The sequence below is a fragment of the Maniola jurtina genome, chromosome 26 (genome assembly GCF_905333055.1).
Source record: "Maniola jurtina chromosome 26, ilManJurt1.1, whole genome shotgun sequence".
In the NCBI taxonomy this organism is placed as follows: Eukaryota; Metazoa; Arthropoda; class Insecta; order Lepidoptera; family Nymphalidae; genus Maniola; species Maniola jurtina.
The window spans coordinates 7200373-7488730 of NC_060054.1; the positions used below are offsets into that span (position 1 = coordinate 7200373).

The 288358-nt window shown below is 37.4% G+C and overlaps 14 protein-coding genes and 2 long non-coding RNA genes across 31 annotated transcripts in view; 8 read left to right on the plus strand and 8 right to left on the minus strand.

Moving 5' to 3' along the window:
* The first annotated feature begins 11309 nt into the window (after positions 1-11309).
* Positions 11310-44665, plus strand: LOC123878468. The gene is made up of 11 exons (XM_045925638.1): positions 11310-11407; positions 14463-14635; positions 34082-34165; positions 35173-35315; positions 35644-35708; positions 36884-37033; positions 37742-37827; positions 40056-40138; positions 41946-42038; positions 42794-42890; positions 43714-44665. The coding sequence occupies exons 1-11, from the start codon at positions 11310-11312 to the stop codon at positions 43839-43841; spliced, it is 1200 nt and encodes a 399-aa protein (XP_045781594.1). The 3' UTR covers positions 43842-44665.
* Positions 44666-53402: 8737 nt separating this feature from the next.
* On the plus strand, positions 53403-53793 carry LOC123878535. Its single transcript, XR_006798839.1, has 2 exons — positions 53403-53451; positions 53628-53793. It is a non-coding gene; the product is annotated as an uncharacterized LOC123878535 (long non-coding RNA).
* LOC123878528 (U4/U6.U5 small nuclear ribonucleoprotein 27 kDa protein) lies at positions 53639-55175 on the minus strand. The gene is made up of 2 exons (XM_045925747.1): positions 55072-55175; positions 53639-54980 (listed from the first exon to the last, which is right to left on the minus strand). The coding sequence occupies exon 2, from the start codon at positions 54973-54975 to the stop codon at positions 54508-54510; it is 468 nt and encodes a 155-aa protein (XP_045781703.1). The 5' UTR covers positions 54976-54980; positions 55072-55175; the 3' UTR covers positions 53639-54507.
* Positions 55176-56303: 1128 nt separating this feature from the next.
* Positions 56304-161477, plus strand: LOC123878508 (protein hu-li tai shao). 6 transcript variants are annotated; one of them, XM_045925712.1, is made up of 22 exons: positions 56304-56627; positions 91176-91232; positions 128544-128657; positions 130390-130563; positions 131501-131633; positions 132309-132479; positions 133114-133281; positions 134384-134604; positions 134970-135107; positions 136101-136195; positions 136579-136699; positions 139885-139908; positions 141698-141808; positions 142315-142446; positions 142924-143083; positions 143800-143895; positions 144299-144370; positions 145390-145443; positions 146436-146585; positions 156431-156498; positions 157217-157356; positions 157819-161477. In XM_045925712.1, the coding sequence occupies exons 3-21, from the start codon at positions 128559-128561 to the stop codon at positions 157352-157354; spliced, it is 2325 nt and encodes a 774-aa protein (XP_045781668.1). In that variant the 5' UTR covers positions 56304-56627; positions 91176-91232; positions 128544-128558; the 3' UTR covers positions 157355-157356; positions 157819-161477. The 6 variants fall into 6 exon arrangements, with proteins under 6 accessions (XP_045781668.1, XP_045781671.1, XP_045781669.1 ...); XM_045925715.1 differs by lacking the exon at positions 146436-146585; XM_045925713.1 differs by lacking the exon at positions 139885-139908.
* LOC123878533 lies at positions 120816-121952 on the minus strand. The gene is made up of 2 exons (XR_006798837.1): positions 121202-121952; positions 120816-120958 (listed from the first exon to the last, which is right to left on the minus strand). It is a non-coding gene; the product is annotated as an uncharacterized LOC123878533 (long non-coding RNA).
* On the minus strand, positions 125253-127069 carry LOC123878513. The gene has a single exon (XM_045925723.1). The coding sequence runs from the start codon at positions 127060-127062 to the stop codon at positions 125563-125565; it is 1500 nt and encodes a 499-aa protein (XP_045781679.1). The 5' UTR covers positions 127063-127069; the 3' UTR covers positions 125253-125562.
* Positions 161478-162095: 618 nt separating the features above from the next.
* LOC123878520 lies at positions 162096-163776 on the plus strand. The gene has a single exon (XM_045925733.1). It carries the CDS (start codon positions 162282-162284, stop codon positions 163398-163400), a length of 1119 nt encoding a protein of 372 aa, XP_045781689.1. The 5' UTR covers positions 162096-162281; the 3' UTR covers positions 163401-163776.
* A 491-nt stretch (positions 163777-164267) lies between these two features.
* LOC123878526 (aldo-keto reductase family 1 member B1-like) lies at positions 164268-169569 on the minus strand. Its single transcript, XM_045925744.1, has 5 exons — positions 169404-169569; positions 167682-167876; positions 166386-166585; positions 165456-165611; positions 164268-164502 (listed from the first exon to the last, which is right to left on the minus strand). Exons 1-5 carry the CDS (start codon positions 169473-169475, stop codon positions 164457-164459), a joined length of 669 nt encoding a protein of 222 aa, XP_045781700.1. The 5' UTR covers positions 169476-169569; the 3' UTR covers positions 164268-164456.
* Positions 169570-176146: 6577 nt separating this feature from the next.
* On the minus strand, positions 176147-183663 carry LOC123878519 (alpha-centractin). The gene is made up of 9 exons (XM_045925732.1): positions 183496-183663; positions 183187-183251; positions 182362-182536; positions 181154-181305; positions 180387-180530; positions 179757-179922; positions 179215-179284; positions 178296-178462; positions 176147-177061 (listed from the first exon to the last, which is right to left on the minus strand). The coding sequence occupies exons 1-9, from the start codon at positions 183541-183543 to the stop codon at positions 176918-176920; spliced, it is 1131 nt and encodes a 376-aa protein (XP_045781688.1). The 5' UTR covers positions 183544-183663; the 3' UTR covers positions 176147-176917.
* A 131-nt stretch (positions 183664-183794) lies between these two features.
* LOC123878517 (GDP-fucose protein O-fucosyltransferase 2) lies at positions 183795-185442 on the plus strand. Its single transcript, XM_045925730.1, has one exon. It carries the CDS (start codon positions 183916-183918, stop codon positions 185131-185133), a length of 1218 nt encoding a protein of 405 aa, XP_045781686.1. The 5' UTR covers positions 183795-183915; the 3' UTR covers positions 185134-185442.
* A 686-nt stretch (positions 185443-186128) lies between these two features.
* On the plus strand, positions 186129-228466 carry LOC123878509 (double-stranded RNA-specific editase Adar). Its single transcript, XM_045925719.1, has 20 exons — positions 186129-186416; positions 186842-186858; positions 188409-188496; positions 196964-197034; positions 198416-198559; positions 198887-199049; positions 199450-199524; positions 200132-200257; positions 201082-201156; positions 201724-201868; positions 202431-202542; positions 203525-203611; positions 204504-204570; positions 205140-205311; positions 205746-205848; positions 206594-206745; positions 222755-222905; positions 223906-224028; positions 224564-224650; positions 225158-228466. The coding sequence occupies exons 1-20, from the start codon at positions 186386-186388 to the stop codon at positions 225284-225286; spliced, it is 2118 nt and encodes a 705-aa protein (XP_045781675.1). The 5' UTR covers positions 186129-186385; the 3' UTR covers positions 225287-228466.
* On the plus strand, positions 192588-196072 carry LOC123878504 (probable WRKY transcription factor protein 1). The gene is made up of 2 exons (XM_045925707.1): positions 192588-195070; positions 195113-196072. The coding sequence occupies exons 1-2, from the start codon at positions 192661-192663 to the stop codon at positions 195583-195585; spliced, it is 2883 nt and encodes a 960-aa protein (XP_045781663.1). The 5' UTR covers positions 192588-192660; the 3' UTR covers positions 195586-196072.
* LOC123878512 (pancreatic lipase-related protein 2-like) lies at positions 209262-221334 on the minus strand. Its single transcript, XM_045925722.1, has 9 exons — positions 221258-221334; positions 216596-216707; positions 215679-215827; positions 214927-215068; positions 213977-214062; positions 213310-213438; positions 211896-212006; positions 210239-210395; positions 209262-209324 (listed from the first exon to the last, which is right to left on the minus strand). Exons 1-9 carry the CDS (start codon positions 221298-221300, stop codon positions 209321-209323), a joined length of 933 nt encoding a protein of 310 aa, XP_045781678.1. The 5' UTR covers positions 221301-221334; the 3' UTR covers positions 209262-209320.
* Positions 228467-230396: 1930 nt separating the features above from the next.
* LOC123878506 (putative leucine-rich repeat-containing protein DDB_G0290503) lies at positions 230397-260957 on the minus strand. 2 transcript variants are annotated; one of them, XM_045925711.1, is made up of 11 exons: positions 260676-260957; positions 258621-258705; positions 238193-238275; positions 237295-237423; positions 235120-236215; positions 234846-234973; positions 234267-234430; positions 233660-234047; positions 232769-232912; positions 231716-231856; positions 230397-230836 (listed from the first exon to the last, which is right to left on the minus strand). In XM_045925711.1, the coding sequence occupies exons 2-11, from the start codon at positions 258680-258682 to the stop codon at positions 230709-230711; spliced, it is 2463 nt and encodes an 820-aa protein (XP_045781667.1). In that variant the 5' UTR covers positions 258683-258705; positions 260676-260957; the 3' UTR covers positions 230397-230708. The 2 variants fall into 2 exon arrangements, with proteins under 2 accessions (XP_045781667.1, XP_045781666.1); XM_045925710.1 differs by having other exon boundaries at positions 233660-234430.
* A 2961-nt stretch (positions 260958-263918) lies between these two features.
* Positions 263919-277841, plus strand: LOC123878502 (zinc finger protein 600-like). 8 transcript variants are annotated; one of them, XM_045925703.1, is made up of 16 exons: positions 263919-264173; positions 265128-265781; positions 266110-266593; positions 266714-266762; positions 266829-267027; positions 267710-267839; positions 268404-268471; positions 269360-269702; positions 270184-270449; positions 270934-271030; positions 271801-271936; positions 272965-273132; positions 273739-273854; positions 274386-274481; positions 275323-275467; positions 275843-277422. In XM_045925703.1, exons 2-16 carry the CDS (start codon positions 265136-265138, stop codon positions 276242-276244), a joined length of 3345 nt encoding a protein of 1114 aa, XP_045781659.1. In that variant the 5' UTR covers positions 263919-264173; positions 265128-265135; the 3' UTR covers positions 276245-277422. The 8 variants fall into 8 exon arrangements, 7 of the variants coding, with proteins under 7 accessions (XP_045781659.1, XP_045781661.1, XP_045781662.1 ...); XM_045925705.1 differs by having other exon boundaries at positions 266110-266546; positions 266721-266762; XR_006798835.1 differs by adding an exon at positions 277751-277841 and having other exon boundaries at positions 266110-267027; positions 275843-277358.
* A 1990-nt stretch (positions 277842-279831) lies between these two features.
* LOC123878516 (glycerol-3-phosphate acyltransferase 3) overlaps positions 279832-288358 on the minus strand; it is a 21001-nt gene continuing 12474 nt past the window's right edge. For 2 of the 3 annotated variants that reach the window (XM_045925728.1, XM_045925727.1), the window contains 5 exons: positions 287862-288095; positions 286826-286941; positions 286590-286730; positions 285391-285600; positions 279832-284405 (listed from right to left, as the gene is read on the minus strand). In XM_045925728.1, the coding sequence (XP_045781684.1) occupies positions 284318-284405; positions 285391-285600; positions 286590-286730; positions 286826-286941; positions 287862-288095 (789 nt within the window). In that variant the 3' untranslated portion in view covers positions 279832-284317. The remainder of the gene's footprint in view (positions 284406-285390; positions 285601-286589; positions 286731-286825; positions 286942-287861; positions 288096-288358) is intronic. The other variant, XM_045925726.1, reaches the window with a different exon arrangement.

Below are 288358 nucleotides of genomic sequence, written 5' to 3' on the forward strand. Positions count from 1 at the left end.
TTAGAATGTACAGGTAAGCCCTTTCATATGATACCTTGGTATAGTTATCTTACTTTGAAAATACTTTCTTTGTTCATAAACACATTTTAATTTTTTTTTATGATGTAACCACAAATTAATGGTATTCGATTTTTTTTTTACTTGTGCTATAAGACCTACCTACCTTCCAAATTTCATGGTTCTAGGTCAACGGAAAGTACGCTATAGGTTTTCTTGACAGACACGACACACGGACAGATGGATATACAGTCGGACAGATGTACAGACGGATAGACAGACAGACAACAAAGTATCCTAACAGTTCCGTTTTTCCTTTTGAAAGGTAAGGAACCCTAAAAATATTAATTAGGTAAGAAATTTTCAAAAAAATATATGCTGTGACACCTTCTTGGGAGGTGGTGAGTGTGAGCTTGTGCCACTTATGCATAGCTGTGAATAACATAGCATTGTTGTCCTACATGAAATAAATTCATTTCATTTCAATTTCATTACATTTAATTTCATTTCATTTCAATTTCATTTTATTTCAATTTCATTTCATTTCAATTTCATTTCATTTCAATTTCATTTCATTTCAATTTAATTTAATTTAATTTAATTTCATTTCATTTCAATTTCATTTCATTTCATTTTCATTTCAATTTCATTTCATTACCAATTCATTTCATTTCAGTTCATGTAGAGCACTCTTAATAATAAATGTATAAGCAAATAAAATATCGGATAACGCAATGTGTACGCGGCCTAAACAGCAATTTCTACCAAATGGATACGGCACGCCGTCGGAACACACTACATGAGTTTTATATTTCATTTATTATTTATTACATTTAAAACTAATTATTAAAAATCAAAATTCAAAATATTTTTATTCAATTAAACTTTTACAAGTATGTATGTACTTTTGGATCGTCAAAAGCATCTACCACTGGTCCGGAATGCATTTCCCACCGAGAAGAACCAGCAAGAGACTCGGCGGTTGCTCTTTTCAAAAGTTTGTTAAACAATATTATGCCATGTATAAAAGTGATTGAAATCCCGCGCATTGTTGGAGCGAGCTGCAGGATTTATGAAAATTTTACCCCTAAGGGGGTAAAATAGGGGTTTGAAATATGTATAATCCGAGCAGACGAAGTCACGGGTATAAGCTAGTATCGAATAAACAAGATAAAGTTGAAAACTAAAATCCGACTACGATCATCTTGATAAACGCTGAAATATTATAGAAAAATTGTATTTCTGTCGCTTGGTATATTTTAATGTTGTATAATATGTATTTATCTTCATGAATTCAAATTTTCTCTTCTTTCATTCGGTATCACACTCGATACAATAGAAAAATAAATACAAAAAAAAAACCTCATTTTTTTATGTAACATACGTTAGGTCAATTCTTTTCGTATGAAATATAGCCTATGTCACTCGGACCTTTACAACGCATCAATTGACACCTCATTCATCAAAATCGGCCCAGTAGTTTAGGCTCTACGGTGGAACACACAGAATCTGGATACAAACATACATAGACTGCTAAAATCATAACCCTTCCTTTTGGCTTTGCCGCAGTCGGGTAAAAAAACAGGTTTATATGTTATTTTTAAATTCCCCCCGTGTGTCAGCTGTGACCTGCACACCCGCTTCTCAAATGAATGTGGCGGACATGCACACGGGGGGATATTTTACACATGCATGTTTTACCCAAAAAAATATTTTGATCAGATGAAGTGTAAATTAAAAATTTATAACACCCCCGACAAGTGAAGGTTACAATAACTAGAAAAGAGCTGATAACTTTCAAACGGCTGAACCGATTTTCTTGGATTATAGCTAAGAACACTCTCGATCAAGCCACCTTTCAAACAAAAAAAACTAAATTTAAATCGGTTCATTAGTTTAGGAGCTACGATGCCACTGACAGATACACAGATACACACGTCAAACTTATAACACCCCTCTTTTTGGGTCGGGGGTTAAAAAAATCATTTTATAATACTTAATCGGTAATGGTATATTATGTATTTCGTAACTTATTTAATACTTATGCATTTTGTTTAAAAATATGTTATAACTGTAAGGTTATTTTTAAAAAATTGATTTGAGTTGTCAAAAATAATATAAAATTATTAATTTATCTAATGCAGGTAGTTTGATAAAATCGATATTTCGCTCATTCGATGTCATACAATCTGTTACTAGGAGGCCAACAAGATTGAACTTGCATAAATACGGGTGTTTTGAAGGTTTTAGTTGAGTCTCCTTCCGAGATTCGGAGCGATATCGCATATTTTCGGTATTTGGGTTGTGAACTGGATAATTAGATGTTGTGATAGCAATCACGCTCTAATTAAATTATTTATTTTGGCATTAGTTTGTTTAGATTAAAACTCTCGGATAACCTTGCACATTAAACTTGTGTTTTTTTTTGTGTTGGTTTTGGAGAGGACATTCCAATAATTCGATAAAAATATTTAAATAATATCTGCTTTTCTGAGTGACGCCAATAATTCAGAAGTGGGATGTGTCTCACGTTGTCTTAAATTCGCTTTGGTATCTTTTTGTAAACAACCCACATTTGATTAAAATTTTTATTGAGTTTGATTTGGTGATTAAAATTTTTTGTTTTTTTTTAAGAATTTAGTCTTTTGTGAAGTGGAAAGTAATTTGCAATAAGTGGTTCAGATTTTGTATACATCGAATGAGAAGTTAGTCGTTTGGATTTATTGTTGACTTGATATTAAAACTGAGAGTTCGGCAGTTCAAGGGTAGGTTTTAATGATTTGACGGAGGGCAGGATAGCCAATGATTTGGATTTGACTTAGGGCAAGGAAGCCCGCGACTGACATGACAAGATTGATTAGAAACACGAGGACGTGTTAAATTCAGGACGGCCGAACTGTAAGGTTATTTTTAAAAAATTGATTTGAGTTGTCAAAAATAATATAAAATTATTAATTTATCTAATGCAGGTAGTTTGATAAAATCGATATTTCGCTCATTCGATGTCATACAATCTGTTACTAGGAGGCCAACAAGATTGAACTTGCATAAATACGGGTGTTTTGAAGGTTTTAGTTGAGTCTCCTTCCGAGATTCGGAGCGATATCGCATATTTTCGGTATTTGGGTTGTGAACTGGATAATTAGATGTTGTGATAGCAATCACGCTCTAATTAAATTATTTATTTTGGCATTAGTTTGTTTAGATTAAAACTCTCGGATAACCTTGCACATTAAACTTGTGTTTTTTTTTGTGTTGGTTTTGGAGAGGACATTCCAATAATTCGATAAAAATATTTAAATAATATCTGCTTTTCTGAGTGACGCCAATAATTCAGAAGCGGGACGTGTCTCACGTTGTCTTAAATTCGCTTTGGTATCTTTTTGTAAACAACCCACATTTGATTAAAATTTTTATTGAGTTTGATTTGGTGATTAAAATTTTTTGTTTTTTTTTAAGAATTTAGTCTTTTGTGAAGTGGAAAGTAATTTGCAATAAGTGGTTCAGATTTTGTATACATCGAATGAGAAGTTAGTCGTTTGGATTTATTGTTGACTTGATATTAAAACTGAGAGTTCGGCAGTTCAAGGGTAGGTTTTAATGATTTGACGGAGGGCAGGATAGCCAATGATTTGGATTTGACTTAGGGCAAGGAAGCCCGCGACTGACATGACAAGATTGATTAGAAACACGACGACGTGTTAAATTCAGGACGGCCGAACTGTAAGGTTATTTTTAAAAAATTGATTTGAGTTGTCAAAAATAATATAAAATTATTAATTTATCTAATGCAGGTAGTTTGATAAAATCGATATTTCGCTCATTCGATGTCATACAATCTGTTACTAGGAGGCCAACAAGATTGAACTTGCATAAATACGGGTGTTTTGAAGGTTTTAGTTGAGTCTCCTTCCGAGATTCGGAGCGATATCGCATATTTTCGGTATTTGGGTTGTGAACTGGATAATTAGATGTTGTGATAGCAATCACGCTCTAATTAAATTATTTATTTTGGCATTAGTTTGTTTAGATTAAAACTCTCGGATAACCTTGCACATTAAACTTGTGTTTTTTTTTGTGTTGGTTTTGGAGAGGACATTCCAATAATTCGATAAAAATATTTAAATAATATCTGCTTTTCTGAGTGACGCCAATATTATAAAGAGCTAACTACTTGATTACTTCAAATGAAACACGAATTAGAAAACTAATACAAAACTCCTTTCAGCGTAATCGGTTAAAATAGGGTAGCAAACAGAATTCATTGAAATATATTCTTGCGAAGAGAACAGAGCCTGGCATGGAGACGATGTTTATGCAAGATAATGATAAACAGCACTAAAACCCGACTACTACCCGCGATCTGCCGATAAATATTTTAGTAGGTATACTAGAGGATGCCCGCGACTTCGTCCGTGTGGATTTAGGTTTTTAAATATCTCGTGGGAACTGTTTGATTTTCCGGGATAAAATGCCTATGTCAATTACAGGGAGGCAAGCTACCTCGGTACCTTTCATATAAATCGGTTAATTGGATGGGTTTTTAGGAATCCCGTGGGAACTCTTTGATATTCCTTCGACGTAGTCGGGTAGAAAGGAACCCTTTTAGGATCACTTCGTTGTCTGTCTGTCGTGTCTGTCAAGATCCGTCAAGGAAATCAAAACCTATAGGGTACTTCCCGTTGACCTAGAATTATGGCAGGTAGCAATGTCTCATAGCACAAGTAAAGGTGTCCACGCACTCGAACTGAACTGCAGCTGAACTGCGCGTCGCGGCAGCGCCCCGCACGATATTCTCTCCAGCCGCGACGCGCGTACGTCACTGCCGCGCGTCGCGACTGGAGAGAATATCGTGCGGGGCGCTGACGCGACGCGCAGTTCAGCTGCAGTTCAGTTCGAGTGCGTGGGCACCTTAAAGGGAAAAGTCCAATAACCGTAAAATGGTTGAATTACTAAAAATAAAAAAGTGTTATTTTTTGTAGGATGGTACGGAACCTTTCGTGCGCGAGTCTGACTCGCGCTTGACTGGTTTTTTTAAATAATTTTTAGTTCAAATACGTTCTTTTCTGGTTTTTTTTAATCAGAAATCCTCTCCACAGATTCCTCTTTTCCGTCCATCCTTTCCCTCAGAAATCCTACGCGACAAAAGTTTTAATTATATCTCCGTCCTGCTCTGACGCGCTTTATTTACACATATGCCGCTCTCTGTCGCACGTTATCTGTCTGTCTCACTCGCACTATACATTTTTTGTTTGGATGACTTTGTTAGACGACTTTTTATAACCTACGATTTCTAATTTAAGTAGGTAATTCGTTTTAGTTATTTTGTAACTGAAGTTTTTACTTAAGAGGGCAAACCCACTCGATATTTCATCTTACTTATGTGTCAATTTTTCACCAAATTTGGTTAAACAGTTTTCAAGATATGCACAAACACCAATACAATTGATACTATTTGGTGTATTACAGATAACAGAATAGAATAGAACAGAGTTCTGTTCCCTTTTATTGCTATTCCTGCTATTTTAGAGCAAAATAGCAGGATTCATAGATCTCAGCTTGCGTTGTTCTCTAATATGGCAGGGATGGAGTCCTGCACAGTTCTATACCATTTTGGTGCATGTCCTCCCGAATCCCGCTGTGCTGCGGACAATCGGTGAGTAGATGCAAGATCGGCTCATAGACTCTTTCAATTCAATTCAATTCAAACTTTATTGCGAATATGGGTAAACGGTGGAGGTGTTACAAAGGAAAAAATACAGCCAAATTCTGCCTATTAGAATGCAATATATTATTATTTCATTATAACTACATGGTTTGGTAAAATTAGCCACATTAAATACTTTGTAACAAAAAACTTCACTTTTTATACTGTTCGTTATTTTTAGGGTTCCATTCCATACCTCAAAAGGAAAAACGGAACCCTTATATTAGGATCACTTTGTTGTCTGTCTGTCTGTCTGTCTGCCTGTCTGTGGGCTTTACCTGTACATCTTAAAACAGATTTTTATTTATTTTTATGCCTAATGGTTATTGATTTATCGTGCAAAAAATATCCGAGTACGGAACCCTCAGTGCGCGAGCCTGACTCGCACTTGGCCGGTTTTTTATTAACAGCTTAGTTATATACGGAAAAGATAAGCTATTACATAGGCCAATAAAGATTATTTATTACATATTCCAATTCAATCGTACACCACGATCGGGTCGTTTGGTGTAAACGCGCGTCTCCGCGAGTCAGGAAGCGTGTATTAACTCGGTGATAACTGATACTTGAAAATAACGGAGCTTTGACTGAACTGGCGTTTTGGACAATATTACCTGGCTTAAGGCCCCACTACACGCTGCCCATTGGACGAACCACCTGGCGTAATAGCACTAGCTACTAGCTGATACCCCCGACTTCATCCGCATGGATGGAATTCATAAAAAAATCGGTCAAGTGCGATTCAGACTTCCACACGAAGGGTTCCGTACGACGATTGGCAAGAAAAAACCATTTTATCTGTTTTTATTTTCATGGCGGCCATTTTGAATTTTTTTTTTGTTATAGGGATATTCTGTGCTACCCATTACAACTGATAAGTAGGTACTTGAAAAATAACGGAGCTTTGACCTGAACTGGCGTTTTGGACAATATTACCTGGCTTAAGGCCCCTCTACACGCTGCCCATTGTACGAACCACCTGGCGTAATAGCACTAGCTACTAGCTGATGCCCCCGACTTCACCTGCATGGATGGAATTCATAAAAAAATCGGTCAAGTGCGACACGTACTTGCACACGACTTGGGTTCTGTAACTACCACCGTACAAGAAAAAACTTTTTTTTTTAATTTTCATGGCGGCCATTTTGAATTTTTTTTAATTTTTTATTATATTCAGGTACCTACTGCTATATTCTGTGAAAATTTCCACTCTCTCTGATACTTTGGAAATAAAGGAGCTTTGCCTGAGCTGACACCACCTGGCGTAATAGCACTAGCTACTAGCTGATACCCCCGACTTCATTTGATGAATGGAATTCATAAAAAAATCGGTCAAGTGCGATTCAGACTTCCACACGAATGGTTCCGTACCTACGATTGGCAAGAAAAACTATTTTTTTTTTTAATTTTCCAGGCGGCCATTTTTTTTTTGTTATAGCGATATTCTGTGCTACCTATTACAACTGATGAAAACAACGGAGCTTTGACCTGAGCTGGCGTTTTGGACAATATTACCTGGCTTAAGGCCCCTCTACACGCTGCTCATTGGACGAACCGCCTGGCGTAATAGCACTAGCTACTAGCTGATGCCCCCGACTTCATCTGCATGGATGGAATTCAAAAAAATAATCGGTCAAGTGCGATTCAGACTTCCTCACGAAGGGTTCCGTACGACGATTGGCAAGAAAAAACCATTTTATCTGTTTTTATTTTCATGGCGGCCATTTTGAATTTTTTTTTTGTTATAGGGATATTCTGTGCTAACCATTACAACTGAGAAGTAGATAAGTACTTGAAAAATAACGGAGCTTTGACCTGAGCTGGCGTTTTGGACAATATTACCTGACTTAAGGCCCCTCTACACGCTGCCCACTGTACGAACCACCTGGCGTTATAGCACTGGCTACTAGCTGATGCCCCCGACTTCATCTGCATGGATGGAATCCAAAAAAAACGGTCAAGTGCGATTCAGACTTCCTCACGAATGGTTCTGTACCTACGATTGGCAAGAAAAACTATTTTTTTATTTTTTCATGGCGGCCATTTTTTTTTTGTTATAGCGATATTCTGTGCTACCCATTACAAGTTACAACTGATGAAAAAAACGGAGCTTTGACTGAACTGGCGTTTTGACACGCTGCCCACTGTACGAACCACCTGGCGTAATAGCACTAGCTACTAGCTGATACCCCCGACTTCACCTGCATGGATGGAATTCATAAAAAAATCGGTCAAGTGCGACACGTACTTGCACACGACTTGGGTTCCGTAACTACCACCGTACAAGAAAAACCTTTTTTTTTAATTTTCATGGCGGCCATTTTGAATTTTTTTTAATTTTTTATTATATTCAGGTACCTACTGCTATATTCTGTGAAAATTTCCACTCTCTCTGATACTTTGGAAATAAAGGAGCTTTGCCTGAGCTGACACCACCTGGCGTAATAGCACTAGCTCCTAGCTGATACCCCCGACTTCATCTGCATGGATGGATTTCATAAAAAAATCGGTCAAGTGCGATTCAGACTTCCACACGAATGGTTCCGTACAGCTACGATTGGCAAGAAAAACTATTTTTTTTTAATTTTCATGGCGGCCATTTTTTTTTGTTATAGCGATATTCTGTGCTACCCATTACAACTGATGAAAACAACCTAATTAAGTTTCCATTAGTTAAGTACTTTATTAACAGCCTGAACTAATAAATAAACCATAACGTTAATTTAAAATTTAGATTCAAAGACATACCTGTATACCTACTGTACTTATTTAAATTTTTAAAACAGTAGATACTTAATCTATATCTATATACTAATATTATAAAGGTGAAAGTTTGTATGTGTGTGTGTGTGTATGTGTGTATGTTTGTTACTCCTTCACGCAAAAACTACTGGACGGATTTGGCTGAAAAGAATGGAGATAGATTATACCCTGGATTAGCACATAGGCTAGTTTTTATCCCGGAAAATCAAAGAGTTCCCACGGGATTTTTAAAAACCTACATCCACGCGAACGAAGTCGCGGGCATCAGCTAGTCAATACTAATAATTAAAATTGAAGTGTCTGTCTGTTTGGACGGGCTAATCTTCGGAACGGCTGAACCTATTTTGACGGGACTTTCAAAGACAAGTAGAGGATTAACCAACGAGTAACATAGGCTAATTTTAACCGACTTTAAAAATGGAGTAGTTGTGTTGCACCTATGCACTGATATCTCCGAGATTTCTGAACCGATTTGCGTAATTTTTAGGGTTCCCCACCACAAAAGAAAAAACGGATCCCTTATAGGATCACTTTGTTGTCTGTCTGTCTGTCCATCCGTCTGTCCGTCCGTCGTGTCTGTCAAGAAACCTACATATTCCCGTTGACCTAGAATCATGAAATTTGGCAGGTAGGTAGGTCTTATAGCACAAGTACAGGAATAAATCTGAAAACCGTGAATTTGTGGTTACATCATTTAAAAAAAAAAATTAAAATGTGTTTTAATTTTCAAAGTAAGTATACCAAGTGGGGTATCATATGAAAGGCCTTTACCTGTACATTCTGAAACAGATTTTTATTTAAGTATTTTTATGCATGATAGTTTTTGATTTATCGTGCAAAATGTTGGAAAAAAACCCGAGTACTGAACCCTCAGTGAGCGAGTCTGACTCGCACTTGGCCGGTTTTTTTTTAAATCGATAGAGGAACTTTGTGACATTGTTCCATATAAAATTTGGATTCCAACTCCTCAATCCTGATGCTGCAGGGGATCTGACCAACCCACGCGGGCGAAGCTGAATCATCTAGTGATTAAATATTTCAATTTAATTATTTTTGACCGAAAAATTCGACACACTATCCTATCATTTGGATAACGTTCGATAAACCAAATTATTCACACACTTTGAACAACCCTTATCGCAAATTAATAAGGTTGAATTTTGTATATCTTTAGGTTTTATTTCATTGGTCTGTGAACGTTCCATATTCTGAAATTTTACGAGTGTTCGCTTGGTACAAAGATATATTTTGCCCAAGATATACAGTTTAGTAACACTATTAGACCTTTAAGAATCTCGTGAGAACTCTTCAAATTTCCGGGATAAAAAGTAGCCTATGTCCGTCCCCGGGATGTAAGCTAACCCTGTACCCATCAAAATTGATCCACTAACTCTGTACCGAAATTCATTAAAATCGGTTCAGTAGTTGAGCCGTGAAATCGTAGCACAGACAAACAGACAGACAGACACAATCGCATTTATAATAATAATATTAGATAATGTTTATATTTATAATAATATCTTGAACTGTTTCGACCAACATCTTAAGAAACTGTCGCTTAACTGCTGGATCAAGGGTAAGATACAGAAGGCAGTGGTTCTTGAGACGGCACGCATTGTGAGGAGGTTCCTCACTCTGGAGCCCTGACCACTGGCGGCTTGGTTCCAACCCACCCTGTTGCCAGTGGGATCCATTTTACCGTATTTTTAGCCAATGTTTTTTTTTCTTTAGTTTTCTGTTGTTTCTGTTATTTTATTTCTCTTTTGTTTCTGTTATTTATAGATTTTGTTGTTGCTGTTATTTTATTTTTGTTCTTTCTGTGTTTCTGTTGTTTTTGTTATTTTATTGTTTGTTGTTTTTGTTATTGCTGTTATTTTTGAACGTTTTTTAAAAATATGGTAAAATGTGCAAAATAAATAATAATAATAATATAATAATAATATTTTTATTTATTTAAGAATAAATTTTTACAGAGTTTAAAAAGCAGGCGTATTCATAAACTCATTCATGAGTTTTTCCGCACACCTCTTATAGGTATCGTCGACAATAAATGACAGTAATTAGATGAATGGATTGATAGTGATACGAGTAGGTAGTTCTTTGGTAGTTGATATATCAACGTGTTCCATATTTGAAACACCATCAGTGTGTGCGTGTATAGATACACGTATATGTGTAAACAGTTGCGCATGTGTGCGTTTAGCTGAAGTCATATGAAACCGGAATGTCTTCCAGCAATTAGAAGAGTATGGATAAGACTTAGAAATATTTTTTAAATACGTTTTTTTAAATAATAAAATGGCGAGCTAACAAGCTGGCGGGTCACCTGATGTTAAGTGATTACCGCCGCGCATGAATATTTGCAGCATAAGCGGTACCGCCGATGCGTTGCCGCCTTTCAGGGATTTGTTGGTCCGCCCCTTGAATAACCCCATGTTGTAATCTAGTGGGAACACCGCCGAAGGAAGTTGATGTACGTACAACATGTACTTATTATGCAAAGTTTTGCGACTTTTAGAAGCTTTTTATATCAAAACTAGCTTATGCCGCTTAGCTTCGTCCGCGTGGACTGTACAAATTTGAAACCCCTATTTTATCCCCTTAGGAGTTAAACATCGTCGATTCAGGATCAAACCGAGAATTCCCTCACTCTATTTCACTCTGACTGTATTCTGATCGGCGCGGCGGACTGCTGGTTTTATAAATTAAATAAATCAATACCTTAAAAAAAACATTTTATTCGTTTCATTCCTTAATTATTAGTTACATAGTAGATAAGTTTTGTTAGTTCTTACATTTCCCTAAGTTAGTATGTTTAGTAATTGACTACTTGCTATGGAACATGAGCTCCTTCGCGGGTAAAGACCTCCCCCAATCTCTTCCACTTCTCCCTATCCTTGCCCAGACACAACCAATTCTTCCCTGCAGTTTGGTGGGCTGGTGAGATAATCACCAGCCCACGTTTCTAGCCCATTGCCACTTCAATGTAAGGAGTATGGGTATAATTACAACTGCCATCATACCCCTCCCTGGTTAGCCGGCTTCCGTCTTAGACTACATCACCACTTACCACCAAGTGACAGTGCAGTCTAGGGCTAACTTTATATGAATAAATAAAAAAAAGAACTTCTCTGAAGCTTATATATTATGTTAAAAAATAATGCACTAAATAAAAAGTCTTATCAACACTATTGATTACGCTATATACACATAAATACTTTGCTCTTTCGTAAACACGAGCATATGAATATAGAGATGCTAATGTGGAAGAGGTGACAATTTTGAAAATGTGATCACCTTCCTGGCGCTGTGGTCTTATTAGTGGGAGGTCTAGTGTTCGATTCCCGGCGGGGTATAATTTCTAAATCACTGGTCTGGTCTGGTGGGAGGCTTCGGCCGTGGCTAGTTATCACTCTACGCGATTTAGCTTTCCAGTATACCCCTTTGGTTATAATACCCCTTTGGTTTCTACACATCTTACCGGAACACTCAATCGCTTGGTGGCTTGGCTTTTCCGGTAGGGTTGTAATGTAACTTGCCAAGACCAAATCCTCCCACCAGATAAAAATCCGGTCAGTTAAATCCTTTCACCAAAGGTTGCCTATTGGCAACCTTTGGTGAAAGGTACATATCACATAGGTTGTGAGGCAATATTGCTAAAAGGCTTTAGCAATATTGCCTCACACCCTTTGTATACTTTCAAAAGTATATATTACTAGAGGATGGAGGATTTCATTTATTAATAATTTTATATTATTGTTGACAATTCAAATCAATTTTTAAAAGTAACCTTACAAAAAAGTAGCTTATGTCCTTTCCCGGGATGTATCCCATGTCTGTACCAAATTTCATTCAAATCGGTTCAGCGGTCTGGGCGTGAAAAGGTAGTAGACAGACAGACAGATAGACAGACAGACACACTTTCGCATTTATAATATTAGTATGGATGTCTTGTTTTCATGTAATGTGTGTGTGCAATAAAGATTTAAATAAATAAAAATAAAAATGTAGTATATAGTAAGTCTATGAGATTGTCAGCTCTGTGGGAGTACAAAGAACGAGACAAAAACCTCGTTTCTGCGCGAATCATGATCGCCTTTATAACCGAATCATTAAATAAACACTTTACTATACATTACTATACGTTTTAACCCCCGACCCAAAAAGAGGGGTGTTATAAGTTTGACGTGTGTATCTGTGTATCTGTGTATCTGTCTGTGGCACCGTAGCGCCTAAACTAATGAACCGATTTTAATTTAGTTTTTTTTTGTTTGAAAGGTGGCTTGATCGAGTGTTCTTGACTATAATCCAAGAAAATCGGTTCAGCCGTTTGAAAGTTATCAGCTCTTTTCTAGTTACTGTAACCTTCACTTGTCGGGGGTGTTATAAATTTTTAATTTACACTTGTAAATTGTAATGTTATTGTACATTTATACTCATGAATTCAAAATCTTCTCTTTCATTTGACACCCCACTCGATACAAAAGCAAAAAAAATATTTTTGGAGACCCCCACTTTTTTGATGTAACATCCGTTAGGTCAATTTTTTTCATATAAAATACAGTTTATGTCACCCGGGCCTTTACAACGAATCAATTGACACCTCATTCATTAAAATCGGCCCAGTAGTTTAGGCGCTACGGTGGAACACACAGAATCTGGATACAAACATACAAACATACCTACATAGACTGCTAAAATCATAACCCTTCCTTTTAGCTTTGCCGCAGTCGGGTCAAAATTAGTTTTACAGTATCGTTAGTTGGCGATAATCGATAGGCAACCCTACAATAATGTAAAACGACCCAGTAGTTTAGGCACTACGGTGGAACACACAGAATCTGGATACATACATACATACATACATACTAGACTGCTAAAATCATTACCCTTCGTTTGGCTTTGCCGCAGTCGGGTAAAAATAGTGTGTATAATAGAGTTATACAAGTTAATTTAAAGTAAATTCAACATATCACACTTAATATTATAAAAGCGAAAGTTTGTATATGTGTGTGTGTATGTTTGTTACTCTTTCACGCAATAACTACTGAATGGATTTGGCTGAGGAATGGAGATAGATAATTTCCTGGATTAGCACATAGGCTACTTTTTATCCCGGAAAATCAAAGAGTTCTCACGGGGTTTCGAAAAACCTAAATCCACGCGGGCGAAGTCGCGGGCATCGGCTAGTAACAATATAATAATGGCGGAACCCTAGCGATGATTTCAAACGGCAAATTGGCTCGCTCTTCACGAGTATGTACCGACGTAGAGTAGCTGCGACACAGGGGCTGGCCCCAACTGACTGACTGACTGAAATACCTAAACTAATTTATATTTATACTTATACTAGAAAGAAAAAAGAAAGAAAACTTTTTCATTTGATCACTTTTTTTTTTAATGAAAATCACACTTCACACTAATATTATAAAGGCGAAAGTTTGTATGTGTGTGTGTGTGTGTGTGTGTGTGTGTGTGTGTGTGTGTGTGTGTGTGTGTGTGTGTGTGTGTGTGTGTGTGTGTGTCCACGCGGACGAAGTCGCGGGCGTCAGCTAGTATTACAATAAAACTGAAAGCTAGCCTTATCTAATTACTATACAAATCATGCCCGCGTGGAATGGTGCCAAGAATACTGGCTGCATTTCCACGCTGGACAGCCAGGCTGATCCGTTGCGCAAAAAATGAGCCAGCCCTTTTGTCACCCGATGAGGCTATTAAACGCGGTATTTGATCACTATAACACTACACTATATCTTAAAACGAATTGAATTAATCTACATAAATATAATACTTATAAGTCAAAATATTCATACTAATTTTATAAATGTGAAAGTGTGTCTGTCTGTCTGTCTGCTACGTTATCACGGTCCAACTGTTTTGACGAAAGGTACAGAGTTAGCTTATACAATAAAGGTACAGAGGTAAAGCTTACTTTATTTAAAGCGTACTGCCAAACATTTTACACGTGCAGCCTGTGGGTGACGTATACCCATAGGGCCTACAGCGACCTACGTGTGCAGTACAACAATGGGTTCAGGGTACTGATGGGGCTGCCGCGCTGGTGCAGTGCATCACAGGTGTTCGCAGAGGCTCATACAGACGACTTTTACGCAATCATGAGAAAAAGAGCTGCATCTGTGATGAGCAGAGTGCGCGGGAGCTCCAACAGTATTTTGAACACATTGGCTGCAAAGTGGGAAAACCCCTTTATGAAGCACTGGGTGTACATAAATATGAACACCCAGTGGTCTCGAAGCTACATGAACTGAGCCTAATTTGACAATTAATAATAATGTAATTTAGTTTAGTTGAATTTAATTTGATTTAATTTATTTTAATTTAATTTAATTTGGTCTGATTTGATTTAATTTAATTTAATCTGGTTTGATTTAATTTAATCTGATTTCATTTGACTTGATTTGATTTAATTTAATTTAATTTAATCACTAACATAGTTCATAAGACCCTGTTACTAACACTATATGGATGAATGGAATAGTCCGAAATAAATGTTTATTATTATTATATCCCGGGGACGGATGTAGGCTACTTTTTATCCCGGAAAATCAAAGAGTTCCCACGGGATTCCTAAAAACCCATCCGCTTAACCGATTTGTATGAAATTTGGTACCGAGGTAGCTTGCGTCCCTGTAATTGACACAGGCATTTTATTTCGGAAAATCAAACAGTTCCAACGGTATCTTTAAAAGCCTTAATCCACGCGGACGACGTCGCGGGCATCCTCTAGTCCAGTATATTAAAAAATTAATTGTTATTAAAATTTTTGATTTCCTTTGTCTCTAACAAAAAAAACCATAAACACATCTCCACTGTCACCTACTCTGTGTAAATAAACCTTGAATACGTTAGGGCGCGGACACACACACGACGTGAGTGGAATTTGAAACGAAATCCATGTTTATGTAAACAAAATGGCGGATCCGAACGCGAAATTATTATTATTGTTTTGAAATTTTGGTAGTTTTTACTTTTATTATTGGAAACGAAGTTTAAAGGTTACTACTAACTAAGCACTTTAAAATCTATGCTTTAAAAGCACCTAGGTTTGCTGCAGATTTTTATCCCCCGACCCAAAAAGAGGGGCGTTATAAGTTTGACGTGTGTATCTGTGTATCTGTGTATCTGTCTGTGGCATCGTAGCTCCTAAACTAATGAACCGATTTTAATTTTGTTTTTTTTTTTGTTTGAAAGGTGGCTTGATCGAGAGTGTTCTTAGCTATAATCCAAGAAAATCCGTTCAGCCGTTTGAAAGTTATCAGCTCTTTTCTAGTTACTGTAACCTTCACTTGTCGGGCGTGTTATAAATTTTTAATTTACACTAATTATATACGAAAAAAATCGATCTGACTGATGTAACATCCAAAAAAGTGGAGATTTTTTTGCGAGTGGGATATCAAATGAAAGAAGAAAAAATTCTGAGTCCATAAAATATATAGTACAATGTTAAAATATACCGAAAAACAATTTTACTATATCTATAGCCAGCTATTGCTATTCGTCTCCATACGACTTAAAATTAATACATAAATAAGTCTAACGATTTATTATTTAACAACATCGCAGAAACTTCAACAAATTCTATGAAGTAGGTACGACATTGTTGTTCACGTTTAAGTGTTCATGGCTAGATAACTACTAGGTACAAGTTACAATAATTACTTGGGTACTACAGATATTAAATTAAGTAATTATAAATATCCTTACGCCAAAATAAGTAAAAATAAGTGATAATGTTATGAATCCATATTACCTATTAGCTGATACCCGCGACTTCGTTCGCGTGGATGTAGATTTTGAAAAATCCCGTGGGAACTCGTAGAAAGTAGCCTATGTGCTAATCCATGGTATAATCTATCTCTGTTCTAAATTTCAGCCCGATCCATTTAGTTGTTTTTGCGTGTAGGAGTGACAAACATACACACACATGCACACTTTCCCCTTTATAATATTAGTTGTGATCAACAATAACACTAATCCATACTTAATATTATGAACTAGATGGTAACTACTACCCACGACTTAGCATGGATTTAGATTTAAAGGGTTCTTCTTTGATTTTCCAGCATAAAACCCATACTAAAAATCATGTCGATACGTCGCTCCGTTGCGACGTGATTGATGGACAAACTTACAAACATACTCACTTTCGCACTTATATCATGGGATGTTAATTAATGCTTAGTTAATTTCAATGTGAAGAAAATCATTAAATAAGTAATAATAATAATGCATCAATGTGCACCGACCCTAACGTCTGCTAATAATAACACGAACATACCTCGCGCGACTCTCCCACTAACACCGAGGGGTTGACTCTACTCGATGACATATATCGATATTATTATATTACTAGTGAAATAATAACGCATTAATACACACCGACTCTAGTATCCGCTAATAATAACACGAACATACCTCGCGCGACTCTCCCACTAACACCGAGGGATTGACTCTACTCGATGACATATATCGATATTATTATATTACTAGTGAAATAATAACGCATTAATATACACCGACTCTAGTATCCGCTAATAATAACACGAACATACCTCGCGCGACTCTCCCACTAACACCAAGGGATCGATTCTACTCGATAACATATTATATCGATAATGTTATATTACTAGTGAAATAGTAACGCATTAATCTGCACCTGCATACCTCGCGCGACTCTCCCACTAACGTCAAGGGATAGAATTTACTCGATAACTTATTACGATACTTATAACCTAAATCTAGAATCAAGATGGCAGGTAGCGGATTGCTACACAACTCGAAACTCGTGAATTTAAGGTTACATCACAAAAAATTAAAGGTTTATATTTCTTATACAATGGTGCGAAACTCTTCGTGTGCAAGTTTAACTCAAACTTGGCCGGTGTTTTTAATTTTTCTTATTCCATCGACATACTCAAAGGATTAGCAAGCTGAAGTGGCAATGGGCAGGCATGTCTCTACCTACCGACCGACGGCCTATGGGGCAGACGTGTTCTGCAGTGGAGACTGCGTACGGGCAAGCGCAGTGTGGGACGGCCTCTTGCCCGCTGCACCGATGACTTGAAGAAGGTAGCGGGGAGCGGGTTGATGAGGAAGGCGGAGGGCCGTGTTTGGCGGCGCGCTCTTGGAAAGGCCTATGTCCAGCAGTGGACGCATGCAGGATGATGGAATGGAATAGAAAACACCTAGTTTATCGATGTTCTAATACAATCGACCTCATCACATCACTACAGACCGTATCCATTTAGTTTGACAAGCATTCGGTTTCATATATCCGGTGCGCGTGTGTGCGTGCGGTCAGGGCTGTGCCGTAATTTATGTTAATTTGTTGCACCGACGTGATAGAGGAAGGGTTGCGTGTTGTTAAAATCGGATTGTGGCTTTTCACAAGACTCTAGCACTGGTCCGGAAAGTAAATTCTACTGAAAGGAGCCGCCAAGAATATTAATAATTCATTTAAGTTAAATTCCTTACTCTTAGATTAATGGAAGATACCTGTACTGATTCTGATAGCAAAGTCTGATCACTGATAGAGTATTTGCATCTTTTTCTTACCAATTTCTCTATTTTTTTTAAATAGAGCTCCATATATATATATATATAGTTTGAATCTAAGAAGAGTTAGTAAAAATTACGCAACCCAAGACAGGGAAATGTGGAAATGACTGGAGCAGGCCTTCTTCAAAATGAAACGAAATGTAAAAGGAGAAAGAGAAACTTACCTATTAAAATATAAAAATTAGTAGTAATATAAAAAAGTAATGTGTACATATTTAAAAATGTAAATATTGTGTAATAAGAAAAAAAGTAATCAAAAACCAGTGGTATTGTATAAATACATATATGTATAGGATAAATCTTGTTTATGTATTAAATATATACTTATGATGGATAAACTAGCACTTATTAAGATAAAATGTAATGATTGCATGTTTCAGTAAAGAAAGGCTATAATATTATTATTATTTTACTATCTTTCCAATTTAGTTAGAAAAGAACAAATAGATTCAATTTAATTTAAAACAGTCAAACCTCAACTTTAGTTGTCAGTCTTGAGCATATTGTTTTTGTAGAGTGCACATACATACATACATAGACTGCTAAAATCATAACTCTTCCTTTTGGTTTTGCCGCAGTCGGGTAAAAATTCATTTTAGAAACGAAGAATCGATGGCTTAATTAAAAACGGACGAATTAATTAAATTTAATACCCTATTATTTTCCTATTTAAATAAAATGAATTAATTAATATTAATTTCTCAATCCTCGCCAACCCTGCATTGTAGATCAACAGGACGCGTGGATGTGTGCTGTACGTGCTCCGTGTACACACACGCGCACACAGGGACAACGTAATACGATAATTTTTACGACTTACCGACGTTTTTCATTATTTCCTTCGCAGCTTCATTTCTGTTATAAGGTGACCGTATACCACGAGACGACCAGCTAGGCCGCAAGGGCCGCAAGGGCCGCAAAGGCCGCAAAGGCCGCAAAGAAGCTGAAAAAGCCCTTTGAGCTTTTCTCAACAATCGTTAAGGCTCTTCAAGGTTCATAGACTTATTATTTATTACTATAAGTACTAGAATATGCCCGCGACTTCGTCCGCGTGAATTTAGATTTTTTTAATCCCGTAGGAACTCTTCGATTTTTCGGTATAACACTAGCCTATATCAATTTCCGGAACGCAAGCTACGTCTGAATCTTTCATATAAGTACTTAAATCGGTTAAACGGATGGACCTTTAAGAATCCCGTGGGAACTCTTTGATTTTCCGGGATAAAAAGTAGCCTATGTAGTATGTCCGTGTCCGGGATGTAAGCTAACTCTGTAGCGAATTTCATCAAAATCAGTTAAACTGTAATCGAGTAAGCTGGCACACAGACAGACAGACGGACAGACGGACGGACGGACGGACGGATGGACAGACGGACGGACGGACGGACGGACCGACCGACCGACCGACCGACAGACAGACAGACAGACAGACAGACAACAAAGAGATCCTATAAGGGTTCCGTTTTTCCCTTTGAGGTACGGAATCCTAAAAATCGACCTGGTGCATGTTACCTACGTCCAAAAAAGAATGATGAATCAATGAGGAAAAAATTCTGAGTTTTCATAAATATAAATATAAGTACCTAGTTGCAATGTTAAAATACACTGAGCGACAGAAAAACAATATTACTATATCTATCGCTATCTATAAACAGTAGCCTATGTGCTAAAACAAGATATTATCTACCTCCATTCCAAACAGCCAAATCCGTCTAGTAGTTTTCACGTGAAGATGTAACAAACATACAAACAAACGTTCGCCATTATAATATTACTAGCCGATGCCCGCGACTTCGTCCACGCTTAGATTTTCAAAATCCCGTGGGAACTCTTTGATTTTCCGGGATAAAAAGTAGCCTATGTGCTAATCCAGGATATTTATCTATCTCCAATTTTCAGCTAAATCCGTCTAGTAGGTTTTGCATGAAGGAGTAACAAACATACACACACACACATACACACAAACTTTCGCCATTAGAATGTTACTAGCTGATGCCCGCGACTTCGTCCGCGTAGATGTAGGTTTCTCAAAAATCCAGTGGGAACCTTTGATTTTCCGGGATAAAAAGTAACCTATGTGCTAAACCAGGATATTATCTATCTCCATTCCAAACAGCCAAATCCGACTAGTAGTTTTTGCGTGAAGGAGTAACAAACATACACACACATACACAACAAACTTTCGCCTATATAATATTAGTGTGATTAAATAGATGAAATTCCTTACAAAGCCCAGGCAAAGTCGCAGTATTGGTCTAGTTTGGGAGGTATGGTTGTAAATTCAGCAAAATAACTATGTATCTAAACAGTGTGTCGTCGACTCCGTCATATCTAGAAGCCTGAAGGAAAAAAATTACCCCGCGAAGAAGTGAGGTAACTGATAAATTGCAAAAATAAGTCGCTTTTTATATATTTTTTTAGTAAAAATCCTTTGATCGTGTAATTTTTAAGGAATCGTGAACACCATGTGTTAAAATAAAACATTTTATTATTGTACTAGCTGATGCCCGCGACTTCGTTCGCGTGGATGTAGGTTTTTAAAAATCCCGTGGAAATTCTTTGATTTTCCGGGATAAAAAGTAGCCTATATGCTAATCCAGGATGTAATCTATCTACATTCTAAATTTCAGCCCAATCCGTTCAGTAGTTTTTGCGTGAAAGTGTAACAAACATACACACACATACAAACTTTCTCCTTTATAATATTAGTGTGATTAAAAAAACTAAAAACAATATTTTTTTGGTTTACACTAGTTCGACTCAAATGCAAATAGAGCCGACCCTAATTCGGATTGCATGTGTGTGCGTGGGCACGTCTGTGTGCACTGATAAAGATAGGGTTGTACATCGCACAGAAAATTATATTATTTATTACTAGAGGATGCCCGCGACTTCGTCCGCGTGGATTTCTAGATTAGATTTTTATGGATCCCGCGGGAACTGTTTGATTTTCCGGAAAAAAAGTTGCCTATTTCGATTACAGGGACGCAAGGTACTTCGGTACCAAACAAACAAATCGGTTAAGTGGATGGGTCTTTAGGAATCCCGCGGGAACTTTTTGATTTTCCGGGATAAAAAGTAGTCTATGTCGGTCCCTAGGATATAAGCTAATCCTGTACCCGTCAGCATCGGTTACAATGTTGGGCCGTGAAAAGAAAACAGACAGACAGACTGACTGATAGACAGACAGACCCACTTTCGCATTTATAATATTAGTATGGATTTTTTTTTTTATATAGACTAGCGCTTGGCTGCATTCAAACCTGCTAGCAAGTGATGATGCAGCCTAAGTAGAACGTGATGTAATAAAAATAAAATGTAAAACGGATCACTAATACCTACCTTACCTACCTATGTAATAAATACTGCAAGAGCAAATTACCTTTCATTATGTGCTACTTTTTAAGAGAAAAAAAAAAAAGTGAGTACGACATTCATAGACCATAGTTCGCCACGACGACGTTTCGACTCAAATTTCGAAGGAAAAAAAGCTTTTCCGAACTAGTGAGATGAAAAATAGCTTTACTTCAAATAAATAATGAGTAATAATAATAATAATGATAACGCGGTGTGGTGGCAGCCCTGCAGGGTTCAGTTTGCATTCCGCTCGCTACACGCCACAATCGACACAATGCTCGCTAGCTGACATGGATAACCCAAGCTATTATTATTACTTCCTTTTATTAACCCCTGATACAAAAAGAGGGGTGTTATAAGTTTGACGTGTGTATCTGTGTATCTGTCTGTGGCATCGTAGCGCCTAAACGAATGAACCGATTTTAATTTAGTTATTTTGTTTGAAAGGTGGCTTGGCTTGATCGAGAGTGTTCTTAGCTATAATCCAAGAAAATCTGTTCAGCCGTTTGAAAGTTATCAGGTCTTTTCTAGTTACTGTAACCTTCACTTGTCCGGGGTGTTATAAATTTTTAATTTACACTTGTTTTAGTAAACTATATAATAAGTAATAGTAAAAAAGTAAATTTATATTAATACTAGCTATTACAGTCGGCTTTGCTCGCGTTACTCAAGATTTTAATAATAATTGAAGTTTCTTTCAATATTTTTTGGTGTAATGCTTAAGTTATTTTATCATATCTTATAGCATGATATCCAGCGGGAACTATTTGTTTTTTTGGATGAAAAAGTAGCCTATATCATTTTTTAAGTCCTCTACAATGTCTATTTAAAAAAATGATGCCAATCCGTAGCTCTGTTGCGGCATTATTGCACGACAAATGCGTGAAACATAGCGTGCTAATCCGCGGGAACTGTTTGTTTGTCCGGGATAAATAGTAGCCTACTACTAACTAAAATCGGTTCAGCGGTTGAGTCGTGAAGACGTAGCAGACAGACAGTCAGACAGACATACACACCGCATCTTTAATATTAGTAAGGATGGATAGTATGGATTATTAAAAGTTACCTACATAGTGTTATATCTTGAACGATGGTACGGATTATGGAACCCTTCGTTTGCAAGTCCGACTCGCACCTGACTGTTTTATTTCACTCACCTCTGTATGCCAAATTACCTAATTTTTTTTTTAAACTTGGTCTGGTATGGCGTCCTAAAATGTGGGATTGTCAACTTATTCTAAAAATTAATATATTAAGTCAGGAAATATGTGGCAATTAATTTGACGATTGTAAGGAAAATCAAGAATTATAACTATGTAGGTATAGCGGATATAAATTTAATGATATAAGGGAAATTTTGAATATTTCTAATTTTGTACTTTTTGATAACTTAAGGAAAATTTGGAATATAATTCAATGTTATATAAAGCTAAGCATTTAGTTTCAGTAGTCATTTACAATTCAAAATATATAAGAGTCAGATAAATCTTTCCACAATACATATAATTATTATATAATTAAATTATACATATAAATCTCCTAATTTCTCTGTATGTTTGTTTTTTGCGTGCATCATTCAGAAACCTATGGACTGATTAAAATAAATCTTCCACCGTTGTTTTGTGTTCCAAGTTTTGTACAGCTCTACAATTTTAATACAAATCGCAAGCAAACGAAGTTGAAGGCAGATACTGTATGTGATACGGTATAAGAAGAAAAGGAAGACGCGATGTTAAAATTTCTGCTAACATTAATAATAATTACCAGTGCCGTCAACTGTAAAACATGCAGACCTAATTGCAGTGGTCAAAATGGTAACACTACAGAAATCCCACATATTGAAAAAATAATAAAAGTTTCGAACAGTGATTTGCTAAACAACGCAACAACTTTGAATTACGAAAACAAAATTCCTAATGAAGAAATTCCAATAATTAATAATCGTAAACAAAATGAATCGAAAGCATCCGGAGTTATATTTAATGAAATTGCAAAAATGAACAGTAATATAACTGAGATAAGTCAAGCAGACGAAAATAATAAAAACCTTTCAAAAACAAAGGAATCAGAATCTACAATATTGAAAGATGCTAATGAATACAATAAAAGTGTGGAAGTTGATAAATTACATCATAATATAACTGAAAATAGCCAAAATGGCTCACTGAAAAATTTTGGTTACGGTTATAACTCAACGAATAATAGTAAAAGCGATTACAGCAGTCTGATTGATTTTGGTCACGGTTATTATAACCCAATGAATAATAGCGGTAATGGCAGTGACAGACTGAAATTTGATATGTATGACGATATATTCAACAGCACGCCATGGACACATAGGCCAATGCCACCTGTTGGAGATATTATAAAGGAAAATACGCGTAATAAATGTGCAAAAGGTTATCATTGGTATTCAAAAAATGCAACATGTATTACTTGCCCTAGAAATCGGAGGTGGGAAAGTAATGTGGAAAGATGCGTTAAGAAAATAATTCGAAATTAAAATTATACATTATTAGACAATACCGCGGCTTCGTTCACGTGCATTCATATTTTTTCATTTAGTTAGAACTCTTTGATTTTCCGGGGCAAATGTTGCTGGAAAATCAAATATCAAATCGCTTTTTGTTAATAATTACACTATCACACTAAAGTTTGTGTGGATTTGTGTATGTGTGTGTGTGTGTACGTTTGTTACTCTTTCACGCAAAAACCACTGGATGGATTTCGCTGAAATTCAGATTGGAGATAGATAATATGCTGGATTAGCACATAAGCTACTTTTTATACCGGAAAATCCGGGAAAGAGTTCCCGCGGGAGTTTGAAAAACCTAAATCCACGTGGATGAAGTCGCGGGCGTCAGCTAGACTATTATAGTGTAATATTTACTTGGCGCACTACAAATGTTGTGTACACTTGTTATCGATATACGTATCAGTATGTGTAATAGTAAGTGTGTAGTAAATATAAGATATGTTTATTGTTAGTGTTCCTATTTAAATTAACAAGTCAAGGTTACAGTAACTAGAAAAGAGCTGATAACTTTCAAACGGTTGAACTGATTTTCTTGGATTATAGCTAAGAACACTCTCGATCCCACCTTTAAAACAAAAAAAACTAAATTAAAATTGGTTCATTAGTTTAGGAGCTACGATGCCACAAGCGGGCTCTTTTCTATTTACTGTAACCTTCACTTGTCTATATAATAAGTTAACGCAGTGCCCGGTAAAACTGACTGTGGTTTTTGTGGCACTGAATGTAACAAAAACGCCCTGTATATTCTATAAGTTTAATAAATATAAATAAATCGTTTTTGACATAAAGCGTTGAATTCAATCTCCACTTTTGAAGCCCTCCTTTCGTAAATTTTAAGGGACTTTAAAAAAAAAGATATGTCACAAGATTATATAACGCAAGAAAAAATTTTTGCTTCGCATTCGCTTGTATGAGAGCCCCCTGAAATAAAGATTATTATAATTTTTAACCAACTCAAAAAAAGGAGGAGGTTATTCTAATTATTAGGATTTGACTGTATGTTTTTTTTATATGTTTGTTACGCGATTTCTCTGCCAAATATAAACCAATTTTGATAATTTTTTTTGTTTGGTAGTTCATTCTTCAGAAATAGTATTTTTTTCAGTTTGGTGAAGATTTGATGAATATCTTCGGAGATGGAGAACAGAACTCCACAATGGATAAGAAGTAAATTGTTTGCGATCTGTGTACCTAATAGCTTAGCTAGCGGGTCCTAAATCCCAATGAGGTTGCCAATGTTAGTGAAATCTCAATCTTGAATCTCAAGCTCACCTGGCGGCTGGCCTCTCTCGTGGTGAGGTGCAGTTAGTGGGAAAGGGTAACACGCACACATAACGTTGTTTCTATCTTCTGTGGAAACAACATATTTTTAGTTCGACCCGCCAACGAGTTATCGGCTCTTAGTAATGCAAATCCACGGGTGGACAAAATCAGAGGAATAATCTAGAATGGGAATGTTTAAGAGGAAAATAACAAAATATAGTTAAGGAAAATCAACAAAATAATATTAGGTATGTATTTATTTGATAATATAAGTTATAATTAGAAAACTCATACAATTCGGAAACAGTCGCGAAAACAAAATTTATCCTGTAATTGTTTAAATGAAATATTTTACCGTTAGTAATTATCCTATCCAAACTTCCATAGCTAATATTATAAACCCAAGTACATCGGTTTGTTCAAATTTGTTTATTTCTTACTTATTTTTAGATTTCTGTATTTAAATGCTGAAAATGAACTCTAATGGTATGAATAAGTCCGTCAATCTGATTTTAACATATTCTTCTATATTTATTTATTTATATAACGGGGACAACGGGATAAGTTTTAAATAATTTTATTCAATTCCCGCTGTCCCGCTTACTCCGCGCTTTACATCTACAGCTTTATCTCTTTTATCAATTCATTCATCATAATATCTTGAAATGCTTTGCTTTATTGCAAATATACTAATAGGCATTTTATACGTGTTTTTTTTTCTATATTATCCTTGTAAGGGTTCCGTACCTCAAAAGGAAAACAGAACCCTTATAGGATCACTTTGCTGTCTGTCTGTCTGTCTATCTGCCCGTCCGTCCGTCCGTCGTGTCTGTCAAGAAAACCTATAGGGTGCTTGCCGTTGACCTAGAATCATAAAATTTGGCAGGTAGGTAGGTTTTATAGCACAAGTAAAGGAATAATTCCGAAAACCGTGAATTTGTGGTTACATCATTAAAAAAAAATCAAAATGTGTTTCAATTTTCAAAGTAAGATAACTATATCAAGTGGGGTATCATATGAAAGGACTTTACCTGAATATTCTAAAAAACATTGTATTCTTTTTTATGCATAATAGTTTTTGATTTATCATGCAAAATGTAGAAAAAATTACCCGAGTACGGAATCCTCGGCGCGCGAATCTGACTCGCACTTGGCCGGTTTTTTTCACTTTACCTGTCTATAGGCAACCATAAGGTTACGCGCAAACTTGTCACTCGTATGTAACTCAAGTAACTATTAGGGATATCTAATCTATGAAATCCTACTACCACTTTTAAAAGTTGCATCGACAGCCCAGCCAGCAAGTCAAAAATTGATTGCGGAATTTTGTTATAAAAGATTTTACCCATTCCCACACGGAGCCTAGGATTCACATAAAACTTTGCTATTACAGTGTCTAGTTAGCCTGTTATATAGATCGCCGGTTTTCTTGTACCTAAATAACAAATTATACATATATTTTCTATATATTCTCATCACACTAATATTATAAAGGCGAAAGTTTGTATATGTGTGTATGTTTGTTACTCCTTCACGCAAAAACTACTGGACGGATTTGGCTGAAATTTGAAATGGAGATAGATAATATCCTGGATTAGCACATAGGCTACTTTTTACCCCGGAAAATCAAAGAGTTCCCACGGGATTTCGACAAACCTAAATCCACGCGGGTGAAGTCGCGGGCATCGGCTAGTTTATTATATTTTTTCAAAAATATAATTTTCATTAAGTCTTATCAACATTATTCTTTCGTACCCACGCACACAGCTGTAAACACTTTACATAGGTGTGTATTTACATGAACGCACACACTTACAATCGGTTTTAATTTTAAAATCGTATGAAGGTTTCCGAATAATGGTACATTTTGATCAATTCAAGTTAAAATCCTTACATACCTATAAAACTAACTAATGTCCATGACTTCTCTCGCGTGAACTACACTTTAACAGGGCTCTCTCCGTCACTCGCTTCATACAATCGTAGTTCCAATTTCATTTGAATATTAAGCAACCAAAGTCCATGAAACTTTGCTGACATATTCTACAAACTAATATCTGTGCCTGTGGTGTTTTAGATTTTTCTAAAAATATGTAGTTTTAAAATTACAGGGGCTCAAAGATTTGTATGTAAATTTTTAAGACCGCGTAACTTTGAAACTTTGAAACCGAATATTTTAACAGAAATCTGGAAAACCACAGACATAGATATTAGTTTCTAGAATATGTCTCCAAAATTTCATGGACTTTGGTTTCTTAATATTCAAAAGAAATTGGAACTACGTTTGTATGAAGCGAGTGACGCAAGGTATACAGTATGGCATATTATTGTAAATTGAACAGTTGAAAAGAGCAACCGCCGAGTTTCTTGCTGGTTCTTCTCGGTAGGAACGGCATTCCGAACTAGTGGTAGATTATTTTGACGATTCAAAAGCACTTGTAAAAGTTTAATTGACTAAAAATATTTTGATTTCTTTTTTGAATAGTTTGAAGACCCAACGTAAAGTCAATCAGACTGATTTACTAATGTGAAAAAAATGTTTCCACAGATTACGTGATTCATACATTTTTTTAAAATCTATTCTAATATTACAAAGAGGAAACCTTTGTATTTTTGTATGTTTGTATTGAATAGGCTCAAAAACTACTGGACCGATTTCAAAATTTCTTTTACCATTACTTAGAAGGATTCTTCCGAATCCGTATAGGCTATATTTTATCCCGGAAAATAGAAATGTCCACCCGTGCGAAGCCGGGGCGGGTCGCTAGTCTAGGTATAATAAAAGGCAAAGTCGCGGTCAAATGCATGCACCTACTCGGAGTGAAAAAACCGCCAAGGCTATTTTGTAATTATTAAAAATGCTACAGTCCATAAAAGAAAATCAGTCGTTTTCCAAAAACGGCCATTTAGTTTTTACACGACTGTCCAAAAACAAGGAGGGTAATGATTTTATGGTTCATGTAATTGTATGTGAGTAGGTATGGGTATTAGAAACCTTAGGTAGGACACTGGCTATAATTTTTTTGAACAAAATTCAATTCATCATCATCATCAGCCTGTGGACACCCACTGTTGGGCCTTCCCTAAAGAGCGCCACCACACCCGGTCCTCAGCCTTCCTCATCCAGCCACTTCCCGCCAGCCGCTTTATATCGTCGGTCCATCGTGCTGGAGGGCGTCGCACACTACGCTTGCTTAAAATTCAAATTCAATTAGTAGTTAGTTTTATAGCAGAGCAGTCAGTGAGCACAAATAGTGTAAAACAAAAAACTGACTGACTGACTGATTTATCAAGGCACAGCTCAAATTACTCAATGGATCGGAATATTTGATAAGCAGATAGCTATTAAGTATTATGTAGAGACATCCGCTAAGAAAGGATTTTTGAAAATTCATCCCCTAAGGGGGCAAAATAGGGGTTTGACATTTGAGTAGTCCACGACTACGTTTTAATTAATAATTTTGACTAATTAATTGTTTTCTCGAGCCTGCAATCGAACTGTCATGTCAAGAAAGGTCATAGAAGTAAAAAAAACCCCATGGTTTTTCCGATTAAAAGGGCAGATTTTTCAATCTTTTATCTGAGGAATAAATTAGAGTTTTTGACAGTTTTTGTATATGAAATCTGTCAAAATCTTCATGCCTCAGATAAAAGTTATTTGACGATTGAAAAATCAGCCCTTAGTAGTCTAAAACTCTAAACTAAAACCTAAAACTCTAAACAGTGTGGTTTACTGTTTTATTAGTCAAATGTACACAAACACACACACACTGCTATCTACACATGTGTGAGACTTGGCCGCGTTTTGTGTACATATTACTCTGTGTTGCTGGCCAATTTAAAAATACTGACGTTTCGTAAAAAGTCTGGGTTAAAAAATAAACCACTGTTTAGTTTAAAGATACTTCATTAAAAAAAGCTAGTCTAAACTCTAAACCTAAGGTTGCCTGGTGGAGATTGCTCTCTATAAGCTATAAGGGCGCCTTTGCATACGTAGTTTTAAGCTAGTTATATTTCATGTATTCTCTTTCTTGTGTGCAATATAGTGTCTATCTGTCTGATCATCATTCCCGTCCCACTATTAAGAACGGATCTCCTGTAAGAACGAAAAGAGCTTAGCCAATACAGCCATCCACCACGCTGGTCAAGTGCGGTTTGGCAGACCTTACACACTTTTGAGAACCTTTTGAAGAAATCTCAGGCATACAGATTTCCTTATGATATTTTCCTTCACCGTTAAAACATGTGATTTCTATTTAATTACTTCAAACGCACAGAACTCCAAAAAGTAAGAAATGAGTGCCCAGGATTGAACCCTGGACCTTCCAAAGTCTTTAACCACTGAGCTATCACCGCTTTTTCTATCTACTTAGTCCGAACATATTCTTATCTATTTAGGTTCCTATATTTATAGGTGTAATTGGCTTATTATCATAAACCAAATCTTTGAAAAGAGCAACCGCCGAGTTTCTTGCTGTTTCTTCTCGGTATCGCGGGCATTCCGAACCAGTGGTACATTCACATGACGATTCGAAAGCACTTGTAACCAACGAACCACTTTACTGTGTAATGTATTTCAATAAACAATAGGTTCCTATTTCTATTTAAAGATAACTGGATACTTATAAAAATGTCCCAACTGTTAATTTGGACGGCAGCGAATATAAAATACAGTACACAGCTGTAGATGTAGATTGGTTATACTTATATACAGGCAATCCTTTTGACATTGGCTTACATGGCGTTCGCAATGCTTACAGGGCCTCATGTATATTATGTAGCTTAAAGGTGCCCACGCACTCGAACTGAACTGCAGCTGAACTGCGCGTCGCGGCAGCGCCCCGCACGATATTCTCTCCAGCCGCGACGCGCGTACCGCGTAGCGCGTCACTGCCACGCGTCGCGCCTGGAAGGGAATATCGTGCGGGGCGCTGAAGCGGCGCGCAGTTCAGCTGCAGTTCAGTTCGAGTGCGTGGGTTAAGGTTCCACCATCAATTTGGATTTAATGCAAACTAGCTGTGCCCGCGACTTCGTTCGCTAGCTCGTTTGAATCTTACTACAAAATATTAGTGAAAACCGTATCTAAATCGAATAAGCCGTTTCTGAGATTAGCGTGCACAAACACACAGACAAACAGACAAACAGACAAAAAAAAATTTAATTACAATTTCGGGTTCGGCATTGATATAATAACAACCCCTGCTACTTTTTTTTTATATATTTCCATTGTACAGACACCACTTTTTTACAATTTTATTATATGTATAGATAAATAAATGAAATAGAATGATATAAAGTGAAACAAAAAATATATTCAATTCTTTAATTGCGAGGTAGGCTTGCGTTTACGAAAAACGTGCTTAAAATAAACAAAACCAGCCAAGTGCGAGTCAGACTCACGCACCAAGGGTTCTATACCTTGGAAGGAAATGTGTAATTATTTTGTTGCTTAAATTATCTCCAACTGCAAATATAAATTGTAAATTTTAATGTGAAATAATAATATGTACTTACTACTTTATTCTTAATAGGAAATCTATTATTAAACTAGCTGATGCCCGCGACTTCGTTCCCGTGGATATAAGTTTTTAAAAATCCCGTAGTAACTCGTTGATTTTCCGGAATAAAAAGTAGCATATGTGTTAATGCAGGATATAATCTATCTCCATTCCAAATTACAGCCAAATCCGTCCAGTAGTTTTTGCGTGAAAGAGTAACAAACATCCATACATCCATCCATACATACAAACTTTCGCGTTTATAATAAGTACTAGTAGGATTATTTGATGGTATTGATCAGTTATTAGGTGAGCAAAATGGAATATACCCTAATTAAAGGCCGATTCACACGCGCGCACGTACACGTGACACTTGCTTGTGACGCGCGTGAATTCGTAGACATAACTGCACGCATTACGTCTACGCGAACGTTCACGCCATACAAGCGGTATAGCACTTAATATTATAAAGGCGAAAGTTTGTATGTGTGTGTGTGTGTGTGTGTGTGTGTGTATGTTTGTTACTCCTTTACGCAAAAACTACTGGACGGATTTGGCTGAAATTCGGAATGGAGATAGATAATATCCTGGATTAGCACATAGGCTACTTTTCATCCCGGAAAACCAAAGAGTTCCCACGGGATTTCAAAAAACCTAAATCCACGCGGACGAAGTCGCGGGCGTCAGCTAGTGTTACATATTCCAACGAATAGGTACATGGTGGAATCACTTGCGCAGCGAATAAGCTTCGAAGGCTACGCCACTAGGTCATGAGTCCAGCGCAGCAAGATACCACCTCGTCGTCACGCGTCAATTCTACCATTTAGGATTGATCTACATTTAATGTTAGTTAAGTATAAAAAACCGGCCAAGTGCGAGTCGGACTCGCGCACCGAGGGTTCCGTACTCGGTTATTTTTTTGACATTTTGCTAGAAAAAAATGATGTTAGAAACCTTAATATCATTTTTGAAGACTCATACCATAGATACCCCACACGTATGGGTTTGATGAAAAAAAATATTTTGAGTTTCAGTTCTAAGTATGGGGACCCCTAAAATTTATTGTTTTTTTTTTTCTAATTTTGTGTAAAAGTCTTAATGCGGTTCACAGAATACATCTACTTACTAAGTTTCAACAGTATAGGTCTTATAGTTTCGGAAAAAAAGTGGCTGTGACATATGGACGGACAGACAGACATGACGAATCTATAAGGGTTCCGTTTTTTGCCATTTAGCTACGGAACCCTAAAAACTATGTGAGAGATGTGAAGGAGGCATTCTGTCGCCACACCTCGACGCAGTTTCTAGTTAGGTTAGGTTAGATTGGCTTTAGGTCCTCATAATGTAAGAGTCTGTATCTAACATTGATGCAGACGCTAGGTTAGGTAAAATTGTAAGAATTTCTTCCATCTTCGTTTCCTTCTAACATTCTTCTGGCTGCCGAATACGTAACTGGTATGCCGTGTCTCATAATATAGTTCCATACATTACAACCACAGATTACAACGTAATGGTACGCGCTACGTCTACGCTTACGCAGGGACTTCGTCTGTGGTGCCGTTTCCTGGCGCGCGTGTTGTGCCTTTTTGGGGTGTTTTTTTGTTAGAAGTGGCCGGTTTTTGTGTTCTGCTGGTGTTTATTGGTGGTGGAACTGACTGGGAAGCGCTCTAAAGGGGCGCCGTGCGTATGTCGGCGGGCGCCGGCACAGACGAAGTCCATACTTATACACATAGTTTCACTAACTTATAATTAACTACAAACTTGACATTGGCTAATCAGTGTAAAGCCAGACGAAAGGGGGGGGGGGGGGGGGGGAACGCTTACGCAGCCTGTGTGAACGAGCTGTTGGCCAGCATGTAAGCCTTGGCTAACTAAGCAATACCTTGATAAACATGATGCGTAGCGGACGATAGCTTGTAGCGATTCCAATGGAATCAATACATGTAATAATAATAATATTTATCATTCTACATACCTACCCACTTACTTTGTAACTACTTTAATTACAAGTGTAAATCAAAAATTTATAACACCCCCGACAAGTGAAGGTTACAGTAACTAGAAAAGAGCTGATAACTTTCAAACGGCTGAACCGATTTTCTTGGATTATAGCTAAGAACACTCCGCCTTTCAAACAAAAAAAAAAAAAAAAAATTTAAATCGGTTCATTAGTTTAGGAGCTACGATACCACAGACAGATACACACGTCAAAATGATAACACCCCTCTTTTTGGGTCGGGGGTTAAAAACTTTAAACATCTGCATTTAGTAGTAAACAGATCATCTCGTTTGAATAACCGTCTACAAAAAAAAATGACTAACTATAGAGTCTACCTAGAAATTTCTTCGTCGTTCTAGTCTTCACAGTTGTAACTTCATTGTAACTTCAAATACTAGGATAATAGGAAAAAAACCGCCCACCGAGGGTTCCCTACTCGCGTGTTTTTTTTTTTTTTTTTAATTCATTTATTTGTAATCTGTCGTCTGTCTGTCTGTCTGTCTGTCCGTCCGTCCGTCTGTCTGTCTGTTAGGTAGGTCTGAGTACAAATACAGGAATAAATCTATAAACCGCGAATTTGTGGTAAGTAACATCATTAAAAAAAAATTAAAATGTGTTTCAATTTTCAAAGTAAGATAACTATACCAAATGGGGTATCATAATATGAAAGGGCTTCACGTATATACATTCTAAAACAGATTTTATATTTATTTATGTATGATACTTTTTGATTGATCGTGCAAAATGTTGTAATAAATACCCGAGTACGGAACCCTCAGTGCGCGAGTCTGACTCGCACTTGGCCGGTTTTTTTCTTTTGAGGTACGGAACCCCAAAAATACTGCATAGTGAGGAATGTAAATACCTAAAGTAGGTACATATATAATACTATTTAATCCCTCTTAAGTTTTATGATAGTGATAATAATCCATTAATTTATTGATACATACGACAATGAATAAACAATTATTATTATATTTTTTAAATCCAAAAAATATATTTGAATTAAGAATTGTATTTCGATAAAGTAGTGACACCTATCATTCACAGTGTAAAACTAGGCAGATAATATTACTCAATAGATGTCGTCACTTTACTTTTTGGAATCAAAAATATTTAAAAAAATATAATCATAACTTGTTACCTATTTTGAATTTAGAATGTAAGGGTTTATTTTATGTATAAAAATCATAAAAATTAATTCATTTTTTTTTACTTTAGAATAGTGAAACTGTTGTTTCCGAACGTGACAAAATATACGAATTTGACAATTGACGTACTTTGACACTGACATTTGTGATTTTGCCGACGCAAAAAAAGTCAATTTTTTCATAATAAATTAAAAAATAATTGTATACTAGACAAATTAACTAAAAGTTAAGTAAAATTGATACAATTTAGAGTAAGAAGAGTATTTTTTAATAAGTGGCAAAGTTATCTATTCGCCGTGGATCCCAACATAAGCGGTAAATATGTGTTTATTATTGTTTTGCGATGGTCCGGCATGGCATTATAATTTTCATTTTATTACGAAAAGACACGTATTATTATAAAATGCTTCCTGAAATACTGTCTTGGACCGGTCAAATTATATTTGGGTAATAAATTATGCAACAGTCCTTATTCGTTAAATATGTTTATATAATGTTTAGCCCAAAATTTTAAAAGAATTTAAATGAAAGAAGTGTCTAAAAATGATGATTTTGTTTAGTTTATTTGATGTGAAAAAAGTAATTGATAAGTTTCTTTCCGGCTATTTTCAGTAGAATCTGCTTACTGAAGACCAAGTCTATACCATATTAAAATATACCTAGTTATGTCTGTGCGTTGTATTCTTTATTCCTGAAGATCATGACACCTTTCCATTAATCACATAAGAATCTCAGATCCTTTCAACACTAAACAACTTCACTAGGAGACTCTTAGATTTATAAGGTTCTGCAGTCAACAAAAAACCCTCATAGTTTCGCCATGCCTATCCGTACATCTGTCTACAGTTTAGCTTAGAGAATCTTAGTATTAGAAAGCTATAATTTGGCATGGGTATGTACATATTAAACACCCCAACAAAGTTCTACACTTCTTTTTTTTAACCCCCAACCCATAAAGAGGGGTGTTATAAGTTTGACGTGTGTATCTGTGTATCTATCTGTAGCATCGTAGCTCCTAAACTAATGAACCGATTTTAATTTAGTTTTGTTTTGTTTGAAAGATGGCTTGATCGAGAGTGTTCTTAGATATAATTCAAGAAAATCGGTTCAGCCGGTTGAAAGTTATCAGCTCTTTTCTAGTTACTGTAACCTTTACTTGTCCGGGGTGTTATAAATTTTTAATTTACACTTGTTTTAATGGATTTCTACATCATAATAGCTATCTGCATGCCAAATAACCAGATCCATCCACAGTTTGAACTCTGTGTCGATACATCAGTCAGTTTTTTCTTTTACATATTAAGATAAGTAATTGTTTGCAGTGGAGCTATGTACGGGCGAGGCGTGGCGCGCCGCCGGCGTGGCTCGCTCGCCGTCGCACGAGTCTGTCACCACGGAACTGTCTCTGTTCAGCGTCTCGTCTGCTGCATCAGATGCCAGGGTGCTCCGGCTCCTGGCTTGCAAGGTAACACGTTTATTGCCAACTAGATAGCATCATATGAAGCTACAATATCAATTATCATCTTCAAATTTATTAAAACACTTTGACCAACAGAGTTGTTCACATATTATGGAATAAATTGCCCAAGCTCTGTTAAATGTTTGTCTGATCAGACAAACATTTGGAAAGCTCGAAGCATTTCTGATATAAATGCATCAGCGAAAGCTGCTTAGTCTATTATAAATAATAATGATAATCATATACATTTTTGCCTTTCAATTCTAGAAAACCCATAATGTCCCCATGGGATTTTAAGACCTAATTCCAAAATGATGTATTGTGTTGTTTACAGGCTGGCCAAGGGCCTGATCCATCCTTAAGAGTAGCAAGCCCCAACCCTGAGGGGAAGATGGTCAAGTAAGTATTCATTAGAACATTACAATCAGCCTTTTAGCGGATGGGTATTTGGGAATCCCGTAGGAACTCTTTGATTTTCCGGGATAAAAAGTAGCCTATATCCATCCCCGTTATATAAGCTAACTCTGTACCAAATTTTGTCAAAATCGGTTAAACTGTTGGGCCGTGAAAAGGTAGTAGACAGACAGACACACTTTCGCATTTATAATATTAGTATGGATCAATTGCAAAACTTCACTAAACTCTACAAATGTCAAAAGAAATGTAACTCTCATCCAATTCCATTCCATTAGCTTGTATGCATCCATTGCTGGACATAGGCCTTTAAGAGTGCGCCACCAAATATGGTCCTCCACCTTCTTCAGGTCTAAGTCCCAGTGGGTTGGAGGTGGTCCCAAACTGTGCTTAACAGTACCTGGTCTCCACTCTAGAACACATCTGCCCATTCGGCCGTCGGTTCTGCGTCAGACATGACCTGCCTATTGCCACTTCAGCTTGCTAATCCTTTGAGCTATGTCGGTTGCTTTTCTCTTTATGCCGAATTTCCTCTTTCCGAATTTTATCCCTGAGATACACAACATAGCTCACTCCATAGCGCACTAGTAGTTTTTGCGTGAAGGAGTAACAAACATACACACAAACATTTAGGGCCAGAATATGTAAAAGTAACCTTGGTAGTGCTGCTCCTCTGAATAGAATTGTGATATCCTATAATAATGTGTTCAGAAAAGCTAACCTAGATATTTTTCAACACTCCGCTTCGTTATTTAAAAACAAAATTAAAAACCACCTAATGAGTCTTTAAATATTCCATAGTAAGTCTAATATTAAATATTTAAAGATTCATTTCGAAATTGCAGGGTGCTATTTTTAGTCTTTTTTGTAGTTTTATTGTTAGTTTTAAAAATTGTTGTACTTTTGGCTTATTGAGTAATTAATTTAATTATTATAGATTTTATGCAAAGAATGTCTTAGGTTAAGTTTTACTATTTAGAAGTTTTAGATTAAGCATGTTGAGTTAGCCTGTAAGTGAGTATACATTGATAGTCCTAAGTTTATACATATAAGTCGTCATAATTACTTTTCTTTGTATACTGTTGGCTTCCTATTAAATAAAATAAAATAAATAAAATACATACATACACATTTACATGTTAGTGTGATTATCGCCACAGACGCGGTTCGTGCGCTCTGCCGCTGCAGTCCACGGACGCGTGCCGCGAGCTGCTAGCCGGCTGTGCCGTGCTGTGTGCGCAGTTGGGCCTACGTCGGTCGTTTAGCGCGGGGGACGTGGCGCAGCCCGCTACTTGCAAGCCCACCAGGAGGTAGGCGATCAAGAATCCTAATATACTACTACTAATACTAATTTTTCGGTTTTTTTGCTTTGTCAAAAGCAGACTTCTTCTTTACTTCTCTATGGCTCTTTGTACTGCGGGTTTGTGTTCCGCAATAATTCCGCCAATGTCGACTCAGTGGAGAAAACAACGTGGTAAGTGCTTGTTGGTTCTTGGACTCCTTTCTTGGAAGACTTGTTAAATATACCTTTTGACAATTATAAAAAAGTACTTTTTCACCTCACTTGCTCAAAAGGGACGCCTTTGCTGTCTAAAACCAGTGAGCAAAAATCGTTTTTGCTCACTCAGTGAGAAAAAGTGTTGTCCCAAGAAAAGTTCGAAATCTTCTACGCCTATTTTCATACGCCAGCATTTTATTTCATAAAAACTTTTTAAATTCTCTATTTCATTATTTAAAATATTGACTATCAATAATTAAAATCAGTTTTTTGTATTTTGCATTTTTTCGCCATTGAGATGAAAAGTTGTATGATCACACAATAGCAAAGTTTTTTGTTTCTTGTGCCTTTGAATCCCTCGCCACACTCAAGATTCTAACTTATATAATCCTTCCTATTATAGAATCCTTCCCCCACTCCGGGTTCAAACTCGGCATTCGCAACAATAACGAACTTTGCTATCTTGTTGAACAATAGTTATTTGATCAGTTAGAATCAAAATGGACTCTATTGTTCCCAGCGCGACGTCGGAGGTGGGCCTGTGCGCGGCGCTGGAGGCGCTCACCATGACGGCCGCGTCGCGCTCCTGCAGCACGTGGGTTGCGGGTTAGAATTTTTGTTCTATTACAGCCCAATATCCATACATACATGTACTTACTCTGTATTTTATACGTCTCTTTGTTCTCGCGTTCAGTGTTTATGTCACTAGTGTGCAAAGTAAGAACAAGTTACGTAATGCGGCAGCCAGAAGGATTTTGAAGGAAACGAATATGGGTTTTACCTAAATTTATTCTAAGATTCTTACATTTTAAACTAACCTAACGTCTGCATCAATGTTAGATACGACCTAAAGCTAAGCTAATCTAACCTAACCTGAAACTATGTCGTGGTGTAGCGACAGAACGCCTCCTTCACGTCTCTCACATGGTTTTTATACCTCAACTAACATTAAATGTAGATCAGTCCCAAATGGTAGAATTGACGCGTGACGACGAGGTGGTATCTTGCTGACGGTGCGCTGGACTCATGACCTAGTGGCATAGCCTTCGAAGCTTATTCGCTGCGCAAGGGATTTCACCTACGTATTCGTTGGAATATGTAACACTAGCGACTCGCCCCGGCTTCGCACGGGTGTTCTATGGAAAAGTGGTTATAATGGCTAAAATATAAATGTTTGGTTTATACTATCGCGGACTTTTTTGTAGGCGTTATTGAGTTCTACAACTTTTCTATAGAAGTCAACCATACATCTCTAACCATGTAGGCAGCGTTCGCGAGAATCGTTAACGTACGGCAGTTTTTTCGACGCCTTACTCCACAATTTTCACTACCACGAAAAATCCTATCTATTTTCCGGGATAAAATATAGCCTATACGGATTCGGAAGAATCCCTCTAAGTAATGGTAAAAGAAATTTTGAAACCGGGCCAGTAGTTTTTGAGCCTATTCAATACAAACATACAAAAATACAAAGGTTTCCTCTTTATAATATTAGTATAGATAACATACATGTACTTACTCTGTATTTTATACGTCTCTTTGTTCACTAGTGCGCAAAGTAAACAATTATTTAATAATAATAAATAATGAACTTTTCATTTAGAGCAACAAGGAATCAACATTGTTAGTAGTACAAATCTTATTCTATGTTAGTGCTTACCCTACATCTTACTTAATCTAAACCAATTTAAATTAACTAAAATTTAAGATGTGCGTCATCTCTGCACTATTCCGTTATTTACTTTGCGTGTACGTGCAAACTGTAGAATCAACTCTCATCAGATATTATTGTAAATTGAACAATTGAAAAGAGCAACCGCCGAGTTTCTTCCTGGTTCTTCTCCTTAGTAACGGCATTCCGAACCAGTGGTAAATTATTTGACGATTCAAAAGCACTTGTAAAAGTTAATTTTAATAAAAATCTATTCTATTCTATTCTATCGGCGGTGTTCCCACTAGATTACAACATGGGGTTATTCAAGGGACGGACCAATAAATTCCTGAAAGGCCGGCAACACATGGCGGTTCCTCTGGTTCTGCAAATGTTCATGGGCGGCGGTAATCACTTAACATCAGGTGACCCACCTGCTCGTTTGCTCGCTATTTGTAATTAAAAAAAAACTGTAGCCATGTAATAATTAGTATGAAAAATATTTATAACTAGCTGATGCCCGCAGCTTCGCCCGCGTGGATTGGTCAGATCCCCTGCAGCATCAGGATTGAGGAGTTGGAATCCAATTTTTGTATGAAACAATGTCGCAAAGTTCCTCTATCGATTAAAAAAGAAACGACGCAAATCGGTTCAGAAATCTCGGATATTTCGGTGTACATAGGTAGAAAAACACAACTCCCTTTTTGAAAGTCGGTTTAAAAAGTAGCCTATGTTACTCCCTGGTCAATTCTCTACTTGTCTGTGAAAATCCCGTCAAAATCGGTTCAGCCGTTCCGAAGATTAGCCTTTTCAAACAGACAGACAGACAAAAATTTTAAAAACATGTGATTCAGTTATGGAATCGTTCAAATAACCATATGACCTTAATATGCGGTAGTTATTTCGAAATTACAGACAGACACTCCAATTTTATTTATTAGTATAGATATAGATTAATATCACTCCCCATTTATACATGTGAAAGTATATCGAAAGTATGTTTGTTTCTTGGTTTGTTCTCCAATTACGCCGCAACTGAGTAACGGATCAGCCTGATATTGCAAGAATATGGTTAGAGACATGGAGAGTATGACAATATGACAGCCAAACTACGTTTGTTTGGAGTGTGCTACGAATAAACTCCTATTAATGAAGCACTCTGTATATGGTGTGTTGTCCACAGTAGGAGGCTCGCAGCTGCCCTCCCCTCAGAGGTCACACCCCGCACAACCCCCACATCGACCTTTGCCCAGCGATAACAAGAAGGTGAGGTCATCGAAAAACCGGCCAAGTGCGAGTCAGACTCGCGCACCGAGGGTTCCGTACTTGGGTATTTATCCGACATTTTGCACGGTAAATCAAAAGCTATTATGCATAAAAATAAATGAAAATCTGTTTTAGAATGTACAGGTAGGTAAAGTCCTTTCATATAATACCCCACTTAGTAAATATCTTACTTTGAATGTTGAAAATACTAATTATTTATTCATGAACACATTTTAATTATTTTTTTAGTGATGTAACCACAAATTCACGGTTTTCGGATTTTATCCCTTTACTTTTGCTATAAGATTTACCTACTTGCCAAAGGAGAATGGACAAAATTGCCCCAGCCCCGGCGCGAAAAGCACCTATCTCATAATTTTATATATTTTGTGGGTATTAAAAATAAATATTTGCTATCTCCCTAATCAGTGGCTAAATAGCGAAAAATTGCCTACATTATTCTTTCAGGCACGAATTTTAATAAACGATACAAATAACAAATATTATCATATATTTATATTTTATGCATTTGTATGAGTATGTTAATATTCATTTTTTTATATACATAAGATTATGTACCTACAAATTGCACATACATATTATTATCTGCAATTTATATATTATGGTGGGTAGTGAGGGTAATACTAACAAATACAATATTATGATAGGTAATGTGTATATTCTCTTATAATTCTAAATCTATCAAAACATTGTATAAGAAGGCAGCGGGATGTTCAAATTCTTGAACGTTGTGTAGGACCCAACCAAGATAGTATAAACCTCAAACCCCCACCTCAAACCGCGATTGCGATCAAAACCTGTTGCGGAGTAATCCGCTACCTGGAAACAGTTATCCACTACCTGTAAGCAGTAATCCGCTACCTGGAAGCAGTAATCCGCTACCTGGAAGCAGTAATCCGCTACCTGTAAGCAGTAATCCGCTACCTGTAAGCAGTAATCCGCTACCTGTAAGCAGTAATCCGCTACCTGTAAGCAGTAATCCGCTACCTGTAAGCAGTAATCCGCTACCTGTAAGCAGTAATCCGCTACCTGTAAGCAGTAATCCGCTACCTGTAAGCAGTAATCCGCTACCTGTAAGCAGTAATCCGCTACCTGTAAGCAGTAATCCGCTACCTGTAAGCAGTAATCCGCTACCTGTAAGCAGTAATCCGCTACCTGTAAGCAGTAATCCGCTACCTGTAAGCAGTAATCCGCTACCTGCGACTCAAATGCACAGCCGAGAAACAATAGAAAAGTATTTTTGCAACAATCCGAATGTAAGCAACCTTGTTTTAAAAAAAACGAATATTGTTATGAAAGACGAATTTTGTTAAGATAATAAAGATTTATTTATTTATTTAAAAAATTCAAATAAAAGTGATTCTGTAGATATTACTTTGCATTTTTAGTTGAGATTTGTTCTTTTGGTAACTAGATAGTTTAGTATAAAAATCGTGCCTGAATGAATTTTCAAAGCAATTTTTTCCTATGTTAGCCACTGATTAGGGAGATCACATACATTTATTTTTTATACACATCAAATGTATGAAAATCTGCGGTGGATTACTTTTGCGCCGGAGCTGGGGTAATTTTCTATAAAATTTGCGCATTCTCCTTTCATGATTCTAGGTCAACGGGAAGTACCTATAGGTTTCTTGACAGACAGACAAAGTGATCCCATAAGGGTTCCGTTTTTCTTTTTGAGGTACGGAACCCTAAAAATAATAATATTAATATATATTAATAATAAAGTTAAGAATGGCCCCTATATGCCACTATATGATTATACTATGGCACTCGTCCGCAGGTTCGTCAGAACTACATCAAGCGTCGTTTGCTGACCACTTATCGCGCGCTGGAAAGGATGTCGCAATCCGAGTTCAATCTTGACAAACTTGAGGTACGTATCTATCTATCCTACTATCCTACTAATATTATAAACGCGAAAGTTTGTATGTATGTGTGTATGTTTGTTACTCTAGCACGCAAAAACTACTGGACGGATTTGATCTGAAATTTGAAATGGAGATAGATTATATTCTGGATTAACACATACGCTACTTTTTATCTCGGAAAATTAACGAGTTCCCACGGGATTTTCAAAAACCTACATCTACGGGAACGAAGTCGCAGGTATCAGCTAGTTTGGTAAATGGTAAATCGTATTTTTTTTTAAAGAATATTAGCCATGCTAATCATGACTAATTCTCCCCTTTCCCATCCAGTTAAGCGTAAAGCTTGTGCCAGGAGTGGGTACGCCAATAGTGCAACGGGTGGGGTTTGAACCGCCGACCTTTCGGAGTTCAGTCCGCTCCTCAACCGTTGAGCTATCGAGGCTATTGATATGACAGTTGACACGAGCAAATATGGGGAGTGAGTTCTCAAAATGTATGCACTACTAGCTGACGCCCGTGACTTCGTCCGCGTGGATTTAGGTTTTTCGAAATTCCGTGGGAACTCTTTGGTTTTCCGGGATAAAATGTAGCCTATGTGCTAATCCAGGATATTATCTATCTCCATTCCGAATTTCAACCAAATCCGTCCGGTAGTTTTTGCGTGAAGGAGTAACAAACATACACACACACACACACACACATGCACATACAAACTTTCGCCTTTATAATATTAGTGTGATATGATTTTGTATCTCCACAGGCGGTAGCATCGGCGGCGGCGGACAACGCAGACCCGGGGCCCACCACGCTGGCCGTGCCCACTGTCGTCAAGACCAACACCAAGTTTGTGCACCCAGGTAACCCACACCAGTAGCCCACAGCTGGGCATCGCTTCCCAAATACAAATATTCAAATGACTCCACATTTGAACGAGACCCCTCTGTTCTAGACACGCGTTCTGTATCGTTTCAATGTGTTCTATCGTAAAAAATATGTTTTTAAGTTAAAATTTCACATTTTAAAAGTTCCGTTTTCACAGAAATATTCACAGGAAGAGCTATTTTCTGTGAAAGCGGAGTCGTTCACAGAAAATAGCTCCTTAGCCAACGCGGTCGCTGACCATGCTAAAGATCACCAAGACTGTGCAAGGAATGTCTTGAGCTTAGGCACTCATACTGCTCAAGAAGCGAAAGCCTGACTGATGAACTAGTCTTGGTTACCACCAAGTAAATCAAAAAATCTACCATTGCACAAGTTTAAAATTAGAGTTATTTACCGTGATGATCCCGATCCCGAATGATCTACGGCCACGGCGGCCAAGCTCCATAGAGGTTCGCTAACTGCGCGGAAGATTTGTGCGCAAACATAGGTGTACTCTCTATTCCCTCACTCTCATATCTGGATGGCACGGAAATTCGACACGAATGGGGAGATCAGGCGCAGGGCAAACGGCTTTACGTGCTTTCCGAGGCACGGAGGTGACACCGCCCACTTCCTAACTCCAGGCTACTATTGAGAATTTTTTAACAAAAAATACCCAATACCTACCTATTTTTGTCCCGATCTGCGAATCGAACCCAGGCCTTCGTCATCCGCAGTCAAACATGCTACCCTCTACACCACGAAGCAGTTGATATAAAAAAAAAAACATTAAAATGGTCAACTTCTTTTTGCTTCTAGAAGCTGCTCAACTGGCTCTCACGGCAGCGGATCTGGAACGTGAGAGGGGCCGCCCGCTCTCCAAATACGAGCGAAACATGATGATATTCAACTGGCTCCACACCCTGGACGAGGCTGCTCCATTCTAGACGCGCGTTCTGAATCGCTCCATCGCGTTCTGACTCGTTCCATGGCGTTCTGAATCGTTTTTGACGGCTTTCTGGCATCCTATTGCGTTTAAACGTATTTTTCAAGTTGAAAAATACTTATTGTTACGTTTCAGCATATTTTTAGTATCACTAGCGAGCGAATGAGCAAAAGAAACACAATTTGAGTCATTTTACTGCGTTTTTTTTATATAATTAAAATTTTTCTATCCAAATACGATAATGTTCAAATGGCTGCAAATCCTGAACGAGTCTGCTCCATTCTAGACAAGCGTTCTGTATCGTACTATCGCGTTCCGACTCGTCGCATGGCGTTCTGACTCGTTCCATGGTTTCTGAATCGTTCCATGACTTATTGACGGCTTTCATGCCAGAAATCTTGAATTGTGTTGTATTTATTTAGTAAAAAGAAGTACTTATTGTTACGATGTATGTTTTGGTGATTTGTAGTAAAAAAAAAATAAACAAAAAACACGATTTGAGTCATTATTCCGCTACGTTTTCCGGCAGCTTGTTTCAATCAAAACGAGTTCAAAATGCTAATTTTAAGATGCGTTCTGTATCGTCTCATCGCATTCGTGTTTAATTGCTTTTTGAAAGCATAAATTGTGTTAATATCAATAAAATTATGTACTTTTTAACTTATTAATCCTGATAATATTGTTACATTTATTGTATTAAGAGCGTTTTTAATGAATTAACAATGATTAAAAAGAGCACAACTTGTTAGAATTGTTTTAAAGCATTCTCAACTTATATTTCGTTGTTAATTTTATACCCAAATACAAATATTCAAATGGCTCAAAATTTTAGACAACGCTGCTCCGTTCTAGACACGCGTTCTGTATCGATCTATCGCGTCCTGAGGCGTTTCTTGCACAAAGCATGTTTTTAAGTTAAGCATCCACATTTTAAAAGTCCCGTTTCATATTATTTTGTATTATAGTTTTAATATTTCTCTGTAAGTTACAATAATAGTGATTTTAAAATGAAATTATGATCTTATACGAGTACATCACAAATGAAACATGACAAGTTTTTTTTATAATTTAAAGAAATATTCCTACTATATTATTAATAAATTAACATATTTTATTTTATGCATTTATGAATGAATTTATTATGATAATTTTTTTATAGTTCTGGACCATTCCATCATTTTAAAAGTTACAAGATATATTTAGGGGTCTGTACCGAAACGATAAAATTGATGAAGCGCGTATTTTTGCACGCATAAGGGTTCTGTAGTCCGCTAAAAAGGTTGGCGGATATTATTTCTTAAATTGTATTTTTTTAAACTGTCTAAGACGTAATCCATAATAACATTATAAATGAGAAGGTATAATCTGATTGTTACCTTTTCACGCCCCATCCGTTTAAGGGGCAAGCGACGGGTCTGCCCGCGAAATTCGAATTTTATTTGATTTTTCGCAATTTGTAAACTAATACGACAAAGTTTTGGCATTCTAGTTATGGCATTCTAGTTGCGACAATGACAGTATCATTTCCACGTGTTTATATACAAATCTTTACTTGATAAGGTCCAATTTAAGAAATTAGCTCTAGTATCGACTAATTTGTGAGTTACAGTCGATACTAGAGCTAATTTCTTAAACTGGACGCTTTCAAGTAAAGATTTTCATATAAAAAGGTGGGGATGATACTCTTATTGTCGCAAATAGAATGCCATGAGCCTACTTTGCCGTATTAGTTTACGAATTGCGAAAAACCAAATAAAGGATTTCGCGGTCAGACCCGTCACAACTCACATTCATCTTAACCGATTTTGACGAAAGGTAAAGAGTGTATCCCGGAGACGGACATAGGCTACCTTTTATCCCGGGAAATATCTTAAGTATTTTGCTATTAGTATTATTTTCTTTTATTTTATATATTTTATGCCAGAAGAGATTAAGTCCATTTTAATGAGCATATCCTAAGAATAATTATAAATATTTTTGTCTCATAGATATACAAGGGTGTAACCAGAACGTTAACAAAAACTTAGCGTTACTATCATACTACCTTAACACAATCCAATGCCAATAACCATTTGCCTTACCTTGTAGTTTTAGTGATTTAGTGTCTTTCAAACCCGCATTGTATAGCGTGCAAAACTCGGGGTTAATGCCCCACCTACGACGCGGCATTGACTTCGAGTGGCCTATTTACGGAACGTTCGTTGACCTCTAGCGTCAGTCAGATGTATTATTTGCAATGTATTGTGAACTCTTAAAAAATACAGGATTTTTTGACGTGACAACGTCTTATAATTCGATAGAGCCGGCTGCACGCACGAAAAAAAATGACTCATGCGGCGTTACCTCGCTGTGAGGCGTTCCATGTAAGGCTTGAAGTGCAAGCGAGAGCGCGGAACGAGCGACAAAGAAGCACAATCGGCCTTTGTTGTCACGTTCAACTATCGTCAGTAAACCGACTTTACAGACAACCAATTTTTTTGTAGTTTTCTTTATGGTATCTTATCAGTAATCATCAGTATTATCACCTGTCTTCGTTTTTGCTAGCGTTCTGGTTTCACCCTGCATATATCTATGTTATGTCTAGATTATAAGCCATGCATTTAGCATATTATGTCACTTTGAATGTCCGAAACTCAAATATATAACCGATTTCGATTTCATCCCCTTAGGGGTTGAATTTTCAAAAATCCCTTAGTGGATATCTACGTCATAAAAGCTATCTGCATGCCAGTTTGAACTGTACGTCAGTCAGACAGTCAGTTTCTCCTGTTGCATAACATAGATAGATATTAGATAGATAGAAGCCTTTATTGCACACAAAAACACATGTAAAGGAACACAACACAGAAAGAAGAAAACAGAAAAAACAATCTTGTGCAAAGGCGGCCTTATTGCTTAGAGCAGTCTCTACCTGGCAACCTTTGCTGAAAGGGGAAGCTAGTGTTGGATAGTACCAAGTCGCAAAGAATTTCGAAATGACATATATACCATAACATAACATAATGAATGCACTGGACATTTTAAGTTACATAATGATATGTATATTATAATAATATTATTGCTATTCGAATATTCGGACTTAATTCCTTAAATTATATAAATTATTAAGAGACTAAAAAAATGAATTTATAAAAAAAAAGCTAATAGTATGTAATTTTTTACAGCATTCCTATTGTATCGGATTAATTTTGACATATTCTGTCATGTTTAAAATAATTCGCTATTTTGGCAAAGTGTTCTGGCCTAGTCAAAGTATAGTGTGCGCAAAACTAGTACTCCAATGTAAACAAAAGGCGACTCGCACTTGGCCGGTTTTTATTTAAAATGCGCATTTTACAATAAAAACGGGCCAAGTGCGAGTCAGACTCGCGCACTGAGGGTTCCGTACTCGGGTATTTTTACGACATTTTGCACAATAAATGTGAAGATCCGTTTTAGAATGTACAGGTGCCCTTTCATATGATACCCTACTTGGTATAGTTATCTTACTTTGAAAATTGAAACACATTTCAATTTTTTTTTGTAATGTAACCACCCACGAATTCACGGTTTTCGGATTTTTTCCTTTACTTGTGCTATAAGACCTACCTGCCTGCCAAATTTCATGATTCTAGGTCAACGGGAAGTACTCTATAGGTTTCTTAACAGACACGACAGACAGACAACGAAGTGATTCTATAAGGGTTCCTTTTTTTCCTTTTTAGGTACGGAACCCTAAAAACAGATCTCAGCCGGGCTTGTGCATTTAATCCTAAGGCCGAGATCTATAGAGCGCACTTTGTCTTTGCTCAGACTTAAGACACTGTTAAAACGAGACAGATTTATGCCGCTATATAACGTTGTCTCGTTTTAACAGTTTATAAGTGTGAGCAAAGTCCAAGTGCGCTCTATTATATTTCAGCCTCTATGACGTGCGCGAACCGCCATGTTGCAACTTCATATTTGACTACTTTTTTGCGCGTGTTATATTTCCTTTATTTATATTCAAATCGGAGTAAACGCCATAAAAATATATTAACCAAGTTCCTAAATAGGTTTTAGTTTAATTAAATATCTTTTCCATTGAATCTCGATGATTTTTATTTATCAGAAATGCTTTTGTATGATAGTTCTCGAAATATCTAAATTATTGTATTGTAATTTATATTGATATGGTAATTAATAAATGTTGACATGAGAGCAATGCTTTTTTATTTAAAAATACCTCATCACTGCAGCGACCATGGCCAAAAATATATGTAATAACTAGAGGATGCCCGCGACTTCATTCGCGTCATTTTGCACGATAAATCAAAAAACTATTATACATAAAAATATGTATGAGAATGTAAAAGTAAAGCCCTTTCATATGATACAGTTATCTTAATTTGAACCACATTTCTTTTGTGATGTGACCACAAATTCACGGTTTTCAGATTTATTCCTTTACTTGAGCTATAAGACCTATCTATCTGCCAAACATGATTCTAGGTCAACGGGAAGTACCTATATAGATTTACCTAGACCCTATAATTTTTTTTGACAGATACGACAGACGGACAGACAAAGTGGTCCTATAAGGCTTCCGTTTTTCCTTTTGAGGTACGGAACCCTAAAAACAGCCAAGAGCTGTTTTCACAATCTTGATGTTAACTTCTTACAGTCGGGAAACACTGTAAGAACAAGGATAAGGGAAATGGAAAACAAACTCAGTAATGAATCCAAATCATTTTTATTTTTACCTCCTTGGATTTATAACAAAACCAAACATTTTACAACTTAAACCTTAATTTTTACATTTTTGAAAATACTTTTATACCTATAAAAAGTACACAAATTATTATGTGATTTAACAAATAAATAATTATTCAACGTAACCCATGATGAGTCCAAATAAATAAAAAAAATTTACTAACCCATTAAACGCCTAATTTCTGTATCTTAGCCACCTTTTTGAAAAATAAGAATATAATAAAAAGTTTAGTTAAGTATGTCTTTTATTATTATTTGACTAAGATTTTTTTTAAATAAACGTACAAGAAACAATTATATAAAGTGTTGGTATTTAGTTAACAGAAATATTTTATAATGTGCTAAGTTTTTGGGTATGAAAGATTTTATTTTGTACAAAATATTAGTGCAAACTTCATTGTTTTTTTATACATTTTTATTTACTAACTTAAAAAGAACTAGGTATTTGTCTTAATAATAAACATAAGTAATATTTTAGATCTCTTTTTTTGCTAAACAATGATAAATAAGTACCTAGTCAATACAAAAACTAACTCTATGAAGTAAAATGAAGCACATAAAAAAAAAATTTTTTTTGTTCATTTTGAAAATGGTAATTTAAAAAAAAAAGATTTAAAATAAAACTGTTTTAAATAAAATTTTACATTTAGGAACTAAATATTTTGATACAGAATTAATGTTAGCTTTTTCCCTTTTTGCATACTTAAAGGAAATTACTAGAATTTATTCTAAGCTTTACAATTTTTTTTTAATAAAATGATTGGGTTTAATTCGAATGAAAAATGAATCCAAGGACTAATACTAATTTTAGACAAAATGTACAATTTAGAATTACAATTTAAAAACAAATAGAAATTCGTGGTATGTACATATGGGAATGAATCTTCCTTTCGTCGTAACAAGTAGATTCTTCAATAATTTTGACATTTTTTTTTTCAAAAAAATTACGTAAATAAAAAAAATCTTCCAAATTCTATGTAATTTTACGTAGAAAAACGTAAACGATGTGATGAAAAAAATTCTTCATTAAAGAAAAATTGCAAAATTTTTTTTTTTTTTGGATATTACAATCTTATTAAAAGAAAATATGATGATTGCAAAAATAATTTTGCTTACAAAAAGTAACACAATTCAGATACTGTATTGAGTGCATGTCGTCATACATTTTTTGAAAGTGACATATTTTTTTTTGTTTTACTTTTTTTATTGGTGAATTTTGACTACTATTAGTTTTGCTAAGGTATACTACCAAAAACATTTGTATAAAAATAGCAGATTTCGTTGCCAACTGTCCATAAATGGAACTAAATTGACAGACCTAAAGTTACGCCATCCTTTTCTACAAGGAACAATATGACAAGGACACCATGACTTTAGGACCTCTCAATTTAGAATTAGAGCTTGTAAGTGAATCTTTAGCAAAACTAACAGAATTTGTGTTTTTTCTGGAATTTGTGTTTTTTTCTGGAATGTGTGTGTGTTTTTTGAGTTTATTGTGTATAGATTCATTCATTGGTTGCGGGTGTAGTGACAAATCGATAGAAGTCAGTGTGGATGCATTTCTGTATAAAATGTAGTCGTACCGCCCGCGCGCCGCGCTGTGCTAATATTACTAAAAAATATCACATTCATGTAACATTTGTATATTATTGTATATGGTCTATGGAGACTGGCTGGGCAGAGAGCGATTTTCACAAGGTTAGACTTTTTGGGAACAAAAAAAAAATACTGGAGCAAAAAAATGTGCCTTTTTAACAATTTTTTCCTACTAAAAAGTTTAATAAAGGTAGGTGTATCAATTTTTTTAGTAGGCATCAAAAAAAAATTAAATATACTTAACTTATGTTTTTTTTTTATACAAAAAGGAGAATATAAATTGTTTTCACAAAAAAAAAAACGTCAAGTATTATTTTTTACTCGACTGCGGCAAAGCCGTCAATGATCAATGAATATTCTCAAAAAATGGATAGTAGTCCCGAAAAAATCACAAAAAACATTGGAAAAACCACACTCTGACATGCCAATCTTTAACTATTGTACATTGTGGAGGACAGGGGGGTATTCTGGGGGGTTGTGGGTGTAAAGTGTATAAATATATCTATGGTGACGCGACGCGCGGACAACGCTCAACGAGGGTACAACAACTCAGTCTTATGTGACAGTTATGTGAAGTTAGGCCATATGGTAGCAGCGGTATTAAAAAAAAACATATAACAATCATTTAAAGTCAGTAGACAGGTTGAGTAGGAATAGAAATGTTTTAAACCTAATGTTGTTGTCTTAAGGTTACCTATCAAATCAGCACAATGCATTTTGCCACTCACAAGTTTGATTGGCTTGTTTTATTTTATTCAGATTCAAGTTAGCCCTTGACTGCAATCTCACCTGGTGGTAAGTGATGATGCTGCTAACCTGGAAGGGGTATGGCAGGTTTTATTAAACCTTTACCCCTTTGGTTTCTACACGGCATCATACCTGAATTCTAAATAGCTTGGCGGCACGTCTTGTGCCGGTAAGGTGATAACTAGCCACATTTCAATATTAAATTGCTTGAGCTCAATTTTTAAGCAACCTAAATTACTTAATTGTCCAAGATGTCCAACAAGTATGAATTAGTAAAATGTCATCTCGGATCAATTAAGTAATTTTGGCACAAAATGGCCAAACTCACTGAAAAAGTTATTTTAACTTTTAATTAAAACTTGTATATATAATAACCAACAGTTTTATGTATAAGATAAGATATAAGATAACCCATAAAAGTTAGGTATAATGTATCCAAACTAAGAATAGGAATACATATTCGCCATGTTTGTGACGCCTTAGATAATAATAATTGGTAATTTAATGAATTTCATATCCTATGCAACCTTAGTTCATTTTTTAAGGTGACTTTTTAATTCTAGGCTAGGATGACTCGTCTAAAACACCTTTCGGATATTCAGCGGATTTATCGGCACGCTTCTGTAGCTACTTCCATGCAAAAATAAGATTTCTGCGCAGGTACATCGAATTACACAAGCAGACAATAATACAAGATAGCAGAATATCCATCCTATTCTTAGTTTTGACACATAAAATTAGAGCTATAGCCTATAATATAAAAAAATACTCGCTTATAATACATATGGCTATAACTTCACAAACCGTGTAAATATTGCTCCCAAACTGACTTCTAGGGACTTCTTGGTGCGCTGAGCGCTTGGCCTAAACCCGCGCGGGCGTGAGCTGCGCGCGGGCACTGCGGTAACGGACTTATAACTAACTTACTGACTAACTGTCTGCCACAAAAACGCTAATTTTGATACTTTTTGCGGTTGTAGTTGGTAATTCTTATATCGGTGACATTCCTATTAAAAAAATTTGCTTAAAAATGTATGGCCAAAATAACTTAACTCTTTTTTGGCATTATCAAATCACACTACTAAACAGTTTCAACTCAAAAACCTTGCCTTTTAAGATTCATTTTTTCTGATTTAATGAATATCTGATCTGGGATATAACTATACTTTATATATTCAAAACAATGATTCCTTTAAGAATTTTAATTTCTGTAGATTATACAAAATCTGATTTTCTGGAAAAAACTTTTTTTTTTTTTGAGTTATCATGGTTTTGATATAGGATTGCCTGATAATGTCAAAAAAAGGTTAAGATATTTTGGCCATTTTGTTTTTAGTTATTTAACGGGTCTTCATAAATAATTTTGAGTTTTGAAGACCAATATAGAAATCAACAACTACAAAAATATGAATTAATCATAGTGTGTCAAACTATTTACACCTGTTATGGGTTTGTGGCAAAATAAATACATATTCTCAGTTTTGGCTGTGACATAGTAAGAGTAAATCTTTCTTGCTATTTCTAGTATAGGTCCATTTCACTGAGATGGCTCGTAATGTACGCAGATTAGGGGAAGATGGCAATTGACATACAAATTACAAAATTTCAACATCACTATGAATGAATAAATGAAAATACTTTTATTGTACACCACAAAATTAGCACAGAAAAACACATCACTTTCATCCTTTCATAACCCACACTACCCCACGAGCTGTCTCAGTCAAGTTTATAGGCAGGGTTGGTTATAGTATTTTGAATTGTTTTATAATATTATTTTGTTAATAATAATATTCAATATTATAACTATTTTAAATGTTTAAAACAAGTGTTTAATCCTGATTTAAACAATTTTTTTGAACCGCTTTTCCAACCCTGTTTCAGGGACACTAACCTCAGTTTATATTGAGCATTTTTTTTAAACAATATATATTTATAAGATTTATTGTTGCTGAAGACTATCTCATTGAATAATAATCATTTGATGATTTAGACAGCTTCTGATAACTTCACCCACAAAAACAGTGCTCATGACATTACAATGTTACAAGCCTGCCAATCCACTCTTGGCCAGGGTGATAGATGGCCAATCCCTTAAGAGACCCATTCTCAGTAGTGGGCCGGCGCAGTGATGAAATGACCAAGTGACGAAGTGAAGTTAGCAGAAACTGTAAAATCCACCCTACAGTCTGTTCAGTTATTTTACCTCAAACATCTTTCACCGTATGCTGACATTCCATTGACTACCTGATAGTTCTCATTCCCTGGACAGGACTTCATATGTAGTTGTTAAGTAATCATTCAAGATGGTTAATGCAGCAGTATGTCAGTTATTGATTTCGTTTTCGCCCCATTCCTCACCTATTCAGAAAACAACATAATTGTCAATTCGACTGTTTCATTTCCCGTTCATCGTCATCATTAGCCAATAATTGTTGGGCAACTACTGAGCACGGGTCTCCTCTCAGAGCAAGGTTTAGGTCATAGTCAGACTTCACACACCTATGAGAACATTATGAAGGACTCTCAGGCATTCAGTGTGCCTAGTGGGAGATTTTTAACCTATTCGATCGCGTAAAAGTTAACTGCGTTTTGTATGGAATTGAAACAGCGCCATCTAGTGACAAGAAGATGGCGCTGTTTCAATTCCATACAAAACGCAGTTAACTTTTACGCGATCAAATAGGTTAAAAATCTCCCACTAGGCACACAGGTTTCCTCACAACATTTTCCTTCACTGTTAAACCAAGTGCCAATATATAGAGCTAAAATAACTCTGAACAGACTGTAATAGTATTTGAACAGTGTAATGTCTATTCATTTCAAAATCTGTGAATGCAGATTTCTAAACTATATATCACAGCCAAAACTCAAAATATGTTGAGTTTCAAAAAATGGAAACAGTTAACGCTTAATACTAAGTAAAAATGTTTTTAAAGCTTGTTGACATGAACTTAATTTGTACATTACAATACTTTTGGCTTATATTTTGTGTAAAGAGTTAGCCTGGCTGTCCAACATGGAAATGCAGCCAGTATTCTTAGCACTATTGCATGAAGGCATGATTTTAAGTTATTAGATAAGGCTAACTTTAATTTATTGTAACATTTGGAATAAAAAAATAAGAGAAATGCTTTTAATAAACCCTTTTAGCCCATCTTGTAAAACTAACAAGAGAAAACCCATTTCATACAATGAAACACAAGTCAAACTGAATTTACCTAATTTGTTTGCCATGCTATTGCATCAATACATACTTCTTGTATGTAGTATTTAAGTCTCAGTTTTGTGGAATTGTTAGTTTACCAGTGAACATTGAAATAGCCATCTAGCTACTAGCGTAAGTTCAATACCATAAAATTGGCATGAAAAAATTGCTGGACACATCAAAATAGTGCCACATTTAAACAAAATTTACTACAATACCATAAAATTGGCATATTAAAAATGGTGGGCATGTCAAAATATGGCCACATTTGAACAAACACATCATCCAAACATGGTTAACGTTCATATAACAAGCTTTAAACAACTAGTATCACAAAGACCCTGCAGGTCTGACCAACATGGACTAAATAGGTTGTGCATTACCATTACGCGACAAAGTCCAGCGGCCTGTTGAACCCACCTTTCCTGTTCATATACTGTCTGTACTTCCTTTTTAGGACTACATGGACGTCACCTTCGACGTTTCCATCAACTTTCTTACCTTTAGTGGTGTCGAAGCCGCAGAAACCCATGACTTTGAGCATCTCTTGCTCTTCGGGAGTTTTTCCCTCCAAATCGGCGGGGGTGACTATCGGTCGCTCGCTGAAGTTTTTTTTCGGTTTGGGGACGAAGGATGAGGTTGGAGTCGGCGATATGGATCGAGACCGTCGTCTTCTAGGCGACGGCGACCTCCTACGTTCGGGAGAGCGTCTTCGCCTGTCTAAGGACCGCGAGCGGGACCGAGTCCTCTGTCTCCGCCTGTCGCGGTCTCGGTCGCGGTCCCGGTCTCTGTCAGGTCTGTCGCGACGTTCTCTTCTGTCGTCACGGCGCCGCGGGCTCGGCGACCGCCCCATTTAACCTAAAAGTAGTAACACATAGTCAAATACCATAGTAATATCAATTAAACCGATACTAATTTACTTAACACGGGCCATTAAGGCGATATTTACCTCAACGTCAGGTCAACAGCTTGTAGAATTTGTAAAAACTAAAAATATATAACAGTAACACACAACCTAAACGCACGCCATTTTGTTTGAAAATGCGTTTTCTTGACATTTTTTTTTAACGGCGCAACGCTCAAATGCGTTTCGTTGCACGCATATGTGCTGTTGAGAAAATAATAAAGTTATTCGATTTTTTGTGAAGCTATAGCCGTCTTGTAAAAAATATAGCCAGTAAATCTAATCGAAATTGTTTTGATTTCATAAAAGGCCTTGTTTTCTTTTAAATCTTGAATAAAATATTTATCTTGAAGTGTCGAATGTTTAGAAGTTCCATCAAACGGAACGTAACAGGAAATGATAACGTTCCAATTTCTGCTGCAAGTTTTAAATTAATTTCAAATGTTTTATTGTTTTTGTTAATTGAGAGAAAATTCAACTTTTCCAATTAATTTGTTACTTGACATTTATTAATAACCAAATATTTATAACGTTTTATATTGTTGTATTACTGACGTAAAACGAAACGTTTTAATGTGCTGTCAGTATTTTATGATTTCCTCTTTTTATAGGTAAATTATCTTCTAAATGTTTAATCATCCATTCATCATTAATATTCTTTATCCTTCGCTAGCTTATTCCCACGATTTCAATTTGTATAATCCATCTGAACGATAGATTGTACAAATTTCAAACCCCTATTTTACCTCCTTAGGATCCTTACCTTTGTAATTTATTCTTCTCACGTTTTATAGTTTTTCTCAGTACCTGTCAAATCAGCACAATGTTGGCAAGTAACTTTGATTGGCTTTTTTATTTTATTTTACTCAGATTCAAGTTAGCCCTTGACTGCAATCTCACCTGGTGGTAAGTGATGATGCAGTCTAAGATGGAAGCGAGTTTACCTGGAAGGGCTATGGCAGTTTTCATTAAACCCGGTATGGGTTTAATGAAAACTGCCTTTAGTTTCTACACGGCATCGTGCTGGAACGCTAAATCACTTAGCGGTATTGCTTTACCAATAGGGTGGTAACTTGCCACGGCCGAAACATCCCACCAGACCAGACCAGAAATTTAGAAAATACAAAATTCTAAGCCCCTGCTGGTAACCAAACCCAAGACCTCCCCCGAATAAGATCGCAGCGCTTACCACTGCGCCAGTGATGCTTTTAAAAGTCGGGTAAATGAAAAATTACAGCTAGCAACATTTACAGCTAGCGCCATCTGATGGCTGGTAGGGGAAATTGTGCAGATTCGCAACGACAACCGACACCAGCGACGCTGCCGCTGCGGTTCTGAAACAAACTTTTTTTCGACATCGATTTACGGAAGCGGTGTGAGCAGACGGACTCTTTTTCACGAACGAAAAATAGAAATAACGCTTCCACGCGTAATGTCTGTGGTGCTAGTGCAATAAAATATAGGAAGGGACGTTAGTGCGCGCTATCCTACGGGATATTATGTTGAATGTGTGCTTAGTGTGATTTGCAGCTACACTAAAGTGAAGTGGTTTGTGCCGTGACAAAAAAATCGTCTTATCGGCCTCTTGCAGTCATTAGCCGGTATGTATTTCATGTATTCTGGCTAACTAGCCGATAATAAGATAAAAATCTTATAGGATTTCGGACCGGCGACGCCCGAAGTTGGGTGTGGTTTAGCCGACCGTACATCAAATTAGGTCGTTTTTTTTAGCTTCGACCGTTGTAATGAGTAAGTCGACGTATTTCTGGACGATTGACGCTCGGCACGGCTAAATTGACGCAATTTTCACGCTTCCTTCCGACATTTTATCTCAAAATTAGATACCGGAGTCTTTGTTCGAAATTATATAGTAGCACAGTTCGAAATGGTTGTTAGAGGTCGATTTTGCTATTTTGAAGGCTATTTGGACTATATTTTGGGCGTGACACAATTCAATTGCCCTGTTATCTACCTTTAAATGATGATGTCACCCGCCTGGGCGCGGAGATTATCCGTCCGATTGCCGGAGTACACCTCAATGTATTACGACCATTCATTATAATGTCTTCACAATTCGTCCGGTTAGTCAGTAATACCTAGTGTATAGATAGGTCTATCCACAGTGATTGATGTAGGTATAAACTGGACATAAAAACTGATTTGGTCGAGGTTAAAACTCTAAATTGTCCATCTATGTCTCAATGATACTTGCTTGGGTTTTATTTTGATGATCCTTTGCTGTGATTCATTTTATATTAACTGTGGGAATGCATTTGCTTTGTTTTGAGTTTTCTTATCAAAAGGACTGTAATTAACTGAATTGATTTGAAATAAATGTGTAATAATGTTTATGTAGTTATTTAGTATGTAAAGGACTTAAATATTTATAACATTTTATACAGAAATATGTATATATCTTTGAAAACTAGGATTGAAAAATAAAACGGTTTAAAAAAAGTGTTTTTTTTTTTTAAGTTTATACATGTTTGAAACATCTGTTTTAAAACACTGCCCTGTTTAAAAAACACACATACATCTGAAAAGTTAGAGGTACATGCCCGGGATCAAACCTTCAAAAAGAAAGTCTACATGTCAACTATAGGCCACAGACTATGCTATGCTACTTTAAGAACCTGCTTCATCAAAGCGATAACTCTATGGTGGGTGGAACCTAAAATAGTGCTGGGCCGTAAAATAAATTAAAAAAAAAAAAAAAAAAATAGTGCTGTTTCCACAGATTCAAGGGCCATAACTTTTAAAATAAATACAATTTAATCATATTATTTTAAGGCATAGATAATGGTCAGATAAATCTATATATAACTTAAAACACACATACATCTGAAAAGTTAGAGGTACATGCCCGGGATCAAACCTCCAAAAAGAAAGTCTACATGTCAACTATAGGCCACAGACTATGCTATGCTACTTTAAGAACCTGCTTCATCAAAGCTCTTTGGTGGGTGGAACCTAAAATAGTGCTGGGCCGTAAAATAAATTAAAAAAAAAAAAAATAGTGCTGTTTCCACAGATTCAAGGGCCATAACTTTTAAAATAAATACAATTTAATCATATTATTTTAAGGCATAGACAATGGTCAGATAAATCTATATATAACTTAAAGCAGGGGTCTCCAAACTTTGAAGCCTTAGGGCCATAATGATTTTGTCTGTATGTAATTATCATTATGTATCTTCTTCTTCAACTTATCACAGCAATAGTCACAACAATAAAAACTTGACTGGCCAGATTGATGGCACTAGTTTTAAGCTGTCGCGGGCCAGATTGATGGCACTGGTGGGTCGGATTTGGCCGGAGGGCCGCAGTTTGGAGACCCCTAGCTTAAAGAATAGAATAATAGGCCTAATACATTTGTATTACTATACTATTATTATAAAAGGGACTTAAATATTTTATTTAAACATAAATATTTTGACATTATTTTATCAATAATTTTTTGACATTATTTCATTAATTTTTATGTGACGATAAATTAATTGATACTGAGAAATTGGCATAAGTTTTGATTTTGACTATGATGAATTTACGAACAAAAATGAATAAATAAATTATTGTAACACAAGATAGCTATAAATGTATTAGGAAACGTATTAGATAATAAAGGCTTTTTTACTTTTACTTTACTTTTACTTTACATTTGTATGGAGAAGCATGTAAGAAATGTACACTTAATAGTGACTATTAATTAACACATTTAGATATAGTGACATCACTCTCAGATAATATTTAAATAAATCATTTAAGTTGCAACATTGCTCAGTAATTACATACATACTTACTTGCCTACATTAGTTATCAATAGATACATTATGGAAGTAATTTGATCGCTTGTTTACATGTCTGAGGCAAGTGTAAAAGAGTAAAATGACACCTCATGTCATGTTATACATATTGCAGCTATTTATGTGAAACAGGATGATGCCCAGACTTCATATGTGTGGATTTAGTTATTTTTTAAATCCTGTGAGAACTCTTTGATTTTCCAGGATAAAAAGTTTCTAATATCAATTTCCCAATGCTAGCTACCTCTGTACCAAATTTCACATAAATCGGTTAAACAGTAGTTAAGATAATTAAGTAAAATAATAGAATATTGGTGCTCACATTGTTATTTCATCGAATTCTTAGATTATTATTTAGATCGAGTATTAAGTGTTTATATTAAATTTACTTTATTAATATTAAGTAATCACTAAGCGTGCCTTAAAAACCATGGTCATGTTGTGCGACCATATAGGATTGCAATAAGGTCAAAATGTAGCAATTTAAGAATTAGTTTAAAGTTATTATTGTAATCTGTTTTGGTCGTTAATAAATAAATAAATAAACAGATGGGCTTTTAAGAATCCTGTGGGAACTCTTTGATTTTCCAGGATAAAAAGTCAGCCTATGTCCGTCCCCGGGATATAAGCTAACCCTGTATCTTTCAAAGGATCGGTTAAACTGTTGGACCGTGAAAAGGTAGCAGACAGACAGACAGACACACTTTCGCATTTGTATGGATTTGAATTTAACGTCCACAGGCTGGTGATGATGATGATGGCTGTAAAATTAGAAGTTGGCGCATGACCGCGGCTATCAAATCGAACAGATTATAAATAACACAACACAAATACCACACTATCTGTTATCTATAGGCGCGGTGATAATGCAATCGCGCGTTTGCGTAGTGACCATACACAACCTCACTTTACCCAACTACGCGAACGAACTTCTTTTTTTTTTTATTATATAGACTATTGGCTGCAATCAGACCCGCTAGCAAGTGATAATGCAGCCTAAGATGGAGCGCGCTTGCCTAGAAGTTGCCTATACAGTATACACTATTGACTTGATGATACACATATTATAAGTGGAAGGGAAAACTGATGCCAGAAGATGGTTTCTTCATGGGTAAAGCAGAAATATTGCTTAAATGCACTCTCTCTTTCTCTCTATAGGCGTATTCCTCATTACTGAGGGTGGTGACCCCTTTCCATTAATCCTATAATGGCAGAAGTTCTCTTGGGATATTAATGCGGTGGGTCCCGCATACAACTCGACTGACAGCCGAAATTAATAATAATTAATCAATCTATCTGTAATCTGTCGATAAGTTACTTAGCAATGTTGTTATTCGTCAAAAGTCTTTTTGACAAATAACAGCGTTGCTAAGTAACTTATTTATTATTTTTCAGTTTCTCATCCATCATTATTAGGTAGGTATTAGCAGTAATTGATAGACACCGTGTCTACATAAATACTTATGGAAAATACGTACTTTACAAAAGTGTAAAAAAATCCATTAAAAGTATGCTCCTGGCAAAAGCTTATTACACAATCGAAGATTATGTAAATGATAAAAAGCATGGGTTTGACTCGCTCCAGCAATGCGCGGGGCTGCAATTGCTTGTATAGTTTGGATTATTATTGTAAACTAGCTGATGCCCGCAGCTTCGCCCGCGTGGATTTAGGTTTTTAGAAATCCCGTGGGAACTTTTGAGTTCCCAGGACAAAAGTACTCTATCCGTACCGCGCGACAAAGTCTTTACTTGGTAAATATACCTTCAATATCAATTTAGTTATAACCGACGACAGTTTCTAAATCCCATCCACTTTGGTGATCAGATTCCCTGCAGCATCAGGATTGAGGAGTTGGAATCTAAATTTTTTATAGGGCAATGTCGCAAAGTTCCTCTATCGATTAAAAAAGAAATGACGCAAATCGGTTCAGAAATCTCGGAGATTTCGGTGTACATAGGTAGAAAAACACAACTCCCTTTTTGAAAGTCGGTTAAAAAAGTAGCCTATGTTACTCCCTGATCAATTCTCTACTTGTCTGTGAAAATCCCGTCAAAATCGGTTTAGCCGTTCCCAAGATTAGCCTTTTCAAACAGACAGACAGACAGACAGACAGACAAAAATTTTAAAAACGTGTGATTCAGTTATAGTATCGTTCAAATAACCATATGACCTTAATATGCGGTAGTTATTTCGAAATTACAGACAGACACTCCAATTTTATTTATTAGTATAGATACTAATAAATAAGTTACTTAGTTACTAAGTTTTTATTAGTATTAATAAATAAGTTACTTAGCAAGTATTAGTAATTTAATTAGTGTAATTGGACTGAAATGTCCGTTCTAATTAAATAATTAATTAAATTAAAAAATAATAATAATTTTGGCCATAAGAGAACAAGATTTCGACTCTTAGGTTAAATTTTTAGTTATTATCAGATGTTAGTAATAATAACCGGGACCGACGACGGCTCAACGTGATCAGCTCCGAGGCACGGAGGAAACGAAAAGGCCAAATTCGGACCTCTGATGAAGTCGGTCACCCATCCAGTTACCGACTTGGGTCAAAATTGTTTAACAATCACAATCAATTGATATGCCTTGTTACAACTAGACCACATTTCCCACTACTAGGGAGGGTTAAAACTCACACAACTGAAAAGTAAAGTTAGGAGACTCATAGGCAAAGAATGTCCTTTGCTGGCGAAACTTAAAAATCTCCTCGATCACCTAAGGTCGCCGGCTTATCGCTGTTTTATCACACTAATATTATAAAGGTGAAAGTTTCTGTGTATGTGTGTTATGTTTGTTACCCCTTTATGCTAAAACTACTAGACGGATCTGGCTGAAATTTGGAATGGAGCTAGATAATATAAAAAGCGACTTCGACCGCGCTGACTACACAAATTTCAAACCCCTATTTTACCCCCTTAGGGGTTGAATTTTCAAAAATCCTTTCTGTATATGTCTACATCATAATAGCTATCTGCATGCCAATTTTTAGCCCGAACCGTCCAGTAGTTTGAGTTTGAGCTGTCCATTGATAGATCAGTCAGTCAGTCACTCAGTTTTTCCTTGTATATAGATTTAGATTACGATTCTGCTGGTGTGCGTCGCTCCTTAGCCGTACAGTCAGCAGATTTATAAGCCGTTTAACTAGATTATATTGGACGGAATCAGAACCGATATTAAAATGCCGTAAGCTACACACATATCATACTAATGCAATTAATGTATCACCTGGGAATTGAACCTTGGACTCGTCCTCGTATGTCTCGTTTCAAGGCAGTCTGTGAAGACTTAACTAGCAATGTGGACTACACAAATTTCAAACCCTATTTTACCCCCTAAGGGATTGAATTTCGAGAAATCCTTTCTTAATGGATGTTACATCACAATAGCTATCTGCTTGCCAAACAGCCCGACCTGTCCAGTAATTTGGGCTGTGCGTTGATAGAACAGTCAGTCAGTCAGTCAGCTTTTCCTTTTTATATATAACTAGCTGACGCCCGCGACTTCGTCCGCGTGGATTTAGGTTTTTCGAAATCTCGTGGAAAATCTTTGGTTTTCCGGGATAAAAAGTAGCCTATGTGATAATCCAGGATATTATCTATCTCCATTCCGAATTTCAGTCAAATCCGTCCAGTAGTTTTTGCGTGAAGGAGTAACAAACATACACACACACACACACACACACACACACACACATACAATCTTTCGCCTTTATAATATTAGTGTGATATAATGATCTAACTCTAATCTTACTACCTTTTTGTATCTCTAGAAAAAAAATGGATATTAGGATCACTCTGTTATCTGTCTGTCTGTCTGTCTGTGTGTGTGTCTGTCTGTTTGTCTATCAAGACCTGTCAAGGGAATCAAAATCTATAGGGTACTTTCTGTTGATCTACAGTCATAAACAGCAATGTCTCATATCACAAGTAAAGGGAAAAATCTGAAAACCGCTTTGTGGTTGGTTACATTACAATAAAAAAGTATTATTAATTGGTATTATGGTACGGAACTCTTCGTGTGCGAGTCTGATTCGCACTTGACCAGTTTAATACATATTTATTATTGAAGATCTAATTGATAGTCAGTCTGTCAATATCCATGAACTATGAGTGGGTTCAAAAAATCAAAACCATTAAAAAACAGGCCCGAAATTATACGCCTTGCGCCGCGCCTTAACGCAAGTAAAAAACCTAACAAAAACACACACAAAAAGATTGTGGCAGTTGGGTTGGTGTGATAGCTTTTGTATTAAACCACAAACTTCATATATTTAACACTCTAGCTTTTGCCTATGACTTCGCCTGCGTGAATATAGCTTTTTAAATATCACACTAATATTATTAAGGCGAAAGTTTGTGTATGTGTGTGTGTGTGTGTGTATGTTTGTTACTCCTTCACGCAAAAACTACTGGACGGATTGGGCTAGAATGGAGATAGATTATACCCTGGATTAGCACATAGGCTACTTTTTATCCCGGAAAATCAAAGAGTTCCCACGGGATTTTGAAAAACCTAAATCCACGCGGGCGAAGTTGCGAGCACCAGCTAGTAGCTTCTAAATCTATGAAATCTAATTTAAAAGAAAAGCTGGCTGATTGATCTGTCAACATACAGCTCAAAGTACTGAACGGATTGGGCTGAAATTGGGTATGCAGATAATTAATTATTACTACGTAGATATTAGCTAAAAAAGGATTTTTCAAAATTAAACCCCGAAGGGGGTAAAATAGGGCTTTGAAATTTGTGTAGTCCGCACGGGCGAAGTTGCGGGCATAGGCTAGTCTAATATAATAGGAAAAAGCTCTATTATTGAGTGATCTATAAGTTAATCCCTATTTTATAAAAGCTGGAAGTTTCTCTGCGCATTGTCACAGACTCTTTCTCTAATAGTTAACTATCGGAGAAGGTCCATAGCAAGTTAAAGCTGTTCTATATAAAACCCCAGGTATTGAAGGAATGATTTTATCAACCGCACTGGCCAACCTCTGCCTGAACAGGTATAATACTAAAAAAGTATTTTGATTGAGCATATTTTGCCCATTATTAGTGCATATTTGCATGCATATTTTGGAATTTTGGTAGTCCATATATTCCAAACTCTAATGATAACAAGTGTAAATTAAAAATTTAAAACACCCCCGACAAGTGAAGGTTACAGTAACTAGAAAAGAGCTGATAACTTTCCAACGGCTGAACCGATTTTCTTGAATTTATAGCTAAGAACACTCTCGATCAAGCTAACAACAAAAAAACTAAGTTAAAATCGGTTCGTTAGTTTAGGAGCTACGATGCCACAGACAGATACACAGATACACACGTCAAACTTATAACACCCCTCGTCTTGGGTCGGGGGTTAAAAAGAAGATAGTGATAATAGTAACTTTTGCTGATTCATTCATCTTGAAATAACCAAGTAAGTTACGTAATCTACATGGCTACCATTTTTTCTATTTTTCTTCACAAAACAACATTTCTTATCAGTTATCAGTATCGCCAAACATTATGTTACTGCCAAAGCAACTTATACCCTGCAATATCTATATACTAATAAATAAAATTGGAGTGTCTGTCTGCAATTTCGAAATAACTACCTCATATTAAGCTCATATGGTTATTAGAACGATACCAACACTGAATAACACGTTTTTAAAATTTTTGTCTGTCTGTCTGTCTGTCTGTCTGTCTGTCTGTTTGAAAAGGCTAATCTCCGGAACGGCTGAACCGATTTTGACGGGATTTTCACAGACAAGTTGAGGATTGACCAGGGCGTAACATAGGCTACTTTTTTAACCGACTTTCAAAAAGGGAGTTGTGTTTTTCTACCTATGTACACCGAAATCTCCGAGATTACTGAACCGATTTGTGTCATTTCTTTTTTAATCGATAGAGGAACTTTGCGACATTGTTTCATAAAAAATTTGGAGTCCAACTCCTCAATCCTGATGCTGCAGGGGATCTGACCAATCCACGCGGGCGAAGCTGCGGGCATCAGCTAGTAATAAATAAAATTGGAGTGTCTGTCTGTAATTTCAAAATAACTACCTCATATTTAGCTCATATGGTTATTAGAACGATACCAACACTGAATAACACGTTTTTAAATTTTTGTCCTTCTGTCTGTCTGTCTGTCTGTCTGTTTGAAAAGGCTAATCTCCGGAACGGCTGAACCGATTTTGACGGGATTTTCACAGACAAGTTGAGGATTGACCAGGGCGTAACATAGGCTACTTTTTTAACCGATTTTCAAAAAGGGAGTTGTGTTTTTCTACCTATGTACACCGAAATCTCCGAGATTTCTGAACCGACTTGCGTAATTTTTTTTTTAATCGATAGAGAAACTTTGCGACATTGTTTCATAAAGGAGTCCAACTCCTCAATCCTGATGCTGCAGGGGATCTCACCAATCCACGCGGGCGAAGCTGCGGGCATCAGCTAGTCAATACTAAATTCAATTCTAGAATTCTATTTCTTTAACTCCAAAGTACAAAATTCCTTGTGAATCTGAAATACCCTGCAATATCAATGCCAAATTCAATACTACCCTCTATTCCTATACTATGAAAGTACATAATCCTTTGTAGATGTGTAGTAACTTATAAGATAAGGAATAGATAGTGCATTGGGTAGTAGATAAAGCTATCTGTGAACTTATCGGCTTGATTGGTTTGCTTGAATGTTGTGCTGTGAGTGACTCGTCTTATGGCTTGTTAAGAGGGGTCTCTCCGTCACTCGCTTCATACAAACGTAGTTCCAATTTCATTTGAATATTAAGCAACCAAAGTCCATGAAATTTTGCAGACATATTCTAGAAACTAATATCTATGTTTGTGGTTTTCTAGATTTCTGTTAAAATATTCAATTTCAAAGTTACGCGGTCTTAAAAATTTACATACAAATCTTTGAGCCCCTGTAATTTTAAAACTACATATTTTTAGAAAAATCTAAAACACCACAGACACAGATATTAGTTTCTAGAATATGTCTGCAAAATTTCATGGACTTTGGTTGCTTAATATTCAAATGAAATTGGAACTACGATTGTATGAAGCGAGTGACGGAGAGAGCCCTGTTAAGATCATCACGATCAACCCATTCCCGGCACACTACTGAGTACGGGTCTCTTCTCAGAGTGAGAACGGTTTAGAACATAGTCTGCCACGCTGGCCCAATGCGGATTGGCAGACTTCACACGCCTTTGAGAACATGGAGAACTCTCAGGCATGCAGGTTTCCTCACGATGTTTTCCTTCACCGTTAAAGCAAGTGATATTTTATTGCTTAAAATGCTGTCAAGATAATTGTTGACTATTTCTTTCTTCTACTTTTATTACTCCTACTTCGACGGTCCTATTTTTATTGTCGATTTTTTATAAACACTTACCATAAAGAGATGTATCTATGAAAATTATATATTATAGTATAGTATATTTGAGCTTTTGGTTAAAATCGGCCCAGTGCGAGTCGCACTCGCGCACCGAGGGTTCCGTACTCGGATATTTTTGAGGACTTTTTGCACACTAAATCAAAAACGATTGTGCATAAAAATAAATAAAAATGTGTTTTAGAATGTACAGGTAAAGCCCTTTCACATGATACCTCACCCACATGATTCTAGGTCAACGGGAAGTACCCTATAGATTTTCTTGACAGACACGACAGACGGACATACACAACGAAGAATAGAATAGAATAGAATAGAATAGAATAGATTTTTATTCAAATAAACTTTTACAAGTGCTTTTGAATCGTCAAATAATTTACCACCACCATAGAAGTGATCCTATAAGGGTTCCGTTTTTCCTTTTGAGGTACGGAACCGTGTAAGTAAATAAAAATATCGGCCAACCGATATTCTAGACTGCAGCATAATCGGCGAACCGGTTTGGGAGGTAGGAGCGCAAAAAGGGACCCACTTAGACGTTTGTCCGTCGCGTTGCGTAAACCAACACGACTTATGGTCTCCACGATTGGGACTTGCGGAACCGGGTTGTCTGCTTGTCGAGCTGCTGTCACACCGCAAGCTATGTTATAGCTTCTTCATCATCAGCATGTGGACGTCCACTGTTGGACATAGGCCTTCCCCAAAGAGGGCCACCACACCTGATCCTAAGCCTTCCTCATCCAACCACTTCAAATTCAAAATATTTTTATTCAAATAAAAGGCTGAGGATCGTGTGTAGTGGCGTTCTATAGGGAAGGCATTTATCCAACAGTGGATGCAGCTCGCTCCAGCAATGCGCGGGACTTCAATTACTTTTATACATAGCATAATATTGTATATTAAATCTTTGAAAAGAGCAACCGCCGAGTTTCTTGCTGGTTTTTCTCGGTAGGAAAGGTATTCCGAACCAGTGGTAGATGCTTTTGACGATTCAAAAGTACTTGTAAAAGTTTAATTGAATAAAAATATTTTGAATTTAGTTTTTTTTTTTTGATATCTCGCTGCTAGTATCGCATTGACTGTGGCACGGGCTTCATGAAACTGGTCTCAACGGAGTACAGATTACCCTGTACATAATCCTACATAATACATATTATATTCTACACTAGGTGATGTCCGCGACTTCGTCCGCGTGGATTTTTAGGTTTTATAAAAATCCCGTGGGAACTCCCTGATTTTCCGGGATAAAAGTTGTCTATATCAGTTTCCGGGACTCAAGCTACCTCTATACCTTTCATATAAATCGGTTAAACGGTGGGCCTTTAAGAAACCCATGGGAACTGTTTGATTTTCCGGGATAAAAAGTAGCCTGTGTTCCTGGGATGTAAGCTAACTTTGTACCCATCAAAATCGGTTCAACTGTTTACCGTGAAATGCTAGCAGACAGACACACTGTCGCATTTATAATATTAGTATGAATACACGGCTCTGGCTAACGGACAGTTTGGCATACTTAACAATAATACAAACACACATCGCTAAGCTAGTCGCGGGTCAATGAACCTTGGCTGGCCAAGATTTGACAGATACTTGTCCAGTCGAGTTGTTGCGTCATTTCGCTATTGCCAATGCCACAGTTCATACGACAGTTATGAAACTTGTAACAAAACGGCGACGCTTCATCTACAGTGGCAGGCGTCAAATGTTATCGACATTTGACGCTAGGTAGGATGTCAAGTGAACGGCGACGCGCGAGTCCCTATGAACAAGTGTAAATTAAAAATTTATAACACCCCCGACCAGTGAAGATTATAGTAACTAGAAAAAAGCTGATAACTTTCAAACGGCTAAACCGATTTTCTTGGATTATAGCTAAGAACACTCTCGATCAAGCCACCTTTCAAACAAAAAAAACCAAATTAAAATCGGTTCATTAGTTTAGGAGCTACGATGCCACAGACAGATACACAGATACACCGATACACAGATACACCGATACACAGATACACACGTCAAACTTATAACACCCCTTTTTTTTAGTCGGGGGTTAAAAAGGACCACGGATGGGTCTGTCTGTAATTTCGAAATAACTACTGCATATTAAGCTCATAATGTTCATTTGAACAATACCATAGCTGAAAAATTTTTGTGTGTCTGTTTAAAGGGGCTAATCTTCGGAACTGCTGGACCTATTTTGACGGGACTTTCACTGACAAGTAGAGGATTAACCAAGGAGTAACATAGGTTGCTTTTTAACTGATTTTCAAAAATGGAGGAGTTGTGTTTTTCTACCTATGTACACCGATATCTCCGAGTTTTCTAAACCGATTTGCGTTATTTTTTTTTGTCGATAAAGGAACTTTGTGACATTCTTCCATACAAAAGGTTTCCAACTCCTCAATCCTAATGCTGTAAGGAATTGCATTCCTGAATCCTGGTGATCCCTCGGGATTTTAAAGGATCATCCGTTTAAATGTTTTTACATGGTACAGAAAACAGGTTGCATCCCGGGGACGAACTGTTACGGAGAGGCTACTTTTGACCTGGGAAATCAAAAGTTCCCACGGGATTTTTAAATACCTAAATCCACGCGGGCGAAGCTGCGGGCATCAACTAGTATGTGAATATAGCCGGTACATTGTATACTTACAATCTCTTGCGGTTTATAAAATTGCAATGCCTATTGCTCAACACAGATTACCGGCGCAAAAGCTCACGAGTCACGTCCAAAATATGAAGGACCCAGAGGCACTGGTTGTTTCAATCGACCTATGACGTCATAGTACCGTTCCTTTCTAACGGCCTCATGGAAAAAGTAGGACAGCTTTGTTTCTAGCCATCATCTCGAATCTCAATCTCAACCCGTCGCTGGGTAACTACTGAGCACAAGGTTTCAATCGACCTATGACGTCATAGTACCGTTCCTTTCTAACGGCCTCATGGAAAAAGTAGGACAGCTTTGTTTCTAGCCATCATCTCGAATCTCAATCTCAACCCGTCGCTGGGTAACTACTGAGCACAAGGTTTCAATCGACCTATGACGTCATAGTACCGTTCCCTTCTAACGGCCTCATTGAATGAGTAGGACAGCTGTGTTTCTAGCCATCATCTCGAATCTCAATCTCAACACGTCGCTGGGTAACTACTGAGCACAAGGTTTCAATCTACCTATGACGTCATAGTACCGTTCCCTTCTAACGGCCTCATTGAATGAGTAGGACAGCTGTGTTTCTAGCCATCATCTCAAATCTCAACCTCAACCCGTCGCTGGGTAACTACTGAGCACAAGGTTTCAATCGACCTATGACGTCATAGTACCGTTCCCTTCTAACGGCCTCATTGAATGAGTAGGACAGCTGTGTTTCTAGCCATCATCTCGAATCTCAACCTCAACCCGTCGCTGGGTAACTACTGAGCACAAGGTTTCAATCTACCTATGACGTCATAGTACCGTTCCCTTCTAACGGCCTCATGGAAAAAGTAGGACAGCTTTGTTTCTAGCCATCATCTCGAATCTCAACCTCAACCCGTCGCTGGGTAACTACTGAGCACAAGGTTTCAATCTACCTATGACGTCATAGTACCGTTCCCTTCTAACGGCCTCATTGAAAGAGTAGGACAGTTGTGTTTTTACTTTTTTAGCCATCATCTCGAATCTCAACCTCAACCCGTCGCTGGGTAACTACTGAGCACAGATCTCTCTGAATGAGAAAGGTTTAGTGTGAGTCCACCAAGCTGGCCAAGTGCGAATTGGCAGACCTAAATGGAGGCATGCAGGTTTCCTCACGATGTTTTCCTTCACCGTTAATTCAAATGATAGGTGCTTAATTGCTTGAAAACCGGCCAAATACGAGTCGGACTCTCACACGAAGGGTTCCGTACCATCGTGTCAGAAATAGCACTTTAAATAATTTTAACCCCCGACCCAAAAAGAGGGGTGTTATAAGTTTGACGTGTGTATCTGTCTGTGGCATCGTAGCTCCTAAACGAATGGACAGATTTTAATTTGGTTTTTTTTTGTTTGAAAGGTGGCTTGATCCGAGAGTGTTCTTAGCTATAATTGAAGAAAATCGGTTGAGCCATTTGAAAGATATCAGCTCTTTTCTAGTTTTCTTATAGAGGTTTTTGTGTCGGGGTTTTAAGTTATGACTTAATTCATTCATTCATCAACTCGCACTGTGGGAAGACTTGTAGATATTTTATAGAAGCGGCGTTATTTTGCTGAAATCCATGATATACGCGCGTCGAGTGGTGTTTGGATTTGTGTGGTACTGCGTGGTGGTGGTGCGTGTGGCTTGCTTTTCCTGCATGTTTATCAGTGGGAGGGCGGGCGGTGCATGTCGCATGCTGCATGTTGCACCATACAGATTTCGTTGGTTGGCGGATTATAGCAAATTAAGCTTTTGGTTCCTTGACTTGTAGATAGTTGCAATATTCCCAAGTGCTTGTAGAGTCAAGGTCTGTCTATTGATAATGAATGTACTCTCTAATCCGTAACGTGTATAGTGACGTCACCGCCCAAGCTCACACTCTGGCGCATCGCCAAGCGTCCGCTAGCGATGCGATATGGCTACGCGTGTTTACTAAATAAATGTAGGTACTCCTATTTGTAGCTATACTCTACCAGCTTTAATTTGTATTTTCTGCACTTCCTAGCTTTAATGGATTTATGTATTTTTAACCCCCGACCCAAAAATAGGGGTGTTATAAGTTTGAATTGTGTATCTGTGTATCTGTCTGTGGCATCGTAGCTCCTAAACTAATGAACCGATTTTAATTTAGTTTTCTTTGTTTGAAAGGTGGCTTGATCGAGAGTGTTCTTAGCTATACCTAATCCAAGAAAATCGGTTCAGCCGTTTGAAAGTTATCAGCTCTTTTCTAGTTACTGTAACCTTCATTTGTCGGGGATGTTATAAATTTTTAGTTTACACTTGTATTAGTCAGTTCGGTTTGACACTACTGTCCTAAAAGAATAGCTTTTAGGATTACGTAGTAGAACAAGGAACCCTTAAGCTACAGTCACACCTGCGTGTCATAAACGCGGGATGCGGGAACATCCAGGGCGCGAATTTTATCGACTACTAGCGACCCGCCCCGGCTTCGCACGGGTGGACATTTATTTTTTCTATTTTCCGGGATAAAATATAGCCTATACGGATTCGGAAGAATCCCTCTAAGTAATGGTAAAAGAAATTTTGAAATCGGTCCAGTAGTTTTTGAGCCTATTCAATACAAACATACAAAAATACAAAAATACAAAGGTTTCCTCTTTATAATATTAGTATAGATTGTAGTTGCGTATGTATCATCAGTATGACAAGTTTCGCGTAAGAATAAGCATTAGCAGATGCTTTAAGTAAAATCCAAACCTGTGCGACCAAAGCGACTACGAAGCGGGAACGTCAGTCGCGCGGCGGTCTTCTCTCATGATATTTAATGGCCTACCTGCCTACCTGGTGCTTTGCCCGATGGGAACCTGCCGTGGCTAGTTAGTAGTTACCACCCTACCGGTAAAGCCATGCTTTGGGTTTCATAAAACTGCCGTACTCTTTCTCAGTTACCCCGCTTCCATCTAAGGTTGAGATCCTATATCCGTACTTTGGCTTTGCTCAGACCGAGACAGATTTATGCCAGCAATATAACGTTGCCTCGTTTTAACAGTGTCTTCAAATTCAAAATGTGTGTGTGTGTGTGTGTGTGCGGGTGTGCGTGTGTGTGTGTGTGTGTGTGTGTGTGTGTGTGTTGCGTAGGAAGGGTATCGTGGAGGATCGCAGCCAAGGGCTAACTAGTAATGGAATAAAAAACCTATGAGACCAATATATCGGCATGTATATATTCGCGTCGTGGACGCTCCCGCATCCGCGTTCATGACGCGCAAATGTGGCCGTCGCTTTATATTTTCAAACTTCAGTTGTATAAGTCTAGTTAAGTCCTAAATACTAAAGTACGTGTAATGAAGCCTTGCGTCATTCGGCTTCAATGTTAGGCCAGCATCCATTTAGTGATTATGACATCAGCACTCTACAGTGACCGCGTTCAAGTGAGAGCAAGGACGCGCTGCTATTGCCATGCTATTTTTTTTTTCTTTAAATCTGGCTTTACTCTGATTAGCCAATGTCAAGTTTGTGATATTTTCAAGTTATTGAATTTATACAAGTATGGACTCCGTCTGCGCCGGCGCCCGCCGACATACGCGCGGCGCCCCTTTAGAGCGCTTCCCAGTCAGTTCCACCACCAATAAACACCAATTAACACAAAGACCAGCCACTCTTAACAAAAAAAAAACACTCCAAACAAGCACAGCACGCGCGCCAGCAAACGCCATCACAGACGAAGTCCTGCCATGCTATTTGTATAATAGCATGGCAATAGGTATAGGTATTCTGTATCGTTGCCCACTGGTGGCGCGTCGTGGTCTGTCTAGACTTCTAGAGTCTAGGCACCGCGACACACTAGGGCTTGAAATCGGACTATTTTTTCGATGCTCAGCGTTCCAAGTCGGGATTTCCAGAGTTTTGAAGATTTTGAACTGAAAATATTGAATGTGATGAAAATAATGGGTTTGAATAATAATATTATTCGCGCTTTAAGTTGAATGTTCAAGTCTGTTATCATGAAATACAAGAAATCAGTTAGAAAAATAAAAGGGAAACTTTATTTTACGAACCCTCGATGCGCGAGTCTGACTTGCAATTGATCGGTTTTTTCTGTAGCAAAATCCAAAAGTACCCAAAAATACCTCACCATAAAAGTCGCTTACAAGAAACAAGAAATAAAAGGACACCAAGACCAAGTTCAAATTCTGCTTTTTTTTATCCGATCCCGGGACCCACTCGACCGGTCCCGCGAGCGAGACTGTAGTATACAATTATGTGGAAGTGGGAGGGGGACAAAAAATCTGGTTAGCGCATGAGCGCCCAAAAATTTATCGTCGTTATTTACGGGTACTCCGACCGGTTGTGCTAATGTTGGTTTTAAATGTTGTATATAGAAGCAGGCGTTATTTTGCGGAAATCCATGATATACAAGGAACCAAAACCTTGCATGATCAACCCCCATTTCCGCCCCACTACTGAGTACGGGTCTCCTCTCAGAATGAGAAGGGTTTAGGCTATAGTCTGCCACGCTGGCCCAATGCGGTTTGGCAGACTTCACACACCTTTGACAACATGGAGAACTCTCAGGCATGCAGGTTTTCTCACGATGTTTTCCTTGACCGTTAAAGCAAGTGATATTGAATTGCTTAAAACGCACATAACTGAAAAGTTAGTGGTGCGTGCCCGGGATTGAACCCCCGACCTCCGATTAGGAGGCGGAAGTTCTAACCAGTAGGCTATCACAGCTATCACAGCTAACCAAAAGCTTAATTTGCTATAATCCGCTAAACCAGACATATCTGTATGGTGCAGTATGCGATATGTACCGCCCGCCCTTCCACTTTAGCAGTGGAGGAACAGCCAGCCACCAAGCAAGCAATAGGTACGCACCACCATCTCGCTACACCTCAGAATGCAATTAGGCATTGTATGGTCTACATCTCCTAAGGATGCTCCGGTGTCGGGGCGAAACGTGCGTCGAGTGGTTTTCGGATTTGTGTGGTGCTGCGTGGTACCATATTATAGATATATCTGGTTTAGCGGATTATAGCAAATTAAGCTTTTGGTTCCTTGTATACTGTTGGTTTTGTTTAACTTTGAATTCTGATTAACTACTGAAGATTGCTGTTTTTTTGCCCGACCACGGCAAAACCAAAAGGAAGGGTTATGATGTTAGCAGTCCATGTGTGTATGTAGGTTTGTATTTATGTGTGTTCCACCGTAGCGCCTGAACTACTGAGCCGATTTTGATGAATGAGGTGTCAATCGATTCGTTATTATGGTGCGAGTTAACGAATATGTTGGAAATCCTCCCAAAAGATTCGCAAGGAACACAAGTTACAACGCGTAGAGGTTTTTCGTGAGTTTTAATCTAAAAAAACCGGCCAAGTGCGAGTCAGACTCACGCACCGAGGGTTCCGTACTCGGGTATTTTTTCCGACATTTTGCACTGTCTCTTACCGTTTCCTGTGCAGGGGCAGTTTTTCACCCTTTCCTTTACACATTTTGCGCTCGAATTACCTTTTCACACTCATTTTTTTACACTTATCGGTGTAAACAATAGGTACTTGAATTAAACCCCCTTGATTCTAGTACAGGCAGGGTCGGGGTGGTTTCAAGTGTTAAATCGATCAGCTCGTCTAGCGAAAGACAAAAAGTGTAGTCAAGTGCGAATCTGATTCGCACACGAAGAGTTCCGTACAAAAAATAACAATTTTTTTGTGATGTTTTGTGATGATTTTTACCTTTACTAGTGCTATAAGACCTACCTACCTGACTAATTTCACGATTCTGGGTCAACGGGAAGTATCCTATGGGTCTCTTGGCAGACACGACAGACAGACAAACCTACCTGTAGAAAGATTTACATTCTAAAACAGTTTTTAACCGCCGACCCAAAAAGAGGGGTGTTATAAGTTTGACGTGTGTATCTGTGTATCGATTTTAATTTAGTTTTTCTTGTTTGAAAGGTGGCTTGATCGAGAGTGTTCTTAGCTATAATCTAAGAAAATCGGTTCAGCCTTTCGAAAGTTATCAGCTCTTTTCTAGTTACTGTAACCTTCACTTGTCAGGGGTGTTAAAATTTTTTAATTTATACTTGTTTATTTATTCTTTTATATAATGGTTTTTGATTTATCGTGCAAAATATCGGAGAAATACCCGAGTACGGAACCCTCGCGTCGGTGCCGAGTCTGACTCGCACTTGGCCGTTTTTAAGCATACTGATTGCTGAATTTATGCCGCGCGCTGCGTACGGATTAGTATTTAATAGATATAATAGACATACAAGTACGTACATCAAGTTTACGATGAAAACAAGACATCTTGTACTTACCGTATAGTACCGAGAAATTCATTGTGTCAGTTTGTTTATATTATAATAAAGTACCGATAGCAGAAAAAAACTGTGTGTTATTTTTATTAGCGGTTGAAAAATAACTAAACGCGTACGGGATTCTAATAATCCCATCAGACAGATGTACGGACGGAAATCCGCTTTCCTTTTCCGCTTAGGTTGAAATCTATAGAGCGCACTTTAACTTTGCTTAGAGTTAAGTTTCGGCTAAAACGAGACAGATTTCTGCTAGAGGTATAACGCTGTCTCGTTTTAACAGTGTCTTCAGTCTGAGCAATAGATCTCAGCCTTAGTAATATGCTCCGTTGGAACGGAACTAGAATTTGAACCCGATTTAATATTTATCCCGAACTTTATATATTTTTTTGCTATCGGTACTCACCCTGGTTAGATAGCGCTGGCTGTAGCTTGACACGTGTCATTTACGACGGCAATTTGTCGACCGTTACGTCGCTGACGTCTCTATTGACGGCCGAAGTGTTGAGTCGGTAATTGGTAATTGTAAACATTTACACTGAATTAGGTATAGGTATTTATAGAAAACTCTAAAGGACTAGTACTGACATTATATTATTCTGTGACTGAAGCAAGTCAAAGTCAAAGTATTTTCATTCAATTAAACTTTTACAAGTGCCTTTGAATCGTCAAAATAATCTACCACTGGTTCGGAATGGCGTTCCTACCGAGAAGAACCAGCAGGAAACTCGGCGGTTGCTCTTTTCAAGTATTCAATATACAATAATATGCCAAGTAATATAGCTATATATTATGTACTAAAATTCTATGTCCCGGCCACATTAACGGCCAACAACGCGATGTTCAACGGCGGTTCCCGTTAAGATAAGATGTAGCCACGATCAACGTACAACGGCATTCACAATGCCGTTTGGCGTTAGACGATTTTAAACCCAATTCAATTGAATTAGACGTTAAACATTATAGTCTTTTATTTCATTTTATTTGCTGATGGTAGATTTTTCTTTACCACTAAACTAAATACATGCATACTGTCTTTATAGAATCATAATCATTTATTTTGCTAGCTTATTAGTTATTTATAATCACGCAATATTTGTACAAATATTTTTTTGACAACGTTACATTCTATCACATGGTTTTGGGCAATGACTTGGCTTCGAGTCACTCACGATTTTAACTGCAACTAATGTTTTTTTATACTTTTTTGCCGACGCTACGTGTTAGCCGGTTGATTGCGCGCGCAGTGATTTGACGCGCGTAACTTTACAATCGTTAGTGGAGACATGATTATTGGCTGTCATCTGTCACTTTAGCTGTCTGTCGCACGTCATTAGGTCAAGTAAACTTTGATCATTGAGTAAGTAATCTCCTAACTGTACAAACAACGTCTTTTATTTGCTGATGGTAGATTTCACCATACAACTATTACTATAGTGTTTACCTTTTTTTAGGGTTCCGTACCTGAAAAGGAAAAACGGAACCTTTATAGGATCACTTCGTTGTCTGTCTGTCTGTCTGTCAAGAAACCTATAGGGTACTTCCCGTTGACCTAGAATCATGAAATTTGGTAGGTAGATACTAGGTAGGTCTTGTGCTATAAAAAGTACAGGAATAAATCTGAAAACCGCGAATTTGTGGTTACATCATTAAAAATAAAATTAAAATGTGTTTCAATTTTCAAAGTAAGATAACTATACCAAGTGGGGTATCATATGAAAAGGCTTTACTTGTACATTCTGAAACAGATTTTTATTTATTTTTATGCATAATAGTTTTTGACTTATCGTGCAAAATGTTGGAAAAGTGCGCGAGTCTGACTCGCACTTGGCCGGTTTTTTTTCTGAGACACTACGTGATTGCAGCGTCGTAAAAAATCTTGAAACGTTTGGAGAACTCTGACATGCAGGAGCTCGATTACGGTAAAATGACACAATGTCACGATCGCAATCACCTCTGATTGGTGGATCACTATTGTTGCAACAAGAATACCATAAATTCAGCCAATCACGATTGCGATTGTTATAATTAATTGATGCAGGTTTTCGGGAATCGACCTGCCGGTTTTTTCCTCTCGCTCACTATTGAGTATTGGTATTATACAGTGCATTGCTACACCAAGAATACCATAAATTCCACCAATCACAACAATTGCGATTGCGAACAGATTGTAATAGTGATTGATGCAGGTTTTCCGGGATTTCTGGTTTTCTCACGATATTTTTTTTCACTTATAAAGTTAGTTATACTTAATTGCTTCAAACGAACATAACTCCGAAAAGTTACAGAGTAAAAGTAAAAGAGGCGGACGTCTTAAGGTGGAAGCCTAAATATAAAAACCTTTACTCGAAAGGGTCCAGTTTAAGAAATTAATTCTAGTATCGACTAATTCGTGAGAATTAATTTCTTAAACTGGACCCTTTCAGGTAAAGATTTTTATATAAACCTGTGAGGATGATACTGCCATTGTCGCAATTAAAATACCATAAAGCCTACGTTGTCGTATTAGTTTACAAATTGCGAAAAACCAAATTCAATTTGAATTTCGCGGGCAAGCCCGTCGCATGCCCCTTAACCATTACCTCCGTAGAATAACAAAGTGTAATCACTGTGTACTAATTGCTCAAAATTATCATTTGTACAAAACAATAATTATTGAATAGCCCAAATAAGTAATTCGGGCGACTAACCGATAACCCAGTCATTACAATACAGACTGTCGCCAATTAAGAGGGCTCTCTCCGTCACTCGTTTCATACAATCGTAGTTCCAATTTCATTTGAATATTAAGCAACCAAAGTCCATGAAATTTTGCACACATATTCTAGAAACTAATATCTATGTCTGTGGTTTTCCAGATTTCTGTTAAAATATTCGGTTTCAAAGTTACGCGGTCTTAAAAATTTTCATACAAATCTTTGAACCCCTGTCATTTTAAAACTACATATTTTTAGAAAAATCTAAATACCACAGACACAGATATTAGTTTCTAGAATATGTCTGCAAAATTTCATGGACTTTGGTTGCTTAATATTCAAATGAAATTAGAACTACGATTGTATGAAACGAGTGACGGAGAGAGCCCTGTTAAAGATGGCGGGGGACAATGGCGCCGGCTGTCAACGGGTCATCGACCCCTCAAGCCATGGTATAGTTGGCAGTGATTCGACTTTAATTAATGTCAGGGACTTTTGAATGGATGGAGAGACGAAATGTCTGTCTCACGGCAACTCATACAGGCTAGACAACATTTTTAGGGTTCAGTACCCAAAAGGTAAAAACGGAGCCCTATTAATGTCATTTTGCTGTATGTCTGTCTGTCTGTCCGCGTGTCTCAGGTCTCTAGCTCGTAGACTAAATGTATTTTTAATTTTTTTTTTAATCTTAAAAAATAATGAAGGTCTTAATTATTCTGAAAATAGACGCGTTTTACCTACCAATAAAACGCTTATTAATTTACTTACCTTACTCGATGCTTAAATATATGAGATAGACGTCATTTGTCCCGCCTTAACGCATCTATCTCGCTCTATCATATAGCGCTGTCCCTCTCTCTTCACCACCACCGCCTAGCAGTGCGAAGCGTGGCCCAAAGTGGCCGCGTTATTTAATTCATTGCGTTGAAAATCACCAGGCAGAATTCAAAGTTAAGCATCGAGTAAGGTAAGTAAATTAATAAGCGTTTTATTGGTAGGTAAAACGCGTCTATTAATTTGACTGTACCTTACTCGATGCTTAAATATATGAGACGTGTTTGTTATCGCCTGGTGGTGGTGGTGATCTGCGCCATACAAAGATTTAACATCTTTGACGCCAATGTGACATATATATAAGACAACTGATATGTTGAGCAAATAATGCCATTTTCTTGCTAAGAAAAGAGAAAAGAAAAATTACGGGGTGTAAATCCTCACTAACAAACTATTCACATGATTGCGAATTAAGAATGAGTTTGCAAGTCGACATACAAAATAACAGAAAAGATATACGCCTGTATGTATTACATCAGGCAAACCATTATAAGCTAGGCAATTTTAGCAATTAAAACTATATGCGTGCCTGTATGTGTAATACTCAGTCAATAGGTAAGGCTGACCTCGCAAACACTTGTAAATACATTCTTTGCATGTAAAGTCTACCTATTAATTAGACAGCATCAATATTAGGATAGTGATTAGTCATGAAAACAATTGCCATTGCAAGAGTGATTAAATATTTTAGACTCACTCTATGAGTCAATAACATAATATATACCACCAAAAACAATATAACTGGGTCAAAATACAGCTATTTCAACAACATTAGACAATTGACCCAATCGTTTCGAAAACATACTGAAATTATTACCGTCCTGCATGAAATCCTCGGACATCTGATATCTTAGATATCTATTAAGAACAATTTAATCACAATGAACAATCCTGGGTAAAAATAAGTAACTTAGTACATGCACAAAACATGCCCTGAAGCGAATTTAAAATGGAAAGGTTCCTTTGTTTAAAATAACTATTTTCACTATGACCAGGAAAAATCTTCCCAGAACAGTCTAGTTTCTTTAGTTCCATGTCCTTTTCTTGGCTCATAGCTTTGCTATTTAGAAAAGTTCGTACAGTTCTCACCAGAACAGAAGAAAGTTTTAATTTGAAACTCATAAATAAACAATTCATCATTGTTTAGGTATTTTCCTCATACTCTTTGTTTTACCATTCTACAAGAATTGGGATGATGCCACTGTCAAAAATAAATTATAGCAAATTTAGCTTTTGGTTCCTTGCATATCATGGACTTCCGCAAAATAACGCTTGCTTCTATAATACATGATAAAAAGTCGCTGATTTGACTAGCAGCCATCCTTCCTATTATTAGAATTAGAAGTTTATTTTAAACTAAGCATGAAAAAGCTATAAAGGAACCCCCTACAACCTGCGTTGGGCGGCTGTAGCTAGGACACTTTGAACCAGACTAGGACTTGTAATGACTTATTGTCAGCCAACATTTCGGCTAACAATAAGTCATTACAAGTTCATTAATTAATGATGAAGGGATTAATGAGTTAATGCCCAGCTATGGTGATAAAACGTAGTTATTACAAACTGTCTTCTGGCACAATGCTTAGACATTCCAAGATCTATCTTGGCGCGCTCAATATTACCATGTTTTAAAGATTTTAACTTTGAAGCAAAAAAGGAACAAAAACCTTTTGGAGACGTCTCTCAACAAGCTTAAAGTTTCATAAAACGAAACTTACTGGAAATCCTAACACCATGTAAAGGATTATTTAAATGATAAGAAAGCTTAGGAATGAGTTTCTTAACAGCTCCGATAGCTTGTAAACACTCACCCAAAATTTGACAATCGAAAAGTGACAAAGACAAGGTAGGTAAGTACTACTTTGAATAATTCTTTGACTTTGACATTTTATGACAAGAATGTTTAACTACGCTGACTTGAAGACAGTCAGCAATGCTCGTACAATTCACAAAGATATGAAAAGAAATCGACCAAGCTCAATCATAAAAGTAGATATTTCACTGGTGAAAACAAAGAATATTCTCACAGTTTCAAATTATTGAAAGTTTTATGATAATGTTACCCAAAAAGCCCGTATCGAGGATCAGGACATAGTTAGGGACACGGTAAGCTGATTCGGTACGAAAATCCATTCCTTGCACAATAGTATCCGAACAAACTGTACAATAAAACTGTCTTAACCTGTTAATTTGACATCTTGGATTGGACTGAAATCGCTCCCGCGTCGGACATACCTTGCTCCTGGAACTTTTACGATCCAGACCTACACATGACTAAAACCAGCAACATCATAGAAGATGTCGTAGATTTTAGAATTACAGCCCACTTATAACATATACAAGGTAAGGTATTGTGTAAATGCTTCTTGTAGCATCTTTGCACACAGATCTAATTCACTCAGAATTAATAACCATGTTACAATTACGAATAACTATGAAATTAAATCACAACCCCTAAACAGATCTTAAGTTCTGATACATCAGGCTGGATCAAAGTTATTATTCGAAATATAGAAATTCGATAGATTTGAAATGAATTTTTGTCCGCTGAATTAGTTTCTGAACCAAAAATTTTGAAAAATAAATGGGTTGTTTTATTTTAAAAGTATAACCATGAATCTTCTGCCACGAGCAGAGCATATGAAATTTTTTGTCATGTGACTTTGAACTGGAAAACGATTTTAACAGTTAACATTAAATTTTCCATGTAGGAAAGCTGTCTTGTTTAAGATTATAAATTTGCTACACCGGGCACGGCTAGGTGCGAATAAATCTAGCATTTCATTCTAAAGTCTTTCTCCGCCATACGAGTATGCGGTTAGCAAATGCTAACTCAGAGGAATGCCGAGTCTAGAAATATAGTCGGCATGACCGTTGTTTTGTTGCAAAACTGAAAATGTATTTAGACATCCAGGATCCAGAATGTATGTATCCAGGATTGAAACGTACAAAATACTAAATAACTATTAAATGTCCCAACTTTGAAAGCATGTTTCTGAGAAGGAGCAATTTTAGCTTTAGGGGACATGACATGAAGCTACATGTCAATTATCAGTGTCAAATCCATTAAAAACACTTTCTGACCAACAGAGTCGGTCACATATGGAATAAATTGCCCAAGGATGTAGTTATGACAAGCTCTGTTAACCATTTCAAGAAAACATTAAACAAACATTCGGAAATAGATATAGACGAATCAGCGAAAGCTGCTTAGTCTATTATAAATAATAAATAATGATAATAGTAATCTGGTAGCCACGATGCCAGTTCCCAGAGAGGAGCAGATTGCGTCCTCTTCTGTCATAAGTCCATGCCAGACGAAAAAGCTGACCATGACCTTGGAAATGAGGTGATACTTTTAAATAAACTCTAACATCCTGTTGTCTTTTCCATCAAATGCATTGCTCTTAGCATACATGCATTTACATCAAAAATATATTGATTGATTAAAACTTACAATAACCGGAAATTTCTCCTGGAATGCATCGGTTTGGTCCAAGGCTCGACAAGAGAAGTCTGCCCATCAAGCACGAAAACGCGATGTCCATGCAACGTTGTTTGTGAGAGAATAAGCTGCAAAAGGCATGTAGATGGAAGAAAGGAGATTCTGATACCATCATCTCAAATCCTTCGCTTCATGCAGACCAATAATATGAGGGAAGGTGCAAAAACCTGCTATTCTTCAGAAAATACAGTCTTGAGAGCCGAAATAGTGGGTCACGTGGACGCAAGCCGCCACTGTTGGCGCAAACATTCACCCGCACTCGCGTACTGCAGCGGGTGTCACTCACGCACGAAGTTCGCACGCTCATGTCAGTCACTGAACAAATCTACCTGATCAGTTGATCACTGGGCAAGCTCATATAAACCACAACGATATATGACAAGTATAGATTCATTAGGTTAGTTGTAAATAGTAAAAATATTATTATATAATTCAAACTATTTAACCCTTCTCATTTAGTGAAGACAGCCGTGCTCTGTAGTGAGCTGGTGGTGCGTTTATCATGATAATGAATTTAGGTTAACTTATCCATTGAATTAGCGTGTAATGATAGAATTAAGTTTTCCAAATAAAAATAATAAATTGCTTTGTTGGCTTTCCTTTCATGTTATTTATAGGCACCTTTACTTGGTCAGAAGTATGGCTCCTTTAGCTTGAGAGATGTGAATAACACATTGTTATAAACTTAATACTTGCTGCAATTAGCCAGCAGCAAGAGAGCGACAGCCAATTCAAGATGATTGCATTGCTCACTGTACACACTGTAGATGTCAATTTATGGCAATAGGACTGCGATGTTCGGATGACTCCCATTAAAAATATCGGGAGCTTGTAAAAAGCGATATGCGATACGCTTTATGAGATATAAGAATATATTTATATTTCTATGTGTAATTTCGGAGCTTTTACTCTTCCCAATTTGTTTGTAACGTGACGCAAGTGGCCTCTGAAATTTATATCAATATATTTGCATTCGGTATCGCTTAGAACCCATACCTTCGTTAATAAGGTCATGCAAAAGACCATAAAATTATTTACGTCGTGACTGAAACGAGAGCAGCTGTGCTCCTAGCAACAACTACCCTGCAAGGGCAAGTAGGCATGAACCATTACAAACAAATGCACGAGGTGTGCTGACCAGCCCGCGTAGTTCAACTGTGCCTACGAGGCGTAGCTAGATTTTTAATCGGCCAAAAACATTAGGTCATAAGCCTGTACCTGTAAAATTGAGTTGACCAAGACGAACCAAAGGAGATTTCGAAGCAAAAACAGGTATAACGGAGCGTAAAACTTAGCATAAATATCGGTGGCGCCCAAGAGCGACTGATTGATATTCCACTGAGACCATAACAATGTCATGCACACTCCCGCGAGGAGTTGCTTACTTGGCTTTTACACTGCGCCTGCGAGGCGTAGTTAGCTTATTAAATGGCCCATGCGCTCCCACGAGGAGGCATTTAATTTCTAAGCTGCACCTGCGAGGTGGGTCTAGGTTTTTAAATGGCCTATGCACTCCCGCGAGGAGGCATTTAATTTCTAAGCTGCACCTGTGAGGTGGATCTAGGTTTTTAAATGGCCTATGCACTTCCGCGAGGAGGCATTTAATTTCTAAGCTGCGCCTGTGAGGCGGAGTTAGATTCTTAAATGACCAAAAACACTGCCATGTATACTCCCACGAAGAGCCATTCTGTTTTCCAATAATTTTTAAGCTGCGCCTGCGAGGCGGAGCTAGATTCTTAAATGGCCAAAAACACTGCCATGTATACTCGCACGAAGAGCCACTCTGTTTTCCAAAAATACGCCTGCGTGGCGAAGGTAGATTTATAAAAGGCCTTTTAACATTTCTTTGAGCCTTACACTTTCTTCTCTTAGGTAACTCTAATACCGTTGTTCTGAATATAACCATGAATAGAATTCAAATTCAAAATGTTTTTATTCAATTAGACTTATGCCAGTTCTTTTGAATCGTAAAAGGCATCTACCACGGGTTCAGTTCATGAAAGCCGGTCAAATTATCAACATATCGTGAGAGATAATATATATTTATCGTGGTAGGTGGGTAGGCACGAAAGTTTTACATCATTTAATAAGCTATAAAATTTGTTCACTTTCAATAGGCTCGATTAATCTGAAAACTGGTACCTAAACCTTTTCCTTTCAATGTAATCAATTATGTACTTTTAATCTGCAAGAATCTAAAAGTAAATGAAAACGGAAGCACCGGTACTACCGGATACCTTTTATATTAAATCATAAATAGCATTAGTTTTTTTTAAACAATAAATATTTCAACATTTCTTTCCATAGAAATGATAGCATTTAAAAATACGAATGACGTGAATGTACATGACGTTGCGCGTCGTGCTGCACATTGTTCTTACCTACCCACAAGATTAAGTACTATGTACCTACATTACCAATTTGGTATTATGCTGGTTTCTATAGTTTTATTTTTATTGTATAGCTATAATTAATTAACTCAGTGCCAGGTAAAACCAACTGTGGTTTTTATGGCGCTGAATGTAACAAAAATTGCAAATGTTTCAAAAACTACCTACCTTATGAGGTAGTTTTTCGTTCACAATGAATTGTTGGAAATTATATAGGATTCATTGACGGTATAGCTTAATAAAATCGATATTTGACTCATTCGATGTCAAACTATCTGTTGAATCATGTATTTAAATTAACAAACTACCTCTAAGATGACATTTTCATAAATAGCCAATGAATTTAGCTATGCAGTAAAATTTTGCTTAAGAAATAAAAGTATTTCTATACTCAAACATTTATAAGAGTTAAATAAATTGAAAAACTCACGTGATCTGGTTTACAACCTCTATGAAATATTGTTAAGTAATTATACTCTTGCATGAGTAGTATAATACTGGGGGGTAAGGGGGTGCACTAACATCTTAGCACCCCAATTGTCAACCTCACCTGCACGTGGTGCCCCCTGCGAATCAGCAAACGAGGCAATGACGACCGAAAAATGGCGGGATATCCATTCCAAATTGCTGGGCTCTAAAATAGCACAGACCAGAGACGGGCAGCAGCGTCACTGGTGCGAAGCAGCCTACAGCCCTGCGCTGACCAACCCGCCTGCCCAGCGTGGTCAGTATGGGCACTACTTCCAATGAGCAGCGCCAACAGACAAAGGCCCCCAGTTCCCGGCAGCCCTGCTATTCCCGACTACGGTAGCGGTCGCGGTCACGACAGGGCAGGGGGTGCTAAGAATCACCGGGCTACGGATGGCTACCATACCAAACGATTCTATTTGGCAACATATAACACCAGGACACTGAGATCGGATGAAAGCCTAGCCGAACTTGAGGTAGAGTTGGAAAAAATCAAGTGGCATATTTTAGGATTGTCAGAAGTCCGTAGAGAGGGCGAGGATACTCTGACACTAGAATCGGGTCACGTACTCTATTATCGAGAAGGCGAGCAGGCATCCCAAGGCGGAGTGGGGTTTCTGATCAACAAAGTCCTCGCAAATAACATCGTGGAGATCAGTAGTGTGTCGACGAGGGTAGCATATGTTATAGTTAAATTAAACCACCGATATTCACTGAAAATAGTGCAGGTCTATGCGCCCACGTCGACATACTCTGATGAAGAAGTAGAGGCCGTATATGAAGACATCATCGAGGCTATGGACAATACTACCAAATCCTACTTCACGGTGGTTATGGGGGACTTCAACGCAAAGGTGGGAGTACAAGAACGCAACGAATCGAGGATTGGACCCTATGGAGTTGGTGACAGGAATCACAGGGGGCAAATGCTGGTCAACTTCCTGGAAAGGCGAGGCTTGTTCTTAATGAATACATTTTTCAAGAAAAGTGCTCGTAGGAAGTGGACTTGGCAGAGCCCCGATAACGTGACCAAAAATGAGATTGACTTCATCGTGACTGATCGTAGGGATATATTCAGAGATGTCTCCGTGATTAACAGGTTTAATACTGGAAGCGATCACCGACTCGTAAGAGGCTCTCTTAATATAAACCTTCAGCTCCAGAGACGACGTCTGATGAGGTCAACTCTTCGCCCTACACCATGCCAACCCATAGATGCAACAGAAAAGTTCCAAATAGAACTTAGGAACCGATTCGAATTGCTGGAAACCACCGACGAAGTTGATCAGAAATATGGCGATCTTGTGGATGTCGTTCGGGAAGTGGGGGGTAAGTTTTGTCGAAAAGAAGGCAAAACCTTTCCATCCAAGATCTCTAGCGAGACCCTGGATTTGATGCAACAGAGACGGGAAATGTCCTCAACTTCGCCAGAGTGGCGGTCTCTAAACAAGCTCATTAAAAAGCGAATACGTTTCGATATCTGTGCTGCCAACACCCGCAGTATAAAAGATGCGATCGAACGCAATAAAGGGGCTAAAGTATTCGCTAAGAGTCTTGGGAGGAGCCATCTGACGAAGTTGAGAGCATCGGATGGCCGAATTGTTGCTTCGAAACCAGAGGTGCTAGCTGAGATCGAGCAGTTCTACGGGCAACTCTACTCTGCCCATGCTCCAAAACCTGCACCCACCCAAACCGCGAACGACAAACGTGCGAGACTTGTGCGCCACTATACCGATGACCTCCCGGATATCGACGTAGACGAGATTAGTATAGCTCTCGGGCAGCTGAAGAATAACAAAGCCCCAGGTGATGACGGTATTACAGCGGAGCTCCTGCGCGCAGGAGGAAAGCCAATTCTCAACAAGCTTAAAGACCTCTTTAATACCGTCATCAAAACTGGCATAACACCTGAAAAATGGAGTAGAAGTGTTACTGTGCTCTTTTTCAAAAAAGGAGATAAAAGTCTGCTCAAGAACTACAGACCAATCTCACTTCTAAGCCATATTTATAAGCTGTTCTCGAGGGTGATTACGAATCGTCTCGCCCGAAGACTTGACGAATTTCAGCCTCCGGAGCAGGCGGGGTTTCGACAGGGCTACAGTACCGTAGACCACATCCACACGCTACGGCAGATTATACAGAAGACTCAAGAGTATAATCTACCCCTCTGTCTAGCGTTTGTGGACTACGAGAAAGCCTTCGATTCCATCGAGACCTGGGCTGTTCTGGATTCATTGCAGCGATGCCAAGTCGACTGGCATTATATCCAAGTGTTGAGATGTTTGTATGACTCCGCCACCATGTCCGTCCAAGTCCAAGACCAACAAACCAATCCAATCCCTATACGAAGAGGTGTGAGGCAGGGAGATGTAATATCCCCAAAACTTTTCACCTGTGCCTTAGAAGACGCGTTTAAGGAATTGGACTGGAAAGGTCGAGGCATAAACGTGAATGGCGAAAATATCTCACACTTGCGATTTGCGGACGACATAGTTCTATTGGCTGAATCGCTGCAGGACCTTGAGGAAATGCTGATCGAGCTTAGCTGTTCTTCCAGACGAGTAGGTCTTGAGATGAACATAGACAAAACGAAAGTAATGTTTAACGAGCACGCTATCTCAAGACCCGTCACCGTCGGGAATGTTAGCATCGAAGTTGTTCAAGAATATAACTACCTCGGCCAGATTATACAACTCGGCAGGAACAACTTCGACAAGGAGGCTGACAGAAGAATTCAGCTGGGCTGGGCAGCATTTTCAAAGCTACGTCAGGTCTTCGAATCGTCGATACCGCAAAGCCTTAAGACTAAGGTCTTCAATCAGTGCGTCCTACCTGTGATGACGTATGGAGCAGAAACGTGGACACTGACAGTTGGCCTCGTCCACAAACTAAAGGTCGCTCAGCGCGCTATGGAGCGAGCTATGTTGGGTATTACTCTCAGGGATAAAATCCGGAACGAGGAAATTCGCAGAAGAACCAAAGCGACCGACATAGCTCAAAGGATTAGCAAGCTGAAGTGGCAATGGGCAGGTCATGTCTGTCGCAGAACCGACGGCCGATGGGGCAGACGTGTTTTGGAGTGGAGACCGCGTACCGGTAAGCGCAGTGTGGGACGACCTCCTGCCCGCTGGACCGATGACCTGAAGAAGGTGGCGGGGAGCGGGTGGATGAGGAAGGCGGAGGACCGTGTTTGGTGGCGCGCTCTTGGAAAGGCCTATGTCCAGCAGTGGACGCATACAGGCTGATGGATGGATGGATGAGTAGTATAATACTTTATCCAATGCAGGTAACTTTTTCTCCAGAGTGCTGCATTTTAGCAAGCACAACCGTTCTCGGCGGGAAACAAAACGCCAATGAATTAAATAACGCGGCCACTTTGGGCCACGCTTCGCACTGCTAGGCGGTGGTGGTGAAGAGAGAGGGACAGCGCTATATGATAGAGCGAGATAGATGCGTTAAGGCGGGACAAATGACGTCTATCTCATATATTTAAGCATCGAGTAAGGTACAGTCAAATTAATAAATCTTAATTATGTACGGAAACCTAAAAGAGCGAGGCCTGACTCGCACTTGACCGGTTTTTTTAAATTGTGAGATAGGCAATGGTTTGACAAACTATGCAGTTTCATTAAATTAAACCCATACCCCCTAGATAGATCGACTTCTACGGGGCATCGTACCGGAACGCAAAATCGCCTAGCGGCACAGCTTCGCCAGTAGAGTAGTAACTAGCCACGGCCGAAGCCTCCCACCAGACCAGACCAGAGACAATTTAGAAAATACAAAGTCCCTCTTTACATAGATCCTGAATATTCAACCTCGTCCAACCTTGCGTATATTCGTGCCTACCCATTATAGCCTGACGTAAGCTTACGCTGTAATTATCGTAATAACTCATTTATTAGTACGCACTCCATTGCCAACGACCCCACCTTGCTACCACTGCCACTCCATATAGGCAGTGAGGCACTGCTCACCCTATAACGTGCGTTATCATTATCGGTCAAGGACGTCCACAGCTGGACATAGGTCTCTTATAGGGACTGACGCCACGGTCTCGCGCTGCCATCCAGCAAGTTCCGCAGACTCATTTGATGTCGTTTGTCAGCCTAATGGGGTCTTCCAACTGTGCGCTTTCTGGTGCGAGGTTGCTTGGGAAACCATCGGTTTTATGATTACAGTTAACATAAAAGAAAAGTATTATAAATTATAACAGAAAAGTGTGTGTGTGTGTGTGTGTGTGTGTGTGTGTGTGTGTGTGTGTGTGTGTGTGTGTGTGTGTGTGTGTGTGTGTGTGTGTGTGTGTGTGTGTGCGCGCGTGTGTGTGCGTTTGAGTGTGTGTGTGTGATTATAGATATTAACATAATATTATAATTCATAAATAGTAGTTTTATAATATCATAAATAGTTACATATTATTATTTTTCTGATGCAGTTTAATTATTTCTTTTTTTAATTGTATTTTGGATAGGTGGAAAAGGTCAAAATCTGAGTAAGTTTTATTGTAAGTTCGCGCCAGGCGTAGAAGTACGGAGTTTTGGGCGTAGTTTGTATTGGATTTCGGTACACAAAGTAGTATCCATTGCCACTTCAGCTTCGCAACGAGCTATGTCGGTTACTCTGGTACTCTCCTACGGATCTCCTCATGTCTGATTAAATTACGTACAAAAACTCCAAGCATAGCCTAGCTCTCTGTGCCCACGTTTTTTTATGGTTTCATTTAGAGTTATGAAATAATATGCTAAAAAACTAAAAACCCAAATTATATGTTACGCCAGCACTCCACGTTCCATCCCATAACTTCACATAATCGCAATTTTCATTACGAGTAGGTCTAGGGTTGGCACAATCCATATCCAATATCCATACTCATGTTATAAAAGCAAATCTGTCTGCTTGCTTTTCACGACCCAACGGTTTAACCAATTTTGATGAAATTTGGTATCCCGGAGACTTTTGTCTCGGAAAATCAAAAGTTCCCGCGGGATTTTTCAAAAAACCTACATTCACGCGAAGTTGCGAGTATCATCTGGTAAGAATACCTAAGTCATATAAAGAAAATATCGTTATATTTTTCCCCCTTTTCTTTCTGCAATCCGTATTTTGCACGTCCGTCTGTCCAAAAAGAAATGTAGTGTTTTAGGGTTCATATGCACAAATAACACCTACAATCTCACATCTAAGTATAATTTGTATTAAATTATACTTAGATGTGAGTTTGTTTATTCCACCATAACTTCAGATGCCAAATAATTTGGGCTGAACATATTTGGATGTATGTTCTTAAAATCCTATAAGGATTTTAAGAACATAAGGTATTATCATCCCGACACTGGCTATATAAATTTTTTGAAAAAAAATATTCAATATGCTGGCTGTACACGGTACAACTTTCAAACTTGAATAGTTTTTACGTTTTACTTCATTTTTGCAGGTCAGTCGTATTTTCAATTTTTTTTGGCGATTTCTTTGTTGCGAAGTAACAATAATCCAATCCATTTTCCCGTGTGGCATCCCTACCAGCGAGCGGAAATAGCAGTTATGTATTGTGTGGATTACACATGACGCAATCCGACCCTGCAGTATCCGCCCTACTACTTGCATAGTTCCCGTGACCCGTTTCACATGATGGCTAGTAACAACCTGAATCCATTTGATTTTACCCGACTACGGCAAAGCCAAAAGGAAGGGTTATGATTTTAGCAGTCTATGTATGTATGTACTATGTTATGTTTGTATTTATGAGTGGTTTACTACTGAGCCGATTTTGATGAGTGGGGTGTCAATCGTTATTATGGTTCAGGTCAATATGACGGATATTAATTCAAAGTCAAAGTCAAAATCATTTATTCAAAGTAGGTACAATTGTACTCCTCTCCTTTTGATGGTCGAAATTGTTTTTGTACGATATAGTGGTGATAATTAATTACGTAACTTAAAACTAATGCTACGAGGGTTCCAAACGCGCCCAAGTCTGAGAAGAATTGAATAGAAACATCGAAAAAAGTGGAGTCTCGAAAATTCTACTATAAATATAAAATTCTATTTATCTATAAGTATTTTTAAGACAATTTTTGGTTTGAATTTTTGGTTAGATTGAATTTCAATTTTTTTTTTCTTTTTATTGCAGGTCGTGCATGATTCCAAAAAGGAGTTTGCAGTGAACTAACTCATCACGAATAACTAAGTAAGTTTATTCATAGTTTTCATACAAATAACACTTCTAGATACTGTACGAGCGATAATTTAAGGGTGACTTCTACAATTCATTACCACCCTAAAACCTGAAACCACACCCTAGAAGTGCACTTTGGCTTCGTTATTTTCAAACATGTTTGTCAAGCGTAAAGCTATCTTGCATTTAAAAAATAGTAGTCAAACAAAACTCGCTAAAAGGTGAAAACTATTATGATAATGAAGACAAAACATACAAACATAATTATGTATTCATGGCAGGGCGCTCATTAGTGCGCGGTGCTTAACAAAGCCACGCGAAAGTGCAATTAACAACTCATCCGACACGTCCGCCCCCATTGAGAGTCGAGCGTGAAATGAGCATTTTGTTCTCTTTTTAAAATTTTAATTTTGAATAACCCTCTTAAAAAAATTACTGACTAGTGCTGTGCCCAGTACATTAATTCCTGCAATAGACTGAAATGGATGGTGTCTTCTTCATTTTTTTTGTCGTTTAATGACCTGTAGTCAGTGAGTTCCATTTCCTAGACTGCAGTGAAATTGGTGCCTGGTCCCTGGTCCTACCGCTTTGACCCACTGATCGATCACCGGTTTGCGTCCGTGCGTTGGTTTAAGGTATGCCATCATTTCGTGACACGTCCATAGTTTCACCACTGGTCTCCATAGTCTCACTTTTTTTTCATAAACAAATAGCGAGCCAACGAGCAGTCGGGTCACCTGGTGTTAAGTGATTACCGCCGCCCATGAATTTGCCCCGCCAATTTACCACTGGTTCGGAATGCCGTTCCTACCGAGAAGAACCAGCAAGGAACTTGGCGGTTGCTCTTTTCAATTCTTCAGTTTACAATAATATTCCATACCTATACAAGCAATTGCAGCCCCGCGCATTGCTGGAGCGAGTCAAATCCAAGCTTTTTTTCATTTACATAATCTTCGATTGTGTAATAAGCTTTTGCCAGGAGCATATTACTTTTAATGGATTTCTTAAACTTTTGCAAAGGCAAGAGAGGATTGACTGTGGAATTTTATTATAAAATATTGCACTCATTCCCACAAATGACTTTCCCACTTTTCTGAGGCGGTGCGGATACCACCATGAAATCATAGTCCCACTGATGGGACTATGGGATACCACCGTGTATTGTGTGATCCCACTATAGGTAGTACTTACTCGTAACCTAAATCATAAACAAGTCAGTCATACCCATAGTTCCCGTCCCCAATTGGACGCGTCCGGACTCCTGCCAGTTCCGACAGGTGACTAGTGTTGTGAGAAACGGTGCGTGAATTATACAGAACCTTCCTTCGCTTTGCAGTCGGTTAGCAAAATAATTCTGCTTTTTTAGCCAGCATCAATAGATTGTAGTAAAGATGTGTTTTTTAGAGTTCCGTACCTTAAAAGGAAAAACGGAACCCTTATAGGATCACTTTGTATCTTTGTACCTACTGTATTCTATCGTGTCTGTCAAGAAAACCTATAGGGTACCGTTTTGGTAGGTAGGTAGGTGTTATAGAACAAGTAAAGGAAAAAATCCGAAAACCGTGAATTTCTGGTTACATCACAGAAAAAAGTATTATTTCTTGTACGGTGGTAGAAAATCTTTATCTTTTACTTGTGCTATATCTTTGAAGACAATGCTACATGCAAAACATGATTATAGGTCAAAGCGAAGTACGCTATATGTTTTGATTTCCTTGACGAGTGTTGACAGACAGACAGACAGAACACGAAGGGATCTTATTAGGGTTTCTTTTATCTCACGGAACCCTAAATAAAAATGTGTTGTCTGCTCAAGCCACCGATCTTTGGAATTATGCTTCAGTGGCCAAAGCCCGTGTGTACATACTCGTAAGTTTAAAGTAGTTATCACTTACCTATCGAGTCGAGGCTGCGCGTGCGCAGGCCATCGACCCGAATCGATGACTCACGGCCCACCGGCCCTCGAAGATGTTGGAAGGGTGTTACGTGGGCGTCCTACTAGCATTACAAGTTTACTACAAGTCTAGCGCCTCGCCGGTACTTACAATCATAGCACTTGTGGCCCGGCCACATTAACGGCCAACGCGATGTTCAACGGCGTTTCCCGTTTAACGTAGATGTAGCCACGAGCAACGTACAACGGCATTCACAATGCCGTTTGGCGTTAGACAATTTTTAACCCCCGATCCAAAAAGAGGGGTGTTATAAGTTTGACGTGTATCTGTGTATCTGTCTGTGGCATCGTAGCTCCTACACGACTGAACCGATTTTAATTTAGATTTTTTCGTTTGAAAGGTGGCTTGATCGAGAGTGTTCTTAGCTATAATCCAAAAAAATCGGTTCCGCCGTTTGAAAGTTATCAGCTCTTTTCTAGTTATTACTGTAACCTTCACTTGTCGGGGGTGTTATAAATTTTTAATTTACACTTGTAACCCCAATTCAATTGACATTAGACGTAAACCATCCACCCACGTTTGGTCACTCAGTTTAACGCGTTTATTATCACGATAATTATGGCGTTGTTGGGCATTGACGTTAACCTTAATGTAGCCGCAACATAAGAAATACAAAACTTTTTATTCAATAAAATTTTACACTGCTAATGGAACCGACGCACTGCTGAGAAGATCCAGCAAGAAACTCGGCGGCTGCTCTTTTCGGAAATCCGAATTACAATAAGTACCTATGTATTGTGCGGTTTTTAGTTTGCCTACTGTGTAGATCACCATTTTCTTGAAACTAAGAATATTTTGGGAAAACCAACAATCCCAAGATAATCTTGCAGGTCGCTCCGTGAGTCAGAGAGCGCGGGTTCGCTTCCCGGCGGATGCTAATTGCATTAATGGGGTCAATTTTGGCCGCATGCCATCGCATGAATGGACCCACTGTGCTGGCGAGCTGAGTGGGTGCTGTTGTCTGACTAATGGCGATTAGTGAAGCTTCCAAGACGTTGCTTTTTACACGACCTGTCAAGTGCGAGTCGGACTCGCATACGAAGGGTTCCGTGCCATACAAGAAGAGTACAATAAATAATACTTTTAATTTTTCTTAAAGAAAAAATTCTGAGTTTGTGATTATTATTAAAATATACAAAGCGACAGAAAAACAATTTTACCATTATATTTCAGCGTTTATTAAGACGATCGTAGTCGGGTTTTAGTTTTCAACTTTATTAAATTTTCAAGACGGTCATTTTGAAATTCGTATTATTTGTTGTTTTAGCGGCAATAGAAATGTGTACATATTCTGTGAAAATTTCAACACTCTACCTATTCTCTACCTATTACGGTTCACGGGATACAGCCCATTGACAGACAGACGGACGGACGGACAGCGAAGCCTTAGTAATAAGATCCCCTTGGCACCCTTCGGATACGGAACTCTAAAAAAGAGTGTAATGTTTTCAGGGTTCATATTGTAATGTAGACTGCGCGACAGGTTGAGATAAGACAGCCCCCGCGCTAACCCGTTGCGGGTGTGCGGGGTGTCCCCCCGCCTCATACCCCGATTGCCATCTCGACCTGTCGCGTACTATACCTTCCTCTTGAATCACTCTATCTATTGATGAAAACCGCATTCAAATCCGATGCGTAGTTTAAAAGATCTAAGCGTACATACATATAGACATCGGATTATTTTTGGGTTTTATTTGGGTGAAAATTCCCAAGCACATAAAAATTGTCGTTGAAATATTTAATAGCCTGCAATTTTCGTCGAAAAGGCGGGATTCGTCGTCTGACTTTGGCAATGACTCCATGGCGCCCATGGCGTAGACGTGCGTTGACCTTACTTGGATTTTGCGCGAAATTGTACTTTATTATTTGGTGTTATCAAAACTAAACAACCTGAGTATCTGTACAACAAGATAAAGTTGAAAACTAAAACCCGACTGCGATCGGGTTAATAAACGCTGAAATGTTATAGTTAAATTGTTTTTCTGTCGCTTGGTATGTTTTAATGTGGATGTACATTTATTCATGAGCTCAGAATTTTCTCCTCTTTCATTTGACAGCCCACTCGATACAATAGCAAAAAAAAATTTTTGGAGACCTCCACTTTTTGATGTAAGGTTCTGTTAGGTCAATTTTTTTCGTATAAAACTGTAAAATATAGCCAATGTCACCCGGACCTTTACAACGAATCAATTGACACGTCATTCATCAAAATCGGCCCAGTAGTTTAGGCGCTACGGTGGAACACACAGAATCTGGATACAAACATACATACATGCATAGACTGCTAAAATCATAATCCTTCCTTTTGGCTTTGCCGCAGTCGGGTAAAATATTATATCATGCCCATTTACTTAAGATTCAAAAGTCAGTAAGCTAGGTTTGTGGCTGTCTGAACAACGTAAACAACACCTAAAAATCTTTAGTTCTTTAGGTGTTACTAGCTGTTACCCGCGACTTCGTTCGCGTGGATGTAGGTTTTTAAAATTCCCGTGGGAACTCTTTGATTTTCCGGGATAAAAAGTAGCCTATGTGCTAATCCAGGGTAAAATCTATCTCCATTCTAAATTTCAGCCCAATCCGTCCAGTAGTTTTTGCGTGAAGGAGTAACAAACATACACACACACACACACACACACACACACACACACACACACACACACACACACACACACACACACACACACACACACACACACACACACACGCATACAAACTTTCTCCTATATAATATTATTAGTGTGAAGTGTGATTCTATTCTAATTTGTATCCTATTTCCATTTGTTATTGTTCTATACTATTCTGCTTAGAACCATATGATCCCCCATACACAATTTCCATGGTTGATTCTTCGCGTCTGAAGTTTGACGTTAGCCAATGTGACCCTATACCCCACAGCGTGGCTGGGGGAGGTGGAGGGGGGAGGGGGGGTGGGTACGTTGACCCGCATCGATTTTCCCCATCCGTCGAGCTGCTTTGTTGCTACCTGTCGATTTTCCCGGCACTAGGGTTGTGTATTTATCGATTTTCATTGTTATGCCGAGTTACGATTTTTACCCGACTACGACAAAGCCAAAAGGGAAGGGTTATGATTTAGCAGTCTATGTAATATGTTATGTAGGTTTGTATTTATGTGTGTTCCACCGTAGCGCCTAAACTACTGAGCCGATTTTTATGAATGAGGTGTCAATCAATTCCGGGTTAACATAGTCTAGATTTTCTGAAGGATGTTACATCCAAAAAAACTTTATCTCCAAATTTTTTTTTGCTATTGTATTGAATATTGATATTGGACATCAAATGAAAGAAAAAATCTGAGTTTATAAAAATATAAATATAGTGCATTATCAATGTTATAGCGGCAATAGAAATATACATTCGTGTGTTTCAACTCTACGTATTATGGTTCACAAGATACAGCCTGCTAACGAACATACGGACGGACAGTGGAGGCTTAGTAACAGGGTCCTGTTGATACGGAACCCTAAAAATTAATTACGGGTGTAAATTATACTGTTCTCAGAAGCGCACCCCAGCCTGGAAAGGACACGCAATTTCCCGGGAAACAGCATTTCGCGTGCGTCGACATTGATCCTTCATTAACAGAGCTCTCTCCGTCACTTACTCCATACAATCGTAGTTCCCATTTCATTTGAATATTAAGCAACCAAAGTCCATGAAATTTTGCAGACATAGTCTAGAAACTAATATCTGTGTCTGTGGTGTTTTAGATTTTTCTAAAAATATGTAGTTTTAAAATTACAGGGGCTCAAAGATTTGTATTTTTCTTTAAAAAAAGGCCCAACTTTGTGCTCGTTTTTCTAGACAACGAAGCAATTTAATGAAATTTGGAAAAACCACAGACCTAGAAAATTTAATGAATATTATGTAGTAAAAAAATTATCGTTATATATTTTATATTGTTATAATTATGTGGGAACTACGAAAACCAGAAATTACACCCAGAAATCTTGAAAATTTCGTGCTGTCTCGATTTGTGCAAGCGGGGTGGTGAAGTGCGGGGGACGACACGTGAAACTGACAGAAACGGACAGTCTAAACACACGGGCCACATTTAGACTGCACCCGACTCCAAACTTGTCGATAGGTCTAACTAAATACATTTCAACTTGCGTTAGACGTATGCGTTACCTACTCAGACGTTGCCTGTAGATAAAAATATGTCTCATGTTTGCTGGCAATAGCGTATGCATCAAACCCTGCAAGTTGCAACTCTCTTGCAACCTATTCCTCACGCAATACGCACAGCTTTAATATTATAATTTTTGACAATGTATACTATATGTAATGCCATATCACAGGTCACTCTCTGATTTATTGCTAACAATTTACATCCAAATGCAAAGAAATCTAAGTGTGTTGAATTCACACTGCCCAATACCAGGACCTTAAATGACATAAATTCATTGATAAATAATCATATGTTGAAAATAAAGGAGAACCCCGTGTTTCTCGGTATAATGTTAGATGCAAAGCTTCTATGGAACACCCACATATCAACACTTGATGGTAAACTCAGCTCTGCTGCTTACACTGTTAGAAAAATTCGACAGGTACTGACGTGGAAACTGCAAAAATTGTATATTTTGCCTATTTTCACTGTATTATGTCTTACGGACTCTTGCTATGAGATAAAGCGGTAGATATTGAGAAAAAAATGTATTACAGAAAAGGACAGGACGTGCAATTTATAATTTAAAACCGCGCGCTGCCATACAATAAAAATATAAGGAAATAAGTACCTTATCTATTATCTTATAGTAGCTTCTAAATATATTTACAACTAGCTAATGCCCGCAGCTTCGCTCGCGTGGATTTAGGTTTTTAAAAATCCCGATCCTTTCATTTCCCAGAACAAAAGTTGCCTCTCCGTAATAGCCCGTCCCCGGGATGCAACTTGTTTCTGTATCACGTAAGAATATTTAAACGGATTATCCTTTTCAAATCCCGAGGGATCACCAGGATTTAGGAATGCAATTTCTTACAGCATCAGGGTTGAGGTCAACGACAAAGTTTTTACTTGGTATGGATACCTTCAATATCAATTAATAATCGACACTTTTTAAATCCCATTAGCTTTAGTAGTCAGGTCCCCTGCAACATCAGGATTGAGGAGTTGGAATCCAAATTTTTTATTGAACAATGTCGCAAACTTTCTTTATCGATTAAAAAAGCTACCCAAAATTACGCAGTTAGGTTACCTGCCAAATTTCATGGTTTTGAGTCAACGGGAAGTACCCTAGAGGTTTTCTTGACACACACGACAGACAGAGAGATAGACAACAAAGTGATCCTATAAGAGTTCCGTTTTTCATTTTGAGGTACGAAACCCTAGAAAACGTAGGAACGGCATTCCGAACCGGTGGTAAATTTTTCTGACCATCCAAAAACACTTTGAAGTTTACCTAAAAGTTTACAGGAATAAAAATTTATCATTGTATTCCATTCCATTTCATTCTATTCCATTCTGTTCAAAGATAAATAGATAATAAAAATATTTGTCACCGAAACAATAATTTACGATACATCGACCAATATCAATTTTACTGATGACAATCTGACTATTACCAAAGTGAACGACTACTATAATATCTATTATATACGACTAACATAATATGTATTATAAATTGTGTGCCGTTTGCATTCTCACTAGGTTCTCATTAAGTTTGTTTTATTTGGTTAAACTTTCTGGCCTTTATATTGTTATGACGTTTAATTGGCAAACAGTCTGTTTATTGGCTGAAACTCAAAAATTCAGCCAATCACAACAAAGAAAATATTGTAATAATGATTGATGCAGCTTTCTGTAATTGAAAACAAAATATTTGACATTAACTTGAATGTGACAGTGTTTTCCGAATAGGGTTGCCAGAGGCCCCGTATTTTACTGGTTACCCCGTATGTCAGGATAGAGAAACCGGTAATTATGAAAATAAAATACGGGGCAAATAAAACTAAATATTTTTAGGGTTCCGTAACTCAAAAGCAAAAAGAACTCTTATAGGATCACTTCGTTGTCTATCAGTCTGTCTGTCTTTCCGTCTGTCCGTCTGTCCATCTGTCCTTCTATCCGTCTGTCATGTGTTCATGAACAAATATTAGTATTTTCAATTTTCAAAGTAAGATAACTACATATATCAAGTGGGTTATCATATGAAAGGGCTTTACCTGTTCATTCTAAAACAGATTTTTATTTATTTTTATGCATATTTTTTTTAATGCATAACAGTTTTTGATTTCTCGTGTAAAATGTCGAAAAAAATACCCGAATCGGAACCCTCGGTGCGTGAGTCTGACTCGCACTTGGCTGGCGAAACCGAACACTGACGTTATGTCCAGTAGAAAGAATATTTTCCTTTTGCGGCAATGCGTAGCCGAAACCCACTCGATATTGATCATGGTCGTAGCCAAGGCGGCGGGGCTTGGTTTGAGGATGTTAGCCTTTTTTTATACAAGTTAGCCCGTGACTTTAATCTTTTCTAGTGGTAAGTGATGATGCAGTCTAATTTCTTGGCCGTTAGGGCCATACTAACCATATAACTAGCCATGACCGAAGCCTCCCACCAGACCAGAAATTTAGAAATGGCGACTGCGCCTGGGAAGCCGTCAAAAACCTAAGCCTAAAATAATACTTACACTATTTCTTGCATTTGCTTACCAATTTTTTTTTGGAAATATATCAAACATTTCGCGCTCACTTCACTCGCGCTTTGAATTTGTATTACTTGGTGTAAGCCCCGCAATTTCGTTTGCATGAATTTAGAGTTTTAAAAATTCCGTGGGGGATTTTCCGGGCTAAAAAGTTTATGTCTGGGATGCAAGTTACCTCTGAATAGTAAGTACCAAAATTTTGGTAAAGAAGATGGGCCGTGAAAGGGTAACAAATAGATAGGCAAATAGATATACTGTCGTATTTGTAATATTAGTATGGATAGGGAGCTTTAAAAATAAAATCTTGCTATGGCTAAACTCGTTTCCCTTTCACTTTAATTCTTTCTGTAATTGAACCAAAAACACTTACGCTCACTGCGCTCGCGCTTTTTTATTGTTGTATTTTATCTCACTGTCAAATTGAAAGGCGAAATTCCACTAACCAGGTAATTAGCCCATAAAGTTGAGCGAATGTTATTTTCCTCATGACAGGATTCAGTTCCGGCCCTGATAAAACCTCTCCCGAAATCGATTCCTGGCTACGGCCATAGTATTGATACTGTGAAGGTGGAATTACAAGTTAAATGTAAATTTAAGTTAAAATGCAAAGATTGTATGCATGAAATGTATAACATTTTGCTTTACAAAACTAGAGTTTTTAAAAGCTATTTAAATAAATAAATCTTTTATTTAAAATCATATTGCAAACACAGTTCACCAATCAAGACACGGCAACATACAGAGAAAAAATACAAAACTTACAAATAAACTGAAATATCTAAATAGGCTTTCCATGCATTTCAGAGAGAACCACCGCCTATTTCTTCAAATACTTCAAATTTTTAAATTTCTTCAAATCTAAACCCCGTATTTTTGATGGTGGTAGCCTGTAAATCAAAAAGAGGCAGGTGGCAACCCTACTTGCCACATGACATTACAGAATGAAAAATTGTTTTCATTACTCGGTAAGCCTACTGCCATAGTTTCACAGAAAGTGTGACGGTAGTTGTGACCTCTGATTGGTCGACTCTCTTTCACTATTTGCTAAAATTGATGATTGCAACAACAATTTTTTCTTTTTTGTAATCAAAAACAGAACACGGACGTCATACAGGTTGACTAATTGCAATCATTTCTGACCGGCTAACATTGTTCCGCTAGTGGCTCAAACTCACTGTCGCAGCAAGAACATGGTAAATTCAGCCAATCACAGCAATTAGAATTGGTTATCACAAATGCACCGATCTAGGAACCGAGAATACACGAACCAGGGCAGATAGAGATGAGAACAATAATATCATACGTAGGAAATCGACGGGGGATCGTTGACAATGATCCTCTTAACAGGGCTCTCTCCGTCACTTACTCCATACAATCGTAGCTCCAATTTCATTTGAATATTAAGCAACCAAAGTTCATGAGATATTGCAGACATATTCTAGAAACTAATATCTGTGCCTGTGGTGTCTTATATTTTTCTAAAAATATGTAGTTTTAAAATTACAGGGGGTCAAACATTTGTATGTGAATTTTTAAGACCGCGTAACTTTGAAACCGAATATTTTAAAGGAAATCTGGAAAACCACAGGCATAGATATTAGTTACCGGAACGTTTCTACAAAATTCCATTGAGTATGATTGGTTAGTATTCCAATGAGAGATGAACTACGTTTGTATGAAGCGAGTGACGGAGAGACCCCTCTTAATTTTGGCGTCCGACATGCTCTGTTCACCTAGAGGGTCTTTTAACGCTGCGCTTTTTGGTGGGAGGTTGCCATTCTACCACCTTGGGACCCCAATGTCTATCGTTCGGTTTTTCGAACTATGTTACTCTGGTTCCCCAAAAATTGCGTCATTCCTCCTTAAATAACAATAATTTACTTGTACTTAAAAAAGCGGCCAAGCGCGAGCCGGACTCGCGCACCGAAGGTTCCGTACTCGGGTATTTTTTAAATCAAAAACTATTGTGCATAAAAATAAATAAATATCTGTTTTAGAATGTACAGGTAAAGCCCTTTCATATGATAGATACCCCACTTGGTATAGTTATCTTACTTTAAAGAAATTATTTTTTTGTAAAAATTCACATTTTTGGATTTATTCCTTTACTTGTGCTATAAGGCCTACCTACCTGCCTTCCGTGATTCTAGGTCAACGGGAAGTACCCTATAGGTTTTCTTGACAGACACGACGGACGGACGGACGGACAGACAGACAAACAGACAAACAGACAACAAAGTGATCCTATAAGGGTTCCGTTTTGCCTTTTGAGGTACCGAACCCTAAAAAACCGGCCAAGTGCGAGTCAGACTCGCGTAGATGTAGATATAGTTTGTATGGATGTTCAGTCATATTATGATGTCACCTTTTAGAAATGTACACAGATTATTTCAACTGAATTTCCCGTCAACAAGTTACCGCCTACACAATACACCCCCATAGAAAACCCCATAGCTGTCGCATTTGAAATTACTTCCCGTCTGAAGGACACTGAGAACCCATGTTTTTTCATCTACCCTCAGCAGGCTTAGTACAAGTTAGCGCAACATCTCGAAAATGCATATCGAGCGTCATTATGATCAACCCATCGCCGGCAAACTGAGTACGGGTCTCTTCTCTAATGAGAAGGATTTAGTAGTAGTCCACCACGCTGGCCAAGTGGGGATTAGCAGACTTCGATTGATCGACTTCGGATTTTCGAGTCGACAGTTTCGAGTTCTCCGTGTACGTGCCCCGATTACTCGGAGACGCCTGGACCGATTTGGATTTTTTTTTTGGTTCGAAAGGGTATACTTTGCAGGTGGTCTCATATAAAGGTGAAGATCTGATGAATATCTTCGGAGATGGAGAACAGAACTCCTCAATAAATACTACAATCTTTAGGTTCATTTTTGTTTGGCGCTATAACGTTTCGATACTTAAACGTGTACTAAGGATACAGAACAGTCCTCTAGAAAGGAAAACCGATGCAAATCCACGTATTCAAGTGGTTATCCCGAGTAATTAAGAGCTAGAACATTTTACAATTTAAACTCTATCCCAATGGAATAGAGTCGAGTTTCTAGTTTGGATAGTAGATCGAATCTGGATTTGTTGCTTGTTATTCGAATTAAAGCTCTTATTTGGATAGGTATAAAGTTCATTTTTTTTAATGGTTAGTCATGTTTGTAGTGGGTGCATTGACATACCTTCATTATAATAATTCTTTGTAAGTGTGCGACGAAACCACAGAATTTTAATTTTTGAGAATTCTGCACCTCTAAAGGAAAAACGGAACCCTTATAGGAACACTATGTTGCCTGTCTGTCTGTCCATCCATCGTGTCTGTCAAGAAAACCTATAGGGTACTTCCCGTTGACCTAGAATCATGAGATTTGCCAGGTAATTAGGTCTTATAGTACAATTAAAGGAAAAAATCTGAAAACCGTGAATTTGTGGTTACATCACCAAAAAAAAAAAGTAACATGAGCAATGAAGTAGTATTTTTCAATTTTCAAAGTAAGAAAACTATACCAAGTAGGGTATCATACGAAAGGGCTTTAGCTGCACATTCTAAAACAGATTTTGTATATTTTTATGGATAATAGTTTTTGATTTATCGTAAAAAAAGTTGGAAAAATACCCGAGTACGGAACCCTCGGTACGCGAGTCTGACTCGCACTTGGCCGCTTTTTTTGATAACCAGCCCCATAGCGGGCGCCAGAATGCCGGGAGCCTGGGGGTTGTCGGAGTGGCAGATTAATATCTAAATCACGAACAAACTCTCTGTCCCCTGTGACTTTATGTCAACAACTATATTATGGGCTTAGTTTACAAAGAAAGAAAGAAATCACACTTAATATTATACCTAAAGGCGAAAGTTTGTGTGTGTGTGTGTGTGTGTGTGTGTGTGTGTGTGTGTGTGTGTGTGTGTGTGTGTGTGTGTGTGTGTGTGTGTGTGTGTGTGTTTGTTTGTTACTCCTTCACGCAAAAACTACTGGACGGATTTGACTGAAATTTGGAATGGAGATAGATAATATCCTGGTTAACACATAAGCTACTTTTTATCCCGGAAAATTAAAGAGTTCCCACGGGATTTCAAAAAATCTAAATCCACGCGGGCAAAGTCGTGGGCATCGGATAGTAACTTTTATTTTTGAAAGGACAGTAACAACATAGTAATTGTAACATTCCTCCGTAATAGGCCCCACGTTGGGCGCCATTCTGTCGGTGGCGACTCGATCAATATTTATATCACGCACTAACATTCCACTCTTGCAGTATTAAGAGGTGCCGACCCGCCCGCTTATTGGGGTCTATTTTGATTCAGTAGAATTTGGCAAATTTCAGTAGAATTTCTATTTTGGTCAGTAGAAAAATAGATGATACCCACGACATCGTCTGTGTGGACTCAAAATCCCTTTAGGCCCGAAATGTTGAATTCCTAAATTCTCATAATGCTGAATTTGCAAAATGTTGAGTTTTGCAGTTACAAAATGTTAAATCTCAAAATGATAAATTCGCAAAATGTTGAATCTTAAGCATAGAAAGGAATCAAGGACTTTGCAGTTTTAGACCATTTTTGCAACGCCAGCTATCTGAAAAACTAAACAAGATAGGAATATCTGATGGCAAAGTCAAGTTTGTCCCTGAATCCAGTTTATCTTTAGAGAACTACTCCCCCCATCCTTTGGGTCTTTGAGAATCCTGTGGGAACTCTTCGATTTTTCGGGATAAAAAGTAAGTCCGTCCTGAGGATGTAAGATAACTCTGTACCGAATTTCACCAAACCTGTAAAATTGTTGGGCCGTGAAAAGCTAGCAGACAGACAGACTTTCGCATTTATAATATTAGTATGGAAAAGCTGAGTACCTGTCAAATTCGGTTAAATGGATGGGCTATGAAAAGCTATTGGCGAAACAATGATGTGGTCTTTTGATCGCGATTGCCTAAAAGATGCCTATTCACTTTTGTTTCAAAGATACCTTGTTCAGGATACCAATCTATTTGGCAGCTGTTTTGGCCTTTGACTCGACGCACTTTCCGAAAAGATATAGTACATATTATTTCGAAATTAAAATTGTTTTAGCAATCAGAAGTGGGATAGAAAAATTTTACTCGAGTTGAGACTTTTTTCTTGGGAACATTAAAACGTATGATTGTAAGGGCTCATAAAAGCGCCTTTGATACCGCAACGCGGTTCCCTTTTCGGTGCAAAGCAATAAATATTGCATTACCCTCTATTTATAGAGTATTTTTATTTTACGATCACATTACGCGCTGCGCCATGTCGAAATTGGTTTTGCTTTTGAAACTTTTTTAAGGCTTGGATATTGGCGCACCAAATTTTTACCCGACTGCGGCAAAGCCAAAAGGAAGAGTAATGATTTTAGCAGTCTATGTATGCATGTGTGTATGTTTGTATCCAGATTCTGTGTGTTCCACCGTAGCGCGTAAACTACTGGGCCGATTTTGATGAATGGCCCCAATGATATTTGAAATATAAAGGCCCGGGTGACATAGGCTATATTTTATACGAAAATAATTGACCTAACGGATGTTACATGAAAAAAGTGGGGGTCTCCCAAATTTTTTTTTTGCTATTGTATCGACTGGGGTATCAAATGAAAAAGGAGAAAATTCTGAATTCATGGGTATAAATGTACAACAACATTACAAGTGTAAATTAAAAATTTATTTTTTTATAACACCCCGACAAGTGAAGGTTATAGTAACTACAAAAGAACTGATAACTTTAAACGGCTGAATCGATTTTCTTAGATTATAGCTAACTAAGAACACTCTCGATCAAGCCACCTTTCAAACAAAAAAAACTAAATTAAAATCGGTTCATTAGTTTAGGAGCTACGATGCCACAGACAGATACACAGATACACACGTCAAACTTATAACACCCCTCTTTTTGGGTCGGAGTTTAATAAATAATAATCATAATCGTTATAGCAAATTAACTTTTTGGTTCTTTGTATGTAAATAGCAAGGACGAGTATATTATGTAAATCGCTGTTGAAAAGTATTGTAAGAGTAGCACAGTATCACGTGCTGTGACGCAATCGCGACAGCAAACAAGCTGTTGAACAGCTCGTTCGAACTTCGAGCTCGTTACGAGACATTCGTTTCGTCTCCGCAATCGTTTAAAGTTAATGCTACACGCGTGTGGTCCAAAGCTTAAGCGGGAGCGGGGGTTTTAAACGCATCAGCGGTGCACGTAGTTCGGAAAACCGACATTTGGGTCCCAAGGTGCTGGGACCCAAATAACCAACTGTCTATAACCAATCACCAACTTTGTTCTTACTACATAGAGTACTCTTCCACAGAAACAAGGTAGTTCAGGAAAAATAGGCTCGTTTATGAACGGCTGGCCCCACTGAGTTTTTTGTCTTTATCATTTGTATGGGATTGCGTAACAGAGAGAACTCTATACTAACTTCACTCCGTGGATAGAGATTCTCCGTGTTGTAAGAAACTATTGCGCCCCTGCATATGGCCAGCGAAATATAGTTAAAAAAAAATAGTGAACAAACGAGCAGGCTGGTCACCTGATGTTCAGTGATTACCGCCGCCCATAAACATTTGCAGCTCCAAAGGAACCGCTAATGTGTTGCCGGCCTTTCAGGAATTTGTTGACATGTCATATCAAGCACGATCGTATTCATCAAACGCTTCCGGTTTGTTCCTTACACGGTGCACCACATTCATTATGCAACGAGTTCAGTAATCATTTGCATGTTTTTGCATCTTTAGGAGGTAACATTTTGACGTCATATCCGCTTTCGACGGAAATATTCATGTGACGAAGATTTCATGCTGTCCCTACTCCCTATACTCTATTCACAGAGAGAAGTTAGTATAGGGCTAAAATTTAGTGGGCGTTAACCATTTTGACACTCCAACCAATCGCAAACGAAACTATGATTTCGAATTACATTTCGAATGTTTTTGAAAACATGTTTGTGATTGATTGGTTGGCCACGTAAAATGGTTAACCCCCACTGCGTTCTTGTCTTTGTCATTTGTATGGGATTACGTGACAGAGAGGGCCCTGTACCAACTTTTCTCCGTGGATAGAGTATTATACTCTAACAAATCGCTGGCGCTTGTTCCCTGCGCCACATTCATTATGCAAGGAGCTCAGTAATCATTTGCATGTTTTTGCATCTTGTAGGAGGTCGGCTGTCGTGGGAGGTAACATTTTGATGTCATCTCCGCTTTCGACGGAAATATTCAGCTGACGAAGATTTTATGGTATACAGTAGGTTATGCCCGCGACTTCGTCCGCGTGGACTACAAGAATATCGAACCCCTATTTCACCCCATTACGGGTTGAATTTTCAAAAATCCTTTCTTAGCAGATGTCGACGTCATATTTGCTATATGACGTCGACATCTGACCGATTCGTTCAGTAGTTTGAGCTGTGCGTTGGCAGTTAGTCAGTCACCTTTTCTTTTTGTATATTTAGTTTTTTTAAGGATATTAGCGCCATGTTTATCCCCCTAATATTCCCCTTTCCCCTCCAACTAAGCGTACAGCTTGTGTTAATAGGTACGACAGTAATAGGTGGGGTTGGAACCGCCGATCTTTCAGATTTCAGTCCTCTCCTATAATAACCATTGAGCTATCGAGGCTCTAAATTTAGACGTAGATTTAAGTTTTTATGAAAATTCCGCGGGAACTCTGATTTTCTGAGATGAAAAGTAGCTTATGTCACTCTCCAGGTCTTCAACTATACCCATGCAAAAATCACGTCGATCCGTTGCTCCGTTGCGACTTGATTGAAGGACAAACCAACAAACAAACACACTTTCGCAATCATAATATTAGTAGTGATTTCGGGCGTTAGTCCTAACTCCTACCTAGCCTTTTTCTTACCTCTATTTCAGGTACCGTATGATAAAGTGATTGTATTCAAATACATTTTTCGACCGAGTTTGTGATTTGCAGGCGTTTGACATCGTTAGTTGATGAAACACCGTTATTCCGTCGCGGTGATTGATTGTGCAGATAATGAGGTGTCAGAGATATCAATTTTTTTGCACCTTTTGTGAACCTAACAAAATTCATTTAATTCTAATTCAGGTTTCAAAAGATAAGTAAACGGAATAATACATACTATGTCTTTTAATCATAATATCCATCTATACTAATATTATAAAGAGGAAACCTTTGTATTTTTGTATCTTTGTATTGAATAGGCTCAAAAACTACTGGACCGATTTCAAAATTTCTTTTACCATTACTTAGAGGGATTCTTCCGAATCCGTATAGGCTATATTTTATCCCGGAAAATAGATAGGATTTTTCGTGGTAGTGTCCACCCGTGCGAAGCCGGGGCGGGTCGCTAGTAACGTTATAAATGCATTAATGTGTTTGTTTGTTAGTTTGGTCCTTCAATCACGTCGCAATTTAGTGCAACGGATTGAGGTGGTTTTTGCATGGGTATAGTTAAAAGACCTAGAGAGTGACATAGGCTACTTTTTATCTCGGGAAATCAATGAGTTCCCACGGGATTTTGATAAACACCTAAATCCACGCGGGCAGCAGATAAAGCGATGCAGAGAAAACTGATTTGGAAGGCTTTCCTACCGAAAAAAACCAACCATGTTATTTCATGACAAGTTAGCCGTTGCAATTTCACCTGGCGGTAAGTGGTGATACAGTCTACAATGAAAGTGGACTAACCTGGAAGGGGCATCATCACAATTTTAAACCTAATTGTTTTTTTTTTAAAATTCAGATACAAGTTAGCCCTTGACTGCAATCTCACCTGGTGGTAAGTGATGATGCAGTCTAAAATGGAAGCAGGCTAACCTGGAAGGGGGCGTGGTGACAGTTTTTATTAAACCCATACCTCTTTGGTTTCTACACGGCATCGTACCGGAATGTAAATCGCTTGGTGGCACGGCTTTGCCAGTAGGTTAGTAACTAGCCACGGCCGAAGCCTCTTACCAGACCAGACCAGAGATTTAGAAATTATGAAATTTCAAACCCCTATCGGGAATAGAACCCGTCCCAGGTTCGATTCCTCCCACTAATAAGAATAGAATAGAATAGAATAGAATAGAATAGATTTTTATTCAAATAAACTTTTACAAGTGCTTTTGAATCGTCAAATAATTTACCACTGGTTCGGAATGCCGTTCCTACCGAGAAGAACCAGCAAGAAACTCGGCGGTTGCTCTTTTCAATTGTGCAATTTACAATAATATTCTATACTATACAAGCAATTGCAGACCCGCGCATTGCTGGAGCGAGTCAAATCCATGCTTTTTTATCATTTACTTACATCATCTTCGATTGTGTAATATGCTTTTGCCAGGAGCATACTTTTAATGGATTTTTTAAACTTTGGTAAAGGCAAGTCTAATATTGACTGTGGAATTTTATTATAAAATATTACACTCATTCCCACAAATGACTTTCCCACTTTTCTGAGGCGGAGCGTAGGAGTTGCGAGCTTATTACGATTTCTAGTTGGCCTGTCATGGAAATCACCGATTTTTTTGTAACTGAGGATGTTTTGTCGTACAAAAATTATATTATTGTAAATGTATTGAGAAGCTACTGTAAGAATACCTATTTCCTTAAATTTCTCTCGTAGGGAATCGCGCGGTTTTAAATTATAAATTGCGCGTATTGCCCTTTTTTGTAAAACGAAAATTTTTCCAATATCTGCCGCTTTACCCCATAGCAAGATTCCGTAAGACATAATACTGTGAAAATAGGCAAAATATACAATTTTTGCAGTTTCCACGTCAGTTATCTGTCGAATCCTTCTAACAGCGTAAGCAGCAGAGCTGAGTTTGCCAGCAAGTGTTGATATATGGGCGTTCCATTGAAGCTTTGCATCTAAAGTTATCCCCAGGAACACGGTGGTCTCTACTTTCAACATATCATTATTTATCATTAATTTTATGTTATTTGTCGTCTTGGTATTGGGCAGTGCGAATTCGACACACTTGGTTTTCTTTGCATTTAAAAGCAAATTGTTAACAGTAAACCAGTGAGTGACCTGCGATATGGCTCTATTTACATCGTCATAATTATTCTCATTTCTATCTAATTTAAAAATCAAAGACGTATCATCAGCAAATAGTACAATATCGCAAGTATTTTGGACAAAATATGGTAGATCGTTTATATATACCAAGAACATGAAGGGACCTAGGATAGAGCCTTGAGGAACACCCATTAATGAGGCTGATCCGGATGACTTCACATCATTTACACATACTGTTTGTATACGATCACTGAGATAAGACGCAATAAGACTAAGCGCAGTGTCTTTGACTCCATAATAGCTCAATTTAGCTAAGAGAGTCTCGTGCTCAACGCAGTCGAATGCTTTAGACAAATCACAGAAAATTCCAACGGCATTCTGTGAGTTCTCCCACGCATCGAATATATGCTTTAAAAGCAAGACCACAGCGCTTACCCCTGCGCCAAGGAAGTCGTCTGCGGATTTTTACGCAGCAAACGTATCGGGACGCTAGGGCTGAAATCTATAGAGCGTACTTTGACTTTGCTCAGACTTAAGACACTGGTAAAACGAGACAGCATTATAACGCTCGCATCGATCTGTCTCGTTTTAACTCTGACTAAGTCTGAGAAAAGTCAAAGTGCGCTCCACAGATCTCAACCTGAATCGCTTGGCGGCAAGCCTTTATGCCAAGTATCAGTACTCAGTAGGGTGGTGATAAATTTTGATAGAAATACATTAGTCACAGACGAAGCCCAAAAGCGCTAAATAGTAAACACCTGTCACAACAATCCTGTCACGACGATCTCCAAAGTGGTATCTGTTGCTATACGGGTATTTTAGCTTATAAAACCAAAAAAAGAATTAAATTAACGCCACGCGCGTGGACACGTCCGAAATAGACGGCGTGCGAACGAGGAATGCGCTTCCGCCCGTTCCAAATTTGAAAATTTTCACAACTTTCGTTTATTTTTATTAAACGGTTAGGTATTTTGATAACATAATAAGCATAGTGGTTGGTATTTGGGGATCCTTTTCAACAGCTCTGAGAGGAATTCTAGGGTTAGTAACAGGACGGGGTGTATTGTTTGAACTTACAACACTAGCAGCATAGGTAATAGTTTTTATATAAACCTGTTTTATAATAAAAACCGGTCAAGGCGAGTCAAACTCGAACACGAAGGGTTCCGTACAATGGTACAGAAAATTATACTTTTAAAATTTTCAGCGCAGCCATTTTGATTTTTTTTTATTATTTGTTGTTATAGCGGCAATAGAAATACATATTCTGTGAAAATTTCAAATCTAACTATTACGGTTCACGAGATACAGCCCGCTGACGGACGTACGGACGGACAGACAGCGGAGGCTTACTAATTGGGGCCCCGTTGACACCTTTCGAATAACCTAAAAAGTTGTTATGTAAATAAGTTACCTAGAGTGGAGACCACAAGCAACGACAAGGGCAACAAATATTAAAACTTTTTGAAAATAAAGATATTTTATTTTACTTTATTAATTTTATTTCATTAACCCCCGACCCAAAAAGAGGGTTGTTATAAGTTTGACGTGTGTACCTGTGTATCTGTCTGTGACATCGTAGCTCCTAAACTAATGAACCGATTTTAATTTAGTTTTTTTTTGTTTGAAAGTTGGCTTGATCGAGAGTGTTAGCTATAATCCAGGAAAACCGGCTCAGGCGTTTGAAAGTTATCAGCTCTTTTTTAGTTATGTCTGTAACCTTCACTTGTCGGGGGTGTTGTAATTTTTAATTTACACTTGTTACTATAGTAATTATGTAGGGTAAAGTACGCGGAGAGTGCATACCATATCGTACATAGCTAATCGGTTCATCAAACTGATTACGAGTAACCAGCCCATTGTATTGTTTCCTAGAAGTATTGAAGTGGCATAACGCATTGCGGCAGGTCAACGAACTTTATGTCATCTACGCCTATGACAGGGTAAACTAGAGTAAGGGAACTCTCGGTTTTATCTTGAATCGATGATATAATATGTCAAATTATATCATACTAGGCGATGCCCGCGACTTCGCCCGCGTGGATTTAGGTTTTTCGAAATCCCGTAAGAACTTTTTAATTTTCCGGGATAAAAAGTAGCCTATGTGCTAATCCAGGATATTATCTATCTCCATTCCAAATTTCAGCCAAATCTATCTAGCAGTTTTTGCGTGAAGGAGTAACAAACATATACACAGACATACACACATATACACAAACTTTCGCCTTTATAATATTAAGTGTGATAGTGTAAAGACTAATAGACTAACTGATACCCGCGACTTCGTCCGCGTGGATTTAGGCTATTAATTATTCCGTGGAAACTCTTTGATTTTCCGAGATGAAAAGTAACCTATGTCACTCTCCAGGTCTTCAAGGAAGGACAAACAACTGTCAAACACACTTTCTCATTGAACCATTCGATACAATTGTAAAAAAAACCGACCAAGTGCGAGTCAGACTCGCGCACCGAGGGTTTCGTACTCGGGTATTTCTTCCGACATTTTGCACGATGCATCAAAAACTATTATGCATAAAAATCTGTTTTTGAATGTATAGTTAAAGCCCTTTCATATTATGATTCCCCACTTCGTATAGCTGTCTTACTTCGAAAACTGAAACACATTTTTTTAAATGATGTAACCACAAATTCACGGTTTTCGGATTTATTCCTTTACTTGTGCTACAAAACATACCTACCTGCCAAATTTTATGATTCTAGGTCTACGGGAAGTACCCTATAGGTTGTTTTGACAGACACGACGGACGGACGGATGGACGGATAAACAGACAACAAAGTGATCCTATAAACACTAATTGTAAAAGTTTATTTGAATAAAAAGATTTCTGTTCTAATTGAGCGTAGGTACCTACTATTGCGTCAGAAGAATCCTATGCTCTTAGGATATTATAAATAGGTATATGTGGTTATAATTTTAACCACATGGTCAACAAATACCAATCTATAAATAGGCTGATGAGTCACGAACGCCTTGCTAACCGACAAACTAACAAGTTATTGTTGAACCGTTCTCGGAACGTAAGGTAAACATTAACCCACTTTTACACCATAATGTAAGGAGATGAAACAGTCAATAATGGACTTAGGGTGAGATCTATAGAGCGCGCTCTGCCTTTGCTTAGACTTAAGACTTAGGAGCTTAGACTTATGAGTTAAAACGAGACAGAGCTATATCTCTCACATAAATCTGTCTCGTTTTAACTCAATCTTAAGTCAGAGCAAAGTCAAAGTGCGCTTTATACCTAGATTTCAGCCTAAGTCTTAAGTCTCAGTTAAAAAGAGACAGATTTATGTCAGCGATATAGCGGTCTCATTTTAACTGTGTCTTAACTCTGAGCAAATTCCAAAGTAGGCTCTACAGATCTCAGCCTAAGAGAAAGCGAGGGTCAGACCTTCGTTATTTTATAAAAGCCGCCATTAGGTAGCGTCAAATGAAGGTACCCTCTGAAACGCCTATTTTTCTTTGATTTCACGTCACCATAGCCTAATATTTTACATGTCGTCGATTCAGAATCAAACCAAGGTTCCCTCAGTCTAGTTCACTCCCGTTGACCTAAAACAATCCTTCATTTGAGACCTTTAAAGCCTCATGCATTTCCAAAGCTGTTGAAAAGCACCCTGTATGCAAGCTCATACAGGGTGCGTTGCAGCTGACCTATTTTTGTGTTTATCCGGCGCCTAGCAACGGATTCGACCTCACGACCCATTTTATGTGTGACCTAGTTTCTAGGGGTCGTGATATGGGGTCTTCTTTATTTTGCTTCTATTAGTAACTAGCTGATGCCCGCGACTTCGTTCGCGTGTATGTAGGTTTTTTAAAATTCCCGTGGGAACTCTTAACAGCGCTCAGGTTTTATTTTAAAACCTGCCGCACTAATGCTGAGCCGGGGCCTTTTCATCTTGTGCCATGTGGGTGCAGGAAGTTTTTCGATTATTATTAAGTAATTATTAAAAACTACTAACCTACTAACAAGATGAATAAATGAATTTTCTTTCTTTCTTTCTTTGATTTTCCGGGATAAAAGTAGCCTATGTGCTAATCACAGAATTATAACTGTGGTGCTAATCCAGGATATTATCTATCTCCATTCTAAATTTTAGTCAAATCCGTCCAGTGTTTTTTGCGTGAAGGAGTAACAAACATACACACACACATACGCACAAACTTTCGCCTTTATAATATTAGTGTGACTTGTACTATAAGACCTACCAAACAACTAGGTACCTACTACCTACCAAACTGGTACTACCAAATTTCATGATTCTAGGTCAACGGGAAGTACCCTATAGGTTTTCTTGACAGACACGACGGACGGACGGACGGACGGACAGACAGACAGACAACAAAGTCATTCTATAAGTGATATATTGTAAAAATAAAATAAAAATAAAAAATATAATAAATAAGGGTTCCGTTGCACCCGTGCGAAGCCGAGAGCTAGTTACATTTCACACTTATATTATAAAGGCGATAATTTGTGTGGATTGTGTGCTTGGACGGATTTGACTGAAATTCGGAATGGAGATAGATTATACCCTAGAAATAGATTAACACATATGCTACTTATTTATTATACTGGAAAATCAATGAGTTCCCACGGGAGTTTTAAAAACCTATAAGTTTATTTTGTTTAAAAAAAAAGAAAAGCATATTAGCCATGCTAATCATGACTAATATTCCCCTTTCCCCTCCAACTAAGCGCAAAGCTGTGTTAGGAGTAGGTACGACAATAACCAAGGTAAAGGACAAGTAAAGGTAGGTAGGGAAGTCGCGGGCATCAGCTAGTTGATTATAAACAAGATCATCTTGAACACAAACTAAGGTCACATTGGAGTCGCAAGTATCCGCTAATGTGTACACTGCCATTATTAGCTGTTTGTTAACCAGAGACAATTGCTCGTTTAGCTGCTAACAATATATTGCCATACTTTGACACTTGGCGCGAATATTCAATGCACTAGTATTTGTAGCACAGATATCCATATCCATACTAATATTATAAATGCGAAAGTGTGTCTGTCTGTCTGTCTGCTAGCTTTTCACGGCCCAACAGTTAACAGATTTAGATGAAAGGTACAGAGTTAGCTTACATACCGGGGACAGGATTATTTTCTTATTAAGTACTACTAATCACTGTGTGTTTGTTTATACATGCACAAGATTAAATAAGTGTAAATTAAAAATTTATAACACCCCCGACAAGTGAAGGTTACAGTAACTAGAAAAAAGCTGATAACTTTCAAACGGCTGAACCGATTTTCTTGGATGATAGCTAAGAATACTCTCGATCAAGTCAAACAAAAAAAACTAAATTAAAATCGGTTCGTTCGTTTAGGAGTTACGATGCCACAGACAGATTCACAGATACACACGTCAAACTTATAACACCCCTCTTTTTGGGTCGGGGGTTAATAAACTGTAGTTTAGTTTCTTTCTTTCTTCTCCTTTCTAGTCCTTTGAGCAATGTCGGTCGCTTTTCTCCTTCTGGGAATTTCCTCGTTCCGGATTTTATCCCTGAGAGTGACACCCAACACAGCTCGCTCCATAGCGCGTTCAGTGACTTTTAGTTTGTGGACGAGGCCAACTGACAGTGTCCACGTTTCCGCTCCATACGTCATCACAGGTAGGACCCACTCATTGAAGACCTTAGTCTTAAGGTTTTGCGATACGAAAAACATGGTACCTCTTATTAAAACTGCTAGTACAGCAAGTAACCGCAAAGTTAGCCGTCGGAGTCCCATGACACACAATCGGAAGCCCCACGCGCCCCACTTCCTCGTAATCCGATATACCCACATACCTACTACCCGCTACCCACTACCCACTACCTAGTACCAAACGATATTGATTGCCATTGTACTCTCGAATCGCTCACGATTTGGGCTAACGAGGCGATTAGGAAATTCGCGAAGTCCCATATTTCCTTTTCCCCTGTTACTTATGAAATATGTATGTATAACGTGCTAGATAATGTCCGTAACGTCTCGCCAAGATGAATTTAGGATGTGTGGTTGTACCAAAAAAAACCCGGCCAAGTGCGAGTCATAATCGCGCACTGAGGGTTCCGTACTCGGGTATTTTTTCCGACGTTTTGCACGATAAATCAAAAACTGTTATGCACAAAAATAAATACATAATCGGTTTTAGAATGTACAGGTAAAGCTCTTTCATATGATACCCCATTTGGTATAGTTATCTTACTTTGAAAATTGAAAAACATTTTAATTTTTTTTTTTATTGTAACCACAAATTGACAGTTTTCTGATTTTTTCCTTTACTTGTGCTATAAGACCTACCTACCTTTCATGATTCTAGCCTAGGTCAAGGGGAAGTCCTCTGTAGGTTTTGTTGACAGACACGACAGACCGACGGGCGGACGATTTATAGCACACGCTATAACACTATAACATGACCATTGAGGTATGTAATAACACGCTAGGGTTTGCTACTGAACTCAGACAACTTTTGGTTCCTTGTATATCATGGACTTTTTTAACCCCCGACCAAAAAAGAGGGGTGTTATAAGTTTGATGTGTGTATCTGTGTATCTGTGTATCTGTGTATCTGTCTGTGGCATCGTAGCGCCTAAACGAATGAACCGATTTTAATTTAGTTTTTTTTGTTTGAAAGGTGGCTTGATCGAGAGTGTTCTTAGCTATAATCCAAAAAAATTGGTTCAGCCGTTTAAAAGTTATCAGCTCTTTTATAGTTTTCTTGTACAAAAGAAGGTTAACTAACCGTTAGGTTCATAATATTATGTCAATTGACAGATGTCAAGCTGTCGACATGGACGTTGCCTAGATACATAATTATTTATTTGAAAATGATGTTTTGGAAAACTCAGATACTTTGGATAGATATAATCCTAGAAAATCGGTTCAGCCGTTTGAAAGTTATCAGCTCTTTTCTAGTTACGGTAACCTTCACCTGTCGGGGGTGTTATAAATTTTTAATTTACACTTGTTTATTATTATTAAAGAATATTAGCCATGCTAATCATGACTAATACTCCCTCCAATTAAGCGTAAAGCTTGTGCCAGGAGTTGGTACGACAATTATAATGCAACGGATGGAATTTGAACCGCCGACCTTTCGGAATTCAGTCCTCAGTTGAGCTATCGAGACTCTTTTGGTTCCTTGTATATCATGGACCTCTGCAAAATAACGCCTGCTTCTATACAACAGAACTCAGACAAGCTGTAGTGTCTGGATTCGCGATAACCGCAGACCGTATCGTGGTCAAGTTCTCTCTAGAGCCCCGCTTGCCCAGCGACGCGGAAACGGCGCCATGTTGGATAATGTTACGTACCGAGCGCCCGTATCCGTTATGCGTTATGACTTATGACATTGAAGTAGTATATGACTACCTAGTTGATGCCCGCGACCTCGTCCACGTAGATTAAGAGGGCTCTCTCCGTCACTCATTTCATACAATCGTAGTTCCAATTTCATTTGAATATTAAGCAACCAAAGTCCATGAAATTTTGCAGACATATTATTCTAGAAACTAATATCTATGTCTGTGGTTTTCCAGATTTCTGTTAAAATATTCGGTTTCAAAGTTATGCGGTCTTAAAAATTTACATACAAATCTTTGAGCCCCTGTAATTTTAAAACTAGATATTTTTAGAAAAATCTAAAACACCACAGACACAGATATTAGTTTCTAGAATAAGTGTGCAAAATTTCATGGACTTTGGTTGCTTGATATTCAAATGAAATTGGAACTACGATTGTATGAAACGAGTGGAAACGAGTGACGGAGAGAGCCCTGTTAAGGGGTTTATAAAGTCCCGTGGGAAGTCATTGATTTTCCGACATGAAAAGTAGCCCGTCCTTTCAACTATCTCTTTACCAAAAAAAAAAAAAATCAAGTCAATTGATTGTTTAATTAGGGTTCACAACCTATTCGGAAGGACAACAAACAAACAAACACGGGATTTTTAACACCTAAATCCACGCGGACAAAATCGCGGGTATCAGCTAGTACAAACTAAACCAGGCAGTAGCCAGGCTGGGATAATTTCGACCCGATCTTGCATACTTGATCGAGCACTCATTCATCTGAACTCAGTCAAGTGTAGATTTGAAACCCATTCTGCCTGAACGGAACCTATTTAGCCTAGATCTGTGTCAACCCGTTATATCGAATGTCAGTACTGCCGTCCTATATCTTATGAGCTGTTAACTGCAGGAAACCGGTCAAGTGTGAGTCGGACTCGCACGCGACGGGTTCCGTATTGTCGTACAAGAAATAACTTTTTTTATGGTGGCCATTTTTTTATATTTTTTTTTATTTGTTGTTATATAGCGGGTATAGAAATATACACTCTACATACATCGATGTATATGGATTAGCCTTTCCCGTACAATTTCGTCCGCAAAAATACGCTTGAATCTTACGTCATCGTCATTGACAAAGTCAAGAGACTTTTGCAATTTCTCTTGACTTTTTGAGCGCGTTTTTTATCTTCGAAGGGCCCATCCATATACATCGATGTCTACATATTACGGTTCACGTAGTTCAAAAACCGGTAGACATTGGGATCTAAAGGAACGGCGATTATAAACTCAATTAATTAATCATCTCTCTATCAAACTCCTGACAAATTCCAGTCTTTCCTGATAGAGAACCTTAATTTCTGGCATGCCAGGAATATTTTCTTTCATCTGGTAACCCTACCCGGGAGATCTGTATATAATTGTCTAGCCACCACGGAAATGGTCTATTCGAGTTAATGATTCGGAAACTAATGATGGCAATTTTCAAAATTGTAAGCCGAGAGAGCTGGCTAAGCGTTTGCTTCGAAAAAAACACGTTTTTAATGTAGCTGATGTCATTATACCTTAGACAGGTACACTTAGCCGAGATCTTTTGAGCGCACTTTAAGAGGGCTCTCTCCGTCACTCGTTTCATACAATCGTAGTTCCACTTTCATTTGAATATTAAGCAACCAAAAGTCCATGAAATTTTGCAGACATATTCTAGAAACTAATAAAAATCTATGTCTGTGGTTTTCCAGATTTCTGTTAAAATATTCGGTTTCAAAGTTACGCGGTCTTAAAAATTTTCATACAAATCTTTGAGCCCCTGTAATTTTAAAACTACATATTTTTAGAAAAATTAAACACCATAGACACAGATATTAGTTTCTAGAATATGTCTGCAAAATTTCATGGACTTTGGTTGCTTAATATTCAAATGTAATTGGAACTACAATAATGATTGTATGAAACGAGTGACGGAGAGAGCCCTGTTAACTTTGCCTAGACTTTTTCAGTTAGAAGGAGACAGAGTTATACCACTGGCCTAAGTCTAGCGAATTGATTATGATGATGGTGAAAACCTGGTTTTTAGGGTTCCGCACCTCAAAAATAACCCTTATAAGATTCATTGTCTATCTGTCTGTCGTGATATTACCTATAGGCTATAAGGGTTGATCTAGATTCTAGATCCATAAAAGGGCACGTAGCAATATTGCAGGAATCATCTAGAAGAATATGTAACACAGATGCATATATATGTTATAAATGTTTCTTCTCAATTTAGACATCAGACAGATTGTCAATGGGGTGACCCGTATCTGACTCTCCTATAACCTTAAGTTCCTTACAAATAAATAAAATCGAAGTGTCTGTCTGTAATTTCGAAATAACTATCTCATATTAAGCTCATTTATGGTTATTTGAACTGTAACGTAACTGAATCACACGTTAAGTCTTTTATCTGTCTGTCTGTTTGAACGCCCTAATCTTCGAAACGGCTGGACCTATTTTGACAGGACTTTCACAGACAAGTAGAGGATTAACCAAGGAATAACGTAGGCTACTTTTTAACCGACTTTCAAAAAAGGAGGTGTTGTGTTTTTCTACCTATTTACTCCGAGATTTGCGTAATTTTAAGGGTTCCATACCCCAAAAGGAAAACGGAACCCTTCTAGGATCACTTTGTTGTCTGTCTGTCTGTCCGTCCGTCGAGTCTGTCAAGAAAACCTATAGGGTACTTCCCGTTGACCCTCCGTGCGCGAGTCCGGCTCGCACTTGGCCGGTTTTTTTAATCGATAGAGAAATTTTGCGACATTGACCCATAAAAAAATTGGATTCCAACTCCTCATAAGTTCCCACGGGATTTCTAAAAACCTAAATCCACACGGGCGAAGCCGCAGGCATCATCTACTTCATAATAGTTAATTTAAGTGCACAATTTATCAAAGAATTAAGCACAATTGGTAGCAGTAAAAGAGCTATAAGTCAGCGCTCGGCTCGACATGGCATTTGAATGGGTGAGTGTCAAAATGTCATGGCTAGAGGACGTTGACCCTTGACGTACTGAGAGGAATGTCGACGACGCGAGCGGAAATAAAAAGGCGCCTCAACCAAAAATCGGCCCAGCAGTTTAGGCACTATTGTGGAACACACAGAATCTGGATACATACATACATCATTTGCTAAAATCATAACTCTTCTTTATGGCTTTGCCGTTAAGTCAAAAATCCCGTGAGAACTCTTTGAATTTTCGGGATAAAAAGTAGCCTATGTCACTCTAGTCTCCAGGTCTTCAATAAAAATATCCATGCAAAAAATCACACCAATACTTTGCTCCGTTGCGGCGTGATTGAAGGACCAACTATTCCTATTCCTAAAATGTTCCTATAAGGGTTCCGTTTTTCCTTTAGAGGTACGGAACCCTAAAAATATATATCATTGATATTAACTGTAACTGGTTCGCTCAATCGTAAAGGCCTCATAAGCAAATGTTATCGCCCGCGCTTATCGATACGCGGCGCATCTGGGAGGGAACTACTAATGCACCGTTTTGCACATTTGCATTATTTGCGCTACCTGGCTATACTTAGATCTGTGCTTAGATATACACTCATTTATGGTATGCAGTATGTTTGTGATATCCTTTATTATACACAAGATAAAGTTTTTTTTTTTTTTTTTTTTAATCTTTATTTTTCTGGGACTTTTGTCCGACACGGACACGCCAGCCCCATCGTAACCTAAATTACATTCTAAATAACATCGTGGAATGCAACAGATACAAGTGGAGAGATATTACTGCCTATGCAGAAATACATCAATAATAGACTTGAATCTCTCTGCTGTCGGTGTAGTTAACATACTCGTAAAACTACCCATGTCAAATCTATTAATGCTATATCTCTGCACAAGACTCTCTCTCTGCGCTCTGTATCTGCTACATTCCACTAGTACGTGCTGGACATCATCTGTCGTACCACATACTTCGCACTTGTCAGAATCAGCTTTTTTCATTAAAAATGCGAATTTCTTAGAAGGATAGTGTCCAGAACGCAACCTATGAGCTACGACTATATATTTTCTACTTAAACAAGTATTACCAAACCAAGGGAAACGAGGAGGCTGACATTGGATAGTTTTATACCAAATTCCTTTTTCCCTACTTCTTATATCAAAGTATTCCTTAAATTTATCACAACATTTATTTTTAAAACTATTTAAAATTTCTGTAAAAAATGGTACAATGGACAATTCTTTACCAACATTTATTGCCGATTTCGCTAGTTTATCAGCCTCCTCGTTTCCTCTTAGGCCTATATGAGAAGGAACCCATTGCAATCGCAGATTTATGTGCCTAAAATCATATATTTGTTTCAAGATTTCGAAAGCTATCGGTAGACCTCTGCTATATCCAGAGGCGCATCGAGCTAGGTGTTGCAAGGCACTTCTGCTATCTGAAAAGATAACAAAATATTGCCCGCTTAATCCAGAAATGTATTTCAAAGCTTCTGAAATTGCAACGAGCTCCATTGTCATAATACAAATTTGTTGATTTGTTTTAAACATAACTGATTTCCTTTCACTTAAATGGCAAAAAGCTGCTCCCAAACCCATATTATTTTTGGACCCATCTGTATAAATGTGTACCCAGCTCTCATATTTTTCTTGTAGTTCATTGATTACCAAGTATTTTAGACAATCAGGTTCAACTTCTTTTTTTGCTACCGATAAACAATCTAAATTCGCCCTGATTACCCTATTTAAATTTATATAAGACACCCATACATCAATTTGGTACATATCTAGTACATCAGAAGAATAAATGTTACATTGTCTACATTCGTCATATGTGGTTAGCAATAATGGCTTTTTTTTCGACTGCCAATATCTATCATGAGAGCTTGATCACATCTAAAAGATTCACAATTACATTATTTGACCAAGTCATATTTTTAATTAGATATTTATATGCAAGATACAAGCGTCTTAAAAACAATGGTTGGATGCACACCTCGCTCTCCATGACGTGGATAGGAGTACTTTTAATAAATCCACCAATGATTCGAAGGGCCTGATTCTGAACTCGATCAAGCTTCAACAAATGTGTCTTTGCACTAATATCATATAAAAAGCTCCCATAATCCAATCTACTTCTAATTAATGATATATAAAGGCTCCGTAAGTGCTTAGGGTGTATACCCCAACCGGGGCCAGCCAACACTTTAAACAAATTTAAAAACTTTAATATCTTTTCTACTAGCTCCTTAATATGTCTATTCCATCGCAACGACCTATCCAACCACAAACCCAAGTACTTAATGTTTTCATCTATACCTATTGCAATATTATTGTTAGCAACCAGCTTTATCTGTTTTCTTCTGTACCCTCTATTAAATATACATAATTTTGTTTTGCTTGTCGATATCTGAAGACCTATCTCATCTAAATTTGTAACTATAGAATTTAAAGCCTCTTGTAAATTCGTTTCACAAATATTCAAGTCTTTATGACGGAGATAAATGACAAAGTCATCTGCATATTGCGAGATGAAAACATTTTTAATTTGATGACAAATCATATAAGTGGTTATATTAAAAAGTAATGGTGACAAGGGATCTCCCTGCGCTAGTCCTCTATTTGCATGTCTAATCTCAGTTAACTGACTATTATTTTCATATTTAATCATTAGTTGCCTATCACTCAAGAATGACCATAAGTATTTACAAATATTTTTTCCTATATCTAGTTCATCTAAAATTTTAACTACTCTATCAACTAAAATGTTATTATATGCATTCTCGATGTCTAAAAAACAAGCCGCTGTGGACATTTTTTCGGAAAATCCTACTTGTAACGGGTGATTCATTTAGAGGTACTTTTTGTGGTGAGGATTTAATTGCAGATCACGCATGCGTCTTGTCAACTGAAGTGGTATTCCTGTTCAGTAGTGTTTGACATTTCATAATCGAAAGACTTAGCCCGTCACAGCGTCTACAAATTGTTCAACTTTATTTACGAAAATGGGCGTTCTACGAGGAGTGTGTATCGGGCGCTTAGAGCAACTTATGGTCCACATAATCGGCCTACCGAACGCACAATTCCCCCTTTTATCAGTAAGTTTGAGACCCAATTTTCATTATTGGATAATACTCGACTAAATAGACCACATCCAGCTCGTAGTGAAGGAAATATAGGGACGGTAGCGGCGAGTGTACGCGAAGACCGAAAAGTATCGATTCGTCGCCGTTCTCAACAGCTTGGCCTGTCGGATTCAACAACGTTGTCGTATTCAACAGACTATTTGATGCCTGAAATTGAAGCCCGTGGTCTCAACGAAATTTGGTTCCAATAAGATGGCGCCATTTGCCATACAGTCCGTGAAACCATGGCTTTACTGCGAGAACGATTCGGCGAACAGATCATTTCACGCTTTGCACCAGTGAATTGGCCGGCTAGATCATGTGACATCACACCTCTTGCCTTTTTCCTTTGGGCTTATGTAAAGTCCAAAGTCTACATGGATAAGCCAGCTACGATTTAGGCATTGGAGACCAATATTACTCGAGTCATTAGCCAATACTGCTCGAAATACTCACACGAGTCATTGAAAATTGGAACTTCAGAATGGACCATGTTACCCGCAGTCACGGACAACTTTTGAAAGAAATTATCACTTAGAAATAATTGTAAAGAATGGTCCTTTTGTATGATGATAAAGATTATAAAATAAAATAGAATTTATTCTTTTATTTTTTTAATTTAAAAAAATACCTCTAAATGAATCACCCGTTATATATGTCACAAGTCTTGATAGGCAATCTAGGCTGGATTGGGCCCTCCTAAAACCAACTGTATGTGGCGACAATATTTTATGTTTTTCAACATACCATTCAATCCTTTTGCCTAACATGTTATGAAATATTTTACAAAGACAAGAAATGAGTGCTATCGGTCTAAGTTTTGGATCTGTATTTGCATTAGTCGTGGCTTTGGGAATAGGCACGATCAAAGTCTTCCGCCATTGATCTGGTACGACGCCTAACCTAAATATACCATTATAAATATTTAAAAGATACAATTTACCAGCTGGCGGTAAATTAAAAATCATTGAATAAGTTACCCCATCACTACCAGGAGCTGTATCTTTCTTTTTCAGACAACATTCTAACTCTTGTACTGCAAACAGTCTTTGTAATAATTCGTTGTTAGAATTAAATATGGGTGGACAGTTAATGACTGAATCTGGTGTCAAAGAATACAGCAATGCTTTGGTCTTTTCGATTGATGGACAAAACTTAGATTTTCGATAACCTTTAAACCAACGCATCTTATCCCACATGACCGATGTAGAAGTTGATTCATTGATATTCAAACAAAATTTTTGCCAATCCAAAGATCTAGCTTTCTTTAATAAAACATTAGATTCCCTAGTTTTCTCCACCAGTTTTCTAAGATTTTCAGGAGTAGGATTTTTTCGAAAAGTACTCAATGAGAGCCTACGTTCCCCAATAATTTTAGATAATGATGGTCCCCAATACTCTTTAGGCTTGAATTTGTTCGACGGATTGGTACAGAAAATAATTTCAGGAATATTTTTATTCGCTGAAACGTTAATTTTTTCAAGTAAATAATCATAATATATTTGCACGTCACTTGACGTACAACTGCAACTATCAATATTTGGAAATACATTCATTAAGTCATTATTATATAATTTCCAATCTGCTTTTTTAAAATTAAGTTTTTTAGAGATGTTTATATTATCTTGATAACTTGTCGACATTTTAATTAAAAGATGGTCACTTCCTAAATTTTCGTTAAAAACCTGCCAATTGAAGTTTACAGCTATATCTGACGATGCAAAACTTATGTCAGGAGCCGATCTTTGTAGAACACCGTTTACTAATTTGACTCTGGTGGCATCTCCGTTATTTAGTGATATGAACCCACTTTCAAGTGCTGAGTCAAATAAATGTACTCCTCTTTGGTCTGTTTTATTTGACCAGTTCGAATGATGGCCATTAAAATCGCCTAATATAAGCGTCTTTCTAGTTATTACTGAAAAAATATTATCCCAATCTGATTGACGGGTTTGAATAGAAGAAGGACAATAAATAGATACAACATATTCCAAATTTTTACAGTTTAAAATTTTTATGCGAATAGCCTCTATTCCTGGATTAATGGAATCAACAGAGCTAACATGCGATCTGATAGACTTATGTACAACAATGGCAACCCCTCCATACGAATCATGACGATCTTTTCGATAAATATTATATCCACTAATATGGAGTGCAGTGTCTGCATCCAACCACGTTTCAGAAATAACAGCTATATGTATTTTTTCTTGATGTAATAAATTATCTAACATTAATAACTTAGGTTTCAAACTTTGTGCATTCCACTGAATAATATTTAAGTAAAATTCCTTAGCCATTAAAAAGAAACTTTGAAAAAACGTCATACAATTTTCCTTCACTCAAAAAATTAACTAAAAACAACTTACACTCTTCAAAAACAGCTCTTACCACTAACATCACTTTATCACACCAATTTTCTTCAGATAATACAATCTCCTTAATTCTATTAAACAGCTTCCAAAAATCAAATCTATTTCGTTTTCTTGTCCTCGCTTTTTCTGTAGATTCATCTTGTGTATCTTGATCACTTTCCTGACTTCCATCATAATCCATTCTCTCGTTCTGAGATTCACTATTATTCATGTTATCAGTTTTCTTAACTCTCTTTTTCTTTTTGTCCTTATTTTGGTTTTCATTTATTATTATATTATCTGATTGCTCATCCTTCTTTTCCTTTCCATGTACTATAGCTGTCGTTTTCAGCACGCTACTGTAACTTCTAGCCGTTGTACTCTCTGATACCGGAACTGTATTGCTTCTGTCAAGATCTATATCAACTTCCTCTCTCGAATTGTTTGCCTTCTCTTCTTTTTGATTTTTCAAATATATCTCTAGCGCTGTTTTGTACGTAACATTATTCTCACTCATTATAAATCGAATCTTTTTTTCTTTTCTAAAAAAGGGGCAAGACTTGTCTAGAGCCATGTGCGGACCTTTACAATTAATACATTTATATTCTTTGATTTCACAATTATCATGAGCTCCACCACATTTCGGGCAAATATTCTTATTTAACTTACAAAATCTCTTAATGTGTCCAAAAGACCAGCACCCAGAGCATCTTGACACCGGAAACTCAAATCGTTCGACGTCAAATTTAAATCCATATGCATATATCGATAACGGCGCAAAGGGGTTTTTAAAGCATAATCTCACAGTTTCGCTTTCAACCCACTTACCCTCCTTATTTACACGTTTCAAACGTCTAGCTGAAATTATATCATAGTCACACTTCAAATTTTCTAGCAACTCCTTTTCGCTTGTACCTACGTCAACTCCCTTAATAATCCCGTAAGACAAATTACCTTGATTTGTAAACTGAGCTCTTATATCCAACTCTGTTAGTTTTTTCAAATTCATAAATTTTTCGGCTTGATTTTTATCACTAAATTGTATAAATATTTTATATGGACTTTTATACTTTATTTTAAGCACATTAGAAATATTTTCGTCTCTTAACAACCTAGCAAAAGCCATCTGTTTTGGAAGAATTTGTAATCCAAATAAACTCACTTCATAATAAGTACCGCTCATGTTTTCGTTATTTTCACTGAATGACCTGTCGTTTTCATAAGACTCAGTTCTAATATGTCTCTTTGATTTTCTTCTCGCCACCGTTGTAAATCCATCCTCACTACTGTCTTCGGTCTCCCGCGGCCTCTTATCGACTTTTTTCGGCGTAGACCCATTATTTCCATACTCGCCACTTTGTACGACACATAATTCTTGTTCCCCATACACTTGAATTTCGTCACACTTACTATCGTAACTCATAACATCATCCGCCATAGCTATTAGGTAGGTAGGTATAATTTTAAAAGCGGGTAGATTAAATAACACGTCTTCACGTTATCGCACGAATTGTCTTGAAACTTCCGCTCGCTAACGCGGTTCACGCGCGACTGTGACACAAGATAAAGTTGAAAACTAAAACCCGACTGCGATCGTCGTCTTAATAAACGCTGAAATATTATAGTAAAATTGTTTTTCTGTCGCTTGGTATATTTTAATGCTGTAGTACATTTACATTTATGAACTCAGAATTTTTTCCTCTTTCATTTGATATCCCACTCGATACAATGGCAAAAAAAAATTTTTGGAGACCCCCACTTTTTTCATGTAACATCCGTTAAGTCAATTAAAAAAAAAACTGGGGGCGATGTGCACCAGGCACCCAGGTGGTGAGGGTGAAATTGCTTACGGTGCGGTTGTAGAAAAAAAATGGTGGAATGAGGTCAAACAGCTCTTCCGAGCACTAAGAACACGCAAAGAGAGCTTTATATCTCTGTAGTGCTCCAGGCTTTCCAACGAGCCACTTAGGTTAACGTCAATGTAGCCGCAACATGAAAGGGTTCCAACTAAGCCTCCAGTCCGTCAGTTAGCGCTGGCCCTTATACCTCTTTCAGCGGAGTCATCGTTACAACCGTAACAGTTAATCACGGTTATCTTAATTATATCAATTGCACAAGTTGCATGTAACTTTCGCCCGACCTCGTTCCTATTATACATTTTTCGCAACCAACCCATCACAGCAGCCGTGAGAAAAGATGGCGGATCAGCCGAGTGGGTGCTTACAATGCCTTTGTATAACATCTGATTTGCGTTACGAAATGGTTTTAATTAGTTGACCCTCCCTAACTTCGTTCCGTGGAATCTTTGAAGATCTCCACAGTGCAGTGGTCTTGCAAATGGGAGGGCCCGGGTTTGATTCGATTTCGAAAATTAAAAAAACCGGCCAAGTGCGAATCAGACTCGTGCACCGAGGATTCCGTACTCGGGTATTTTTCCGACATTTTGCACGATAAATCAAAAACTATTATGCTTAAAAATACATAAAAATCTGCTTCAGAATATACAAGTAAAGCCCTTTCATATGATACCCCACTTGGTATAGTTATCTTACTTTGAAAATTAAAACACATTTTAATTTTCTTTTGTGTGATGTAACCACAAATTCACGGTTTCCGGATTTTTTCCTTTACTTGTGCTATAAGACTTACAGTCAACGGGAAGTACCCTATAGGTTTGACAGACGGACAGAAAGACAGATATACATACAACGAAGTGATCCTATAAAAGTGAAACCGGAAGTGTGCGAGGTTTCATGAGATTTCATGTACAGAATTCTAAAATTCGTTTCGTTCGACCCGTGTGCGTTCACCTTTAGGGTTCCGTTTTTCCTTTTGAAGTACGGAACCCTAGAAAGAAGGTTCCACGGAGTTGTCATCATTGTAACATCATAGTAAACGATGTTCTCTCTTTGTCCACAGTAAGGAAGCAGCAAGATGGCGGACACGGATACGGAGACGCTGCCGAACGGCACCGGGCCCCTCTCGGCCGAGGAGGAGGAGCGGCTGAAGCAGCGCCCTGCAGACATCGACGCTGTGAGTTCCTCTTCATCCCAAGCCCTCATCATCACCAGGTTGTCTCCACCATTGCTATGCTTGATGCCGTTGATCGTCGAGCTAGAAGACTCATAGGCGAACACTTCAGTCTCGATCACCGCCCTAAGGTCGCCGGCTTATCGGCGTTTTTAACCCCCGACCCAAAAAGAGGGGTGTTATAAGTTTGACGTGTGTATCTGTCTGTGGCATCGTAGCTCTTAAACTAATGAACCGATTTTAATTTAGTTTGTTTTTGTTTGAAAGGTGGCTTGATCGAGAGTGTTCTTAGCTATAATCCAAAGAAAAGGGGTTCAGCCGTTTGAAAGTTATCTTTTCTAGTTACTGTAACCTTCACTTGTCGGGGGTGTTATAAATTTTTTATTTACACTTGTATAGGATACTAGATGATGCCCGCGACTCCGTCCGCGTGGATTTCGGTTTTTTTACTCCGATGGAAACTCTGCTTTTCCGGGATAAGAAGTTGCCGAAGTCAAATTTCTGGGGCGTAAGCTAATTCTGCACCAAATTTCATCTAAATCGGTTAATTTTTTGGGCCCTGAAAAGCTAGCAGATAAAGAGACAGACAGACACACTTTCGCATTATTTATAATATTAGTACATATAGGTAGTCTCAGTTAAGGACGCAAGCCTTGGTCGCAACATCTGCCATTTCTTTACCTTTTTAGGGGCATTAAGAACAAGTCTCCTAACGTTCAAGCATTCCATTTTAGAATACATTGCCTAGCTATTAGCTAGTTCACTTTGGTATCAGTATAAGTATAGGACATAAGCTACTTATTATCCCGGAAAAACAATGAGTCCCCACGGGATTCTTAAAGGCCTATCCGTTTAACCGATTTATATGAAAGGTACAGAGGTAGCTTGCATACCGGAAATTGACAAAAGCAACTCTTATCCCGAAAAATCAAAGAATTCCCACGGGATTTTAAAAAACCTAAATCCACGCGAATGAAGTCGCAGGCATAGATCTGAGGCAAAACAGATTACAATATTATACAATTCTAACCTAATTCCCCCAATCTCAACCCTTTCCTCCTATTGTAACCCTAGAACTTTAAAAGGCCTTTCTAGACATTTCATAGGCAACTTCTAGGCAAGCGTGTTCTATCTTAGGCTGCATCATCACTTGCTAGCAGGTCTGGTTGCAACCAAGCGCTAGTCTGTATAATTAAACAAGTGTAAATTAAAAATTTATAACACCCCCGACAAGTGAAGTTACAGTAACTAGAAAAGACCGAAAATACCTGATAACTTTCAAACGGCTGAACCGATTTTCTTGGACTATTCCGCGCCTACGATCCAAAGTATCAGAGTTTTCCAAAACATCATTTTCAAATAAATAATTATGTATCAAGGCAACGTCCATCTTGACAGCTTGACACTTGTCAATTGACATAATATTATGAACCTAACGTTTATGTAACCTTCTATTCTACAAGAAAACTAGAAAAGTGCTGATAACTCTTAAATGGCTGAACCAATTTTTTTAGATTATAGCTAAGAACACTCTCGATCAAGCCACCTTTCAAACAAAAAAAAGTAAATTAAAATCGGTTCATTCGTTTAGGCGCTACGATGCCACAGACAGATACACAGATACACAGATACACAGACACACAGATACACACGTCAAACTTATAACACCCCTCTTTTTGGGTCGGGGGTTAAAAAAAAAAAGCCAACTGAATAAATACCAACGTTAATTCCGCAGGATGTCCGTGAGATGGAGCGACGGAAGCGAGTGGAAGCGCTGATGTCGTCCAAGCTGTTCCGTGAGGAGCTGGAGAGGGTCCTGGATCAGCAGATGCACGAAGGGAATGACGCTCCACTGCTGCAGCGGATCAGGGAGATGGTTGGCGGAAGATTGCATACTGGCAGCCTGAGGGTGAGTGAGCTAAGTTTTTTTTTTTAAATAAAAAACCGGCCAAGTGCGAGTCAGACTCGCGCACTGAGGGTTCCGTACTCGGGTATTTTTTCCAACATTTTGCACGATAAATCAAAAACTATTATGCATAAAAATAAATAAAAATCTGTTTTTGAATGTACAGGTTAAGCCCTTTCGTATGATACCCCACTTGGTATAGTAATCTTACTTTGAAAATTGAAACACATTTTAATTTTTTTTTAATGATGTAACCACAAATTTGCGGTTTTCAGATTTATTCCTGTACTTGTTTTACAATACCTACCTATCTGCCAAAATTCATGATTCTAGGACAACGGGAAGTACCGTATAGGTTTCTTGACAGACAGACAGACAAACAGGCAGATAACAAAGTGATCCTATATGGGTCCGTTTTTCCTTTTGAGGTACGGAACCCTAAAAATAGCGAGCAAACGACCAGGTGGGTCGTCTGGTGTTAAGTGATTACCCCCGCCCATGAACATTTGCAGCATCAGAAGTGCCGCCGATGCGTTGCCGGCCTTTCAGGAATATTTTGGTCTGCCTCTTGAATAACCACATGTCGTAATCTAGTGGGAACACCGCCGATGGGAGTTGATTCCACAGTTTGCATGTGCCTGGAAAAAAGGATCTGGCACAACGCACCCAGGTGGTGCCTGTGACATAACATGTATTAAAAACCCTTTTAGCTCACAGACACAACAATCGTATAATAGTATTTTCTAGCAAGTTTAATTGTATCTTTATTTTTATTCTTGTTTTTTTGTTTTTTGTGTGTGATTATGTATATGAGCTAAATAAACCTTTATTTATTTATTTATTTATTTATTAAAATCGATGAGAACATGATACAAAAATTGTAGCCTTGAACATGTTATGTTGTTATGTCAGTGAGATAATATCATGTTTATATCTTCAGGGTCCCAGCTGTGTCCTTCCCATCAACGACATCCGAGGCATCGAGGGTGTGGGCTATGAGAAGGGAGAGAAGATCCTACGGTGCAAGCTGGCCGCGGTGTACCGTCTTGTGGATTTATTTGGATGGACTCAGAGTGAGTACATGACTCCCCTACTCCTGTCATTGCAACCTTGCAATTCCGAACCAGTGGTAAATTATTTGACGGTTCAAAAGCACTCCGAACGGCATTCCGAACCAGTGGTAAATTATTTGACGATTCAAAAGCACTTGTATAAGTTTATTTGAATAAAAATCTATTCTATTCTATTCTATTCTATTCCTTGTGTAATCGGAGATTCTCCAAAATCTCTTTCTTCCATTTTACCATTTAACTGTCAGAAGCAGTGATGACTCCATCTATGTTCTTGCTACCAATATTCTACTTACAACTTTGTGGTGTACGTTTTTAACCCCCAACCCAAAAAGAGGGGTGTTATAAGTTTGACGTGTGTATCTGTTTATCTGTCTGTGGCATCGTAGCTCCTAAACTAATGAACCGATTTTTATTTAGTTTATTTTGTTTGAAAGGTGACTTGATCGAGAGTGTTCTTAGCTATAATCAGCCGTTTGAAAGTCATCAGCTCTTTTCTAACCTTCACTTGTCGGGGGTGTTATAAATTGTTAATTTATACTTGTAACTCTTTTTTCTTAGTTTGGGTTTGAAAGTATTCCATTTCCTAAGCTGAACCAGGTTAAGTAAGCCCATTTAGTCCATCTTCGACCACCCAGTATCTCAATCCCCCAACTTTAATATGATTGTTGATTTCAGCAAGCACCAGTGGTCAGATAACTGCCCGGCTGAACACCGCGGTGGAGTCGGTCCTTACCACGCCCCGCGGCCTCTTGCCGCACGAGGTGACCGCCTCGTCGCTGGTCAAGGTGGACATGCAGGGCGCCGTGCAGGACCAGGGCACCACCAACTTCCCCGTCAACGTTGAGGGTGAGGCCTGATGATACTGTCAAAGGGGACTTGGGAGAGTGCTTCTTTGTGTGGGAGTGACTCCCTCACACAACCCTCGTCGCTGGTCAAGCGGACTAGGCTACTACCGACTTCTCCATCCACGGTGAAGGGGATGATACTATGCAGGGCATATGGAACGGAGTCTCTTGCCACACGAGGTAACAGCCTCGTCACCAGGTCACCACCAACTTCCCTGTCCACGTTGAAGATGAGGGCTGATGATACTGTGAAGGGGACTCAGGAGAAGTGCTTCTTGTATACCAGGTGACCGGTTCTTCGCTGGTCAAAGGGACTAGGCTACTACCGACTTCTCCCTTCATGTTGAAGATGAGGGGAGATGAACTATGCAGGGCATATGTTACGGAGTCTCTTGCCACACAAACATACCTACCAATTAACTGCAACTTTCCAAAAAATTATATCACTATAAAACCAGCGAGCATCTGAACTTGAAGTATTAACTGAATTTTGAAGATACTTTGATAGTGAAGGTCTGGTTTGAAACCCTTAGTGCGCGACTCTGACTCGCACTTGGCCGGTTTTTAGAGTTTGAAGTCGGTTTTATTTTTACTTTTTTTATTCTTTATTGTAATAATGATATATTTGATTCCAGGCTTCTCCCTCCACGCGTCCGTGCACGCGGCGCGGCCGGACGTGCGCTGCGTGCTGCACGTGCGGTCGACGGGCGCGCTGGCCGTGTCCGCCACGCGGCGCGGCCTGCTGCCGCTGTGCAACGAGGCCGCGCTGCTGGGGGACGTGGCTTACCATCGCGTACCCAACGGTGAGATGTATACCACTGTGTAGTGCGACAAGGATCTTATGGCGCGTGGCCAAAATTGGAACTAAAGCCGCCACCTTGTTAAGTGACACGCTGTCCCCTTTTTAACCCAAAAAGCGGGGTGTTATAAGTTTGACGTGTGTATCTGTGTATCTGTCTGTGGCGTCGTAGCTCCTAAACTAATGAACGGATTTTAATCTAGTTTTTTGTTTCAAAGGTGGCTTGATCGAGAGTGATCTTAGCTATAATCCAAGAAAATCGGTTCAGCCGTTTGAAAGTTATCAGCTCTTTGCTAGTAACTGTAACCTTCACTTTTCGGTGGTGTTATAAATTTTTAATTTACACTTGTATGTGGTGTTGCTAAGTAAATTATTATAACTGTAAATACCATTGTTAACCTACATTTAGAGCAAATAAAAATGATTGATTGATTGAAAAAATCTGAAATTCACTTTTTTTTAATAATTCAGGTCACGATATATCCTGATAATAGATGCAGCATAAATGTGTCTGCATCTTATAGCTATAGTTAGCAATAGGTAAATATAGTAGGTATTTGAGCAGGTGAACATGATAGGTTGCAAGTCCATGGCCTGTCAATGGTTTTTATTATAATTTCTCGCTGTGGAAACAGGGACGGCTTTCTCAATTTCTCATTCAATTAAAATTAGATAAAACTCATTCAGTTTTCAGCATTAACATTTTCAACAATATATTCTCTAAAATTGAGGAGATTTTATTTGCTGGCAGCCTTTGTTCTACAACTACGCCCCCCTGTCAATGTCATTCAAGTGCCAAAAGATCCTTGTTAGACTGTACCAGGGAATAAAGAATAAAATATTGAAGAATTGAAAAGAGCAACCGCCGAGTTTCTTGCTGGTTCTCCTCGGTAGGAACGGCATTCCGAACCAGTGGTAAATTATTTGACGATTCAAAAGCACTTGTAAAAGTCTATTTGAAAAAATATTTATTCTATTCTATTCTAATTTAATGAGACGAAATCCTTGATGTTTTCACACTTTAATCTCTCAACACATTAACATACATCACAAGCCAAATTGTTGTAGTTCAAGATATTACATGGTAACTTAAAACCTCATTTCAGGTCTTCTGGATAACGAGGAACAGGAGAAGCTCGTCCGAGCCCTGGGCCCTCACGCCAAGATCCTGATGCTGTCTGGAGGTGGCGCTCTCTGCTGCGGAGCAACCTTGGAGGAAGCCTTCTATCAGGCCAAGAACCTGAATGCTGCCTGCGAGGTTCAGCTTCGTCTGGCATCACTGCCACTGGATGAACTGACGCTGCTTGATGAGGAGACTAGGAGACAGGTTAGTGGGAATTCCAACTCTTGGTACTTGAGGAGTTTTGGGACTTGGAAGGTCTTTGCTACGCCAAAATGCTGAAGGGTATCTGGAGACGGAATGATTTCCCCAGAACCATCCTCGTGCTGTTTTTTTTCAAACTAAGAACTTGAATGCTCCTTGTGAGGTTTAGCTTTGCCTGGCGTTGTTGCCATTGGATGAACTGACGCTGCTATATGAGGAGACTAGGAGACAGGTAATTGGGACTTCCAGCTCCTGGAAGTCCCAACGGCGTCAACTTAGAGAAAGCCTTCCATCAATCCAAGAATTTGAAATCACGCGGGCATCGGCTAGTCTAGAATGTTAACCATAATCTGAATATTTGTGTCCAGATGTACGAGTCGTCTCGCAAGCCTCCTACCGACTCGGCCAAGTGGCGCGTGGGAGGCGAGGAGTTTGAGGCGCTCATGCGGATGTTGGACAACGCTGGTTTCCGCACCGGGTACATCTACCGGCACCCACTTGTCAAGGTAAGGTCAAAGAAGCCTCGATAGCTCAACAGTTGAAGAGCGGACTGAATTCCGAAAGGTCGGCGGTCCAAACCCCACCCTTTGCACTATTGTCGTACCCACTCCTGGCACAAGCTTTACGCTTAATTTGAGGGAAAAGTATTAGTCATGATTAGCATGGCTATTATTCTTTTTTTTTTAAACCCCGGCCAAGTGCGAATCAGACTCGCACGCCGAGAGTTCCGTACTCAGTTATTTTTTCTGACATTTTGCACGATAAATCAAAAGCTATCACACTAATCACACTAATAAAATAGAATAGAAGCGAAAGTTTGTGTGTATGTATGTGTGTATGTATGTGTGTGTGTGTGTGTGTATGTTTGTTACTCCTTCACGCAAAAACTACTGGACGGATTTGGCTGAAATTTGGAAAGGAGATAGATTATACCCTGGATTAGCACATAGGGTACTTTTATCCAGGAAAATTAAAGAGTTCCTATGGGATTTTTGAAAAAACCTCTATCCACGTGAACGAAGTCGTGGGCATCAGCTAGTTATGCATAAAAATTTATAGAAATCTGTTTTAGAATCTATAGGTAAAGCCCTTTCATATGATACCCCACTTGGTATAGTTATCTTACTTTGAAGAAAATACTAATTAGTTATTCATGAACACATTTTTTTTGTGATGTAGCCACAAATCCACGGTTTTTCGGATTTTTTCCTTTTTTTGTACTATAAGATTTACTTACCTGCCCAATGCCCATGACTCTAGGTCAACGGAAAGTACCCTATAGAATATAGATGTTCTGATAGAACCGCTAAGGTGTTGAATGCCCTTCCTGCATCCCTTGGTTTACAACTTGGTGTTTCCCTCAAATAACCATTTCAATGTTTGTTTTCCTACCATGAATGATTTGAGTACCCAGTGGTAAATTATTTTAGACGATTCAAAAATCACTTGTAAAAGTCTACTTGACTAAAAGTCTATTCTATTCTATTCTATTGTTACAGAACGATGTACCAAGGCCCAAGAACGATGTGGAGGTTCCACCGGCGGTGTCCTCACTCGGATACCTCTTGGAGGAAGAGGAACTCTACAAACAGGGGTGAGTTATTACTTATTACCTGTCCCTCTTGTAATACTCTCCCTCTGCTGAGAGTGACCCTTTTCTATTAAATTAATATTAGAAGTGTAAATTAAAAATTTATAACACCCCCGTCAATTGAAGGTTACAGTAACTAGACGTAGAAATTTCAAACGGCTGAACCGATTTTCTTGGATTATAGCTAAGAACACTCTCGATCAAGCCACCTTTCAAACAAAAAAAACTAAATTAAAATCGGTTCATTAGTTTAGGAGCTACGATGCCACAGACAGATACACAGATACACACGTCAAACTTATAACACCCCTCTTTTTGGGTCGGGGGTTAAAAAGATCAAGTGCGATTTTGATGCAATAGTTTCTATCTTGTCTGTCTACATCCAGATTGTGGAAGAAAGGAGGGTTGAAGGCTGGCGAGCGCACGCGCTGGCTGAACTCGCCCAACGTGTACCAGAAGGTGGAGGTGCTGGAGACCGGCACGCACGACCCCAAGAAGATCACCAAGGTAGAATACCTGCGCCTCGAGGCCGAGTAGCGAGGCAATGGGGGAAAAGGGGAGGGGATAAGAACATTCTGGGGTTAGGGGTCTTGGGGAATTTTGGGGGACTTGGGCAAACATCAGGAGTAGTTTGGGGAATGATTGAAAGAAGTTTAGTGGGATTTTTTGGGAGACTTGGTAAAGTTTTGGAGGACTTGGGAAATGTTTTGGGGAGTAAGAAATTTTTGGGGGGGTTGGGAAAGGATCAGGGGGAGTTTGATTTTTTTGTTGGATTTGAGGGGGAGTTTGGGGGTAAATGGTTATGGGTTAGATGAAGTTTATTGTGGGGGGAAAAGAGGGCCTTGGTTTTTTTTTGGGAAGTTTGTTGAGTCAACTTGTAAGTTAGGTTAGCGTGTATTCTGAAAGATAATGGGGTAAGCGAAAGTTCCAGAGGGTTGCGAAAAAGGGGGTGAAAAAGAACATGCGAGATCTACCTAAAAAGAAGTAAAAAATCCATTTGATTAGGTATGTTCAACGTAAAATTTCACAATATACAGTGTCAGTTCTGTCCAAAGATGTAATTATTTTTTAATATTAATATTGTTTAAGGATAATATATTCCAAACTAATGTGTGTGTCTTTTGCTTGCTTTCCGAGTGAATGTCACGTAAAAACATTAATTGTATGTGAACTACATTAAAATAACCCGATTTAAAGTTAACATTTGTTGCCAAATTTTTTTTTTTCTAGAAAACTTTTGTTTTTTTAACTACAATCTATAATATTATCTATGATCTATTCATAGTGTAGTCTTCTAGCGGGCTTTGCAATCATGTTTATTTAAAAAAAGTAAAAAAAATCTATGTAAATTCAAAATGATTAATTTATATACAGGCTGATTTGTTATAACGTAAATAACGGATACTTATTTTGATGATTCGATCAAAATTATCAAATTAATCGTGGTATTTACCCGTTGTTTACTTAAAATGAGCCTAAAATTATCAGGCTGATTTTATTTATTTTAATCTATACTATAAAGTAAAAAAAAAAAAACATTATATCGATCAAAAACGTTAAACAATGCATATATTGTATTATTCTCTACAATCGCTTGTAGATTAATAAATACTTTTTTTATTGTAGTTTGTAGGAAAAATGTGTCGACTTTTCAACATTTTTTTTTTAAATACATTTTTTTTTTAAATTCAACATTTATATAAAACGATATATTATGCTATATTACAAGCGGTCTTACGTAAAGTTACTAAAGATGAATAGGCGTTTATAAAAAATAATTTAAAAAAAGCAAAAAAATGTCGTGGTTGTAGATTTCTTTAAAGTATACATAGTTAATGTTAAAATAGAGAGAAAAAAATAGACCCTATCAAATATTTACTACAAAAAAGATGATATAAAAAACATTCCTTTATGCTGTTAGTGAATAAGAATTTAAAAAATCGCATTTTTTCAAAAACGCGCAAAATATTTTTTTTCTTACTTTTCTAACTTTTTTTTTATCAACGAAAGTAATGTTTAGATTTTAAGGTGTTTATTGAAATATATAAAGGATAATTTACATGGCTATTTAGTTTATAAAGTTTTTGCAATTGTGTGTATTCAATTTTTGGAAATATTTGGAAGTTTTTGGTAAAAACTGTTTCCTAAATATCCACGATTATTGCTAATGCAGACATTAAATGATTTATTTATCTAAAAACATTTATTTTACAAAAAAAAATCAATTCAATTCTAAATATATATGTTTTTATTATAATATATTTGCACAGAAAGAGTTTCTACCAAAAAAAAGTCCGCGTAAATTTCGCTTTTAAAAAAACATTTAGTGCTTATAAAAGTTTTATATACATACGTAACATGCGTAATAAATATATATGTATATTGAAAATAAATAATAATATAATTAAAGATATATTCGAAAAATATAATCCCCCTCTATTCTTTTATGAAGCTCTTAAAAAATGAAATGCTTTTGAATTTTTTCTATTCCAAATAATAGAAAAATAAAGTTTTTTTTGCTGTTTTTTGTGACTGAGTCCATTTTCGCTATGACATTCAAATCTTTAGATTAACTTTTTTCCAGAATTTTTTAATGTGACAAAACTTATTGCTCACCTAAATTATTTACTCTACAACTCATGCCCGCGCGAAAAAAGTGCCAAGAATACTGGCTGCATTTTTGTGCTCGCCAGCCACGCTGATTCTATGCGTAAAAATGAGTTTTCACCCATCACCATATGTAGCAATTAACCGCGGTGAAATATCTCGTAACTATGGTTTTTGACGTCATACTAGACAGTTTTCTATGAGGTGTCAATATTGACATTACATAATTATCCCCCATTGAGATTTCAATGTCATAGAGAATCAGAATTCTGCCTCTAGCATCAAACTTATGATAGTCAATGCGATCAATCGCAATTGTTGTTATTAGCTGAATTTATGGTACTCTTAGGTTCAAGGGACATTGCGGGAGAGACGAAGCGGTGCAACGCGTCTTTTCTGAACTGTTGCAAAGTAATTATTAAATTAATATTTCCAATAAAGCATTTCCAATGTAACAATGTTTAGAACATTTTTGTGATGGGGGCTATCTCAAAAACTAAACTTGTTAGGAATATGAAATTTCTGTATATTATGTACCATATACTGTATTTAAACACAAATACTGAAAACCACGATTTATAAAATAGTTTGTAAGCTGTAATCAAAACAAATGAACATTTTTTTGGAATTGTCTTTCACTTTTGCTATGATGTTCTAGCTCGGAAAAGAAATATTTCATACACCCAAAATAGGATGTTTATAATTATGTACGGAACCCTAAACGAGCGAAACCCGACTCGCACTTGACCGGTTTTTTTAATTAACTATAGACGCACGCTTGAGCACTTTGGGAAGTGATAATGTGGTTTAAGATGGGACGCGTTTGCTGAGAAGGTGCCTGCCTATTCACTGTTGTTTTAAAGATACTCGGATTATTTGGTTGGTTCGGTTTACTTTGCAACATTTTAAAAAAGACACATCGCGTCGCTTCGACGTTCCCCTAATATGTCGTGAGCTTAAGACTTGTTTTAAATTGAGTCAATAATAACTGTGATTAGTTGTGATAAGTATCAAGGTTGGAGGCTAGGGGTGTGTTTTTTTTTTTTGGTTTTTTTTTTCGTGACTAATATAATAATGTTTTGCAGTGGGTGGACGCTAACAACGAAGAGGTAAATAACTGAGGCGCCATTTTCTATTTTTATCTTTTAACATCTCTTCTTATCTTTTATATTATGGGTTATCTTTTATTCTGGTATTTTCTTTGGTTGTAGGGTATTTGGCTATGTTTTATAGGATAAGTGTTTTCCTTTAGTAGTAAGACCGTTTTATAAATAGATTAATTAAGTTATGTAGCTGGTTTTGCTAGAAGCATCTAGAACTTCAAATTTTTTTTAAAATTTTATTTTATGATCATTAAAAATCTTTTTGTCTGTAAAATAACCCCTTAATAAAGGTAAAGAGTATGAAGAAAAATTAGGTCAACATGTATTAGTAATAACCAATTTATTCATTAAAAATTTCCCATTTTATCAAAGTTAAATATTGTTTACATCACAATTAAAAAAACTTTTTTTCTAGTGCTTAAATATGTAATTTCGATTTTTTTAGGAAAAATAGTCAAATACCCTATTTTCAATTTAAGACGTTTAAATTCGCCCGCTTCAGTTCCGATGGGTCATATTATATTATTGTGTCATAATTATATTTTAGTCTATGTTACGTTTCAGGGAGTTACTTCTTATTTCACCCATTAACAAAACTAAATCATCAATTCATCATTCACAGCAAAATATAACTTTTCGCTTTACTGTTCAATTCAACAGCATTTCAACATTCCCTGGTGATTTGGATGAAATTTGTATCGATTTTAGTATCGATTTGCTTACATATCGATTTTCAAATCGATTATTAAAATATCACTTGATGATATCGAGTTTAAAACGTTTTGATATATAGATTTGAATATGAAACATAGATTTTATCCATAACAAAAAACATCGAGTTTGTACAGTGTAGGGCAAAAGAGAAATTGGTCGAAATGTTGCCATTCAAAAAATCCTCTTTCCCTGCACCTTTTTCATTTTTTTGTTTTTTTTTTCTCCCTTAATGCAACCCTATGAAATTCTGTCATTTTATTTTAAAATCATTGTTATGAATGTTTTGGAAAAGATTTTTTTGCATCAAACCAAAAAAAATAATAGGCTGAATGCTTTAAAAACGCTTTGCATGGGAAATTTAATTAATAAAAAATTAGACTATACTGTACAATGCTCGATGGTTTTTTTTTTACCAGGAAAATTAATATGCTTTATTTTTATGCACAGTTTCATACTTCCTTCACGCAAAATAACCTTTTAACCTTTATTAACCTTAATCCTTTGCTTAAAAACTGGCAACATTTTTACTAATTTGTTTCTTTTTCTCTTTTCCCCTACACGTATCGTCGGTGCGGATTCAAAAAATACGAAAAATGTGAAACGATCTACTTGGCCTCTCACGAAAATGGATCAACGTATCAAAAAATCAAAAAAAATAATGAAAATCGTCTTGACCGTTTGACATGAAAAATTGTCAACAATTTGTGTTTTTACTGTGAAAAAAATTAACGAAATACGGATACGAAACTCTACGTAAAAAAATGTAAAAAACAATGTGGCCACATGTGAAAAATGGATACTTACAATTTTACCATTGATATGGAATGGTGGATGTCACTCACCAAAACGAAAAATTGCAAAAAAACTGACTTGGCTCATTGCGAAAAATGGTCAAAAAATTGCAAAACATGACTTGGTCACTGGTGAAAAATGAATATGACGTATGAAATGTAACAATCCGTGGATGTCACTTACAAAAAATCGTAAAAATAATTACTTGTTTATTGAAAAAATGGTGTATATGGACGAAAAATTGCAAAAAATGACTTGGTCTGTTCTTCAACGGATGTTCCTATGAAAGTGGATACAAGACGGATCGCCGGCGCATGCGGGAACACCAGTGAAGATCGACACTCTACAGTTTGTGCCCAAAAACACCAACCCCAAGGAATTCAAGCAATTGCAGCAACAGGTACCATGTATTTACTTTTTTTTTTTTCAAAAATTAAAAAAAAGGTTTAGTTTAATTTCTATCTGATTGAATAATATTGAACAATTTTAATGCTAAACTACTCTCAAACTTCATTCAACATTACAAGTCATTTTCATGGGTTCAAGGTTTCTTTCGAACGAGTGTAAATTAAAAATTTATAACACCCCCCACAAGTGAAGGGTTACAGCAGCTAGAAAAGAGCTGATAACTTTCAAACGGCTGAACCGATTTTCTTGGATTATAGCTAAGAACACTCTCGATCAAGCCATTTTTCAAACAAAAACAAACTAAATTAAAATCGGTTCATTAGTTTAGGAGCTACGATGCCACAGACAGATACACAGATACACACGTCAAACTTATAACACCCCTCTTTTTTGGGTCGGGAGTTAAAAACTAGGATTTTGGAAAGCTAGATAGCTTAGTCTTCAATACGATCTATTAACCAGGTTTTTGAATATATTTTTATTATCTAATAACCATAGATTAAAGAAAACCGTCGTGCCGACAAGATTAGCGCTGGACCACAATCGCATATTCTAGAGGGTGTGACGTGGGATGAGGCAGCTAAACTGGTCGGCGAGGACGCGGCCAACACGCACACTGGGGACCATGTCGTGAGTACTATACTCGAATTTTGAATTAACCTACATTTTTAGGGTTCCGTAGCTCAAAAGGAAAAACGGAATCCTTATAGGATCCCTTTGTTGTCTGACTTTCTGTCCGTCCGTCCGTCGTCTCTGTAAAGAAATCTATAGGGTACTTTCCGTTGACCTAGAATCATGAAAGGAAGGTAGTTAGGTCTTATAGCACAAGTAAAGGAATAAATCCGAAAACCGTGAATTTGTAGTTGCATCACAGAAAAAAAAAATTAAAATGTGTTTAAATTTCCAAAGTAAGATAACTATACCAAGTGGGGTATCATATGAAAGGGTTTTACCTGTACATACTAAAACAGATTTTCATTTATTTTTAGGCATAATACTTTTTGATTTATCTGAATCTGAGTCTGACTCGCACTTGCCGGTTTTTTTAGTAGTATGTGGTTCGTAAAATGACAGCTTGCGTTATATACTTGTATACTTAAATTCCAGGTTTTGATGGGAGCAGCGTCTAAGGGGATAATCCAGCGCGGCTACCAGCACAACGCTACGATGTACAGCGCGCCGTACGCCAGGAACCCCTTCGACCACGTGACCGACACCGAGATAGACGACTACCGCCGCACTGTCGAGCGGAAACAACGCCCCGACTGTGAGTATCCGCACAATAGTACGTTACAGCACGAGGCCGGAAAGTAAGCGTTTTCTGGTCGAGTGTAAGTTAGACGGCCGAGCCTTGGCGAGGACGTCTATAACACGAGACCAGAAAGGCTCTGTCGGTCGAGGCATGTATAGTGCTTTTCTAAAAAATAAAACTAACTATTTAAAAAACTTATAGATTATGCTCATTCGACCTCCGCTCTCAAATCAGCAGGTGTACAATCAAACTCCATACTATCCACACTTGCACTCATTTTATCTAGTAAGGTAACTTATTTTTAAACGAACAGTCAATTCGCGCCAACAGACCGACCAACTAACCGACCGACCGGCCGACCGACACAGTTGTAACACCTACAGTCCAGAAGTGAAACTTCATACTTACTTTTCTGGACAGTTGTAATACCTAAATACTGACCAGAAATAAAAATTCATACTTTTCTAGACAGTTGTGGTACTGTCCAGGAAGTTTAACTTTCGAACCAATCTACAGGATGTGAAATGTGCACATTTCATATCATTTTTTAGAAAAAAATATTCATCCGGCCTCTCTCAAGCTGAGGTGCAGTTAGAGGGAAAGGGTGACACGCACAAATAACGTTGTTTCCGTCATCTGTGGAAACAGCACTAATTAAGGTTCCAACCGCCAATCTCTCGGATAAAGTGGGCTCTTAATTCATGTTTTTTTTTTTTTTTTACTGTTCACAGATGACACAGACATATCTGAATCGGAGGCGGTGAGCGCGGCGCAAGTGACGTCACCCAACACTGCTCCGTCCGACACCGAGGATGAGTCGCGGGATGGTGAGTGGTCACCACCCTCACATTATGCCTTGAAACTGCCAGATAGTGCTGTGGTCTGATGATGATTGAGATGATTCCCGGCAGAGGTTTGGATTTTTATAATTTCTAACTGGTCTGGTCCAGTGGGTGGCTTCGGCCGTGGCTAGATACCCCCCACCGGCAAGCGATTTAGCGTTCAGGTACGTGTAGAAACCAAAGGAGTATTTGATGAAAATTGCCATACCCATTCCAGGTTAGCCCGGTTTCATCTTAGACTGCATCATCACTTACCACCAGGTGTAAAGAGCCATGCTCAGTAGTGTGCCGGTGATGGATTGATCGTCATGATGATGATTTCATTTTAAAAAAGTGTACATCATACTAAAATTTTGAAAAAAACTAATTTTGAATTTAATGTTTTCAGAACAACGCGTTTTGCGGATAGAGACCAAGCAAGCGCCGGTGCGCAGCCAACCGGAGGTTGTTCTAAGCGATGGTAAGTGGTCACCGTTTATCATTATACAATCTTTGTTAAAAATGCAAAAAAATGTATAATACACGTCACAAAAATTGAAAAATTCTTATTTACATTGTTCTTTTCATATACATTCTATGATAAATATTACCTAACTATATAATAACTAAATAATACCCGCGACTTCATCCGCGTAGATTTTGGTTTTCAAAAATCCCGTGGAAACGTTCGATTATCCCGGATAAAAAGTAGTCTATTGCACTCTTTAAGTCTTTGACTATACCCATACGAAAAAATCACGTCGATCCGTTGCTCCGTTGTGGCGTGATTGAAGGACAAATTAAAAACAAATACTTTTGCAATTATAATATGGATAGTGATTTTCAGATTTCGTGAAAAATACTATAAAATGTATGATAGGCATGTCTCCTTTTGCAATTTTGTTTTTCCTTGAAAACTATGTCTTATCACGAAGAAATTTGATACTAATTTGATTTTTAGTGACCCTTTTAGCATGGAATTAGATTTTGGATTTGTATACAATTTCTTGAAATACGGCAGTAATGGTGAGCTAATTTTAAATATAATTACTATGGATAAACAAATAATATGTTTTATATAATAATATAGGTATTTGAAATTAGCTTTCCAGATACTTTAGCCAGTTGCATTCTACCATTTTCTACAATTAACTATTTGCATTTGAGTTTTGTATGAAAAACAATAGACCAAAGGAAAAAACAGACGGAGTGTTTGCAGATAAAATTGAAGCTAGTTTTGTACGTGTCACTAATAACGCACATATTGTAAATGTCAGTGATAATTTCGGATTCTTTTTTTGTAATATTTTTTGGATAAAAAAATGCGCCAAGCTCAATAGAACTTGGAAAATGGTAACTAGACAGCCACTCTAAAGTATCATTACTTGGATTACTTGGTGCCTGATGTTTCGTCTGTTTTTTTCTCTTTGAATCTATGAAAAAAAAATGTAGAAAACATTAGTTTTTCCCCTTTCTGCATGTCATTGTATTTTTCCGTAGTGGACGCGACAGATTTCTTGAATGCCGAGCGGACTCACGCCGACCGGACTAGAGGTTAGTTTTGGTTTAGTGGTTTTAGTGGTATGCACTGACTTATACACTAAATTGCACTAATGGTTCGGCTCCACTATCGGTATTCGGGTAATGATTCGTGATTTTGCGAATTAAGTGGCCGACGGCAACGTATGGGAGGAAATTCCCCCTCTTTGTTTTTCAGGGATATATAGTGTGGCCAGTTAATTTGCCGAATGCTGAACTAAGTAAGCCTGAAATCGTTTGCCAGATTCCGATAGTGAAGCCAAACCATAACAACACTTCCTTATTATGATATTTTTAAACACTTTCAAGGTTATGAAGAAAGAAACTTGCGAGTGTTTAAATGTCATTATTTTTTATTGCACATAGCATGATCTCAGACTGAAGGGAAAAGGTTCGACAAACAGAGCGCTTTATGATGCTCGAAGCAGCCTATTTTACCAAAAAAGCCGTTAAAAGACGCTAGTAATTTTTTTTTGTACTGGAGCTCGAAAATGGTAATAATAAAATCTTGTTAAGCCCACAAACTCAATCTTTATTATATTAATAATTGAATCTCGAATATCGAATGACAGAAAAACATCCTACAAAAATAGAACATTATTTTTGTCTTAAGTTTTTCTTGATGTAATGAGATTACATATATTATGTTCCAATACTCGATCTATTTTTTTCCTTTAGTCTGTGGATTTGGGTATGTTATGCATTTTCCTTTTTTTTAACCAACATGCATTTAAAAGCATGAATACTAAATAATAATTATATTATAGTATTAAGAGGGTTATATTTTTTTTTTCTAAAGAACATTTTTTCAAGGCAGTCATTTCTTTCGTTGTTATTTATTTTCAAAATTTTCCCTCAGAAATACAAATGAAGATCTTCAATTTAATGCCATTTTAGATGTTTTATCTTGTAGGCTATCAAATAAGGTTACATTAATAATCAGAAGATTTTTTTTTCTTGGGATTTCTACCCTCATTTCTAACCCTCACACCGAATTGTACACAAAGATTCGCAACGGGACCCGAATCTACTGTCTGATGACGAAGTGTTCCTGGACTCCACGTCGTCCGTACCGTCGGGGTCTGCCTCTGTGCCTATTCAAGGACCAGTCGTGATTCGAACCCAGTATACTGCCGTTCATGGCACGGTGGGCAAAGGTGAGATAGCGCGGGTGTGAAAGAGACGAGAGATATTGTTGTAACTGTTGTAAAGAGGGGCATGGAGGGACAAAGTGTGGATTTGTGTGAAGGTGACAGGGATATGAAGTTGGTTGAAAGAGCAAAAGAGATGAACGATAAGGCTAGATTATCTAACAGTCTATATAGATATGAAGTGATACTGATATGAAAGAGATAGGAATATTCTGCAGTTCAAGGCACGGTGAGCAAATATGGAAGTGAGTGTGAGAGAGATGGATAGACTTTAACAGGTCCTGCAGGGTATGATGTATTAGTATGTTTATGTGAAATATGAAGGGATATGATTTTTTTAAAGAGTAAAAGAGATGGAAGAAAACCGAAGTTAGCAGCACGATTCAACCGCATCGGTCGCCACCGTAGCAATGCAGATGGATGCTATGAATCGTCTTTAATATGCAATGCAAGTTTGTGTGAGATAGAAACATGAAATTTGTTAAAGGAGTAATAGATATACCGAATATGAACAATGTAAACAAAAAAGATGAATGTGTGAAACAAAGTTGTGAGGGGAGTATATTAAGATGAAGATACAAAATGTTAAAAGAGTAAAAGAGATGCAAAAATGGCAGCAATACCTATTCGACTCTCAACATAACCATAAACCGTATCTATGGTTTATGGTTATGTTGAGAGTCGAGTTAATGAAATGGTTAAATGTCGATTAAAAGTGCTTTCAAAGAGTGAGAGAGGACTTCGTCTGTGGTGGCGTTTGCTGGCGCGCGTGTTGTGACTTTTTGGAGTGTTTTTTTTGTTAAAACTGACTGGAAAGCGCTCTAAGGGGGTGCCGTGCGTATGTCGGCGAGCGGCGGCACAGACGGGGTCCATACTTGTATAGTTTAGCTAACTTGTTACAAATAACAACAAACTTGACATTGGCTAATCATTGTAAAAGCCAGACGAGAGAGAAAAAAGAGTGAGAGATTATAAAAGCGACGAAAGATAGACAAAAAATGGTTAATATTTCTTTGTGTAAATTGTTGTTAGACCTTGTCTTCGCTTGGTGGTAAAAATCAGTACTTGTTGTCATATTCCATTCTTTATAGAGATCAATGTTTGGGCTAAGGTTGTCATGATCATTGTCATTGTCCAGGCTTTATTGTGTTGTCGTTTGGTCTATATGATCTTAATTATTGTCTATGGTTGTCATATCATCATTCATTTAGCTAGTCGACTCATATTGTGATTCGAAAATCGTTTTTTTTTCTCGTCTTATAAACCAAATTTTCAAAGAATTGCTTTTCGTGCAAGAAAAATTATTTGAAAATATGTAGATTTAATCATATTCATTGAAAGTATTTATGATATTTAAATTTACTACTAGTTTCGAAATAGAAATTTGTTAGAATTTAATAAAAACACAGTACCTAATCTTTCCTTTAGTGTCCTTTTTTATTACTCAGTTTTATATTCTATTACTAAATTGACGGGAAAAATAATGCCTTTTTATTCTTAACCCATAGAGTGTCTTGCGTTTTTGTAGAAAACAAAACGCGCTCATTGGATGCTCAAATTATGGCGCAAATACTAAATTCTAAAAAATATCACTCAATTCTGTACCTTACCTGCTAGAAAATAAGGTATATTGCACCATTTATAAGATTAACTGTCAATTTAGTTAAAGTGTGACCTAATTTTCCCGATAATATTGAAACGCCGCGTTGTCTAAAATTTGATAACGCACATTAAAGTTATAACTGTTATAATTACTGCTTTGTTGATTAATATCAATGAATGTTAAAAGCAACGACTTCAATTTGAAGGAGCAAATATCACGCGGTGTTTCAATGTTCGGCCGTTGGACTAATAAATCCTTTACTAACAGGTACAAAGCTAACACCCGCTGCTAACCCTAACGAGGCTTTGTCATCCCACAAGCGAACCCTACACAAGTACCCGCGAAATCCCAATTTCGATAGCGCCATTCAAAAATACGAAACTGTCAAACATCCTAAATGTAAAGTTAGCTTAAACTACCGACTGGTTGATGCGACTGATAATGCAGTCGCGTTATACAATCCAGGAACATTTGGCAGTCGATCAAGCTTATATTCCATAGCTTCACTTGATTCTGATAGATGTAAAGACTATTGTCTACGTACGAGGTCCCTCCCAAGGAAAAAATCTATAGACACCACTAATAAGTTGTATAGAACTAGATCTCACAGTGGATTCATCAATTCAAACATAAACGATCCTGAACCGAATCATTTTCATGTTCCCAGATGTAACTCTTGTGGTTCAATTGTTAGTTCTTATCCAAGAGAAGCGAGGCGAGACAAAATCTATTGTAAAGATCTGGTTAAAAGTTGCAACGTCTATATGTCAGACGATAATATCCAAGAGAGATGCAGAGAGGAAATGAAATGTAATATAAACGTTGTTAAAGTAAAAGAGAGTGTTGTGCCAGTTTTCCAAATCGCAAGTCAAGAGTTCGTGGATAGTCAAGAGTTTAATGAAGATAACTATTTGGGCGATATTGATAATAGTTTTTTGTCGGATCGGACTGTTATTGAAAAAAATAAAGGTACTGATATAGATGGTGGAAATGTTACTTTGGGGCTAGGAAACAAAGATATTGAAACTATCACTGAAGAATTAAAAAATGAACAAAACGATAAAGAGCGTGGTGTAGGCATTTATAGAGCAATACCTGTCAACACGGATAATAGTTCTGAAGATTTAAATGTTACTGTTGAGTCTGTTGAAGGTGAATATCACAGCTTCACAGATGAAATGGATTTCGAAGAAGTCGTATACGAGAGTCCAGTTAAAGATCTAGTGGAGAAAGATATAAGAGATTATTCTATACCGATAGATTTTTACTGTGACGATTACAGCAAAAAAGACTCGAGTCCCAAGAAATCGCCCATGAAACTGCTGGCTATAGCTAAACAAAATATTCTAGAACCGATATTAGAGGAGTCGAAAAGTTCTTCCGATGATTCTAGTGATAATAGTAAGCTTCAAAATAAAGAGGATTCTGTCAAAGTTTATTCAAGCGAAGATAAAAGTGACCAAAATACGACAGAAAACGTAGACATAAGTGTAAAAATAGTTTCCATTGATTCCAATAACTTAAAGGAACATTCTAGTGAACAAATAGACGATCATGAAAACAGGTTAAGTTCACTCAGTGGTACCACTTCAGAAAAGGGCTCAAGTTTCGATTCGACAGCGGAATTCGAAAAAGTTGAACTGATCGCGGATTTAGTTGGTTCAATTTTGAATAATGTTGAAAACCAAATCAATGATACTGTACTTTTTGAGAAACGATATTGTACTGAAAATATGTTTTTTCATTTAGACACAAGTACAGAAGAAGTACAAGAAATAGAAAAAGGGGAAGAGTTTGAAAGCTTTTCTATTACGCAAATGGTGAAAAATCTTCGACGCAATATAAACGAAACAGTTTTAACTGAAACTAGCGAATCTGATTCGAGTATTGCACATAAAGTTGTTGAAGCGATAATCTACTACATATTTGATGCGGCGTTTTACTATTGCGCCAATAAAGAAAAGTGTAATAAAAGAAAACAAAATAAGAAGGTTATCACAGTTGTTGATTGTGAGGATATATTGTTCACTACTTTGCCTGGTTGGTTAGGCTTTGAGGAACGTTCTGATGATACAGAAAAAATCAGCGATGATTATGCCGAAGAAGCAGCAAGATTGTATTCGAACGATAAACAACTAATCGTTATAAAGGTTAGCGATGAAGACAGTGACGGATGGCTATGTTTAAACGAAAACTTTACAGATGTTAGAACTGAAATAGATAATAACAATGTAGAAGAATTGAAAGATTTGAATGTAAATGATACTTTTACTAATGCCCTTGCCGAAATAGACGATAAAAATATGGAGTCCGAAGAAATTATGGTATATGAGGACGAAAGCAAAACCTGTGATAGTAATATAGAATCAACAAATTTCAATACAAGTGATGAAAAGTTTGACGTATTGACAGTTTATAATGATGATCAAGAAGTCAATATCGCAATAGAACTAGCTAAATTTAATACAAGTGACGAAGAACTAGGTGCTATGAAAGTAAATGACGAAGAAAACAATATAACCGACTTGTCTAATAGAGAGAGAAACGAATCCTTTGATTCCAATGACATAACTGAAAACGAACAAGACATCGCTCGCATAGAAGACACTTCATCATTTTCCTATCACGACATGTGCAATGAATTAGAAGATAACAACGAAACTGATACTTCTCAGCAATTTGAGGATAACACTGCAGAAATTGCTGCAAATATAAAATCTAGTTTATTAGAAAAACCATGTAGAATACACGATGAAGATTCTCAAGTGAAAACTGCTTCTTTCAACGATACGTTTGTTTTGAATACAGCGTTCGTAGAATCAGATATGCGTTACGATAGATCTTCATCGCCAGAAAGGAGTCATTTCGATGAGTGTACAGTATCGCCTATACGTCACGCAAATAACTCTTTTGTAGGCGAAGACTTGACTGTCTTTTACGAAAGAGACGATACTATACTTGGCTCCCCGTTCGTCAAGAAAGCAAACGTGCTATCAATGTCTCAAACTGTACACAGTGGTGGAGTTAAATACTGGTTATCATTTGATGAAAACCTAGATTTAGAAATCGACAGACCTAAACGTAAGCCTAAGTTCTCAGAAAACCTACTGCCAAGTTTTGTAGTCGTAGATTTGGAAGACAAAATGAAAAATAATAACTTTGTCAAGGAGTTTGATGAAGAATTTCTTGGCGAAACTAGCGTTAAACGCCGTTCTGGTGTCTTATGCAATGATGATGTTAACGTTAATAGAAATGATACGTTTTTTAATAATGATAATATAGAAAGACATACAAATGATATGTTTTTTGATAATAATGATATAGAAAGGCATACAAGTGATACTTTTGGAACGGAAGCCTCTGAGTACAATACATGCGAATCGAATGTTGATTCTAAAACAGATAACTTCAGTTTCCAAGATCGATTTATATTCGATTCTAAACTAGAAACTGATTCTAAAGAACGATTGATTTTTGATTCAAGATTAATGGCGACTAAAAAACGCCTGTACTCATCATGGCCGCCATTCGAACATACAATTTTTTATAAAATTATATCTAAATTTAGACTTTCAGAGAGTTTCGATCTAAGCGAGTTAGATAAAACTAGATTGGATAATACTTTATAATTTAGGTTAAATACTAATGTTTTAATTCCTTGGGAGGGGTTTTAATGTACTATTGATCAAGTGGGTAAATGATTTATAGAATACAGAAATCTTTACTGTCTTTGTATTGATAGACATAGTTGCGCCGCCAAAGTTGAAAAATATTGCAGATTTTACGTCGTTTGGGGCTGCTTTAAACTATTATTGAATAAAGCGCGAGTCGGATTCGCACGCGGAGGGTTCCGTAATATCGTACAAGATATAACACTTTGTACTTTTTATTTTTAGGGTTCCGTACCTCAAAAGGAAAAACGGAACCCTTACAGGATCATTTTGTTGTCTGTCTGTCAAGAAATCTATAGGGTGCTTCCTGTTGACCTAGAATCATAAAATTTGGCAGGTGGGCAGGTCTTATAGCATAAGTAAAAGGAATAAATCTGAAAACCGTGAATTTGCGGTTACATCACAGAAAAAAAAAATTGAAATGTGTTTTAATTTTCAAAGTAAGATAACTATACCAAGTGGGGTATCATACGAAAGGGTATATATTATTTACTGGTACATTCTAAAACTGATTTTTATTTATTTTTAAGCATAATAGTTTTTGATCTATCGTGCAAAACGTCGGAAAAAATACCCGAGTACGGAACCCTCAGTGCGCGAGTCTGATCCGCACTTGGCCGGTTTTTTTTTTTCAATTTGCACGGCGGCCATTATTATGTATAATACTTTGGTTGACGTTTCAACTTTGGTGACGAAAACTGTAGCTAAATATCAATTTATGTCGCTTTTCCCATTAATTATTTGATTGCTAAGTCTAATTTTGCTACTAGAGTCCTTAAATATTGCACGCCCTTTAAATATTACTTTACTAGGATGATTTATTGGTGTTTTGTATTAATTTGACTTTAACTAATATGATTTGGTGTATTTCGTACGTACTATGCGTTTTAAATAAGAACACCAGAAGCTCCGTAACTCTCATACTTTATTTTTCAACAAGAAGATGCCCGCGGCTTCGCCTGCGTGGATTTCGGTTTTTTAAAATCTCGTGGGAACTCTTTGATTTTCCGGGATAAAAAGTAGCCTATGTGCTAATCCAGGATATTATCTATCTCCATTCCAAACAGCTAAATCCATTCAGTAGTTATTGCGTGAAAGAGTAACAAACATACACACACATACAAACTTTCGCCTTTATAATATTAGTGTGAAGTGCGATGTTCTTATTTAAAACGTATTGCACATTTCGATTTTATTTGCATGTTCACTGTAAATATAACAATAGAACGCTATATGTTCAATGTTTTTTTTGTTAAATTTTATGTATGTTCAATTGTTCACCACACAGTACAAAATAACAACGGCCAGCTCACTCTCTGTCACCCTTTCTATTACTTATTTTGAATTCTGTGGTGTTGCAATGTTTCCTTGTTTCGTGTTTTGTGTCGGTTCAGTGATCGCAAAAAAAGAAGTCCAATCTGAAGTAACAACAGGTCGTAGAGTAAGGTTCAGAGATAGATAGATAGATAGATAGAAAACTTAATTGCTCACAATAATGAACCAAGACAAAACAAAGACACTAAAAACTGAAAACAATTGTATGCAAAGGCGGGCTTATTGCTCAGAGCAATCTCCACCAGACTATGTACTGAGCCGATTTTAATGAATGAGCTGTCAATGGAATTGATATTATGGTCCGGGAGACATAATACATTCTATACGAAAAAAAAACTAGGTATCTGACGGATGTTGTTAAAAAAGAAAGTGGGGGGTCTCCGAGTTTTTTTTCGCTATAGTATCGAGTGGGATATCAAAAGAAAGGAAAAAATTCTGAGTTCATAGATATAAATATAGTACAATGTTAAAATACACCGAGCGACAGAAAACAAAATTACTATATCTATCGCTCTCCATCGGCAGTTCGCGGGTAGTACCGACTACTACCCGCGAACCGTTTTAGTGCTGTTCAACTTTACCTTGTGTACAATGTCATACGCCTCGTTTTCAGATTGGACTTCTTATTTTGTGCGCACTATACTACTTTACTGATAGTTTTATGTGGTTGTCACTTGTCATCCTTTGTGTTTTCCCTCGTTCTGTATTTATGTTATGTTTTTATAATTGCTCGCTGAGGCTTTGTTTTTTTATTAATAATATAGTGCTTAATATATAAGTTATTTCATTTAACCTTAATTTCTGTTATGATACTTGGAAGGGTTAATTTTTTATATTTTAATTTAAGGCTGAAGTCTATAAGGTCCCATTTGCACGGGAGCTTTTTTAACGTCCGTTAAAAAAGCGTTCAAATCGAACAAATGCATTCCCAAGTATCTGTTCACACGTCGACGCTTTTTTAACGCGCTTTGTATTGTCAGCGCAACGCCGGGTTTTAACGCAACGCTTTTTTAACGCTCGTGAGAATTAGGGCTAAGGGTTAGTTTGACATTGCTCAGCTCGATTGCGGTAGAATGACAGCTACAATGTCACGATCGCAATCAACTCTGATTGGTTGACGCTCGCTCACTATTGGCTACAATATATTGCTACAATACATTGAGCCAATAGTGACGACAAGAATAGTTATTAATTTAACCTATAACAACAATTGCGATTGTAGTCATGATTGATGCAAGTTTTACAAAATCGAGCTACAGACTCAACTTAGAGTTAAAACGAGACAGATTTACGTCAGAGACAAACACCTGTCTCGTTTTAACTCTAAGTACACTCTATAGATCTAGCCCAGAAAACTTGTTTTTAAACTATTTTAAATTGGGTATTTGGTCAGTTTTAAGTATTTTTTATTATTGTTTTACCTTTGACAAACCAAATGACTCTGAAAGCTATTTTACTCATTTTCGATCGTATTTGAATTTGAAAACTCTGTTTTCAAATTTATTGTTATTTTTTTTTTGGAATTTCACTCCAAAAAAATTGTTTTTATTGATTCGAAATAGCTTTGAGAAGCAATTTTGGGTGTTTTTGAGTAAAAGTGTCGTTTTCGCCCGTGCTCCGTCGCGCACGCTTAGCTTTGGGCTGGTTCCGCCGCAGGAGTTACACGCAACTAACGCACCAGGGTAAGTGCGCTTGCTTTACACTCACACACCATCATAAACGGGCTAGTTTTTCGGCAACTTTTAATTTTTTGTGTCACAGAACTTAGAGAGACAGCGAGGGCCAGACCTTCGTTACTTTACAAAAGCAGAGGAACTTTTAACTTTTATAAAATAACGAAATTCCTGCCCTTTCTGGCTCTTAGGTTGAAATCTATAGAGCACACTTTGACTTTGCTTAGACTTAAGTTTCAGTTAAAACGAGACAGAATCATGCCAGCGGTATAACGTTGTCCCGTTTTAACAGTGTCTTAAGTCTGAGCAAAGTCCAAGTGCACTCTATAGATGTCAACCTTAGACACCGATAAATACTGGTTTACTAAAAACAGCCAAAATCAGCTCATAGTTAGCTCGCTTCTATGTATTAAACAAAGTTTATGCATTCTATTGCAACATCAATTGCAGAGTTCAATTTTTATAGCCCGTTTCTGTTGCAACTAACTTAAGGTGTCTACTTAAATAATTATAATTTATAACATATTTGCATCCATGGCATGGTTAATTAATAATTACTAATCTTTAATGCACATTAATATATAACATTATATTGTAAGTTAATTGTAATTGCCTTAGTTTTTTTTTTTTTTTTTTAGTTTGAAGTTCCAAAAATCCTTTCTTAGTGGATGTCTACGTCATAATAGCTATCTGCATGCCAAACAGCCCGATCCGTCCAGTAGTTTGAGCTGTGTGTTGATAAATCAGTCAGTCAGTTTTTCCTTTTATACAGGGTGGAATTTTGTAGTGCCACCTGAAGGGAAAGTACTCTTAATACTATACTGTACTGTAAGGAAGGGAGTACTCTTAATACTGTAGATAGAAAATTTGACTCAAAGAAAACATTCCTATATTTTTGAATGGAAAGAAAACTGCATTCAAAGATTTTCGGAAATTCGCTTGCCACACCCGGGAATCGAACCAACTAAAATCTGTAAAAATTGCAACCTGTACTTTTATTGCATAGTTCGTTAGGATCAATTATAACGATCAAAACTCACTAAGAATCTTGATAAATTGTTCCCCCCTGTGTTGTGGACAATGCACGGAGAAACTTTCAGCTTTTATAAAATAACTAGCTGACGCCCGCAACTTCGTCCGCGTGGATTTAGGTTTTTCGAAATCCCGTGGGAACTCTTTGGTTTTCCGGGATAAAAAGTAGCCTATGTGCTAATCCAGGATATTATCTATCTCCATTCCGAATTTCAGCCAAATCCGTCCAGTGGTTTTTGCGTGAAGGAGTAACAAACATACACACACACACACACACACACACACATACAAACTTTTGCCTTTATAATATTAGTGTGACGAAGGTCTGGCCATCACGGGTTTAGTCCACAATGTTGACGAGAATAGATTTTTTTATTAAAAAATATCAAGCAAACGAGCGGGCGGGTCACCTGGTGTTAAGTGGTTACCGCCGCCCATGAACATTTGCAGCACCTGAGGTACCGCCGATGCGTTGCCGGCCTTTCAGGAATTTGTTGGTCGCCCATAACCCCATGTTGTATGTGTGTTTGTTTGCAGGCGAGCACACAGTCAACGGTGACCATTCCGACGCTCACCAGAGCACCTTCTCGCACAGCAGTAAAGAGGTCAGTTCACCAACATCTCTTCTCAGACTTGGGTGCGTTTGGAACCCTCGTAGCTTTAGTTTTAAGTTACGTAATTAATTATCACCACTATATCGTACAAATTTAACATTTTGACCATCAAAAAAAGAATAATTGTACCTACTTTGAATAAATGATTTTGACTTTGACTTTGACTTTGACATCCTATATAAGGGTGCTGGCATCAAGAGCCAGGTTTTCGGTACTGTCGGTGTGGGTAAAATAGCCCCATATTATCTTATGAGCTCTCACATAAAAAATATACCTAAAAAGTTGAAAACTAAAACCCGACTGCGATCGTCTTCATACTCGTAAACGCTGAAATATTATAGTAAAATTGTTTTTCTGTCGCTTGGTATGTTTCAATGTTGTTGTACATTTATATTCATGAGCTCAGAATTTCCTCTTCTTTCATTTGATATCCCACTCAATGCAATAACGCAAGAATTTTTTGGAGACGTCCACTTTTTTTGATGTATTTGTTAAGCCAATTTTTTTCGTACAAAATATAGCCTATGTCAAATCAATTGATACCTCATTCATCAAATTTGGCCTAGTAGTTTAGGCGCTACGGTGGAACACACAGAATCTGGATACAAACATACAAATATACATACATAGACCGCTAAAATAATAACGCTTTCCTTTGGCTTTGCCGCAGTCGGGTGATGAGGTTTAACCCTTAATTCTTGCCTTGCAGGGTTCTCCCTCTAAGGAGGTGTCAACAGAGGAGTCTCCCAAGAAGGACAAAAAGAAGAAGAAGGGTCTGCGCACGCCCTCCTTCCTCAAGAAGAAGAAGGAGAAGAAGAAGGACAAATCCGCGCCGCAGCCCGCGTAGAGGTACGTACAACTGAGACCACTTTTTGAACAATAGAAAAATTTCGGGCTCGCTTCGCTTGCGTTAACTATCGTTCGCTACCTCATATTATAAATGCGAAAGTATGTTTGTTTGTTGGTTTGTCCTTAAATCACGCCGTAACGGGGCAACGAATGGCGTGATTTTTTGCATGGACATTAAAGCAAGTTAAAGAGTGATATATGTAGGTTACTTTTTATTCCGGAAAATCAAAGAGCTCCCAAGGGATTCCTAAAGATCCATCCGCTTAACCGATTTGTATGAAATTTGGTACCGAGGTAGCTTGCGTCCATGTTATTGACATAGACAACTTTTTATCCCGGAAAATCAAACGGGATCTTTGAAAACCTAAATCCACGCGGACGAAGTCGCGGGCAATATTTTGTAATACTAAGTAATATGGCCATATGTTCATAATGTAATAATTTTGTTTCTTTTGTCCACAGATAAAACTCAAAAACAACACTGCCATCTCGCTTTCAAAAGTATTTTTAAGAGTTCCCAAAATTATTGCAAATCGCTGTTATGCCGCTTTTTCCATGAATACTGTAAAATACGCAAATTACACCCGCTCTAATGTACTGTTCACTATTTGACGAGTCGGTTTAGTGTTGTACGTAACGTATCAAATCGACTATCGATAGTCTAGCTATTGTATTGTACGTGAATTTGACAGATTGGTTTAGTGTTGTCTGAATCGTGTATCGATAATTTTATTTATCGATATCCATAGTGGTAGGAGATCGTTTTTCTATTAAGATCTTCATTTTATTGTACGCGAATATAATTCTATGGTATAGTTTCTGTACCATAAATGACAGTTTTTAGTACTTTCGTGTATTATTTACTGTCAAAATTAAAAATCATCGATCGATATCTTAGCATACATGACATAGAAAATGGTGTAGTATGAGACTCCAACTTCAAATAGTAAACAGTATGAATGACTGGGTATAGAAAAGTTCGCGTAAACCCACCTTGGCGTTAATGTGGCCACTTCACGATAGATGGCGCTCAAACCGCTTGAGCATCCGCTCAGTTGCACCTGAGCATACGCTCAGCTCTGAGCATTTAGTAGTAAGGTAGATGCAGACGTAATTTATTTGACGATTTCGAAAAAAAAATTCAAAACCGACTTCAATGTAAGTAAATAATTAAAGTGTCTGAAATTATTATTGAAAAAATTAAACTTTGTCAAATAGTTAAGTAAATCTTGAACACACAAACATATAATAAAAAACTCGATTTGTTGAAGTCGGTTGAATATAATGCTCTTTTTTCTTATGACTTGCCAAGCGTCTTATGAGAAATTGATATTTTTAACTATTGATTTTTTTATATATACTTTCTGTGGCATGTCTGTACGTTTTCAATGGGGGTTGTTGCTATTTAACACAAAAATAACATTGATTAACAAAACATTTTTTAAATCTTATTTTTTTAATATTTCCTTATATGCTGACCGAGGTAACTGCCAGCCCTCCAGCAAAAAAATATTTTAAAAGTATGTAAAAATAAACTTTTGCTTTTCTTATTGTTAACATTTGCGTCAATTTTAATGATAAAAATTTTATTTGAAAAAAAAAGGAGTTATGTCACATACGTATCGAAAGTGAATACTTAAAATAGAACACTTGGTTCAATTTTGTAGAGCACTATCTCTTCTACTCTCAAGCGTTTTTATGTTCTGTCCTACTCATTACTGAGTACGAATGATATACGCCAGGTAGTGAAAATCATCTCTATGTCATGTATCATTGATAATGAAGAGAGATCTACAATGCTCAAAAGTTATCTTTGATTGGATAACAATTTAACTTTAAACATTTAATAAGAAATTAAAAACACGACTGTTCTGCCAAAAAAAAAACTAACTATAAAGTAAAAAAAAAAAAAAATGGTGCCATACAGCACTGCTGCCATGTTGACTTTTTTTTTTTAATTTAAAGCCAGTATCGGGATGATATATTTAAGAATTGTGACGATAACCCAAACATCAAAATCAAAGCATTTTGAAGTTAAAGAAACTTGCATGCATATATACATACATGGACCCCGAAAATATTACTTTTTTTTAACAGTCGTGTAAAATAACGGCAACATTCCCATTGTAAAACGTTCGGACGTGTATTTTGGTGCATTCTTAATTATAACTATTATTATATTAATTGTATTTTTTATAAATAAATAAAATAAAACACAGCATGTAATGCTTTCCATGTTGGGGAGACCCGCGCCATTCGTGCTTTTTAAAATGTAATTGATAATTTCATAGTTTAGCTAGGGATGCGCAAATCATTAAGTATCGATAACGATCGAAATTTGACAGCTCACTTTTTGACAGTCACCTCTGATTGGACAATACTCCCTTACCTAATGGCTGAAATGCATTGTTGCAGAAAAATACCATGAATTCAGCCATAACAGTTGCTAGCTTTTCCATAGTCAACCAGTATAAATATCAGTACAATAATAATCATACTAGTTTTAGAAGGTATAAGGATAAGGAACGATGACATTCTAAAAAAAAACATCGCCTAAAAAGACGTGATATCGACTAGATATATTTAGAAATTGATTAAAATATTCAAATCAATATCAAAAATCATTTATTCATTTAGGGTCATAAGAGTATATTCACCTTTGAAAGGTTATTCTAGAACAACTCCAAAATATCAAAGTAGTTTAACTAAGAAAGCGTCATAAGCAAAAGTATCGATAGCAAAAAAAGTATGGAGTTCAAGTAATATATCGATACTTTTTGCGCATCCCTAAGTTTAGCCGTAAAGTATCGATAGCAAAAAAAAGGAAGGAGTTTTAGTAATATATCGATACTTTTTGCGCATCCCTAAGTTTAGCCGTTCACTCGGAACGCCATTTTGGAAAATCAAGCGGCTCGATGTGTTCGGAAAAATATTATTAAAAATAAAGTATAATAATAATATATAGCACTATCGATGTAACGTTAAGAAATTATTATTGGCTAGCCTACAACTTTTGTAGATTTTTTAACTTATTTTTATTTTCCCGTTTTTTTTTCGATTCCATGTGTTATTGGGACGTAATTTGAACGTTTATTCAAGATGGTGGACGCTCTATTAAAAAAAACCCATTGATATTAAAACAATTACGCGAATTTATTAATATATTACAATATATTACCTCATTTTTGCCATAATTATTTTAATCCGCCTTTAAATGGTTTTACGTATACACCAAAAAAAAAAAAAGAAAAAAAAGACAGTCCGCCATCTTGAATAGATTAAGAAAAAAAAATACAGTACATCTTTTTATTAATACGTAGGAAGTTAAGGCCCAGTTTTATTTTTACTACTATTTTTTTTTTCTGTCAAGTTCGGGGGCCTTTTCAATTTGACATTACCTAGAGTAAGTCTAGAGTTGTTAAAATGACAAGTTGATTTTTTTATAATTATTATTATTAATTAATTGAATATTATTAATAATAATAATAATATGTTTATATGGATAGAGTGTTTCGAAAAGTTGCATTTTGTGAAAAAAAAATCTGTTCTAAGCATTCTTCTGTTTATATTTAAAAACAAAAAACAATTTTAGATTGTATAACAGTGGTGTCGATTCTAATATCCTTCTCTAAACTAAATTTACAGTATCTGCATCTTTTCCTTTTTATTAATATTAAATTAACTTAGTTTTATCTTTTAGTTATAAAAAACAGCATGCTCAAGACTGGCCCATAAAATTTGACAGTTCTATTACTAAAGTCTAAAATATGTTTGTCCTTTTCTTATTACATTGGTAAGAAAAAGATGCAAATACTCTATTTTGTTGGTATCTGAATCAACACCAATATATTATTAATTGTAATCTTTTGAAGTTATGGACACACGGCAATGTATGCAAGATAAAATAAAATAAAATTTGTTTTCGTGTAATTTGTAATAAAATAAATTATTAGTTTTACTCTCTCGGGACTTTTTATTTCCTTCCGTCACAACAGTGTTGCCAGATGTAAATAAGTCTGGTGGAAACTTTTTAGATTTAAGTTTTTTAGCTTAAAAGAGTTTATTTGTATCATGTATTTTTTTATTTCTACAATATATGCTGTTTGAAAGTTTATTATGGATTCTGTGTGTTTCATTTTCTTCTACCTAGTTCAATTATATTTATTTTCTGTCATAGATTAATTCGGGGGTCTCCAAACTACGGCCCGCGGGCCAAATCCGGCCCGCCAGTGCCATCGATCCGGCCCGCGACAGCTTAAAACTAGTGTCATCAATCTGGCCCGCGACAGCCAATTTCTTTTTGTTGTTACTATTGCTGTGATTAGTTGAAGAAGAAAACACATAATGATAATAATTACTAGGTTTTATTTACTTACAAGGTAAAACTTAACCACAGAAATGATGACGCAGAAAACTTAACTGAAGTATCTAAGCATATTATAAGTATCTATTGGTAGTAAGAATTTTAAGCCGGCTCTCACTCGCACGTGAAGTCGCGCCGTGAATGTATGCCGCGAACCACGCGTGAACTGTGTCCCTCCACACTCGCTAATCTTCACAGTCTTGTTCGTGACTATGGACGAAACCCTTTGTCGCGGACCACAAACCGACACTGATCGGGGAAAGGGGAACGTGAAGGCGTGAACAACATCTACACCCGTGATTCGCAGTTGTCGCGGGCTTTCGCGGCCGTTCGCGCCGCGAGTGTAGAGCCCACTTTATATTATATCTATGCTAGACATAGATGCTAGAACAAACTGACAAATTCATTTGTGACATATTTTGGGAACCGCCGAGAATTTTTGTGTTTTATAAATATTTTTAAGAAATTATTAAGTTGAAATCATGATAAGAAAACGATAGGTTTTATTTCGCCATGGTATGAAAGTAGGAGGTAGCTAAGTAGGTACCTACTTGCAAGCGACATGGAGACTTCAGTGGAAGCAAGGATGCCGATTATAAAAGACGATGTAAGTATAATCGATAAACTACTAGAGAAAGTCGATGAAACTCATGAGAAAATCGATAAAACGCAGGAGAAAATCAATAGACTGCAAGAGAAAATATTAATTTTCTTTTGCGCTGATAAAACGCAGGACAAAATCAAAAAACTGCAGAAGAAAATCAAAAAAACGCAGGAGAAAATCGATAAACAACAGGAGAAAATCAAGAAACGACAGGAGAAATTAACTAAACCACTGGAAAAAATCGAAGAGCCACAAGAGAAAATCGATAAACCATCTGAGAAAATCAAAGAGCCACAGGAGAAAATCGATAAACCATCTGAGAAAATCAAAGAGCCACAGGAGAAAATCGATAAACCATCTGAGAAAATCGAAGATCCACAAGAGAAAATCGTTAAACATCAGAAGGAAATTAATAGACAACAGGAGAAAATTGGAAAACCGCAGCATAAAATCGATAAAATGCAGGAGAGAATCGATAAGCTACATGAGAAAATAAAAAGGACACAGGAGAAAATCGAAAAACCGATGAAAAAGAAAAAATGCGAAGAAGATGTCAAATCCAAAACTTGCTGCAACGACAAACCAGGGTTAAGATGTAAGACACGCCGCGCGGTCGTCCCCTCAGTTTCATCACTAAACCAGTCAGTTAGTTATAACTGTCGCAATTGTTGTTTTATGCTCGGCGAACTTTGCAAAGAAGTACACGGCACAATCACAGGCGACTCAAATGAAAAGGTTTACGAAGTTTTGGAGGAATTAAGCGATATAATACTAGCTATAGCGAACGATTGCATACTTTTTATCAGAAGGATTGGAATTGACACGAGTTTAATGATTTCTAAAGTACTTAAGAGGACTCAACAGTACGCAAATGCCAGGGTCTCTACAGTTGTTAAGAGGACCCATCAATACACGAAGATGGCCACTGAAAAAGTCTGCGTAATAATTGATTCAACGCAAAAGTACGCGGCGAACGCAAACGATGAACTCAGAAATATAATAAGGCGATGTCAAAAATGTCACCCCGAAAATAAGTCCAGAAACAAAGGTCCAAAATTAAAGTTATATTGGAAATAGATATAATCTAAATTAGATAGGTACTTACGTTTTTTGCTATAGGTACTTTATCCACGGAGAGAAGTTAGTCTAGGGTTAAATGTCAAAGACAAAAAATTCAGAGGGCGTTAATCATTTTGAGTTCCCGATCAAACAAAACTATGTTTTCGAATGTTTTTTTTTTAAATCATTTTTGCATTTAATTTCGAATGTTTTTTGAAAATAATATGTTTGTGATTGGTTGGACACTCTGGTTGACGCCCATTAAGTTTTGTCTTTGTATAGAATGACGTAACAGAGAGAGCCTTATATTAACTTCTCTCCGTGGATAAAGTATAAGCTGATTTGTTTCGTGAACGTCTGTGAAGTGTGTTTATTATTTAAATTATTAAATTGAAAACCATTTAGAAGTTTTGTTCTTTTGATTATTTCCTTGACTAATACTCCCCTTTCCCCTCCAACTAAGCGTAAAGCTTGTGCCAGGAGTGGGTACGACAATAGTGCAACGGGTGGGGAACCACCGACCTTTCAGAATTCAGTCCACTCCTCAACCGTTGAGCTATCGAGGCTCTACAGTAACAAGTGTAAATTAAAAATTTATAACACCCCCGACAATGAAGGTTGCAGTAACTAGAAAAGAGCTGATAACTTTCAAACGGCTGAACCGATTTTCTTGTATTATAGCTAAGAACACTCTCGATCAAGCCACCTTTCAAAAAAAAACTAAATTAAAATAGGTTCATTAGTTTAGGAGCTACGATGCCACAGACAGATACACACGTCAAACTTATAACACCCCTCTTTTTGGGTCGGGGGTTAAAAATCGGTCAAGCGAATGGGTCTGACCCATTGTCAATGAAGTGGGCTCTTAATAAAACACAAGATAAAAACAATTTTATAATTTTATTACAAAAATAATCTAGTACCATCTTTATATAGGTACATGAGTATAACCTTTCTTTAAAACTAAACTAAGTGAATAATACAGTTTTAAAGTTTCAATGAAAGTATAACTTATAAATAGTTAATATTTTTAACTTTCAGTTAAATAACGCTGTGAATATTATAAACCAGTCGTTAAAATTCTTCGTTCTCAAACGGATGATATTTGTGACCCAGCGACCTGAAAAAAAAAAACAATTTACCAGTATTTTTTTTTTAATTATAGGCACACGCTTGCGACCACAATCACACCTGATGGTAAGTGACGATGTGTTAAGATGAGGCGCGTTTACCTAGAAAGTGTCTAATAAGTATTTACTCTCGTTTAAAATATACCCGGATTGTAATTGGAAGAAAAACGTATCATTAATCAATGAAGATGAATCATTATAATTTTTTTTTAAACAAATAAAAGAAACGCATAAAAATTTGTTTTTATATATAATTTTTTTTTATATATGAATAAAAATTTGCATAAAAAGCTTAATTTTACAACTATACAAAGACACAAAAGCTTAATTTGCTATAATCCACTAAACTAGAAAAATCTGTACGGTGCAAAATGCAACTTGCCCTCCCACTGATAAACATGCAGGAAAAGCCAGCTACCAAGCAAGTAATACGCACCACCACGCGACACCTCAGACTTTGCAATTATGCATTGTAAGGTTAAGCGGATTATAGCAAATTAAGCTTTTGTCTCCTTGTATATCATGGATTTCCGCAAAATAACGCCTGCTTCTACAGGGTGTTTGGTAATTAGTATATAATGACGAAACGTACCCACTACCCATGCTACTTTGATCTAATAAATACAACGCTGAAGTAAAATGACGAAATAAAATTATAAAAATTTCCATACAAAATTTTAAATTTTTTTTAATGACCAAGTTTTCATGGCCCTAATGTGCCCTAACTCACTGAGATCGTTGGCCATCTTTAGAAAGGCCAAGGCCAACGATCTCAGTGAGTTAGGGCACGTTAGGGTCATGAAAACTTTGACATAATTATAATTTTTTTTTTTAAATTTTGTATGGAAATTTTTATCAGATCAAAGTAGCATGGGTACGTGTCGTCATTATATAGCTACTAATTACGAAACATCCTGTATACAACATATACAGAGAGACTTACGCGGTCATAGGCACGAAGCGTCCGTTACAGTCGAAGCTGTCGATGAGCTGCACGTCCTCGGGAGACAGCTGGAACTCGAGGACCTGGTAGTTGCTCTGGATGCGGGACTTGTTCACGGACTTCGGTATCACTATGACCCCACGTTCTATCTGGTACCTGGTGACAGTTCAAACGTCAAGCCTTCACCTGCAGCCGTCGAATCACACTATCACACTAATATTATAAAGGAGAAAGTTTGTATGTGTGTGTGTGTGTGTGTGTGTGTGTGTATGTTTGTTACTCCTTCACGCAAAAACTACTGGACGGATTAGGCTGAAATTTAAAATGGAGATAGATTATACCCTGGATTAGCACATAGGCTACTTTTTATCCCGGAAAATCAAAGAGTTCCCACGGGAATTTAAAAAAACCTACATCCACGCGAACGAAGTCGCGGGCATCAGCTAGTGTTACCTATATTTGACGCTAGGTAAGCTATGAATCGACTAGGTCTCTCTGATTTCATGTCACCCTTAGCCTATTAGGCTCCGGGCCTAGGGCTTAGGTTTGTTTGGACCTTGGGAGTTGATCCTTACTTATATAATATTGTAAATGTGAAAGTGTGTCTGTCTGTCTATCTGCTACCTTTTCACGGCCCAACAGTTTAACCGATTTTGATGTTTGATACAGAGTTAGCTTACACGGACGGACATCGCCTACCTTTTAACGAGGAAAATCAGAGTTCCCATGGGATTCTTAAAGACTCATCTGTTTATCCGATTTAGGTATATGAAATTTGATACAGAGGTAGTTTGCGTCCCGGAAATTGACATAGACTACTTTTTATCGCGGAAAAGCAAAGAGTTCTCACGGGATTTAAAAAAAAACCAAAATTTGCGGGCATGATCTAGTTATGATAGTATTTAGTTCGGGTTAAGGGTCAAGGCTCACCTAATGAGCACCTGCGCGACAGTCTTGCCCAGGCGGTCAGCGATGGCCTTCAGCTTGGGGTCGTCCATCAGCTGCGGGTCGCCGGGCTTGGCCCAGGGCCGGTCGGGGGAGCCCAGCGGCGAGTAGGCCGTGAGTTTGATTCCCCGCGCTTCACAGAACTCCTGTAGCCGCTTCTGATTGAGGTACGGGTGACATTCCACCTGCAATTCAATTGAATTCTTAGACTGCATTGCCACGGACCACTAATCGCCAATGTGTCACCAGCTTCTCAAGTTTATTTGACGAATGATGCAGAAAAAAGGTACCCAGGTTAATAGACCCAATGGCAATTGAAGGAGTGAGTGGAAAAAGGAAAAAATTACAGAAATCAAGTTATTGGTATCGTTGAATTCGTCTTTCAACTTCCTCTCTTTTAGTGACACTAATATTATAAAGGAGAAAGTTTGTATGTGTGTGTGTGTGCGTGTGTGTATGTTTGTTACTCCTTCACGCAAAAACTACTGGATGGATTGGGCTGAAATTTAGAATGGACATAGATTATACCCTGGATTAGCACATAGGCTACTTTTTATCCCGGAAAATCAAAGAGTTCCCACGGGAATTTTAAAAAACCTTCATCCATGCGAACGAAGTCGCGGGCATCAGCTAGTATTCAATAAATACAAAGATATTTCGGTCAAAATAAAGTTAAAAACTAAAACCCGACTGCGATCGTTTTAATAAACACTGAAATATAAGAGTAAAATGTTATTTAAACCCTTATTTCATGAAAAACGCTCTCAAGTGATACCTTTGCACCCCAGTAGGATTTAATTGCAATTCTGTCAATATTTGCTTATTTATTATGTAATAATTTAAAAAACTTTATAGGTATATGAGAACTCAAATTTATCTTATAACATATGGAATTATAAAAAAAACGGATTTGAGGTATAATATTAAAAATATAACGATAAAAAAAACATGCAATTATCTCAGAACTAGCTGACGCCCGCGACTTCGTCCGCGTGGATTTAGGTTTTTCGAAATCCCGTGGGAACTCTTTGGTTTTCCGGGATAAAAAGTAGCCTATGTGCTAATCCAGGATATTATCTATCTCCATTCTGAATTTCAGCCAAATCCGTCCAGTAGTTTTTGCGTGAAGGAGTAACAAACATACACACACACACACACACACACACACACACACACATACAAACTTTCGCCTTTATAATATTAGTGTGATGTGATAGTGTGATACTGTTTTTGTTGGTTAAACCCTTTTTAACCCTTCAATTTAAAGAGCATTAAACTGACCTGATTGACCACAGGCTTGACAGTAGCACTCTTCAGCAGTCGCTCCACTTGCTTGGAGTTAAAGTTGGAGATGCCTAAGCTCCTGACCAGGCCTTCGCCCACCAGGGGCTCCAGCGCCTTCCAGGTGTCCACATAGTCCACGTCCGAGAACTGGATCTTGCCGGACTCGTCCGTTGGGAACAACTCTCCTCCTTCCTGCAATAGAATGAAATAGAATTGGGGTGATGCCTATGTCAAAAAAAAAAATTGGTTGTCTGTAAAGTCGGTTTACTGACGATAATTGAACGTGACAACAAAGGCCGATTGTGCTTCTTTGTCGCTCGTTCCGCGCTCTCGCTTGCACTTCAAGCCTTACATGGAACGCCTCAGAGCGAGGTAACGCCGCATGAGTCATGTTTTTTCGTGCGTGCAGCCGGCTCTATTGAATTATAAGACGTTGTCACGTCAAAAAAATTCTTAGGAATTATTAGTGGGTCGTCCAAAATTCGTAAGATCTACGTCCGCTGTTAGTTTGAACTTTATTAACCATTTTTAACCCCCGACCCAAAAAGAGGGGTGTTATAAGTTTGACGTTTGTATCTGTGTATCTGTCTGTGGCATCGTAGCTCCTAAACTAATGATCCGATTTTAATTTAGTTTTTTGTTTGAAAGTTATCAGCTCTTTTCTAGTTACTGTAACCTTCACTTGTCGGGGGTGTTATAAATTTTTAATTTAGGTACACTTGTATAGTAAAATTCCAATCAAGTCAATTTTAGACTTGCCTTTACACAAGTTTAAAAAATCGATTAAAAGTAGCAAGGTACAATGCACCTGGACAAAGCATATTATACAATCGAAGATTATGTAAATGATAACAAAGCATGGATTTGACTCGCTCCAGCAATGCGCGGGTCTGCAATTGCTTGTATAGTACAGTATTTTTTTATTTAAAAAAAAAAAAGAATATTAGCCATTTTAATCATGAGTAACATTCCCCTTTCCCCTCCAACTAAGCGTAAAGCTTGTGCTAGGAGTTGGTACGACAATAGTGCAACAGCTGGGGTTTGAACCGCCGACCTTTCGGAATTCAGTCCACTCCTATAACCGTTGAGCTATTGAGGCTAATGGCATATTATTGTAAATTGAACTTGAAAGTGTTCAGTTTAAGAAATCAGTCAAAAAATGAGTTTGACATGGGTTACTCACAAATTAGTCGATACTATAGCTAATTTCTTAAACTGGACCCTTTCAAGTAAAGATTTTTATATAAACCTGTGAGGATGGTACTGCGATTGGCACAATTAAGTGCCATTAGCCTACTTTGTCGTATCAATTTACTAATTGCGAAAAACTAAACTAAATTTGAATTTCGCGGTTGGACCCGTTTAGTGCGCCTTAAGTAGTTTTGAGAAATTCTAACACGGCCATTATAACCTGAGTCTCAAATGGTTAAATTCCACCAGCGTGATAGAGTACTTAGTAACCTGCTACCCGGACTTCGTCTGTGTTGGTGTTGGCTGGCGCACATGCTCTGCCTTTTTTTTTTTTGTTAAAACTGACTGAGAAGCGCCCCAAGGGGGGTGCCGCGCGTGTGTCGGCGAGCGCCGGCACAGACGGGGTCCATACTTGTATAGTTTCCCTAACTTGTTACAAATAACTACAAACTTGATTTTGGCTAATCTTTGTAAAGTCAGAAGAGAGAGAAAAAAATATTCCACCAGTTAAGACGAGTATTGCCTTACCTTGTATGCCTGAGGCCAATGTATGAGGTAAAGGTCTAGATACTCCAGGTTGAGGTTCTGCAGGGTCTTCATCAGGGCCCCCTTCACCAGATCTGGTCGGTGGAAGGTGTTCCAGAGCTTCGACGTGATGAAGAGGTCCTCTCTGGAACAACAATTTTTGATCCATGATCATCATAATCAGCCCATTGCTGGCCCACTACAGAACACTGGTCTCCTCTAACTCAGAAAAGTTGAAAAACAAGTAAGTGCCCGGGATCGAACCCACAACCTCTGGTAGAAGCCCGTCATCTTAACCACAAGGTTATCAACTTTTTTATAGAGTTCCGTACCTCAAAAGGAAAAAAGGAACCCTTATGGGATTACTTTGTTGTCTGTCTGTCTGTCAAGAAAACCTATAGGGTGGTTTTGATTATTCTAGGGTAAAAAAGTTAAATCAGAAACTTCAGTCTCTCTCATATGGGGCGTAACAAGATATCCTTGCATAATCTTACTTACAACAGCGCCATCTATTGGAGGTTTACCCTTACCATTTTTACCCTTGTGAAAATTAAATATAGGGCCGTAAGCCAAGATGGCGGGCCCTAGCCGGTGAAATCCCGGCTAAAAGATCTCCACCAGGGTACAATGTTGCCCTGCGCCTCACCCGGGTAAGGAGGCCATGCCTCGAGGCCCGTACCCCCGCTTGGCCGTTCCGACCAAACGGAGAAGACCCGCACTACTATAATTAAATAAATATCCTTTACTGGATGATGCCTGCGACTTCGTCCGTGTGGATTTAGGTTTTTTTTATAATAACAACACAGTAAGAAGAAAAAAAAAAACTATTGTGTGCAAAGGCGGCCTTATTGCTTGGAGCAATCTCTACCAGGCAACCTTTGCTGAAAGGAGAAGTTCTAGGAAGGAGGTTGGATAATACTAAGTCGCAAGGAATTTTTTGAAAAGATTTATATATATACTAATAAACATAAAAAGTACTTATATATATATATATAATATAAATATATATGTATATGCTATATATGACAATATAGTTACTTCCATATAATATCTAAATATTTATATATAAAAGGAAAAGGAGACTGATCTATCAATGCACAGCTCAAACTACTGGACAGATCAGGCGGGGCATGCAGTTAGCTATTATTACATCGACATCCACTAAGAAAAGATTTCTGAAAAATTTAACTAAGGGGGTAAAATAGGGGTTTGAAATTTGTGAAGTCCGCACAGACAAAGTCACAGGGATAAGCTAGTATATTTTGATTATAATGACCTAAATAGAAATCTTTACACTACAAAAGGCTGGCTTTTGTAGTGTAAAGACTTAACACTGGTTATTACTTGGTTACTTCAATGTTGTTATAGTTTTAACAGATTTTGACTGGTACCATCTGGCAATTTAACTATTGTCAGAGTTTCAGAGTTATGTGCATTGCAATTTAATATCATTTGACAATAAGTAAAATAATAAAGCCAGGAATCTGGGATTCCCAGGATTAGCAACTATAGACACTATCTAACTCAGTAAATTGTTAAATCTATTGTTAACTAAGTACATACAATAAAAGTTGTAAAAACTTTATAATATCTACCTTCCATGTCCCCAAACCCAGTATAGGGCAATCGTAACCGTTCGCAAATTTCACATAAGGCATTTTTGAAGCCATTTTTTTGTATTATTTTTAAATATCGTTGTTTTGAGTAAATAATTAAATTAATCTCCTCTGAAACCGGCAATTTGCAAATCGGAAACAATTTTTTTTTTACATGGCGATGACATTGACATTTGATTTGCTTAGTGTTGCCAATAAAACTTTGCGGCTTCCCATTAGCCATAATTCGCACGGTCGTTAAAAAAGCGTTGCGTTAAAACTCGGCGTTGCGCTGATAATGCAAAGTGCGCGTTAAAAAAGCGTTGACGTGTGAACAGATACTTAGAATGCATTTGTTCTATTTGAACGCTTTTTTAACGGACGTTAAAAAAGCTCTCGTGCGAATGAGGCCTTAGGCTTGCTTAATTCCATTTTTTTTTATGTTAGTGACATTATTTGCCTAGAGTTGAATTTAAAAAAAAGAAAACACAATTGGGAGAGATGGAAAATGGCAGCGAGAAAAGCGGTTGATATTGATTCGAAGCAGAAAAGACTGGAATTTATTAATATGTTTTCAAGAAGTTAGTAGTTTAGAATTAAAGTTAAAGTTTATCATGCATTATATAGCTATGGAATAAAGTCAGTTTTTATGAGTTGAGGTTATTTTTATTACTTACAACTTTGGTGTCACTTAAGTCCTAAACCATTGACTTTTACGTAAACTTTATTATAATGCATATATTTTGAAAACTCACTCGCCATGTTTGCTTATGTGTCAACTGTCATATCAAAAGCACAATTCACTGTTGGGATTAAAATGTACTTTTGACATGACAGTTGACACTTGTAGCAAATATGGCGAGTGAGTTCTCAAAATGTATTCACTATACTTTTCTTGCTCAGTAAAATAAACTAAAACTACTCTAAACTAATGCAATCTAACACCAATTCTGGTAAAAGTTTTGAAACAAATAGATGCTTTCAAAACAATTTGTGCTAGAAATATTAAAAGGAAGGGTTTTTATCCATTCCTTTCCTATCCTGCCATACGATCTCTTAGTTTCCCCACAAATCGGGGAACTTTCCGCATGCTTCCAACACTCTTATTCATCATGGATTCAATGGATTCAAACAATCAACTATAATATGTTAAGCCAGATGAGAGAAAAAAAAAATCAACTTGCTTTTAGGGTTCCGTACAAAGACTACAATTAACTTACTAGGTAGTTAGGTATCCGTAGTTTACCTATTACTAAGCCTGCGTTGTCCGTCTGTCTGCCTGTCTGTATCTCGTGAACCGTTATAGGTAGAGGGTTGAAATTTTCACAGATTGTGTATATACGCGACAGGTCGAGATGGCAATCGGTGTGAGCATATCTCGCACACCCGCACACCCCCCGCGCAAATCCGTTTCGGTATAGCCTCATACCCCGATTGCGATCTTGACCTGTCGCATACTATATTTCTATTGCTGCTTTTTTTTTTTTCTTTCAATCTGGCTTTACTCTGATTAACCAATGTCAAGTTTGTAGTTATTTTTAAGTTATTGAATTTATACAAGTATGGACTCCGTCTGCGCCGGCGCCCGCCGACATACGCGCGGCGCCCCTTTAGAGCGCTTCCCAGTCAGTTCCACCACCAAAAAACACCAACTAACCCAAAAACCAGCCACTCTTAACAAAAAAAACACTCCAAACAAGCACAGCACGCGCGCCAGCAAACGCCATCACAGACGAAGTCCCCCTATTGCTGCTATAACAACAAATAGGTGCCTACCAACTTTTTTACCTGACATTGACTAATCTGTGTTAAGCCAGAAAAAAAAAATCACCCTTTTAATAAAAATTTCAAAATGGTCGCCATGAAAATTTAAAAAACTAAAAAAAATAGTTTTCCTAAACAGTGGTACGGAACCCTTCGCGTGCGAGTCCGACTCGTAGGTACTTGACTGATTTTTTTTCAGTGTATCTACCTTGAGCCGGTCGAAGTAACCTTGCCAATAAGGCTTATGATTTATAAGTACCTACTCAAAATACCTCGTTTACATGAAAATCAAATAAAAAATTACCTTCCAAGTGCCCAATCCAAGTTGTGGAATAGTTTTTCCATTGCTTAGTTTGATTAACGGACCTTTAACCATTTTTCTTTTGCACTCAAATCAAACGCGAAGAGGTCTGAAGATGAGACGCGAAGCGGTTTACTAGAACGGAGTACCTTTAGAAGTGGGCATATTATCTTGAACTTAGGGTTATCAAGTATTATCTGTTGTATAGTACTATATAAATGTGATATACTAGCATTTGCTCGTAACTTCGTCCGCGTGGATCTCAAAATCCTTAGGTAACTGTTTTTAGGGTTCCGTATCTCAAAAGGAACCCTTATAGGATCACTATGTTGCCTGTAAGTATATCTAAAAAACCTATAGGAGTCTTCCCGTTGACCTAGAATAATGGTAGGTACATCTCACATGGTCTTATAGCACAAGTAAAGGAAAAAATCCGAAAACCGTGAGTTTGTGGTTACATCACAAAATAAATTATTAAACTATGTTCATGAAACTGTGTCATGAACAAATTAATTAACTAAATCTTGAAATCAATATATAGATGGCGCAGTCCGTCGTTAACTTGCAATTGTTAGGTGGAGTTGTTGATAGTCTATGCGTGGCCTAGCTCCCTCTGACGTTCTACAAGAGTCTATGGTACTCTGTGCTCTAGACACTCTCTGGTAACGCGTAGAATGGGAGTGGCTGTTGGGATATAGTTGTAAATTAATAAAATAAGGAAACAGTCGAATAAAAGTATATTAAAGTACATACAAGTGTTTTTAGACCTGTTACAATGTACTACATAAAAAAGTTAGGTATGTGTAGTACGATGGTACGGAATCCTACGTGTGCGAGTTTGACTCGCACTTGACCAGTTCCGGGATAAAAAGTAAAAATGTGATAAATACTGGATCTAGATTTTCAAAAATTTCGTTAGAACTCTTTGATTATCCGAGAGAAAACGTATTTAGATCCGTTTGCGGGATGCAAACTAAATCAGTACTATGTACAACCTGCCCTTCGTCAAAGTCGGTCGGGCCGTGAAAAACTAGCTGACATACAAACGGATAATATTAGTTTGGATTGGCGAGATAATGTCCCGGCCACATTAACGGCCAACAACGCGATGTTCAACGGCGTTTCCCAACGTAGATGTAGCCACGATCAACGTACAACGGCTTTCATAATGCCGTTTGGCGTTAGACGATTTTAACCAAATTCAAATTGGCATTAGACGTTAACCGTTCAAGTGTGGCCCAGTCACTTTAACCATCGATTATCGCGTTAATTATGGCGTTTTTGGACATTGACGTTAATGTAGCTGCAACACGAGAGGCACATAATCTTATCAAACTAATATTATAAAGGCGAAAGTTTGTATGTGTGTGTGTGTATGTTTGTTACTCCTTCACGCAAAAACTACTGGACGGATTTGGCTGAAATTTGGAATAGAGATAGATAATATCCTGGATTAGCACATAGGCTACTTTTTATCCCGGAAAATCAAAGAGTTCCCACGGGATCTCTAAAAACCTAAATCCACGCGGAGTCGCGGGCATCCTTTAGTTACCTATATATGATAAAGACTTATTGCGTTAATCTTAAGATGTGCTTTTTTATCTTGAGTGCCTATTCCATATTGTTATCGTTTATCAGTTTTACAAACAATCAACAGCTATCATTATCACTTCACTATATCCATTCTAGTCACTCAGTAGGGAAATCCGTTATCATTCTTTGATCCTTGGGGTCCGTAGACGATGGGTACCAACGAGACCCTGTTATTAAGCTATCGCTGTCAGACAGCGACTCAGGTGTAGGGTCCCGTGTAACCTATACCCCTATAGAATTACATCCACGTGGACACATAGGCTTCTTTTTTTTTTTTGACGTAACAACGTCTTATAATTCGATAGAGCCGGCTGCACGCACGAAAAAACATGACTCATGCGGCGTTACCTCGCTCTGAGGCGTTCCATGTAAGGCTTGAAGTGCAAGCGAGAGCGCGGAACGAGCGACAAAGAAGCACAATCGGCCTTTGTTGTCACGTTCAACTATCGTCAGTAAAACAACTTTACAGACAACCAATTTTTCTCTTTCGTCTGGCTTTACACGGATTAGCCAATGTCAAGTTCGTAGTTAATTATAAGTTAGTGAAACTATGTGTATAAGTATGGACTTCGCCTGAGCCGGCGCCCGCCGACATACACGCGGCGCCTCTCTAGAGCGCTTCCCAGTCAGTTCCACCACCAATGAACACCAGCAGAACACAAAAACCGGCCACTTCTAACAAAAAACACTCCAAAAAGGCACAACACGCGCGCCAGCAAACGCCACCACAGACGAAGAATAAAACAAGCAAATGAGTTAAAAATAATGTTTATTGGAATACAAAAAAATCTCTCAACATATTTAAAACATTTTAAATACTATATTTTTCATTTGCTTACACTTATATCTAGTAATGCACACATGTGCATGTTACATGCATGCATACAAAGAATCTTCGATAGTTATTTATCGATTAGTAAAGAAATAAATATTGTGCATGACACTTCTATTAAGATATGCCAATATATGCATATTACATGTCATGCATGTATGCAAACCAAAAATTTACCTAATTTATTGGTAAAATAAAGTGTTCAATTATACACACATGCACCAATTTTTTCTGTGCAAACTGTGACATGCATGTATATGCAAAATGCATGTGACATGCACATGCTAAATAATTCATAGACGCCTCTTATGAATAATAATAAGTAATTTATGAAGCTATAATAGAAATAAATAGTTACTCCTAGTTTTTATATCAAAGCTGTCATTTCGATTTATTATAATATACTAGCGATCCGCCTCGGCTTCGCACGGGCAGCTTATTGAAATTTTCAGAGGGATCTCTAATTTTTTTGAAAATAAAATATAGCCTATGTTACTCAGGAATAATATAGGTTTTTACTGGTGAAAGAATTTTCAAAATCGGTTCAGTAGTTCCAGAGATTACTCCCTACAAACAAACTTACAAACATTACCTCTTTATAATATTAGTATAGATAACTAACTTTTTAGTCGCATATTTTTATTATTATAATGTTTTCGCCTGTATTTTTGCAAAGATGTTAGGAAAATAACTAACTTTTTACCCACTTCTATTAGATACTTTGCAAACTCATGCAACTTGATACTTTGCAAATTTATGCAACTTGGTACTTTGCAAACTTATGCAACTCTCTGAATGTCCATTTGATCGAATTTCGGTCGGTTCAAGGCGGCCTAGCGGAGACTAACTACGCATAGCAGATATTATATATATGGTGTGTATGCAAATGTGTGCGGATGCACTCTATTCCCTCACTCTCATAGTCCGTAAGTTAAATCTATCGAGTCTTATCAAGATCGGCCCAGCCGAAAAGCATTTTTAAGCTTACAAAAATACATAATACACATTAAAATTCTAACAGCAAACAAAATGAACCAATTCATTTTACAGTGCATTAAGAAATTATAAGCAACAATTCTAAAACAATTTAGAGTTCTAAATGCTATTAGGATCTAATTGTTCTAAATAAGAATGTCTTGCGGTGTGCGGATTTAGTTATAAACTGTGCTAGGGTAATAAGCGTCAATTCTAAAACAATTTAGAATTCCAAACGTCATTGGAATCCGTTTAAGAATCTCAATAAGAATGTGTTCCGGTTTACAGACTATTTAACAATGTGTTAGAATTATAAGCGTCAATTCTAAAACAATTTAGAATTCTAAATACTGTAAGAATCTATGTAAGAATGTCTTCTCGTGTACATACTCATTTTACAGTGTATTACAATTGTTATAAGCGACAATTCTAAAACAAATTAGAATTCTAAAAGTTTTTAGAATGTCTTGCGATGCACCGCCCGGTGGCCTTCTTCATCGTACTCCCGTTTAGAGACCCACATCTTGCGGAATGTGTCGAGCGAAGCGAGGATCGAACCCCCAATCCACGTGGAGTATAAACGCTCTTGTGGGGCTGAGATCTGTAAATAAAGTTATTTTTAGTTTTAAGGGGCATGAGACGGGTCTGCCCGCGAAATTCAAATTTATTGTATATTAATTGTATATTGCAGCATTTCCCGCTGCGAAAATTCAACGGGGAAGTGCAATTTTACTAATACAGGCATAACATTTCATCTGTAAGTAGTAATATTTTAGTAATAATTCCGCTTTTTGCTATAAATAATATTTAAAAGATAATCCATCCCGATAAGTATACCTGAAAAACAACTATGACAGTTTGCGGCTTTATTTTACATTGCCTGTTGTGTTTGATAATATATGGAGTGTGCCATAGTACAAAATGAAATGTACCACTCACACTGCGTAATTTGTACGGCGGGCGTCCGCTATCGAAATTCTAGTGGGACGCAAGCAGAAAGCCGTCGCGTCGTCCCAATTCAAGGATGTGTGAGGTAAACGAACGATGCGACGCATTTACAACCTTAACGCTCTAATCCTACGGTTCAATTCTGCCTACACAGCATTGAGCACAAATGTGTTTGTGTGATGCCCTGATATGTTTGTGGGTGTAAATACGGCGGCGACATGCGTTCTGTATATGAACTGTTTGAAGTGCTATATAGCACTTCTATGTATTTATTTGGATTTCTGTGGATGTAAACCACAAATTCGCGGTTTTCAGATTTATTCCTGTATTGTGCTATAAGACCTACCTACCCGCCAAATTTCATGATTCTAGGCCAACGGGAAGTACCCTATAGGTTTCTTGACAGACACGACGGACGGACAGACAGACAACAAAGTGATCCTATAAGGGTTCCGTTTTTCCTTTTGAGGTACGGAACCCTAAAAACCGGCCAAGTGCGAGTCTGACTCGCGCACCGAGGGTTCTGTACTCGAGTAATTTTTCCGACATTTTGCACAATAAATCTGGCTTCGGCCGTGGCTAGTTACCACCCTACCGGCAAAGCCGTGCCGCCAAGCGATTTAGCGTAGTACGATGCCGTGTAGAAACTTAATGAGTATGGGTTCAGTGAAAACTGCCCATACCCCTTCCAGGTTAGCCCGCTTCCATCTTAGACTGCATCATCACTTACCATCAAGTGAGATTGCAGTCAAGGGCTAACTTGTATCTGAATCAAACACGACACAGCTACCCGCACGGTAAAAGAATAAACATTGCGTAAGCGAGCTTTCCGGATTGAGTTTTGTGATTGATTGATTTGACTTTGACTTAGACTTAGAGATCCTCACCCGTATCTTCATGTCCTTGGGCGCGAGGCGTCGTATCTCGGCCAGCAGGCGGTCCCCAAAACCGCGGAACAGCGTGGACCCCCCACTCAGCACGATGTTCTGATACAGGACCTTCCGAAGGTCCATGTCCGACTTCTGGATCGCGAACATCAGCACCTCGTGCAGACCTGCGGGGCACAATAGATATTTTTCTTTTACAAACAGATTTAAGTATTTGAAACATACCATTACTATTATAAAAGCGAAAGTGTGCTTATTTTATTTATTTATTTGTACCAGAAAGTTGTAACAGTAAAGAGAAAAAGAAAGAAAAAGTGGACAGGGAAGCACTTATCTCTATAAGAGATCTCTACCAGTGACCCTTGGCAGTGCGAGAGGTTGTAAAGGGAGTAGAATAGGGTTTAATTGTTGGTTTAAAAAAAAAATATTTTTTTAATTCACTAGACTTTTACAAGCACTTTTGAATCATAGTTCGGAATCTCTTTCCTATCGAGAAGAACCAGCAAGAAACTCGGCGGTTGCTCTTTTCTAAGATTTGTTTGTTTGTCCTACTTGCAAGGGATCAACGTGATTCTATGCATGGGTATAGTTAAAGACTGGAGTGACATATGCTACTTTTTGTACTGGAAAATCAAAGAGTTCCCACAGGATTTTCCAAAACCTAAATCCACGCAGGCATCAGCTATTACTTATCATTATTATGATCGCAGAACAACGACAGCGCTATTTAGAATCCCCAACCTCACTTCATGAAGCCCTGGGGAACCTGGGCGGTCTACTCGGCTTCTGGAGCGAGCTAGGATGGCTGGAGTGAAGGCTTCGGCGGGGAGGGGCAACGCACGCACAATAGACGGAAACGTTTAAGTGCGGAAACCAGCCCAGAGAGAAGAAGGAAAGATATTGGATCATGTCTTCTTACCTTCACACTCTTCACCAATCAGATCAGGCCTGAATAACACTTCTGGTGCTCGGAACCTCGCTGGACCAATCTGAAATGTATAGGATTATGGGTATCAGTGAAAAAAAATTAAAAGTTAATCTTATATGGTATGGGGCCGTGTGTGGTGGCGCTCTATATAGGGAAGGCCTATGTCCAACAGTGGACGTCCACAGGCTGCTGATGATGATGGTGAATCTTATACGACTGTACGGCTTACGGAACCCTTTGTGTGCGATCCCGATTCGCTCTTGGCCGGTTTTTAAAACTTATTTTTAACGCTCCACCCAAAAGGAGGGGTGTTATAAGTTTGGCGTGTGTATCTGTCTGTGGCATCTTAGCTCCTAAACTAATGAACTGATTTTAATTTCGTTTGTTTTTGTTTGAAAGGTGGCTTGATCGAGAGTGTTCTTAGCTATATTCCAAGAAAATCGGTTCAGCCGTTTGAAAGTTATGAGCTCTTTTCTAGTTACTGTAACCTTCACTTGTCGGGGGTGTTATAAATTTTTAATTTACACTTGTACCTCTAGTTGTGTGCCATCGGGTAATGTGTACTGGGCCCTCTCGGAGTCCATGGTTTCCTCTTTGAGAGGGTTGGGCGAGAGGTAGCACGCCCGCTCTTTGATGGACTTCACAATTTCCAGTTCAGCTGAAGTGCGGAGGTTTACACCCTCTTTCCGGAGTAGAAGCCTGTAAGAGAGGATAGTATAGATAGGAAGTTTTATTGAAGGCTAGCTTATGTCCGTAACTTGGTCCACGTGGACTATATAAACTAACCCCCTTAGGGGTAGAATTTTCAAAAATCCTTAGGAAGGTCCATGTCATAATAGCTATCTGCATGCCGAATTTCAGCCCGATCCGTCCAGTAGTTTGAGTTGTGCATTGATAAATCTGTCTGTCAGTCAGATCAGAATCTGTGGAATCGACTCCCATCGGCGGTGTTCCCACTAGATTACAACATGGGGTTATTCAAGCGGCAGACCAACTAATTCCTGGAAGAAAAATGGCCGGCAACGCATCGGCGGTACCTCTGGTGCTGCAAATGTTCATGGGCAACGGTAATCACTTAACACCAGGTGATCTGCCTGTTCGTTTGCTTGCAATTTTTTATAAAAAAAAAACAAGGAAAGTCAGGGTAGGTCAGCAATACATACCTCAGGTATCTGGTCACGTCTCTCCCGGCCACGTCCACCCTCATGATGCTGTGGGGCATCGCGAACCCCTCGTATATGGGGACTGAATGGGTCACCCCGTCTCCTGCGTCCAAAACTACCCCTGTAGTCCGTCCTGTGGCATATCTGAGAATAGAAGAGAATACCTCAGAATTCAAAATATTTTGATTTAGAATTTTGATGACCTCCCTGGCGTAGTGGTAAACGCTTATTAGTGGGAGGTCCCAGGTTTGATTCCCGGCACGGGTATGGAATTTTATAATTTCTAAATTTTTTATCTGGCCTGGTGGGAGGCTTCGGCCGTGGTTAGTTACCACTCTACCAGCAATGCCGTGGCATGCATTGCGGTATGTTAGCGTGAAGACACCAAAAGGGTATGGATTTAGTAAAAACTGCCATACCCCTCCCAGGTTAGCCCGCTTCCATCTTAGACTGCATCATCACTTACCACCAGGTGAGATTGCAGTCAAGGGCTAACTTGTATCTGATTAAAAAAAAATGTTGATTTTGGGTATGTATGTTGGTAGGTGTGAGTGTTTGTGTGAGTATCTGTACAATGGTTATGGGTTTGTGTGTGAGAGTGGTGGTGGATATCTGTATGAGAGCATGTTTTTGGTTAGATTTGTATAAGTGGTGTGGGTATGTGTGTGAATATGGGTGAGGTTGGATGTGAGTGAGCATATATAGAAGTGTGTGAGTAGTGTATAATGTATTTAGAAATGTGTGTGTGTGAAGTATGTGTAACTCACAGACTAAGCACAGCCTGCATGGAGAGAAAGAGTGCAGGAACGTTGATGGTCTCGAAGAATATTTCTGCTGCCTTCTCCCTGTTCCGGCGCGGGTTGAGAGGCGCCTCCGTTAGCAACACTGGGTGCTCCTCTGAGAATGTTGACAGCTGGTCCTGGAGAGAAAATGTTAAAGTTCAACAACAATATTTGTAGAGGCATGCAGCCTCTTTTAAGACCGGCAGCTGCAAAGAAAGCAACACACTTTGCAGCTGTCACTTAGAGAACACTATTTGAATTCGGAACGATTCGAATATTCTACTGGCCTGGACGAACCCCGGGCAACGCATTCAACGAATTCACTTCAGATCATCAAGACCGAAACACCTCGGTCTAGCATCAAGCTCCGGCCCTCGTTTTTCTACCACTGTTTTAATTGTAACCAAGGCACATGTTGTAAATACAGCCCAAGTAATACAAGTGATAATATGTAGCGGCATTTTTATTTATCAGTTATCATATGCTGCATGGCTGCTACATATTTACAAGATATTAGTTCTCACACATTTTATTGACAGAAAAGAAACCTTTTTGATCACTAAAATGAGCCATAAAACTAATTGATCTATCCTTATAATATGTAACCAAACTAAATATACCGAATATACACTCTGCAGCAAGCTGCAGCGCTGGTTTTAGACCTGGAGAGTGACATAGGCTACTTTTTATCCCGGAAAATAGGAGACCCCACAGGATTTTCAAAACCTAAATCCACAAGAACAAAGTCTTACACTTTATATGCATAATATGTAAAGACTAGCGACCCGCCCCGTCTTCACACGGGTGGACATTTATTTTTTCTATTTTCCGGGATAAAATATAGCCTATACGGATTCGGAAGAATCCCTCTAAGTAATGGTAAAAGAAATTTTGAAATCAGTCCAGTAGTTTTTGAGCCTATTCAATACAAACATACAAAAATACAAAGGTTTCCTCTTTATAATATTAGTATTACCCGTGCGCATTAACATGGCACCTGGCTCGAACACAATCCTTCCTCCCACTTCCCCGCGCGATGCCCCGCTCTCGCCGTGCCGCTACTGGTCTCGCACGGCGCGGCGGGACGGCGAGAGCGGGACATCGCGCTTGGAAGTGGGAGGAGGGTTGTTTTCAAGCCAGGTGCCATGTTAATGCGCACGAGTTATATAGATAGAGCTTAGATAAACCGTTACTTTGCTATAAATGTAGTTCCAGACTCTTTCCATATCGTTCCAATCTGTGACGATGCCGTGTTCCATTGGGTACTTGATGCTGAGCAGGCCTCGGTGCTCCTCTGCACGCGGCCCCACAAACAGTTCCCCCTCTAGGGCTCCGGCCATCACTCGGACATGCTTGGGTCGACCAATGCTACAACAAAACATAGGAAGTTAGAGAGCTCTCTAACTGTAGCCAAGGGACTTTGTCTGTGTTTGCGTTTGCTGACGCGCGTGCTGCCTTTTTGGAGTGTTTTTTTTTTTGTTAAAAGTGGCCGGGTTTTGTGTTTTACTCGTGTTTTTGGTGGTGGGACTGACTGGTATGCGCTCTGAAGGGGTGCCGCGCGTGTGTCGGCGAGCGCCGGTACAGACGAGGTCCATACTTGTATAGTTTCCCTAACTTGTAAATAAGTACAAACTTGACATTGGCTAATCTGTGTAAAGCCAGACGAGAGAGAAAAAAAAATCATCCTGAGACGAGACGTATGCTCAGTGAGACAGAAATTGGTTTATAATGATGAGATCACAGTGGATAGGAAACCGTCAGTGTTACAGCGTAGTCAAGAACCTGCATAGCGCCAAAGAATAACATGACAAAATCCGCCAATCTACTGGGCCAGCGTGGCAGACTATGGCCTGTACCCTTCCCATTCTGAGAGGCGACCATGCTCAATGGTGTAATATGTAGTGATATCAATAAAGTGTTATTTTACTTGACTGCAGTGCACTGCTACATAAGTTATGTTCCACTTATCCATTTTAGGAATACAAATGCTAAAAATTAATATAAAAAACATTACTCACTAGTTCGGAAACCTGCATTTTGGTATCTGATCGCCAGCGAACCCAGCTTTGATAACCCCTGAACCCTAAATAACACCAAAGAACATAAAATTAATTTTTTTAGCGACAAAAACCTATGACTCATATTGGATTTAAAGAGTAATTTTAAGCACTTTTAACTACAGAAAAACGTTGTTTAACCAACATAATAAGGTATTTTATTGTTTTATAGAAGGATAAATCACAGTTTAAATCGATTTTAGGTAAAATGTACGGTGCAATAATGAGGTAAAAAAATCGATCGCTTATTTCGATATTCATATGAATTACATTGTCTATAACGACGGGCTGATTCACAATAACATCGTTGAGCTCCATTTTGATTAATAAAACGCGATATTTTACTACACTTTTCGAGATTTACTTATTTATTTTGAGTAAAATGGACATTCGGATTTCTATATTTTTTTTTTCATGAATGACATCAGAATTTTAGTGTTGCCAGTCTGTGAATTTAGCTTAGATGATGACGTAGAAAATGCTGCGTTCAGTGCGTTTTGTCTTGTTTAGTACAGAAAAAACCTAACGTCAAAAGATAAAAAGTCACTTGAGTTTGACAATGACTACAATTTGCTTTTTTTGAAATTTGAAGTGATCTCTGTTTTTGAATGATATTTAACTATTATATTTTATATTTCTACCCGCTGCGTTTTGCTATTTTTGAATAAAAATTGTGATAGTTTCTAAAACATGTTATTCTTTTCACTTTTGTTAACATCCTGTTTAGTTTTAACTTTTGCAGAAGATGATTTACAAGGATACTGCGATGCTAAACACCAATCTTGTAACATTCACTTAGAAGAAGACGAAAAATACATACTATACGATGTAAACCCTCCAGAAGGCTTCAATTTAAGGCGAGATGTCTATATGAGGTTCGCAATTATGATGTCAGAAGCACAAAAACACGAGAATATGAAAAATTGGAAATTAGTTCTGCCACCATGGTACAACCTATATCATTGGAAAACAGTAGATTCTTCACACAAACCTGTCCCCTGGAGTATGTTTTTCGATATGGAATCACTCAGGAACTTCGCACCAGTAGTCGAATTATACGAAATTTTTCCAAAAACCAAAAGAAAACATTTTGAAATCAACAGGTTGTACATTTTACAAAACTTCCCAGATGCCTTTGAAAATGGTATTTTTGATGATAAATGGGAGATTGATAAAGATTGTCACTACAGTGGAAGTTTCTGGGGCTATAATAACATAACAGTTAAAGAGATAGACTGTGTAAAATTTCAAGGAAGGACATCTATGTTACTAGAACTTATTTCATTGCATCCTTCAGATAAATATGTTATGTTCGCACATGGAGAGATACCTTTGCATGATTACTATGGTTCCAAGAGCTTCTGGGATTGCAGGAAGAGCATGAAATTTAGTAAAAAACTTATTGACAAAGCCAGAAAATATATGTCAGAGAATTTAAATTGTATTGATGAAAGATGTAGCACATACATTAGCATTCATTGGAGGAGGCAGGACTTTGCAAGAGCTCGCAGAAAAGATGTGCCATCAATAAAAGGAACTGTCCGGCAAATTGATAAAGCTATCAAAAAATATCACCCACACATTTTAGATGTGTTTATAGCATCTGATGCTCAAAATTCTGAATTGGAACAATTAGAAAATCAACTCAACGATATAGGATATAGAGTTCATTTTTATTTGCCGAGTTCATCAGATTTACAGGAGTTCAAAGATGGTGGTATAGCAATAATTGATCAAATCATTTGTTCACATGCAGCATTCTTTATAGGTACTCATGAAAGTACATTTACATTTAGGATACAAGAAGAGAGAGAAATATTAGGCTTTGAAAGTAATACTACGTTTAACAGGTTCTGTCCGGATACAGGAAAGTGTGAACAACCATCAAAATGGACTATTGTGAACTAGAAACCATAAATCATAAGCTTTTACGCTTTACTAATGGTACTTGAATATATTGAGACTATCACCAGTTTGGGAAGGCAAGCTCTACTGAAAAAGGAAATTGTAAATGAAAATGTATTTTGTACTACAAAAGAAAAACTTGCTTGTCTTTACTGGTTGGGTGAATCCTTGTGTACATATTTTTAATTTTTTACTGTATAATAATTAGCTGTTTTTATTGTATAAAATAATAGTTTATAAGTATAGTTTTTTATTCATTATGAAAACCAAAGAAATTGTGAAGTGATAATAAATAATATACTGAATACTTACAGAATATTGTTTTGTTTAAATTATGAAACCTATTACTTTAAAAATAGATATTTTTTGTACAGTTTATTTAACCCTTTCTTAAATAGTAACTTATATATAGAAAAACTAAAACTGACTGCGATCATCTTAATAACTGCTGAAATGTTATAGTATAAATTATTGTTTTTCTGTCGCTCGGTATATTTTAATGTTGTAGTACATATCTATGGTTGTAGTACATTCATATTTAAGAACACAGAATTTTCTTCTGTTTCATTTGACATCTAATTTGATACAATAGCAAAAAAAAAATTTGCAGATTTTGCTGCAAAAAAGTTGGGGTTTTTTGATGTAACATCCGTTAGATCAATTTTTTTCGTATAAAATGTAGCCTATGTCACCCAGACCTTTACGTAGAATCAATTGGCACCTCATTCATCAAAATCGGCCCAGTACTTTAGGCGCTACGGTGGAACATTCCACACAGAATCTGGATACAAGCATACATACATACATAGACCGCTAAAATCATAACCCTTCCTTTTGGCTTTGCCGCAGTCGGGTAAAAAGCATAAAGTATTTTTCTCTGTTCTGTGCTCAATACATACTGATTTCTTATCTATTATATTATTATATCGATGGTTTCTTGGTCATGGTATGGTCATGGTCAAGAAACATGCAGTTGGCAACACTGCTAATTTTCTGTCACACTAGCCAGCCATTGATTTTTGTTTATGTTTGCCTTGGAATCTGTAAACTGCGGTAATTTAAGAAATAATTTTAACTTGAACCTTTATTAGCAGTCGATAGAATAAATAAGTGCCCCAATTGCTATCTACGAAAACAAAAGTTAGTAAAATAGGCAGTGGATTCTTTGATTAAACTTTTAGTGGTATATTTAAAGATCTTTTCGATTTCAAGTTCCTTGGAGAGCATTATTAGTGATAATATTTTTGTGCTGGATATGGATAAACGCTTCGATGAGTCCGACAATGGTAGGTTTTAGTTATAAATATACATGGGTAGTTTTAAAACAAAATCAATTTTATAACCTATAAAAATAGTTCAAATATTTTTTTAGTACATCACTGTGTAAAATACTTATTACTTATTGTATACAAATACTTTCTTTTACTACATAATTCATTAAACCATAGTAATCAGAAGTTAGTTAATGTTAGAAAAAATATCTTACATGGTTATGTACAATATTATTCTGAATATTCCGGTAAAGGAGTGGACTGAAAACCGAAAGGTCGACGGTTCAAACCCCGCCCGTTGCACTATTGTCGTACCTACTCCTAGCACAAGCCTGACGCTTAGTTGGAGAGGATAGGGGAATATTAGTCATTTAACATGGCTAATATTCTTTTTTTTAAAAAAAGAAAAGAAAGAATATATGCTTTTTTTTTGGTTTCAGATATAAAAACAGAGGCTGTAAGTAATTTTGAAGTTTCTGTAGTGTGTTACATAGACTGTCCTTAGTTTATTCTTATATACTCGTTATTCGTTAGCTGATGCCCGCAGCTTCGCCCGCGTGGATTTAGGGTCTGAAATCCCGTGGGAACTTCTGATTTCCTGAAACAATGTCACAAAGTTCCTCTATCGATTTTAAAAAAAATTATGCAAATTGGTTCAGAAATCTCGGAGATTTTGGTGTACATAGATAGAAAAACACAACTCCCTTTTTGAAAGTCGGTTAAAAAAGTAGCCTATGTTACTCCCTGGCCAATCCTCTACTTGTCTGTGAAAATCCCGTCAAAATCGGTTCAGCCTTTTCAAACAGACAGACAGACAGACAAAAATTTTAAAAACGTGTGATTCAGTTATGGTATCTTTCAAATAACCATATGAGCTTAATATGAGGTAGTTATTTCGAAATTACAGACAGACACTCCAATTTTATTTATTAGTAGTATAGATGTACTTACATTCTAATATGTACTTATGTATGTATGTTATTGTGACCTAAATAAAAATAAAGTAGCACAAACACTATTTCACAAGCATTGCATTTATGCACTTTTTAACACTAGTTCTGCTTGGTTTATCAGTTGATGATGAATCTCTGATGCATACCTTTATCAAGCAATTCAATATTACTTGCTTTAATGGGGAAAACAGTGAAGAAACTTGCATGCCTGAGAGTTCTCTTTAATACTTTGCTGTGCTTGAAGTGTGCCAAACTGCACTTGGCTAGTGTGGTGGGCCTAGGGCCTACTCATTCTAAGAAACCTGTGCTCAGTAGTGGACTGGTAATGGGTTGAGAAAATGATGATGATGATTCCCACAAATGACAAAGAAAGCCTAAGGTCATTTTATATGGAAGACTTCATTGTAGTGATAAGGTCACCCTGTGTTTTTAAGAGTACTCTATTTTTATTCTTTGATTAGCAATAAAGAGGTTTCAAAATTCAAAATATTTTTATTCAATTAAACGTTTACAAGTACTTTTGAATCGTCAAGATCATCTACCACTGGTTCGGAATGCCTTTCCTACCGAGAGGAATCAGCAAGAACTCGGCGATTGCTCTTTTCAACGATTTGATATACAATATTATGCCAGAGGTCTTCGTCTGTGATGGCGTTTGCTGGCGCGCGTGCTGTGCTTGTTTGGAGTGTTTTTTTTTTGTTAAGAGTGGCTGGTTTTTGTGTTAGTTGGTGTTTTTTGGTGGTGGACCTGACTGGGAAGCGCTCTAAAGGGGCGCCGCGCGTATGTCGGCGGGCGCCGGCACAGACGGAGTCCATACTTGTATAAATTTAATAACTTGAAAATATCACAAACTTGACATTGGCTAATCAGAGTAAAGCCAGATTTAAAGAAAAAAAAAATGTTATGCCATGTATAGAAGTAATTGAAGTCCCGCGCATTGCTGGGGCGAGCTGCAGGTCAAATTCACGCTTTTTTATGATTTACATAATCTTCCATTGTATAATGCTTTTCTCGTGAGCATAGATATGAGTATTTAAATTATTATTTTTTTCAGAATTCCAGTGGTGTCAGTTCCACAACAGATATTGAAATGCCCACAACCACCGAGTCAGCAACCAAACGGAAAACTGAAAACCCTGAAGGTATTTAAATTTTATCTCTAGTTAATAATAGTCGCCGAGCAAAGGATTTTTGAATACTTAATCCTCACGTACCAAGTCGAGAGTGTTATTTAATACTAGCTGACATAGATTTAGTTTTTAAAAATCCTGTGGGAACTTTTTGATTTTCTGGGCTAAAAGTAACATATATATCACTGTTCAGGTCTTGTAACTATATCCTTGAAAAAATCACGCGTTGCTCTGTTGCGGCGTGATCGAATGACAAACCAACAAACATTAACTTGATTTTTTGCACAAGACCTGGAGACATAGGTTATTTTTTATCCCAGAAAATTTCCCGGATTTAAAAAAAACCTTATAAGCCAGTCATTTAAGCTTAAATTAGGTAAGAATCTCGGAATTCGAGATATCCAGCTGTAAGTCGGTAAATACTTGTATATTGACACCCTTAAAGTTGTCTCAAAACCTACATATGGTAGGGTGTACGCAACTATTACATTTCAAGGTCAAAGGTCACAAAAATCGGTTTTTTGCGCTTTTTTTGTAAATATCTCATTTCCTATGGGTTTTTTTGCTATTTGTATTAATCATAAGCGAAAAAAACCGATTTTTGTGACCTTTGACCTTGAAATTTAGTAGTTGCGTACACCCTACCATATGTAGGTTTTGAGACAACTTTTAGGGTGTCAATATACAAGTATTTACAGACTTACAGCTGGGTATCTCGAATTCCGAGGTGAACTTACTATAATGACTGGACTATTAATCCACAAGGGCGAAGTCGCGGATATTATCTAGTTTACTATAAATCAATTTAGTAGGTCCTAAGCATAAATACCTAATCCTATTTACTCACTGGTTATTTTTGCTGTCAAGTCTAGTATGCATAATCGTATTGGAAAAGATCAGCTTATGATACCTTTACCAGAAAGCAAACTATGGTCTCTAAATAGTTGAGAGCCTCAATAGCTCAACCGGTAAAGGAGTGGACTGAAAACCGAAAGGTCGACGGTTCAAACCCCGCCCGTTGCACTATTGTCGTACCTACCCCTAGCACAAGCCTGACGCTTAGTTGGAGAGGAAAGGGGAATATTAGTCATTTAACATCACACTATAATATTATAAAGGTGAAAGTTTGTATGTGTGTGTGTGTGTGTGTGTGTGTGTGTGTGTGTGTGTGTATGTTTGTTACTCCTTCACGCAAAAACTACTGGACGGATTTGGCTGAAATTCGGAATGGAGATAGATAATATCCTGGATTAGCACATAGGCTACTTTTTATCCCGGAAAACCAAAGAGTTCCCACGGGATTTCGAAAAACTTAAATCCACGCGGGCGAAGTCGCGGGCATCGGCTAGTGGCTAATATTCTTTTTTTTTTTTTAAATATTAATTCTATACTCTTCAAATGTAAAGTGCTTTGGCAAGGTTCATCATTACTCAATGCATAGACTAATAACGATTTTATTCTATGACTTGATGAACCAAGTAGTACTTAGAGAAGTGTCATTTCAAAATATAGATTCAGGCCTCGCTTTTTTAGGGTTCCATACAAAATTATGACAAAGATAATTATTTTGGATGTATGAAATCATACTTCATACTATCATACTTAATATTATAAAGGCGAAAGCTTGTGTGTATGTGTGTGTATTTTTGTTACTCCTTCACGCAAAAAGCACTGGACGGATTTGGCTGAAATTCGGAATAGAGATAGATAATATCCTGGATTAGCACATAGGCTACTTTTTATCCCGGAAAATCAAAGAGCTCCCACGGGATTTCGAAAAAGCTAAATCCACGCGAATGAAGTCGCGGGCGTCAGCTAGTATTTCATAGCTATACGTCGCAACAACTCATTAAAAAAAACCCAGTTTTTGAAATAGACTCTGCCACGAAAATGGTCTAAAAGGGACAACTTTTAATTTATAAAATATTTTAATTTTATTAAAATAAATAAAATAAAAATATTTTTACAATATTAAGTTAAATACAATAGCTAAGTGGTTACACTGCGTGGTTAGTTACTGTCAGTCGTTGGTTCGAATCTTGGATGAAATAAGCACATCAAAGGTTCGAATACTTTGCAAGCATGTGAGTTTTCATCAAAAGTCCGAATTTTGATGTCTGCTCTAAAACCACTTAAGGGCGTGTATAGGATCACTTTGTTGTCTGTCTGTCTGTCTGTCTATCTGTCTGTCTGTCCGTCCGTCCGTCAAGAAACCTATAGGGTACTTCCCGTTGACCTAGAATCATGAAATTTGTCAGGTAGGTAGGTCTTATAGCACAAGTAAAGGAATAAATCTGAAAACCATGAATTTGTGGTTACATCACAGAAAAAAAATATTGAAATATGTTTTAATATTCAAAGTAAGATGACTATACCAAATGGGGTATCATATGAAAGGACTTTACTTGTACATTCTTAAACAGATTTTTATGTATTTTTAAGCATAATAGTTTTTCATTTATCTTGCGAAATGTCGGAAAAAAACCCGAGTACGGAACCCTCGATGCGCGAGTCTGACTCGCACTTGGACGGGGTTTTTCTTCTTAACTGTGAATGGTGGGGAATCGAACCCGCAATCTCCAATCTAAAGTCAACCGCTGCACCTGAGGGATTGTCTGGTTTAAATTTTCCAGAAATTGTATGATCCGAAAAATTTTGCGATAGTATTTCGATGAATTATTATAATACTTAATTATAGTTAGTTGTTATTTATGTTATAGATAGATAAACTTTACGTTTGTTGTCAGAAGGGACAATGCGACAAGAAAGAAAGAATAAAGAAAAAAAAAATAAGTCTTAGGCAAAAAAGTCCATATTCCTTAATGCTCCTTTTGTTTTCATTTAAACTTTAAAATTGATCAAAATATTGATATGAAAAAAGGCAATAATACATACTACTTATGCTTAAAAATATTTTGAATTATCTGTTCATTGGTGAAAAGTGTAACATATTACCTAAACTATTGCACTTATCAAGAATAATCCATATTAGTTCAATACTTATACTTATTTCTAATTATTCATTCAGGAGTTCCATCCTCATTTCCGAAGATCTTCTTAGGATTGGTTTCTTACAGAAATTAAATGGGACCATGACAAATACTCTGTTTTAAATGAAATTATGTATCCAAAAATAAATAACCTTTCTCCTCCTTCAACTCCAACCTTTTAAGCTCAACTTAAAAATGAAACCTTTTAATGCAACAAGTATTTTTTCATCTGAATATTTTTTCTTCAATAGCCGCTCTATGCTTGAAGTAAATCTCTCGCTAATATTATGAAGGTCATTAAATTTATCAAAGCCAGCCTCCGGTGTAAACATTGCAAGCTACAGTTTCCTTATTATTATACATAGGTATATGGTGTTCAAATATGTTTGTCTGTATTTTCTAAGGACATCTCTGGCTCAGTGGTGGGTGAAATCTTATAAGTGAGAGGTACCAAGTTCGATTGCCAGAAGGGGCAACTTGAGAATTTTGTATTTCAAAATGGTTCCCGTTGACCGGTCTGATTCTCATCACACTAACTAGCTAGGGCCAAAGCTGTACTGTCGAGCGATTTAGCGTTCTGGTATGATGCCCCATATACGTACGTGTGTTTGACATATAAAAGAAGAAACTGACTGACTGACATATCAATCAGATACTCAAACCGTTGAGTTTAGAAACTTGAAATTTTACATCTAGGATTTCTCAGTAACAGAAACATAAAAGTAGCGAGGAAATGAACAGGCAGGTCACCTGGTGTTAAGTGATTACCGCCGTCCATGAACATTTGCAGTACCAGAGGAACCGCCAATGCTTTGCCGGCCTTTCAGGAATTTGTTAGTCCATCCCTGGAATAACCCCATGTTGTAATCTAGTGAGAACACCGCAGAAGGGAGTTGATTCCACAATTTGCATGTGCGTGGAAAAAAGGATCTGGCTTAAGGCGGTCGAAGTGCACCAGGCACCCAGGTGGTGAGGGTGAAATTGAAGGGTTAGGGGATTTTCAGAACTCCCACTGGAGCAAAGCTGGGATAGGTCAGATAGTTTGTATATATTTAAAACTCCATAGTAAATGTCAGGACTATGAACTAGTCGTATTCGTAATATAAAGATAAGCTTGAAAAACACATCGCTCATATCCGGTACTCAATTCAAAACGCAATTCCGATCAATACGTGTGTACTTCGAAATGTTACTACCGCTGTATATTGTTGTCGCTTTGGTGAATATCTTCGCTAAGAATAACAATTATTACATAAAAACTCCGAGAAATCCAGATTTTGATATAAGGGTTAAAAGAGAAGCTCCCGATATCGATTTTAATGGCCTTACTGAATTGAAGAAAGAAGACAACGAAAAATCAGTTATATTAGATGAACTGAATGAATTACTCAAGATATATATTGGTTATGATGAAAATAATACAAATTCAAAGAAGACAAGAAAAGTATACAGTCCCATAAATATCGTTAGTGATGTAGATACAGGTGTTGGAGTTAAAGAATTGAATAATAACGCTAAAGTGTGGAAGGAAATAACATTTAAAATTGATGAACTAAAGGGACTAATAAAGCACAACAACTACGATGCAGACAGCGTCATACATATGGAAGGGGATCTAAATAGCGATAGAATAGAATTGGAGAGTAAGGAAAAAGTATGGAGGGAAATAGCATCCAAAAATATTGAAAATTTATGGAACAATATAACAGCAGAAATGAGTAAACTAGCAGAATTAGCAGTGCAATATAAAGAAACAGAAAAACCCCATGATATTGTTTTTGATAAAAAAGTTAAAAGGGAAGCAGATAGCGTCAAAACTGTCGATAGTGAAGAAAGTATAAGTGCTGAAGTTAAAGAATTAAAGAATAATGCAAAAGCATGGAAGGAAATAGCATCTGTAGTAGATGAAATTAAAGACTTAATCACGGAATATAACAATTACAGTGGAAATACTCCAAATGTCAATATAAGAGTGAGGAGAGTAGCAGACAGCACCAAAATTATAGATAGTGATGTAAATACAAGTGTTGGAATCACGGAGCCAAAGAATAACGCAAAAGTGTTAACTGAAATAGAGTCGGTATTAAATGAAATACAAGAACTTATCTCGGAATATAGAAACAGCATAAGTGACATAAAAGAACCGAAAATACCAGGTCCACGAGTAAAGAGAGAAGTGAATGCTCCACTTCAATTAAATTATTACGGTGCAGGACTTTTGGGCACAATGGTGGGAAATGCACTAGGTTATAATAAAATCACTATAGGAGGTATAGATACAAAACTGAGAGATAGAAAGATATTAAACATACCCATGAAAAACATAGGAAAGTCCCCCGATGGAACATATCTAGAGAAGATGCTTCCGTATGAAAAGCCTGTAGAAAGACGAGCTTCCAAAGATAAAAAGGTCAATAAAATACTTCCAAAGGAACAAGAAGTGGGCTCAAAAGAAATTGGGATAGAAGACGTAACTTTGAAAGAAAAACTCGAAGACGGATTACTTAACAAAAATGAATTGGGAAGTATTTCTCAACAAAATGTTGCAGCAGAAGAAATACTTTCGAAGGAAGTATATCCAACAGACACACGCCTACAAGATAAATTAGTACTCCTAAATGGAAATGAAATTAAGAAGATTCCGGAAGATAAAGATACAAATCCTCCTGAGGATTTAATTGTAAAATTTGTTACCAAAAGCAACAATGACGAGGGAGAAGTAAAACCAAATATAGATTTCGTGAAACTTAAACAGGATACAAACGACCTTAAAAATTACGATGGAATCCAAACATACAAAATTCTAAAAGCATTCGATGATATAGAAGATTTACTAGAAATTTATGTTCAAGAAAGTAGCGTCGAAGAAGAAAAAATAATGGATGACAAAGGTGTTATAAAACATACGGAATCTGGTCAAGTATACGAATTAGTAGCAGATTACACAGATGAACATGAGCTAAAAGATGATGCAAAATCTATAACACCAAGAATAAAGAATGTTAGCTATAGAGAATATAGAACAAAAGAAAAACAAGAGAAACCATTGCTCAAAGCAACGGTTAGAAATATGAAACAGAACAAAAGTGAAACTAATAACAGATTGAAGGTAACAAATTCTAATAGTAACTTAATAAACCACCTAAAACAAATCACAAATGTCAAAGAAAACGTTGAACTACCAAAAAGGAATTTGTTAAAGATTTTAGAAGAACCAATGGTTTTAAATAAATATCGAGTTAAAAGAGACGCATCTCCAGAGAACAGAGTCAGCAATTTTTTCAGTAATATTTACACGAAAGTATACGATATAACGCATCCAAAAAAAGATGAAGATGTCAACAATAATCTGTTACTTCGTGATGACAATTATAATTCTTATGGCAGTCTGCATCAACAGAATACTATCAATAATAACCAAAATGGTGGTTATAATCAATATGAAAATAACCGCATAAACGATAATAGTTTAACGCACAGTGATTATACGTCTTATAACAATAACAATGGTTATAATAACCCTGTTTATAATTCGCCTACAAACACATATGGTTACAACACGTATGGTTACGGTTATGGTTATAATACACCCACAAGTAGTTATAATACTAACAGTGCACCCGACAATACACCAAGAAATGGTTTTAACACAAACGCACCCACTTATAACTATAATTACGCAAATGGTTACTATTATAACCAACCGATAAATGGATCTGTTTATTCTTCTAATGGTTATCCGTATAATGGTTATAATATACCGTTAAATAGAAATAACTCGAATAATAATTACAACTATGGAAATGGTTATGGTTACAACACATCGGCAAATAATGGTTATAGTTATAATTCAAAGCAAGACAACGGTTATGGTTATAACACGACGCAAGATAACGGTTATGGATATAACGCAACGCAAGATAACGGTTATGGATATAACGCAACGCAAGATAACGGTTATGGATATAACGCAACGGTCGTTAACGATTTGAATAATAATGATACTAGTACAGAAGGGACTATAGTTCAAGGGTGTATATTTTGTGGTAATTTTGGATGTCAAAGAAATTACAGATGGATGGGCGTTGCTTGTGTACCAATAAAAGGATAACTAATGTTAATTAATGGCGTCTTTGCGTCACTAGTTCCAAACAAACGTAATTTGGTTCTCATTCGAATACTAAACAATTACGATGTAATTTTATAGTTATGTTCTAGAAATCTTATGTCTGTGGTTTGCCAGATTTCCGTAAAAATAACTATGGTACGCGACTGGTCGATACGGCAATCGTGGTACTCGCTCTAACCCGGTGCGGGTTAGAGCGAGTACCACCATATCCCGATTGCCATCTCAACCTGTCGCGTACTATGCATATTCATTATTCTTAACTAGAGGATGCCCGCGACTTCGTCCGCGTGGATTTAGGTTTTTAAAGATCCCGTGGGAACTGTTTGATTTTCCGGGATAAAATGCCTATGTTACCTAGGTTGCTTATTGTTTTTGTATTACAGGGACGCAAGCTACCTCGGTACCTTTCATACAAATCGGTTAAGCGGATGGGTTTTTAGGAATCCCGTGGGAACTCTTTGATTTTCCGGGATAAAAAGTAGCCTATGTCGGTCCCCGGGATATAAGCTAACCCTGTATCAAATTTCGTCTGAATCGGTTAAATTGTTGGTTGGGCCGTTAAAAGGTAGCAGACAGACAGACAGACACACTTTCGCATTTATAATATTAAGTATGGATTAATAATAATCATTGTATTTTCTTTACCTTTCTCTTGAAATGTTTAAATAGTGGTGAGAATCATTATTTAAAAAAAATTTAAAACTTATGAAATTATTTATTAAGTAAGAATGTGTTTTTTTTTTAATTGTGAACAATAAATAATGATAATTTTGTCTGGTTTATTTTCTTCTATTATATTATAGTTACAACATATCAGTAATCTTGAAATCTATCTGTTAAATGACTTAGCAACGTTGTTATTTTGGCAAAAAAACTTTTTTAACCCCAGACCCAAAAAGAGGGGGGTTATATGTTCGACGTGTGTATCTATCTGTGGCATCGTAGCTCCTAAACTAATGAACCGATTTTAATTTAGTTTTTTTTGGTTGAAAGGTGGCTTGATCGAGAGTGTTCTTAGCTATAAAGTATAATCCAAGAAAATCGGTTCAGCCGTTTGAAAGTTATCAGCTCTTTTCTAGTTACTGTAACCTTCACTTGTCGGGGGTGTTATAAATTTTTAATTTACACTTGTATATATTTAGATAAAATATAGTATATGTCACTCAAGAATAATGTAGCTTTCCACTGGTGAAAGAATTTTCAAATCGGTTTAGCAGTTCCAGAGATTATTTCCTACAAACAAACTTACAAAAGTTACCTCTTTATAATATATTAGGATAGATTGAACCTATCGTCCAATGGACGCCAAAGAATTTTTTTGTTTTACTAGGGAATTCTAAAAACTAGTGTTTATTTCCAGATGACGAGCCACCGGCAAAAAGCCACCGGCCATCCATTGGAGTCGATGGCGGATTCAAATGGAACTTGCAGGTAATTTTTTAATTCAATTTTTTTATTTCATTCATTATAGGCAAGCGCTTAACCACAATCACACCTGATGGAAAGTGATGATGTGGCCTAAGATGGGACGCGCTTACCTATAAGATGCCTAATCACTCTAGTTTTAAAGATACTCGGATTATAATTGATACGAAATACAGATCGCGAGAGAGTATTCCAAACCTTCCAAACCTTAGCCATGCATATGAGGAATTAGAGACTTATAATAATAGTAGCTGATACCCGCGACTTCGTTCGCGTGGATGTAGGTTTTTTAAAATTCCCGTGGGAACTCTTTGATTTTCCGGGATAAAAAGTAGCCTATGTGCTAATCCAGGGTATAATCTATCTCCATTCTAAATTTCAGCCCAACCTGTCCAGTAGTTTTTGCGTGAAGGAGTAACAAACATACACACACTCACACACTCACACACACACACGCACACACACGCACACACACACACACACACACACACACACACACACACACACACACACACACACACACACACACACACACACATACACATACAAACTTTCTCCTTTATAATATTAGTGTGATGATCTTTTTCACTCTAAGAAAAGTCAGCCAGCGTAAACCTTTAGCACTTAAAATGTGCTGGAAAATTTACTATTTTAAGGGGCCGTACCCGAATCAAAAGGTCAGCGAAGGAGTCCTTAAGAAGAAACTAAAAGAAGTATTTATTAGGGACTCTTTCGCTGACTGACTGACTATAGTAGATTTTAAGAAATAGTAATAAGTAAGTATATTTATTTCATTATATTTAACGTTACAGATTAGGCTTATGTAAAATCGTAGTCAGGTTCCTCGATGAAATGATAGACATAATCCATTTAGTAGCGTTTATTTCTCCCAAACACTATATTAGTTATTTGTGGTGATTTATTTCGTTTACTTGTTTAGAATTTGATTATTCACTTTATTAGGAAGTTCATAGATTTTTGGCCGTGAGTCGGCATTACAAAACGCTTCAACACTGACGCTCAAAAACTGGTGGTCAATACCGCCAAAAGTTCTTATTTATAGACGTTACGATTTTAGTATCATGACTTGTAAAAAAATGTTTCTACTGAATTTATTCAAATCAAGACTTATATTTTCTACATTTAAATTTGAGTCAAATCAAGACTTTACATTTTCTATATTTTAGTCAAATCAGCTTCAAATATTAATTTATGATCAATGATAAAGCTAACACTTAGAATAAAAGTATTGAGCGCTAATTCGCCAACAAACTGTGACGCAGTTTGGCGAGATATATTGTATAATGTTTTTTTTGTACTTTATAAATAAATAAATTAAAAAAAAAAATTCAAATTACTTTGTATAATCACGATATTGTTTGGCCAGGCATTGGCTAAGGCGGCAGATGCGGTGGGCTCGGGCGGCAAGTCTCCGGTGTCAGCCCTGAACGAGCTGGGGCTGAAAGTGCACTACAGCATCTCGCGACAGGGCGGGCCCGCGCACTGCCCCAACTTCACTGTTTCAGTCACGGTGAGTATCTGATGTTGGGAAACCCTTGTACTCTTGATGGGCCAGGCGTTGCCCCAACTTCACTGTGTTTGTTACAATTTATGATCTTATAAGGGTTCCGTTTTTTGGGTTCCGTACCTCAAAAGGAAAAACGGAACCCTTGTATGATCACTTTGTTGTCTGTCGGTCTGTCGTATCTGTCAAGAAAACCTATAGGGTACTTCCCGTTGACCTAGAATCATGAAAGGTAGGTAGGTAGGTCTTATAGCACAAGTAAAGAAATAAATCTTGACCTGTGTTTTCCTTTGAAGGTACGGAACCCTGAAAATGAGTGTATTTGTCCCGCAGGTTGCAAACATGACGTTCGAAGGTAGTGGGCACAGCAAGAGGGACGCGCGGGCCTCCGCCGCGCGCGCTTGCCTCACCGCGCTGCTGGCGCGCGCGGGCCGCGTGCTGCCGGTGCCGGGCCCGCCGCCCGACTTCACCAGCGACGAGCCCGCTAGACACACCGGTATGTGCCACTATACAGCCACTATACGACCATTATAGAGCTTCAGTAGAGGCCCTCTGTTTGCCCTTAAAAAATCTCTATTTATTTATTTTATTTATTTAATTATTTAATTAGAACGGACATTTCAGTCCAATTACACTAATTAAATTACACAATTAAAAATAAATTTGTTACGTCAATAATCTAATATGTAAACTACAAATTCTCGCAAAAGTGCAGGATCTGACCTATGAGATCTATTTTTTTATTTATTTATGTCATTGTATCTCTACATCTGTAAAGCGTGGATATATGCGTAACCCGGTGTGTTAGGGGTTTACGCGCGTCACTACGCATGTATCACGTGTACGTGCTTGGTGTGAACCGGCCATTAAGGTTAATATTATTATTTTGCTTTTAGTCTCGGAGTACCCACGCTTGGAAACGAGGCCAGTTCGACCGCCAGAGATTATCACCAAGAAGTCGCCGACGCCAAGTAAGTTAATTGATTGAAAAGAATTAACTCCGTGTAGGACAGCATTGTGCTGCTTGTGATATATCAAAACTCTACCACTGGTTCTGAATAGTGGTGTCAAAAATTATCAATTCAATATATTAGTTACAGAATAGAATAGAATAGATTTTTATTCAAGTAAACTTTTACAAGTGCTTTTGAATCGTTAAATAATTTACCACTGGTTCGGAATGCCGTTCGTACCGAGAAGAACCAGCAAGAAACTCGGCGGTTGCTCTTTTCAATTGTTCAATTTACAATACTATACAAGCAATTGCAGACCCGCGCATTGCTGGAGCGAGTCAAATCCAAGCTTTTTTATCATTTACATAATCTTCGATTGTGTAATATGCTTTTGCCAGGAGCATACTTTTAATGGATTTTTTAAACTTTTGTAAAGGCAAGTCTTATTGCCTGTGGAATTTTATTATAAAATATTACACTCATTCCTACAAATGACTTTCCCACTTTTCTGAGGCGGAGCGTAGGACACAGGTAGGTACAGGTTTTTAAAGATACGATAAAAGAGTAACAAACTTACACACATACACACAACTTTCGCCTTTATAATATTAGTGTGATGTTTCAGATATTTTCGGTCCGTCTATGATGCTGCCAGCAAATAAGAGTCCCATTAACACACTGTACGAACAATATCCCGGGCTTACATTCAAATTTACATTTGGAGACGGCTCGCCTCTGGACTCCCTGCAAGGTAACCAACATCAATTAAAGAAAATCGGCCAAGTGAGAGTCGGGCCTCACTCTTTCAGGGTTCCATACATAATAATTATGAACATCATATTTTTGGTGTATGAAATATTTCTTTTCCGAGCTAGAACATCCATACATCCAGCATAAACCATGCAAAAAAAAGTCCCAAAAGACCCAAAAAAATCTTTTATTTTTTAAATATACAATAGCAAGCAAACGAGCAGGTGGGTCACCTGGTGTTAAGTGATTACCGCCGCCCATGTACATTTGCAGAACCAGAGGTACCGCCGATGCTTTGCCGGCCTTTCAGGAATTAGTTGGTCCGCCCCTTGAATAACCCCATGTTGTAATCTAGTGGGAACACCGCCGATGGGATTCGATTTCACAGTTTGCATGGAAAAATGTTCGTTTGTTTTAGTCACAGCTCACAAACTATTTTATAAATCGTTGATTTCAGTATTCGTTATTTAAATACATTATATGGTACATAATATACCAAAAAAATTCATATTCCAGTAATTACATAGTTTAGTATTTGAGATATAGCCCCCATCACAAAAATGGTCTAAAACTGACAACTTTGATGGCCCCCCGTTTCCTTATTTTTTAAGATAAAATAATTAAAAATATATTCCTACTCTACTCAAAAAAAAGGGGTATGGGTTTAGTAAAAACTGCCACCCCTTCCAGGTTAGCCCATTTTCATCTTAGATTGCGTCATCACTTACCAACATGTGAGATTGCAGTCAAGGGCTAAATTGTATCTAGGTAAATAAAAAAAAGAAAAGAGAATGAAAAATGTATTTTTTGTATGTTTGTCACCAGCACCTCCGCAACTGAGTCACAGCATGAGGTTCAAAGTGGTTTGCCAGATTAAGGATCAAGTCTTTGAGGGCTATGGTAAGTGATCACCATATCACACATTTTTTGAAAAGGTACAAAAACCTTCTAAAAACATCCATACTTTCATACTAATATTATAAATGTGAAAGTGTGTCTGTCTGTCTGTCTGCTAGTTTTTCGCAGCCCAACAGTTAACCGATTTTGATGAGCTACTTTTTATCCCGGAAAATCAAAGAGTTCCCGCGGGATTCTTATAAGGCCCATCTGTTTTACCGATTTACCTATATGAAGTTTGGTACAGAGGTAGCTTGCATCCGGGAAATTGACAAAGGCAACTTTTTATCCCGGAAAAGTAACAAGCTCCCACGGGACTTTTAAGAACCTAAATCCACGCGGACGAACTGAAAGTTGAAAACTGAAAGTTGTACCTAATGCACCATTTTGTAGCGGCGGCTATCTTGTCTAATCTATCTAATCCTGGACTTACAAAAACAGACAGATAGACACACTTTCGCATTTATAATTAGTAATTACTATAGATGTGTAGCACGATTTAAGAAATAAACGTTTTTCTTTCATTCTAAACAAGCTGTGTAAAAGCTGTTTAACTAACGTTTTCCACAGGCTCCAACAAGAAGCTGGCCAAGCTGGCTGCAGCCAGGGCAGCGCTGGGCGAGCTGTGTGAGCGGCTCCCGCAAGCACCGGTTGTCGTCCCACAGGACTTCGTAGCGGAAACCCTGCCACAACTCATGGCTGATCACATTGCTAAGTATGTTGACAGACAGACAGACAGACAATCTGACAGACAAACAGACAGACAGTCAGACCCTTAGCGAGCAAATTGTGAATTTCTAAATACATATCAAAAATTGCGAAACTGGCAGGACTCGTACCTACTTCTTCTGTTCGCGCTCAGTTCTCTTCATATTAATGTGATATTGTTTTAATCAGATAAGTTAGCCCTTGATTGCAATCTTACCTGGTGGTAAGTGATAATGCATTCTAAGATGAAAGCGGGCTAGCTGAAGGGGTATGACAGTTTTTATTAAACCCGTATCCCTTTGGTTTCTACACGGCATCATACCGTAACGCTAAATCGCTTAGCGGCACGGCTTTGCCGGTATGGTAGTAACTAGCCACGGCCGAAGCCTCCCACCAGACTATACCAGTGATCTAGAAATTATAAAATTCCAAACCCTACCGGGAATCGAACCCGGGACCTCCCTCTAATATCCTATTACCACTGCGCCAGGGAGGTCTTCGAGGTTCATATTAATGTGATGATGAAATTAAAACTATAATTTTTTGAGAAAACCCTGTTTTTTTCACAGATTAGTGAACGAGAAATTCAATGAGTTGCTGTGTGGAAACCTGGTGCACTCCAGACGGAAAGTGTTAGCCGGCATCGTGATGACCAGAGAGAACAACATGGAAACGGCACAGGTTCCATTACTGGCATTATTAAAATACTAGCTGATGCCCGCGACTTCGTCTGCGTGGCGTTAATTATTAAAGTCCTTAGGGAACTTTTTGATTTTCCGGAATAAAAAAATAGCATATGTCGCTCTCCAGGTCTTTAACTATATCCATGCAAAAAATCAGGTCGATCCGTTGTTCCGTTACGGCGTGATTGAAGGACAGACTAATAAACCAACAAATAAACGTATTTTCACATTTATATAAGGGTGATTCCATACTTAAAACACCCCAAAGAGCTAAGTGCGAGTCAGACTCGCGCACCGAGGGTTCCGTACTGGGGTTTTTTTTCGTCATTTTTCACGATAGATCAAAAACTATTATGCATAAAAATAAATAAAAATCTGTTTTAGAATGTACAGGTAAAGCCTTTCATATGATACCCCACTTGGTATGACAAACGGGTTCTAATCAGAGGTCAGGGGTTCGATTCCGGGCACGCACCTCTGACTTTTCAGAGTTATGTGTGTTTGAAGTAACTAAATATAACTTGCTTTAACGGTGAAGGAAAGCATCGTGAGGAAACCTGCATGCCTGAGAGTTCTCCAGTTCTCAAAGGTGAACAATCGAAGATTTTGTATATGATAAATGAGCGTGGATTTGACCTGCAATTCGCTCCAGCAATGCGCGGGACTTCAATTACTTTTATACATGACATAATATTGTATATCAAATCTTTGGAAAGAGCAACCGCCGAGTCTCTTGCTGGTTCTTCTCGGTAGGAAAAGCATTCCTAACCGATGGAAGATGCATTTGACGATTCAAAAGTACTTGTGAAAGTTTAATTGAATAAAAATATTTAGAATTTTTGAATATTGGTGTGTGAAGTCTGCCAATCTGCACTTGGCCAGTTACTAGTAGATTATGACCAAACCCCTTCTCATTCTGTGAGGAGAGCCGTGCTCTGTAGTGAGACGGCGATGGAATGATCATAATTGTGTGTGTGCAGGTGATAGCGGTGGCGACGGGCACAAAGTGTGTGTCCGGGGAACACATATCGGTGAGAGGGCAGGCGGTCAACGATGGACATGCTGAGGTAAATACAATATGTTATTAAACGTTTACTAGCGACTTAACATATAAACTTTGTAACTATGATAAATACATTAATTTTTTAACCCCCGACCCAAAAAGAGGGGTGTTATAAGTTTGACGTGTGTATCTGTGTGTCTGTGTATCTGTGTATCTGTCTGTGGCACCGTAGCGCCTAAAGTAATGAAGCGATTTTAATTTGGTTTTTTTTGTTTGAAAGGTGGCTTGATCGAGAGTGTTCTTAGCTATAATCCAAGAAAATCGGTTCAGCCGTTTGAAAGTTATCAGCCATTTTCTAGTTACTGTAGCCTTCACTTGTTGCGGGTGTTATAAATTTTTAATTTACACTTGTCTATCATGCTCAACTTGTCATTAAATCATTTAAAAGTATGTTAAATATGTTATTAGGTATTTATAATTTACTCTCTAACCGCATCTCACTCCGAGAGAGGCCAGGTGAATGTATTTTCATTAAGGTACGAGATTTTTCAGTCAAAAACAAAATGGCAAAGTAAAAATTGCAAATCTGCGTTTGGAAAGGGTGTATTTTTGACAAAAGAGAACATTTTTTTACAGAAACTAAATACATTTGAAATTATTATCAAGTAAAGTGTGACAAGAAGTTATTAACTTTTCAATTTTCTCATATAATTTATATAGAACGAAGTTGCCTTAAAATTAGCGCTAAAATAGAGATTTTATCAAGGGCCACAACTTTTAAAACAAATACAATTTTACTATGTGAATTGTTTTAAGGCATAGATAATAGAGAGATAAATCGATATATGGCTTAGTTATAGATCTTGAATAATAAAGTATAGAATAATAGGCGTAATACGTTTGTATGGAGAAGCGCGTAGGAAGTGTACCCTTAAAATCTGTTTTATTGTTCCCAGGTGGTAGCGCGTCGTTGTCTGCAAAGATTTCTGTACACACAGTTGCTTATGTATGCAAAATCGAAAGGTAACTATATATTCAGCACTAACATTATGATCAGGGGTTCGATTGCGGTAGAATGACAGCTACAATGTCACGATCGCAATCGCCTCTGATTGGTTGACGCTCGCCCACTATTGTCTACAATAAATTGTTGCAACAAGAATACCATAAATTCAGCCAGTCACAACAATTGCGTGATTGGTTGACGCTCGCCCACTATTGGCTACAATACATTGTTGCAACAAGAATACCGTAAATTCAGCCAATCACAACAATTGCGTGATTCGTTGACGCTCGCCCACTATTGGCTACAATACATTGTTGCAACAAGAATACCATAAATTCAGCCAATCACAACAATTGCGATCGTAATGATGATTGACTAGTTTGTGTCCACGACTTCGTCCCCATGGTTCAAACCCCTATTTTATCCCTTTTGGGGTTGAATTTCCAAAAAAACCTTTCTTAGCTGATGTCTACGTTGTAATAGCTATCTGCATGCCTTTCAGCCCGATCTTTTCAGTAGTTTGAGCTGTGTGTTGATAGATCAGCTAAGCACTAAGGATTTTATTTAAGAAATTCCATTTCTCCAGATCCCACTGAAATGATACCAGAGTCGGAGCTGGAGCCAGTGCCTGGTGGTGGCTACCAGATGAAGGAAGACAGGCGCTTGCACTTGTATGTCAGCACTGCACCTTGTGGTGATGGACGCATATTCAGCCCTCACGAGAATTACAGCCCGGGACCTGACCGACATCCCAACAGGTGACTGTTTTGTCAAAACATATTCACACTCATGTCAAAACATATTCACACTCATGTCAAAACATATTCACACTCATGTCAAAACATATTCACACTCATGTCAAAACGTAATCACACTCATGTCAAAACATATTCACACTCATGTCAAAACATATTCACACTCATGTCAAAACATATTCACACTCATTTCAAAACACATTTACACTCACCCCTTAATAAATTCACACTCATCTCGAAACACATTTGCATTCATCCACAAACACATTCACACTCATGTCAAAACATTAGCACTTTCCATGGCAGCCTTATATTTTTTTAAAAAATAAATATGTATAATTTAACTTTAATTTGCATTTTGGCAATTCAAAAGCACTTGTAAAGTTTAATTGAATAGAAAATATATTCTATTCTATTGAAATAATTTGTTCTGATAGAATGGCGCGCGGTCAACTTCGTACCAAAATAGAGTCCGGCGAAGGCACCATACCTGTCAAGAACAGTACCAACGTGGTACAGACCTGGGACGGACTGTTGCAGGTGAGAACACCCTGTGTTATGCGAATCACACTATGACTTAATCACACTATCACACTAATATTACAAAGGTGAAAGTTTGTGTGTATGTGTGTGTGTGTGTGTGTATGTTTGTTACTCCTTCACGCAAAAACTACTGGACGGATTTGGCAGAAATTTTGAATGGAGATAGATAATATCCTGGATTAGCACATAGGCTACTTTTTATCCCGGAAAATCAAAGAGTTCCCACGGGATTTCGAAAAACCTAAATCTACGCGGGCGAAGTTGCGGGCATCGGCTAGTCACTTAATATTATAAAGGCGAAAGTTTGTGTGTATGTATCTGTGTGTGTATGTTTGTTACTCCTTCACGTTAAAACTACTGGACGGATTTGGCTCGTGTTACGTAATTAATTATCACCACTATCATATTTCAAATCTAACAAATCAGACAAACAAAAGGTTTACAATAATACCTATTTTGAATAAATGATGTTGACTTTGACTTTGATTTTATATACAACGTGATTTTGCTTATATCTCTCATGTTATAATAAAGCGTGATTTTTTTTTAATTTTTCCGTTTATATACAGCGTGATTTTTCTCATAATTCTTGTGTTATATATAGCAATTTTTTTATTTCTCTTATTATATAAAACGTGGTTTTTTTTAAATATTTTTTGGTTTATATACAGCTTGTTTTTTCTGATATTTCTCGTGTTATCTATAGCGTGGACTTTTTAAGTATTCCTCATGGTATATACAGGGTGAGCGTCTGCTGACAATGTCATGTTCAGACAAGATGGCGCGCTGGTGCGTGGTCGGGCTGCAGGGGGCGTTGCTGGGCAGGCTGATACGCCCTGTATATCTGCACTCGCTCGTCCTGGGCTCGCTGCTACACCAGCATCACATGTACCGGTAAGTGGTCACTATTACCTGCTAATGCAACACCTCATTCATCAACATCGGCTCAGTAGCTTAGGCGCTACGGTGGAACACACATAAATACAAACCTACATGGACTACCAAAATCATAACCATTCCTTTTAACTTTGCTGTCGTCGGGTTCACTTCAAAAACCTTTTGAAGTGAAACTTCTACTCGAACGTATGACGTCATTTAGTCTATGACATTAATTGGTTAGCTATCATAAGGTCAACGATTTATCAAAATCTTTGGAAACTTTGAAGGAACAAATGAACCGACATACACACATATATGGATAATGAATTACAAAACTAACAACCGAGTTATTTCTCGTCTGTGGAAGGGTTAACCCTTTTTGTAGTAAAAAAAAAACAAATTTTTTTTTTAAAAAACATGTATTTAATATTTACAAGGAAAAAGGGATTACAATATTTTCTATACACGTCATTCACATAAAAACTAAAATTACGCTATTTTACTTAAATATTATTAACTAAATTGTCTAGTTAAAAACTACTTATTCTATAGAATATGGAGAGTGTCTGCGTGTTGAAAGGAAGTATTTTCCTCGTGCCCTGCGAAATTACAAAAATATATACATAATACATATATTATGTTTGTATACGTATAATTAGGGTTCCGTACCTCGAAAAGAAAAACGGAACCCTAGGATCACTTTGTTGTCTGTTTGTCTGTCAAGAAAACCTATAGGGTACTTCTCATTGACCTAGAATCATGAAACTCAGGTAGGTATGTCTTATAGCACAAGTAAAGGAAAAAAATCTGAAAACCGTGAATTTGTGATTACTTAATAAAAAAAAATTGATTTATCGTGTAAAATGTCGGGAAAAATACCCGAGTACGGAACCCTCGGTGCGCGAAGCTGACTCGAACTCGGCTGGTTTTTATATAGCCTATGTTATTAATTCTAGATACCACCGTAAGTAACACGGTTTAAAGCTCATATTTCCTTGCTTTACTGTGCATCGAATCTGTATTCGAATTCAAATCTATATACATATAATAAAATTGTAGAAAAGTGGTGTCTGTACAATGGAAATATATATAAAAAAAAAGTAGCAGGGGTTTTTATTATATCGATGCCGAACCCGAAATTGTAATTAATTTTTTTTGTCTGTTTGTCTGTTTGTCTGTGTCTTTGTGCACGCTAATATCAGAAACGGCTTATTCGATTAAAATACGGTTTTCACTAATATATTGTAGTAAGCTTCACTTAACATTTAGTGTTTATTTCATGTCAATCGGTTCATAAATAAAAAAGTTATGTCAATTTAAAGAATCACGGCGAACATTTTTAACGTACAGAGTAGTACGTACTACACGCCTCGCGCCTGAACGTCCGTGGCTATAATATAAAGCGCGGTCACTATTCCACGCGAACGAAGTCGCGGGCACAGCTAGTTCAAAATAATTTTATTCAATTAAACTTTTACAAGTGCTTTTGAATCGTCAAAATAATCTACCACTGGTTCGGAATGCCGTTCCTACCGAGAAGAACCAGCAAGAAACTCGGCGGTTGCTCTTTTCAAGTATTCAATTTACAATAATATGCCATACTGTATAATGTGCCAATACCTTTATACTTACACCAAACTATATCTTTGTAAACTATGTACTCGCAGTAACAACCAATTTATTTCCTTGGCCTAAACCAAAAAGCTTTCTCAAAAATGACTTAATTTTTGACTCATTTGCAATTTCAAAATTGTATGTACTGGATATTGGTTTGCTATTTCCTGCATTGTCACCAATTATATTATTTTGTTCTTTTATAATATTTTGTATTACTCCGTTCGAAGTTTTTATGATCGTATTTATTTCTCGTATAATGGATATGGTTGGTGCGATTTTTTGACGATTCCTTATCAGAAAATCTAGAATTTTGAAAAGCATATTTTCACTGTTCTGTGGTCTATTGAAAAATGATGTAAAACGACGTTGTCTGTGATGTGGTTTTTCGATTTGTGATCTTTTTTTTCTTTTGGAGGTTTTCTGTGATTTAGTAACTATTTTCTTCGTAGTTTTAGAATCAGAGGTTTTGAGTTTTCCAAAAATTTTGGTCATGTCATCGTTTTCTATTGTCTGTGGTCTTGTAAAAAATGGGATGAAAAAACGTCTGTGTTTTGGTTTGCTTTTCATTCTTCCGTCGATTTTTTGATTTTGACCATTTATAGATTTCTTTGTTGAGTCTGATATTTTATATTTTCTAAAAACTTTGGCCATCTTTTCGTTTCCTCCCTGTGGTTTCTCGAGAAATTGTGCAATGTAATGTCTATGTTTGATGAATGTTCTTTTTGTTTTGTATTCTGGTCTTTTTGGTCCATTAATTATTTTTTTACTTGTTTCATCAGTTATGATTTTAGGTCTTTTAAGTAGTCTATGTTTTTTGGTATCTTTCTTTTCCTTTGTAATGTTTTTTCTTATAATTTTTACTGGTGTAACAATGCCATTTCTTGCTGTAGCATCGATTTTGTCTATTGTCTCCGTGTTGGAATGTTTTTCTTGTAGTTGAAACACGAAAAAGCCGTGGAGTTTTTTTTTATTATCACCTGTAAAGAAAAGCTGTGCTGAGGGCTGTACAAATAACTATAGTGTGCAATTATTATTTTAACGTAGTGATGGTGCTTTTGTGTAAAATATAATCTTACCTTTTTTTAATTAAAATATTACAATAAAACTTAAAGCTAGCCTTATGTAATTACTATACAAATTATGCCCGCGGAATGGTGCCAAGAATACTGGATGCATTTTCGCGCTGGACAGCCTGAATGATCCGTTGCGCAAAAAATGAGCCAGCCTGAGGCTATTTATCGCAGTGAAATGTGTCGTGAAAATTTTTTAGCAACCGTGTCGTGAAAAATCTAACTAAATGCATTAGCCGACAAGTATAAATTAAAAAATAACACCTCCGAAAAGTGAAGGTTACAGTAACTAGAAAAGAGCTGATAACTTTCAAACGGCTGAACCGATTTTCTTGGATTATAGCTAAGAGCACTCTCGATCAAGCCACCTTTCAAACAAAAAAAAAAAACGAAATTAAAATCGGTTCATTAGTTTAGGAGCTACGATGCCACAGACATACACAGACACACAGATACACACGTCAAACTTATAACACCCCTCTTTTTGGGTTGGGGGTTAAAAATAACCTAATATCAAATACACATTCAAAAATTTTGCTTCTACTTGGAATTCCGTAGAAGAAACCTTACCTCAGAAGAATTTAACCTAAATAAGCCGAACCAAAACGCAATTTTAACCCACTCCAAAACATTGGACGTTTACTATACAAAACCATAACCATATACCTTTTACAAAAATAAATCCTTGATTCGACGCGTATTTTACAATTTTTTTACGTTTCAAAAGCCCAAATCTGAAGCACCCACTCCTTATGTACGCCTTTAAACCAAATCACCCATTACAATTGCACCCTAAATTGTGGAAAATGGGTGAAACCTACGTCAAATCAACTCCGAACCCCATATGGGTGGTTGGTTCGTTCGCACAGAACCCTCTCGCATACTCCTTCCACGAGGGACATCTTGACGCCACGAATGACTTTGGGTGTAGCACTGATTCGCTGAAGAACATGTACGATCGCCAGTGGCTGCAGAAAACTGGGGAAAGGGGGTGTTAGTTAGTTAGTTGGCTATAGAATAAAATAAATTAGTTGTTAAACGTTTAAACTATCCAGTGATTTCCATCTTAAGTGTAGGCAGTCTCAACCGCGACGCGCAGCGAGCTGAGTCCCTATGAAAATGGACCCCGGATGGGTTCCAAACCAGTCGGCCTTACGTTGACTATATGTATACGTGAGTATAGCTGTAACAACCTATACTTATAAATTCGATTCATCCTTTTGATACATCTAAGCCTCATTAATATGAGAGCTTTTTTAACGTCCGTTAAAAAAGCGTTCAAATGAAATGCATTCCCAATCTGTTCATACGACAACGCTGTTATAACGCGCACAACGTTAATACCAGCCAACGCTTGGTTTTAAGGCAACGCTTTTATAACGCTCGTTTGAATTCGCACGAGCATTAAAAAAGCGTTCTGTTAAAACCCGACGTTGCGGTGAAAATACAAAGTGCGCGTTAAAAAAGCGTTGACGTGTGAACAGATACTTGGGAATGCATTTGTTCTATTCGTACGCTTTTTTAACGGACGTTAAGAGGGCTCTCTCCGTCACTCGTTTCCTACAATCGTAGTTCCAATTTCATTTGAATATTAAGCAACCAAAGTCCATGAAATTTTGCAGACATATTCTAGAAACTAATATCTATGTCTGTGGTTTTCCAGATTTCTGTTAAAATATTCGGTTTCAATGTTACGCGGTCTTAAAAATTTACATACAAATCTTTGAGCTCCTGTAATTTTAAAACTACATATTTTTAACCCCCGACCCAAAAAGAGGGGTGTTATAAGTTTGACGTGTGTATCTGTGTATCTGTGTGTCTGTGTATCTGTGTATCTGTCTGTGGCATCGTAGCGCCTAAACGAATGAACCGATTTTAATTTAATTTTTTTTGTTTGAAAGGTGGCTTGATCGAGAGTGTTCTTAGCTATAATCCAAAAAAATTGGTTCAGCCGTTTAAGAGTTATCAGCTCTTTTCTAGTTTTCTTGTAGAAAAGAAGGTTAGATAACCGTTAGGTTCATAATATTATGTCAATTAACAAATGTCAAGCTGTCAAGATGGACGTTGCCTAAATACATAATTATTTATTTGAAAATTATGTTTTGGAAAACTCAGATACTTTAGATCGTAGGCGCGGAATAGTCCAAGAAAATTGGTTCAGCCGTTTAAAAGTTATCAGCTCTTTTCGGTCTTTTCAAGTTACTGTAACCTACACTTGTCGGGGGTGTTATAAATTTTTAATTTACACCATTTACACTTGTTAGAAAAATCTAAAACACCACAGACACAGATATTAGTTTCTAGAATATGTCTGCAAAATTTCATGGACTTTGGTTGCTTAGTATTCAAATGAAATTGGAACTACGATTGTATGAAACGAGTGACGGAGAGAGCCCTGTTAAAAAAGCTCTCGTGCGAATGAGGCCTAAGCGTTGAACTTTTTTTTAGTCAGATACAAGTTAGTCCTTAGTTACTTACATTTATTGAGCAGCAGTTGTTTAGGAATGACCACTTCCAGTTCGCACCCCGGCTGAGGACTGATCCCACCGTTGGGATAGAAGTCCACGTGGCCCACTTGCTGGTTGAAACCTGAAAGCACGACATACTTTCATCCATATCCAATCCTTCACCGTTCCACTTCCGGCCCAGGGCAAAACAGTAAATAAATCCACTCAAGATCTCTTATCAAGGGCATATGGTATAAGACCATACCATAGACCATACTATTAAAGCCTCAATAGCTCAACCGGTAAAGGAGTGGACTGAAAACCGAAAGGTCGACGGTTCGAACCCCGCCCGTTGCACTATTGTCGTACCCACTCCTAGCACAAGCCTGACGCTTAGTTGGAGAGGAAAGGGGAATATTAGTCATTTAACATGGCATGGCATTTCTTTTAAATTTTATATTCTAGGTTTTATATTTTTTATTTGTATTTTTTATTTTTAGTTTTGTATATAAGCGTCATTATTTGTAATACTATGTTTATGTGTCGGTTTCAACGAATAAATTTTATTCTATTCTATTCTATTCTAAAAAAAAAAAACAAAAAAAATAAAAAAAAAAATACAGCCATCCGTTCCTCGGCCACCGTGGTTTATTGCGATATTGCTCCCGTGAGAGTGACATGTTCAATCCATAATAATAAGAGTAATAAGAAGAAACATTGAGTTCACAAAATCTTTAACCACTAGCTTTTTGGATGTAACATCCATCAGGTCGTTTTTTTTTTTTTTTGTATAAAATGAAGCCTATGCCACCCGGACCATAATAACGAATTTATTTACACGTTATTCTAATGAATAACGTGTAAATAAATTCGTTATTATGGTAGTAATCTAGAGGATGGCCGCGACTTCGTCCGCGCGGATTTAGGTTTTTCGAAATCCCGTGGGAACTCTTTGGTTTTCCGGGATAAAAAGTAGCCTATGTGCTAATCCAGGATATTATCTATCTCCATTCCAAATTTCAGCCAAATTCGTCCAGTAGTTTTTGCGTGAAGGAGTAACAAACATACACACACACACACACACACATACAAACTTTCGCCTTTATAATATTAGTGTGATAACTCAAAATTTAAAAACCCCCGACACAAAGGCCTCTATAAGAAAACTAGAAAAGAACGATAACTTTCAAACGGCTGAACAGATTTTCTTCGATTATAGCTAAGAACACTCTCGATCAAGCCACCTTTCAAACAAAAAAAAACTAATTTAAAATCGGTTCATTCGTATAGGAGCTACGATGCCACAGACAGATACACACGTCAAAATTATAACAACCCTCTTTTTGGATCAATGGTTAAAAATAATTTACGCCCTACGCACAGAATCTGATACAAACATTCCTTTTGGCTTGGCCGTAGTTGGGTAAAAAAAAAAGTCGACTCACCGAAAATACCGGCATCAGTGTGGATGACATCCACGAACTCAGCATCCGAGGGGTCCAGGCGTTGTGACAGCGACACCTTGTCGAACAGCGGCAGCGCGGGGTCCAGACCCGTGATGCGGGAGACGAGACCTGCGATTTACAAAAATTGGGGATTACTTGGTATTTTTTAAATAATAAAATACGTGTCTATCCTGGCGCACCCGGAGTAAAAAAACAGGCCAAGTGCGGGTCAGACTCGCGCGCCGAGGGTTCCGTACTTGGGTATTTTTTCCGACATTTTGCACGATAAACTAAAAACTATTATGCATAATTGATAATAATCTGTTTTAGAATGAACAGGTAAAGCCCTTTCATATCACTTGGTATAGTTATCTTAATTTTTAAAATTGAAACACATTTCAATTATTTTTTTAATGATGTAATCACAAATTCACGGTTTTCGGATTTATTCCTGTACTTGTGCTATAAGACCTACCTTCCTGCCAAACATGATTCTAGGTCAACGGGAAGTACCCTATAAGAGTCTTGACAGACACGACGGACAGACAGACAGACAGACAACAAAGTGATCCTATAAGGATTCCGTTTTTCCTTTTGAGGTACGGAACCCTAAAAATGGCGTCCTTTCCCATTGATGCACTATTTTCAACATCGATTATATTGATACCTGATTGTATAGATCCCCCGGCCACCCCGGCTGACTGAGCTCCGAGACTGTGCCCCACCAGATGCGTCTTGGACAGTTTTAGACCTCTGCAAAACATGATAAATAAACTAACTATTGGTTTTACACTTGTTTTACATGATTTCAAAAATGAGGTCCAAATCACATTAAATGTAATCAAAAAAATTAAAAACAAAACTGCCCTACAAAAGAAAAAAAAAACATTTGAAATGGAGCAATTCCATGCAGATGATATATTTAAAAACTTATAGTCAGTGTCACTTAGGGTGTTGTAAGGATTCACCTGCCGTGAAAACTCCAGCCCGCTGGGCCGATGACCTGAACGAGGTGGCGGGGAGCGGGTGGATGAGGTAGGCGGAGGACCGTGTTTGGTGGCGCGCTCTTGGAAAGGCCTATGTCCAGCAGTGGACGCATACAGGCTGATGGAATGGAATTGGAAAACACTAACCAATACCCTGAAATCTCCATTTCCAAACACATTGGTGTCCCCTCGATGGGTGTGCGCCGAAAGTTATATTTTACTAGCCGATGCCCGCGACTTCGCCCGCGTGGATATAGGGTTTTCGAAATCCCGTGGGAACTCTTTGATTTTCCGGGATAAAAAGTAGCGTATGTGGTAATCCAGGATATTATCTATCTTCATTCGAAATTTCAGCCAAATCCGTCTAGTAGTTTTTGCGTGAAGGAGTAACAAACATACACACACACACACGTACACATAAAAACTTTGCCTTTATAATATTAGTGTGAAGTGTGATTTTATTAAGAATATATTAGCCATGCTAATCATGACTAATACTCCTCTTTCCCCTGCAATTAAGCGTAAAGCTTGTGCCAGGAGTGGGTACGACAATAGTGCAACGGGTGGGGTTTGAACCGCCGACCATTCGGAATTCAGTCCGCTCCTCAACCGTTGAGCTATCGAGGTTTACCTTGAAACCAAATAGTCAATGAACTGCGCGGCGATCCTCCCAATGTACCAGGTGTTCTCTGCCGCTTTGAAGTACCATGGGCCCGCCTCGAGGCGCTGCGCGTCCACCACTATCACATTGGTGTCCCCTCGATGGGTGTACGCTGAAAGGTAGTCAAAGTCAAAGTCAAAATTATTTATTCAAAACTAGAGGATGCCCGCGACTTCGTCCGCGTGGATTTAGGTTTTTAAAGATCCCGTGGGAACTGTTTGATTTTCCGGGATGAAAAGTTACCTATGCCAATAACAGGGACGCAGGCTACCTCGGTACCTTTCATACAAATCGGCTAAGCGGATGGGTTTTTGGGAATCCCGTGGGAACTCTTCGATTTTCCGCTAAAAGTACCCTATGTCCGTCCCCGGGATATAAGCTAACCCTGTACCAAATTTCGTCAGAATCGGTTAAACTGTTGGGCCGTGAAAAGGTCAGACAGACAGACACACTTTGCATTTTAATTAGTATGAAAGTATGGATAGGTACTATTGTACACCTTTTGTTTGTCCGATTTGTTAGATTTGAAAGATGATTATAGTGGCGATAATTAATTACGTCAACTTAAAACTAAAGCTACGAGGGTTTCGAACGTGCCCAAGTTAAAAATTTGGATTCCAGCTCCTCAATCCTGATGCTGCAGGGGTTCTGACCAATCCACGCGGGCGAAGCTGCGGGCATCATATAGTCATTTATAATGTGGTGGTGATGGGTTACGTTACCTTCTCTGACCATGAGCGCGCTGCCATCATCAGGGGTCTCCATGAACGCGTGGAAGTATATGACGGTGGGGTCGTTGAAGTCTATGCTGGACGCGAACAGGCTCTCATCATCATCTATCAGCAGACTGTGCGCCACGGTTGGGTTGTGTCTGAAAATTTTGGAAAAAATCTTTTGAATTTATTATTATCGTCAATTCTACAAGAATTTTAATAATTTTCGATCCCAAGTACGCACTTCTAACTAACTTTTCGGAGTTATGTGCGTTTTTAACCGACTTCAAAAAGGAGGAGGTTCTCAATTCGTCGGATTCTTTTTTTTTTTTAATGTTTGTTCCCCGATTACTCAAAGACGCCTGGACCGATTTGGAATTTTTTTTTTGTTTGAAAGGGTATACTGTGCAGGTGATCCCATATAAATTTGGTGAAGATCTGATTAATATATTCGGAGATGGAGAACAGAACTCCTCGATAAATAAGAGTAAATTGCTCGCGATCAGTGTAATAGCTTAGTAAACATTATGTTTTAACCAGGCATAGCATATTTTATTACAGTGGGACCACTAAAAATTGTAAAATTAAAAAAATGCATTCTGTCAGTTTAGGTGTACCTATAATGTATAAAAGTTTAGGATAATGTATCATCATACATTATCCTAAACTAATGATGTATAAAAGTTTTAAGTTAAGTTCTAGCTGTCAACGGGAAGTAACCTATAGGTTTTTTGATAGACACGACAGACGGACAGACAGACAGACAACAAAGTGATCCTATAAGGGTTCCGTTTTTCCATTTGAGGTACGGAACCCTAAAAAAATAAAGAAAAAATGGTAAAACTGTTCTATGGCCTAAACCCTTCGGAGGAGAGATCCGTTCTTAGTAGTGGGCCGTTCAAGGTGATGAGGAGGACTGTACTTACCTTGTGTATAATTGGAACACGATGTCATTGTTGTCCCTGACGAAAGGACATTTTCCTTTGTTAACCGGCGCTATTTGTAGTAAGGCATTTTCAAACTGGATCCCTGGCGGCCCTGCAATCATATCACACTTAAAGATACCTTAATTTTGTATTATTTAGATACAAGTTAGCCCTTGACTGCAATCTCACTTATTGGTAAGTGATGATGCAGTCTAAGATGAAAGCGGACTAACCTGATAGGGCTATGTAGGTAGTTTTCACTAAATCTATACTCCTTTGGTTTCTACACTGCATCGTACCGGAAAGTTAAATCGCTTGGTGGCACGGCACGGCCTTGCCGGCAGGGTGGTAACTAGCCACGGCCGAAGCCTCCCACCAGATAAATGTTTATAGATAAGAGCACTAGCTGATGCCCTCGGCTCCGCGTGGATTTAGGTTTTTAAAAATCCCGTGGGAACTATGATTTTTCGGCATAAAAAGTAGCCTTTGTCACTCTCCGGGTCTTTAGGTATATATAAATCACGTCGATACGTGCTCCGTTGCGACGTGATTGAAGGACAAACCAGAAAATCTACACACTTTCGCATTTACATTATGGTTAGTGATTCGCAAAGAAAAGCGGATGGAACCGCAATTTGATAGCTACTTATGTAATATTCGCTCTCCACTCTTCAGGTTTTTAATTATGTATAACTAGATGATTCCCGCGACTTTGTCCGCGTGGATTTAGGTTTTTGAAATCCCGTGGGAACTCTTTGATTTTCCGGGATAAAAAGTAGCCTATGTGCTAATCCTGGGTATTATCTATCTCCATTCCAAATTTCAGCCAAATCCGTCCACTAGTTTTTGCATGAAGGAGTAACAAACATACACACACACACACACATACAAACTTTCGCCTTTATAATATTAGTGTGATGTATTATCCAAGCAAAAAATTACGTCGACTTGTTTTTTTTCTGTCTCTCGTCTGGCTTTACACAGATTAGCCAATGTCAAGTTTGTAGTTATTTGTAACAAGCTAGGGAAACTATATAAGTATGGACTTCGTCTGTGCCGGCGCTCGCCGACACACGCGCGGTACCCCTTTAGAGCGCTTCCCAGTCAGTTCCACCACGTGATTGAAGAACAAACCAATATACCAACAAACAAACACACTTTTGCATTTAAACTATGGTAAAATGATTCCCAAAGAAAAGCGTATGGAACCACGGTTTGATAGCTAGTTATGTAACATCGGATGATAAACTAACCATATTATGGTTAACCATGCAGTTTCCTTATACGCTCAACTGCATGCGCATAATCTAGTGAAGCGATATAAACTTAACCGCGAGATCTCTCGTTATATAAGTGCAGGTTGTGAGAAGGTGCGTTCTTAGGGTTCCGTACCTCAAAAGGAAAAAATCATTTTTTTCATTTTTAACCGTGTAATATGTAGGTTGCTTACAAGTTGAATTTGAACAAAATGCGATACAAAATTATTTAGGTTAGATTAAGAAATATTATTAAAACAATAGCTTGTAAGATTTTGATATAATTACTGTTAGTTCGTTTAACGAGTCGATCTTAAGCCTGCACCAATTAATGACGTCTACGACAACGCCGTCCTACAATCATTTAATCCACCAAAAAAGTTTAATATTTTAACCGACTTCAAAAAAAGGAGGAGGAATTCTCAATTCGTCGGAATCTTTTTTTTTTAATGTATGTTCACCGATTACTCAAAGACCCCTAAACCGATTTGAAAATTTTTTTTTGTTTGAAAGGTGTACTGTGCAGGTGGTCCCATATTTTGGTGAAGATCTGATGAATATCTTCGGAGATGGAGAACAGAACTCTTCAATGGATAAGAGCAAATTGCTCGCGATCAGTGTAATAGTATCAGTGTAAACAGTAGGGTTTTAACTGGGAATAGCATATTATAGTACAGTGGGGCCACTAAAAATTGTGAAATGAAAAAAATTCTAAAGAAAAATAAAACCGACTTCAAAAACCACAAGTACTAAAAAGTAATAAATAATTTTTGTTTAGTTACACGTGTAATGTACCTAGGTATAAGTTGGGCGAGCTTCACATTTGGATTTCTAATTTTGTTTTATTATGCTCGCTCGACTTCATTCCTAGGTACATTACACGTGTAACTAAACAAAAATTATTTATTACTTTTCAGTGCTTGTGGTTTTTGAAGTCGGTTTTATTTTTCTTTTAAAAATTTTTACACATTCACGATTTTCGGATTTTTTCCTTACTCGTGCTATAAGAGTTAAGATCTACCTACCTGCCCACGATTCTAGGTCAACGGGAAATACCCTATAGGTTTTCTTGACAGACACGACATACAGACAGACAACAAAGTGATCCTATAAGGGTGCCTTTTTTCCTTATGAGGTACAGAACCCTAAAATGAATGCAAGTCAGTATAATTATTAAAATGAGGTGAAATAGAGCAAACCGATCGTGTGGGCACACTTGCAATCGGCGACACAACAAATATTCAGTGCGCTGCAATTTCAGTTTAGTAACTAGGTACTAACACGCTATGCACTAATTACTGTACTACAGGTGCTATCTATACTAAATAATATTATGTTCTTGCTCCAATGGATAGCGGAAATTTTTCTGAACATTGTTAATTAGGGTTCCGTGCCTCAAAAAGAATAAAGGAACCCTTATCACTTCGTTGTCTGTCTGTCTGTCCGTCCGTCCGTCGTGTATGTCAAGAAAACCTATAGGGTACTTCCCGTTGACCTAGAATCATGAAATTTGGTAGGTAGATAGCTCTTATAGCACAAGTAAAGGAATAAATCTGAAAACCGTGAATTTGTGGTCACATCATTAAAAAAATATTAAAATGTGTTTAAATTTTCAAAGTAAGAAAACTATACCAAGTGGGGTATCATATACCTGTATATTCTTAAACAGATTACCCGAATACGGAACCCTCGGTTCGCGTGTCTGACTCGCACTTGGCCGGTTTTTTACCTAATATTTCTCAAAGCCACGATGATTAAAACTTCATAATCGCCGATTGTTCCTCCGTGTGTTGGGGACAGTACACAGAGAAACGTTCAGATTTTATTAAATTACCAAGGTCTGGCCCTCGCGGGCTCTTAGGCTGAGATCAATTAGACTTTGCTCAGACTTAGTCGTTGTTAAAACGAGACAGCGTTATACCGCTGGCATAAATCTGTCTCGTTTTAACTGTAGCTTAAGTCTAAGCATAGTCAAAGTGCACTTTATAGATTTCAGCATTAGTCCATTGACCATTAGAATATATACAGTGTATTGTATAATGAAGATATTTATATAAGCGAATCTAGGTAATTATTATCTAAGTTCATACCTAATTAGTATTTAGTAATTAATACATAACACTAACGAACTGGAAGACAATGATTTATTTATTGATATCAGTCATGTAATTAATATCTAAGTATACATAGAACCTCGGTTTTGTCCGTCTTTTTTAACAACTAGGCACGGAAAGATTATGATTTTAGCAGTTTTTAACAGGGATCTCTCCGTCACTTACTCCATACAATCGTAGTTCCAATTTCATTTGAATATTAAGCAACCAAAGTCCATTTTTTGCAGACATATTCTAGGAACTAATATCTGTGCCTGTGGTGTTTAAGATTTTTCTAAAAATATGTAGTTTTAAAATTACAGGGGCTCAAAGATTTGTATGTGAATTTTTAAGACCGCGTAATTATGAAACCGAATATTTTAACGGAAATCTGGAAAACCACAGGCACAGATATTAGTTTCTAGAATATGTCTGCATTTCATGGACTTTGGTTGCTTGATATTCAAATGAAATTGGAACTACGTTTGTATGGAGCGAGTGACGGAGAGACCCCTCTTATTGTTCTGTACCTCAAAAGGAAAAAGAAACCCTTATAGGATCACTTCGTTGTCTGCCTGTCGTGTCAGTTAAGAAACCTACAGGGTACTTCCCTTCGACCTAGAATCATGAAATTTGACAGGAAGGTATCCAAAAACCTTGAATTTGTGGTTACATTACAAAAACAATTAAATGTGTTCACTGTTCATGAACTAATAATAATAGTATTTTCAATTTTCAAAGCAAGATACCAAGTGGGGTATCAAATGAAAGGGCTTTACTTGTACATTCTAAAATAGATTTTTTATTTATTTTTATGCATAATAGTTTTTGATTTATCGTGCAAAATGACGGAAAAAATACCCGAGTACGGAACCCTCGATGCGCGAGTCTGACCCGCACTTGGCCGGTTATTTCCCCGCCCATTGCCACATCAGTTTTGCGATTCGTTGAACTATGTCGGTTACTCACTCTGGTTCTTCTACGAATCTGCTCATTTCTGGGCCTCAAGAGATCTTTTTACCTGACGTCTATTGTAATTAACAAGTGTAAATTAAAAATTTATAACACCCCCGACAAGTGAAGGCTACAGTAATAACTAGAAAAGAGCTGATAACTTTCAAACGGCTGAACCGATTTTCTTGGATTATAGCAAAGAACACTCTCGATCAAGCCACCTTTCAAACAAAAAAAAACTAATTTAAAATTAGTTCATTAGTTTTGGAGCTACGATGCCACAGACACACAGATACACACGTCAAACTTATAACACCCCTCTTTTTGGGTCGGGGGTTAAAAAATGTTTGGATACTTACGTATTACTGACAGAAAACAGGCTATGGGCATCGCTGTATCCATTGTCACTCGCAATCTTAAATATCGACCGAAAATGAAACAAGTGTCTACAATGTTTCTAGCAAATCCGTCTTTATTTGAGATAAAAACCGAAATCGTTTTTTTTTTGTAAGTATTCTATTATAGAAGAAAAATTAATAAAACGCACATTTCATTTTTTAAATTTAAAAAAATACTAATATTACTAAAAGAAAAAAAAATCAGAACGTCTGGAAAATACTTTAAAAAAAATAAGGTCGCGTTAAAAAAAAACTGGCACGCTTATGTCACCGCGCGCGTGTTTTCGCGGGAAAATAACTTTGTAATGGAGTCTCCGAGGCGCCTTTCCCGCCACTTTTCTTTGAGTGGATGTGTTGAGTAACGTTACGTCAATAGCTGAAGGAATTTAGGATATGTTGGGGCGCTTCCACACTGATACACTTTTATATTGAACTGGATGATGCCCGCGACTTCGTCCGCGTGGATTTAGGTTTGTTTAGGAATTCTTTGATTTTCCGGGATAAAAAGTAGCCTATGTGCTAATTCAGGATATTATCTATCTCCATTCCGAATTTCAGCCAAATCCGTCCGGTGGTTTTTGCGTGAAGGAGTAACAAACATACACACACACACACATACAAACTTTTGACTTTATAATATTAGTGTGACTAGATGATGCCCGCGACTTCGTCCGCGTGGGTTTAGGTTTTTTGAAAATCCTGTGGGAACTCTGCTTTTCCGGGATAAGAAGTTGCCTGTGTCAATTTCCGGGATGCGGATTACCTTTTACTAAATTTCGTATAAATCGGTTAAACGGGTGCGCTTTTAAGAATCCCGTGGGATTTTTTGGTTTTCCGCGATAAAAGTAGCATATGTCTGTCTAAGGGATGTAAGCTAACTCAGTACCAAACATCAAAATTTTTCATCAAAATCGGTTAAACGTGGGCCGTGAAAAGCTAGCAGACAGACAGACACACTTTCGCATTACTACTAATATTATAAATGTGAAAGTCTGTTTGTTTGTTGTTTGTCTTTCAATCACGTCACAACGGACTAACAGATTTTTGGATGGGTATAGTAAAAGACCTAGAGAATGACATATGCTACTTTTATCCCTGAAAATCAAAGAGTTCTCACAGAATTTTTAAACACCTAAATCCACGCAAACAAAGTCGCGATCATCAGCTAGTATTGAATAAGTAAATAAATAATTGATGCTTTTGTTACATATAGATCTTCTGGCTACTTACATTCGGAACCCTTTTAGGGCCGGGGGAACCAAAGTTTTAGAATAGAATAGAATAGATTTTTATTCAACTAGACTTTTACAAGTACTTTTGAATCGTCAACTAATTTACCACTGGTTCGGAATGCCGTTCTTACCAAGAAGAACCAACAAGAAACTCGGCGCTTGCTCTTTTCAATTTACAATAATATTTTGTTTGATCTACTCATATTTTTTTTCTCTTGTACCTCAGGGCCCTCTGCGGTAGGGTGGAGGGCCACATATCGTCCCTCCCGCCGCCCTACCAGCTGCAGAGGCCCCGCCTCGCCCGCGCGGCCAGCATGGAGGCGCGCACTCCTGCCCGGGCGCCCTCCTTCAGCGTTGGCTGGGCTGTCACTTCGCCTGTAAGTATTGTGGACTGTCACTCATCATTTTTACTGTCTTTACAAAGATTAGCCACTGTCAAGTTTGTAGTTATTTGTAACAAGTTAGGGAAACTATACAAGTATGGACCCCGTCTGTGCCGGCGCTCGCCGACACACGCACGGCACCCCATCAGAGCGCTTTTCAGTCAGTTTAAAAAAAAAAAAAAAAAACCACTCCAAAAAGGCAGAGCACGCCCGCCAGCTAACACCGACACAGACGAAGTCGTCACTCATCATTATATTATCATCATCGTCATTTAAGGCGCGCACAAACTCCTGAAACATTCCTGAAAGGCCGGTAACACACTCAGATGTTTTATTTACAGTATATTGTGAACTTTTAAAAATACAGGGTTTTTAATTTTTTTTTCGTAGTTTTCTTTATGGTATTTTATCAGGAATCATCAGTACTATCACCTGTTATCGTTCTTGCTAGCTGGTTTTCTGGTTTCGTATTTGCAAATTTTAATTAAAATTAATAGCTCGTTCACACAGGCTGCGTTAGCGTAGACGTAGCGCGTACCATTGTGTTGTAATGTATGGAACTGTATGAGACATGGCACTCCGCTTGCGTAAAGCGTGGACGTATGCGTAACCCGGTGTGTTAGGGGTATACGCGCGTCACGACTCACGTATCACGTGTGCGCAATTTGGTGTGAATCGGTCTTTAGGAGACCCTTGGTTTTTAAACATTTTAGTAAAATTACTTTAATAAAATTGAGAAGAGAATTGGTTTTAGTAAAATTGCTAGACATATGTAGTTTAAAACCAAGTGTTTTCAAATCAAATCAAATCAAATCAAACCATTTTTATTCAAGTAAACTTTTACAAGTGCTTTCGAATCGTCAAAATAATTTACCACTGGTTCGGAATGCTGTTCCTACCGAGAAGAACCAGCAAGAAACTCGGCGGTTGCTCTTTTCAAATGTACAATTTTCTTAATTAACACCGAAGCTCCGTCATTATCCTCATATTCCAGATTCCGGAAGTGATCAACGCGACCACAGGGAAGCTGGAGACCGGACATCCGTCTATGATCTGCAAGCAGAGCATGTTCGCGCGTTGGCAGTACCTCGTCAGGCGATTACCACTTCTACCGCAGGTGAGATAAGCTTCAAAATACCTTATCATCACTGTACAGTACCACCTCCCGCTGTCCGTTTGTTCGTTTTTAACCGACTTCAAAAAGGAGGGGGTTCTTAATTCGTCGGAATCTTTTTTTTTCTCCCTAGCGATAAGGTATGTTTGTATCCAAATTCTGTGTGTTCCACCGTAGCGCCTAAACTACTGGGCCGATTTTGATGAATGAGGTGTCATTCGATTCGTCGTTAAGGTCCGAGTGACAAGGCTACATTTTATACGAAAAAAATTGACATAACGGATGTTACTTAAAAAAAAAGTGTAGGTCTAAAATTTTTTTTTTTTTTTGCTATTGTATCGAGTGGGGTGTCAAATGAAAGAGGAGAAAATTTTGAACTCATAAATATAAGTGTACAACAACATTGAAATAAACCAAGCGACAGAAAAACAATTTTACTCCAATATTTCAGTGTTTATTAAGACGATCGCAGTCGGGTTTTAGTTTTCAACTTTATCTTTTTTTATAAAATATCAATAATAACAATTCTGTTCTGCAGGAGGATGGCCCACCAATGCCGACTCACCCCACGGACTTGGACCGCTTGCTGTACAATGAAGCCAAGCTGCTCTGCGCGCCATACCAGGTAACAACTCCGAAGTCAAAGCCGTAACTATCGACCCGCCCCGGCTTCACACGGGTGCAATGCTTTTCCTATTTATAGGGTTCCGAACCTCGAAAGAAAATACGGAACCCTTATAGGATCACTTTTTTATCTGTCTGTCCGTCCGTGTCTGTCAAGAAAACGTATAAAAAGATAAAGCCCTTTCATATGATACCCCACTTGGTATAGTTATCTTACATTGAAAATTGAAACACATTTTAACTTTCTTTTAATCATGTAACCACAAATTCACGGTTTTCGGATTTATTCCTTTACTTGTGCTATAAGACCTATCTACCTGCCAAATTTCATGATTCTAGGTCAACGGGAAGTACCCTATAGGTTTTCTTGACACAATAGATGGACAGACAGAGAGACAGACAACAAAGTGATCCTACAAGGGTTCCCTTTTCCTTTTGAAATACGGAACACTAAAAAAACGATTCATGGGCATCATTCACTGTTAAACTAATTTAATATCGTTTGCAGGAAGCCAAAGAGTGTCTGATCAGCGCCTTCGACCGCGCGCAGCTCGGCCGCTGGATCAAGAAACCCATAGAGCAGGACCAGTTCCAGTGCGAGATCCTCAACGCCGACCCGGCCGTCCTGTTCGCCTAGGCGGGTAGTGATCACCCTGGTAACGCTATGCAGATTCCCCGCCCGTCTGAGGCTGTAAACGCAAAAACTTGCACCGAAATCCCACATATCGCACCCGAAACGGACGACATCACGAATATCTTGCACAAAATCGATATAAACAGTCATAAACTTGATGTTGCTACTAAAAATAATAAAATTACTTACATGCCACATAAAACTGATATAAAAAACAATACTAAAAGTGATTTAGCAACTGATAATGATAAAACTACCCACGTGGCATATAAAATTGATATAAAAAACAATTCTAAAAGTGATTTTGCATCTAAAATTGATAAAATTACCAACGTGGCACATAAAACCAGTTTAATGAATACTAGAAGTGATGATTTAGCACTTAAAAATGATAAAATTGCTAATATGGCACTTGAAATTGATATAAATAGTACTGAAATTGATTTTGCAAGTAAAACCCGCGTAAATGTTAAAAAAGATAATTTGGCAACTAAACAGAACAGTTTTACATCGTCTGAAACCGATAGTAATAGCACTAAAAATTGTGATGTTGCAACTTATAATGATAGATTATTATCAAAACATACTGAAGATAAAAAAGTAGCAGTAATTCCGAAAATTCACGCGTTACGTCGACCGAAAATAGTTTCAGAAAACGATTATGTTAATTTTGATTACAATTATGAAAACAGTACAGAAAATAATTATCTTCAATCTAATATATTCAATACAAATTTAACTTGCATAAGACAGGTTGATGGTAGAAATTCGAGAAATTTGCAGAAAAATACAGTTATAACTAAAGATAATATTAAAGATAGAAAAAGAGTTATAGAAACATTTGATAGTCATAAGGATTTTCATCGTCAAGTCTTCAATACTCAGCACCCAATTAAAAGTAATGTAAGTAGTCATCTTAAAATTGACGTAAGCCCGCTAGATGCAGATGTTATGAGAAACAGTATGAATGTAGCTGAATATAGAAATAGGGAAATAGATGGAAACAGAAATAGGGAGTCAAGTTATATGGCAGCAATAAGAAATACTTTAAACGTAGGGGAAAATAGAAATAGGGCAATAGGCGCAAACAGAAATTGGGATCAATGTGTTTACAAAACCTACAGTGGGATAGATGTTGGAAACAGAAATAGGGAGTCAAATTATATGCCAGAAAATAGAAATAGGGTAATGGATGGAAACAGAACTTGGGATCAATGTGTTAACAAAAGCAATAGTGTGATAGATGTTGGAAACAGAAATAGGGAAACAAATGCTTCAGCTGACGTAGATCAAAATAGAAATAGCGTAAATGAAAATAAAATTGGGGAAATAATACAAAAGGGTCAAACTCCGCTTTTACAGCGAAGGTTAGCTGCTTATAGAAATTTACAATAATCCTTGTGGCCATAATATGTGAAATGGTTATTTTTGTATTTTTTTTTCTTGATTTTTAGGGTTCCGTGGAAAAATTGGACCTTTATACAAGAACACTTCTTGTCAGTCTGTGTTTTCTGTCTATGCTTCAAGGCCCTTTTTTCAAAAATACCTTGAATGGTGTAGAATATATTTTTACTAAAAAAAACTTTATAAGTGCTTTTGAATCATCAAAATAATTTACCAATGCCTCGGAATTCCGTTCCTGCTGAGAAGAACCAGCAAGAAACTCGACGGTTGCTCTTTTCAAATGTTCAATTTACAATATTATCAAGCCAGATATTATTTTTGAATTTTGCATTTTGACTTTAAAGTCGTAATTTTGACATGATATTTGACACAAAAAGTTAAAATGGCGCGCGAGAATCATTTTTTACGCATTATACATAATATTTGGAAGTTAAAATTGAAACCCAACTCGCCAAATTAACTTGTTAAATTGGAATTAACTCGCCAAAGTATAAATTCCTCCAATTGGTGAAAATTTTGTTTTTTTTTTTTTATTTCAGCTTTTCTAAGCGTATTTTTGTTACATAAGAAAAAAAGTGTTATTACTTGTATTTGGCAAGGAACCCTTCGCGTGTAAATCCGACTCTGATTAGATTTTTTCATTTGCGTTGGATACGTCAAATCTGCATGGCGTTATCTCAGGTATGGTCGCCATCAATTTAGACGGCAGGTGGTAGTGCAGTGGCGTAGTGTGGGGCGCACACTAAAGGACACTAAACTACACTATAATCCACGGAGAGAAGTTAGAATAGGGCTCTGTCTGTTACCTAATCCTAAAATGATAGAAAAAAACTCAGTGGCGTTAAAGTTGAGCGGTTCAACCAATCACAAACATAAAAAACCATTCGAAATTCAATTCGAAAACATAGTTTCGTTTGTGATTGGTTGGTGACTCAAAATTGTTAGTTTAGTCTTTGTCATTCGTGTGGCATGACGTAACAGAGGGAGTGGTATACTAACTTCTCTCCGTGGATAGAGTAAAAGGCACATCAAGGAGCATTATCTAGAATAAGGACAGTACTTAAGGAACACAAAGATACTGTGGTTGAGATCTATAGAGCGTACTTTGACTTTGACTTAAGACACTGTTAAAACGGGACAGCGTTATACCGCTGGTATACATCTGTCTCGTTTTAACTGAAACTTAAGTCTGATCAAAGTCTAAGTGCGCCGATTTCAATCCACCACGGGCGAGAATAACGCGTCGATAGTCTGTCCTACTATCGTCGGATAATCCACGGTATAGTCAAACCAGCCGGCTAAGGGCTAATAGCCATAAAAGTTAACAAATGCGATAAATATTACAAAAGAGCATAAGTCAGTACTCACACATGCAAAACGCTAACTTAACACGCGTGACTACAGTGACGCGCGTACGTTACTGCCGCGCGTCGCGCGACGCGCAGTTCAGCTGCAGTTCAGTTCGAGTGCGTGGGCACCTTTTATGTTAAGGTCCTTTTATATCAAAGGACGTCATTAATAATTACAATACGCGTGGATTTACTAAAATTTTCGCCTAAGTTACACCAAAGAACACTAAGTGCCGAAAAACCCACACCACGCCACTGCCATGGGTCAGTGTAAGTCATATAAGTATTATTTAAGTATAATTTTTTTGATTGTAAGGAAAAGCCATGTGATTTTATTTGTAATTATTTTAAGCGCACAACATTGTGATGTTCCTTGTGTTCTTTTGTTTATTTTTTTAAGAAATAGTACAAATACATTTAATTCAATTTACTTCTTGTTTTATTTATTAATGATTTTGCGTACACAAATGTTGAACGTGTCTGCCCGTCTGTTGTGTCTGTCAAGAAAACCTATAGGGTACTTCCCGTTGACTTAGAATCATGAAATTTGGCAGGTAGGTAGGTCTTATAGCACAAGAAAAGGAAAAAATCCGAAAACCGTTAATTTGTGGTTACTTGCACCATAAAAAAAAAATGTGTTCATGAACCAAATTATTATTTTCAAAGTAAGATAACTATACTAAGATCATATGAAAGGGATTTACCTGTACTTTCTAAAACAGATTTATTTTTTACTAAAGGATGCCTGCACTTCCTCCGCGTGGATTTAGGTTAGGTTTTTAAAGATCCCGTGGGAACTGTTTGATTTTCCGGGATAAAAGTAGCCTATGTCAATTACAGGGACGCAAGCTACCTCGGTACGGTACCAAATATACAAAACGGTTAAGCGGATGAATCTTTAGGAATCCCGCGGGAACTATTAGATTTTCTGGGATGAAAAGTGGCCTATGTCCGTGCCCGGGATATAAGCTAACTCTGTACCAAACGTCAGAATCGGTTAAACTGTTGGACCGTGAAAAGGTAGCAGACAGACAGACTGTGGAAGATTCACATCTATGAGTATGTGTTAATATGGTCTTCACATTTCATACGCATAATCAGAGATAATTAGTTAGGTGAAATAAATTATCTCTGGCTTAGTGTTTGGTGTAAGAAATAATAAAACAAAATGAAGGTAACTATATATTATACTATTAACAATATATTTTCATTCTTAAAACATTATTTACATTATTTATTTATTATTTTTTAACTATTAAACACTCACTAGATACAATAAGGCACTGCCTATTTATTTGATCCTTATACAAAACATTTATAGTACCTAAATTATTAATATAAGTCAAGGAAAATGTTGATATTTTACATGTAATTAATTAATACATTCAATAAATGAAAACATAACTCAAAATATAAAAAACCCCCGACACAAAAACCTCTATAAGAAAACTACATAGAAAAGAGCTGATAACTTTCAAACGGCTGAACCGATTTTCTTGGATTATAGCTAAGAAAACTCGATCAAACCACCTTTCAAACAAAAAAAACTAAATTAAAATCGGTTCATTCGTTTAGGAGCTACGATGCCACAGACAGATACACACGTCAAACTTATAACACTCCTCTTTTTGGGTCGGGGGTTAAAAATGCAACTGTGATTTATTGGAATAGTAGTTACTTAGTTTACTTTAGATATGAATAGCATTCGCGTTATTTAATCTTATCTTTCACCTACTTATGAAACAACAATTTTCTAGATTATTTACTGCCTTATTTAATACCTACTTTTATCACCAAATTTTTTTTTGTCATTTTTAACTATTAAACACTAGCGACTCGCCCCGGCTTTGCACGGCTCAGGAATACTGAAACTTTCTAGTGGTAAAAGAATTTTCAAAATCGGTTCAGTAATTCCAAAGATTACTTGATACTTTCTGCAAACAAACTTACAAACTATCTCTTTATAATATTAGTAAGTGTAGAAGTATAGATTATCAGGTTTTTTTCACTATTAGGGTTCCGTACCTCAAAAGGAAAAACGGAACCCTTATAGGATCACTTTGTTGTCTGTCTGTCTGTCTGTCCGTCCGTCCGTCCGTCCGTCCGTCTGTCGTGTCTGTCAAGAAAATCTATAGGGTAATTCCCGTTGACCTAGAATCATGAAAGGCAGGTAGGTAGGTCTTATAGTACAAGTACAGGAATAAATCTGAAAACCGCGAATTTGTGGTCATATCATTAAAAAAAAAATTAAAATATGTTTCAATAAACAAAGTAAGATAACTATACCAAGTAGGGTATCATATGAAAGGGCTTTACCTGTACATTCTAAAACAGATTTTTATTTATTTTTATGTATAACAGTTTTTGATTTATCGTGTAAAATGTCCAAATATATACCCGAGTACGGAACCCTCGGTGCGCGCGTCCGACTCGCATTTGGCCGGTTTTTTTGTAACGATTTCATAGCGTTGTCTCTATTCTACATTTTATTATACTTTTTATCACATTTTTCATTTGTTAGTTTCACTAAAATGTTTGTGATTTTATTCTATCTAGTTACTTTGATCAAAGGTTTTGTCAATTTTTTCATCTTCACTAGATGAGTGTCATACTTCGTTAGTTCCTGTCAATTTCGTCCAGATTAATACAATTTTCTCGTCGTCTGTCCGTCCTCACTGTCTGTTCAAGGCCGTCTCCATCAGAGTCATGAGCTCCTGGTACAGCAGACACTTCCTGCTGGATGGTTTGCAGATCTCCCGGTGGTCCACGTCCACGCCGTTCAGGGACCCTATCCCAGGATCTGGAATTAAAGGAATTATTTATAGTACCATCGCGTCAGCCTACCCTTTACATTAAAATTTACAGTCAAGACTAGATGATGCCCGCGAGGATTTAGGTTTTTAGGGTCCGTACCTCAAAAGGAAAAACGGAACCCTTATAGGATCACTTTGTTGTCTGACTGTCTGTCCGTCAGATATCCGTTGAAAAAAACCCGAGTACGGAACCCTCAGTGCGCGAGTCTGACTCGCACTTGGCCGGTTTTTTAAAAATCCCGTGGGAACTCTTTGATTTTCCGGGATAAAAAGTTGTCTATGTCAGTTTCCAGGTAGGCTATATCTGTACCAAATTTCATACAAATTAATGGAACGGATGGGCCTTTGAGAACCCAATGGAAACTCTTTGATTTTCCGGGATAAAAAGCCTGAAGTAGGTACCCTATATGTTTTCTTGACAGATACGACGGATGGACGGACGGACGGACAGACAGACAGAGAGACAACAAAGTGATCCTATAAAGATTCCGTTTTTCCTTTTGAGGTACGGAACCCTAAAAAATCTCTACTGCTGAACATAATATATTTATTGTAGGGATGTCCACACGCTTTTGCGCCGCCGCTATTGAGCGACTCCCGCAGTTTGATATCGTCTGTCCTCCGCCTAGTGGGAGGTCTTCCAATGCTGCCCTTTTCGGTGCGTGGTCGCCATTTCAGCACCTTGAAACCCTAGCCTATCGGTACTTAACTAGAAGTTATGATAGTAAAAAGTAAGACTTATCGGCTGCGGATTATGAAATCCGGGGGGAATTATCCTTTTGGCTTTGCCGTAGTCGGATAAAAAGTGTTATTTATTGTACGGAGCCCTTCGGCGCGAGTGTAACTCGCACTTGATCGGTTTTTACCTGCGGAGTCCACGCTGACGATGCGTAGATAAAGAACGGACATCAGGGTGCGGCAAGTCTCCACCAGGCTTCTGACAGGTGGCTGAGTGGACGCCGTGGCCACCGACCAGCTGTCTTGTAGAGACAACACCAGCGGGCAATCTGAGGGAGTAAGGTTTGGAGGTTAACAAACTTCTCGACAGAAGTATTTTCTCACAATTAACTTAACATAAAAACGATTCATAATTCTTTTCCTATACAAAGAATCAAAAGCTTAATCCATACTTCCATCCATATTAATATTATAAATGCGAAAGTGTGTCTGTTTGCTGCTATCTTTTCACGGCTCAACAGTTTAACCGATTCTGACGAAAGGTACAGAGTTAGCTTATATCCCGGGGACGGACATACGCTACTTTTTATCCCGGAAAATCAAAGAGTTCCCACGGGATTCCTAAAGACCCATCCGCTCAACCGATTTGTATGAAAGGTACCGAAGTTGCTTGCGAAGTAGTTTAACCGATTTTGACGTGTTAGTTTATATCACGGGAACGGACATGGGCTACTTTTTATCCCGGAAAATCAAAGAGTTCCCACGGGATCTTTAAAAACCTAAATGCTCGCGGGCGAAGTCGCGGGCGTCCTCTAGTGATTCGTAATTCTTTTCCTATACTAAAGAATCAAAAGCTTAATTTGTTATCATCCACTAACAGTGGATAAGTATAAGTGTAAATTAAAAAATTATAACACCCCCGACAAGTGAAGGTTACAGTAACTAGAAAATAGCTGATAACTTTCAAACGGCTGAACCGATTTTCTTGGATGATAGCTAAGAACACTCTCGATCAAGCCGCCTTTCAAACAAAAAAAAAAAACTAAATTAAAATCGGTTCATTCATTTAGGCGCTACGATGCCACAGACAGATACACAGATACACACGTCAAACTTATAACACCTCTCTTTTTGGGTCGGGGGTTAAAAAGGTATTTCTTAAAGGTACCTTATATTAAAGGTGTATATGAAAATACAATAATATACAATACAACCATTTATTTAGTAAAGGGTCAAATTACCTTTACATATCTCCATAAGTTCGATACTCCTTGCGGTGATGGGGGTCTTAATATCGGCGAGAGGCGACCCCCTATGCGGCACCGAGTAGAACATGAACCCCGCACTTTTGCGCCACAGGCGCGCACGCTTTAACAGTTGCGCTTCTGGAATTTTAAAACACAGTTTTGAAGGTAGTTTTGGATAGGGGCCTGATTCGAAATAAACGGTCAAGTGCGAGTCGAAGGGTTCCGTACAAGACATCCCTAACTCTTTCGTGTAGAAACACTGCAAGTTAATGACGGACTGCGCCATCTATATGTGATTTTGTAAATTAAATTTGTCGTGAACGATTTTTTTTTGTGTGATGTAACCACAAATTCGCGATTTCCGGATTTATTCCTGTACTTACCTAAGACCTATCTACCTATGAATTCAAAGAATAGTTTAAATAATGACTTTGTACAAATTTTGCATGCCTGATTATGTAAGGTGAAACATTTCTACTCGACAATATGTACTTAATAACATCTCACTGTAAAAAATGTTTCTGCAAATAAAAAATCTTGAATCTTGCCAAACATGATTCTAGGTCAACGGAAAGCACCCTATAGGTTTTCGTGACAGACACGACGGACGTACGGACAGACAGACAGAAAGACAACGAAGTGATCCTATAAGGGTACCTTTTTTCCTTTTGAGGGACGGAACCCTAAAAAGTGAAACGAACTAACGCAGCGATGAAATACACACCACTACGTATTGTTGCGCATAATGACTGAGCGAGACAGAGAAAATAATTAATCTATTAGATACATCACATAATATTTAAAAGGAAAAACTGTCTGACTGTCTACAGCTCTAGAAACTTGAAATATTGTATGGTACAAATATTAAAGAAAAACAATAGTTACCGTTTATATTCAAAAGCGATTCCTTTTCTTCTTCATCATCAACAGTTACTAAGTTGGGAATGTTTCCATTTTTATCACAATTCTCACTATCATCCAAAACAAACTCTTTTCCATTTTCTGTTCTATTATTCATTAAAATACCATCAAAACTGTCACTATTTACAATAACTTGTTTATTGTCTACATCTCTAGTAAATATATCGTTAAAATTACTATCAAATTCATTTAAATTTACATCATTACTATCTACAGTTTCATTTATTTCATCGTTTAATTCATTTAAATTAACATCAGAATATTCGTTACCATCAGCTTGGTCTGTTTGATTATTTACCGATTCGTTTACTTCATTTATCCGATCATTAATTTCATTTGATTCATTTAAATTAACATCAGTATTTACCACTATGTGGTCTACCTCTTTATCAAAATACTGCTTTCCTATATCTTTAATATCTATATCATTTATACCACCATTAATTTCATTTAAATTCACATCACTGGGTACATTTATATTGATTTCGTCTCGTCTTTTCTCGATATCTGTATTAACTGGTTCATTTACTTCATTTATTCGATCAGTAATTTCATGTGTCTCATTTAAATCCTCATCAGTATTTACATTCACATAGATATTGTCTGTCTGTTTGTCTCTACAATGATTTATTTCGTTATCATTTCTGCTTTCAGTTGTGTTTTGTTCGTTTGCTGGTTCGCTTGTATCTCCTTTGGTGTTATTTTGCTTTGTAAGTTTAAGATGGGCTTCGTATGCTGCAAATAATTTATTTTAACATTCAACATTAATAATAATAATTTATCATCGAAACCATACTTCTACACTAATATTTAAAATCGTAAATCGTAAGAAGTAAATCGTGTCTGTCTGTTTGTCTGTTACCTTTTGACGGCTCATCTATTTAACAAATTGTGATGAGTACAGAAATAACTAACATCCTGGAAATGAACATCTAAGGCTACTTTTTATCCCGCAAAATCAAAGTGTTCGCACAGAATTTTTAAAATACTTGGAATAATCTACCACTATAATCATCAAGAGCAACCGCCGAGTTTCTTGCGCGTTCCTTTCGGTAGGAAAAACATTCCAAACCAGTGGTAGTGGATGATTCAGTACTTGTAAAAGTTTATTTGAATAAAATAAAATAAATTATACTATTGTAGCACTTACCCTCGCAATACATCTTCTTAATAAAGAGACCTCCTTTGGAATGCCCCACCCATATTATGGGTCTTTCCCCCACTCCTAAATCTAACAACTGTGACATCATCTGCTCTGCTCGCTCATGTAGACGCAGCCTAAAATATAATGTCAAAGATATAAGTAGAGTAAGGCCTCATTCATACTCTTTTCTGCGCAAATGAATTTTTCCGATGCAACTACAAAAGCTGTAGTACTGTATTAAGAAGGCTGAAAATCTTGTGAGAGTAATAATTTCTCTTACCTTTTACTTTCTTTAACCCACAGCGGTCTCCACAAATAAGGGTCGCTGGTATAATTAATAGAGATCACCCTAGCCCCAGGATAATCCACCCTGATCCAGTCTTTAGGCCAGCAGGGTGAATAGCAATCATCACAAATACACCCACACCCTGGCTCGCACTTCACTTCACACTTGCAATCACTCGCTTTCACTTCTCTTTCACTTTCAGTTTCACTTTTCACTTTCACACTATTTTCAAATAAATCCTTAACGAATTGCGCCTGAGTTTCATAGCTTCCTATATCAACGTCATCCAAAAGTGTGTTGTTGTAAAACTTTTCTGTGATAAGTAAATTTTCTTTGGGTAATATCTTTTGTAAATTATCGTATAGGTTAGAATTTACTTCACTGTTTATTAAATCTTCGTCTGTATGGCTGGTATAATTTTTTTGTAAATTAGTATCTTTTATAGTATCGTATAAACTAGTGTTCGCTTTAGAGTCATTAATTTCTTCATCTGCATTAGTAATATCACTTGTATATTTTTGGCGACTAGAAGACGGTAGTCGAACTTCCAAGTCTTTAATTTTGTCATATAATTCATTTTTACTATGAACGAATTCATTATTTCTTAAATTATTTTCACTAGTTTTATCATTTTTTGCGATATTGCCGCAAGTTTCTTGAATAGCAGTGTCATCTTTCAAGTTTCTTTGCCTGATTTCACAGATTCTATCAATTTCATCATTAATTTCATGTATTTCATCAGTTTTATCTACCCAGCATTGTTCAATTCTAGTATAAGTGTCACTTTTTGTATATTTATCATTTGTTACATAGCTTTCATCATTAAATTCATTTTTCTTAAGTAACTTATTCTTTTTATCACCACTACATCTTTGGGTTTTAAAATTAGCGTCATTATTTTCATTTGGTTGACTTGTATCATCACTATCATCACTTTGTACATTTATTTCGTTATCAATACAGCATTTTGTTAGTTCATCTGTACATTGGCAGGTGGGTATTGAATGCGGGCGTCGTAAGGGTGTTTTGTTTGGTTGTTTATCATATTTTGTGTGCCATTCACCCTGTCGCCATGTGTTACCTAAGGAACCTGCAAAAAAAGAAAGCTTAACATTTTATAGATATAATTACTAGCTTATCTTCCCTGCTTAGTGGAATTTTTAAAAATCGGTGAAGGGGTGGAATTTTCAAAAATCCTTTTTAGTGAGAGCTACGTCACAAAAGCAACCGACTGTCTATAATCCGTAACCCGTTTGAGGCTTATGACGTATGGTAACGTTTTACGCAACAGAATGAAAACGCGTGGGAAGTTACATGTTTCTTGGACTAAAGGGTTAAAAGGCTTCCCGACCAACTATCAAAATTAGTCATTTATTCGAAATAGGTAATATTCAACACTCTTTGAGAGAGCTATAATTAAATAAATAAATAAATAAAAGTTTATTCAGCTCAACGAAATCACAAAAAAAAGAATAAAAATTGGTTGTCTGTAAAGTCGGTTTACTGACGATAGTTGAACGTGACAACAAAGGCCGATTGTGCTTCTTTGTCGCTCGTTCCTCGCTCTCGCTTGCACTTCAAACATGGAACGCCTCAGAGCGAGGTAACGCCGCATGAGTCATGTTTTTGACTTCTTCGATAGAGCCGGCTGCACGCACGAAAAAATATGACTCATGCGGCGTTACCTCGCTCTGAGGCGTTCCATGTAAGGCTTGAAGCGCAAGCGAGAGCGCGGAACGAGCGACAAAGAAGCACAATCGGCCTTTGTTGTCACGTTCAACTATCGTCAGTAAACCAACTTTACAGACAACCAATTTTTTTTCGTGCGTGCAGCCGGCTCTATCGAATCATAAGACGTTGTCACGTCAAAAATAATGATACAATTCATACAAATTATTAAGTAAACTTAAAACTAGAAATTACTAAGATTAATATTGTGTCTGTGAGCTAAAAGGGCTCTGCCTCAGCAAGATGCTGCAGTATTTGACTACCGCAGCGCTGATTTTCAGGAAGAGCCCTGGTGTCACGACCTTGAAGTTACCTTGGACCTACTTGGACCTAGTGTTGGAGCCTTGGACCTTGGACCTCGGCCCTTGGAGTTTCAGTTAAGTTTGCGATGAATCAGAAATGAGGAGATCCGTAGTGACGGGTAGTATGAGCACCACTCACCATACAGTCCATGTACGAAGATGACGTCAAGAGTGTGTTCCTCAGGAGTGTGCAGAACCTCACAGTCGACCCGCGGCTCTGGGTGCAGGTGCGAGTAGCTAGCTGGACGAGTTTTTGTCTGTTTAGGCGCTGTAATCACAGAAAAGAAGTTTTCCAGGTCCCGATGGTTTCAGATTTAATTTAATTTAATTTAGTTTTTAATTTGTATCTGTGAATACTGTGACCTTGAATTAAAAATAAATTCAATAAAAATAAAATGTTTTTAATTTAATATTTTTTTTAGTTTTAATTTTATTTAGTTTATTTTGTAGTTAAGTACCCTTGGCCCTTGGAGCTCTAAATTTTCGGAGTTAAGTGTCTACTCTCGCACGAAACAATCCGTGTTCAACATTTATGATATGAATCACTGACTAAATATTATTTGCTTAAACGGTTCAAGAAGACATCGTGAGGAAACAGTGTATACCTGAGAGTTCTCCATAACTTTCCCTGCGGTTAGTGAAGACTGCCCATCCGCATTTATTGGCCAGCGTGGTGTGTGGCCTAAAGTTTCTCCATGGGTCTCCTTTCAGAATGAAATAGGGCCTAAACCCTTCTCATTCTGGGAGGAGACCCATTGCTCAGTCACTACTGACACTGGCTGGCAATCCCACTAATATTATAAAGGCGAAAGTTTGTATGTGTGTGTGTGTGTGTGTGTGTGTATGTTTGTTACTCCTTCACGCAAAAACTACTGGACGGATTGGGCTGAAATTTAGAATGTAGATAGATTACATCCTGGATTAGCACATAGGCTACTTTTTATCCCGGAAAATCAAAGAGTTCCCACGGGATTCTTAAAAAACCTACATCCACGCGAACGAAGTCGCGGGCATCAGCTAGTGCGTTTATAACGTACCTTTGACTTGTGGGATCGGCGCTGTAATCAACCTGTGCAGGATGACAGTGGCAGTTGACCAGAAAGACGTAACGCACCAACGACTGAAAAAGAAAAACATGGACTTTTTTAGGGTTCTGTACCTTAAAAGGAAAAAGGGAACCCTTATAGGATCACTTTGTTGTCTGTCTGTCTGTCTATCTGTCCATCCGTCGTGTCTGTCTAGAAAACCTATAGGGTACTTCCCGTTGACCTAGAATCATGAAATTTTCTTTTGAGGTACGGAAAGTATTGCAAACGATTGTAAAACGTATGATTTTTGTTAGTGAGTTAAAAACTCTGACATTACCTATCGTCTACCTGCTAGATGTGTGTACCTAGCTATACTACCTAATACCTATAATTAAAGTCATTTAACCTCAATACTAAAGGCCAACCGACCGTGTACTTAGAACCGGAACCAATATACTTAGGATAGGTACCACTCGACAAACCTAGGTCTCTCTGTTTGTACCTGCATGCTCAACGATTCATAAGTTTATTCAAGCAAGCAATTTATAGCTGACTGAGTTTGTTGTGAGCTCTTCTCAGACCTCGACGCGTTTGGAACCCTACGAGGGTTCCAAAGGCTTTAGTTTCAAAAGTTTGCCGTTATCAATATTAGACATCGATGTATTAGATACATCTTTATCTTACAAATGCATTTAATCGACAATCAAAAAGTGTAAAATAGTTTATACTGTAAGGTTATTTTTAAAAATTGATTTGAGTTGTCAAAAATAATATAAAATTATTAATTTATCTAATGCAGGTAGTTTGATAAAATCGATATTTCGCTCATTCGATGTCATACAATCTGTTACTAGGAGGCCGACAAGATTGAACTTGCATAAATACGGGTGTTTTGAAGGTTTTAGTTCAGTCTCCTTCCGAGATTCGGGGCGATATCGCATATTTTCGGTATTTGGGTTCTGAACTGGATAATTAGATGTTGTGATAGCAATCACGCTCTAATTAAATTATTTATTTTGGCATTAGTTTGTTTAGATCAAAACTCTCGGATAACCTTGCACATTAAACTTGTGTTTTTTTTGTGTTGGTTTTGGAGAGGACATTCCAATAATTCGATAAAAATATTTAAATAATACCTGCTTTTCTGAGTGACGCCAATAATTCAGAAGCGGGACGTGTCTCACGTTGTCTTAATTTCGCTTTGGTATCTTTTTCGAACCAACCCACATTTGATAATTTTTTTTAATGAGTTCGGTGGTTTTGGTAATTTGGTGATTAAAATATTAAGTTTTTTTTTTAAGAATTTAGTCTTTTGTGAAGTGGAAAGTAATTTGCAATAAGTGGTTCAGATTTCGTATACATCGAATGAGAAGTTAGTCGTTTGGATTTACTGTTGATTTGATATTAAAACTGAGAGTTCGGCAGTTCAAGGGTAGGTTTTAATGATTTGACGGAGGGCAGGATAGCCCATGATTTGGATTTGACTTAGGGCAAGGAAGCCCGCGACTGACATGACATGATTAATTAGAAACACGAGGACGTGTTAAATTCAGGACGGCCGAACTGTAAGGTTATTTTTAAAAATTGATTTGAGTTGTCAAAAATAATATAAAATTATTAATTTATCTAATGCAGGTAGTTTGATAAAATCGATATTTCGCTCATTCGATGTCATACAATCTGTTACTAGGAGGCCGACAAGATTGAACTTGCATAAATACGGGTGTTTTGAAGGTTTTAGTTCAGTCTCCTTCCGAGATTCGGGGCGATATCGCATATTTTCGGTATTTGGGTTCTGAACTGGATAATTAGATGTTGTGATAGCAATCACGCTCTAATTAAATTATTTATTTTGGCATTAGTTTGTTTAGATCAAAACTCTCGGATAACCTTGCACATTAAACTTGTGTTTTTTTTGTGTTGGTTTTGGAGAGGACATTCCAATAATTCGATAAAAATATTTAAATAATACCTGCTTTTCTGAGTGACGCCAATAATACTATCCATACTTAGTATTATAAATGCAAAAATGTGTCTGTCTGTCTGTGTGCAGCTTTTCACGGCCCAACAGTTTAACCGATTCTGACGAAATTTGGTTCAGAGGTATCTTTGTATCCCGGGGACGGACATAGGCTACTTTTATCCCGGAAAATCAAACAGTTCCCACGGGATCTTTCGGGTCACGGGACCTGAATCCACTCAGACGAAGTTGCGGGCATCCTTTAGAGTCTAGACTCTAGTCTAGTTGTAAATAACGGGTACCTACATACCTACGACGGGACTTTACCTGTGACTTTACTGCGAGAGATGAAGTTTGTAAGTTAGGTACCTACATAAAACAAGTGTAAATTAAAAATTTTCAACACCCCCGACAAGTGAAGGTTACAGTAACTAGAAAAGAGCTGATAACTTTCAAACGGCTGAACCGATTTTCTTGGACTATTCCACGCCTACGATCTAAAGTATCTGAGTTTTTCAAAACATAATTTTCAAACAATTTTCAAATAAATAATTATGTATATCTAGGCAACGTCCATCTTGACAGCTTGACATTTGTCAATTGACGCTTGAATATTATGAACCTAAGGGTTATCTAACCTTCTTTTCTACAAGAAAACTAGAAAAGAGCTGATAACTCTTAAACGGCTAAACCAATTTTTTTGGATTATAGCTAAGAACACTCTCGATCAAGCCACGTTTCAAACAAAAAAAAGTAAATTAAAATCGGTTCATTCGTTCAGGCGCTACGATGCCACAGACAGATACACAGATACACACGTCAAACTTATAACACCCCTCTTTTTGGGTCGGGGGTTAAAAAGGGTTCTGTAGAGCCTCGATAGCTCAACGGTTGAGGAGCGGACTGAATTCCGAAAGGTCGGCGGTTCAAACCCCACCCGTTGCACTATTGTCGTACCCACTCCTGGCACAAGCTTTACGCTTAATTGGAGGGGAAAGGGGAGTATTAGTCGTGATTAGCATCGCCAATGTTCTTTAAAAAAAAAGTGGTTACGTAGACATATGCAGTCAGGCATTTAAGACAAGTATCATGTAACATGTACCTAGCAGCTAGCTACTGTACATAATAATGTTAGTTGTGGGTTTTCTCGACCTTGACAATGATCTAGAGTTCTAGACATTCTATTGTTGTTGTAGATAATATATACTTAGTGGGTGTTCTCCGTTGTTCTTTAATAAGTAGATATATTATATTTTACGTATTACTAGAGGATGCCTGCGCTTCGTCCGCGTGGATTTAGGTTTTTGAAGATCCCGTAGGAACTGTTTGATTTTCCGGGATAAAAAGTTGCCTATGTCAATAACAGGAAAGCAAGCTACCTCGGTACCAAATTTCATACAAATCGGTTGAGCGGACCTCTTTGATTTTCCGGGATAAAAAGTAGCCTATGTCCGTCCCCGGAATATAAGCTAACTCTGTACCAAACGTAAGAATCGGTTAAACTGTTGGACCGTGAAAAGGTAGCAGACAGACAGACAAACTTTCGCATTTATAATATTGGTATGGATATTAATATACTTAGGTGTTATATTATCTACTCGAATGTAATCTTTCAAATTTATTATCAACATACAGAATTAGGTATAATAAATCTAAAAAAATCCGGTCAAGTCCGAGTCAGACTCGCGCACTCATGGTTCCGTACTCGGGTATTTTTTCCGACATTTTGCATGATAATCAAAAACAATTATGCATAAAAATAAATAAGAATCTGTTAACTATAAATATATCTATTTAACTATCTTATCTAATTAACTATAAATCTATACTAATAAATAAAATTGAAGTGACTGTATGTTTGAACGGGCTAATCTTCGGAATGGCTAAACCTATTTTGACGAGACTTTCACAGACAAGTAGAGAATTATCGAAGGAGTAACATAGGCTACTTTTTTAACCGACTTTACCGAAATGGAGGAGTTGTGTTTTTCTACCTATGCACTGATATCTCCGAGATTTCTGAACCAATTTGCGTATTTTATTTTTAATCGATAGAGGAACTTTGCGACATTGTTCCATATAAAAGGATTCCAACTCCTCAATCCTGATGCTGCAGGGGATCTGACCAATCCACGCGGGCGAAGCTGCGGGCATCATCTAGAATATCTATAAATACTTACACACGCTTGAAACACGGTGGCATATCGTCGCTGCGCGTACGAAACCGCGTAAGAGCAGTTTGTAAATACCGCGTAACAGCAAAACGCGCAAAATTGAGATATCGTGCTGGCCGATTCTAAACGCTTATTGGCTTATACTAGACTTCACCTGAGTTGAATTATCCAATGAGAAACGTCAGTTATGCTATCGAAACAATACCGCGGAACAGTAGGAGGCCTGAAGTTGGAGGCAAGTGCGCGTATTTACTACGGCCGGTGAGAAAAATGTGCTGCTGTCAGTGTGCGCTCCCGAAAATAATTATTTTGCCGTGATTAATCAACATGTAAGTATGTTTTAAATGTTTATTATTATTCGTTTATAATGAGCTCATGCTAAAATATTTAAATTACATGTAATTCTGTTTTAATTTAATGGTTCTGACCAATACAACCCCTAACAAGTATTTACGCGGTCTTGACATAACTTGATTTATTTGTTTTGTTAAGTTACGCGGTATTGCATTTTACTGAAACTAATAGATAATTATTTATTTCTTATTTATAGATTTGAATTGCATTCTCAAGTAAGTACCCAAATGATGGAGGACCAAGATAACTTTATTTTAGAAAAAGCGGTTTTTAATGAAAACGCCGTAACTTTGCGAGAGCTATTAGAAAGGCGTAAAATATTGTTACAGAAGAAGAGAGAAATATTAAATACATTTAACTATCAAAATCAAGCAGTAATACAACCAGTGTTGACACCTTTGTCTGAGAATCAAATTTTAACAATAGAGTTACCTTCTGAGAATTTAACATCCGAGCTTACTACACTTACGACGATTTTGGACCCTCCAGAATCAATGCAAAATGACGATTACAATATTTCTACACCGATTAAATCTAATGATGTGGCCGAAAATCACAATAATAACATTGATTTTACGTCTGAGGATCATTTTTTTGTCAATTTATCAGACATTACAAACTTAAAACCATTATCGCCAGAATGTATAGAATGGTTTCCTGAAAGGGAAATAGAAGAAAATGAAAATATAAAAAAACGTAAAGGAGATAAAAATAATTGGAAGAGAATGAAAAATAAGAGACAGAGAATGATGGGAAAAGAGTACATTGGATTTAAAAAAGAAGGCACAAAATTTGTTCAAAACGATCCTAAGCCAGCAAGAATGATGGGGCCAATATGTATGTCAACAAAATGCTTCAGTGGTAAAGCTATGTATTGTTCAAAATTAACGGAAGAAGTTCGATCCGAAATATTCAATAACTACTGGAAAATGACTTGGCAAGAAAAAAAAATGTACATATCTTCAATGGTGGATAAAAAACCTACATCTAGAAAAACCAAGAGCTCAAATTCAAGACGAAGTGATACTAAAATGTACTATCTAAAAGTTAATGATCAAAAAGAAAGAGTTTGTCTCAAAACGTTTTTGGAGACATTGGGTATAAAAGAATGGACAGTTCGCTATTGGCTTGGAGATGGGACAAATAATAAGGAACCTGAAACAACAGAAGTCATACAAAAAATATCCAAAAAAGAATTGGTTAAAAAATATTTAACTGCACTACCGAAACTACCGTCCCATTACTGCAGACAATCTACTTCAAAGTTGTACTTAGAACCCATCATACAATCAAAATCTCAATTATATCGTCTTTATGTCGACTACTCAGTTTCAGAAAATAAACCTGTGGCATCTAGAAAAGTATTTGAAAGCGTTTTGTTTGAGGAGAATATTGGACTATTTCAACCAAAAAAGGATGCATGCGACCAGTGCTTTTCTCACAAAGTTGGTAATTTATCAGATGAACAGTATGCTAAACATATCGAACGAAAAGACCTAGCTAGAGCTGAAAAACATTCTGACAAAGAATTAGCACAAAAAGGAATCATACATGCATTAACAGCAGATCTTCAGGCAGTCAAACTATGTCCTTTCCTCAATGCCAGTGCACTTTATTTTAAAACTAAACTCGCCGTGCATAACTTTTCTGTGTACAATCTTGGCAATAATGGAGTCACGTGTTACTGGTTTGATGAGACAGCATGCGACTTAAAAGCCACTACTTACGCGTCTTTTTTCGTAGACTACGTAACTAAATTACTGGATAGTGATTGCAAGGATATTGTTATATTTACAGATGGTTGTACAGCACAGAATAGAAATAATGTTGTATCGAATGCGTTGTTGCACGTGGCTATGGCTAGGAACGTAGTAATAACTCAGAAGTACTTGGAGAAAGGCCACACGCAGATGGAAGTGGATTCAGTCCACTCGGTGATAGAGAGGAAGTTGAAAAATCGGGAAATATTTTTACCCTCACAATAAGCCACAATAACAAAGGAAGCCAGAAAAGTACCAAGCCCTTATGAAGTTATTACACCTGATTATACGTTTTTTAGAGACTTTGGTCGTAAAGATTATCTGATTTATGAATCAATAAGACCTGGCCGAGGAGCGGGTGATCATTGTGTGATTGATATAAAAGCACTGAGATATAATCCAAATGGCACCATAGAATATAAGCTTCACTTTTCAGATGATTTTGTCCCATTGCCTAGAAGACCAAGGAAGATTACGTCTTTGATTAACAATACGCCTTCGCTTTATGAATCCAGGCAACCTATTCCCAAGACAAAGTATGATCACCTACAGGAGCTAAAGAATGTCATACCTAAAGACTGCCATACTTTTTATGATAATTTACCATTCAAATAATTTTAAGTTACTATTTTGACTGTGAAATGCTGTGATTATCAGAATTTAATTAGAATTTAAGAGCAAGTACCATATAGATTATTGTTGTTTTGATTATTATTTGTTTATGAAAACTTTAATTGAAAACATTTAAGTACCTGACACAAGATTTTGTGACGAAGGTTTTGTGATTATTATGGAAGAATCTAGAAGAAGGTTTATTTTTGTTATTCCAAGTTTTATATATTTATAAAAATATTTTTTGTTTCTTCCATGTATGTACCTACCTACGCATAATGTTTGAGTAATAATAAATAGTTATTATTTTTTAGTTTTAGATGATTATTTTGATCTCTATCATAAGAAGGTATGAATAGGTAACTAATAACCTTTTGTAAACTGATTTCCTAATATTGAAATACATCATATTTTTGTTCGATTATATTGTTTTTGATTTTTTTTGTAATAATAAATTCAACCCTTTACGAAATTGTTTTATTTCAAAACCGCGTACCTTTAATAAAAGTCTACTTATTTTATAAAATTATTCAAACAAAATCGCGTAAGTGACTTTACACAAAATCTAAGCCAACTACAAGTAAATTTACGTTATTTTCCAATAAAGAAAGTTGTAAAGAACTATCTGTTAAGTTCAGTCGGTAATAAGAATTGAAATCGCTGAGATATTAAGTTTTTTCTTCCTCCTGTAAAATCATGAAAAAGCAAATACGCGGTCTTTACAAGTTGCTCTTACGCGGATTCGCACGCGCAGCGACGATATAGATAATACACAACACGGTGGTATCAACAACAAACTGCACGTGACGCAATCATGCAAATTATCTCTGAACAAGCGCTTCCGTGGCTGCACGTGTACTAGGTACTGATACTGACCGTAAAGGAGTACGTAAGGGTGTCACTCCACTTTAGCTGTTACTAGCCGATGCCCGCGACTTCGCCCGCGTGGATTTAGGTTTTTTAAAATTCCCGTGGGAACTCTTTGATTTTCCGGGATAAAAAGTAGCCTATGTGCTAATCCAGGGTATAATCTATCTCCATTCCAAATTTCAGCCAAATCCGTCCAGTAGTTTTTACGTGAAGGAGTAACAAACATACACACACACACACATACAAACTTTTGCCTTTATAATATTATAAGTGTGATACACAACACGGTGGTATCAACAACAAACTGCACGTGACACAATCATGCAAATTATCTCTGAACAAGCGCTTCCGTGGCTGCACGTGTACTAGTACTGATACTGACCGTAAAGGAGTAGAGGGTGTCACTCCACTTTAGCTGTTACAGTGGACAGAGACGAGTAGGATCTTCTTACGTGCTTCTACATACAAACGTATTAAGCCTATAGTTACATAGATAGATACTGACGGTTTATTTTTTATTTACGCACAAACTTGCCTCAAAATTCGCTCTAAAATAGAGATTTCTCAAGGGCCATAAAATACAATTTTACTACCTATATTAATTGTTGTTATCACACTAATCATACACTAGCACCCTTCACACTAATATTATAAAGGCGAAAGTTTGTGTGTATGTGTGTGTGTGTTTGTTACTCCTTCACGCAAAAACCACTGGACGGATTTGGCTGAAATTCATAATGAAGATAGATATTATATCGATTTATCTCTCAACTAGGTGGATTTTAGGTTTTTCGAAATCCCGTGGGAACTCTTTCATTTTCCGGGGTAAAAAATAGCCTATGTGCTAATCCAGGATATTATCTATCTCCATTCCTTTCAGCCAAATCCGTCTAGTAGTTTTTACGTGAAGGAGTAACAAACATATACACACGCACACACACACACACACATACACACAATCTTTCGCCCTTATAATAATTAGTGTGATCGTGTGAAGTGTACGTTTGTATGGAGAAGCGCGTAAGAAGTGCACAGTACATACCGAAGTCCCGAAGTCGTGTGTCCACTTGGTTATCAGGGGCTCTCTCCGTCACTTACTCCATACAATCGTAGCCCCAATTTCATTTGAATATTAAGCAACCAAAGTCCATGAAATTTTGCAGACATATTCTAGAAACTAATATCTTGTGGCTGTGCTGTTTTAGATTATTCTAAAAATAAGTAGGTTTAAAATTACAGAGGCTCAAAGGTTTGTATGTGAATTTTTAAAACCGAGTAACTTTGGAACTGCGTAACGGAAATCTGGAAACCACAGGCATATAGATATTAGTTCCCGGAACGTTTCTACAAAATTCCGTTGAGTACGATTGGTTAGTATTCCAATGAGAGACGATCTACGTTTGTATGGAGCGAGTGACGGAGAGACCCCTGTTATCATCGCTAACATGGTGGATTGGTAACTATTCACACGCAGTAGGTATGTATTGTCTTGTTATCGGTCAGCGGGAACAAAGCACAGAGGTCAACACGTGACCCGCAGGCCCTTGCGAAACGTGTGAGCTATGTTCTGATTGTAATGTACATGTAGAGACCCTAATAGCATGTGTGCTAGTTCAAGAGATAATCTTTTTAACCCCCGACCCAAAAAGATGGGTGTTATAAGTTTGACGTGTGTATCTGTGTATCTGTCTGTGGCATCGTAGCTCCTAATCCTAAACGAATGAACCGATTTTAATTTAGTCACTCTGCTGTCTGTCTGTCTGTTCGCGTGTCACAGTTGGTATTTGGTGTAGAACGACCCATAATATTATGTAGGTAGGTACAATGTTGGAGTGAAGACTCCCGGTCAATCCGTTCCTCCTCCTGGCGTGATTGAAGGACAAACCAATAAACCAACCACAAACGCACTTTCGCATTGATAATATGGGTACTAGTGAAGTATCACACTAATATTATAAAGGCGAAAGTTTGTATGCGTGTGTGTGTGTTTGTTACTCCTTCACGTAAAAACCACAAGAGACGGATTTGGCTGAAATTCGGAATGGAGATAGATAATATCCTGGATTAGCACATAGGCTACTTTTTATCCCGGAAAACCAAAGAGTTCCCACGGGATTTTGAAAAACCTAAATCCACGCGGACGAAGTCGCGGGCGTCAGCTAGTAACTGATAAATGGGTAGTGATACTAGATAAATATATCATGAGTTGTGGTGATAACCACCGTGTTTCAAGCGTGTGTATTTATAGAAAGGATAGTGCATTATAAATTGATAACCTCCTTTCGAAATCGGTTAAAAAAACCGGCCAACTCGGGTATTTTTTCCAACATTTTGCACGATAAATCAAAAACAAATAAAAATCTGTTTTAGGATGTACAAGTATAAAGCCCTTCCATATGATATACCCCACTTGGCATAGTTATCTTTTTTTGAAAATTGAAACACATTTTAATTTTTTTTTAAATGATGTAACCACAAAGGGGGATTCAGATTTATTCCTGCACTTGTGCTATAAGACCTACCTACCAAATTTCATGATTCTAGGTGAACGGGAAGTACCCTATAGGTTTCTTGACAGACAGACAGACGGACAGACAGACAGACAGACAGACAGACAGACACACAACAAAGTGATCCTATGAGGGGTTCCGTTTTTCCTTTCGAGGTACGGAACCCTAAAAATGGTGTCGATTTCAGAACACTATGACGAAAGTCACACAAGTTTTACAGAAATAAAGATCTATTTTAAAATTGGAGATTTCGTCTCATTTCACGTGCTACAGCATCCGCGGAATAAGGCCTTAGTCATACAAAACGCGTGACTGCTCCAAGACGAATTCGAACCGTTAGGATATGGAACGCCCTTCCGGCGTCAGTTTTCCCTTCCACCTATAATATGGGTACCTTCAGGTCAAGAGTGAATAGGCAACTTCTAGGCAAGCGCGCTCCATCTTAGGCTGCATCATCACTTGCTAGCAGGTCTGATTGCAGCCAAGCGCTAGTCTATATAATAATAACTAGTGTTTTGCTCGGTGCGCGAGCTGCTAAAGCAGCTCACGTGACGTGGTAAGGTTAACTTTTATTATATAAAACCAAATTGATTTATTAAGATAATTCACCCCGAAAAACCCCATAAAATGACAGGCATTTCTATTTTTTGTAGAAAATGTAAGTCCGCCATCTTGGATTTGAAAATAAATGTCATTATCAAAATCAGCACCCTGGAAACCCTGAAAACGATATCCATATTATTTTTTGTAAATTAGGATAATAAGTTAGTAGGGTGCGTGGGTGCGCGGACCACTAAAGTGGTCCGCGAGCATGCAGCGTTTGTTCCACCGAGTAGACCTTCGGACTCTGATCATCTTTTGCCAAGAAACCACTCTTCCATCTTTTATAGCCTCCGAGATAGACACCGACGAAATTTGTACGGCGGCCATTTTGTTTTTCCAAAATTTTCCACTTTTTCTATTAATCGTTTAGTACATTCTTCAAAGATTGCGAGTTTCAACGAAATCGGTTGGAAAACAAAAGAGTTGCAAAAATCACGTCGGTCGCCATCTTGTTTTTCTGAAATTTCATAATTTTCCCCTACTCATATCGCGCATCCGAACATATCTCCCAAACATCAATGTATCGTTTTCCGTCTCTTTCTAGGAGAATGAGACATTCATAATCGCCATACAAAATGTATGGAAAAATAAATTCCGCCATTTTGAATTTTTTTTCTATTCATCGAGTAGACCTTCGGATCTTGATTCTCTTTTGCCAAGAAACCACACTTCCATCTTTTATACCCTCCGAGCTGGACACCGGTGAAATTTGTATGGCGGCCATCTTTTCTTCGCCATTTTGAATTTTTTTTCAGCTTTTTGGCAATTGGATGACGTCATGAATGACATTTGCTCGAGCACCCCCCACCTATCTTCAATACCTTAAGCGGACCCTTCACCCGTCTCCGATATCCTCAATCATCAGCTTTCTCCATAATTTTGGCTTACTAAGTTTTTGTTTTCTATATAACACCATCAGTGAAAAAAAAAATTTTCATACAAAATTTTACAGGAGTTTCTTAGTTGAAAATCTCGAAAATCTCCCCAAAACTGGCAACACCGGTTACATATCTCCATACTGCCAGCCGAGATACACAATCGATTCATACATACTGACTTTCCAAAATGTTGCCAACTGCCTCAAAAACGTGATCAAAATTTCGAAAAATTAAAAAAAATACAAAATGGCCGCCAACTCGTTTCACAGAAAGATTTTACACGGTTTCATAATTTTCCTATTAACTACAGGATATACCGCGCCCGATGACGTTTCAGTCTTTCCTCTCGCTCGCACCCACGCGAAAGGGGATACCGTGAAAAAGACCGTGTCGAAAATCACTTTTACTTTGATAAATTCCAGTGTTGCCAGTCTCCGGTGACAAAAATACCCAAATGTCATTTGTACGAGCAAAACACGTAATCACTCATACTCGGATTTTGCTAAAAGTGCGTATTTCGATTTTTTACAATTTCCCGAAAATCTTGAAATTTCCCTAAAAATGGGGTAATTTTTTCCCACCGATCTATACCTCGAGCCTATACGTACAACCGCTTCATAGAAGCCGAATCGCTCCGATGTTGCCAACTTTGAGATATTTAACTTTTAAAATTGCGTTTTTTCGTACCTCGAACAAAACGGCCGCCATGACAGCCGCCATCTTGAATTTTTAAAAACCACTCCCGTTCTGTCAAAATACAGGATAATCGTGGGAGAAACCAAGAAAAATAATTATCCTCGATTACCCCGTTTCGGATCTGTGGCGCCGCGGTTCGGGGTCGAAAAATGAAAATTTTGAAAACGCTACGGCTCGGCCGCCATCTTGTTTTTCCAATTTTTTCCACATTTTCTGTTAATCATTTACTACTTTCTACAAAGTTTGCAAAATTCAACTAAATCGATTGGAAAACAACGGAGCTGCAAAAATCACCTCGGCCGCCATCTTGTTTTTCCGAAATGTCATAATTTTTCCCCAGTCGACTCCCCCATCCGAACACAACTCCCCTACATCATTATATCATTTTCCTTCTCTTTCTAGGAGAACAATTATGTCAATGAGTGAGTCAGTGAGTGGTAATCGAGCTATATATAGTATAAAATAATAAAAGACCTGGAATAAGCACAGCTGTGACCTTTTTTTTTTTTGTGTGGAGGAGGAAAATCCTCATGGATACCGTCTGGTATGCCCGACTCCACTGCAGGTGTTTCGCAGCGTCCTACGGACTAAAAACCTCCTCCACTCTTCGGTATCTCCGCTCACGGCTTCCCGGAATTGCACGAAGCATTGCGTCAGGAAGGCAGCTGTTCTTTTAGGGTCTTTGTCTCTCCCATTCGTCGTCTTCGCGCGTTTTCATGATGTGTTTGATGAACTTAGCGTACTTTTCCCATTCCTCCTCGTTCATGAGCATTCTGGAAATCAGGTTCTTGGGAGTTAATGTATCTTCCTTTCCGTTCACTAAGTTCCTCTCTTGATCAAACAGCTGTGACCTGCCACACCTCTTTCGTTTCTCTACGTGATCAAATCAGAGATCCGTAGGAGAACCAGAGTAACCGACATAACGTTAGTAACATTCACCATTCCCTTCCAACTAAGCGTAAGTTTGTGCTAGGAGTAGGTGGAGTACTTAGGTTCAATAATAGTGCAACGGGTGATGTTTGAACCGCCGACCTTTCGGAATTCAGTCCGCTCCTCAATCGTTGAGCTATTGAGGCTAACTATGTTTGAACTGTTTTTGTTTTTTTTTATTGAAAATATTAAAATTACAATAAAACTTAAAGCTAGCCTTATCTAATTACTATACAAATCATGCCCGCGTGGAATGGTGCCAAGAATACTGGCTGCATTTCCGCGTTGGACAGCCAGGCTGATCCGTTGCGCAAAAAATGAGCCAGCCCTTCTGTCACCCGATGAGGCTATTAAACGCGGTAAACTGTTTTTGTTTATTAAATAATATAAAATTATGGATTAGAAATAAGCAAAAAATTGTGTTATCAATTAGTTTTGGATTTATTACGCATTTTGAGTTAGCCTGTAAAACAGTATGCATGGGTAGCCTTAAGTTTAAATAAGTTGTCTTAGAATAATTACTCGAATATGTTTGTTACATACCGTTGGCTTCTTATTAAATAAATATTAAAAAAAACTGTTGTGAACTGTGTAGTGTCGCTTTTTATTTGCCCAAGCCCTCAGAAGGTTGGCGGAGAATAATTACTCGAATATCTTTATTACATATACCGTTGGCTTTATATTAAATAAATTTAAAAAAAAAACTATCGTGAACTGTGCAGTATCGCTTTTTATATGCCCAAGCCCTCGGAAGGTTGGTGGAGAATAATTACCCGAATATCTTTGTTACATATACCTTTGGCTTCCTATTAAATAAATTTAAAAAATCATAACCCTTCCTTTCGGCTTTGTCGTAGTCGGGTAAAAAAACTGTCATCAACTGTGCAGTATCGCTTTTTATTTGCCCAAGCCCTCAGAAGGTTGGCGGTATGCCATGTCAATGTCACGGGGTCATCGAACCAAGATGGCGGCGACGCGCTGGCTAATTAAGGCGAGTTATCATTGAATGAGAACATTATACGCATGAGATAATAGATAACGAAAAATAGGTAACTAGGTAGGCTAATCACACTATCACACATCACACTATCACACTAATATTATAAAGGCGAAAGTTTGTGTGTATGTGTGTGTGTGTGTGTGTGTGTGTGTGTATGTTTGTTACTCCTTCACGCAAAAACTACTCGACGGATTTGGCAGTAATTTGGAATGGAGATAGATAATATCCTGGATTAGCACATATAGGCTACTTTTTATCCTGGAAAATCAATGAGTTCCCCCGGGATTTCGAAAAACCTAAATCCACGCGGGCGAAGTCGCGGGCATCGGCTAGTTGTTTTATACGCGGCAACGCACATAGGCTAAACTTGTAAAGGTAAGCACACACTTATCCGAGCCGAACGCGTCGAACGAAAGAATTTAGAATTCTGTATATGAAATCGCATAACTGCCCGCGTCGGATCGTCCGACTCGGAAGGTTTCATCAGATTTCATATAGGTACAGAATTCTACAAGTGTAAATTAAAAATTTATAACACGACCCCGACACGTGATGGTTACAGTAACTAGAAAAGAGCTGATAATTTTCAAACGGCTGAAACGATTTTCTTGGATTAAAGCTAAGAACACTCTCGATCAAGCCACCTTTCAAACAAAAAAAAACTAAATTAAAATCGGTTCATTAGTTTAGGAGCTACGATGCCACAGACAGATACACGGATACACACGCCAAACTTATATAACACCCCTCTTTTTGGGTCGGGGATTAAAAATCGTTCCGTTCGACTCATTTGACGCGTTCGGCTCGGATAAGTGTACGTGCACCTTAATACATGATCTTCTAAATAAATAAAAGGAAAAACTGACTGACTGACTGATCTATTAACGCACAGCTCAAACTACTGGACGGATCAGACTGAAAGGCATGACGATAGCTAATTAGGTATGACGTGAACTTCCGCTAAGTAACATCTAAGAAAGGAGTTTTTTTAATTCAATTAGGGTAGGTTAGGGTAGGGTCAGTGGCGTGCACAAGTTTTGAAGCTAGGGTAAGAAACATAATTACTGGCAGGTCATCATGAAAAATAAGCACTCATTTTTAGGGTAAGCAGTGCTTTTATGCCTCTATGACTTCCACGCCACTGGGTTGGGTAGGTTTGAAATTCAAAGTGGTAATGGGGTTCCGAAAGTGTTGTGTTGTAAAGAAATATATAAATCGATTCAAGAGTTGCCACTGTCAGGATAGTAGTTATCAGAAAAATGGCGGGCAGGATTCGCCTTAACAGTATTGGCAGTCATGGCCTATTATGATATCCTCTAGGCTAGCTAGTCCATTCAAAGCATGCTTCATTCAAGGCTTTTGAATCGTCACATTGTTGTTAGGTATAAGGTCAGGTGGGGTAAGAGGGACGCGGGGGGAAGAGAAACTGTACCTAGTAAAAAGAAAACTATAACGGCGAGCTCTATGGTCACTACGTTGATATAACAGTATTAGGCGTAGTTCATATATTCTTGGATAGATGGCGCTACAACACGGCAGATAAGCGAGTAAAAGAGAGAAAAAAAAATCAGTTGTCAAACTAAAAAAACCAAGACCTAGCGGCGTTCCTTGTTTGTGTTATTAAAATATTAAAAACATCAGTTTTGCGGTTGATTGCTATGGTAAGTGTAATTATTACATTTAATCTTTATTTTCTACGTATTGTATTGTTTGTAGTGTGTGTTTTTAGTGCTTTTTCGATGTCAATAAAAACATAACCTTCAAAATGGCAAGCTGGGAAAGAGGAACGGCTGTACTAGGTTAAGAGAAACATATGTTCCTCTTTCCCGGTTTCAGGGGTAACAAACATTTTTAAAATCCACTAAAATACCGGGTGACTTTTAAGTACTGGCCAAGATTTGTAGGATAAACCTACCTATGAATATGAACAACTTTTTCTAAATAAAAAGTCAGCTGTCCCATACAAAAGTATCGATCAGTTGTGACCAAAATGTATGAAATACTTAGTAGATTTTTTTTTTCGAGTACGAAAGTTGGTCCCATACAAAAGGTTAAGGTTTATCCTACAAATTTTGGCCAGGACTTAAAAAGTCAGCCGGTATAACACGTTCCGTAAATAGACATGATTTGTTTAACTGTTTATTTGTTACAGAAAAAGCAAAATACCTCGAGCTTACGAAAAAAAGACCGATAGAAGTTCTTACCCGAAAGAAAAACTATTAGAAGTAGTTAGGGCCGTTAAAAGTGGCGCTTTGTCAGGTTATGCAGCCTCAAAACATTATGTTATAGTTATATTTCAAAACATTATGTTATAGTTTCAACTTTCACTACGAATGTTATTGTTTGTGACAGTATTTTTGTTGTGATACATTGTTGTTTACAATTACGCGTATAGGCCAAAGTGAGAAAAGTTCAAAATTGTTAGAAGTTTGTTTTGTTTCTTACGAGTTAATTTTTTAAATTGTAATTAAGTAAAGAAATTTACTAAAACCATATCTGTTTTTAGAATACATTTCTATCCCAACTATTCCGACCAATATTATAAATGCGAAAGTCTGTCTTTCTGTCTGTCTGTCTGTCTGTCTGTATGTCTGTCTGTCTGTCTGTTGCGTTTCCACGCCTAAACCACTGAACCAATCTTAAGAAATTTGGAAGGTAGGTAGCTTGACACCCGAGGCTAGGGGCATAGGCTTCATTTTAACCGATCACGGGACACTAAAGGGGGTTCATGTTTTGAAAAATTGTGCCAAGCGCGATATAACCAAAACGCGCACGAAGTCGCGGGCGGAAAGCTATTTTTAATACGTTCATTTAATACCAGAAAAAGTTTAGCACCTCTGACCTTACCTATATGTTCCTGTTACCCCAAATTTCGTTTTTGTATGCTGTCAGCCTAAATATGACCTTTTTTTAAACGAGGTAAGGTTTTCATTCCCTTAACTCAAAAAATAATTTAATACATGCTATATAAACACTTAAAAACACGAGTTATTACTTAAAAGTATCGAGTGTTCCTCTTACCCCAAATCTCGGGTAAGAGGAACATTTTTATGACCTAGCTTTGTTGCTAAATTGTGCCGTAATTATACGAACAATCTAGTTCTGTATCAAAAAAAATGTTAGTATATTTCAAAAGCGAAGATTTGTTTCAATTAATATCGAAATAAATGTACCTATAATTTTGATAGCTGAAGGCCAAAATGTTCACAAACCAGTAAAGTATGTTTCTCTTACCCCACTTGACCTTAGTCCATACAAAATGACTTCTCACGCGCCATTTTTAACCCCCGACCCAAAAAGAGGGGTTTTATAAGTTTGACGTGTGTATCTGTGTATCTGTCTGTGGCATCGTAGCTCTTAAACTAATGAACCGATTCTAATTTAGTTTTTCTTTTGTTTGAAAGGTGGCTTGATCGAGTGTTCTTAGCTATAAACCAAGAAAATCGGTTCAGCCGTTTGAAAGTTATCAGCTCTTTTCTAGTTACTGTAACCTTCACTTGTCGGGGGTGTTCTAAATTTTTAATTTACACTTGTGACTCTTTGGGTCAACTGTTATTTTTATAGGTAAACTTTAAAATAAGGACTCGTGTGTTTGTCATAACATCTAACCCCTAAACCCCAGATTAATAGGTACTTTATTACTTGACAATACAGCATTGTAAAGTCGAAATCTCCTGAGGATGCTCCGGTGTCGGGGCGAAACATGCGTCGAGAGTAGTGGAAAACTCTTGTGTGGTGTTGCATGTGAATGGTGGTGGCAGTACTTGCTTGGGAACTTGGCTTTATTGCTTGGTTGGGGAGGTAAGCGGTGCTTAGCTTGTAACTGCATGTTTGACCATATAGATTTTTTCTGTTGGCGGATTATAGCAAAATAATTTTTAACTGTTTCTTGCTAAATGTCGAATCGATCAAACCGACAGTTTCCTCACTCTAGTTGACTCTGAATGACAGGCTCGGCTGACGGCTCTACATACTTTACTCCATTCTGCAGGTGAGCGCTGCGCCTAAGTATGAAGTAGGTAAGTTATATAAATATGTACCTATTGGTCAACCGGTAAGTGCGTGGCTAGGGATTACATAAGAAATGAGTTTGACACGGATGGAGAGGCGATCTGTTTTGCGCAAGATAATAAGTGTGATTTGACTCCAAGGTCGAAATCCGTACGTTTTTAGGGTTCCGTATTAATGTCACTCAGCTGTCTGTCCGTCTGTCCGCGTGTCATAGGCCTCTAGCTCGTAGACTGAGTATTGAGTTGCAAGTCTAAAATTTTAGTATTTGATGCAGTCTTAAAGATGCCAGCGGGCTAACTTGGAAAGGTTATGGCAGTTTTTAGGGTTCCGTACCTCAAAAGGATCACTTTGTTGTCTATGTGTCTGTCTGTCAAGAAACCTATAGGGTACTTCCCGTTGTCCTATAGGCAATAATTTTAGGTATTTTGGCAGGTAGGTACTTAGGTCTAATAGCACAGGTACAGGAATAATCTGAAAACCGCGAATTTGTAGTTACATCATTTCAATTTTCAAAGTAACATAACTATACCAAGTGGGGTATCATAATATGAAAGGGCTTTACTTGTACATTCTAAAACAGATTTGTATTTAATTTTTATATATAATAGTTTTTTGATTTATCGTGCAAAATGTTGGAAAAATACCCGAGTACGGAACCCTCAGTGCGTGAGTCTGACTCGCACTTGGCCGGTTTTTTTATTAAACCTATGCCGATTTGGTTTCTACAGGCATCGTACTGGAACGCTAAATCGCTTGGCGGTGCGGCTTTGTCGGTAGCGTGGTAACTAGCCACGGTCGTCGCCTCCAACCCAGACCAGACCAAAGACAATTTAAAAATTATAAAGATTTTAAACATTTGTATGGGAAGGCACTGGCTCCTATAATACGGGCTGTCCTAGTTTAGGGGCCAGGTCTCCATGTAAGTACTCATTTCATTTCATTTTAAATTTTTATTTCATTTCATTCCCCAAATTGCCGCTGCCGGAACCGAACCCGGACTCTCCCATTTATAGACCACAATGTTCACCATTGCGCCAGAGCGGTAGTCAAAAAGAATGGTAAAATCGTGAAGGCAGATTTTTTAACCCCCGGCCCCGCCCCAACAAGAGGGGTGTAATAAGTTTGACGTGTGTATCTGTCTGTGGCATCGTAGCTCCTAAACTAATGAACCGATTTTAATTTAGTTTTTTTTGGTTGAAAGGTGGCTTGATCGAGAGTGTTCTTAGCTATAATCCAAGAAAATCGGTTCAGCCGTTTGAAAGTTATCAGCTCTTATCTAGTTACTGTAACCTTCACTTGTCGGGGGTGTTATAAATTTTAATTTACACTTGTACTAAGATGCTGTGCTAGTGACCGACTAACCTTCTGTAAAACGAGGTAAAACGTAATTTTGGTAACATAATTTGACCATAGTTATGTCATTACACGCATGACATAAGAGCAAAACGTTCTCTTTGCGTTTCATCGCTGAGGGTCGTGACCTTTTGCATTACTTTTTTAGGATTCCGTATCTGAAAAGGAAAAGGAGCCCTTATAGGATCGTTTCGTTGTCTGTCTGTCCGTCTGTCCGTTTTCTTACCTTAGCATATGGGGTAGGTATCCCCATAGATAGTTTCGAGTTCATTGAGTAGAGTAAGAATATGTTTTTTTATTTATTTTTACTTATCTTAAAAAGTAAGGAAATGTGGGCCGTCAAAGTTGTCAGTTTTAGACCTATTTTGTGACGGCCGCTATCTCAATAACTAAACAGTTAGGAATATAAAATTTCCGTTTATTATGTAGCATATAATGAATTTAAACAACAAATACTGAAAATCACGATTTATGAAATAGTTTGTAAGCTGTGACCAAAACAAACGAACATATTTTGGGTTTATCTTTCACGGTTTATTGCGATGTTCTAGCTCGGACAAGAAATATTTCATACACCCAAAATATGATGTTCATAATTATGTACGGAACCCTAAAAGAGCGAGGCTTGACTCGCACTTGGCCGGTTTTTCATACTCTATCATGGTATGAGTAAGCCCACCCGTGCGAAGCCAGGGCGGGTCTACAAGTTATTTAAAGCAAACTTACACGAGCGCCAACAAGTAGGGATGCTTGAGGCCATCTTGGAATGTGACGTCAGAGGTAGCCATCTTGAAAAGTTACATCCTATCACCTGGAACAATAATTATAAAATCTATACATACTAATATTATAAATGCGAAAGTGTGTCCTTCTGTCTGTATGTCTGCTACGTTTTCACGGCCCGACCGCTGAACCGATTTTAATGAAAGGTACAGACTTGGGATACATCCCGGGGAAGGACATAGGCTACTTTTATCCCGGAAAATCAAAGAGTTCCCACGGGATTCCCAAAAACCCATCCGCTTAAACAATTTGTATGAAATTTTGTACCGAGGTAGTTTGCTTGCGTCCCTGTTATTGACATAGATAACTTTTTATCCCGGAAAATCAAACAGTTCCCACGGGATCTTAAAAAACCTAAATCCACGCAGACGAAGTCGCGGGCATCCTCTAGTAAAATATAAATGCGAAAGTGTTTCAGTCTGTCTGCTAGCTTTTCACGGCTGAACAGTTTAACCGATTTTGATGAAATTTGGTACTGGGTTAGCTTACATCCCGGGGACGGGATTATTGTGTTTATGATAATTAATACATTCATAGTTACATATAACGTTGCGCGTCTTTTGCACCCAAGCCTTTATTAGAGCCATTGTTAGAAGATTTCTCAACCACATTGAATACAAATAAAACAAGTAGGTTTAAAAGTCAAATGTCTAAGATCTACATAGGTTAAATATACGAACCATACTCTATCGTTTATAACTATACCTATTAGTTAATAATTTATCAAGAGGAAAGTTTGTAAGTGTGTTCGTAGGAATTAATCTCTGGAACTACTGAACCAATTTTGAAGATTCCTTCACCAGTAAAAAGCTACATTATTCCTGATTGATATTGGCTACACATATTTTGTTGCCCCGATTGCCATCTCGACCTGTCGCTTACTATATCTGCGAAATTCTTCGGGGGTGTTCTGTGACCAATCCGCACTTGGCCAGCGCGGTGGAATATAACCAAACTGCATTCCGTACCAGTAGTAAATTATTTTGAGGATCAAAAGCACTTGTTAAAGTGTTATTTGAATAAAAATGATATATTCTATTCTATTCTAACCCTTTTTACCCGACTACGGCAAAGAAAAAAGAAAGGGTTATAATTTTACCTGTCTATGTCATGTAGGTTTCAAACAGGGGTTTGAAATAGGGATTTCACCCCCTTAGGGGTTGAGTTTTTAAACATCCTTTCTTAGCGGATGTCTAATTAGTTATCTGTCATAATAGTTTAGTTATCTATCTGCGTGCATCGATGGCTGCGTGCCGAATTTCAGCCCTATCCGTCCAGTAGTTTTAGATGTACGTTGATAGATCATATCAGTCAGTCAGTCAGTCAGTTTTCCCGCCCCGGCTTCAGTCAGGTATATACCTAGTACCTACCTATAATATACATGTATAGTATAGCTTGTGCTATTTCTGGATACAGTATATTTCTAATGGTGAAATTATTATCAAAATCGGTTCAGTAGTTTCAGAGTTTATCGATTAGGTACAAAGAAACAAATAAAATAATCTTTCTTCTTTATAGGTCGCTAAGTTAATACCTTAGTCTGGTACTAAGATAGGTAATTCCCAAAATTGCCTCTATCGGGAATACAACCTGCAACTTTCCATTCATAAGGCCACAGCGCCATTATGGATGACTGAGGATGCCCGTGACTTCGTCCGCGTTGATTTAGGTTTTAAAGATCCCGTGGGAACTGTTTGATGTTCCGGGATGAAAAGTTGCCTATATCAATTATAGGGACGCAAGCTACCTCGGTACCAAATTTCATACGAATCGATCAAGCGGATGAGTATTTAGGAATCCCACGGGAACTGTTTGTTTTTCCGGGATAAAAAGTAGTCATGTCCTTCCCCGGAATGGATCCTAAGTCTGTACAAAATTTCATTAAAATCGTTTCAGCGGTTGAGCCGTGAAAGCGTAGCAGACAGACAGACAGACAGACAGACACACTTTCGCATTTATAATATTAGTATGGATTTAAGTTAACAAAGAAAAACTTACCTTCACGCTATATCGGTCAAGCCAGCCATATTCAATTAATTTATTTGAATTTCGAACAAATACCTAAATACTTCACAGATTACTCGGAACAATAAAACAAACTCACGAAACAAAACTACTTAAAAACTATGATTAACACACGCAATCAATTAATATTCTACAATTTTTTATAATTAAAATTAATTATTATTACTAATAATACTGTTTTTTTTAATTTTCCGAACAAAGAATTGTTTTTTTTTTTAATGTGCAAACGCAGCCGTTCGCTCGCTACGCGCTTTCCCGCGCAACTATTTGTCAAACTGAATTGAACTTTATTAGATAATAGTCTTATGTGATAACAATGTTATTTAAAATCAACTCTACTGTGGTAATATAAAGTCTAAATTACTTTGACGATTATTATATTTATAACCCTTATAAAAACAAAGCGTTTATTTACATTTAGCGATAAGGAGAAAAGATCCTTATTACAACCGGCTTAAGCTTTATTTTACAACAGATATAAAAAAGTGGAACTTAATTTATTAAAAAAATCCTTCGCAATCATTGAATCAAAAGCAAAACTAGTTTGTCGAGTTATCTCCATCTATAATACTCTAAGTAGGTATAAGCGTAACTTCATAAGTTTTAATAAAAAGAGTAGGGCTAAGTTTTTATAATATCTAAATATACCTATAAAAGGAAAACTGACTGACTGATATTAAAACGCACAGCTCAAATTACTGGATTAGCAGACATTAGTGTATTATCTATGTAGGTACTAAACGAATCGGGCTGAAATTCGGCATGCAACTATATATTATGTGACACCAGCTGATGCCCGTGACTTCGTTCGCGTGGCTAGAGGCTTTTTAAAAATCCTGTAGGAACTCTTTAATTTTCCGGGATAAAAAGTGCTAATCCAGGGTATAATCTATCTCCATTCAGCCAAATCCGTCCAGTAGTTTTTGCGTGAAGGAGTAACAAACATACACACACACGTACATACAAACTTTCGCCTTTATCATACATATTAGTGTGCTAACATCCGTTAAGAAAGGATTTTTGAAAATTCAACCCCTAAGGAGGTAAAATAAAACCGTCCTTCCCCGAGAATCGGGATGCAAGCAATTCATTGTAGGTACCTATCTAATTTCTTCAAAATAAAAAGTAGAGACAGAAAGACAGACACACTTTCGCATTGAGTGTTAAAGTATGGATAACTAGAGGAGGCCCGCGGCTTCACCCGCGTGCAGGATTTCGGATTTTTTAAATCCCATAGGAACTCTTTGATTTTCCGGGACAAAAAGTAGCCTATGTCCTTCCCCGGGACGTTTCCCAAGTCTGCACCAAACATTAAAATCGGTTTAGCGGTTGGGCCGTGACAACGTAGCAGACAGACAGACAGACACAGTTTCGCATTTATAATATTAATTAGTATGGAGAATATTAAGTACAATGAAATAAAAACAATACGATTTCCCTAGGTATACAAAAACAAAGTAAAATAATGTTATTGTTTTAAAGTTTTGACTCATTGGTTGACTCAAAGCTCTAAGGACATGAGGGCAATGATGGAACTGAAGTACAATTAAAAAGTAGGTACCTACTATTAAGTGGTTAGTGGTTAGGTTCTTTTAGGCAAGCGCGATCCATTCTAGACCTCATCAATGATTGTCGTCAAGCGCAAACCTATCCATACTTCCATCCATACTAATATTATAAATGCGAAAGTGTGTCTGTCTGTCTTTCTGCTAGTTTTTCACGACCCAAGAGATTGACCGATTTTGATGAATTTAGGTAGGTACAGAGTTAGCTTACATCCCGGGGACGGACATAGGAATAGAATAGATTTTTATTCAACTAAACTTTTACAAGTGGTTTTGAATCGTCAAATAATTTACCACAATAGGCAACTTTTTATCCCGGAAAATTAAAAACACCTATGGGATTCTTAATAGCCTATACGTTTAACCGATTTATACGTGGTAGGTACACAGGTAACTTGCATCCTGGAAATTGACATAGACCACTTTTTACCCCGGAAAATTAAATAGTTCCCTCGGGATTATAAAAAATCTAAATTACTCTAAAAAACTTAGATTAGTTTAGAAGGAACCTGGAAGGAACTTACTATGGCATTTCTTATTGCTAAATGTTTCCCTGTTCATTAATAACTTAATGGTAGAGGCGTTTTGGGATAGTAATGCGGTGAGTTTCGGTGTCCCGCATAAAAGTGGATTGTGCTAAGAATAGGTAACCACTAACTACCTAGTTAGGTAAGTAAGTACTAGGTATTTCAACTCTATTTTAGTGAAAATGCTAACTACATGATCAGACCGAGGAATCGAAATGGGCAAAATTCGGACCACAGTCATATTTCGATCTTTGGACCTTCACTGGACCAACACAGTTCGCCCCAACGTGTGCAAGCCTTTACAATGAATAAAGAAATCAATCGATCTTTATTGATAAAAGATTTTCATGAGATAAAAACTGAAGTTGTTCCGAAAGAATATAATATTATCATCCTCATCAATCATTATTCATCACCGAAAGATTATTCTAACTAGGTACCTAACTAGATACCTACGAAAAAATTTCGCCGAAAATTCTGTTTGCTTTATTTAAAAGTTATTTGTTGATGTAGACAGAGCTTTTTATTTCCCAATTTTGTAAACTATGTTTTAATTAAATCTTTGTAAATAGGTGCGTCATTAGTTTTTATTTATTAACAATCGAAAGCGGAAAATGTTATACGTGAAACGGAACGCACTTTAAAGTTGAGATGACAGCTTTGACCACAGGCTTTGACGTTTTATTTGTAGTTGCCATACCTAAAAAGTTTCCCCTAATGCTAGTGTTTTCCGATTTTAATTTAAATAGTGCCCACTATGAAGATTATAAATATATAAACTTATAATAAAGACTTACGTCTTTTATTATAAGTTTTTTTAAAGGCAAGTTTTGGGAAAGCATTCAGTAAATAAGAATAAGAGGAGACACGAGTCTAAGAGTGAAAAGGGTTTTGGTCTTAGTCTACCACGCTGGCCAAGCGCAGATTGGAAGACTTCCTACACCTTTGAGAACATTATGGAAAACTCTTAGTCATGCAGGTACTCTGTAGTGAACCGACGATAGGTTGATCATGATAGTGATGATACAAAATGGTGGTTTTGTATAATAAAACGCCATTACATACCATTGCATTACCCCTAAGAAAGCCGAAAGGGTAAAAGTAATTTTCAAGTATGGCAGCATTAAAAATGACTGCCATTGGGGTTCAGTCACGCGAGAAAAAAATGTGAATTAAAAATTTCGTAAATCGTGGTTCTACAAAGTAAATAAACTTTTTAGTGATTTAATATAATTGTTTAGTGCACGGGCAAAGTTTTAGTACAATTGTTAAGGTCTTAAAAGTTAAGTTTTGTAGGTAAAATGTGGTTTTTTAATAGCTTATAATTTGGTGTTGATAAAAAAACTCGCTTTTTTTACGACGGCCGCCGACCAGTAAAGGTAGGTACACATTTTTTCATGTATTGATTAATTTTTTGCCGTCGCACTGTGCGAGGACGTCCAATTTACAAGTTGTGACGCAAAACTTGTGAATTATTTGATTATTTATTCAAATGTAACGTTTATTCGTCAAAAATGCGTTTAAAACGACTTGTTTTTGTGTTTTCTTGAGTGTATATTGTACAATACAACAGCATTAAGCATATTGCTAAGTAAAAGCCACGTTTTCAGTCAAAAACCCAGCTTTTATGTGTGTTCAAAGTATTTGTTTATGTGTTAAAATCTGTACAGAACCACTGGTAAAATCTTGACATATTCTAATATCTTTAGGGTTGATACACACTAACTTAACCACACTCGAAAATATTTGAACATTTGTAAGGCCCATATTAATGATAAAAACCGGTCAAGTGTGAATTGGATTTGCACACAAAGGGCTCTGTACCATTATTTAAGAAATGAAACTTTAATATTTATTTTCATGGCAGCCATTTAAAAAAAAGTTATTACACTTATTTATGGTATCACATTCTGCGAAAATGTTAACTCTGTACCTTAATAGGTATGATCTCAGTTCACGAGATATAGCCCGCTGACAAACAGACAGATGGATGTATGAACAGACAGCCGAAGGCTTAGTAATAGGGTCTGTTAGCACCCTTGGGTACGGAAGCCTAAAAATTTACTCACTGTTTATGCCTGATTTATACATATTTGTCAAACATTAGTGCTATAATATCTTCCCTGCAAATGGCCAATCTCTGTGAACAACAGCTGCCTGGCCGAAATTGAGTCAGGAACATTAATTTTGGATAAAAACTTTGTTTAAGTAGTTAAAAAATTACTTATTGAAATGATGTTAGCAAGAAACTGAGTAGTCATATCTAAGGTTACCCATTCGTAGGACATGAAATAGAAATATGTATGTACCTAGTTTGTATTTATTTGTTTCAGATTTCAGAATGAATAATCCAATTGCACCAGATCTTGACCCTCTAAGCTCCTATAATTTGAACAACTATCCGAATTTGGAAAGCTTCGGAAATCCGCTGCTACCTTTCGGAAATCAGTATCCATATTCCGTTAAACTAGAGAATTACCAGAATCCAAATTATTACAATCTACCGCAAGGAATACCACCTAACTTTACACAAGATACTTCAGAAAATACTAGTGTAAATGCAACTTTGGAAGAAACCGGTAATGAAACACAAACAGTCACGGATCAAGATCAAAATAACGAATACCCAAATAACATAGATGTCGCAGAAGAACAGGATATTAAACCAGATATTAGTAAATTGCTAAATAATAGAAAAATTAAAAAGGAGCGTAGCAAATACTTCTCAGAAAAGATCACGGAAAAGGATTTTAAATTTTATGGATGTTCCGTATGCAATATCAATTTCAAGGAACTGCACGAGTTAGACAACCATGTGACAATACATAAGGATAGGCTCACCAGCTATGATTGGAGAGTGAAGAGTCAGATAATGAAGAAGAAGATGAAGAAAGAGTTGAAGAAGAATAAGAAGTTGAAGAAGAAAGTCAAAGCAGAACCTGAAATGGAGTTTAATATAGAAATTAAACCAGAGGAGGGATATATAGGTAACTAACTTTCTTCCAGCATTTTTCTGCATGGATTTAGGTTTTTAAAGATTTCATTGGAATTCTTTTTAAAGGGGGTATATAATATATATGTATATATTATAAGATCTTTTGTATACGACCATGGGCTGTGAAATGTTATCAGACAAACAGACAGACACATTCTGCATTTAAGAGATTTATATATATTTGGTATAATTTAAATTTTGAAATTTTCTGAGACAAACCAACAAAGTGAACTTTTCGAAAAATTCACATTACATCAACAGCTAGACAGAAAGAATGACATACTTTCAGAATTGACAAATAAATAGTGTGTTTTTTGTAGGTAACGAAATAGCATCAGACTTTGTTAACAATACAGAATCAGACAACCAGAGTTTTAAGGAAAACAACACGGAGGAAACTGACAACAAAGAGACAAAAACAATGGAATCCAGCAATGCAAACTACAAGCAAGAATTGGACAAAGAGGTAAATGCAATGGAATCCAACACTACAAACAACAAGAAAAAATTGGACAAAGAAACTAAAACAATGGAAACTAACAATGCAAATAACAAGCAAGAATTTAACCAAGAGACAAATACAGTGGACTCCAACACTACACACAACAATCAAGAATTTAACCAAGAGACAAATGCAATGGAATCCAACACTACAAACAACAAGCAAGAATTGAACCAAGAGATAAATGCAATGGAATTCAATACTACAAATGACAAGCAAGAATTGAACCAAGAGATAAATCCAATGGAATCCAACACTTCAAACAACAAGCAAGAATTGAACCAAGAGATTAAAACAATGGAATCTATCAATGCGAACAATAAACAAGAATTGAATCAAGAGACAAATACAATGGAACCTATCAATGCGAACAATAAACTAGAATTGAATCAAGAGACAAATACAATGGAACCTATCAATGCAAACAATAAACAAGAATTGAACCAAGAGATAAATGCAATGGAATCCAACACTACAAACAATAAGCAAGAAATTAATCAAGAGATAAAAGTAATGGAACCTAGCAATGCAAACAATAAACAAGAATTGAACCAAGAAATAAAGGCAATGGAAATCTACAAGCGTAATATGTACAAAGATACAAAAATAATGGAACCTATCAATGCGGCCAACAAGCAGGAATTGTTGAACTTGCAAAAGATATATAAATGTTTTGCCTGTCAGAAACAGTTCACACTGAGTTACTATTTGAAACTACATGTCAGATCTCATACAGGTAAGTACTTTGTAAAATTTAAACTGTGTTAGGACTTCGTCTGTGTTGGTGTTAGCTGGCGGGCGTGCTCTGCCTTTTTGGAGTGTTTTTTTTGTTAAAACTGACTGGAAAGCGCTCTAAGGGGGTGCCGTGCGTGTGTCGACGAGCGCCGGCACAGACGGGGTCCATACTTGTATAGTTTAACCAACTTGTTACAAATAACTACAAACTTGACATTGGCTAATCTTTGTAAAGCCAGACGAAAGAGAAAAAATAAACTGTGTTACAATAGGGATGATGACTACTAGTCAAATCAGTGACTTTTTATCAAATGTCAAAACCCTCGCTTAGTAAGGGAGCTTGTATGAAATTCACAGATGTGACGTCATAGACATTTGAATTACTTGGACGTACTTTTTTTAGTTAAATCGATAATTCAAAATAGTAAGCAAACTTAAAACTAAAATTGGACGTGGATTTTACGAATTTTGGAAGTGGCTGGCTTTTCCTACATGTTTAGCAGTGGGAGGGCGGGCGGTGCTTATCGTATGCTGCATGTTGCACCATACAGATTTGTTTGGTTTAGCGGATTATAGCAAATTAAGCTTTCGGTTCCTTGTATATCGTGGACTTCCGCAAAATAACACCCTCTTCTATACAACATTTAAAATGTAGAGTGATACATCAACATTTTTGTCCGTAGATGAAAAACCTTATACATGCGTCCAGTGCGGCCAATCCTTCATCACAGCAAGTAAACTGGGACGACACAATAAAAGATTCCATCTCGCCATCCGCTACCAGTGCAGGATATGCTATAGATTCTTTTCTAGGTAAGCTATACTTATTTTACAAGCTAGCTTTGTCAATAAACAACATTTTTTAACCCCCGACCCAAAAAGAGGGGTGTTATAAGTTTGACGTGTGTATCTGTCTATCTGTGTATCTTTGTATCTGTCTGTGGCATCGTAGCTCCTTAACTAATGAACCGATTTTAATTTAGTTTTTTTTTTATTTGAAAAGTAGCTTGATCGAGAGTGTTCTTAGCTATAATTCAAGAAAATCGGTTCAGCCGTTTGAAAGTTATCAGCTCTTTTCTAGTTACTGTAACCTTCACTTGTTGGGGGTGTTATAAATTTTTAATTTACACTTGTTTCCATAAAAAAATTCAGTACACTTTGACCCTCATACACTATTTTAATGAAGGTAAAAGTGAACTTTTTTGTCACTGCAAAATTGTTAACTTTTTCTTTCTTTCTTTTTCTTTGCACATCACAATGCTCTTTGCAAGAGCCTAACTTGAAAAAAATTTGTACACTTTTACCCTCACAATTCAATATTTCAATGAGGGTAGAAGTGAACTTACAATTTTCTTCAAAACTAGTCTTATTTTTCAGATTTGAATTCTTAACTCGACATTTCGACAAAAAACACCCAGATGACAAGTTAGAAGGAGAACCCTATGGTCAGTTTAATTTTCATATATTTTACAGTAATTTCTTGTTTAAACCATAAAAAGTATGTGTGTATTTGTTTTTATAAAACATAGCAAAGATTACTATCAAATCAGTTTTTCTGATGAAAGATTTCCCTAAAATGAAACACATTCCTTCAGTGGAAGTTATCATTTAATTTTTTTAATAAATAAAAAATAGGTACAATTATTTGTTTCCTTACCTAAGTTTCGTACCTTAATAAAATATATAACTAAGTATAAAAGAAACTTAATTAAAAGTGAATTGTACATCAAGTATTTCTCAACACATTCAACATCAACACTAATGTTATAAATGTGATAGTGTCTGTCTGTCTTTGCATCTGTTGCTTTTTCACGGTGCATCTGCTAAACTCATTTTGACGAAATTTGGTACAAAGATAGTTTCCAACCAGAGACCTCTTTTTTCCCGGAAATCAAAGAATTTCCACAGAATTTTAAAACCCTAATCCACATGGACATCTGCTAGTAATCACACTATCACACTAATATTATAAAAGCGAAAGTTTGTGTGTATGTGTGTATGTTTGTTACTCCTTCACGTAAAAACTACTAGACGGATTTGGATGAAATTTGGAATGGAGACAGATAATATCCTGGATTAGCACATAGGCTACTTTTTATCCCGGAAAATGCAAAGAGTTCCCACGGGATTTCAAACAACCTAAAAGTCGCGGGCACCCGCTAGTATTTATATAAATATTAGCTGATGCCCGCGACTTCGTTCGCGTGGATGTAGGTTTTTAAAATTCCCGTGGGAACTCTTTGATTATTTTTAAGTGTGATGCCAAAAACTCTATTAATTCGTATTCGTATTCGTAATCTATAAACTCTATTTTTAACTGACTTTTCTTACAGATTTCAATGCTATACTACCTTACCTAAAAGAGTTAGAGGAACAACTCCGCGAGAAAACAGAAATGGAGAAAGCCGCAAAAAAACCAGATCCCTGGTCCTTTGAAGTTGAAACCAAAACTGAACTCAATGAAGTGAAGGAGGAGTCCCAAGACGACACAACAGATGGACGGATAACGGTTACCATAGAGCAAGTCAAAGTTGACATGGACGGAGTGGAGGTGAAGATTGAAGAGTTGGATGTGAAAGGGGATATTCATGGTGATGATGATGATAATCGGGATGATATTGATGAGGATGGATTTGGTGATGTGAAAGATGAAAGTACTCATATGAAGGATGAGAAGTAAGTGGATTTTTGAAGATTTTATTTCTCTTGTGAGTGGTGTTGGTTGGATTTACTTTTGTGGCTAATATTTTTGGGAGGCGGAATTATGTGCGCTTAAATACGCACGGGGAAGTAAAAATATCGTGAAGAAATCTTAATTTCGCCGATCTCCCTGGCACAGTGGTAAGTGCTGTGGTCTTATTAGTGCGAGGTCCCGGGTTCGATTCCCGGCAGGGTTTAGAATTTTATGATTTCTAAATCTCTGGTCTGGTCTGGTGGGAGTTGGGAGGCTTCGGCCGTGGTTAGTTACCAACCTACCGGCAAAGCCGTGCTGCTAAGTGATTTAGCGTCCCGGTACGATGCCGTTTAGAAACCAAAGGTATGGGTTAGATATAAAACTGCCATACGCCTTCCAGGTTAACCCGATTTGACTGCATTATCACTTAAAAACTAGGTGAGGGTTAACTTGTATCTGAATAAAATTTTTTTTTGTTCTCAGTCTCTCAGATGATGATTATTTCCCTTCAAACACCTGGGCATCAAAACCAGCCATGGAAGACCCTCCATCTCCAAAGAGACTCAAATTGGAGGACCGAGTGAAATGCCCAATCTGCGAGAAGAAATTCAGCTCAGCCTCCTACATGAGGATCCACATGCGGACCCATACTGGAGAAAAGCCGTTCAAATGCTACATATGCAACATGGGCTTCATCACCTCCAGTAAAATGCATCGTCATGTGTTGACTCATCCTGAATCCTGGGCAGGTCAGTAGCTTCCAGACTGTAGTCAATTTTTTAATCCCAGAGACCAAAATGACAACTAGAAATGTCAAACCTAAAAATTATTTTCTGTAATTAATAAATTCTGTATTAATAAATATTCCGAACCAGTGGTAGATGCTCTTGATGATTCAAAAGTACTTGTAACAGTGTATTAAACACGAAGCAAGACACTTTTACCCTCATTTACCTTTGACTTGATCAAACCTTCTTTAACTTCACTACACTGATCGATTGAACAAATAAGCATTCTCATTATTTATGCAAAACATGCTAATTATTTATTATTGGTAAACTTTTACCCTCATTTACGCAAACTATTTATACACTTTTACCCTCTCCATGAGACACCATCTTTATTAATACACTTTTACTTTTATCAAGTATTTTTTATTCAAGTTAACCTCATATTAAGACAACCCTCATATTAAGATAATCTATTAATCCACTTTTATCCTCATATTTTCAGATGATGACGTCAAGGAGGAAAAAGATAGTAAAGAAGGAATAAACATCAAAACTGAAGAAGGAGAGAATACGGAAGAAGACAAGAAAGCTATAAAAAAGTTAGTTATTTATTCATAACTAGAGTTTGCCCGCGGCTTCGCCCGCGTGGATTTCGGTTCTTTAAAATCCCATAGGAACTCTTTAATTTTCCGGTATAAAAAGTAGCCTATGTCCTTCCCCGGGATGTATTCCATGTCTGTACCAAATTTCATTAAAATCAGTTCAGCGGTTGGGCCGTGAAAACGTAGCAGACAGACAGACAGACAGACACATTTTCGCATTTATAATATTAGTATGGATTCACTCGCTCATAATACAAAACATGGCGTGTAGGCAACACCCAATAGCGGACGGACGCGTGCTATGATTGTGTGGTCTGGTGGGAGGCTTCGGCCGTGGCTAGTTACTAACTACCCTACCGACAAAGCCGTGCCGCCAAGCGATTTAGCGTTCCGGTACGATGCCGTGTAGACACCAAAGGGGTATAGGTTTAATAAAGCTGCCACACCATTTCTAAGTTAGCCCGCTCCCATCTTAGACTGTATCATCACTTACCACCAGGTGAGATTGCAGTCAAGGGCTACCTTGTATCTAAATAAAATAAAATACATCAGCGTGACTAAAAATTGTATAGTGTATGTAGAATGTAGATATGTCACTCAGTAGTTACCCGTTGCACTATTGTCGTACCTACTCCTAGCACAAGCCTGACGCTTAGTTGGAGAGGAAAGGGGAATATTAGTCATTTAACATGACTAATATTCTTTTTTTTTTAAAAAAGAAAGAAAGTTTGTCCCTAAATAAACAATAATGTCGTTTATTTCCATAGGTTAAGAATGAAAAAATATCTAGCCAGACTCAACAAGAAATCTAAACCTTCGGACAAGAAGAAGCGGCTCAATCAGAAGAGACCATTCGCTTGCGAATTTTGCCAGAAAAGATTCCTACATGTCGAGACTTTGCAGGTCAGTTCTGGTTTATTACTAAAAACCGGCCAAGACACGACAGACGGACAGAAAAAAAATTAAAATGTGTTCAAGAATAGAATAGAATAGATTGCTTTTGAATCGTCAAATAATTTACCACTGGTTCGGAATGCCGTCCCTACCGAGAAGAACCAGCAAGAAACTCGGCGGTTGCTCTTTTCAATTGTTCACATTGTTCAAGAACAAACAATTAGTATTCTCAATTTTCAAAGTTGGATAACCATACCAAATGGGGTATCATATGAAAGGGGGTTACATGTACATTATAAAATAGATTTTTATTTATTTGTATGCATCAAAAATTTTTGATTTATCATGCAAAAATGTCAAAAAAAATATCCGAGTATGGATCTCGGAGCGCGAGTGTGATTCTTACTTGGCCGGTTTTTTTATCACTATTATTGTAAAAAAAAAAATTGTAAAAGTTCTAATGAGTTTGGTCATGTTTGACAATTTTTCACAAAGTGATGAAATAAATTCTGGCTATAATATTTAACAAGTAATTGCAGAGTTCAAACTAAATAAATTGTGGGCAATCTTATTTCAATGTTTTATTGAATTCTCGCCGTAATTAAATAATATTTGTAAAATGTTCAAAACAATTTTTGCCACTCTTAACAAATAAAGTGCAGAGTGGTCAAAGATTTTTTAACAATTTTACTAATTGCAAAACGTTATAATGCATCTTGGCCATATTACAGAACTATAGTAGCAATATTTTCAAATGATTTTTGTGCAAAGTTGTCAAGTTATTTTTTGTCATATCAACGCTTATTGCAATGTGTTTCAATGAATTTTGGTTATGATTGCAAAGTATTCAAATGTACTTTGGCCATTCTTAACAAGTAATAGCCAAAGTGTTCATATGAATTTTGGCCCACCTAAATAAAGTACAAATAGCAAAGTATTCAAATTATTGTAATGTTCAGATGAATTTTGGCCATTCTTAACAAATAATAGCCAGAATGTTCATATGAATTTTGGTCATGTCTAACTAATGTTTGCAGGTCCACAAGAAGTGCCACGAGGGTGAGAGCCTGGTGTTCAAGTGCAACTTTTGCCTCGCGGAGCACCCCGACGATGTCACTCGGAAGGCGCACGAGGCCTCGCACCAGGGCCCCAAGCCCTACCTTTGCACCATATGCGGACGCGGATACAAGAAACGGGAAACCATGGCGAGTATCATCTCTGCTCCTCGTTGCTGAGGGTCGCGACCTTTACCATCATCGCCATGAGCCATCGCCGGCCCACTACTTGGCACGGGTCTGTCTCAGGATTAGAAGGGCGTAGCCTTTCTGCTCCTCATTGCTGAGAGTCGCGATCACTACCATCATCGCTATGAGCTATCGCCGGCCCACTACTGAGCACGGGTCAGTCTCAGAATGAGAAAGTCGTAGCCTTTCTGCTCCTTGTCGTTGAGGGTCGCGACCACTGCCATTATCGTTTTGGTCCATCGCCGGCCCACTACTGAGAACGGGTCCGTCTCAGAACGAGAAGGGCGTAGCCTTTCTGCTCCTCATTGCTGAGGGTCGCGACTCTACCATCACACACACACACACACACACACACACGCACGCACGCACGCACGCACGCACGCACGCACGCACGCACGCACGCACGCACGCACGCACACACGCACACACACACACACACACACACACAAACTTTCGCCTTTATAATATTAGTGTGATAAATCGGTCAAATAGGTCACGGATAGACCCTTAAGAATCCCGTAGGCACTCTTTGATTTTCAATCTATCAATGTTTTTTTTATGGTTTAGATATACCACCGCAAGAACCACAAGCCGGACCGCGAGTTCATATGTGACATCTGCACCAAGAGTTTCAATGCGCAGTGCAAGCTGCAGAGACATATAGTCAGCCATCGCACGCAACGGTAAGTGGTCACCAGTGACGGCAACTTACTTGCTTTATCATAATCGATACATGTTAGTTAAAATATTATTTTTTCTTTTCTACTTATACTACTAATGAAAAAACCGGCCAAGTGCGAGTCAGACTCGCGCACCGAGGGTTCCGTACTTGGGTATTTTTTCCGACATTTTGCACGATAAATCAAAAACTATTATGCATAAAAATAAATAAAAATCTGTTTTAGAATGTACAGGTAAAGCCCTTTCATATGATACCCCACTTGGTATAGTAATCTTACTCTGAAACAACTAATTATTTGTTAATAAACACATTTTAATTTTTTTTGTGTAATGTGACCACAAATTCACTGTTTTCGGATTTTTTCCTTTTATTTGTGCTATAAGACCTACCTACCTGGCAAATTTCGTGATTCTAGGTCAACGGGAAGTACTCTATAGGTTTTCTTGACAGACAGAAAGACAACAAAGTGATCCTATAAGGGTTCCTTTTTTTCTTTGAGGTACGGAACCCTAAAATAAAGTGTGTGCTGCAGGTTCGTGCTGCGCTACGAGTGCCCGGTGTGCGCGCACATGTTCCACACCAAGTACCACGTGCAGATGCACCTCGCCACGCACCAGAAGGAGGGCCTGTGAGTATACCGGACCCTGACGATCAACCCGTCGTCGGCCCACTACTAAGCACCAGTGAAAAGGATGCATCACACTAATATTATAAAGGCGAAAGTTTGTATGTGTGTGTGTGTGTGTATGTTTGTTACTCCTTCACGCAAAATCTACTGGACGGATTTGGCTGAAAATTGGAATGGAGATAGATAATATCCAGGATTAGCACATAGGCTACTTTTTATCCCGGAAAATCAAAGAGTTCCCACAGGATTTCAAAAAACCTTAATCCACGCGGACGAAGTCGCGGGCATCATCTAGTATACTCTAAATTTAGTCTAGAGAGAAACAAGAAAATCGACGCTAATATTACACTAGCTGATGCCCGTGCTTTCGTCCGGATGGATTCAGATTTTTCGAAATCCCGTTGGAACTTTGATTTTCCGGGATAAAAAGTAGCCTATGTGCTAATCCAGGATATTATCTATCTCCATTCTGAATTTCGGCCAAATCCGTCCAGTAGTTTTAACGTGAAGGAGTAACAAACATACACACACACACATGCGTCACACAAACTTTCGCCATTGAAAATCAAATTATTTATTCAGACTATTTTACACCTTTTGATGTCAGATTTGTTCGATTTGAAAGGTGATATAGTGGTGATGATTAATTACGTAAACTTAAAGCTACGAGGGTGCCAAACGCGCCCAAGTCTGAGAAGAGCCCACAACAAATTCAGCCGGACATTCTTTTTTTATTATTATCACCTCTTTACAAATTAATATTAGTGTGATTACATACCTACTATACAGAAGTTCAAGTTTTTAAACTCACAACGGTATTAAGAAGTTTTTAATTTTATAGAATTCAAGAGGAAAACCGCAGCGAAATCCTAGCGATGGTTCTGCAGAACGCTCGGAAGATACCCAAAAGCGCAGACGCGCCCCCCACCCTCACCGACATCGTGCCCAGCGACGAGCGCAGCCGCGTGTGCAACATATGCGGGGAGGTGAGATACATACTATACAGCGTGAAATCTATACAATGCGTTTTGATTTTGCTTAGACTTAAGTTTCAATCAAAACGAGACAGATTTATGCCTGCAGTATAGCGCTGTCTCGTTTTAACTAACACTGTTTTAATTGTCAACAAATAGTGCCATAGATTCTTTCCTTGTTTCTGCTACTTGACAAACCGTCCTTCGAGTTTCAAGTCTTTTATGAGTTCATTTCCGCGATCAGCTGTTTGCAGGGTTGTCACATTGGGGGTTTAAACAAATTCTTTCAGTCCTCATATCTCCAGAGGCTGGCTCATTTTTCTAGACCAAGACCGTAGACCTAAGTATAAAATTACAAGCAGTAATAAACAGTTTAATTTATTTCAGGTGTTCCAACACTTCTACTATCTGGAAGAACACCTAAAGAGTCACGGTTCGAAAATAGCCATAGAAGACAGCGAGAAAAGCGAGGAGAAGAAACATGTATGCCCCATTTGCAACAAAGGATTCAAGCTACACTACTACTTAAAACTTCACAGTTTCACACACACTAAAGAAAAACCTTTCATTTGCCAGCAGTGTGGAAAGGGCTTTATAACTCGGGGCAAACTAAAACGTCACATAGAAACCCATACGGGCTTGAAAAAGTACCAATGTCATGTTTGCTATAAGTTTTTCACCAGACCTAGTTACTTAAGGATCCATGTTAGAACTATTCACGGCACTCAAGACTATAATTTTAGGATGGAAAAGTCTTATAGCAACTTCGGCGCCGACTACACGCCTTAAATTGTTTATTTCTAAACTTTTAACACTGATGTTAAGTTTTCGGAAAATCGTTTTTACGTGTTAAACTCTGAGAAATCAAGATTTAGATAATTACAGTTCATAGATAATGAAAAATCCTTCTGCCAACAATGTGAAAGGGTTTAATATATAAAAGTAAAAAGACAGAGATGCAAACAGGTCTTAAAAAATTACAATGTCAAGTTTTTACAAGACCTAGTTATTTAAGACTAGAGGATGCCCGCGACTTCGTCCGCCTGGATTTCATTTTTTAAAGATCCCATGGAAACTATTTGATTTTCCAGGATAAAAAGTTGCCTATGTCAATTGCAGGGACGCAAGCTACCTTGGTTCCAAATTTCACTCAAATCGGTTAAACTGTTGGGCATTGAAAAGGTAGCAGACAGACAGACGGACAGACACACTTTCGCATTTATAATATTAGTATGGATTCGTGTTAGAACAATTCAGTATTCAGGACACGCAGAACTATAACTTTAGGATGGAAAAGGTTTGCATTAACTTTGGCTATACGGCGTAATTGTTTATTTATGAACATTTAACATCAATGTTAAATTGGCAGAAAATCGTTTTTCATGTAAATGATTACGATTACGTGTTAAGTATACGGCAGTGATTTGAATTTCTAATAAATTAACACTGATTTCTTGATACTTTACAACAAGAATGAATTATTGATGTTGGTTTCAATAGTGTTATAATTTTTAACTTCTTGTAAATATGAAAGCTAAAATTTAACAGTTTGAAATTTTAGTTTTGAAGATGTGTTGGTTACAGAATTCTCAACATTTAACATTGATGTTAATTTTTTTAAATTGTTATACATTTATGTACTTTTAAAATAATATGTTAAAAGGAATTATTGAAAAAAAGGAATTATTGAATGAATGAAATTAAAAATTGTCATTTGTTTGATTAGCAATGATTGCATACAAAAGAATGTCAAATCATTTTAAGTTTTAAAAAGTACGGAAAGTAAAAAGTAAAATAAAGTATTTCAGGTGCCTCAAAAATGATATTTTTGAAAAAACGAGAGCGATTTAACAAATGTAATTACTGATTTAAAGTTAAAGAAAAGTTACCTCATTTTAAAAAAGTGCGAGTCTGACTCGCGCACTGAGGGTTCCGTACTCGGGTATTTTTTCCAACATTTTACACGATAAATCAAAAACTATTGAACACAAAAATAAATAAAAATCTGTTTTAGAATGTACAAGTAAATCCCTTTCATATGATACCCCACTTGGTATAGTTATCTTATTTTGAAAATTGAAGCACGTTTTAATTTTTTTGTTTTTTATTGATGTAACCACAAATTCGGGGTTTTCAGATTTATTCCTGTACTTCTGCTAAGTATATACCTACCTACCAAATTTCTTGATGATGATTCTAGGTCAACGGGAAATACCCTATAGGTTTCTTGACAGACAGACAGACAACAAAGTGACCCTATGAGGGTTCCGTTTTTCCTTTTGAGGTACGAAAAAGGATTTTTTCAAAAGATTTTCTATTCACCTTTTTATTTTCTAAGTCGATGAAAAAAAATGTGATTTTTTGTATACTTGAATAATTTTTTTTTTTGTGCAAGTACTTAAATAAATACTTGGAAAGTAATTTATTTTGGTTGTTTCTGATTTAAATATTTCTTTCATCTGCTCACAATTTAAAAATTTGAAATACAATTTGAAAATTGTGTATTTTTCAAATTTTAAAATCTAAATAATTTTGAAATAATCAAAATTAATCAAACGATAGGTACCTACGTAACTTAGCTTTTGCTGAATTCTTACTTATTAATCTCTTACTAATTTTCTTTTTATATGTTTGGGTTTTTTGTTAGTTTTAAGTTTTTTTTTTTTTTGCGGTTTAGGGTAAAACGTGGTGCGGTATTTTAATTTTTAGGTTCGCTTACCTTTGTGTATATTTAGCTTTTTTTAAATAGATTGTAAATAAGTAGTAATGGTTAAGTTTTATTCTTAAAGAATTCTTTCGTCGAAATGTTATTTTTGTAAAGTTACAAAAATAAATGTCAATTGTAAAAATTGGTTTTTATTTTTTTTAAATCCTCAGTCACTTTTTACAATGTTGTGGTACAACACTTTGTAAATTAAAAAAAAAATACTGAATCATATTTTTCTGAAGCAGCAAGTACCAATTTCGCCCTTGTGGAGTTTAGGTTCTTCAAAATCTGTGTAAAAAAATCTTAGAAGTGAGAACTCTTTGATTTTAATAAAATTAGTTAAAATAAAATAAATAGTTAATGTACATAGTGAGTATAGTGTGTAAATAGAAATCTTGAAAACTTGCCGTTTTGTATTAAGATCATGGTTAGAAAGACAGTGATATAAATAAAAAATAAATAAAAGCATAATTAACATTTAGTTATGATAAGGGATAATTACTAAGATACGAGACACCGATGAGATACGAGCGAAGTTTAAATGAAAATATGTAAGTAAATATAGCAAATAGCAGTTTCAAACCACCAAACTAAATAACCTAGAACTAATTAGAGTTTTTTGATCTTTTAGGAGTTTCTTTTTTAGGTTGTTCTTTAACGCAGGAACTGAAGTTAGATTTCGCAGAGGAGGTGGAATATTATTCCAGCATTTTGTAGCCAGATATCGAAAACTTCCACGAAAAGCTGCTGATCTATGACGTGGCCAGGTTAGCCTGTTTAGTGGTCGAGTGTTGAAAGCTGGAGAATGCCAAGATAACTTATTATAAAGATAGTCCGGCGTTTTGTTCTTGATAACACCAAACAGTAGAGTGCTGAAATGCAGTTCAATACGCGACCTCATATTAAGTATATTAGCATCGTTTAAATAGGGAGTCACATGGGTCCGAGGAGGTATATAGTAACAAAATCTAGCACATGCGTTCTGGACTCTTTGTATTAGTCGCATGGACCGTTGAAGTAAGCACGGGCCATAAACACTGATGCAATAATTCAACTTAGAGAGAATAAGCGCCTCGCACAGCTTAGTCCTCAGATCGGTATTGATATAATCTCTTATTTTGTATAAAATCTTAAGTCGGTAGAAGCAGTTGCGGGCCACTTCTTGTACATAGTTTTCAAAATGAAGTTTCGCATCGATAGTAAGTTTCGCAATTTTCAGGGACCTTTCCATCCTTATGTCGTCGACATTCCATCTACACGCACGAAACGTTTGGCGTCTTCATTCCTCATACGCATGGCTAAGGTTTGGAATACTCTTCCGCGATCTGTGTTTTTTACCAATTACAATCCGGGTATCTTTAAAACAAGAGTGAATAGGCTCCTTCTAGGTAAACGCGTCCCATCTTAGGCCACATTATCACTTTCCATCAGGTGTGATTGTGGTCAAGCGCTTACCTAGAAGGTGCCTATTCACTCTTGTTTTAAAGATACCCGGATTGTAATTGGTAGGAAACACTGATCTCTCTCGGAAAGACTGAGTCTGTCTCGTTTTAACGAAAACTAAGTCGCGTTCGCCGTCGACCGATTTGCTCTAAATCGTTCAAGCCGATTTTCATTTTTTTATGAATAAGGAAATGGTTAAGTTTTTAATGAATAAATAAATAAACGATTATTTATTAATCAATTTATTATCATTATCAGTATTATCGATAAAAATGCCTACAAGAATATACGAACCCCGCAAAATTCATCACATTTGAGCAATCCAAAAATATATTGCTTCATTACATGTCGCACCACCTCTTATACTCTAGTCACATAGAAATGTCCAAATTCAGACGTTTATTCTAGATCAAAAAGTCTACAATGGTAGGTGGTCAACAATGCAAAATCTATTAAAACTATGCTCCTGAGAAAAGCATTGTTATACAATCAAAGATTATGTAAATGATTAAAGAGCGTGGATTTAACCTGCAGCCCGCACTATTCAATTACTTTTATACATGGCATAATATTGTATATCAAATCTTTGAAAAGAGCAACCGCCGAGTTTCTTGCTGGTTCTTCTCGGCAGGAAAGGCGTTCCGAACCAGTGGTAGATGCTTTTTACAATTCAAAAGTACTTGTAAAACTCTAATTGAATAAAAAAAATTGAATTTGTTGAACATTATATAAGATAATTAATGTAATGATGATCATAGATATAAATTGCAAAATATGGTCATCCGAATAATTTTTTTTTACGGTTTAATCATTAATAAATCAGCGCCATCTCTTAACCACTCATGAACTTGGCATTTTAGCAATGCAAAGCAACATCTGCTCGCATATGAAATCCAAACATCACAGTTCGCTTCGGTGCTCCTTATACACTTTAGCACCAAGAAATTACTGCCATTTTATTTGTTCAATGACCGGGTCCATACGAACTAATATGTCTATGAATGATGATGTTAACTTTAAACTAAAGCTACAAGTGTTCCAAGCGCGCCCTGGTCTGAGAAGAAGCATGTCCAATCTATATCATTATCGCCGGTCTACTACTGAGCACGGAAATCTCAGAATGGGAAGGGTTTAGGCCGTACTCCACCTGGCCCAATGTAGATTGGCAGACTTTACACACCCTTGATAACATATGGAGAACTCTCAGGCATGCAGGTTTCCTCACGATGTTTTCCTTCACCGTTAAACCAATTGATATTTAATTGCTTAAAACTCCAAAAAGTTAAAGGTGGCCGCAATCAAAGCCCAGACCCTAAAAATAGTGTCTATAAAAACATATAATGTAAGTATACAAATCATCAAATATATATAATGTATAATCATCAAATATATAATGTATATAATATTTGATCTGATGATTTCAAAATCACACATCAAACTAATTTTGTAAATTGAAATGCTACTAATTTTTTTTAGAATTGGAGATTTCTATGTGACCAGAATTTACAGTCATTTATAAACAGACGAATTGTAATAGATAATATTATTATATTAAATACATTTTTTTTGCGATAGTCTGATAGTTATCTGTTATACAGGATAACCAAGAGTCCTGGTTTTTTCAGGATAAGTTTTTTTTTGTGGCCCTAATGCTTTAAAGAAGTATGCATTTTTCATGTTTTTTTCACTTATAACTCAATTGTTTAATCGCCAAATATTTTTAATTGAGGAGTTTTAATGTTGTCACAGTTTATAAATCCGAAATCTGTCAAAATGTTAAAGTTAATCTGTCAAAATGTAAAAGTTATTTTACAGTTTAAGTTTATTTGGCGATCGAGAAAAACAACTCTTAAGAAAATTAATAATTTATTCCTGATTTTTAATTGTTGCCCTTGTTTGGCTTTATAAGATATGGCTACTCTTTAAACATTTGCTTCCCATTAAATACAAACAGACGAGTACAATAATTTATATCTATTTGTAAAATAATTACCCCAATAAGTTTGGTAAAATCAATTATTAATTAAATAACTTTACAATAGTTAATTAAGCCGTTTTTAATTAAAAACTACAATCACTTAATCAAATACTTCACTTTCAACCCAATCACAACAAGTATCACTGATTTAATGATTTTTACATTGAAAAATTGTGTTAATAAATTTTACAAAACATCATTTTACTACTATTTTGTGTAAATTAAATTACACTAAAAATAAAATAAACCAGTGCACTGTTTATATTATGATTACTAAAATTGTAATTTTCGTTCATCGCAGATTAATGGTACATTAATTAATTATTGTAACTATGTTACCTATTGTAAATTATTATTGGTAAATGAAATATTTTATGCGAGGATTACAAAATGTTAGTAATTATTTAATTATTATATCTACACATTAAAAGTGACTTAGCCGGTTTTAACGAATTTTACATTTTTAACATAGTTCCGGTTGTTATGATTAAGTAATCAAAGAGATACGAGTACATTATAATTTAAAAAAAAAAACAATATATTTTAAGTAAAAATTGTAAAAAAAGTATTTTGCTAAATTAAAACATACATACATTACATACTTTAATTATTATTGTAATGATAATGACATTCATTGACTACAAACAATATTTTGCAACAATATTTTATTAAAAAAATATTAGGTTTTATAGAACATTTGACTATTTTAAAGCAACGCATGCAGATATGTAGATATGTAAAACCTGAAAATAATAATACCGCTACATAATTTCCGGTTTTCGAGTAGGTCACATAATATACATACATGACATTAAGTCTATGTAATAAATAATAACTTAAATATAGACCAAATGTAAAAAATAAGTTAAAATTATGCTATAACAGTGATGTAAAATTTTTATAAGTCGTACCCTATGTTTCATATAAGTTTCATATATTTAAATTAAATAAAAAAACTTCAGTCAAATCCTACTGTGATAATAAAATGAGACATTTGGCCCTAGTTGCGTAGTTGCGACACAGATTGCCTATCAGATTGCGCCGGTTAAGCGACGCTGATCTAAATCAGTAACTGGATGGGTGACCGCCTAATTATCACTAAGATCTGATATTAATGGTTAAATCTGAGAGTCAAAGTTTCATACTCTTAATCGAGTCGTATGCGGATGGATCTGGAAGCCCACCGCAATAATATCTCAACAAAACCCCTTCCATTGTATGATTCATGGAAAAGGGTCACGACCTCCAGCAATGAGGAATACAACGCAGGGAGTGAGAGAGAGAGAAAGTAATAATAATTAACAATTTCAACGTTCAAACAACTTTCCATACATTTTAAAGGTATATTTACACACATTTCCCGAAACAAAAACTTCATACTTTATTTTTGATATTGTTCGATAATCAACTATCGATAAATGACAAATAAATGCTAAACAAAAAGCTGCCAAAATAAACGCATAATTAATAATTTGGTGGTAAAAAAGCTTAATTTAAAATGTCAAAGTTTCCGTTTCTGACTCGCCATAAATGAGTTTTAGTGTCATTTATATATAAAAATTACACAATTATTTAATACCTAGAAATCTAGTTACATTTGTAAAAATTTACATCTTTCACTATCGCCTATTGATTAGGAATTTCGTAACACGTTGTAACTAACAATAATTAAAATGCAGTTTTGTACAACTGTATATAGTAATTTTAATAGCTTTTACAATTTTTTTTAACCATTTTTACAGTATTTTTTTACATACAAAAATTTTAACATAAATTAAATCCTTTAGAACCATAAGTGTATATTATTACCGAAATACATACATATTACATAAATATTTTTCATACTGATTACAAATATTTCTCGTGTAATTCTGTAAAACCTTACATTTTTACATATTTGTGTAACTTACAAAAAAGGTTACAATTTTTATAATAACTAATAGCCTTTCAAACTTGGGATTACATAATAATAATAACTACAATAAATAAGTCGCGAAAAAACCTCCATTTCGTAGGTATATTTTACAATAGAAGTATAAGCAGTCTATTAGTATTTATGAACTTCTGAGGGAAGGTCACATCTATCATAGAGTCCTTTCAGGCGTACCACAAACTTGCAGTATGGCTTTGTGAAGCCTCCCACAAAACCACCGGAGCCAATTTAGAAATTATAAAGTCCCAAATTGACTCAGCCGAGAATCGAACTCACCACTGCATCACAAGAGGTCATGAAACCTAACTTTCGGGCATCTGAAGACTGCAATTAATGACCCTGTTATGTGGTTCGTCTGAATAGACACCTAGAGAAAAAAGATATGGACTTTAGACCCACCCGGCTGCAGTTTGGGTAGTGGGCTTTTTTTCTAAAGGTTTATTCAAATAAACTTGTATGAAGTGCCTTTGAATCGTTAACTTATTCATTTGTGATTCAATAGCACTTTTCTAAGCTCACCCGTTTTTACTACAAAAAATTTAAAAACCAGTTTATCTGATGACTAAATAGACGTTTTGACAGTTTATGGATGGTGAGTCTGTTTGGTTTAAAAATAACAGGTATACTTAACGCTTGTTTAAATTTTTTGTGGTAAAACCAACCAAATCTATAGTAATGCCTCAATTGTCTACAACCTCACCACTTAACAAATGAATGTTATTCGGTAAAGTAATGCTAAATTAGTCCCGAACATCATCACTTCATAAATGAATGTTTTTTTAAAACAATGAGTATTTAGATTTATTCTCCTTTTAATCTCTTACTGAATTCCTCTTGCTGTAACTCTCGCCATTCCTTCTTTGCCTTCATTCGCTTTAGCTGTCCATCCCTGAAATAGAGAATTAAGTTAGGAATGAGGAATTTATATACGACTGAGAAGTTTTCTAAGACTCAGGAACACATGAGGAAGTTATTTTATAATTGCAATATAAAAACATATTATACAATGGAAGTTTATGTGAATGATACAAGAGCGTGGATTTAATCTTCAACTCGCTCCAGCAATGCGCGGGACTTCAATTACTTTTATACATGGTATCATATTGTATGTGAAATCCTTGACAAGAGCAACCGCCGAGTTTCTTGCTGGTTGAGTAAGGAAAGGCATTCCGAACCAGTGGCAGATGCTCTTGACGATTCAAAAATACTTGTAAAAGTGTGATTGAATAAAAATAATTTGAATTTGACTGAGGCTGACATGAGGTGGACAATATTGCATGACAGAAAGATCCCTAGGTTAAAATCTATAGAGCGCACTTTGACTTTGCTTAGACTTAAGTTTCAGTTAAAATGAGATAGATTTATGCCAGCGGTATAATGCTGTCTCGTTTTAGCAGTGTCTTAAGTCTGATCAAAGTCAAAGCCCGCTGTATAGATCTTGTCCCTAGACTCAATAGACTCACTGTAGCAACTTGCAGCTTGGTGGCCCGGCTACATTGGGAGATTAGATCTGCGACATCTACGATCACGATGTTTCACTTTGAAATAGGCAATGACAGCTATAATGCACGTACACGTACCTTATTCTGCCCCTTGCACTCGCTGAATTTCCTCCTGGATCCAGGGATTCTTGCTAGGATGACGTGGGTTTTCGTTCGAGACGCGCGCGCAATGCTTTTTTGCAGCAGCGATAATTTTCGAATGGCGGTTGACCGTGATGTCGTCGGTGACAGATGACAGCACGACGTGCATGACAGCTGATTGAGCTGCGTGCTGTCATTGCACTATTTCAAAGTGTTAATGTCGATGGTACCTCGGTGGCGCGAAATTTTGAAAGTGTAATTATAATCAAGTTACGGTAACGGAACACTCACCACATAAGGTCGACGAGTCCCCCGCGCGTGGCTATGGCCGCCTTCACGCGCTTGGCGAACTCCACGGCGGACTCGCTCGGCGCCCGAGCCATGGCGGGCAGGTACCATACGTCGCAGACGATGGCCCATGAGCTCATCATGTTGAGCAGATAGTGCAGCATCCCGTAGCGAGAGCTGTTCCAGAACGCGTCGCCGAATCGCGGGTCGTACCTGTACGACAAAATGGTTTTTAAAAATCCCGTATCCTCTCTTCTCTCTATAGACTCTTTTATTTTCCGGGATACAAAGTTGCCTATGTCAGTTTCCGGCATGCAAGCTACCTCGGTACCAAATTTCATACAAATCGGATGAACGGATGGACTTTGAAGAATCCCGTAGGAACTCTTTGATCTTCCGGGATAAAAAGTAGCCTATGTCCGTCCCCGGGATATAAGCTAACCCTGTACCATATTTCGTCAGAATCGGTTGAACTGTTGGGCCGTGAAAAGCTAGCAGATAGACAGACACACTTTCGCATTTATAATATTAACATTATTGTAAAGATTGTAAACAGTAATAAAGTGTAAAAATCATTAAACGTAAAATTAAATGCCTAAGATTCTTTCGTGTTAACTTAAAAAAGCAGAAAGCGCAGCGTTGGCAGAGCTGCTACTAGGTGGACAGATGACATCAAACGAGTCTACGGGAACCGCTGAATTACATGATTGTGTAAGTGTAAAAATCGTTAAGATTTTACACATTTGATATGACTTACACATTTAATAATATGACTTACTATGGATCAAGCTATAACACTTATTGGGGTATTTTCAATAAAAAAATTCTCAGTAATAGCCCGGAAGCTAATGTTGTTAACTAATTACGAATACAATAAATACGAAAGCTTGGGAATGAGTTGCCAAACAGCTTTGATAGTTCAAATGAAAATAAATGATTTTGTAAAGAGGTGATAATAAAAAAAAAGAATACCCGGCTGAGTTTATTGTGGGCTCTTCTCAGACCTGGCCGCGTTTGGAACCCTCGTAGCTTTAGTATTAAGTTTACGTAATTATCACCACTATATCATCTTTCAAATCGGACAAACAAAAGGTGTACCTATTTTGAATAAATGATTTTCATTTTTGATTTGATTTTGACACCAAGCCTCAGAGAGCATGTAAAACCATCCTGTGGGACTATGAGAGTGAGGGAATACTCACTTGATAGCGACGGGGTAGATCGTGCCCCCGACCTCAAAGCTGCCCTTCTTGAACTGCATCACGGACGTGTTGTTTATGCAAGTGCCCTCGGGGAAGATCAGGATGGGCGGGTTGTCGGGCACCGAGATGTGCTCTTTTAACCTGGTGACAATTTAAAGGTTAACTTCTACCGCGCCTGAGGACATATATGACAGTCAGGTTCATTCAATTTGACTAGGTTCAACAAATAACATTACCTCCTGGCGACTGCATGTCTGTCCTTCACCTCTGACCTCTCAAACCAGATGTGAGGCGAAGCCCTAGCAAGCGCCCTCTGAAGGAGCCCTAGGAAACCGTCGTGCCTTTGACCTATCTGAAAACATTATCAATATAAAACTAACAAAATTTTTGTATGTAACTTCTACGCACGGTTAAAGCAAAAAAAAATTTGAAAATGCATAATAATATGGTCTTACAGTACACGGCAGGATTTTTTTCTTTTTAAAAAAAAGAATATTCATCACTAATAGTCTCCTTTCCCCTCCAACTAAGCGTAAAGCTTGTGCTAGGAGTGGGTACGACAATAGTGCAACGGGTGGGGTTTAAACCGCCGACCTTTGGAATTCAGTCCGCTCCTCAACCGTTGAGTTATTCAAAGTACGCGGCAAGAAATATTGTACATCAAGCTTTAGAGTTTTCGTAGAACGTTGTCTCTGTCACTCATACCTGTGTGACGTTTTGTCGGCCTCAACGACAGAGACAACCGATAACCTTAATATAGGCACCTTCAAGTCAAGAGTGAATAGGCATCTTTTAGACAAGCGCGCTCCATCTTAGGCTGCATCATCACTTGCCAGCAGGTCTGATTGCAGCCAAGCGCTAGTCTACAAATTAAAAAAAATTGAATAGGTAATAAAGAACATTTATATTATAAGAAGATTTACATAGTAACATGCTAATAAAATACATATTTGTTCCCAACATTGTAAAGCAGGTTCCCAACAGTTTATCAAGATTACAAACAGAACATGCCAGATTACAATTTTGAAGGCGATTGCGATTGTGACTCATTACGCAATTGCACATTCTCCTTATGAAGCTATGGACGTTACAAAATACAAAAATATCCCAAAATAGGTAGTTTATACTTACTTGAAACCGAAAAATTGTTTGCGATAAGTATTATAGTGCACAATCGCTTGATTTGATATGTAGACACAGTCATACTGATATGTGGACACGGCCGTACTGACATGTAGACACGGCCATACTGACCTGCAAACCGTCACTCACCAGCGAATAGCAGCTGTCACACATCAGCACCAGCACATCGATCGGGCTCGTATGGTTCGCGACGCAGATCCCATTGCGCGGCTTGTAGTCGCTGTTGTGGTAAGTGATCACCGCGGAGATGCAGCGCGAGAGGAAGTTGAAGCACATGAGCGACAGAGCGTTGTTGACGCGTTGTTTGAACGGGCCATCTGGCAGGGTTCCCACGCACGCCGTGCATACTATCAGCCACCATACCTATTTATGGGGTAGTTATGGGGTAGAATGAGGTAGTGATAAGCTTTGACCGCTATGGATGGTTAGCCCAAATGGATGGATGAGCAGATTTTGTTTAATCTATTTTTTTTGGTATTCCAAAATACATGTAATTTAAAGACAAGTATGAATTTTTTGGAAATACTTTTTGTGGTATTTTTAAATAATTTAAAAGAAAACCCGATTTTTTGAGCAAATATTTAGTACAAAACACCTACCTATTTACCTATTATTAGACTAGTATT

Bases quoted from the DNA above. Each gene is read 5' to 3' on its own strand.
- LOC123878468 (XM_045925638.1), top strand. From the start codon at position 11,310: ATGAGCTCCTTCGCGGGTAAAGACCTCCCCCAATCTCTTCCACTTCTC. The intron at 34,166-35,172 runs GTAAATATGTGT...AATTGTTTGCAG, and splicing joins CGTGGATCCCAACATAAGCG to TGGAGCTATGTACGGGCGAG. The intron at 37,828-40,055 runs GTTAGAATTTTT...TGTTGTCCACAG, and splicing joins CTGCAGCACGTGGGTTGCGG to TAGGAGGCTCGCAGCTGCCC.
- LOC123878509 (XM_045925719.1), top strand. From the start codon at position 186,386: ATGGATAAACGCTTCGATGAGTCCGACAATG. The intron at 205,312-205,745 runs GTGACTGTTTTG...TTGTTCTGATAG, and splicing joins CCTGACCGACATCCCAACAG to AATGGCGCGCGGTCAACTTC. The intron at 224,029-224,563 runs GTGAGATAAGCT...TCTGTTCTGCAG, and splicing joins GATTACCACTTCTACCGCAG to GAGGATGGCCCACCAATGCC.
- LOC123878526 (XM_045925744.1), bottom strand. From the start codon at position 169,475: ATGAAGACCCTGCAGAACCTCAACCTGGAGTATCTAGACCTTTACCTC. The intron at 166,586-167,681 runs GTCAGTTTAATG...ATTGAATTGCAG, and splicing joins TCAAGCCTGTGGTCAATCAG to GTGGAATGTCACCCGTACCT. The intron at 164,503-165,455 runs GTAAGTCTCTCT...TTTTTTTTTCAG, and splicing joins CGCTTCGTGCCTATGACCGC to GTCGCTGGGTCACAAATATC.
- LOC123878528 (XM_045925747.1), bottom strand. From the start codon at position 54,975: ATGGGGCGGTCGCCGAGCCCGCGGCGCCGTGACGACAGAAGAGAACGT.
- LOC123878502 (XM_045925701.1), top strand. From the start codon at position 265,136: ATGAATAATCCAATTGCACCAGATCTTGACCCTCTAAGCTCCTATAAT. The intron at 268,472-269,359 runs GTCAGTTTAATT...CTTTTCTTACAG, and splicing joins GTTAGAAGGAGAACCCTATG to ATTTCAATGCTATACTACCT. The intron at 273,855-274,385 runs GTAAGTGGTCAC...TGTGTGCTGCAG, and splicing joins GTCAGCCATCGCACGCAACG to GTTCGTGCTGCGCTACGAGT.
- LOC123878504 (XM_045925707.1), top strand. From the start codon at position 192,661: ATGTTACTACCGCTGTATATTGTTGTCGCTTTGGTGAATATCTTCGCT. The intron at 195,071-195,112 runs GTAGTTATAATA...ATACACCAAGAA, and splicing joins TGGTTATAATACACCCACAA to ATGGTTTTAACACAAACGCA.
- LOC123878520 (XM_045925733.1), top strand. From the start codon at position 162,282: ATGGAGACTTCAGTGGAAGCAAGGATGCCGATTATAAAAGACGATGTA.
- LOC123878517 (XM_045925730.1), top strand. From the start codon at position 183,916: ATGTTATTCTTTTCACTTTTGTTAACATCCTGTTTAGTTTTAACTTTT.
- LOC123878519 (XM_045925732.1), bottom strand. From the start codon at position 183,543: ATGGAGCTCAACGATGTTATTGTGAATCAGCCCGTCGTTATAGACAAT. The intron at 182,537-183,186 runs GTGAGTAATGTT...GTTTTGTTGTAG, and splicing joins AAATGCAGGTTTCCGAACTA to CATTGGTCGACCCAAGCATG. The intron at 178,463-179,214 runs GTAAGAAGACAT...TGTGCCCCGCAG, and splicing joins GATTGGTGAAGAGTGTGAAG to GTCTGCACGAGGTGCTGATG.
- LOC123878506 (XM_045925710.1), bottom strand. From the start codon at position 258,682: ATGGCTACCTCTGACGTCACATTCCAAGATGGCCTCAAGCATCCCTAC. The intron at 236,216-237,294 runs GTGAGTGGTGCT...CTTTTTTTGCAG, and splicing joins CTTCGTACATGGACTGTATG to GTTCCTTAGGTAACACATGG. The intron at 231,857-232,768 runs GTAATTTGACCC...TTACTCCCTCAG, and splicing joins ACTTATGGAGATATGTAAAG to ATTGCCCGCTGGTGTTGTCT.
- LOC123878512 (XM_045925722.1), bottom strand. From the start codon at position 221,300: ATGGATACAGCGATGCCCATAGCCTGTTTTCTGTCAGTAATAC. The intron at 216,708-221,257 runs GTAAGTATCCAA...ATATGATTGCAG, and splicing joins CTGTTTTCTGTCAGTAATAC to GGCCGCCAGGGATCCAGTTT. The intron at 214,063-214,926 runs GTAAACCTCGAT...CATGTTTTGCAG, and splicing joins ATTGACTATTTGGTTTCAAG to AGGTCTAAAACTGTCCAAGA.
- LOC123878513 (XM_045925723.1), bottom strand. From the start codon at position 127,062: ATGGCGGATGATGTTATGAGTTACGATAGTAAGTGTGACGAAATTCAA.
- LOC123878508 (XM_045925712.1), top strand. From the start codon at position 128,559: ATGGCGGACACGGATACGGAGACGCTGCCGAACGGCACCGGGCCCCTC. The intron at 142,447-142,923 runs GTGAGTACTATA...CTTAAATTCCAG, and splicing joins CGCACACTGGGGACCATGTC to GTTTTGATGGGAGCAGCGTC. The intron at 156,499-157,216 runs GTCAGTTCACCA...CTTGCCTTGCAG, and splicing joins TCTCGCACAGCAGTAAAGAG to GGTTCTCCCTCTAAGGAGGT.